This window comes from Crassostrea angulata, chromosome 10, assembly GCF_025612915.1.
Source record: "Crassostrea angulata isolate pt1a10 chromosome 10, ASM2561291v2, whole genome shotgun sequence".
In the NCBI taxonomy this organism is placed as follows: domain Eukaryota; kingdom Metazoa; phylum Mollusca; class Bivalvia; order Ostreida; family Ostreidae; genus Magallana; species Magallana angulata.
Genome location: NC_069120.1, coordinates 54,770,233 through 55,058,590, shown reverse-complemented (window position 1 = coordinate 55,058,590; position 288,358 = coordinate 54,770,233). Strand labels below are relative to the sequence as shown.

The following is a 288,358-nucleotide window of genomic DNA, read 5'->3' as shown; positions in this document are numbered from 1 at the left end:
GTTTTCAATGCGCCGCCTTGACGTCAAAATTCAATGTACAGTCGTTGTCAGATTTCTATTGTTTGGTAAATATACGTGTACCATATCCGTATTTCAACTCGAACATCAGTGAAACTTAATCAAAAGTTAGTCGCAAAGAATAGCAAAATGAACATATTTAATTTGATTTCTTTCATCATTAACTGTACTTCTACGTACACTTATAAATTAGATGTTTAAGTTGTTAAATCTCCGAGTTCATGGCTGCGCCGGGTACCCCAACCACCGACTTGTTTATCTACCGTCGTAAACAAAATATTAAATATTCTTTTAATATTACTTTGTTTTATTATTTGTTGGCGTTTCTTCCGTGTCGATGCCAATTTTCACCAAAATTCGTCAATTAGAAAAGAAAATATTCGAGTTGTCTCAATAATTTCCGAACAACCCTCTGACTGAATGGCATAACTTTGCTTTTCCTTTAAGTTTAAGTTACCTTTCAGTCATTATCCAGTAGACTGAATGGTATTGCTTTATCCTGTGTTGTAGACTGCTTGTTGTATTTTAAAGGTCGATTATCACGTGAACTATTTAAGTATTTTACAAGTCGATTCACACTTAATAAAATGGGTTTAATATTTATTTGCATGTTTTAAAAAAAGCGTTCTTAAATTACCATGTTATGAAAAATGACAATGACAAACTGTCAACAATCTCAAAAATAATAAAGCGAAATACGAATTTAAAGCAGAGCAACACGGAACAATTGTAATGATGGGGTGGGGTCAAGTACAAGGAAAAATAAGCATCCCCTGTTGACCGGTCGCATCCGCCGTGTGCTCATTGTCAAGATCGCGAAAAACGGAAGATAAACCGTAGTCAGTCTGGTGTCAGTCTGGTGTATAAATAATGGTTTAACAAGTATGAAAATTAAACGTCAGTCAGCATTTGTCCTAATAGAAATTGTACTTGCTGACAATGTCATTGTATCGACCTTCGAACTTGCATAAAGATGAAGTTTAATCGAGGTTCTTGTTATTCATGTTCCGACAACTTGTTTGTGATTAGCTTGCCTCGTTTAATAAATTGATCGTATGTAGAGCATGCTCTAGCATAACGAATAAGCTTAGAAACATAAACCCATAAGCAGTTGATGATGTTATATTGCTTCATTACTATTGCTACATTGCTAGATTACTAAATACTTTATTCGTCTTGACAAATCTACATTCTGTATATCTGACAGTCCATTTCTTTGTAAAAATAGCAAAGTACAAAATTGCAGCAAACCTCAAACATTAATTTACATGTAAGCATTGTATTTTACGTTTAATTAACTGCACATCTGCGTTGTCATATTCCTTTCCTTAAAATGATTTTATTGGTACAAGACAAGAATTATGAAAATACCATATGCACACTGGGATATGGTGACTGTTGTTAATATTTAAAGAGATAAGTTCTTATACAATATGCTGTTGTTAACATTACGCATGTGTAAGAAATATAAAAGTGTTTTAAATAGATGATATCATCTGTTACACATCCATATCATCTCGTTCATGTAGTGCCAATAACAGCCCGGTAGAGAGAGCAAGTAAGCTGAGAGAGGAGTTGATTTTGTTTGAGAGTTATTTGAGATGAGGCGTTTTAAAAGATTCTTTATCAGCTTGAGCATGCTCTTGTGTAATAAACATTAGAACTTGTCCAGGATATCTCCAACGTCTACCTGTTATTTGAAAGTAGACGATGTAGATCTACCAAAGATCTCCCTACTGCAAACAGGCAAATTAGGATTACTCTTGAAGCTATCCAACCGTCTAAACGAATACACTCTAAAAGTACAAAATTGATCTGGAAGAAAAGAAGAGTGTCGTAACATGGGCCTTTATGAATGGGCTTCATTCATATCGGGACACAGTGCATTACCTAGATAGTTATGTTACCTACAATTAATCGGGATATGTTTATCAGAAAACAACAAGAGTTTACTTTATAGTTACTGTGATCGGCTTTGGTCGATCACTGTTGTGTCCATATGAGGCATCCGGCAAATATTTCCACGTGCGCACACTTTCCGCTTGCATAAGTAGTTCTTATAAAACTTGAAGTTTGCTTTAGTATTTATATAACATTTTACTCAGTTTTATTTCAATTCATTTACCTTAAGAGATGCAAACATACATAAAATACAGTTCGACCTGCTAATTCAAGAATGCACATTTTGTCTCACGCGTAAGAATATCGATCGAAAGATTCATTCAGTAATGCAGTTGGCCTCGATGAACTGACCTCAATAATAAGAAGGTGCTCCATGAACTGACCTCGATCTATTGATGTTGCATTATAGTAGCTAGGAAGACGGCTTGATTTATAAACAAAATGCAAGGTTACGTTATAATGCGACCTCAATAGCAAGTTATGATGGCATTCTATGTTTTTTCAGTCGCATTAAATTATTTTAATACAACTCTTTCTTTGTATACGTGTTAATGCTTTTTGAAGAGCCCTACTCAGTATTCTGAAGAAGAAGAAGAAGAAGAAGATACATTAACATTTAATAATTGCGTTAAAAATATAAAACTAGACAAGGCTTTCCCCAAATTTATTTCAAAATTAAAATTGTTGACGGTTTATAATGATAGAATTATGGTGTACAGATTTAAAATATTCTATATTTTGCAAAAATACAATACTTTTTTAATTCTTTTTACATAAAACTGATCATGTTGATTGCTTCTAGCTATCAATATATCATTATTGCCGATCATTCCTTTAAAAGGAATACTTGTTTAATATTCACCTGTAAGTTAGTGAATCTCTTCTGCGATAAAAGCCCATTATAATAATTACTGAAATAAATTCAAAGTACAAAACATTACCTTGATAAGAATTTTCCATTTATAAAAAACACATTGTTTACTTTCAAATGGACTCCATTACCCTAAGAGCGTAAGTACAGCCTGCATGATTCATCAAAGAAAGCATTTGATTGTTTATATTTAAATCTTTTTTAGCTCATTATCAATTGATTGTAAAAAGTAAGTAAAATTCACAAAATTACTGTTAACGTACATCAGTACGTTAGCTAAAAAACCCCAGACAAATCATCCCCTATGGGAATTTGAGTCTGACACTATCATAATTATTTCGTGCAATCCGTGAGTCTTTTAAGGTCGCTGTAGGTTTCGACCAATCGATAAAGGGGGTGTGTAGATTTCAGTACTGTCAGTTTCCTTAGCTATTTTATAGAGCTTTGAAATAACTAAAGGTTAGAACTAGAGGAAATCTTACTCGGTAGATTTAAATATAATTCAATGTGCTATTCTTAGAAATAGAAAAATAATTCTTAACTTTTTGTATTTTTAATTTAAATCAACTCCTAAATCTATATATACATTATTTAGCATTTAATTTCACTGATGAAGGGCTGAATAGACCATAAGTTATGTATGTGGCAGTATTGGTCAAAGCAACAAACTTTGTCAAGATTTCAGATTTTATCTCCTCAGGTTGTGATAGATATCCCCCAAAAATCATGATTAGTTATCTAATAAGACGCTAAAAGGTTCGTATTTTATCGACATAACCAGGCCCTGGGGCCAAAAAACCTAGGCGAACACATCTTTGATCTCATTCTCACTTTTGCAAAAGGAATATAACGTGGAAAAGTGAGAATTGGATTAAAAGTGAACTCAACTAAGTTTTCTGGTTCCAGGACCAGAACATTATGTTTTTTTTAGATAACTATCGTGCCTTGGCGAGATATTTATGTAGACCAATTGTTAAGTGGATGGCAGAAATATGCCACGATATTTACCCAACAAAAACAGTATGCAATCAGAAAATGCTATGTCAGATACTGGTTTTGTGAATTGCAGCACCCTGTAAGGCAGTATTCTTGGTTCTTAAGTTTGTTATTCCTTATTTATGTCAACGATATGGCTTCCAGTATTGATTCCAACTATAAACTTATTTTATATGACGAAGATAGATTTTATTTTCTCATATAAACCCAAATTTTATTTCGAAGAAGCTTTGTGCTGTTTTTAAACGTTGTTTACAATGACTTGTAAACAATACGTTGTCTCTAAATCTTGGTAAAACTGAATGCATTTTGTTCGGGACAAGAAATAAACCATCAAATGAACAACATTTTTAAATTGAATATAATGATTATACTGTAACGTTCGCGAATAAGTAAACTGTCTTGGAGTTTTTAGTTGATCGGTTTTTGAGTGGAGAATATACTTTTGAGTCTATGGTACAAAACGTAAATAACAGGTTGCGTTTTAATATAAAAAAGCTTGCTTTTTTAGATGCTTGGTTTGAAATGTTACTATGCTCTGCTCTAATACAATGCCCAATATATTTTTATTTTGACAGATGTGAAGAAATGTGGCGATCGCCTGAGTCAAGGTCTATTTTCGTTCGCCTTTGTGAGCTATTCGGGACATCACAACAGGTGACTATCAGGAGAGAGACAAACGATATCACTGATATGGTGATTACACAAGCACAAACTAGCGATGATGTTACTGAATTATTAAGTGGAAGTTTTAGGGAGGGATTCAGACACATGGAATCGGACATGGACTATATGTACTGGCTAAACAACCATCGAGTGATCATGGACATGTCTCAGTTTGAATATTACAACACAGCCATTACAACCTTGATTCTCTCTGACAGTTCTGAGAGTCCACCAGGATTCACTCTACTTCAGTTACTGACACCAACAAGACGTCCAAACAAAGACGTCCAAACAGCATGTGTCAGAATGAATGGCAGAGTCTATATATCTAGTTCTATACACAGAAAGGTAACTTGTTCTGTAGCACTTCCTAACTCTTCTGTACATGGACCCTGTGGTAGTGGCTATGTAGCACGTAAAAAATATGACATTGCTTGGTGTTTTGTTTGTGACTTTTGGCCTATGTCTGCCTCCTCATGGATAGAGAGATCTCACTCATGGCCTGAGTCTGATGTTGTTAATGAAATTGTAAAAAGTGGATGTCACTTTGTAGCAATTGGACATCCTTTAGGATTACATGTAAAAAAGGAATGGAGAATTTCTTTTTCTTGCGCAGAATATAGACTTGTGTCATATATGAACCACTGTCAGTTTTTAACCTATGGATTGTTAAAACTTTTTTTGAAAGAAGTTATAAATCAGCAATCAAAAGAAACCCGTAAACTGTTGTGTTCCTATCACATAAAGACAACTATTTTCTGGGCGATTCAACTAAACACACAACTTCAATGGTGTCCACAAAATGTCTTGAACTGTTTCTGGGTCTGCTTTAAGCTACTTGTAAAATGGGTATATGAGGGGATCTGTCCTAATTTCTTTATTCCACAAAACAACATGTTCCTGAAAAAAGTTTATGGATTGGCACAAAACAGATTGTTCCTACAGTTACATGAACTGTATGAAGATGGTCTTCATTGTTTGTCAAGGAGTTCCTCTTTCAGATCCAAAGTCATCGATGTCCAATTCAATCCAAGACAATTGTTTGGTATTGGTGAAAGTATAATTAGGTCTGAGGTTGACCATGATGCAGATCTTTTTACTGAGACAATGCGAAATGATCACACAATCTTGGATGAAATTCACAGCTGTGTGAGATTTCTTAATGTGATAGAACATTTCCTAGAGTCACCACTTACGGGATATCAGGATGTAATGTTACAGAGACTTACGGCAACAGCACTGCAAAAAACGGCGTTTTTATTGCACACTAAATCTAACATCAACAAACATATTTATAAAGGAGACAAAATAATCTATCATATGCTTAAATTAGCAGCCAAGTTTGGGTGCATTTCTGATATGTTGTACATGTCCATGTATTATTACAAGACATTCAGATACAGGGAAGCTTTATCTGTTATAAAGATGACAAAGACCAAGTTAGCACAGCCATATCTGATGTATAGGAGTCGTGTAGACAGAGGGAGGTATACAGAGGCTGTAGGGGGGCGTTCCTGGTCTACAAAGATGAGACAGGCTGTTGTAAAGGATATTACACTTATGAACAAAATCAGCTATATCAAAGAACTTGAACTTGAGCAATTGACCGCCACAAAGAACGGCTGGCATACATTATATATCCCAGTGCATGTAATGTTACACTTTCTAGAGTTTTTGTGTTACAGACACGTTGATAAAACATTATCACAAGCAGCGTTAGATGAGCTTCAGGTTTTAGTCCACCATGGCCAGGGACAACATATATATGATATAAATAAAGACATCTCTTGGGAGATCCTGGGAATTTGTCAACAGATGTCAGGGAACATCCAAGCCGCTGTATACGCATATCGACAATCACTTTCACATCAAACACACTATATTAAAAATGCGTCAAAGAGAAGAATATTTGATATTGTTCACTCGACAGCAAACTAGAAATGGTTTGAAAATTATTCAATAGATTTCTAGCACGGAAAAGAATAAGATAAAAACAATTATGCTGTATAATATGTATGTGTTGTTACATATGTTTCAAGTTCATTTGTTTGGAAACACTTTTACGATGTCTTTTCCTCAACACAGGTTGTCAACCTTACTTTCTGTAACTGAGTTTGTAAAATGGGATTGCATTTTTTTGGATTACATATGTTACAAATAGACAATTAAACTTCAAATGAATATGATTTTATATAAAAAAAAAACCTATCCCTCGAATAATAAAAAAAGTTTTTATTTATAATATTGTCTTGTTTAAATTGAAGTGGTTTCAATATTTTTCGAAGTATCCCTTTCGTAGTCCCATTATTAGTTTGGACTAACCATCCAAGATAGGTCCACGTTAGTGAAAGTTTGCATTAAACTATACCAATAAAATTGCAATGAAATAATATAATAAATAATTTCTTGACAAGTGAAAAGATTTACTAGAATTTTTTTAGGGTATACATAGAGACTGAGTTTTGACAGATGCTGAATAATAAAATTAGCCAGCTCGTTTCTTAACGAAGCACGACCTCTGAAATTCTCTAAAAAAAACCAATTTGATATGAGTTTATACTTGACGAAAATATTTCTCCTGAACGGAATGCCATAGAACGCAGAGATACTAATTAACGTTATGGCGGAAATAGTTAGGAGAGTTATCATCAGGCAGATACTTTGGATTTGACAACTTTGGTTTAAATATGAAAATAAATATGCATGCACTAGCATTTTTTACATACTATTTTATCTGGTTATCTATTTTTGCAGCCTGCAATACATATTTATTTGTATTATTATCAAGTATTTTATAACTATATATAATAAAGCAAATGAATGATAAAAAGGTTATTCAAAAGTGTAGGTATCGTAAATTGTCATTAAAACATCAAACACAAAAGTTTTCATGTTGAATGTTGAATATAAGGTAAACGCTTACTATACTTGAAATTTGTTATAAATTTGCAGTCTTACAAAATATGTTTTATTTCTTCATCAGCTTTACACAATTCACTTAATGAAAATACATCTTTGCTCCGTTATCTCAGAAGTAAGTTGCTATTTATGAAGTAGTTTATTGTAAAATTTAGAATAGCAAATGGTGATAACGAAAGGCGATCAAAATCATAAGTCCAAAGAAAAAGTACAAAACAGAGCAATTGGAAACATGGACCGGGCCACCTCTAAATTAATTAGGCGTAGGATCTGGTGTTATGTAGGAGTGAACATCCTCTGCTGACCGGTCACACCCGCCGTGTGCTCTTTGTCATAATCAGGAAAACGGAAAAATCCATAGACAGTTAGGTGAGTAATCATGGTCTAACTATAAGTATGAAAAACGTCAGTCAGCATGCGACCCAGTGAAAAATGTATTTGCTGACAAGGTCTATGTATCAAGCAGAAAACTTACAAAAGGATGACTTCAATCGAAACTGTAAACAATACTCTTTTAAAGCTGAAAAAACAATTCTCAAAAAAAGCTAAAAAGAGTTCAGCGTATTGAAAAAAAAAGATTTTAAAGCTGAAGTAATATATTTCAATGGAATGAAAAATGACGATGACAAACTGTTATCTTTCTGAAAAATCCATAAACCGAAATACAAAATCAAAGCAGAGCAACACGGACCTCCAAAAAGGTAGGATCAGGAGCCTAGGAGGAGTGAGCATTCTCTGCTGACCGGTCACACCCGATATGTGCTCCTTGTCATAATTAGTCATGTCTTAATCGAGGTAAATTTAAAAAGCGGGAAAATGTCATAACAGGAAAAACGAAACGTTGATGATTTGGTTTGTTTGTGATCATGGTCAAAATGCAAACCTTGAGCTAACACGGACCTCTATTGCATTGAAGGTAGGATTAAGTGCCTAGGAGGAGTGAGCATCCTATGCTGACCAATCACGCCCGCTGCGTTCTATTTGTCGTAATCGAGAAATAATGGAAAAGTCCGTAGACAATTAGGTGATAATTATTGTCTTACAATTAGTATGAAAAACGTCAGTCAGCATGCGACCCAGTGGAAAATTGTATTTGCTGACAAGGTCGTTGTATCGACCATAGAATTTACAAAAAGATGACTTCAAACGACACTGTTAATATTCCTCTTTTAACAACTTGTTTGTCAGTAGCTTGCCTCGCCTTAGAAATTCATACGAAGAGCATGCCCTTGTGTATCCAATTAACCGAGAGAAAAAAACCATATGCGGGTGATGAAGGTATATTGCTACATAAGTAAAGAAAGTTGACTCGAGAAAAATTGAACTCATCGCGTTTATCAAAAAGTTTTGTTGTTATGTTAACATTAATGTCAATTTCCAGTAAAATATCTAAATATGAAACAGATGACGCAGACAGACTCTTTGTTATCTTTTATTAAATTAAAGGAGTTCAGCGTTTTGACAAAAAATGTTAATTTCCAAACTTTGCATTTCTTACCTCAAAGGACAAGAATTGTTACAATTTTGAAAGAGACCTCGATGGTTTTAAAATATGGAGTTACATTCTATTGGATATTAGAAGTAAGAAAGAAGATTTTTAAACATTATATGTATATTAACATTATCAGACCTCATTTCCCCAACCATAATGACAAAATCCCTACCACGGGAGGCATAAGTTTTACAACTCAAGTTGAAAAGTTCCTAGTCAGCATAACCATGATTTCAGTTTTTCACTAAGATGTGCAGAACTATAGAAGAAGATATGAAACAAGAAGTCAATGGATCACATCGTTCATTTTGGCAACAATTCTCATACTTAAATCAGCTTCGTGGAGTCATGTTGAAAATATCGAGACAATTTAGTAGATTAGATACAATATTAAAAGGCTTTCAATTTCTAATTCTACCGGAAGTCATTGTTTCTTAGGATGCTTTCACACAATCTACAGTTTCAAAACCAAATTGTTTTTTTAAAGATTTTAAGGATTTTTCCTCCATAAATTAATTCTCATTGTTGCTTCACTCTAACCCTGGAGATCATGATTTGAATCTTCTCTACCCGAGGCTGCTTCTACACAAGTCACGGTGTTTTGGCAATAAAGTTCAGTAAAAATCATGGAAAACAATTTTTGAAAGATATCATTTTTTTTTAAATAATGATAATGAAATACTAGTGTGGCCCCTTAAATCAGAGCATGTCCCTTTATTTTAACGAACATGAATCTGTTTGTTCTGGAGGAGAAGTTAAATATGTGATATAATTATAGAAGGACATACCGAGGAAAAGATGCCGGACAAAAGAAAATATCAAAAAACCCATTTAAGCTTTTAGCTCAGGTGATCTAAAAATGATCTATTTTTTGGCAACTTTGTTTCTGCATTTTTGGCCTCTGTCGATCAAGAGTAAGAAAAGTTATAATATTTCATGTACCCATTACCTTAAATGTCGCCTTATGCCAAATTTAAAAAATGTGGCAAGTGGTTTTCAAAAAGAAGTTAGCTCTATTCACACCTCACAGCCTACTCAATATTCAGGGTCATGAACCCTGGGGAGCATTCATTATTGTCCTCAAGAGACACAACTCTTGAAAACATGCATTAACTATAGTCCGTTTCTTAATCTTATTAACATAAATAAATTGAGAAAAGTTTTCAAAGTATTTTAATTATAAATAATACATATAACAATGAGTAAAAGGCATGAAAAAGGCATGAAAGAAGTACATTTATTTATCAAATATAGTAGGCTGGTACATGTACCTGGTGAATATTAAATGTATATTGCTTGTAGGTACATGTATAAATCTACAAAACTACATTCAATTAATACACTGTGTTATGTAAACTGAAAAAAAAAATACACAGGTTGTAAGAGATCTATTTAAAAATGAATTTTCTTAAAAATGAAAAATAAATTAATGAAATTGCATATATCATTCTAAAACAAAATCATAATACTAACAGACACGGAGTTTAACATGAATAAAGTGATACATTAGATGGATAGGATATAATGTACAGCAATTTAAGATTTAGATGTCATTTTTCATATGAAAGGTTATTAAAACTCCATACCATTTAAACAATGAAAAGGTTGCAGAAGGCCTATTTGTATCTAGTTGAATATAATGAAAATAAATTAATGACCTTGTATACATCATTTTAAGAAAAAAAAGTAATAAACATGCTGTTCAAGAAACTAAAGTGATATATTATAGGAAGCAATAGGATATACTGTACAGCAATTTTAATTAATATATTGGATTTGTTTCCAAACATTGGAATAAAGGAAAAAAACTTTTTATAACTTATTTAGATTAAATAATATTCTTTAAAAATATTAATATTTGTATTTCATGGCTAAAACTGAATATTTTTCTGTCAATTTCTTCTGTTCATGAACAAGGCCTATACCAGAGTTGGGGTCAATTACTTTGAAAAGTAATTAATTACTTTCAAATTCATTGACAATTTTATCACTTACTTGCAATTACAATTACATCAATTTTTTAAAATGTAATTAATTACTCTCAATTACTTTGATAAATGTAATTCATTACATTTCAATTACTTTAGTTTTATTTTTTTTAATCTTGAAAACATATACATATATGAACAGCATTAAGATATACAGGGCTTTATGCAGGGTTATGTTTTTAAAGGTTGTATAGTTCGGTTGAGATCAGATTTCTTGAAAATTTCTAGAACAGTTTTCTTTAACATTAAATTCATAAAGTACCATTGAGTTCACTTTTGGTTCTGAATAATATTTTCTCTATAGTGAATTAACATATTAAAACTATGTTTATTCAGAAAGTACAACTTTCGGCAGTACAGCATATCAGGATATAAATAATAATTGCTACAATTCACAAGAATGGGATATTTTGATTCCCTTGGGTCTAAAATCAATGGGGGTTCTTGGGTATTAGAGGAGTTCACACCTCCATAAAATTAGATCTTTACCTATTGCCCTGGGCAGTGTGTCATGCTGTATAAACATATGAAACATTATGGAACATTTAATTATTGTATAAACAAAAGTTGATGCCAAACATGTATAAAATCTATTTATCATTATAAGACACATTTTTTATATTTGAAACTCGGTAAAAAGTAATTGAGATGTAATTGAAAAGTAATTGAAAATACACAATATTTTTGAATGTATTTAAATACATCCAATTACTTGTAATTGAAGACAGACTCAATTACCAATTACTTTCAATTACTTTGAAAAATGTAATTAATTACACTCAATTACAAATACTTTTTTCAATTACCCCATCCCTGCCCTATACTTTTATCGGACACTTTTATATATGATTGCGCCCATGAGAAATGGGTGCTTATGACATTTTTTGCACATTTTTTGATTTTTACATAATTGAATTAAACACATCTTAAAGTTCTCAAATCTGAAATTTTATGGCTATACGCTCATTCTAAGTAAAGTTTTTTGCCCATTTACAGTGATGATTTTTCAATAGGAAAATCACGACGTCGTGTTTTAGAAACGCAACGTCAACAAACATTACTGTGAATTAGTCGTTTAATAAACGTAAAATACTGCACTTTGTTATCAGTATCTTTTCACATTGCTGCATAAAGGTGTATGCTTACATCTACGCTATTCATTTATTTCAGACAAAAAGGTTTGTTGTTATTTCTACTGTCAGCGCAGTTGTCTGCCAGTGAAAAGTGATTATTCCAAAAAAAAAATGGCGGTTGTTTAGTTTCACTTTATTTGAGGATATCAACGAGAAACTAGTTCGTTGCGCATTCTATGTGAACATATTTCATATACATAAACACTGTCTTTTCCATATAAACAATCAATAGCTAAAATATATTAGTAGCTTTTGTTCTTAAACAACATAAATTATGCGATTTTCGTGACATTATTAAATGTCATATTTTAGTAATGAACTTTGAAAACAATATCAAAAGTAACGTATTATACAATTTTGTATACAATCATGATCCATTGTACAACTTATTGATGCAATTAAAGTAGTAGCACTGAACTATTCTTTTTAAGTTTTCATCCCGGTAACTAGACTTTACGTGTATACTCACAGATAAACACAATAAGAAAAAATTAATTAATTCTACCACTGCTGGGATCATGCCCTTTACACCACCCTTTCTGTTCAAAAGATTTTTTTTCTATTCGACTTTATGCAGAATTTATGGAAAAGAGTGCCCCTTCCCTGGATCGCATGATATTCACCCCCATCCAATATTGATAAATTTCACATAATTTAAAAAGGTATTTTTTTTTAGTGTATGTGGGATATTTTTACTCTCTGGTCGCTTAAAGACACATTTTTTTCGAACTACTGTGATTGTTTTTCTACAATTGTTAAGCCCCCCCCCACCTACCGTATTTGCTGATTTTACATTTCGGGCGTGCCCACACCTGAAAAATAACATTCAGACACTTTTCATCCGTGTGTCACAATTCCACAGCAAATATGTAGGTTGAGTACCATAGAGAAAACATTTAGTATGCATAGATGAATGTATATTTCACCATCGGTTTAAGATAACTCTCAACCGTCCATTACCCATAACCTAAAGCTTATGCATGCATATAAATACACCGTCAGTGCGCTGTATTCAAGATGTATAATAAGTCTTTATGTATCCTACATGTACATATTCCAAAATCATTTGTAAATCTTACACACTTCATCAAAGCCGTAAATAATTTAATGAATCCGCTTCGTCGACTAAAATAAATATGAAAATGAACCAAGGTTCGGACGGGATCGTGAAACCGTCTGATATTCTCAAGTTCCTCAGTAATGCCTATGGTAACAAAAAAATGAATATATATCGAGATTGATCTTGACGTTTACAAAGTTATTGATTAATTAATGCTAATCTAATTAAAAAATAAGTTTCGATAAAAAATAGGAGGTAGGTTAAACCTTTTATAATATACAGTTTTTTCGATCATGATTTATCGGTTTTAAAGCAGAAATTGGCCAGTCAGTAATTTTATATATGGTAGTAAAAATATGAGCTGTAATTATGCTGTCAAACATTTTTAGTAATACAATATCACTAAATGCTCATGTGTGGAAAAATAATTCGAACTCTTGCGACACCGTAGGTACTGGCACGATAACAGTTTCTCACTTTTTTAAGCATAATGCGTGCGACTCAAAGAATCTTGTATTTAAAAGCATGCATAAACATAATTTACAATTTTATCTATCGTCTAGTTTTTGTTTTTAACGTATATTTGGAAATCATGTCAATGTATAATTTGGAGGTCCTAGTAATCATTCTTTCCTTTTGTCTATTTGGTACTATTCCATGACCATTTTTGTTCTGGCTCTTTGTTTAAATATATAACTTGAAATAGGACGTTTTAATTTCTAAAAAAAGTATAAGAGTATGATTACATCATTTCTGAAACATTCTCAGGAACCAACATCCAGATAACGACTTTCTGCATATTTAAATTCACTCGTGTTCATTACATTGAATCGGACCACTAAAGATTTTGACTGTTTAACACTTTTAAAACACATAAAAAAAGTACTGTATAGTATTAAAAACAAAATCGCCGATAGGAACATGATAGGAACATGAAATGGTGTTTTTTTTTTAAGTTGTACATTGAGTTAACTTTTTTGTTTAAAATCACATCAACCAAGTATGATTCCTTGTATTTCTAAAGAAAATTATTTGTAATTCATAGCTCTTTTGAAACTGACAGGACTGAAATATACACGCTCCGTTTATCAATTGGTCGAAACATAAATCGACTTAGCTAGGAAAAATCTGGACTGCTCAAAAGAACCATGATGATGTCAGACTCAACCTCCCATTTAAGATGATTTACCCTTTTCTTTTATTTAACGTATTGATGTACATTAAGAACGTTTTAGTTAATTTTACCTACTCTTTACGAGTAATTCATTAATCTGTTAAAATGGGGGTGTAAATAGAAAGAACAAAATACTTTCATTGATGATTTATACGGGTTATGACGGTAGCGATAATCTCGGAAAAAAAATACATAAACCGTTAGGGCGTATTATGCTAAATTTATTTATTTATTTATTTACTTTTTTTTTGCAACGTTGCCTCCTTCATATCGTGCATAAATCACCAGAAAAAGCATTTATTTGTTTGATTTGGGCTTACTATACACACCCAGTTTTGCCTCTCCAATTCATAAAAAACCAGGTGTGAATCTTAGCTCTATAGATACTGACAGAGCTGAAACCCTCACGATCCATTTCTAAACATTAAACCGATCGGTCGAAAAAAATCATGGGCAGAGAGAAAAAAAATATATATGCAGAAAAAGTTAGATTTAACGCATTTTCAACAAATTCCGATAGTGCCTTCTAAAAATTCAAGACTGCATAGGAAATCGGGGCCGTTAATATTTTCCTTTATCTAAAAACAATTGATATAACAGTAAAACTTTATGCAAGATATTTCAAGATATTTCATTAAAATATATAGGGTAGAAATAATTAGACTCGGCCTCGTTAAGAATAAAAACAAGGAATTGTTTGGGGTGTTTTTTTAAAGGGCATATCAAATTCATTTTGTACATGTAAATGCAGCGTTTTATTAATATTGAGAATGTATGAGGAAACACAAGCACCTGTTATGTAAACTAAAAATATGAGAAATTAAACAATACAACTTTTTACCGAATCGGTGAGATTGCATCTTTTCATCTGTCTTATCTTGAGATAGATTTCAGCTTGTTTAACCAGAAATGTTTCTAGTTAAACTGCATTTTTAGTAATTTATTAGAAAAGGATTTAGGAAAATAAATTTAAAATTAAAACAATACCGTCAACGGTACTTGTTGAATTAAGACGATTCAAGTACTTATATAATTATTTGTAAGTTTCTTTTTTTTTTTTTTTTTTTTAGCTTTCTTAATCCACGCACTATTAGCATAGATTCCTATTTAAACGAGAGGAATTAATATCCGCATAAAATTGTGAGAAGTGCATCTCGCGAATTTTAAAATCTCGCTTTTTTACATAGGTAACATACCTTAAACTACGATAAAAATTCAGCATTCGCGATTTTATGTTCTCGCAATTTGATGGAAAACTGCTGAATTGCGGAATTAAGTACTCGCGTAAAATAAGGAATCAACAGTATATGATCTGAATAATGATTTCCTTTCTCTAAAATAAGTTTATTTTTATTTGTGATGCAAATATGTTAATATCGATCGTTATAAAGTAAAAGAGGGTGAAGCAGACACATTAAATTAATAGCAAAATATTTCTGTAAAACTTCATTAAATCATAGCCAATTTGGGGGAATACGTTAATATCGAGAAAAACAGAAATACATGTAGTTAATCAAATTTGTGTGCAAATAGAGTATAATAAGAGATTATTTAAAATAATGTGAAAACTAAATTTAGAAAAAGTTAGAAAAACTTAACGTGATGAAAATAACAGGTTATATATTTTACGCTTTTCAGACGACGTTATGACGTAACGTCATGTTTGTGACGTTATTTCTCTGTTTTGTCAAAAATGTCATAAGCACCCTTTGCTCATGGGCGCAATCATATATTATGTCCATTTCCCATAGTAACTAAGTATTTTTGTTCTGTTTGTATACAAAAGAGTATAAAAAACTTGTATAAAATAGTAAGGCTAAATTCCAATTTTTAAAAAAATAGCTGTTTCCAAAAATGTTACATGTATATGAATATGTTTATATAAAAACATATGTTAGATGGATAGGTAGGCAAAATACAAATTAAGTGCACTCGATAAAAAGTTTGCTGGTATTCATTATGTGAACACAATTCATCCAGTAACATTTAAAGTTATGCAACATAAATAAGAATGTTATGAATGATGTGTACAGAACAAATTCTTCTGTGGTTGGCTCCATAAATCTTGAAAAGATGGTGTGAGTTGGTAAAAAGGCAGAATAAGGTTCCATTCTAATCCTCATGCATTCCATTCAAGAACTATTCATTAATGTCATGGTCTGGAAACTAAAATAGAAAAAACATAAAGTGTTAAGAGAATTACATGTAATTTTTGCAAACATTGTGCACTCATCAAATACTTACATGTATATATTCAATGAAGTTATTTATGGAAAGTGCAATTACTAACAATGTAATCTTTTCTAATATTGTACATACATGTATTACATCATTTTGCCACTAATTTTAAACCCAGCTGACAATTTCTTTTTGTTATATATACAGCATCAAAAGATAGTTGCATCATGTGCATGTACTTTCAGTAATTTGAAAAGCCATAAAAACATTTCAGTACTACAAAACAATTTAAATTTGTCAAATGATTTTACAAATGAAATATGTACTAATATACCAATAAGTGATATATAAGGAATAAGGAATCATTCTTTGAGTATTATGAGGTGATAATTTTGGTCGGGGCGTGATCAAATCCAATAGATTTGATCATGCCCCGACCGAAATTATCACCTCATAATATTCAAAGAATGATTCCTTATTACTTATATTTATATAATTTTAGGCCATCGTACGAATAAATCTTTAAATATAAATAAGCAAACCCTGCTGGCGCCTCAATTTGGCGTCATTTGTATTATGGGTTATATAGCACAAAATCGATACGTAGTGTTATCACAGACAAAGACCCTGGATAATGTAAATATATATATACTTTTTAAAGCAGTACAATGTATCACTTATATGGCAACATCAGGAAACCTGGCTCAATCAATTCTGCACACACATGATAAATGTAATGAATGTGTAACTTCAATGGTGTAACTTCAAAGATATTTAGATATCCAGTGGACAGAAAGATATTAAATATATTGAACAAAGATCAAAGTCATAAACACTTATGTAACACTTATGTAACATATGCTTGTCTGTATGAGTTTCAACTATCAACATTCTATGTACACCAAAATATGATTGCGTCAATAACAAAAATTTATCTGAAAAACATATTTTCAGGATAAGAAATTCATGGGATTTCTGCATATCCCATTTTCTCAGAGAGTGTAAAACACATCTCTTAAAGTTTATAATAATTGAAACACCTCGTATTCCTTTCAGAGGTTCCCACCCCTTAAAATACAGATAATCAAGCAGATTTGCAACAAGATGCCCATATAAACCTTTCCCTTTTACACAAGACATTGTAGCTATTTAGATGACCTTGCTTGGCTTTCAATCAGCTTAAACCAAATATATCTACATATGGAAGACAAGTTGTAAGTTTATTACATGACAAAGAAGTACCTTCTGGGCTTCAGCAGACATGACTGGGTCATTAGCAATATCAAATTGACAATATTTTTTATATTCCTGATCTTCAGATCATCTGGAAGCCGCAGGTAAATCTGTAGATTAGAAGAAAAAAGACACACTATCATAACAAAGCTAAATGCTGTCATTCATCAAAACAAAAGGGTGTGTCCTAGATTACACTTTTTTAAGGGCACATGCAGTATCTGAGACATGGTCAAAACATTACCATGATAACAGCTATAACAACTCATTAAGTGGGAAATGACATATAACTATAAAATTTGTTATGGCTTTTCATACTCTCTCTCCTCTCTCAACATCTTTGTCAACAATATCTCTAGTGCAATGTGGCATTATTGAAATACAAATGTATATATATGGTTCATGGAAGCAAGGCAATCAATAACAATTACATGTACACTGTAATTACACACACACTCTCTCTCTCTCTCTCTCTCTCTCTCTCTCTCTCTCTCTCTCTCTCTCATACTCCAAATCGTATAATGTTATATTTACATAACAAATGCAGACCCTTGAATCATAAACACTCTCATCGTTAAGAGATAAATAAGACATAAAGTTAACAGTTTGAATGAGATATAGATATCAAAACCACATGTACAGTGTACATTGTACGTGTCGAGGAAATTCTATATGGAAATGACTGAAAGCATGATTGACACAAACTCAATATTCTAGGAAAAATATACAATATTTTTTTAACGTATGCTACGTAACAATATATGTAAAAACTGACTATAATACACCTGCATACACATTTCATACTAAAACATGTCTTTCAAGTCCCATTTCACAACGACCATTAATTATCGACATTTTTGTAACATGTGTACTAGACTTAATGCATTGTAGGCTTTTAAAAGAGTTTTTGAGTAGTTTAACAATGTAAGTAAGTATGTTCTTACCGACGAATGACTACTCCTTAGCACGTTTCAGATTGTTGGCAAAATCGAGGATTGCTGTTCAGACTGTTTCATGCTGAACAAAATTTAACGAGATAAGGCTATTCACCCCAAACTTCGACTTCACATTAATAAACAATTGTTCTGCAACTTTAAATAATTTAAAAGCTTGCCAATATAAGAAACAAAAACTTTTACTTACTTTTTCCATTTAAACTCCTCTCTCAATTTTCACGACTATTAGACTGGTCTCGTTAAAATCCCGAGATATACGAAGTTTTGACTTTCTCGGGTTTTTTTCATTCTTTTGTGAATATTAAAATCAGAAAGGTTCCGATTATGCTAATAAGGCTGTGAGGTGTGCTATTGTTTATGCACGACGCACTCCGACTGACAAAGATAAGCACCCAGGTAACCTAAAAAGAAAAGCAAACTCACTCTATAACATTTAAAGCCAAATCCTCACATCAGAACCAATGATATAGGTCTAGGATTTGTTTGTAGAATTTTAATTACAGTGATGTAAAGCTTTCATATATAGAAAAAGATAACACTAACATTCGTATGTCAATTTTTTTGCTAAGATTCGCATTACGTAATTGTATCACACGTAATACAAAGTATGATTGGTAAAGGGGATTCAATTCTGTTCCAGTAAAGAAAAGAACAGAACCTTTTTTAAAAAAAGGAAAAAAATGAGGAAATAAATTATAGGCAAGAAAGCAAAAAAAAATTTTAACATGAATTTGTAAATCCAGTAGAACCAGAACATTTTATTTAATGTAAACCATTGACAATGACAGTTGTATCATAAGATCGTGGCAAAGAATGTTTTAATGACATTATAATTTATAGGGATATATACAGTATAACTTTCTCAAAATTTGTTTTGAAAACATCCCAAATGGTACATGTTTTAGCACGTATTGTGACAAAAAGAAGGACTTATTTATTGCAAACTCTCTGAAATGATACAATTAATTATTAAAATCATGAATAAATAGAGTCAGTATATCTATGATGATAAAACGAAAAAAAAACCCACATAATCTATGATGATATTTTTTACCTTCCCTTATCGACATAAATGATGGGCTGTATAAAAAAAATGGATATCATTAAAACACGCATCACTACACAGCCATGAACATGTTCATGATTCTTGTGCTAAATATTTTAATTTGATTTCGCACATTGTCAATTAATAGTGAAACGTGGTGATAACGAACAGTGTTCAAAAGTCTCAAGAAAAGCACAAAATTGAGGAGTGAGCGTCCTCTGCTGACCGATCACATCCACCTAGTGCTCTTTGTCGTAATCAGGGAAACAAGAAAATCTGTAGACAATTCAGTTACTGACAATGGCCTAACAATAAGTATGAAAAACTTCAGTCATCATACGACCTAACAAAATATTGCATTTGCTGACAATGTCGTTGTATCGACAACTTAAATAGAGAATGTTGATGGTTTTTATATATTAACGTGTTTGCCAGTAGCTTGCCTCGTTTCAGAAATTGTTTAAAAGTAGAGCATGACCTTGCATTAAATATTGAATCAACTGAGAGACCAAAACTCAATGATATTCAAGATCGTTTAATCACTAGTAACAACTTCTTGTATCCTCCTTTGAGTAGCATTTTGTATTTTGTGAAATGGATACTGTATGAGTGACTGTTGGTATGAGTATAGAGCAGCCTGGAGGTTCCCTGTGATCTGTTGACAGATCCCCAGGATCTCCCAGGAGATGTCTCTGTAGGGATCATTAATATATAGTCCCTGATCATGGTGGACTAGGGTCTGTAGCTCATCTAGAGCTGCTTGAGATAATGTAGTGTCAATGTGTCTGTAACACAAGAACTCCATAAAGTGTAACACTACAAACACTGGGATAAATGATACATGCCTCTTGTCCTGTAGAGAAGACTGTTGTTCTTGTAATAGTTCAGAAATATAGCATATTTTATTGTAAAGTGTGACATTATATGCAACAATCTGTCTCATCTTTGTGGACAAGGACAGAGCCCCTACAGCCTCAATGTACGATTCTCTGTTTACATATCTGTACATCAGACATGACTGTGCTAACTTGACTTTTATCATCCTTAATACAGATAAAGCTTGAGTGTCTTGTAGTAATACATGGCAATGTAGAACATGTCGGAAACACACCCGAACTTGGCTGCTAATTTAATCATGTGATTGGACACTTTGTCTGCAATGTACATATATTTGTTGATAACTGTACTACTGTACATATTGTGAAATACAAAAGCAGTGTTTTGAAGGATTGAGGCTGTAAGTCTCTCTAACATGAACACTTGATTTTGTGTGAGGTGTGAACCTATCAGTTGTTCATGTTCATATAAGTATTTTACACAGCTTTGAAAATCGTGTTCAGATATATAAATATTTCGATATATTTCAGAGAAAAATTCTCCATCCAAATCAAATTTAGATTTGATTAAACATTCATCTGTACAAATTGTATGTCTTGGATTGTGCAGGACATCAGTCATATTGGATCGGATATAGGAACTCTGTAACAGACCGGCCAGACCTTTCTTGTACAATTCATGTAACTGTAGAAACAATCGTTTTTGTGCTGAACCATGGACCTTTGTCAAAAACAGGTTGTTTTGTGGGATGAAAAAGTTAGGACAGATCCCCTCATACTCCCATTTAAGGAGGAGTTTAAAGCAGACCCAGAAACCAACCAGGATATTTTGTGGACACCAGTTGTGTAGCGTGTTTTGTTGAATTGCCCAGAAAACAGTTGTCTTCATGTGATAAGAGCATAATAGGGTATTCTTTTCATCTATTTGATGATTGATAACTTCTTTTAAAAACAGTTTCAACAATCCATACGTCAGAAATTGACTATGGTTCATTGCGGTCACACATCTATACTCCGCTTGAGAGAAAGAAGTCCTCCATTCTTCTTTTTCATTGGGCCCGAAAGGATGGCCAATTGCTACAAAGTGACATCCATTTCTGACAATGTCATTAACAACTTCAGGATTAGGCCATAAGTGACATCTCTCTATCCTCGAGGAGGCAGACTGGGGCCAAAAGTCAGAGACAAAACAACAGGCATGGTCAAAGTCAGTCCCCGCTATATTACCACTACCACACGGTCCATGTACAGAAGAGTGTGGTATTATTCTAGAGCAAGCTAATTGGATGACTAGAGAACTAAATATATAAACTCTGTCATTCATTCTGACACATATTGACTGGATTTCTCGATTTTGTGTTGGTGTAAGTAGTTGAAGTAGAGTGAATCCTGGTGGACTCTCAGAAGTGTCAGAGAGAATCAAGGTTGTATTGGTTGTGTTGTAATTCTTAGACTGAGTCATGTTCATGGTTTAGCCAATACATGTAGTCCATATCTGATCCTTTCAGTCTAAGTCCTTCTCTTATACTTCCACTTAACATCCTAATGATCCCATTATTTTTTGTCACTTTTTTTTCCACGATCTCCCAGATGTCCCTTGTCTCCCTTCTGATGGCTACCTGTTCTGAGGTCCCCACTATCTCGCACAGTACCATAAACATTGACTCTGACATCCGCTGTATTTTTTCCTCCATTGTACATTGATGAATTTCATCGCATCTATCAATAATAAGAGGCATACATTGAAAAAATACACATAAAACAAATAAAAGTCAGTTGTTTTCAGATAGTTGCTTCAACAAGTGTTAGGCTTTAAATTGATCTTTGTCAAATGTTAACCATATTTATACATTTATTATTTTTTCTAAATGTTTAAATTTTTTTTAAACAAATCATTCTTTGTTTTGTATCATATAATTATCATATACTAAAAGTTGTATATATATGTAAACACTAATTAACTAGTATGATTAAATAACCTTGTATGCATGCACTTGATTCGTACTTCGACCTATCAAATCATGTCAGGTTTATTTGAATGTATTTTTAACATCAAATCAAAATGTATAACTGATAATCCTGGTTTTTTATGAACATTACAATCTAATTTTTTTTAAATCCAGTGAGTTTATATTGTGCTTTGGAAGACCAATATCAAAATTTGATTTGCACTAGCAAAAGAGGGCACGTTTTTAACTATTTTCACAATACTTTTTCCATTTCTACTTGAAGATCTACGAATTGTGTTTGTCCTTTTTTTTATATCTAATTGTGTCCATCAAGTCAATTTCAAAAAATCATGATATATGAAGTTTAAATCAATTTGTCATTGCATGAATATTGGCAATCATTTCCAAAATTTTAAAACGTCTTCAAACATGGAAGTGTTTTGCGGACTAATTTCAGGGAAAAAATTGTAAGCAATGCTCAATAAAATGTCGATATTATTTGTTTCGTATATGCAGTTTTACCTCTGTGAGTATTTTCTTATGAAAAAATCACAGCGAATGAACATGCTATTCTGTCAAACAGTAATATAGTTTCTGTGTTATCTGCCTAATAGTCGTTGACATTTTTTATTCGATTTCTTCCTTTTAAATTGCGAAAACCTTCGATGTAATCGAAGTTAATAAAGTTACTTTTTTAAATTCCAAGACTGATAACTTATTTGTTTATCATCAAGAAATCTTCATATCTGTCCAATAAATTGAATAAAAATTAAAAATCTTTTTATTGACTATATGGACGAAATCAAGTCTAATGTCAATCTTGATAGCAACTAATACCTTTTGCTTTGCATCGTGAAACAGTTGCTGCCTCTGGGGAACAGGAAACTTGCTATCGTCCTTATAACCTGTAAATATATATCTATTGTATACCAACTGTGAGGCCAACAACAATATAAATTGATTATTATGTTTGCGCCTTAACCAATTCAAGTCCTAACTAAAATTATTAACATAATACCCAAAAAAAAGTTTAATTACTTATTACATATATCTCGTTGCTTGAAGTGATACATAATATATAATCTTGAGCTGTGTAAGGCATTCATGTGAACAGGTATGTATACCTTTTTAGTATTCCTAAGCTTGAAATCAATCTGTGTTACTAAGCTGAGACTTAATATCAACATTTGGTAAGATAATACGGACGAGGAACAAACCGTAGCAAAGAGGATGAAAACATGAAGGATCATTCATTTCTCTTGGGATCAATATCTTCCTGCTTTAATCCCAAGAGAAACGAAAAGTCAGAAGATTATTGATTGATTGTAAACAATATACTTTTTTAGTATCAAAGATTTGTAGGTATAAATGAAAGATTAATACAAAAAGACGTTTGGGGAGCAAACATATTTTGATATAGAAATCAAATACGAGGATCAATAAAAAATACTAAGTAAATGTGGTTGTCTATATTTTTCATAATAGTCATAACTAACAGATTGATTTATGCACCAACACTTCTTTTATTGCTATACAAAGTTTCATTCCATTTGATGAAAAGGTATTTTTTTATATCCGATTTTTAAGGTGAGATGGGACACTTCCATGTTGTGACGTATTGTTTATCGAAATAAACAATGAAATAAAGTGTAATTATATAAGTAGTTTCTTTCCAAAAATGTTCACCTAAATCCGTAGCGCAGAGGGTTAGTGGGTTTACTACGAACCTGTAAGTCATGAGTTCGAATCCCGATGGGGGTTTTACAATTTTCATCTTTTCAAATATTTTTTAAAGCCATTTTTTGGTTAAATATTGTAAAATTTGAAAATTCTAAACCGGTGAAAGTTTTTCAATTATATAGTACTTTAATCCACATTAATATCGACAGATGTCCCATACCACCTTATAAAACAACATGTTTCGTCACAACGGCGCACAGTAACCTTTATAACATGGCGTCAAGATGTCGCATGCTCTGTAAATAGATATACCTACAGTACCAATCAGACCCAACTTAACACCAGAGTAAACTCCAGCCAAACCCTAGGTTTACTTTCTGGGTTTACTTTGAGTTTACTTTTTGAAAATTTGGGTCCACTCGGGGTTTACTTTGGGCTTACTCGGGGTTTACTTTGGGTTTACTCGTGAATTTTGTAATTCGTAATTCCTGTCCCTTGTATATTCCGAATACACATGTAGCATCTGCTTTCCGGGTATACTTCTCATCAGGGTTTACTCTCTGTGTCCACTCTGGGTTTACTCTTGGTCCACTCTAGTAAACCCAGAGTAAACCCAGAAAGTAAACCCAGGGTTAAGTTGGGGTTTACTTTCTGTTAGGGGGGTCTGGTCGGTACTGTAATCTTTATTACACCCTGAGACTTTTGTTTTTTTCACCACACAGTTGAAATCGGCACTATATCACATGAAATCTAATTTGTTAGTATTTGTTCGAACATAATAAGTTAGTTCCTTGAGGTTTTTTAATTTTATAACTGCATGTCTATTTGTTTACTGTAAAAAGCCCCTGAACGTGAGGTGACGTTGTTTATTTTTTTGACCAAATATTTACAGATATTCTACCACTTTCATCGATGATGGCCGAATCTTGGTGAAGTCTAATGTAGACTAAGTGGCCAGTAGAGAACATTGTCCACAGGGGGACCTTACCAGTCAATACTTGTCAAGACCAAGTGGCAATAGACTACAGTGAAGGACCTCACCAGTTTCCCATACTAGGACATTTACTTTCAATGTGTATCAATTCAAACTATATTAAAAATGTAAAACAATGTAAAAATATTGTTTTATTCTTTGTCTTACAGTAAATATAAATTTCAATTAATTCCGCTCGAAAATCTGTGACAAATTGGTGTCAGATGTGGGATAGATTCCCCAAAATCTTTGTATTAAGAAAAAATTTTTTTTTAATTTTTTCTGAAAAAAAAAAACGACGCAGTGTTCAATTTGTTTGTTTACCCTTTTGTTTTTGTTCCATGTTATTCATGTTCATTGTTCTTTATTTTGTTTCAGTTTGTGTGTACCATTGTCCATGTGTGTGTGTTCTGTGTTGTACAAAATCAGCCGTGTACTGGTTGTTTGGGACCTTGGAAAAATGCTAACCAGAGTTGGACCTGTCTCAGTAAGTCGGAACCTTCTGGTAACTGCAGAGTAGTAAGCTATTTTGTGTTTCGTGGTACTGGATGTATTTGTTTTCGCAATGTATTGTGTATCATAGCTACTGGTGGTTTTGAGTTAGTCACATGTGAAGTGAGGTTCAAGTTAATTTATTCTTGTACCGATATTTTCATGTCAAACATGAATGATTTGAATGAGTTAAAAGAATTTGGTGAGGGTTTAGGTCTTAAGGACACTGCTCTGGCAGATTTTATTAAAGAACAGCAAGCTATTACAAGAGATGAGAGACAAGCTGAGAGAGAGTTGGAAAAGATTAAGATGCATGCTCAAGCGGACGCTGAGAGAGAGAAATATAATTTTGAGTTAGAGAGAGAGAAAGTGAAGATTGACATTGAGAAAATGAAATTAGAGCAACAATCTTATATTGCGAGTGAGTCAAAATCTTACGATAGTCATGTGTCCGCTAAGATTCCCAAACTCCCTTTCTTTGACGATTCTCACGATGAGACGGATAGTTATCTTTTAAGATTTGAAAGGTACGCTGAAGCTTAGCGTTGGGATAGATCGGATTGGGCTATAAATCTTAGTGCTATAATAAAGGGAAAAGCTTTAGATGTTTATGCGTTGATGCCCAAAACTGATGCCCTTGACTACAATACCCTAAAGAAAGCATTACTCAGACGCTTTGAATTGACAGATGATGGTTTTAAAAAGAAATTTCGATCATGTAGGCCAGATCCTAGTGAAACATTTTCCCAGTTCACTGTTCGGTTGAGTAGTTATTTTGATAGGTGGATTGAAATGGCAAAGGTTACCAAATCATTTGAAGACTTGTATGATCCTATGTTACGCGATCAATTTTTACATGTGTGTAGTCAAGATCTGAAACTATTTTTAAAGGAAAGATTACCTGAGAATTTGACAAGAATGGCAAACTTGGCTGATCAATACAAAGATGCTCGTGACCTGAATGCACTCCAAGCTACGGGTAAGGGTAAGATGCCTTTAGCAAAAAAAGTTGATCAAGTGAAGAAAACAGATGTAGGTGAGAACAAGCATGTACCTAATGATAAGAAAAGGTTCATTCCAAAGACAGAGCGTAAGTGTTACACATGTCATAGGTACGGACACATTGCATCAGAATGTAAGTCTAGAACATCGTTCAAAAACGTTTCTAATGCAGTGCAAGACGTTGGATCTTCATAGCAAAAGGTTTGTTTTGTTAGCACAATGCCTACTGATTCTATTGTAGATTCCAGAGTCTCTTCTTCTCCAATTACAATGTCATCATCTTGTCAGAAGAACTCGTCTTTTAACATGCCTTTATCTGCAGGGTATGTTAACAATGTCCCTGTGACGGTACTAAGAGATACTGGGTGTAGTGGTATTGTTGTTAAAATGAGCAAGATACAGGAGGAAAACCTTATAGTTGGTAAGAAACAGACTTGTATTTTAGCAGATGGTTCTAAGGTATCTGTCCCGATTGCCGAAGTGTCCATCGATACGCCATTTCTGAAAGGTCAGTATGAGGTATGGTGTATGGAGAATCCTGTGTACGACTTGATAGTTGGTAACGTTCCAGATGCCAAACCAGCAGATCAACCAGATCCAGATTGGCAGGTAAATGCTGTTGAGACTAGGCAACGGAAACGTGACAAGAGTAAACCATATCCTCAACTTAGGGTTCCAGACATGATTACTGAAGATATCAATCCGATGACGATTAGGGATGCGCAGGAGCATGATCATTCTTTGAAAAAGGTACGTAAAAATGTAGAGAAAAATCTCTCTCAGGTTAAGAAAAATGGTAAAGTGAGTTGATTTAGGAAAAACGACCTTATGTTTAGACAGTATAGTACTCATGTGCTAGATATGGAAAAGAGTTATTCTCAATTAGTTGTTCCCGATAAATTCCAAAACCAGGTAATGAAACTTGCACATGATTCATTGCTAGCAGGTCATTTAGGAACACAGCATACTTTAGCGAGAGTAACGTCAGAATTCTGGTGGCCAGGAATCCAGAGTGATGTGCGAAGATTTTGCCAGTCTTGTGACATTTGTCAGCGCACAGTTCACAAAGGTAAGATTAAGAAAGTACCTCTTGAACGAATGCCACTCATAGACGAACCGTTTCAGAGAGTTGCTGTTGACCTGGTGGGCCCTCTTTCTCCAATCACAGACAAAGGTAATCGCTATATTCTCACTTTAGTGGATTATGCTACTTGCTATCCTGAAGCCATCGCACTTCCCAGCATCGAGACAGAGAGAATTGCAGAGGCTCTAATAGAAATGTTCTCGAGAATTGGTATACCTCGTGAAATGTTGACAGATATGGGAGCTCAGTTTACTTCCGCATTAATGTCAGAGGTAAGTCGCCTTATTTCTCTTAGTCAGCGGACAACAACCCCGTATCATCCTAGCTGTAATGGGTTGGTGGAACGATTCAACGGGACCTTAAAGCAGATGTTGAAGCGACTCTGTTCCGAGAAACCAAAAGATTGGGACAAGTACCTAAGTGCTGTGCTATTTGCCTACCGAGAAGTTCCACAGGAGAGTCTTGGATTCTCACCCTTTGAGTTGGGATATGGTAGATCAGTTCGTGGACCTATTTCCATATTGAAGGAGTTGTGGACAAACGACATACCAGAATTCAATGTCAAGACAACCTACCAATATGTCTTAGATCTCAAGGACAGACTCCAGTTTATGGCTGAACTTGCGAAAGAGAGTCTGGAAAAGTCGTCTACCAGATACAAGAAACACTATGACAGGAAAACTAGAACTAGAAGTCTAAAGGTAGGAGATAAAGCTCTTGTTCTTTTACCGACTGACAATAACAAATTATTGCTTCAGTGGAAAGGACCTTTTGCAGTCACAAAGAAAGTCAACAGAGTTGATTATCAGTTAGATATGCAAGGTAATACAAAAAAATTTCATATAAATCTTTTGAAAAAGTACATTGAGAGACCAATTTCAGATGTTGCTTCAGTGACGGGAGATGCAGGTGTTCTTGGTTTAGTGAACGCAGCAGTAGTTGATTGCGTGGATGATGAGGACCAAGATGGACAGTTAGATGAGTAACCTCAGAGGTTAGTGTAAGCACAGTAAACATTAACCCATCATTGTCATTAGAGAGCAAGGACAGATTGATGAAGTTGCTTTTTAAGTTTGATGATGTTTTTCAAGACCGTCCTGGTATCACAAGTGTACTTGAACATGAAATTAGAACGACAAGTGCCAAACCGATTCATGTCAAAAATCGTCAGATACCATATTCAGTGGAGGAAACAGTAAACAAAGAGGTGAGTGACATGTTGAAGATGAACATTATTGAATCTTCTGACTCCCCTTATTGTTCACCAGTTGTTATCGTGCCCAAGAAAAATGAAACAAACAGGTTCTGTATAGATTTTCGCCTGTTGAATAATCAGACTATATTTGATTCAGAGCCAATGCCAGATGCTGATGAAATGTTTTCCAAACTTGCATGACATAAATTCTTTTCAAAAATTGATCTATCAAAAGGGTATTGGCAGGTTCAGTTAACAGATGATTCAAAACCAAAAACAGCCATAAGAACAGGTAAGGGTTTGTTTCAGTTCAGGGTCACGCCCTTTAGGTTAGTTACGTCTCCGGCCACATTTTCAAAATTAATGCGCAAAGTCTTGCATGGAATGGAGAATGCAGACAATTTCATAGATGACATTTTGGTGTACACAAAGTCTCTAGATCATCATTTTGTTGTATTAGATGAGCTTTTTCAGCGATTGCGGACAGCAGGTCTGACAGCAAAACCAGGTAAATGTTCATTGGCCTATTCAAATATTGACTGTCTCGGACATGTAGTGGGTAATGAGGAGTTGAAGCCAGACTTTGACAAGGTTGAAGTTATATGTAATGCCCCTATTCCTGTCACGAAAAAACAGTTAAGGTCATTCCTTGGTTTAGTTGGGTTTTACCGGAAATTTGTGCCCAATTTTGCTCAAATCGCGTCACCATTGACTGACTTGACCAAAAAAGGTTTACCCACTAAGTTGAAATGGGAAGATGCTCACAATTTAGCATTTCAGACGCTAAAAGCTTCACTTACTAAGTGTCCCATATTGAAACCTCCTGATATCAAGGAGACTTTCATTCTACAGACGGATGCTTCAGACAGAGGTCTAGGTGCAGTTCTTTTACAAGAAGAACTTGGTCAGAAACTCCCAATTGCTTATGCTAGTAGAAAGCTAAGAGAGAGTGAGTACAAGTATGCAACTGTTGAGAAAGAGTGCTTGGCAGTTGTATGGGCAATTCAGAAATTCCAGAAGTATTTGTATGGACATGAGTTCATTTTAGAGACAGATCATAGCCCACTTGTGTACTTAAAGGGGCATGGTCACGATTTTGTTCAAATTTTATTTTTCTGTTTTTATTATTTACAGTGATTTATGCATTCTAATGATCAAATGAAATTTGGGTGCCAGTCGATGAGTTTTAAGCAAGATATAGGGCTCACAATTCTTCGTCATGTAAACAAGGCTCGTGCCTTGTTTTTGTTTACATAGGTTCAATATACCAGTAAAAAATATTTTTCAGGCTGATTTGTCTATCTTTTTATTCACTTTAAGCATAGATAAACAGTTCTTAACGTTTAACTCATTCATTTGAGGTCTAAAACTGGAATTTTCACCTCAACATTCAAAATGTAAACAAACGCTTTGTTTACATAGCGAAGAATTGTAAGCTCTGTAACTCGCTTATAACTTAACAAATGGCTCTCAAATTTTGGTTGCCTATTAAAAATCCCTTAATGAAGCACTGTAAATATTAAAATCAAAAAAATAATTTTTGACCAAAATCGTGACCATGCCCCTTTAGATAAGGCTAAGGTCACTAACCCTCGACTTATGCGCTGGGCGCTTAGTTTGCAACCTTACAGGTTTACTATACATGCAATTAAAGGTAAAGACAATGTGGGTGCACACTACCTAAGTCGTTTGATGTAAATATATTTACTTTCAGTATTTTAAATTTTAATGGGTTTTCCAGTACTTCGTACTTCTCTAAAAAGGGAGGTAAATGTCACATTAAAATTCATCATTGTATATATTTAGTTTCGTATTTTAACTTAACCACATATCCCGTGGTGAGCCCCTTAGTGTTTTAGTCTTACGTATTTGTAAATACCCATATTGAACCTCAGTTTACTGGGCCTTAAACCCGCCAGTCCGTGCAGTATCAGTTTGGACGCGGCAGTCCAGAGGGAAGGACGCACTTATACTTCTCTCGTGCATACCATCCAGTCATGCATGTTCTTAATATAAATAGCTGTGTGCTAACTCTGGAGTGAACCTGGTACTGGCTTTTTCTGAGGTCCCTTTTGCCAGCCATTGTATAAACCACTTTCATCGATGATGGCCGAATCTTGGTGAAGTCTTATGTAGACTAAGTGGCCAGTAGAGAACATTGTCCACCGGAGGTCCTTACCAGTCAATACTTGTCAAGACCAAGTGGTAATAGACTACAGTGAAGGACCTTACCAGTTTCCCATACTAGGACAATTACTTTCAATGTGTATCACTTCAAACTATATTAAATATGTAAAACAATGTAAAAATATTGTTTTATTCTTTGTCTTACAGTAAATAAAATTTTAATTAATTCCGCTCGAAAACCTGTGACAGTAATGACTCTAGAAATGTATAATCCAACTTCTCTAAAGTATTTCTGTTTGATTGTGAAAATGTGATAATGATTAATTTTCACTTTTGAAAATTGATGCATGATTCATGTTTATGTTTCAATTGTTAAGAAAAATGATAAATGTGAGATGTTAATTATTTTGACAAGACAATCCGATCTGAAATAAGTATTTCCAATATTTCTTGGTTTGAAGCTAGGATTTTACACCAAAACTATCAAATAAACACATTTACTTGAAAAAAACAAAGTTTTGTAAGTTCCTAGATAATGGTTTTAAGATTCACACCATTCATATTAATGGTTGCTTAATTCTTGAAAATAAAAGGTTCATGTTTTTATATTTACATTTTCAACTGTCTTTGTCTGTGATAACATTACAAATCAATTTTGAACCCTAAAACCGAATAACATCAAAAAATATGAGTGACACAAAATGGGCGTGTCTTATAGCAAAACCGAAAAACGGTATTGGCTGCACGGCGCGCGTAGTAATACATTGCATGTGCTAAATAAAAAAAGTAGTGGTTTTGAAATGTTTTCTTTTCGCACACAAAATGAATGAAAATTAAAATGAGCATGTAAAGGTTACCATTTAAAATAAAATTTATAGAAAAATATCTTAATATGCAATTTAAATTTTTTATATAAACGACTCGTCTGCTGATGAATAGATTTCTTATAATGATCGTCTGCTGATCACTTCATTTTTTATTTCGATCGAATGCAGCCACCATGAACGACGATATATCAGATGCGGTAAAATATGGCGATTTTGAAGTATTTAGTGGGGATAATTATGAAGCCCTCCTGCCAGAATTAAAATTAGAAGGTTTTGATTCTGATTTTGACAATTTTCTATCCGAAATGGTCGTTTCGGACTTCGATATAACATTAACCCAACAGGCATTTGCCGATTTGAAAAAATCCGATGATCCCGGGTTGCCAGCCCCAGAAACGCCAACAAGTACTCGTTTTGCCAAGCTTTCCGACGACGAAATTAAAGGATTTCAGGAACTCACACAATCAAAGGCTACAAAACAAAGCATCAAATGGGGTTTAAAGATTCTTACAGGTACGCTTCTTTTTTTTTAAAAAGTGAATATTAGTAAGCAGCAATTAAACGCAAACAAAAACAGCCCATATTATGCAGTTACAGTTTTTTCTCAAATAACTGTCAAAACATGGATATCATTGTGCGTTTTCTATTACAGATTGGCATATTGAAACGTTTGGAGTCCCTCTAGATCTGGCTGAAATTTGCGAGGAGGATCTGGCGAAAAAACTCAGTCGCTTTTACTGTGAAGCAAAACCCCAAAACCCGAAAAAGGAGCATACCTCCGAATATCATAAAAATACCATGAAAGCAATCAGAGCCGCCATAAACAGGCATTTATCCGACATCGGTCGAAATATAGACATTGTAAACGATAAACCATTCAAAACTGCAAATAAAAATTTGACCGGTCTCATGAAGCATAGAATGGTCACTGGAACTTCTAGCCCTACAACTCATAAGGAGATCATTCACAAATCAGATTTACAGAAAATTTCTGCTTACCTGGAGAGTGCATATTCTTCTCCAGTCAATCTGCGACTTGCAATGTGGTACATCATCGCGATACATTTTGTGTCTCGTGGTCTTGAATTCCATCATCAGCTTCGGGTAGATTCGATTTCAAAGTTGACGAAGAAGGCTCCATATATGCTTGTTTGAAGCATGAAACAAAACAAAAAATCTATCAAGGTGGCATTCACAAACTTGAAGCACTGAACGACAAAAGAATGTATGAAACTGGAAACGAAACTTGTCCTGTGAAGATGTTGAAGTTCTTGTCTAAAACGGACCCAAATGCGTCTCATCTTTTCAATAAATGCGTTAAAGATGCCATTTCTTACCCGAAAGATTGCAACATATGGTACACAGCCGATCCCATGAAAAAGCGATCATATGTTAATTTCCTTCCGGATATTTGCAAGGCCGCCGGGTGCAAACGTTACACAGCTCACTGTCTAAGAGCGACAGCAATTCAGGCCATGAACGACGCTGGATTTGAAGCAAGACACATCATGTACTTCTCCGGGCATCGCAACGAAGCTTCCATACGTAGCTATAATCGTGAACTGTCTTCTACCCAAAAAAAAAGTGCGAGTGCAACTTTATCTACAATAACCACCGCAAGTGTCAAAATAAATGATCCATCTGAAGATTCATGTGTAATTTCCGGCCAACAATCACAGAATCTTCAAATCGTTCCCTATAATTCTAAAAATTCCAACTTACCTGTCAAAAATGAACTTAATTGTGCCACCATGTCCGACTCGAGCATTAAATCTGGAGTTTTGAATAACTCCCGATTTGAGAACTGTTCCATTACCATCAAGTACAATCTCGACTGAGGTGTAGGTCGACCGCCTTACCGCGCAGGAGGAAAGTACCTTCCGCTATCACGAAATAAACACTCTAGTTATTTACTATTTTGCAACTACACACATTTTTTTTTAAAAATCAAATGATATTTGATTTGATATTTTGTTGTATCGACTTAATAAATTTGCAAATTTGACTCTTCAATACATGTCTGTGAGTTTTCATGTACAACACACGTGTGATGCAAGTGTCAAATGACGTATTCCTGGGGCGCCAGTGGGGTTTGCATAATTATACGAATTAAAACAACGGTAAAAATGTTATAATTATTAGATCTTTAATCATGCACATTAGAAATAATATAAATATGAGTAATAAGGAATCATTCTTTGAATATTATGAGGTGATAATTTCGGTCGGAGCGTGGTCAAATCTATCATAAAGCCCTTCGGGCTTTATTTGATTGACCACTCCCCGACCGAAATTATCACCTCATAATACTCAAAGAATGATTCCTTATTCCTTATATAAAAGAAAACACATTTGTCGGTCCTAGGTTTCTTTATCTTACTACGTTTTATCGCATAAACCAAAGATAAGCGACAATTTTTTATTGTTCTCCCAGTCAGATCCAGTCGCATTCACTAGCTTTATTAAACATTAAATATATGCACTTGATAATTGGTAATTTCATATTTGCTTAAATCTATTTCCCGCTTGGTAAAATATATAAATTGTTCATCACAGCAGTTAGTTAATAAATTGTCCTGTTGATTTTTTTTTTCAATGCTTTTAGATTCTATAGCTCTTTTTTATATTTTCTACTCCGTTTCTTTAGAAATCTGATCGATTCTTAGAACCATTGAAAAAAGCAAAATTGTACATTGAGTTGGTTTAATCAATTTCTCTTGGCATGGAATATGCAACCATTCCGTCTCCAAAAATATTTATAAGCAGTGTTCTGTTGATAAAATGACAACTGTTTTCAAATACCTATAATGCATAATAACTACGTTGTTCATTGTGTTTAAGTTTTTGTGTGTGTTTGTTGTTTTTTTTCTTTTGATACGAAGTTCATTTTTATTTTTTATATCTATTATTATTTGGATTGTTTTGTTATCGATGGATATTTCAGTCAGATTACAGTGCTTAATTTTATTTTGTTTTTCACGAAATACACATGTAGGAGCTATTAAACCAAGCCTCGATGCGTGTTATCATTACTTTTACCAAATGTCGGGAGGTGGACATTAAATATTATAAAACGTTAATAACTATGAAATATTAAAAGAATTGTTTACCCCATACAATATCACGTTTTACTTCAGTTTTAATGAAATGGCGTTTTGTTGTTAAATCTAAAGCTCAATACATGTATTAATATCCACTTACATAACTGAGGAAAAAGACTCCATTTTGAAGGTTAAATACAAATCTGTGGAATTTTTTTACTGTTGTTGGCAGTGGAATTTTCACACTTTGATTTTAATTCAATAGGTTGATCTCTTAAGAACTCTGTTTAAATGGCTTGTGCAAATATGCTAACTTCTCTATGAATTAGATGGTTGTTATTGGTTGGTTTTAATTGATTTATAAGAGAGAGAGAGAGAGAGAGAGAGAGAGAGAGAGAGAGATCTCGCCGTTTACATTAGCATAATCTCAAAAAGTGATAGCTATCACTTTCTCTCTCCTCTCTCTATCCATTTCAATCACAACATCATAATAATATGCATGTATTTTGATGGAAAGTCCATGTCCTTAAAAACCGCAAAAGGTGTTAAGCTTAAGATCATAATGTAGGGCGCAGTTCTTGATTGTTGGTGCAGTATTGTTTTTTCAGATACCTCACTACATCAAGTCTTATAATTTTATGACAATATGTCACAAGATGTCGATTTAAATGTTTTGTTGAACTATTTATATCAATGCAGAACCTCGTCCTAAACCCTAAATCTTGTCCCCTCGATGGAATTTTACTACCCCACACCCGTAACAATGAATGATGTATTGGTTTGTTATTAGTCAGTTTTGGTCACTACTTGCAGAGTTTTGCAAGGCAAGAGATGTTCTTTTGTATTCTGGTTATGCATTCTTTTTAAAATTGCAACCTATACTTCTAACTAAACAGGTGAGTTATAGAAATTCAGACTAAGACAAGGAACACAGACTCAGACCTGTCAAAGTGTGTCATAATAAGCCTGTGGTCTGCTGATTGATACTTATATAAACCGTGGTGCACTCATTTCAATAATAATAAAATGGACGAAACAATTACCACGACGTAACGATCTAAATATATTTTTTATTGAGCAATATTGTGTATAATACATCATAAAGTGTAAAAGTGTAACACATGTATTTAGAGAGTAAAGTTCTCCTATTGATAAACTTATCATGCATACAACAGTGTAAAAGGAATGTAATATTTTGAAATAAAAAGTGTAATTCATGCTTAGAGAGTTTTCGTACTGACCATGTCATGTGAAATTCTAATGTCTGCTTTATCCTTAGAAATGAATCAACTGTTTTGCATTTGATATACAATGTATATAGTGTATTAAAAGGCATATAAAACTCATTTAGAAATCAATTTTTAAAAAAAAATATCAATAGATATAATATAATCTTATTTCTATTCCTGGCCAATAAAATGTTGTGATGTACAGTATACACGTGTTGAAAAAATGCATACTCTGTGTAAGTAAATAATACATTATAATCAATTTCAAACCCCCTATTTTATATTCAATCTATAATGTTTGCATACGCTAAACAAACATCTAGAATGTGATCAAGCTTTTGAAACAAAATGAAAGTACATACAAAAAATACCCAGGTAAGAAATTTCCACATCTAAAATTTAAAACACTTTCCACAGACGTGTAAAATGGCGGATTTTTCCTCAGAAATGTAAGTAAATATCAATTTTCTTTTAATTTAACAAATAAAATAATGGTATATAAAATGAATTTGATAACTGTTAAGTAACAATCAAGTTTATATAAGAAGGTATTGTTTTGGATCAAAATTTCCAATAAAGGATGAATAAAAAAACCTAGAAAATTGTTACCTCCTTTCCAATAAAAATCGTCAGAAAAAGTAATATATAAATATTATTTCAAATGTAATGTTTCCATGGAAACATGATACATCAAGATTTCCATTGTCCTATTCTGAAACAAAATATATACACATAAAATTTGAGGATCTATACTCTGAAGAAGTTTACGTCATATAAGTGTAATATGAATTCCTATTCAATGATTATTTGGATAATAATAAATTTTATTGTCTCCCTCAACAAAAATGTTTTCCTTAGGTTTGCATTGGGAAATACTAGAAATTTTAAGGTCAAGATCTAGTAAATGAAAGGTGCCCAGGTTTATAAATTTCAAGACTGTTAATGATGCTTCATAACAATATCTTTGTTTCATAGGGTGTGCCGGGGCTTAGATTTTTGGTAAACACAATGAAAAATCATGTTTTAAACAACCATTTTCAATGAAATATGAAGGATAAAAGTAACAAATCTCGGAGTTTTGTCAATTTTTGACTAATGAAATATATCTAGGTTGCCTACAGTCTCTCCAAAAACGGCATCAAACAAGCCCTTGACCTCCTCTTTAAAATGTTATCAAATTGAATATGGGTACCGGGATTACTTTTTCCGTGATTAAATATAGAATGTCAAAATATTGGGGTTTTTCCACATAATTCATTTTATGTCGTAGAATACGTGAAAAGATTCATCAAATCAATTTTGACGTCAGAATGCATTATAGAAACTTTTGCGATTATCAGTTTAAAGCTTAGATATAAGACTAATATTCTGATATTGTATTGTTTTGATAGCACACGCCGTTTTAGTTTTTTAAGTGTCCAAACCTCAAAGTTTGCATTTAACCCCCAAAAATTGCATAAGAAAATGGCTCAAACTTCTTCATGTTACAATTTTTTTGTTTTTTAAAAACAAGACTGGTTATAAAAGAGCAACTATATAACTCTTCTTTTAACCAGATTTTATGAGATTATTATTTTTTTAAGATTGATAATTAAGAACATTATTTTCCTCTGTGAACGTCTGCTGTACAGGTAAACAAACAAGTTTGAATGTATCACACGGCACTTGAATGAAATGATTCAAAGCGGTTGTACGGTGTTTTGGTACACGACAATTTTGGTACCATTTGGCTGCAGTTCATCAAATTCCTTATATTTGATATATGTTACAAGACGATAAGACTAAGTATTAAAAAATTAAAATAACACCTACAATAATCATAATTATAAAAAAAAAAACACAAAATATTTGACCATAAATTAACATGATGAAAAAGATTATTTTTTAACAAAAATCTAAAAACAACTGATTACTCTTTGTATTTGATGTGAGGGTTTTTTTCAATTTATACATGAAGTTTTTTTTTTATAATAACAGACGTCAAGGAATACAGCACATATCAGAGTCAGTCTTTATGAGACTGTGTGAGAAAGTGGGGACTTCACAACGGGTGGCTATGAGGAGGGAGACAGTGGACATCAAGGAGATGGTGGAGCAACAACTGGCACCTAATGATGGGACTATTCAGATGTTGAGTGGAAGTGACAGAGAAGGATTTAGACTGAAGGGATCAGATGTGGACCATATGTACTGGCCAAACGACCACCGAGTAATCATGGACATGTCCCAGTCTGAGTATTACAACATGGCCAATACAACCTTGATTCTCTCTGACAGTTCTGAGAGTCCACCAGGATTCACTCTACTTCAGTTACTGACACCAACAACAGACATTGACGTCCTATTAACATGTTTCAGAATAAATGACAGAGTTTTTATAAGTAGTTCTATATTTAGACAGTTAACTTATTTAGCATCATTGCCCAATTCTGATATACATGGACCCTGCGTTAGTGGTGATGTAGCAGGACTAGAATATGACGATACATTGTGTTTTGTTTGTGACTATTGGCCTCCGTCTGCCTCTTCATGGATAGACAGATGTCAGTCATGGCCTGATCCTGAAGTTGTTGATGACATTGTCAGAAATGGATGTCACTTTGTAGCAGTAGGACACCCATTAGGACCCCATGCAAATGAAGAGTGGAGGTTATCTTTTTCTCAGGCAGAGTATAAATGCGTGTATGCAATGAACCACAGTCAGTTTTTGACATATGGATTGTTAAAGCTATTTTTAAAAGAAGTTATCAATCATAATTTAGGTAAAAACAACACCTTGTTGTGTTCCTATCATATAAAGACAATAGTTTTGTGGACAATTCAACAAAACACACTACCTCACTGGTGTCCACAAAATATCCTGGTCGGTTTCTGGGTCTGCTTTAAACTCCTCCTTAAATGGGTGCGTGAGGGGATCTGTCCTAACTTTTTCATTCCACAAAACAACCTGTTTTTGACAAAGGTCAATGGTTCAGCACAAAACAGATTGTTCCTACAGTTACATGAATTGTACAAGAAAGGTCTGGCCTGTCTGTTACAGAGTTCCTCTGTCAGGTCCTACATCATCGATGTCCTGTGCAGTCCTAGACTTTATATTTGCACTGATGAAAGTATTATCAAATGTGAAGTTGATAGTGATGTTGAATTATTTTCTGAGATACTTCAGAATGATAAAACACTCGCACAAGTTTTTTACAGCTGTATGAAATACTTATATAAAGTTCAACAACTAATAGGTTCACACCTTACACAAAATCAAGTTGTCATGTTACAGAGACTTACAGCCTCCATCCTTAAGAATTCTTCATTTATATTACACAACATGTACACATACACAGGTGTAAACAAACAGATGTATATTGCAGACAAAATATCCTGTCACATGCTGAAATCAGCAGCCAAGTTTGGGTGTGTTTCTGACATGTTTTACATTGCCATGTATTATTACAGGACACTCAGATACAGGGAAGCTTTATCTGTTATAGAGATGTCAAAGGTCAAGTTAGCACAGCCATATCTGATGTATAGGGAACACGTAGACAGAGATAGGTATACTGAGGCTGTAGGAGGACAGTCCTGGTCTACAAAGATGAGAAAGGCTGTAGTATTGGATATCATTCTTGACAATGCAATATGTTATATCAATGAACTAATACCAGAACAACAGGCTGCTCTACATAATAAGCAGCATATGTTAGTTATTCCGGTGTTTTTAATGTTCCACTTTCTAGAGTTCTTGTGTTACAGACACATTGATACAACATTATCCCAAGCAGCTCTCGATGAGCTACAGGTGCTAGTCCACTATGATCAGGGACTGTTTGTACGTGATATATTCAGAGACATCTCCTGGGAGATCCTGGGGATTTGTCAACAGATCACAGGGAACCTTCAGGCTGCTCTATACTCATACCAACAGTCACTAGAACAGTATCCATTAAACTTAATACAAACTGCAACACATACTAGGATACAGGATGTTGTAAGCTATTCACAGAATAGTAATTAATGATCAAGAATAATTCCTCAATGGTACCTGATCCTACCTCTTATTTTTGTTGAGTCTCATATTTTCTCTGCTCCTGTAACTGGGTATGTATTTTTGCATTTGAACTTTTGTTTATAATTGATATTTTCCGCGGTACGGAGATTAACGGAAAATAATTGTCTTGTTGATTCGAGTAGAAAATTGTATGCAATGAAATTACGAGTCACGTGGTGACGAGTGTATGATTTGTTGTCGATTAGCACGAGAAATCAGTTTTAGCCCGTCTTCTGACAAAGACCATCAAAGTTTCACCAATTTTGTTTTTATTTTTTATTATAATATAATTTAGAAGTTTAGAAATTTCATATTTTTGTCGCAAAGCCCCTGCACTACCCTGGAGACGGCGCGCATTTGCGACTTTGACATGGTTTTGGACACAGGTTTCCAGAGATTTTTCTATTTCTGGTTTTTTTTCTGGGCGGTCACGTCGTCGGTGAAAGGATCAAATATTTGTTAAGGTATTGATTTTCTATATTACATTATATGTACATGATACATTTTTGTTTTGTTCAGTTAAAAAATAAACTTCCGTCTCCCCGTTTGCATTCTGGGCTAGTCATTGCCGTTTTAGTCGGCAAATATATATTTGCTTGTCATTTTTGTAGGAATAAATAAGACACTCTTTTCATTATGAATTACGTGATCAAAACTCAACAAAGAGCACCGGATTGATTTACAGGGCTGTGTCATGTTCAAATGATATCTATTTCATAGCTCATAAAACTTTTTGGTTGAGGTTTTAAACCATTATCGTATAATTTGATATATGTTTCCTTTTTGTGTCAGCTGAATAAAGTCCTATGATTTTCAAGATACTTGTATTGTAATTTTATTTGTCTTTTTGTCAAAACAAATTTTAAAGTAAACGTTTTTGCGATATGTTTCAAATTTTATATATTTTACATTTCAAAGCATAATTGTTTGATTGTAGTATCATGATCGAACAAACACATATTTACACTTAATTAAATGTTTTCTAGTAATAAAGGCTTTACTACTAAGGTTTTCTTATATCATCTATGTAAATAAGCAGATGAAACAGCATTTTTCATCCACACTATTTTATGTCCCGAAAAACGAGTTCTTCTTTTAGAAGTTTCTATTTCCTTTTTATTTTGTTAAAGTATTGAATCTTCAACAAAACAGACAAAAATAGGTTTTGAGATCTTTACCATGGTAACAATGGAAGGCAACTGACAGCATGTATAGGTAGCAAGGGACAGTTTCGGATAAAGTACCCGTCAATATTTTTGTAAAATTGAGAGTTGCTGTACTTGAAGGCCTATGAGTGTTGCTAAAATTCATGAAATGATTTTTAATGATTATCATTAGTTAGAGGGGTGTCTCTTGTTGAAATTGATATGCAATATGTAGGCCCCATATGTTAGGTACATGAGAATCAGAAGGAAAATGCGAAACCTGCGGCTATGACTGTTGTGTTGACTTTTCACGGTGAAATTGCAGACGGGAGGTAAACTATCACGCAAAGTAGGTGGATGGGACATTGTAAACTATACACCGGTAAGTTTCTGACATGTGAAAGTGCAAAATGCACGCGGTACGGAAAGTCAACCCTCTGCAGGGAAATAGTTGGGGAAGGTCTAAAAAGTTGAAAAATGGTGAAAAATTAGCAAAATATGAAAGGGTGACAAAAACCAGTATGTAGAGAATTTTACAGGTTTTGACTAGTAATTTTCTTCGGAAATTGGTGATTGGCCTTATAAAGAGTGAATTAAAGGTATTTGTGCTGAATGGGAACTGAGGAAATTCTAGTTACAGAGTTCCAAAGACATACAATAAATTGTATCAAAAAAACTGTCCCGTGCCACCTATATGTAGGAAAATAAGATGATTGATTTTTACGATCACAAAAGATTTTGCCTAAAACAGATAATGCTGTTTTGAATATCTTGGTTGTTTAGTGTTTGAAGGAAGCCAAAATCGTGGTGATTTGCAGCACTGTATACCTTATATTGTCATGTGTTTACATAAGCTTAAATCAATAAAATTGTCCTCTATTACATCCATGTATATCAGTAATTGGCACACACCAAGAATAAACTTTTCAACTTTTTGAAGAAAGGCTTTCATCACTTATCTAATTATATCCATAGTACTTTTAAATGTGCCAATCAGTTTGTTCGTGTATTAAAAAAAAAGATAACTTTAACTTACATTTACAAGCTCTCAATATCCCAATTTTAGTACCCTGAGAAGAATGTTCTTACATATCAGGCATTTAACACATTTTTAGATATGGATTGTAGTGCTATCTTTTCCTTTTGTTGGTGACAAATAAATTTTACAATAAAGAATAATTGATTTAATTAAAACACTTGTAGGTTTGAGAAGTACTCGTAAAAAAACCTTTATAAAATGGATAAAAAAAAGTATTAATTCTATTACCTCAAAAGCCCGTTCGTAACATTAGAGCTGTGAATTATTCGTAAACTTTGATTTATAGTGAACTAAAGCTTACATAAGAAAAAGTGGCATATTTTAAATCTATCTCCCTCACCATCACGCAATTGTTGCCCTCGCGAAATGATTCATGGAGGGGTGGGGGGGGGGGGGTAAATTTTCATATCTCCTTCGCAATCATGCATGAAATGTAAAATGTTCGCACTGTCACGTGACTTTCATAACCGATAAGATGACGCGTTATATAGAATTATCGTATTGAGATAGTTTTTATTATCTTATTGATAAATATTCAGACTTCCATCGGGTGATTACAACTGTATATTTCGATTACACTGTAAAGCAATGTACATAATGAGGTAAAGCCGGATTAACATGAATACTTCAAGCTCGCCCAGACATCTGAATGGGGATTCCATGGCATCCCACAATGCCAGGATGAAGCAGACGTGGTGAGAAATGAGAAAATTGATGAAATAAAACATACCAGACTTTTTTTGTTTATTTGTAAAGTGTTAAAAGAATAACATTTTTTACATTAATGCACTTATCAAATCTAATGATTCGCCAGTTTAAATCAATAGTTTCTTTATAGTCTGTCCCAAGATATTATTTCAGCCGTTTGGACGATTTTTAATAAAAATACACATACCTGTGAAAAAAGTGCAATTGAAATGGTTGAAAGGGATAATTTCCAAGATAATTTCATTGACAGATTATTATCTTTCACTCGGAAAAATTCACAGAAACGAGAAAAAGATTCCTTAAGGGGATTTATAATGCGGAATGTTTACATCTTTTCAACATTCGGAATACACTCAAAATACATCGCTCAATTTTACAACGTTATCATCCGGGCTTGCTGCAATACAAAATCCCCGTAGACATCACATTTTTAGCATTGTATTGAAACCTGATAAGCTAACAGGGGCGTTTTGACTGAGAAATCTTGGAAAATTTTCATATTTTTGAAAGAACATCGTTTGAACCCTGGTGTATCTATAAATATCATGCAATTAAGCAAAATGTAAATCCAGGATATCTTGGGACAGAGTATAGTATGAATTAATGTGCGATCTATTAATAAAAACTAAACCTGACCTGATGAGCAGCATTTATCTAAGTCTTATTCTATAGGAACACATAGCCTGGATTTGGTTGCAGTTTGCAATTTGATTGGCGAAAATTATGTTATGTTCTATATCTTGCCACTTGTGTTTAATACTCTATCTTTTGCATCACATTTTATCAAATTGCAAAACATAACATGTATTTTTTTTTCTATATTTAATTTTTAAGGCCATATTGAATTGATTCATTTTATTAAAGAACACAAATTATAATAATACCGAATGAGCTTAACTGATACCATATTATATATATTTTATAACATTGTTGGTTACTCTTTCTAATTTTTAAAAAACACACACGTTTAGTAATAAACTGCTCTCAAACCTATAGTTTATATCATCTACATAGCTCATACATGGCAAGTCATATAATTTTGAAACCATAATTTGGGTACTGATGCTTTAAACTCTGTGTGATATCATAAAAACTATGTTATTTAGACGCAAACAAAACCGTCTGACGATACCAACTGTATAACATATCCACGATACATGTACGTATCAAATGGTTTCACAGAGAAACACTCTATTAAAGAACAAATAACACAGATAACAATACATGATTCATTTACTAAAGTGTCATAAAACAAAACAGCATATGATTATCTGCTTAAATCAAACCGAAGCACTAGTCTACAGCATAATACAATATCGTATTTTAAAACGGTAAATGGTAAATTAGAACTTACTTAAATCCAGCTCTGTTAAACAGTGCACTTTGTGATCCTATTTTTGAGTCAAAAAGTTGGAATAGAAACAAAATTATCTATTTTAAAAACATAATGACATTATCTATAATCTTTTTCCAGAAATCAAAAGCTGTATAAACTTTTTTACGTATAGAAACCTCTAAAGCAATCGTTTCATCAATACGCTATTAACTTTAAATAAGAGAGCCCATTCCCTATACTGGACAAAAGAGTTGAATAATCAGATAGTTTCCTCCAATAATTTTTTTAATGCATTTCCATACCTTCTTAAATGTATCTAATGAAAACTTTGTTGCCATCAAAATCTAATGAATTCTTTGACAGCCTGAAACTTTAAAATACATTTGTATAAGACAAACAAGATTAGGTAACAATATATTCCGTCAATTCTTCTGATTAAAACCTCTTATACCATATAATCACTTTTCTTTTCAATTGAATTAATGCTAAAGTATGCACTAAACATTTCTTGTGATAAAATAAAATCACAAAAACACTTGCATTCTCACAATCGTGACAGTGGACTAGACAAATCTTGATCACTTGTGTTACTGAACAAATTCTAACCCTGGCACTGAGTATTCTCCCTTTGTCATTACATTAACATTGTTGGCCGTTGGTTTTGTGAGAGTCTATTACCTCATCCAATATTATTCCAGTGTTTCACATTTTGTTAATACGGGTAACACTGGAATTCAGTCGTCTTCACTGAGACAATTTCATCAGTTATCAGATATTTCTTGGAATCTTAAACCTTTATTTACTCTTTTTCCTTATAGACACAAACTTTTCCAGCGAAGTCCTCTTACATCTCAATAATTGAATCGAAGTAATCTTCCATTTTGTTCCAGAGCAGTTGACTGTGTTTTTCTCCTTATTTTAGAACTTTACTTTATGTTTTCCTCATTACAGATTATCCCTGCATCTCTTCGTCTTCGTTACGGATTGGTTCAAACGGCAGCACTCCCTGTCCTCTATCTGTATCAGGCATCCAAAATATTTTACTGCTCTTGATCTCGATCCCCAACTTACTGTCAACACAGAGAAGATGTGCATTACAATACGTATTAAGGCCTAGATAATGAAAGTATATACGTCACTACACGTAAGTGTTGTAAAATCGGAGCAATTTTATTATCGATAATCAAATTGAATCAGCAGCTCACAATCGATTATAAAATTGATTATGTAAAATTTCAAATTCTAACAACGATTTTTTTTTCATCCTGAGTGAAAGATACCAGCAATAAAAAAATACTTATCCAATTTGCAAAATTTAATTGATCTGATACATTCTTTCATTTTATAAATTAAATGTTTTATAATTCTGTGAATTAAATGAGAAATATAATCAGTCCATGTACTTTTGTGTATTTTTGAGGTATTAATACAACCCTTCGACCCAGTTACAACCGTTATGTAGCGGATCTGTTTAGTTTTATAAGACAACGGTAAACAAACAGTTTTATGATTATTTTAGAAATAATTTGGTTTCAAACTAAACTTGTAATATCAGTAGTAATAAGTAATAAAGTAATAAACATTGATTGTCATTTTCAATGCACAGTATCACCCGTTTTTATAACCCATGAAGATATGACAGTCGCAAATTACTATTCACAACAGGGTTAAACTGCGCTTGTAAAAGCGTCTTATGAATTTGATAATTATACCTGCACTTTCTAAAGAAAGTTCGGGTATATTGTTGTTACCCTGTTCCGTCCGTCCGTCCGTCACGTTTTACTTTCTCAAACTGCTCTTACATCTTATTACATCTCTTTCCAGCAAACTGAACTCTTGGAGTTTGATTTCGGGTATCATGTTGTTTTGTAAAAAGGTTTAAAAAATTCTCTATTAGTCCTGGAGGTCAAAAAATAACGTTGACGTTTTTTCACAAAAAACCTTCTTCCTCGAACTCCTCCTACATTTTTAACAGTAGACAAATTATCTTTTGATATATATTTTAGGATATCCTACTATATATGCGTTTCGGAATTTTCAATTTTGTCCGGGGGTCACTAAATGGCTGAAAAATGACGTGGTTTTTTTTTTTTTACAAAAAAGATGGTTTCAAAAACGTCATTTATTTTTGAGCGCTAGCCAAATGATCTTCTAGAATATGATTGGGGTGTCATATTGAGGTGTGATCAGGTTCGAGAATTTTTTTTATGAAGGGGATCAGTGGGCAACAAGTAATGACGTTTTTTTTGCAAAAAAAAGTATGGTTCCAAGAACTCCTCTTACAGCTTCGAGTAGCTACGTCATCACTTGGGATATAATTGGGGCTGTCCTATAGATGTGCAATAAGGTTTTTAAAATTTAAATTTCAACCAGGGAGTCAAATAGTAACAAAAATTGACGTTTATCACCAAAAAAAAAACATAGATCCAAGAGCTCCTCTTATGATTTAATGGATAGACACACCATATCTTGGGATATGATAGGGACTGTTCAATAGATGTGCAGTAAGGTTTTAAAAATTTAAATTTCATCCAGGGAGTCAAAAAGTAGCAGAAAATTGACGTTTATCACTAAACAAAACACAGATCCTTGAACTCCTTTTATGATTTAATGGATAGACACACCATATCTTGGGATATGATAGGAACTGTTCCATAGATGTGTATTACGGTTTTGAAAAATTAAATTTAACCCTGAGGCCCATTACCTACATACCTTTTGATGCCCTTTAAGGATCAAGAATATATATGGTTAAGGGGTGGGTATCTCAACCGTTTTCGAGATATTCGTGCACTTCCTGTTCGCGGGGGGTCATGACCACCGCCGGGTCCAATGAACTACATACTGTTTGATGCCCCTTGACACAAGGAACAGCATATATATAGTTTAATGGTGGGAATCTCAACTGTTTTGAAGATATTAAGAGACTTGCTGTTTGAGCAACATTTGATGCCCCTTGACATCAGAAACATGAATATATATGGTTTAGGGGTCATGATTATAACAGTTTCTGAGATATATGGTAATTTCCAATTCCTGGGGGGTGGGGATGACCCCAGGGGTCAGATCTAATCAACCCTATATATTGCCAGTAACAGTCAATATATGATTATGAAAACCCTATTATTATCTTTGTCTGTTACCATTTACAATAGAGTCTACGATTCTTCCTACAGGGTTCAATGTTAGACCCCACACCCTTTTGACACCCCCCCCCCCCCCAGAAAAGTGGTTGTCTAACCCAAAATGAGAAAAAAATCAAACCAGGGTGCACAACTACATATGCAGCCCTATCATATCCTAGAGTTTTGTACAATTCTGTTCAGCCATCGCTGTAAAACAGGTTCAGAGCGGGAAAGAAGAAGAAGACGAAAAATAATAATACATGTATTAAGAACCATACAAAAATAATAAGTCTCCAAATTTCATTCGGGAGACTTAACAATAAAGATTAAATAGAGATAGGATCATCAAACATCAATTATTTAAAGATAATTACATGTAACAATTTCTGATTCTAAGGGGGTCAGGATGACCCCTTAGGTTCATGACTTACATGCCATAATTATCTGATGCGCCATGACCTAAGGAGGAATAATACCTTTGGATTAAGGTGAGGATCGCAATGGTTTTTTATGATATTTGATAATTTCAGGAAGAGCACTTGGGATCATGACCTACATTCCATCTGAAATGCCTTGAACAAAGAAACAATAATATATTATGTACATGATATATGATTCAATTTAAGAACCAAGATATAGATCAATCATCTATGTTTTGTAATACTTCCTATGTATATATACATGTATTATTTTGTGTTTTGTTCTATACTATTCATGTTCATGACTGTAGTATGGCTTAGTCTTATTTTGAATTACATTAAAAAATTGTCAAATATATGACTTGGAACCCCCACCCCAAACAAACTCAAATATAAACTGCCCCCCCCCCCCTTAATTGTCGAATGATGATTAAAATCAAAATATAATTTGGGTGTCTAAAACTTTTATAAACTGGTAAAAAATGTTATTCTTTAAAAAATTTACATTACACCTTGCATAATTGACAAATGATCTATTGAGATATGATCTGAGGTCATATTTCTACCTTGGGAATTCAATGACAAGTTAAAATTAATAACAATAAATGATTCAAATTATAAATGTTTATACTCCACATTTACCCCCCCCCCCATCTTACCTGGTTCTAAAGATTCAGTCTTCAAAATACATTCTTACATTTGTACATTAGCAAATCTTAAATCATATTTTGATTGCTTTTTTTGATGCACAATATCATTTTGGAAATTGCTTAATTCAATTTTAAAATTTATAAACAAAATGTTATATGCATGTGTATTCGCCTATTTGGGACAATTGTAAAGTCTCCTAAACAAAGCAGTGACATCATTAGGCTAGGAATTACCCACATGGATCAAACACTACTGTAACATATGAATAAAGGGGGGGGGGGGGGTTAAAGACAACTCATGGGGGTCATTAATGTACTTTACACCATTTGATGCATCATAATGACATTAGAAGATATTTTGTGTTTTCCTGATCGCTTCATGACCAGAACAGTCCCATCAGGTCATGACCTACATTGTATTTGATGCATTATAATACATTAAGAAAGAAATACTCCTTCCTTTCTATTATAACTCATATAAAAATGAAAAGTGTCTAGTACACTTACTTACATGTAATACACAAATTTATTAAGAAATTGTTTATACAGGGTCAATATGGGGTCAACTCAATAGTGCAAGTCTGACAAATGAAAAAAATAACTTTTGCAACGAAAATGACAGAAACTAATGCGATTGGATAGGTAACGATGATAAGCTTATTTAAATATTAAAAGATGATGATACAGCATGCTGTCAAAGGGAGATCACATTTAGAAAGTGAAAGTAGAACTTATGTATCCTGGCATCTCATTATAATAATCATGCTACTGCTACTACATGTATTATGCTTACCTATATTGGTCATCATCATAATGATAATCCAATTAAAACAAAATAATGAATTCCTTTAGCTGATCTTAACTAATCCGTTTCTCAATATGGAAAACACAGACATATTGTATATATACACGTGAACCCATCTAATCGAAGAGCTGGGTAAAACTAGTACCCGCTAATGAGACATGCAGACCTGTGTAAGTAACTTCAGACAAAGATCGGTTATTTGTAACATGCATGTATTTTTATGACCTATTCTTCAAATCCACTTGCACTATTTTATTAGGTAAATAACAGCATCTAGTTATCATTAATTGCCTTTGGGTTTAATTAAATCGATTGTAAACTCAGAATACAAAGCGACTTCAATTCCTCTTTCGGGGGAAATTCTGGCTAAGTTACCGATCACAAAGCAGGTCGCCCTCTAGGTTGGTCACTCTATAATGATACTTTAGTCATTTTATGGATATTGCTACACAATAAAAGGTTATCTGTCACATGACTGACTTTTAGCGACAAGTGATGTTTGTAAAACACTTATACCCCCCTCCCTTGGAAACATCTGCGAACAGAAACTACAAATAATTGAAATTTTTCTAAGATCAATGCACATAACTCTGTCAAAAAAGATTGACAGTACCCAAAATTAAACTTGATCTAGATATGATTATGATAAACCTGTATACCAAATTTTAAATTAATATGTGCATCCTACGCAAAGAAAATGAATGAAAACTGTTGGTGGACTGACCGATAGACAGCAAAGCAATATGCCCTCCCTTCTTCGAAGAGGAATTTGATAACTGTTGACGGTGAATCATAACATTTTCTAGGTGATGAAAGCAATAAAATGCTCCTTATGACAACATTCAAAACTGGACACAATTAATGATGAAGAGAAAAGAAAATTCAGCTGTGTAATACATGTACAATACTTTGAGACTATATAGGTCATCATAAATAACAAGAAGCCCAGGGGTCACATTGCTTACATATACCTGAGCAACAATAGCTTTAACTTTTATCAAATAAACATTACAGTATCGAAATCAAAATATCTTGACAACTAAGTACAATAGATCTTGCTCATAAATTTTAAAATCTTCGATTTTTATCAACATATGTTTATGGTAAATACCAAGCCCCTTTTGTTGTTTTAGTATTTGTTAGAAGATTTTTCTTAATTCCTATATGCCACCCCCTCCCACCTTTATGGCCACACTTTTCTCTAAGAAATAATACTTTGATCAAATTTTAATCGCCTTAACATATGTGCTTTCACACAAGTTACTGCTTTTGAACTGAATACTTTTCAAGATGATTTTTAAGATTTTTCTCTTTATCTTCCTATGTAAACTACAGCTACCCCCCATTTAAACCCAAATTTGGTCCCGCCGTACCTCCGGGGACCATTATTTGAATAAACTTGAATCTATACTATCTGAGGATTCTTCTACACAAGTTTAAGTTTTTCTGGCCAAATGGTTTTGAAGAAGATTTTCAAAGATTTTCTCTATATCTTCATATATAAGAATTCGACACCCCCTTCCTCCATTGTGGCCCCATCTTAACCCGGAGCCATGATTTTAACAAACTTGAATCGACACTATCTGAGGAGGATTCCACTCAAAAGATTTTCTCTATATTCGGGATTTTCATAAACTGGAGTTATCGTTCGTAACACGAGTTACCTCTCCATTAGAGCAGGTATACGCTAATTAACCAGTATAAACACATGGTTATAATAAACGTTTTAGTCTTGTTTAATCGGCTTTTCATGTAAATTGTTAATGTAAAAAGAAAATTGTGCAATTAAGGATGCTATAATACTTCAAAACTAGTACGGAGATTTTGACTAGCGCGTTTAATTGTAGAATTTTTTGAAAGTGCGGGGGGAGGTCATTAAAGAAATATTGAAAAAGCATGAAAATCCTAATCCTTGTGTGTACGCGGGGGGGGGGGGATGCTGTAGCGTACATTTGATCACTACTTCGATTTCACTATTCATTTATTTCTTTTCACAGATTCACTTCAATTTTTTCACAGAAAAATTGTTGGGCTGACTTCATGTTTGTTCGCTTTTTGATATGTAAACTGATGAAAACTAGTTATCTGTTGCAAGTAGAAGTGGCGGAGGTGGGCTCCCTATCCCCTCCCCCCCCCTCATTCATGCTATGCATCGACCATCTACCAATAATTAAATGCAGTTGCTTGCGGTGAAGTGCGTACGTGGTTTCATGAGAGCGCAGCTGATACATGTGCATTATATTTTCCAGTAAGTGGACATGCAAAACAATCATAAAGACATGTCTGTCAACCTCTCTAAAGAGAATATTTCATTCTATCAGTAGGTCGAGGTACAAAGATATGCATTATACCTACGTATCTGCTCTAATCATTGGCGGATGTTACTATACTTCCACTTGATGGGTTTCATTTAGATTAATTATTGACTAATTTCAATTTCATCATGCGAATTTAAGTGATAATGGATTAAAACATTTGCTACCTAGCTTTTGCGTAAATTTTCACATGTAACTTGCAATCATGTTTTTATTTAAAGTTGCGTTACGATTTTGATCGACAACATTCACGTTTATATTTATATTAATTGGTCATTTCATTCTTTAATATCCATGTTTGTTTATTCCAAAACATGTTTTTCATGGACATGGCTAATTGATATCAATTTTACTCTTGTGCATTTCTTTTCAAATTCAACTTTAATATTCTATCACACTTTACCATATATTTGTTTGCTATGGATAGTACGCAAATAAAGTACAACTCAATTATATAAAGGGCACTATGATAAAAGAAATAAAGTTTTAAAAGTAAAACGAACAAACTACAAAAAGTGTGTTTAAGCACTCTCATCAAAGGCTTGAAGGAAAAAGGAAGTCTTGTAAGTATTTTAAACCGAAGTGTTTTAAACCGAAAACACATTCTATATCGATGAAATCTATATAATATAGCACTGAGCTCTAATTTCAACATTGTCATTCCTCTTAACCCTATAATATCTATTTAATTCAATAAATCTGTTTTGTTGAGAAACTCAAATGGTTGTAATTGATTAAACATCGTACACAACAGGTATACACTTGCCCGAATTGAAGCGTTGGTGCCTAATGAGATACCAATACTTACTGCGTCTATATATGTTTCATGAATGCATGGCATTTCGAACGAATGCATCCAAACAGGCTAGCGCAAACATAGTATTTTTAAAGAGTGTGTGCGTGAGAGGGGGAACAGACTGACCTAACAGCATGTTAATTAAAAATAAAAATCAATCAGTTCACAAATTCCCAAAGTCCGTGAAGTTGGGGTCGTCTCGTACATGCATGTATATCTGAATTTAACCAGAATATATATATATATAAATATATATATATATATATATATATATATATATATATATATATATATATATATATATATATATATATATATATATATATATATATATATTAAATATAATATAATTTTTCTATATTAGCGTTGTCCTCAGAAGAAAAATAAGAACAGTTCATTCGGAATTTATATTTCTTTATTTGATTTCTAGAAAAAATTCGATTTTCATTTACAGCCCTTTCTAATATTCATAACATCTTTCATTTCTGCGTATCAGGTGGAGTTGTTTTACCGAGATATCACTAAATCATCATTCATCCATTAGCTCTAAAATTGACAAAAGGAGTAATTATTCGATAAGTATGAATCGAAATGTCTTTCATTCGCAATGTTTACCGATTGATCAAAAATATGTATATCAGTTATAACGTTATAAGTCTTAATGATTGTAATTAAACGTATTCTTTGCATTCTTATGATAAACTGATTTTAATTGTTTTAAATTTCACTTAAAAATTGATGTTTTCTATTTTCAAACACTATCCTTTTTTTTTTGTCGGAAGAAAAGTCGTACATGTATTTGTAAACTCTCGCACTGCTTACTCATCTTTGAACGCCCGGAAGTAAAGCATACCCGCCGTAAGTGGCAGATAACTCTTTCAGTAACGATAACTCTAGATTATGGGAAGGCGGAATATTCCCATGTACAAATTCGACACACACACACCCTCCCCCTTGTGGCCCCATCATACCCCCGGAGACCATGATTTAAACCAAACTTGAATCTACACTATGTGAAGATGCTTTAACTCAAATTTGAGCTTTTCTGACCTAATAATTGTTAGAAGAAGATTGTTAAAAGATTTTCTCTATATATTCTATGTAAATATTCATCCCCATTGTAGCCCCACCCTACCACTGGAACCATGATTAAAACTAACTTGAATCTACACTACTTGAGGATGCTTCCACACAAGTTGAAGTTTTTCTGGCCAAAGTTTTTTTTTAAATAACAACAAATATTGAATAATTCCAAATTATCTCCCCTTTTGAGAGACTGTGGTTCTTCATTTGAATAAACATGATTCCCTTTACCCAGTGATGCTTTGTGACAAGTTTTGTTGAAATCAGCCAAGTGGTTCTGGAGAAGAAGATGAAAATATGAAAAGTTTACTACAACGCCAATGCCAACGCCAACGACGGCAGACAACGGACAAATTTTGATCAGAAAAGCTCATTTGAGCTTTTCAACTCAGGTGAGCTAATAACCCAGACCAAGAATTATCAAGGGCTTCAACTGCGGAAAGCCAATTTTCCTGATAAAACAATTAGGAAACCCCTTGAACCATCACAACATTGCTAGTTTCTTTTCTCCTTTCATTGTGACTATGATCACAGAAAGTGGACATAAATATCTTATGTTGAAGTTTGGGGCATATCTCCCTAAAACCTTTGTGTTAAATAACACACTATTATTGATTCCATTTCGACACAGTGATCACAGATGCAATGTATTTACTTTTACCAAATATGTTAAGAATACCAATGCATATCTAACACGTGGGAGAAAACAAAATGACAGTAAATTTAACTTTTCCCCAGAAATGAAAATAAGAAGTTTTCGCTCGCTGCCTCTTTTAATAGACTGTTTCACGAAAATATAAGTCATTCTTCGCTTGACAGTTTTTTTTATGTATGGTGTAAGCCATATTCTATTCTTGTCTATAGCAAACTTAAGGTAATGTTTCAACGAGGGTCTGATCAGGTTTTTTTTATGTTAAACGTGAGGAAAAAATTACCCTTAGGTCTTTTTTCTTCAAAATATTCGAATTATACTACAGCTGGAGGAGGGGGGGGGGGTTAGTTATTATATGATCCCCGATCATTATTTTACGAGTGGGGGGGGGGGGGCATTTTTTCTCTCTACACCGTACAACTAATTTGCTGCAAGACATCAACAAATTTACACATTGAAAAATGTTTCTTGCAGATTAACAAAAATTTTCATTTTCAAATATATTCCATCAATTAATATAGACACAAAACATCATTAAATGCTTCACATTTACAACACCACACTTTTCAACTGAATTATTTTTATTTACTTTCTCATTCTACGTCAATCAATCACTTGAACCAACGTTATAAATCATTATAACTTAATATTGGGTAAGAATGCTTAGTGTAATATCAAAATATAATTCATCAAGAAATAGGTAATATAGGTTTAATATAATTTAATTTTTATTTCCGACCAATAAAATGTCATGAAGTCCAGTATACATATGCACGTTGAATTGGTGTAAACACTGTTTAAATTGATCATTTATATGACATCAAATTCAAATCATTTAAGTTATACTGAGTTTAAAATGTTTGCACTAATCAAACAAACACTTATGTGAAAGCTTTGAAACAAAACAAAAGTACAAAAAATATCCAAGTCAGAAATTTCCACATCTAAAGATAGACTGATAATTTCCACAGAAGTGTATTCCATCTTTAAAATGGAGACTTTTCCCTTAAGAATGTAAGCGATTATCAATTTCTTTTTAATTTAAAGCAATAGAGGCTGTGTTTTTTGGAATTTTATTTTGCTGCAAAAACATGCTAGTTTGATAAGTCTGCCTGTAACTTAAACTTTTATGATAAATAAGATTTGAAAAAATCATTAATTTTTGTCAGAAAAAAACAATCACATGTATATAGCAGATCAATTTTTGTACAGGACGACAATAATTCAATTTTGCTACAATTAAGGTTTCTTAATGGCTTTTCCCACAAAAACAGAGCTGACAGAAATTTAAAAGCCATGATATCTTTTGTCATTTTAGTAGAAAAAAACATTTTCTTTGAAAATAAATTCAACATAAAAATTGCAGCTCATATTGCTTTAACATATAAACTGTTGGGATATGAAATGAATGTCATAACTGTTAAGTATAAACCAATTTCAAATAAACAGATATCGCTTTTAGATCAACGTATGTTTCCAGGACAAAACAACCTTGAAATTTGTTTACTCTTATGTCAAAAAGTCAACTAGAAACAGGAATTTAATAATAAAATTTCAAATGTAGTGACTTCTCCGGAAACATGATACATCAACATTTGTCTTTTGTTTTTGCCTTATTCTGAAACAAATTGGATACACATAGAATTTTGGGATCTACATTCAGAATAAGTGAACGTCATTTAAATGAGTTATAAAACATATTCACCAAGTATTTGGATAATACGAAGTTTATTGTCTTCCTCCATAAGTTTCCCTAAGGTTTCCATCGAACAATGGCAACTATCTCAAGGAATAACAAACTTACTATCATATTCTCAACTAGTAAAAAGGTAAAACTAAAATGTATTATACAAATCATAATCATAAGAATTTTATAAAACCTTGTTTTTTTATAAACAGAACTCTGATGAATAATAGGTTAGAAAGCATAAAAAAAAGTACAATAACAAACTGTCAACCATCTTTATATCCATAAAACGAAATACAAATTCAAAGCAAGGAATGATTACATATATTCTTGCTCAGACAAATTGATTTCAAATGCTTAGACCATAACATGTGACTTTATGAACACAAACAGATATATAGAACGAAAAATAATCGATAGAATTAAGTAAGAATGTAAAACGTATTGTCAAAATAAACTGAGACACGAATGTATTGACTGATGTAAGTTTTGATTTATATTTTCCCAAACGCGATAGGAATTTTAAAAAATCTAAATCATGGATAACTACATTACTACAAACAGTATTATTTTCACCTCATATTATTTTTTTCCTTCCAAACTTGTAGAAGGCTTCACCTAGTCCTGGCTTCGCCTGTATGCAGTTGTGTTAAACGAAATATAACTTGTGACACTGTCGTGTATCCGCGCCGGTAGTGACATGTTTGGATAACGTGAAAATGGCGTATCCATTGCAAAAACAATGAGTGTTGTGTCCTTTTTTCTATCGACAATGGGGTAAATATTAATTAAAATATCGTAATAGTCATTCATATTTTTCTGAAGGTTTTGCAGTTGAAAAGAGTGTGCGTTATTTTCGTTCATCGTTTATAAAAACGACTTATTTGTAGAAAAATCAATCGTTAACGTGTCATTTTAACGCTAAAACCAAGAACTATTTCTAGATTACGTAGATAATATAACACATACTAAAAATCTGAAGCAGCCAAAATTAATTTAAAACATTGCATTTCCCAAATAAAACCAAACCGATGTCTTTTTAATACATTAATATGTATAAAAATAGCAATAACTCCATGCACCTGCTAAAGAAGTAGTACGGTGTGGATCAATAAATTATTCCGGTTTGGATGCTAAAATATGAATTGTGCAAATGGTACGGTTTGAATAATTTAAAGTTTTAGGATTTTTAATATTTTTATATAATATTATAATGACATATTATAAAACCAAAATACTTCCACATGTTCGAAGGGAACTAAAACTGGATGACTATAAGTTTATTTCTTTAGAAAAGCCTGTTTTTTTCCTCTGATAAATGGTATATTTAGTGTATAATTGATCAGAAATTGATTATTTAACGAATAAGGATCCGAATCATTCTTTGATTGAATATCATGAGTTTATTATTTTGGTCGGGGCGTGGTCAAACCCAATAAAGCTCGAAACGAAATTACACCTCACAATATCGAAAGAATGATTCCTTATTACTTATATTAATTTAATTCACAGCAATTGTACTTTTAAATATTTTAATAAGCAAACGTCATTTGAATTTATTGGACTGAATATGAACAAATTGATACTTAGCGTTATCAAATGAAAAGACATTGAAAATGTAAATATAGTTATATCAAGTTTTTTTTTTACTGCCATTTCAAAAGAATACTTTCTTTAATTTTAAATTATAAAGATAATATAAGTTTTTCACCTTTAACCTGAAAAGCAATATATATATCATATACACACCTTAACAGACAACTATCTACTACTTTAATGGCAAGCGACTATATGATGTGTTTTTTAGTTATTCTGAAATGATATTTATAATCGTGAAGTACGTTTAACGGAGAACGTGCTGGGTAATAATATTATGAAAGTGAGCCTCGTTTACATTCAATACCAAGCCTGTACATCACTAGACAAAGAAAGTTCTACAATTATTTCACTCCCAGAGATTATACTGATATAATACAAAGTACCATAGATGTCTGCCAAGTCATATATTTACTCTGTTGTTAGAAATAGTTGGTCCAAAAAATTCAAGTGATGACGAGACCTAAGTAAACATCGCCATTTTATATGTACATTAAATTTTATTCAATCATAATTCTCACCAGAAAATCAAAACAATAAATATGTATTTATGTATATCAAGAGGTTTTGGTGACTCATGCGGGAAATGAAGGTGGTGTCACTGCAGAAAAAGTACAAAACCCGCGTTAGTATTTAACATGAAAGTATAATGATAAAAATGTCATAGTTAAAAATTTGCCAAAGCAAAGTTGTTAGGCTGTTGCAAAACTAAGAAGTTGTTTGGGAACGTTTCAATTTTTAATTTAGAAAAATAGACAAGTATAATGTTGGATAAGTTAAATATTCTGTATCAAAAGAGATTTTTTTTTCATTTTCATGAAACCCATATCAGGATACCAATAATTAAAAATATCCACGTTATCACGGTTTGTTCTGTGCAGTGTATCGATATATTATATCGTTTCAATTTTAAAAGAAAAAAAATATTTGTATCATTAGATGATTTTACAGACTTCAAACTTTTTAAAGTTGGTATAATTCTGTATTTGACTGATCTCTTTTGATTGTTTGACGTTTTCACGTTTAAAGCCGATAACGATATAGAAGCATAACAATTGAAACTGTCTTAAACACATGTTTTTTGTGTCGGTACAGATTTTGGTAAGGCTGAATCTTTCGAAATTAATATCGATGGAATGATTATACAATAGACTTAACATATCTGTAAAGCAATCTGTATGCAATTTTTATAAGCCAATTGCACGTTATTTGGAGCGTGTGTAAAATTGAAATTCAAATTACGGTATATTAAGTTTTGTTGGCTTAAATGCACAAGTCTTTAACGTGTATGTTTATTTTTTTAAACAATGTGACTTCATATGTCTATCACATGACGATATCAGCATGCTTTACAGTGAGGGCATATATCGCATAGTAGCGATGGTATATCCCCTTCGCGAGGGGATAATTAAAGGAACTATTTACACTCACAAATTAATTACATCCAAACCGTATCAGATGCGTATCCAAACCGATCCTATTTTGAAAAACAAGGTCATCCAAACCTGTTCCGTTGTTCACAAGTAATCGACATAAACTGCTTATTTACATAATTTTAACATAAAATTCGTAGAACTTTAAAGATTTTATACACTTTTAAATAGATCTGACGATCTTTTTCGTGTAAAAGTAGACAATATAAGCCTTAAATAACACGAAAACTTATCAAGAAGCAAACGGAACCACCATTTTCACTTTATCCAAACACGTCACTACCGGCGCGGATACACGACAGTGGGAATTCGCAAAGTCTTAATTTCGACCACTGGTTGTGGCGAAAATAAAACAGGGGCAAACATTCCCCTGTCTACTGTATTATTTGCAGGCTTAATTTTAAATGCATTTACAAAACCAAGTCAATTTAGTTTTAAAAGTTCATACAAAGAAATGAATCCCTTATTTAAGGTTGTTTGATAATGTTAGATAAACACAAAGTGGCTAATGTATAAATAATTAAATTTGATTATCAAATTCTATTTTTGAATATAATTATGCTACCAGGCTTCAAATCAACAGAAAAATCGTAAACAGGACCTAAGAATTATTATTATTATTATTAATATTAATATTTAGATACACACAATATTTACCTTAAACATGTGAACTATCTTTAAGTAATTCTCTGAATTCTCGTTGAATTAGATGTTAATTGTTTTTCTTTAATTTATCGGGCACCATCTTAATATTAACAGAGCTGGAGGAATGCAGCACGTGTCAGAATCGGTGTTTCTTGGAATGTGTGAGATGGTGGGGACATCACAGCAGGTGGCAATCAGGAGGGAGACGATGGATATCAATGAGGTGCTAGTGAGACCCCATTATAGAGTCATTGAGATGATGAGTGGAAGCAGAAAAGAAGGTTTCAGACTGAAGGGATCAGATGTGGACACTATGTTCTGGCTAAATAGCCACCGAGTGATCATGGCCTAATTTCAGTCTGAGTATTACAACACAGCCAATATAACCTTAATTCTCTCTGACAGTTCTAAGAGTCCACCAGGATTCACTCTACTTCAGTTGCTGAAACCAACAAAATACAAATGTGTCCAGTCAGCATGTGTCCGAATGTATGACAGAGTCTATGTATCTAGTTATATCTGGAGGAGGTTAATTTGCTCAGCAGCAGTGCCCAATTCTAGCGTACATGGACCCTGTGCTAGTGGTGATATAGCAGGACAAGAATATGATACTGCCATGTGTTTTGTGTGTGACTTTTGGCCTCCATCTGCCTCCTCATGGGTAGACAGATGTCACTCATGGCCTGATCCTGATATTGTTGATGACATTGTCAGAAATGGATGTCACTTTGTAGCAATAGGACACCCACTAGGACCACATGAAAATGAAGAATGGAGATTTTCTTTTTCTCGGGCAGAATACAAATGTGTGTATGCTATGAACCATTGTCAGTTTTTGACCTATGGGCTGTTAAAACTTTTCTTAAAAGAGGTTTTAAATCAACAATCAGAAGAAACCAATAAACTGTTGTGTTCCTATCACATAAAGACAACAGTTTTTTGGGCGATTCAACAAAACACACTCTTTCATTGGTGTCCACAAAATATCCTGGCTGGTTTCTGGGTTTGCTTTAAACTCCTCCTTAAATGGGTGTATGAGGGGATCTGTCCTAACTTTTTCATCCCGCAAAACAATTTGTTTCTAACAAAGGTCCATGGCTCAGCACAAAGCAGATTGTTTCTACAGTTACATGAATTGTACAAGAAAGGTCTGGCCTGTCTGCTACAGATTTCCTCTATCAGGTCCTACATCACTGATGTCCTATACAATCCCAGACTTTCTATTTGTATAGATGAGAGTATTATTAAATCTGAAATTGATATTGATGCAGAATTATTTTCTGAGGTATGTCAAAATGATAACACATTCGTACAGGATTTTCACAGCTGTGTGAAATCCTTCAATAAACTTAAACAACTAATAGGTTCACACCTTACGAACAATCAGGTCATCATGTTACAGATACTTACAGCCTCCTTTCTTCAGAAAACTTCTTTTATATTACACAACATGTACCCAAACACAGGTGTCAACAAACAGATGTATATTGCAGACAAAATGCCCTGTCACATGCTAAAATTAGCAGCCAAGTTTGGGTGTGTTTCTGGCATGTTGTATCTTTCCATGTATTATTACAAGATATTCAGATACAGGGAAGCTTTATCTGTTATAGAGATGACAAAGGTCAAGTTAGCACAGCCATATTTGATGTATAATGAGTGTGTAGACAGAGAGAGGTATACTGAAGCTGTAGGGGGGAAATCCCGGTCTACAAAGATGAGACAGGCTGTAGCACAGGATATCAAACTTGAAAACGGAATATATTATATCAATGAACTAATACCAGAACAACAGTCTGCTATTACGAATAGGTGGTCTATATTATCTATCCCTGTGTTTGTAATGTTACACTTCCTAGAGTTCTTGTGTTACAGGCACATTGATACAACATTATCACAAGCAACTCTAGATGAGCTACAGGTCCTAGTCCACCATGATCGGGGACTGTATGTACCTAATCTATTAAGAGACATCTCCTGGGAGATCCTGGGGATCTGTCAACAGATCACAGGGAACCTCCAGGCTGCTCTTTACTCATACCAACAGTCACTCACACAGTATCCATGCAACAAAATACAAACGGCTACACAGTGTAGGATACAGGATGTTGCAAGCTATTATTAGTAAATAAATGGTCTTGATTATTGATTACTTGTTCAAACAATTATCATATAGACTTTTGAGCACAAGATTAAAAAAAAACATTTGGATGACTGTGTTATGTGACAATGATATCCAGTTCTTGTCAGTGTTTGACAGCTCAAAAAATTTGTTTGTTGAACTTTTCAGATATTATCATAAACAGTTTCATATATGTTTTCTTTTTGAGTCAGCTTAATTAGTGTCCTAAAGTCCTACTTTTATCAAGATAATTGCATTGCAATATTCTTTCTGTTTACAAAGCAAACAAAATTTGGATTTTATGGACAGAAAAATGTGAGTGGATAAAGTGTCGGACTTGTGATCTGTACATCCCGAGTTCGAATCCTGCAGGGTTTTTTGTTGTTACTTACTTGAATGATTATTTTAGATACTCATTTTTTATTCCCAAAGTGCAATTTTTTCGCTTTTTTGACATTTGTACAGTTTATTTATGAAAATGTCTTTCATTATCAACAAAATTTCTGTAATCTGTGTGACTTTTTCCAGGAGTGTTATTCCACCTTAAGCATAATAGTGTTGGATCTTAGTGTCATGGATGAATAAACACAAATTTACTCTTAAGAAACGCTCCCTGGCGACAAAGGCTATACTAATAAACTTTTGTTTTATTGAATTCATCTTTTTTATAAGCAAATAAGACATTATTTTAAGCCACTCTATTCTATGTCTCTGTATATGTGATATGATTTCCTTTTTTAAAACGGTTTCCCCTTTCTTTTGTGGAACTGAATTTAAACCGAATCCATTTTCCAACCAAGTTTGATAAAGTAATGCAATGTGGATCTGAACAAGTAAAACAAAAATGTGTGTGAGAGATGTTTATAATGATAACAATGGAAGGCAACTCAACACATGTAGATGAACAGATGATGAATAAGGTTTTCATGTATTACAATCACAGATTTTGTCCCCATGTTGTAATGTCATGATTGTTAACTTTTTTATGTCAGCCATAATCATGGTGACTGATTTGAATAAAAAGAGATGTATTTCATTCTTCGTTTTGTCAAGTGTTTGTGTTTTGTCCTCTCATATATTCTTATACATGTATATCAATAAATTGACACACCCCAATAATTTTCAAGGAATGGATTTTAGCATTAATTTTATCAACAGAACGTGTATAGCAGTTTATTCTTGTATTAAGTAAAAAGTGACCTTTAACTTGCATTGAAAAGCCATCAATATTCCACAAAATATTTTTCTCAATTGGAGAATGTATCAGATATTTAACACAACTTTTGATATGGATTTTTTAGAAATTTTCTAGAAAAATTTAACATTAGCAATAACTTCATAAAATGGGCCAACATACTTTATACCAATCCAATATTTAAGATGAAAAATAACGGCTGGTTGTCAAAAACATGCACAATGACTCGTGGAATAAGACAGGGTTGTCCGCTTTCTGCCTTGCTATATCTTTTTGTAGCTGAAATTCTAGCTATTAAGATAAACAGTAATCAGAACATAAAAGGAATAACAATAAACAACAATGAAATAAAAAACATTCAACACGCAGATGATCTAAGTATAGCCCTAAGAGATGAAATGTCAATGAAACATGCTTTAGACGTGCTTAACGAATTTTGTAAACTCGCTGGATCTAAAATAAACATAAACAAAACAGAATGTATTCTATTAGGTACTCTAAAAAATCTTTATGACGAGCTCTATGGTATCAAAACTACAAACAAAGCAGTAAGATGTTTGGGAATCTTCATTGGGCACGATAAAGTAGAATGTTATAATAAGAACTGGATGAAAGTTTATCATGATGTGGAAAAGCTTTTTGAGTCTTGGAAAAGAAGAAAATTAACTTTATTTGGTAAATCATGCATTATTAACACACTTGCTTTATCCAAACTCACATACGTTGCTTCAATACTTAATTCTCCCGAAAATGACTTTATAAAAAAAATTCAACGCTTAATCTATAACTTTATTTGGGATAAAACCGAAAGAATTAAACGTAATACTTTAATAGGTAATGTTTTAAAAGGTGGGCTGGCAGTTGTTGATATTGAATGTAAAATAAAGGCATTAAAAGCCTCTTGGGTTCCTCGACTCTTAAAAAACAAAAACATTCTGTACAAAATTTTTGATTCTTACTGTAAACAAATAAACATAGATGTAAATTACGCATTACAATTTTCAGAAAAAAAGATAGAAAATATGCAAAAATTAGGAAAATTACCAATGTTTTATCAACAAGTGTTATGTTCATTCAATGAATGTAAGCCTAAAAACTCAGAAAATATTTCATCAATTAAAATTGTACAACAACCGATATGGAACAACTGCAATTTTTTGTATAAGGGAAACTCCTTATTTTTTAAAAATTGGATTACATGTGGAATTCTATATGTAAACGACTTGTTAAATGATGAAGGAAATTTCAAGTCGCTTTTAGACTTCAAAGACTGTATAAATAATAAATCAAACTGGATATGTGAATTCAAGATTCTTTCCTCTGTTTTCAAGCCTTTATGTAGGAAATTTGATTTTTCAAATTGTAAGTTTACTAATATACAAAATAATAATTATTTTAATTTTCATTCAGGTTATGAGAATGTATTAGGGCAAAGATGTAGTTTTTTCTATGAGAATTTAGTAAATAAGAAGTTTACTAAACCTTGTTATCAGACTGTTTTACAAAAGGAATATGATATTGATTCTATTGATTGGAAATATATCTACAAATGTAAATTATCAGATATTTCTGATAAACGTCTAGCAGAATTCAATTACAAAGTATTAAATAATATTCTTTGTAACAATGTTTATTTAAGTAAATGGAATAAAGAAATCCACAGTCAATGTAAAATATGCCAGGAGAATGAAAATACAAAGCATCTTATTTTTGAATGTGATAATGTACTTGAAATATGGAATGCTTTAAATGTTTACACTAAAATTGATATTAAGTGGAAACATGTACTTTTAGGTTTTTTTCATGAACAAAATAGAAAAATTGTATCACTGAATACCCTCATTTCATTTATAGCATACAGAATTTATAAATATAAGATGTATTGTCGGGTACATTCCTTACAAGAAACAAATTACAATATTTTGAACCATGTAAAGGTATCTACTGTATTCTATGCTCTTGTTTTAAAAAGTCACAATTCATTCGTAGACTATAGAATTTTCCAAAATTTTGTAAAATCAATTTAGAGCATATGTATATTCTATATTTTGTTGATGTTATCTCTGTTTGTTATATTTGATGTAAAACTGATATACTGAATAAATCTATATAAAAAAAAAAAAAAAAAAAAAACTTTTGATATGGATTTTGATGTTATCTGTCCTGTTGTTGGTGACAAATACATTGTACAATACAGGGTAACTAATTAGGTTTGAGAGGTACAATGTACTCATAAAACCAAAACATTAAGAAATGTAGAAAAAAGTATTAACTCTATGACCTCAATAGTTTGTTCCTAACATTAGGGCTGTGAATTGTTCATAAACTTTTATTTCTTATGATTAAATAAGAGAGAGTGGCATATCAAACATTTATCTCCCTCTCCATCATGTAACTGTTGCCCTCGGGAAATATGAATTTTTGGAGATGAGTTTAAATCTCCATACATTTATCTCTCTCGCCATCATGCAATAAATGTATAGTGTTCGCCCTGTTACGTGACTGTCAACACCAATCAAATGACGCGTTTTATAGAATTATCATACTGAGATATATATTTTTTATCATCTTACTGATAAATATTCAGACTCCCATGGGGTGATAATACCTGTATATTTCAATTACATTGTAAAGCAATGTACATACTCAGGAAAACAGAGTTACCATGAATAAGTCAAACTCGTACGGACATCTGAACGGGGATTCCAGAGAATTCCACATGCCAGGATGAAGCAGACTGTGGAGAAGGCTCACCAAAAATAAATCATACAATCCCTGATAAATATTGTTTTTTGGTTGCGTGTAAGGTGTTTAAAGAATTACAATTTGTTTTAAATACAAAAAGTATTTATGAAATGAATTATCATTGACATAACAATCTATATTTTTACTAAATTATGGAATTAGGCTCTGACAAATTTAGTCAAAAAGTAGGTCATTGAGCTACTTTTTTGAAAGTGAAGAATAACTCTACCATGTAAGGTCTGTAACACACAATTTGTGGTTTTTCATTATCACCAGTGGAATTTTTTTCATTCTGAGTAAACGTCATCCTTAATTTCAAATTTAATGATATACCAGATTTCAAATTAATTGTTTATCTAGTGTGAATTAATGTGCAATCAAATTAAAGCTAAAATTGACCTGTGAAGCAGGCAGCTGTATGTAATACGCAATCTTTTGCATAAAATTCTATCAAACTGCAAAACATATATAATTTTTTTCTATATTTAGATTTCATGGGCCAAATTAAATTAACAAGTATGTTGTTTATTATTACTAAAACCGATTTGGTTTGACTTTTCCGATCGCGTCGCGTTCAGCTTTTTCAGCTACGTCATACATAAACAATACCCGCACCTTAACCACAGTTTTTTTATTGGTGGATTCAGCTTACCGCTGATTGGCTGCTGGTTAACTAAGACTAAATTATGCACGGACAGAACAACAACATATCAGGGAATGAAAAATTCACATGGGTACTCGTGACTGTCGAAATTGGGCTATTTTTCGAAAGTGTACACTTGTGATAAAACAATACAATGGTACATAACATATATAGCTGTAGCTCTGTGAATAAATTTTGGGTTAGAAAATATAAAGCTACAGTGCATACAATACTTACATGTACAAAAAAACTTTACGGCAATTTGCCGCGTATAAAAATAACACTATTTTTTAAAAATATTTACATCATACCATACCACATTTTGTGCAAATAATCCATTTAAATAATTCTTCATTTAGTTTACTACTGTTAATAATTGTAGCTTTACCCGCCCCAAACTTTCTCCTATTAAACAACCTTTAACCGTACTCGGAAAGCGGATCAAGAACTATTTTTTATGTATGTAAACAAACCAGTGTTCATGTATGGAGCGGGTGATCGGGGGTTCAGAGACAGGTAAAATAAAGAAATCTGCAGTAAATGGTTTGTGGATATTTTAGTATATATATATACACCGAAAGTGGTAGGGCAACAGAAGAGAAACGAATCGGACACTTGCCTAATGAAGACGCACATGTACAAACCTCCTTGCACTCTCCACTTCCGTCTCGTTCTTTCACACCATCGTTCAATTCTATTATTGACTGTCGATTGCCGATCGAAAGGTGTAGAAATCGAGGAATTCATACCTATCACTTTGACTGGCAAGTTAGTAGGTAATACATGTGCATTATACATTTACGGTATTTACATGAAATGAACGCTTAGCACATGCAACTTTTAAATATTATATTTTTTATAACGCCGTACTCTGGACCGTAGCTTGAGGCTATGGTTTAACGCCCGTTTACAAAGAGAGAGAGAGAGAGAGAGAGAGAGAGTTTAGCACAGAATTTAAACATACGGAATAGTCGATTTTGAATGAAAAATATTGGGGGGAAATAAACTGTTCTGAGAAATCCTTCAGCTCTGGCATTGCATAAGCGTATACTGATAACTCGGCCTAAAAATAGGAGTTAACCAATCATATAGTTTTCACACCGGCGGCGTGTATAATTTATGCATGACGTAGCCGACAGAAATGATCGTGACGCTATAGGAAAAGTCAAACCAAATCGGTTTTGATAATAAAGTATACAGCATATAATAATACCAAATGAACTAAACTCATAATAGAGTTATATTTTATAACATTGTTTGTTACTCTTTCTGATTTTATTAAACAATTTCAGGTTTTAAGGCATAAACTACTCATACATATAGTTTATATCATTTATATTATTAATATATAGCAAGTCATATAACTAGGGTACCACAATTTGGGTACTGATGATTAAATCCATGTATTACGCACTGTATATATATTTTTATCTATTGTATTATATGATTTTACAAAGAAGCCCACTATAAAAGAACAGATAACACAGATAACAAAACGTGATTCATTTACTAAAGTGTCATCAGACAAAACAGCATACAGTAATCTGCTTAAATCAAAACTGAAGCACTAGTCTACAGCATAATACAATATCGTATTTTAAAACGGTAAATGAGAATGTACTTAAATCCAGCTCTGTTAAACAGTGCACTTTGTTATCCTATTTTTGAGTCAAAAAGTTGGAAAAGAAACAAATTTATCTATCTTAAAACATAATGACATTATTTATAATCTTTTTCCATAAATCAAAAGCTGTACAGTGTACAAACTTTTTTACGTATAGAAGCCTCGAAAGCAATATTTTCAACAATCAACTTTAAATAAGAGAACACATTCCCTACACTGGACATAAGATTTGAATACATCAGATAGTTTCCTCCGATAAAAAATTTTGAAAAGTATTTCCATACCTTCTTATATGTATCTAATGAACACTTTGTTGCCATTAAAATCTAATGAATTCTTTGACAGCCTGAAATTTTAAAATACATTTGTATAAGACAGACACGATTAAGTAAAAATAAATACCATCAATTCTTCTGCTCAAAACCTTTTATACCATACAATAACTTTTCTTTTGAATTGAATTAAAGCCGAAGTATGCACTAAACATTTCTGGTGATAAAATAAAATCACAAAACACTTGCATTCTCACAATCATTTAACCCAATAATGAACACATCTGTGACAATGGACTAGATAAATCTTGTATCACCTTTTTTACTTAACTAGTTCTAACCCAGACACTGAGTATTCTCCCTTTGTCATCACATTAACATTGTTGGCCGTTGGTTTTGTGAGTCTATTACCTCATCCAATATTATTGTGTCACATTTTGTATATACAGGAAATACTTGAAATCAGTCATCTTCATTGACACAATTTCTATCAGATATTTCTCTGTGTCTTCAACCTTCATTTAATCCTCTTCCTTATGGACACAACTTTTTTCACTCTTTGTAACGGAAAAGTCCTCTTTTTACATCTCAATAATGGATACGAAGTAATCTCTTATTTTGTTGCCCATCAATTGTCTGTGTCTTTCACTTCATTTCAGAATAATCTTTCATGTTTTCCTTGCCGTTGTTACAGATTATTCCTGCGTCTCTTCGTCTTCTTTATGGATTGGTTCAAACGGCAGCACTCCCTGTCCTCTGTCTGGATCAGGCATCCAAAATATTTTACTGCTCTTGATCTCGATCCCCAACTTACTGTCAACACAGAGAAGATGTGCATTACAATACGTATTAAGGCCTAGATAATGAAAGTATACACGTCACTCCACGTGTCTGTCAACATAGAAAAGAGATATATTTATCAATGCATATAATATCAAAACAGATAAATAAGATTTTATGTTCTAATCAATACAAAGAAGAGATTTAAAAGCCACAAGTTATACATACAATATCATAACTGGTTATTAACCTGAAAGTAACCTGAAATCGGAGACTTATCTCAGAACCAACGTAGACACAGTAACTGCTGGCACAAGAAGCAGACTATGGCGCTAAGTTCCTCCTCTATTTGAAGTAGTAAAAAAATAAAAGTCAACATGCCCAAGATGTTCTTTAGAATGTAAATGCTCACCTCATGTTTTGTGGAGTGAGGAAAATAAACTGCTTGTGTTTCTGGTTTCTGGCAACTACCATCATCATGTCCATAGAGATCCTCCTGTTGACCATGTCCTGTCAAACACAAGGTAAAAAAGTGTAAATCATTTGACAACATTAAGTGTATGAGTGTAATAAATGTATATAGATGTGATCCTTATTTTGACCCTGTTCTGTAAAATACAGGGTAAAAAAGTGTAAATCATTTGACAACATTAAGTGTATGAGTATAATACATGTATATAGATATGATCCTTATTTTGACCCTGTCCTGTAAAATACAGGGTAAAAAAGTATAATACATTTGACAACATTAAGTGTATGAGTGTAATACATGTATATAGACATAATACTTCTTTTAACCATGTCCTGTTAAATGCATTGTGAAAAAAAGATAATGCATTGTTCAATGTAACATGCAGGAGTGTAATTTATATATACAGACATGATAAAGATTCTACTATTGACCTTGTTGTGTAAAATACATTGAAAGGGGTGTAAATACATCGTACAACAAAAGTTGTCAGAGTGTAATACATGTATATAAACACATGATAAAGATCCTTCTATTGTAAAATACAACACATGCTGAAAAGGAAAGCGTAAGAGTGTTACATATTGAAAAATTTGATTTCTCATATACTGACTACATCCTGTTAAACAAAATGTAATCAAAGTGTTAAACGCAAGTATAGGTATTTTCTATTGAATGGAGTCCTGTATTTCACATCCTTAAGTGTAAAAGTGTAACAAATGTATACATAAAGAGTTTATTTGCCTCATGAAATACTTATTACCTAATCAAATTGATTTTTTTGTTTTATTACAAATAAATATTTGCGTCTATTTTGTATGTGTATGCAGTTTTGCTTAACTATTGAAACCGTTCTATTGAACTGCTGGTCAACAGACTGCAATCTATTCGGCCGCCGGTCAATAGACATCGATCTATTGGACCGCCGGTCAATAGACTCTGATCTACTGGACTGGTAACGTATTTCAGAACGCGGGGTATGTTGAGGCTTTCCGATTGATTTCACAGCAATGTGTAGAAAGTCACTTGTCTGTACGTCATACGTAATGAGGTCATAATTACCTTTGACGTCACGACCTGCAGCCTTTTGACATTTCTCAGGGAATGTATTGTAATTAGTGAATTTTACTGAACATTAGTAAAACTGCTTGTTTCCTTTACATAGGCACTGTTTTTAATACTTGTGATACCAAATATAATATTATCAATATAGAGTATCAAATGATCAGCAGTTTTAAAGCTTCATATAAGGTAACTGACTATTCATAAATTATTGTTTGGAGAATCCCCTTCTACATGTAAACTAATAAGTGAAGATGTTTTAATGCATACACAGCTATGGCGTAACTGAAAGATCAAAACAATCTTCGTATATTGTATAATGGCATGAAAATCTTCTGTAATATACAAATTGTAAACCCTAAATACTAAAAATGAAATTAGATAATAAAACAATTATTCAATGCCTGAATAGTCAATAGACCAAAAAAAAAATTTCATTGCAGATCATACTGAGCTGTTCCCTGCACCTCGGGAAAAATATTAGGGTGTATCCACTGCTCAAGCATAATTTTTTTGTATCATATAATCTCTAGTCCTTATAAAACTCCCTTGAGGTGATGAACAATAACTTTAGTTTACATTATAGTGTAAAGCAATGTATAAAATGAGGTAAAGTGGGGTTACCATGAAAACGTCAAACTCGTCCAAACATCTAAACGGGGATTCCATGGCATCCCACAAGGCAAGGATGAAGCAGACAGTGGAGAAAGATCTCTCGCCACCGGACAGTGACCGCATGTCCTTGGCCCCCTCCCCCTCCGAACTCGTGGGTTGGACCTACAAAAATAAATATCACATGTCAAAGTAATCACAACAAAAATATTTATAAAACATACCCTACTTGTGGGTTGGACTTACAGAAAATACACAACTTAAAATTCAGTATCTGTTTGTAACGTGCTAGTTCATTAGCTACATAAAAAGTTAACACTTGTATGTACCATGCACATACTTCTCTGTTGAAGTCACAATGATTCATGCCATACAGCTTAACACATGATGTTACTGTTCAATTCTATATACATTTTTTTTATATTCAATTTAAAAAAAAAATCTTTTTATTGATGGAAAAAAATTGAATAAAATAGCTACATAATTTACACTCAAATAAACTGGTGTGAGAGGTTAACATTTATAAACAACTTTGTGATTTAAATAGGTACACCAGCTTATTTCAGCATGAATTCTGTAGCTATTGAAATTATTCCTTTAGTGTAAAAATGTTCGTAACAGGGTAACAATGGACTACAGGTAAGATATCAGATGTCTGTAGCTATTGAAATTATTCCTTTAGTGTAAAAATGTTCATAACAGGGTAACAATGGACTACAGGTAAGATATCAGATGTCAAAGTGCTCTAGATAAGGATCTCCATCAAACACATCCTACATATCAAACTGTCAGTAAGAAGTACTTCATATAATTTACACATTGGACTCCATATTTTCGATTCCAACAGGACTTCATGTATACACTTGAATAATTTCTTATCCATTCCTATATTACCTGGAGATTGACTAGATTGACACACCTCCACACATTAGTCATTCCTAACGAAGCACTGTATGCAGACCTACCTACAAGGCCTACGGTATTAATGACAAACTAAAACAGAGCATTCCCCGGATGTAATACTTTGTCTTTGTTACATGTATATCAAGGTGTTGAAAAATTTGGTTGTTTTTTTTACTTTTATGCACTTTTCAAATTAAATGGTTCATTAGAGTCCAAATCCCAAAGTTGACTAATATTGTGTGTGGAGATACTGTTGTTAATTTAGAAAAAAGCCTTGTAACCCACGGCAGTTTGAAAAGAGGGTCAGTACGTGTTAGTAACATATATACTCGAATAAAACATGAGTTGTTTTATTTAATACATTTTTACTTCACTTCATTCTGATTCATATCAAATCTAAATGATAAAATCAACCTTTTTTCATATTTCTAAAATCACTCACTAATATCAATGAATAAGACTTTTTTTTTTCTTTCAAAAAGTTGAATTCTTAGCATTTCAAAATATTATTTCTTGAGATGAGTTCATTGTTGGTACATGTACAAACGATTAAGGGTGCAAAAAGGTCACAACAGAGAGGGCTTCAAAGTGAAACTATATGAGTGTTTGGAAAATCATCCAAACAAGACTTACATTCATTTCTAGTGTTTCCTTTGAGTGATTAAAGCTCATTTTCCCAGTATAATTCCTATTGCTAAGCAGAACAATGAAGAAATATTTGGCTCGCATGGCAATGAGCTTTCTGAACTCAGAATACTGCTGTTGACGGTGAATCATTACTTTTTCTAGTTGCTGAAAGCAATAAAATACATAATCCTTACAACAACATTCAAAACTGGACACAATGATCAAGAAAAAAGAAACCTCAGCTGTGTAATACATGTACAAGGCTTTGAGACCATGTAGGTCATCATAAATAAAAACCCAGACCAAGATTTATCAAGGGTTTTCATTCTTCAAAGCCAATTTTCCTGATAAAACTGAGTCAACCCCTTGTACCTTCACAGCATTGCTAGTTTCTTTCCTCTTCCATTGTGACCATGATCACAGAAAATAATAAACATACTAGGATCGAGATGGTCTCTTTTTTGTGAGATATATCCATTTTGGAATTCCACGTCGGTTTAGTGATGGCGACTTGCTCAATGAAATTAAGCTTAACACGAAGAGAAATGAAGCTTCGCATTTTCCGAGAATTTGTTTTTCGTTTATCCAATGCCTCTAACAACGCCTGAAATTAAACAAAGTTTTCATGGACAAAAAAAAAAAAAATTGAACGTTAAGTTACCCTTTCAATGAATCATCAGCAGATTGAATCGGTGTTACCAAGTTTGACTGGCCTTAAAATAATCGATTCTAGGATTTTACTAACAGCTCAATTAAAGTTAAAAAGTGGAATTCTAAACCTGCACATTGTGAATTTGATTTGCAGCCCATGGTCCCCGTCACAAAATTAAAGGATTTCCAGTCATAAATATATTCAGTCTTTATGAAATATAGATTGGAATTCTTTGTTTATATCATTGAAGCATGTCTTTATGATATTTCAATTTCCCCCAAAAACAATAATTATCTTGGTCAGGCCACCCCTTATATTCAACTCCAGATCAGTGTTTTAAATCACCGCATTTTAATGCATTTCCTTCCGAATATAAATTTTCAAGTTTCTGTTTTAAAAACTTAATTTGTAACTAAACTACTGTCGATGACTACTGAAAGGGTTCAATCATTATTAAAATCTGACGATTAAAAAATGCCTCGCAAATGAAAATGAAATATTCATGCATTGCATGCTTAAACATGACTTTTAAAATTTAAAAATTTAAAACATTAATTTAAACTTGATAAACCCCTAATCTAAAAAGTATTCATTCCAATTAAAACTGAAATACTGAAGAACTGAGGAGCAGGCAACATTTAACTTAAGTCTTCTTTGAAGTTTGCAATTTGATTGACTAAAAATATCTTTATTATATAATCTGTCACATTCATCACTCTCTCATTTGCATCAAATTCTATCTAACTGCTCAACTTTTCTTATATTGTGATTTTGTAGGCCAATATAGATATATTGTTCATTACAGTGTACTAATTTATTAATAAGGAATGAATTAAATTTATACCAGTTACAATATTGTCATTGATTGGTAGGTTTTCAGATTTTATAAACATTTTCTGGTTTTGGAGATAAACTGCTCCAACTTAGTTTATATTATTTAGTGTAATCTATGGCAAGTTAATATACCTTGGGTGCCAATTACATTCATGCATTAAACAGTATATATCTTGAGAATTCAATATTTATCAATATCTATTTTATTTGCAAACATTTCTATATCTACATCATGGGAAATATATATTTATGTAAATTTTGATCCACATTTCAGCAGTTTGAAGATTAAGGCTTTTTCCCTATAGGCCAAATTTCAAATTGCACATAGATGTATACCTTGAGCATTCTACAGCAATATCCAGGAAAATCACAATGTATATAAGAGTTGATTTCTAATTATTCCTACCTGATCAATGGCTAGACATTCTCTGAGCCAAATAGAGTAGATGATAAGTCATTATCAATTCTGAATATCTGGTACCTGTATAAAACTTCTACATTGTTTGACCTCGGTGACAATCTTTCTGTACATGTCTCGTTTCTCATGGAACGTTCTAGTGATCTCCTCCGCATTACCACGACTGTAAATTCAAAATAAATCAAACATTGATACACAAAAGTATTCAACTCCTCTAAACATGTACATTGGTAATGATTACTCTTATATTTGGGGATTGACTTATAATCAAAAGCATCATTTTTTCATGAGTATTTGTCAGGCAATGAACTTATCTTGCTCCTAAAAATCTTTTTCACAATGAATAACAATGAATGGTAAAATCCCAATTACCATATCAGCCAGAATGTACAAAGTTAGAATAAGAACTCTCAAAGATTTACAAACTTTTAATAAAAGCTGAGCACAACTCATTTAACAGCACCAGCACATTGGTACATAAACCCTTCAATTTAATTACACCTATTCAAACACCTGGAGCTCATGGCTGAGGTGTAGGATTCCTCATGTCTTAGATTTCGATCAATTATTTCATTGATTTATGTGAATTTTTCGTATAATGCATTGACCTATATATCTTATTTTAAAAGCTTTTCTCCAGGCTTGGAATAGGTGTGCCAAAGGACTATGTGCGGTATGGTCAAATATCTGCCCCCGATTTCAACCAATTTTTAAATAGTATCGTATAAAAATCAAATCTTCACAAATCATTGTATGGAGGATGCCTATAACTTTAATCTTGATTTTAGTCATCATTGCTCATTCGCTGATTATCTGTGACGTCACCTAAATGACCTATTTTCCGCAAATTTGCAAACAAATGAAAATATTCTCATTTTTGCTCTATATTTTGCATTCGGAAGTATAGAGCGCAGGTCTGCTCAAGTGCGATTTTAACATAAGTTTTTCTTCAGATAGTTATACATATTATACTAAAAAATGGTACTTGAGCAAGCCTGCGCTCGATGTTTCCCAGTCGAATAACCATCGGAAAACACCCATATTTTGCTACAAAACATCAATTTATCAAAATAATGCAATATTCATGACGTCATTTCTACATTATGACGTCACTGTGGTGACAACCTTTTACACCTTTATTTCCAATATGATTTTAACTATCTTTCACCTTATTTTAAAGCTCTTTCTAAAACTTTGATTTCGGGGGGCAAAAATTGCATAAAACCGCACTTAGTCCTTTAATAATTTCCTTGTGACCAATTAAAGACAGAGTTATGTAATCTGTGATATTTTCTGACATTCTGTCTACTCCTTCTATATCTCACCTCTTTTCCTCCGCCTTTATCTGTTTACTAATCTGTGTGATTTCGGACTCCAGATTCTGAATGGACCTCCGCGTGTTCATTCTTTCAGCACAGATCTGTTGGGCTTTTTTTACATCGCTCTAAAACAAAAAAATCAAATTATGGAAAATGTAAAACATATCAAACTTCCATGAAAACAGTTGCACCCGCTGTTGCTGTCAGCTTTAACCGGTAGCCACTTTAAATAAGTTTCTATCACACCAGATCATTTTCTCACTACATTTCAACTGTTCGTTTTAAGCAGCATAGCCAGTGGCCAGTATATTGAAATCCAATGTTCTCAATAAGTATGTTTTCAGCAGCCATTATTTCTGTTTTGTGCTGTGAGTTTATGACCAAGGTATGATAATATCTACGACTATCCTTTACATAACTCCCCCAGAGTCTATCCTACATATACTGTGGAATCATTTTTTGTGGATTGTTTAAATTTTACAGGTTGGTGGGGATGTAATTTTAGGTATTATCTTGTATCTACAAGCGAAATATGACTTAATAATCCTAATTTATTAATTTGTGGATGAGAGGTACCCACGAACTCCACGAAAATTGAGCCACTACGAAATCAAATGATTCCACAGTAGCTCCTATAGAGTGAATCCTACATATAGCTCTTACAGAGTTTATCCTACAAAGAACTCCTATACAGCATCCATCGTACATATTACTTGTATGTAGTCTATCATTCATATACTGTATACAGGGTTATTTTCACCCCGTGTTATTTTCGCCCTTCTACACTTGCAAACGGATTCGCCCCGTCATAAATTCGCCCAGACTTGCTTGTGTACTAAAGAAAATGCTTGAAACATTGGAATTTGCCAAGTCTTAAATTCGCCTGGTGACGAGGGTGAAAGGGGCAAAAATAAAACAGGTGCGAATATTTCCCTGTATACAGTAACTCCTATATATTACTCCTACTGAGTCTTTAATACATATAATTCCTACAGTTTATTCTACATGACTCCTATGTATTATATCCTTCCCATAACTCCTACGTAGTTCATCCTACATATTACTCCAACAGAGTTTATCCTAAAAAAATCTCCTACCTCCAGGATTTTAGACTCCTCCTCGACCTTCCTTTGCTCCTCTTTAATCTTGGCCTCTTGTTCACTCAGCTTCTGCTCGTAGTGTTTCCGGTGAGATTTTGCCTGTTCTATGTCCACCTGGGCTAGCCCAAACTCATCCTGTTTTTATAGATTTAAAACTACTACCTTTTGAAGAAAATATTGAACACCGAGAAACAAAACAACACAAGTAAGACTTGTGAATGTACATGTATTCAATCTAAAAATTTAAAGCTTTAACTTCTAAATGCATTTTTTAATATGTATACTTCATCAATTCTTCTTCCCTTTGCTTCCATTCACCCTTTCTGTTTTTCATCTGATTTTACCTTGAGTGGCTCTCCGACTTCTGCTTTCTCTCTCATTTTACTTTCAACCTCTTTGAACTTCTGCTCCTCGGCCTGGAACTGTGAGAGCGCCTCCTGGTACTGTGTGTGGAGCTCGTCCCTGACCGCGCTCATCTCGGTGATCTGTGTCTCCAAGTTACTGACCTCCTCTTCCTGCCAAATCAAATCAGTCAAAATGACACCTCCCCATCTGGTCTCCTAATGACACCTCCCCATCTGGTCTCCAAATGACACCTCCTCATCTAAAGTCATAATGACACCTCCCCATCTAAAGTCATAATGACAACTCCCCATCTAGTCTCATAATGACACCTCCCCATCTAGTCTCATAATGACATCTCCCCATCTTGTCTCATAATGACACCTCACCATCTTGTCCTATAATGACATCTACCCATCTAAATTCATAGTGGCATCTACCCATCTAGTCTCATAATGACACCTCCCCATCTAGTCTCATAATGACCCCCCCCCCCCTATTTCTCTCATAATGACAACTCCCCATCTTGTCTCATAATGACACCTCCCCATCTAGTGTGATTACAAATAAGTATACATGTACATTATTTAGAGTGATGAAAAGCAAACCCAATTTTAAATGTTTCCATGGTCTTCAAGTGAAATAATGACAACTCTAGCGACATCTTCTCATTCTATGTGCTCATCAATCATCACTTTTTTATTTTCAACATAATCAGAGACAATTAATTGTTTGCTATGTTTTCGGAAAAACCATACATGTGACTTTTTGAAGTGATGATGCTTTTAGATTAACAATCAGAATAAATTTAGGAAATTGAGGAAAGGGTCCAGTTTTTCTCAACACTACATTTCTAATTGCACCAGAAAACTTACCAAGGTGGTGACATCTATAGGGGCAGGGTCCTCTACACTCTTTAGCTCATAGATTTCCTTCAATATAAACAGAGTGTTCATTAAAAATCAGTTTTCAACTTTGCCAGTGTCATATTATTGCAGAAATATATATCTCTATATGTACCAATATTGTTAAAAAAAAAATAAATCAAAATTCATAGATTTACCTCCTCCATATCTACATACATTAAGTTTTTATAGAGCTCATGAACATTAAATTGTGCATCCAATGATGCGACTTATATAAAACAACGTTGGGTCCCTGGACGGCCCCTTACATTGTTCAGTTTGTTGAGGCGCTGCCCGATCTTCATCAGCTGCGTCTCACACTTCTTCTCCTCGTTCTGATTCTGACGCAGGTTGTCCCGGACCGTGACCTTGACCTGCTCCTTTTTCTGGATTTCCTGTCTGAGCTGGGTTAGCTCCCCCTGGAGGCGGTGGATGTCCTGCTCGGTGTTGGAGGTCAGGAAGCGGGCGTGGGTATTGTTGTTGGAATAGTACCTGAGGGAGGGTACGCTGTGAACCTGGTCCCCCTCAATGGTGAACGCCTGTAGAACAGAGTACAGTCAATATGTGTCAAATAGAGCACAGTGAACGCCTGTAAAAGATAGAGCAGTGATCGGCTGTAAAAAATAGAGCACAACACAATGAACGCCTGTTAAATAGACCACAGTTAATGTCTGTAAAATAGAGCATAGTGATTCCTGTTAAATAGAGCACAGTGAAATCCTGTTATTAGAGCACAATGATTTCCTGTTAAATATAGCACAGTGAAGGCCTAAAACTAGGGCAAAGTGATCATTAGTAAAATAGAGGACAGCGAACAACTGTAAAACAAAGCACAGGACAGTCACTGCATGTAAAATATACACATTTTATGCCAGTAAAACAGAGCAAAGAACACATTCAATGCCTGTACATAATGCACAAGACACAATTCCTATAAAATAGAACATTTCGAAGACCTGTAAAATAGAGCACAGTGAAAACACTTAATGAAATGCTATCTGATATTACTGTCTCAGGCTCTTACTATATATACAAAACCTATGGGGTGCCAACCGTAATCATTGGGTAAGTTACCTCGTGACAGTTCCTGGGCTGGGCCTGAACGTCTGGATCCATGACAGTTCGGGCTTCTTTCTTGTCTTCAATCAACAGAATATTCTCTATTCCTCTCTACAAAAACAGACAACAATATTAATGGAAAAGCTCCAAAACTCGTGAAATTAGTTCTTTTTGGGAAATAAAATTTCCAATTAATTTGTAAAATTTTCTTGGAAGAACAGATGGTTGCTGTTAAAAAAATTCAGCATTTTTTTTAATAAAGTTAGTAAACATTGTATGTGCTATGTTGAATCAATATCAGCACTAAGCCTCGATGACAGAAATGTTCACATGTTCATTTTTTCAAAACTTTCTGGTTTAACGAAAAGGATAATCAGTCCTAATCTTTACCTGATCAATCAAGGTGTTCATGACAACCGGGTCATTGCAATCAATCATGTCAAACACGGCCGGAAACCGCTCACTGTGAGCTCTCTGTAAACAGACAAATCACAATACAATTCCAACGTCTGTAAAATTAATCTAGCGATGTGTCAAGGTAAAATGATACAATCCCAACATCTGCAAAATAAATCTAGTAATCACACTTACCAATCTAGAGATGTCGTACACAGAACCCTGAAAAACACAAAAACGGAAGTTTATGACTTTGTTAGGAGAACAGGTTCATTTTCATTAGCATGTCAAGGAATAAATGTACACAAATACAATAAGTAGCAATATTTGCAGACATGAAAATGGCATCTTGAATGAGAACCAAATTTCATCTAACAACTCTGACCTTGAACCTGGAGACTATGATGGACGGCCTCTGTCTATCGTTACACACGCGGTCAAATACACTCTCCAGAACTTTCTCATCGTGGTGGTCATGGCAACAGAACGATTGCAGAAGCGCCCCCAGGCATCGCTCCACACCCATCGCCCACTTAGGTTCTTTCAGCTTAAAGCAAGCTCCTACAAGAAGAGAGAGTTTCCAAATGAAAAAGTTTCAGTACACTTTTAAGTTGAAATATCAAGGCACCAAGTTTTCCTGTATATATACATCAATATTAGAGATGAACAATCCTTGAATGATGCTTAAATTTTATCCCATCAAGTATTTTTTAATCAGTTACTTATTACGTATTTTATACACTATTGAGTCTTTATAACAATTACAGCACTGGCATGTCATTGCTCACCTAGGGGACCCCTGGGTTTCTGGTGGAACTCCCCCCGCCGGTACCTCTCCTCGATATGCTGTAGAAGCGTCGGCATGTAGGGACCGAAGCGCGCCAGCCGGTCGTTCTTGGCACTAAGGAGGTCGTTTAGCTGTTTCTTTCTCTTGTCTTCATGGGACTTCATACTGTTTACATCCATCCTGTAAAACAAAACTACTGTGAGCATATTGACAACAACTTGTGCAAAGATTATTGTGGCATCATCAATATCATCTACTGAGCCTTTAAACTGTTCTCACAGAAATGAATGTTTTTCTGCTCTCAGTGGGTTCTTTTAAGGAAATACATTTGTGTTGTACTCAATACATACTGCATCTGCCTCTCCTCCCCCTTGTGTTTGGTGACCGCAGCCCGGAAGTTTTCTAGGTCATGCTCCGTTGTGGTTTGTTGGGCTTTCAAGGCATTAGCCTGCTCCTGGAGATTTCCTATCTTCTCCTCTCGAGCTCTTCTCTCAGCCTCGTAATCATGCTGGGCACTACATGCAAGAACAAGGACCACCCAAAACTTCAGCAGCATAAAACATGTATGTACACAAACAAAAATTACAGCGATTTCAATCAAGTGTTTACCTTTTATGTAGTTCCTGAATGCGAGCATTGATGTCATCTCGTTCTTTAGCCAGTTTACGCAATTCAGATTCTTTCTTACGAAATTCATTTTGCCGATTTCGGAGGTCTGCCTTGGCTTCTTTCAGCGTTTCCTTGGCAGCGTCAAACTGTGGGCGGAGAAGTTTGACCTCCTCATTTGTGGTCCGCAGAAGCTCCTTCAACTCATTGTGTTTCTGAATACATGTCTCAACTTTGGCCTAAATGGATAAAAAAAAAAACCCAGGTAAAATACTAGTAAACATTTACAAGTGTTTCATTTTAATGCCTTTTTCTGACATTACAACCACTTATCTGTTTCTATTGTGAATAAAAATTGAATGTTGAACATTATGAAATATAGAAACAGCTACTGAGTATTTGACTTCAATGAATTTCTTACCTTTGCTTCTTCTACTTTCTGTTTAAACTTTGGGATCCTGGATTCTTCCTGCTGTAGACATTTCTGCATTTGCTGTAAATCCTGCCCCCAAATATCAGGAAAATTATCATACAATACATATAAACAACTCAAGTCGAAAGGTGTTCTCATTATTAGTCCAAAACACTTAGTACATCACATCTGGAGCTGACTGAGGTAGTAAAGGACTTACCCTTTCCCTGGAGATAACAAATGCCCAGGCCAGTTCTTGCTTGCGTTTTTCCATTTTTCCTTTCAGTTCATCAAGGGCTGTTAAAGACTTGAATTTCTGCTCCCAATCCAAAACTTCTTTCTCCAAAGTAGGCAGAGTCTAAAACAGGCCCCATGATTAATCATTTATTAAATTGTTTTGTTAATAAAACAATTCTGTCAAATAAGCTATTTATTCACATTTTTGCCAAATAAATCAAGTTACCTGTAAAAGAATTGTTTATATAATTATATAATTGAATAAATTTCTTCTCAAATTTTTGTTGCATCAGATGTACAGGTATACAGCTTTACATGATGAGTTCAAAATAGGAAATTATACAATATTATGTACAAATTATGTTTCCAGATATAAACCTATCATAGAAAACTGTTACCTGTTGCTTTTTTTCAATGATTTCCTTGGTGATCTCCCTTTGTTCATTGGCTCGAGTATAGTCCAATAGCATCTGTTCAAGCTGTGTGGCTTTTAAGAAGAACTACAAAATCAAAAGAATGACAGCACCAATTAAATTCTGTATTGCCTATTTCTATCTTTCAGACATCAGAAACACCCCTGTTAAACACAAAATAAGAAAGAAGAGTCATTGAGTATCAGTGAAGTCTCCAGTTAGGGCCCGTGGAGTCTCCATTTAGAACCCGTGGAGTTTCCAGTTAGGACCTGTAGAGTCTCCAGTTAGAACCCATGGAGTCTCCAGTTAGGACCCCTGGAGTCTCCAGCTAGGACCCATGGAGTTTCCAGTTTATAGGACCTGTAAAGTCTCCAGTTAGAACCCATGGAGTCTCCATTTGGGACCCATGGAGCCTCCAGTTAGGACCCATGGAGTCTCCAGTTAGGACCTATAGAGTCTCCAGTTAGGACCCATGGAGTCTCCAGTTAGGACCCATGGAGTCTCCAGTTAGGACCCATGGAGTCTCCAGTTAGGACCCATAGAGCCTCCAGTTAGGACCCATAGACTCTCCAGTTAGGACCCATGGAGTCTCCAGTTAGGACCAATGGAGTCTCCAGTTAGGACCCATGGAGTCTCCAGTTAGGACCCATTGAGTCTCCAGTTAGGACCCATGGAGTCTCCAGTTAGGACCCATAGAGTCTCCAGTTAGGACCCATAGAGTCTCCAGTTAGGACCCATGGAGTCTCCAGTTAGGACCCATGGAGTCTCCAGTTAGGACCCATAGAGTCTCCAGTTAGGACCCATGGAGTCTCCAGTTAGGACCCATAGAGTCTCCAGTTAGGACCCATGGAGTCTCCAGTTAGGACATATAGAGCCTCCAGTTAGGACCCATAGAGTCTCCAGTTAGGACCCATGGAGTCTCCATTTGGGACCCATGGAGTCTCCAGTTAGGACCCCTGGAGTCTCCAGTTAGGACCGGAGGTGCGTCTGATAAGGACTCCTTGTTACCTTGTATCTGTCATGAGGTGACTTGGAATTCAGAAAGTTCCGACTCGTGTCCTGGTTAAGAATGGCCACCGGGTTGTCTACTTGGATGTTGAACTGATCTAGGATGGCGTTTAACTCTTCCCTCTTTGTAGATACAACCTTACCTGTAAACAATTACCATAGAATACTTGACCTACAGAACAGACCGTTTAAGGACTTGGATTTTAGTTCTATAGTGCAAAGTAGAAAATTAACTAACATTATTTTTCAAAACCTGCACATACTATGTAACATTTTTCATTCAATTTTAATAAATTAGTCATAAATGTTCGTCAATAAGTTAAGGTTGACTACATGATAAAAAAGAAAAGCTTAGCCAATCTTATATCAGTCTTCAAGTTTATTTTTCCCAGATTTTTCACTTCTGAAAAGCAAGTTAAAGTACATGTTATCTACAAACTACTACAATTGTAATTTGTTCCCTTTCAAATTAAGGAAAGAAGAAATTAGCTTATCTAAACACCTTCTTTAGACTTCAGTTTGTAAGATGACGATCCATCGTGGGTGAACTTTCTCTCCACAATGATTTTGTCCCCGTATGTGGATGCTTTGAATGCATCTGGCCCTCTATTTCTTAGGTGGATTTCTACTTCTGCATTGTATTTGCCCGACTTGATGAAGCCTTTAATCGTGCTCCCTCGGCTGGTGACTGAAGCCTTACCCCCCAGCCCCACCACCAAGGCTGTTATAATGGCACTCTTACCACCTATCAATCAGAATAAATCCAGTTAATTAACTACTTTTCATGTTGTGATTTTGTTTTCAAAAGTGTGTGATTAATGAAGAGTTATCTTTTTGCAAAATGTTACAAGAATTTTGTCAACCTACTTCCATTTCTTCCCACAATAAAGTTGACATGTGGTCCTAAGGACACATCTAGACGACTGTGGCACATGAAATTCTTAAGACAGATTTTCTCAATAATCCCAATGTCAGCTTCTTTCTACAATAAAATGTTACAGGAAAAATTACTACTCTCACTAATATTTTTATACTACCAAAAATTAATTTTGTTAATTTCCTTTGTGAGTGCAAGAAGTCTGATACTGAGAGTGGGTTACTTATTATGACCCATACCGAGTTAATGTCGAAATCTGCCCTCTGTGTAAGGTTCATCTCATCTTCATCCTCTTCTTCCGTAACTCTGCTACTGGTTCCTGCTTGACTGGTAGTCTTTTTTCGACTTGGTCCAGCAAGCTCCTCACCTTTGCGTTTTGACATAGCTGTCTTTTGTTCTCTCAACTATACCTTTATGTATGCTGCTCACATATCTTACAGCTGCTCAAGTCCACCCAAATTGCTGTAAATAAATAAATGTATAATTTATAAATAAAAGGTATTCTTGCTAAAAAGAATATACACTGCATAATGTTGTGTATAAATCAATTTATTATTTTGCTTATTTTTACTTCCTAAAAAAGCAGATATGCAAAGCACTTCCAATAATGAATGGCAATCAAATCGAAAGTAACTAATTCGTTATCATTTTTCAACAAAAAATTTCATAATTATTATTCCTCAACATAAGCTACAATATAACAAAGATATCTTATATGACAAAAACAATATTAAGAAACATTAATTTTCGGAAGAAAAAAAATTGCCGCCAAAATATCACCAGTGCCAGTGGAGTGCAAACATATTTTAAATGATGCCATTACTGCAAGCTAATTAATCAATAAAAACACAAAGTGTGCATCCTATTCTTACACACTGCAATTTGTCGCTGTTCTTGTTTTCCTTGTCAGTCTAAACTACTTTGAGTAACTTTCAAACTTCACATCCTTTTTTCGAGGGCTTTTCTTACATCGTTCGTCAGATGATTCGCTCATTGGTATTGATTTACAATTTTTTTCATTGATATACAAACAAAAGCATGCTTTCGTTTCTCATTCGATAAAAATGGACATTTCTTTGATCTTTTTGTGTTTATTGTAAGGAAAATGTTTCATATTATGTTAATTGATCTAGAAATTAGTACACTTGGTACAAGCTATCAAATTTTGCAAAAGTCTAATCTTAAAAATGTTTTGATTGGTGAAAGTTTTAAAATTAACGTGTATGCATTTAATAAACACCGACAAATTAAAAGCATGGCGGCTCAAAACAAACGTATTGTCTATGTTGGTAAGGTTTTGTTCACTTTCGAAGCATTCCAATCAGTTACATTGCCAAATCTTTTTATTCTCGAATATTTTTAAAAACTTAAATACATTGTGAGCATTGTTTACGCAGAAATATGTATTTGTTATGGTTTAAATTGTGGGAAAGTAGACTAGATTTCCTAGTGTCCAAATATTACTGTTACAACAAAAAAAGTATCTGATACGTTTGATTTGTTTGATGTTTTATTTTAAACTTATGATTACGAGAATATGTGCAAAATCAATTAAAGAAAAAGAACAAACACTTACTTTATAGGTGTAATCATCACGGACATCATTTATTTTCACTTTAATGTTTAAATTTATAAAATAGTACCCAGGTGCAAGTGTTAAGTCATTCAGACTAGATTGTGATTTCACTTTTGGAATAATGACATTTCCAAAAGCAGGCAGAATTATTTAATTTTTTTTCTGTGAGATGCTGATCATGATGATTGATCAAGCTCCTGAATTTGGTATATTCTATCCCAAGTTTCTGTTTTCAACCCTTTTTGCTCAAAATCTCCATAATTTAAATACCTTTGTGTCCATACTATGTTTATCCAAAAGAACAACAAATTCCAGATTTCCTATTTTGAAATGCTCCCTCTGCTGCTTTAGGGTTAAATACACAACACAAAGTAGAAAGTCTACTTGGATTATAACATTGAAAAATTGTGCAATATGTGTACTGAGTATTTCTAAATGAAGAAAAGATGTAAAAATGTTATTGTAAATCTCTATAAGAATTTGTTTTTGTTTGTGTTAATTTCTACGGGTAAAAATCATATATGGCCAGAAACTTTGAAACATCATGTTATGATATTCTTATAGAGATTTTCATGGTTATCAGGATCACTGAGGTTTGTGGAAAATATGTCGTTAATGTGCTTGCTAAACCATGTATACAAATGATATTTTCAATACTTATATCAGAGTTGATAATTTGATGTGCTACAGTGCAACTGTATGGGATTTATTCTAAATGTGATGAGGGCCTGTCCTGAGACACATTTTTCTGACTTATTGTGAAATAGCTTCAATAAATGATTTGTTGCAGGGGGGCTGGCAGAGGAGGTAGATGAGAAAACACTGCATGCTGCATTCATTCCGTTTGGTGACATCTTGGACATACAGATTCCTCTAGACTATGAGACAGGTTAGTTAGGGGGATAACTCTATTGGATTATTTTCGCGATGATCTAGTTTTCGCTTTTTTTTGCAATCTTGTAATTGAATATCATATTCTGTAAGAAACTTTTGAATCGTAAAAAATGATGCAAATTAAAAATGTTACAGCTATTCCCCATTTTCGCAAATTTTATGACACACGATAAAAACAGATATACAGTATTATGAGCCCCGGGCATGTAAGGTAAAAAAAACTATTATGAAGTTGTGTATGTTCTAGACAATAACGACTTTGAATTAACTTTTTTGTAGAGAAACACAGAGGATTTGCGTTTGTTGAGTTTGAATTGGCAGAGGTATGTTGGATTTTTGACGTGTTTGTCATTGAAAAAGTGACAAATTGGATTTCAGAATTAAATTACTATAACTAAGTTTAAATACCTTATGAGAGTTACATTTAAAATAGTGAACATTACCTGGACAAGTCTGTTCATTCTTTTGTAGGATGCAGCTGCTGCCATTGATAATATGGTAAATACACTTATTGACTTATTGCAGAAGCAGAAGCATTTGGTTGATATTTGTTATTCATTGAACATCACTGCTTTGATTTTGTCTTGAGTTTAATTTCATTATCACATCTTTAAATCCCATCTACTTTGTCATTGGGAATTTTCCTACTGAATATTCTTGCATGAAATTAAATAGCTATTTATATTTCTGAAATGTCAAATACATGTTACTGGTGTTTATTGGATATGAATTTTAAAATTCCAGAATTATCACTTCAATGAGATACGCCAATTTGTTGAATTTCTGATCATTTACCTCCACAGAATGATTCTGAGATGTTTGGCCGCACTTTAAGAGTTAACATGGCCAAACCAATGAAACTGAAGGAGGGCAGCTCACGAGCAGGTATGTTAATTCTATAGGTGTATAGGTCAAGCTCAGATTTGACACGCCAACAGATACCCATAGATGTAAGATTATTTAAGAAATAAACAGCAAGTTAAAAAGTTCACCAGAATATGAACTTGATTGGTCACATGATCAAATCCTGTGAAGTTCAGAGGGTTTCTCAGAGGATTTGATCATGTTCCAACCAAGTTCATATCCCGGTGAACTTTTTAACATTGCTGCTAATTACTGTATATTTACACTTGAAAAGGCAAATTGTTCAGAATAATTATAATTACTGTGTTTTTATGTTAACAATAATCCAACAGACAAATGATTAATGCATTCGGTAATCATTGTGATGTCATGAAAACGTTCACACAGAGTTGAATGTTTTTGCTATCCAAACGTCAATATTTGCAAATGTAAATACATGTATTGAAAATACAAAATTTGCTGTCGGTATGAAGTCCATATTTAGATATGTTCATGATTTGGATGCAGTTTCTGATTGATCTGTTTACAGTGTGGTCTGAGGATACTTGGCTCCAAGAGTATGCAGGGAAAACAGCAGACAAAAAATCGACAGAGGACCCAGAAGGGGAAACAGAGAAATCTGTGGTCAGTTTCTATGGTAACATGTAGATCAGTAAGGCCAAACAATGAATGTTTAAAAAAAAATTAAAATATGAAAAGATCTAACAAAAAACAAAGGATGTTTAGTTTCCCAGATCGAAATGACCAATTTAATGGTCACATTGAAAGGAAAATATAGCATTTTTTTAATTTCAATCTAATTGCTGCCTTGTTAATTTTCCACAAACTAACCAGAGTGAAGTTTACAACTATACTGAATGCCTTTTTGTTTAGGAATCGGATGCCCCGCCCACCAAGAAACAGAGGACAGGTAACCCCCAGGTGTACCTGGACGTCAAAATAGGCAGCAGTACAGGTAGAATTGTGATAGATCTACGAGCAGACATTGTCCCAAAAACCGCAGGTACGTCTACACTGGGTCAGTTAATAGCGCTGTAGATATATCATAGCAAAAGTGATGCTTATCAAAGAGAAGTTCACAAGTCACAAATTTGTAAAAAAAAAAAAAAAAAAATGGGTACATCATTGATCATCAATTCTAGGTTCAAAAGTACAAACATTTCCTGTGTAATTGTTGTATTGTTATCATAATTCATAGAGAGCTTATTTTTATTTTACAGAAAATTTCCGATGCTTGTGTTCACATGAGAAAGGGTTTGGTTACAAAGGGAGCACTTTTCACAGAATCATACCCCAATTTGTATCCTTTAATACTTCATCAGAGGGTAACCTTAAACACAGGACATTCTTTTTAACCTTGTCTTCATAAATTTTATGCCCCCCTTCCAAGAAGGGAGGGCATACTGTTTAATATTAAATAGTAGCTGTAACAGTATGACAGTGTCATAGATTGTATTGTTGGGAATGTGTACATCTGTATGTGTACAGAGTGTAGAGCTATGACAGTGTCATAGATTGTATTGTTGGGAATGTGTACATCTGTATGTGTACAGAGTGTAGAGCTATGACAGTGTCATAGATTGAATTGTTGGGAATGTGTACATCTGTATGTGTACAGAGTGTAGAGCTATGACAGTGTCATAGATTGTATTGTTGGGAATGTGTACATCTGTATGTGTACAGAGTGTAGAGCGAGCAGGAATAGGAGGGTGTTATTTCTTTAACAAGACTCTGTAGATGTGTCAGGGAGGGGACTTCACCAATCACAATGGAACGGGGGGCAAGTCCATTTATGGTCGCAAATTCGAGGATGAAAATTTCACTTTAAAACACACTGGACCAGGTCAGTTAAAACAAAACTTTCCTCCCTTTTTATTCAGTGTACAGATTATGTAGTTAATATGATGTTTAATAAGTTTATAAGTGATGTAAACTGCTAGTGTGAATCTTATGACAATATTTTTACACGTGTATGAATTGAATTGAATGTGATATTTTGTTTTGTTGACTGAATTTAATTTGTATATTCATGACAAAAATATCTAAATGTTATTAAAGTTTGATTAAAGTTTATTGAATTTGAATTAGTACATATTGAATGAAACTGAGGCCCATAGTATTTTCCCACAGGTATTTTATCGATGGCAAATTCAGGTCCAAACACAAATGGTTCACAGTTTTTTATCTGCACAGAAAAGACAGATTGGTAAGTAGCAGAAACATATACAGCAGTGAATAGACAGTTTGGGAGCTAATCCTTATGGTTCAACATTTTTGAAGTTCAGAAATCCATTTTATTATTCTTTCTCAACATCTTGTTAGTGAAGAAACAAGGTCCCTTTTTAAATTCTAATCCGAACCCAATTTGTGCTGTATGTTGTAGGTTGGACAACAAACACGTGGTGTTTGGGAAGGTGATAGAGGGACTCGATGTGGTCAGAAGGATGGAGGTCAGTTTATAGAAATTGTGGAAACATTCAATGGAAGGGTTAATTTTAAAAGGAAGACACTTTAAGAAAAAAAAAACAAAGAATTAATGCATAATTATTATTTATGATTCAACCAAATGATGGAGGAAATGACAGCTCTGTCAAAAAGGTGCAATCTATGAAACATTCTGCTTTCTAAATAAAACTGCAAAAGGACATCAAACAAGTGGAAATAAATAATTGAGTTCTGATCAAAAAATTTTGAAACAGTTAATGAATGTTGAATGAACATATGGTAGCATTCAAAACTCAAAAGATTTTTGGGAAATGTTTTCTACAGGGAATACATGTAGACAAACTCTGGAAGCTTTGCTGCTAATTGATAAGAATGTCAACTAATCCCAAATGCATGGGAAAGTAGAAAGTTCCAGGGATTGTAGAACCAGAAATACAATTATGTTAGGGTTTACAAATCCAATAAATAAACCGTTAAACAGGAGATTATTCAACATTTGTTTAAACTCTATAATTCTATTTTGTTTAATATATTTACATGTACTTAAAAATTACGAAGGTTATTATATATAACTCTAGAAACTCTCTGACAATGAAATCCACATTTATTTCAGGCTTGTGGAACAAAGTCCGGAAAACCAACACAGAAGATTGTGATCACAAATTGTGGAGAACTTGTTTAGCAATAAATGTTGTACTATTTATGTCTGTGACATTCTATTTCACTGCTAAAGTTTATTTAAAAACCTTGCGTTTTTTTGGATTGAACTTCCAGTGACTATTGTCTCTGTGGTAAATTAAGATACCTAGTTAGGTCATTTGCTTTGGCTTGCAATTACTGTAGGAACCGGTTTGAAAATCAATTGACCAAGAGATGAATTTATTTATGTTCATCGTAAGTGAAAACTTATGACTGTTCATGGTATCAAAATATCTTTGGAGAATCTTACTTGTAAAATTTGTCATAACTTAACCATAACCCATACACTCTTTTAAGGACTTAAAAACTGAAAGATCATCATACAATGTAATATATGTACATATTAGACTGAAAGATCATCATACAATGTAATGTATGTACATATTAGACTGAAAGACCGTCATACAATGTAATATATGTACATATTAGACTGAAAGATCATCATACAATGTAATATATGTACATATTAGATGAACACCTGTATTCTTGTTTCGTATTTTATTATACCGTTATTATGCAACGATCGCCAAACTATATGGACAAATTAGAAGTGCGTATTATGCATCATCTTTTAAAAGATTTGTTCTTAAAACGGGCTACTGATTTATAACCATTAGTATTGTTATACAAATAGGGAAATTCTCGAATGGGCATAAAACAACAATTTTAAATTTTATCGTTATGGAAAAAAGATTTTAAAAGTACACACTTGAGAATTTCTGCTATCGATTTTCATGAATGCTTACAAAATTCAGGATGTGTGATATTTCCTTGATAAGGGAACGTCTTTTATTAATCGTTACAACGAGACCATAACACTGAAGCATTGTTAGCAGCACAGCCTCAATACGACAGTCAAACGACAATATGACCACAGTTTCGGCGTCGGAATCGCCCATTTTTTGATATATAACTGCTCTCTGTAATACTCGGGGATATATATAATGTCCAGCTCAAAAGACAAGACACCAAATCATAAAGTAGAACCATTCCATAAAAACGCAATTATCATCGTTTAACCCCACAGAACATGTTTTATGATACACCTAGGAGACAAAAACAGCACATCAACTGATTTACCGATCCATTCTTTCCGCTAATCGCCGGTAATTTGCTGGTGGTCGGGGTATAATGCCGTGTACCACACGAGTCGCGCTGATAATCCACGTTAATTTCCTAACAAACACCGTGCTTTCTCTCGGCAATGGCGCAGATAGGAAGAAGAGGGAGCTGGAATCCACTGAACTAACTGCACGGGACGACAATGGTGTCAACCAGACGGTTAATGATTGAAAGTTTGTTTTTCAGTTTTTTAAAATGTCTAGACCAATAGTACTTCATTTGTAAGAATCGGAAACGCAACCGCGATGTGAGGAGAGTCGCCCCACGCTGTCATTTTTTGGATTCTTGGCGTTATGTTAAAACATGATAATTTAGTCATTTATAAAGAAATGATCTTAATTCTCTATTCAACTTGTTTTTAATTTTTTTATGTCTTGGAATAAATTATCAATAATAACATTACTTTAATTTTCCTTTAGAGCGTATGTCTTTTTACTATCTAATTATTAATCAGTATGGTATATGCTCAGGTGACCTATTGCTATTCGTTTTCGTACGTCGTCGTGCGACGTACGTTAACAATTTTACAAAATGTACATTTTTACTTTCTTCTTAAAAACTACAAGGCTGATTGTTACCGTTTTTGGTATGAGGCATCTCTATGGTAAGAGGAATCTAAATTATGAAATTCATGGCTCTACCAGCCCCGGGGGGCCACATGTGGGGCCAACTATGCAAAAAAAGCAAAATTTTCAAAAATCTTCTTTTCTACTCCCACACAAGTGAGGAAAAAACAGGTTGCATAGTTATGATGTCCATGAAGCCCCTACTAAAATTGTGAAATTCATGGCCCCTGGGTCAGGGGTTCAAGCTCTAGGGTGGGGCCAATATGGCCATATAGAAAAAATTTATTAAATCTTAGAAAATCTTCTTCTCTTCTCCCATATATATATATATATATATATATATATATATATATATATATATATATATATATATATATATATATATATATATATATATTTGTTTAAAAACACTAAATGCATGATTATGATGTCCATGAAGCCCTCTTCCAAAATTGTGAAATTCATAGCCCCTGGGTCAGGGGTTCAGGCTCTAGGGTGGGGCTTACTCCCAAACATATGTGGGCAAAAAACTAAATACATGGTTATGATATCCACTAACTCCTCTACCTTAATTGTGAAATTCATGGCCCCTGGGTCAGGGGTTCAAGACATGGGGGGTGGGGGCCAATATGGCAACATATTGTTAATGCATATAATGTTTTAAAATCTTCTTCTCTATTCTCACACATCTGTATGAAAAACTGACTTCATAATTGCATGTATGTTTACCAGGGAGTCCTCTACTAAAAATTTTAATTTCATGTCCCCTGCAATATGGGTTTTGAATCTAAGGCAGGGCCAAAATGGATGTATAGGTGTTAATGCATATAATGTTTACAATTTATCTTCTTTACTCCCACACACCTGAAAGGAAAACTGAATTCATGTTTTTGTAGACCAGATATTCAATTTTTTTTGCCAAAATTATAGGTTTCATAGTTCTTTTTGAAAGATTTCAGGCAGGGAGGTGGTCGTCATTACAAATTTAAAATTTTTCTACTCCAGAATGAAGCCTAATTAAATGCATATATGAGGCTCCTCGACAAGTTTGTGTATGGGTTATATGCTACTCAGGTGACTGTCAAGGCCAATTGGCCTCTTTTATAATTTAATGGATTATTAATGTGCGATCAGTTTCATTGATGGCTCTTTAAACAGTCATGAAACCGTTGATAACAAACGACCATAGCTTTAATTGTTCCCCTGACTATCTAACTTAGCTGTTAGCATGGCAAAGCTTTTATAAAATATTGGAACCAACTTAAAGGTTCACTGTTCAATGTCGCTCTTTAAAGGCAACGCAATTTGCTATTTGCATTTCCGGTCTTTTTCTTCCTTACCTGGAGACAAACAACGCCCCGTAGTTACGTAGTTGACCAAAATGGACGGCAAAGCTTTTTGAATTTTAGCTCCCCGAGCTAAAAGCTCAAGTGAGCTGTTTTGGTCACTTTTTAGGTCACCTGAGTAAACTCAGGTGACCTATTGCTATCCGTTTTTGTCCGTCGTCGTGCGTTAACAATTTTACATTTTAAACTTCTTCTTAAAAACAACAAGGCTGATTGTTACCGTTTTTGGTTTGAGGCACCTCTATGGTAAGAGGAATCTAAATTGGGAAATTCATGGCTGTACCAGTCCCGGGGCGCCACATAAAAGCCCTACCAAAATTGTGAAATTCATGGCCCCTGTTAATGTTACCCCTATTCCTCTAAATCTTCACAGACCAACAAATTTAAGTTTTAATCGACCAAATGTCAAGAGAGAGAACTCATTCTGGACTTATTTTTTTAACGAAACATAAATCAGATTACTCGAATTTACCCTTCAAATATGTAAATATTATCCGCAATGGAATCGCAAGTTAAATTTCTTTGTTTTTAGCTCACCGAGACAGGGTCAGGGGGAGCTTATGCTATACCATCGGCGTCGGCGTCCGGACCTGGTTAAAGTTTTTGTTGCAGGTCCTGTATCTAAGCTATTACTTGTCATGTCTTCACCAAACTTGCATGGATGATGCATCTGGACCTACGTATGGACTTGAAAGACTTGGATGCTGAATCTGAGTCCTAAATTTAATATGCTGGAGGAGGTTAAGGTTGTTGGACCAGGTTAAAGTTTTTGTTGCAGGTGCCCTTTGATAGCAATTATCTAAGTTACTGTAGGTCCGTACGTCACCAAACTTGCATGGATGGTGTGTCTTATGAAACTGATGCACCAGTAAGGCTTGGGTGCTGAATCTGAGCTATAGGTTTCGGATGCTGGAGGAGGTTAAGGTTTTTGGAGCAGGTTAAAGTTTTTGTTGCAGGTGCCCTTTGATAGCAATATCTAAGTTACTGCTGGTCCGTACTTCACCAAACTTGCATTGATGGTGTGTCTAATAATACTGATGCACCAGGAGGGCTTGGATGCTGAATCTGAGCTATAGGTTACTGATGCTAAAGGAGGTTAAGGTTTTTAGAGCTGGTTAAAGGTTTTGTTGCAGGTGCCCTCTGATGATTATATCTTAGTTACTACTTGTCCTAACTTCACCAGACTTCCATGGATGGTGCGTCTTATGATACTGATGCACCAGACAGGCTTGAATGAATTTGAGCTATATAGGTTTCGGATGCTTGAGGAGGTTAAGGTTTTTAGAGCTGGTTAAAGTTTTTGAAATATGTGCCCTCTGATGATTATAAACTAGTTATTACTTGTCCTAACTTCACCAGTCTTCCATGGATGGTGAAGTTTTAATACTTGTAATACTGATGCACCTGACAGGCTTGAATGCTGAGTCTGAGCCATAGGTTTCAGATGCTGGATATGGTTAAGTTTTTAGAACAGGTCACATGTTTAATAGATATGATTATGCCTTCTGTCAATTTGTCACTATATATTCAATACTCATCTATTTTCGCATAGTGTCAAAGGATTTATATAGCGTAAGCAAACTATGCCGAAATAGAGCACGACAGATGTTTTGAGAGAAAATCTTTCTAGCGCCGACAGCGGTATTCGGAATTCGAACGCTAAAATCATCCCAGCTTGAAGCCCAACGCGTTACTGCTATGCTACATTAACCGTTATCATATATAATGGTGTTTATATATATAAAACATACATATACACGACTGATATCAAGCAATTAAAATTATTCATTTTTCATAAAACACTTCATTATTGATGGAAATTTTTTCATTTAAAGTTTCTTATAAACTTTTGAACAAATTGACTGAACATTTTTCAAAGAAATTCTACACGAGAATCACAAAAACTTTTTTTTTAATGACGCTTGATAAAGAATGTACAAGAAAAAAATTCAATGAGATTTCGTCTGCTAAACATTTCGAGTTTTCTCGGTAAGGCCAAACGTCTCTCATTTCTTGAAAAGAACATAAACCTTTGTTGTCTTTTTATTGTACAACAACTTGTTGATTAAATAAACAATCAAATCAATTGATTAATTTGAAAACAAAAAAGAAACGCTTGATTTTCCGGTGATTATTTTTAGGGACTTGTCAACACTCGAACGTCACAATTACTTTTAGCAAAGCACGTCAGTATATTAAAAAATTAAAGTATCAATATTCATAATAATAACAATAGTGTTGTGTTGTGTTGTGCAATGTACTATGCCTAAATAGTAGTCAGGGTTTGATACATAGTGCACTCACCTCCGGCTCGTGCACCATGTATCAAACCCTGACTACTATTTAGGCATAGTACATGCAAAACACAACACTATCATATAAATATGATATTGGTTTATAATATGATATATTATCACATCACATGAAATTGTATTGTATGATATTGTAAAATATATTATTGTATCATATGATACAATATGTATAATATAGTATGATATTGTATGATACTGTGTCATTTTTGATACATAATATGATATTGTATCATATGATACAATATAATTTATTACATTGTATCATATCAAATGATACAATATTTTGTGATAAAGTAAAATATTATATAATACATAGAGAATAATACATACCCTTTTCCATATCACAGCTTGTATCAGCCCTCGACCAATATCATCCCTCGGGCCTTCGGCCCTCGGGCTGATATTGGAGTCTCGGATATTGGAGCTTGATAGAAAAGGGTATATATTATTATATTTATTACATACTTAGTAATAATTTTTTTAAAAAACCCAGGTTTTAAAAGTTTTAAACCTTAGCTAGCATTTGAAGTTTTCAACTGCACTTAATAATGTCGACTGTAACTGAAAATATTTTATTTTTCGTCTGTAAACATGCAAAAATGCCGAAGCGAAAAAAGGCAGAGGAGTTCGCAAGGGGTGTGATACGGATCCGTATCAGCCCTGGAGGGCTGATAACCTGTATCAGCCCCGGAGGCCGATACGGATTTTGTGATGTCATCTGTATCGCATGTGCCAAAAACCTGTATTTATTACTAAGTATGTAATTCAATATTATATTATACAATATATATCATATGTTATGATGTATTATGTAATATGATATTGTAATATAATACTATATTGTTTTATATATTATGATATTGTATTATGTGATCAAATACAATAACGTACAACACAATACAATGTCATATCATACGTTACAATATCATATCTCATCATTGTTTATTATGGTATTTTATTGTATTATATGTTATATATTGTAAATATGACAGGATGCAATATTTAATTTTATATTATTGTATTGATTAACATATGAACATATGATTGTCATACATTTTCATTTCATATGATAAAGGTGGTCTCATAAAGGTGAAGTCTCATAAGGGTGATGTCTCGTCTCGGTGAGCTTTGTATTGATCTGTGATTACCTATGTTTTTAATTTAGATTTAGTTTTATCACTGATACATTTTTTATTTGAGATAAAGGTAATAGATCTTTTCCCTTTTTCACAACCGATCTTAATTTATAAAAACTGATCCTATAATTTTATCGACATGTTTTCCCATAACTAATTATTTTTGCATTACACTTCTTTTCGTTCCAAAATAACAATCCTTTGAGACAGTCTAATTCGCCAAGTTCGAAAACAACACTTAATATAGTTTTTTTTACTGTTATGCATTTAGAATAAAGTGTCTCATTAATTTCGGTCCAAGTAAACAAAAAGACAATGAAAATACTGAAATATTGGTCAAGTCAAATTGTCAAAACTTTTAATGCAAAAGTTTCTGTAACACCACGGGCATCAACAGGTTCTAAACGATCTAACAGCCGCATGTTACCGGAAGCGCCGGTCGACTTTGTACGGATGCGCCGTACGTCTTTGATTATTTCCTGCATAGATCAGACACAGAGAGTACACTGTCAACCAAATTCCCGCCACGGCCGCCATTTTGTTGTTATCTCTGTTTGGCTTCCTGGTTGATTAAGGGGGAAAGGTGGTCACGTGACAACACGACAAGTGCCTGGGTGGGTGCGCAGGGAGCTTCAAGATGTTGATTTAATAGGAGTGCTCTATTTCTCTGCCCTTTTATCTAACGTGTTAGATGGCCATAGGGTGTGCCCCCCCCCCCCCGAGTTATTACATGTGTCTAGGCATTATGCATCTACTGGAATTTGTGAGGTCCAACACAGCATGATAAATAACAGTGGGCTGAATGGCCGTGGCCATAGTTACGTCTATATCAATATCCTTGAAAAGAACTTTGTCCTAAGATAAAGGAAAATATTCAAGTCTTAAAGCTAAAATAGATGATTTTTTTCTATATTTTATAATAAATTGCGGTAATATTTGAAAATTATTTTAAAGTTGAAATATTTGAAGAAGATGGAGGGATAAGGCGTGTAAAATGCCCATACGCGGTCGGACAGGCTACTGAAAAATTAAAGTATCAATGAATCTGATTGTTTTTTAAAAAATCATTTAAAACAATATATATTTAACGAATCATTGATTTTTAACCTAAAGGTATGTTCAATACTTGGAATATGTTGACTCAAGCAGGCGTAAACGTATCAAAACCTGCAAATACTGTCATTTTTTAGAACTTCAAGGCATTTTCTTTTATAAAGTGGGTCTGTGCTCCATATTTTCTCATAGTCTAATTAAGGTCTATTGGAAAACAAACCGATTTCAATCAACAAAAACGTGGAGAGATGACCCACTATAACAAAAAAAATCTCATTTTGTATCCCAACAATTGAACGTTTTGAAAAAATAATACAAGTCCGGTAGTTCGTGGCCTTAGTCACACATTATATTTAAAAAGCACACATAGTTGTGTCTGAAATGGCTCAGTGGTTAGAGTACCTGGCACAAGCTAACCTTACATATCTAGGGTTTTTATGTTACGGGTTCGATACCACCAAATTTTCCAACAATATTTTTTTTCTTATTTTTTGTTAAATATATTAAAAACTGACTATAGTTAGATATGTTGCTTTTGCAAAGTTGTATTATAATATATTTGAATAGATTTAATTGGGGGAAAATAAATTCAAAATTGTATTTCACTGCTAAACCGAATTGGCATTTATTTCCCCATCTTTTTATTACTTTAAAATAGAAGTTTATATTAAGGCAAATGATCAGTATTTTTTTTTTTGGACAATTCTTCAAAACGATGAAATAGGCTGACTGCATGTCGAAAATCTATTAAAATTATAAAATTTTCAATCTGTCTTACAGCAAACCCACCTGGTGCAATTATCTGTTTAAAAAGGACATGCACAGACGACAGTTTCCTCTACTTTCTCAGAAAAAAGAAATCAAAGGCGCGACAAATTAATTGTCTGCGGGTTTGCCTAGACGAGCACTTTCTATTTTTTCTTTCCTCATGTCGCACTACAATAATTTTCTACAATAATACGGCGCTCTCCCAGACTGATTGATTAATGACGGGTATTCCTCATCCTCTGCTGATTAGGGAGCTGACAATGAGCCCTTGCTCCTATCGGTATGTGTCTTTCCTCATTAATACAAATTGCACCAGGATTATACAGGTCGAACAAGTTGCTGTCCTTTAAAAAAGGACTACAATACGTGGACCATTTGCATGTGTTTCCAACGAAAACGTGAAAGCCTGTAGATTATCAGAGATTCCACCAACTCGAGCCCTCTGCTTTTAACCACTAAATTTGTTCGTTGTATTACGTATACATGTATGTATAGCCCTGACTTTTTATCTCAGAATTTAAAGGATTCAAACTTCTAAAATAATTATGATCTATCTATGAATGAAGTGTGCATGTATAGTATCAGGCATTCGGTGAATTCTACTATAATTTGCGCACACATTACAATTCGCACTACTTTGTCAACTATGCAGTGACAGCTTTGTGTAAATTAATTAAAAAGTTCATATTTTGATGCATTTTTCTTGAGATTTAAACTTTTATACAGTGACATAATTATTCAATCATACTTGAATGTTTAAAAAAAAATTAATCGGGAAGTTCTCTAGCCTCGCCTACTATAAAAGTAAAGTTACATGTGTATTTGGAAAACAACAAAACATTGCAAATTATGCTAGTTGATGCATGTTGTAGTTTTGGCATAACATTAACTTATTTCATAATACTGATAGTTCATATCACATGCCAATCATTTCTTTAAAAGGAATACTTTGTTTTTGTACTGTTTACCGACAACTTTACAATTACAGCGCCTTTGAACTTATGTGTGCATATGGCACGGAATCCCGATCCCGATTCAGATAAACGTGTGCTAGCCTGGTTCCCTGAGCTACCCATTACGCACAGGAACCAGGCTAGCTCATGCGCAGGCTGAATTTTCCCCATCGCATCCGGGTTAACCTCGCTTATATATTTTCTGCGTGGACCTCAGGGTCCACGCAATTAAAAACCACTCTTAGATAGGTCTTCAACCTTCATTTAGTATGTCGTATCTTGTGTTATGTATTGCCGTAAGTACAAAGGCTGTTTAGAAATTTTTGTGACATTTACTCTTATATCCACTATGAAAATCGGATACACTTTTAACAATTTAACAAACAAACCATAATACATTTTAATTATGTGCGATGCATGTATTCCTATATTGTGATATCATTTGATCATCAGCCCAGGTAACCAGATAAACTTGCACCAGTCCAGTGACCCGGATAAACCGTGAATTAACCGTATCGTCATTTTTTACGCTTTTCATCTCTCCATTATTTGTTTACCTCGAAACAAAAAAAAAACCCTTTTATTCTTTTATTTCTGATCTTATGCTTTTATCTAGAAAGCCAGTATTTATATATTTCAGTATTTATATATTTCAGTATTTATATATTTCAGTATTTATATATTTCCTCAATTCATGATTTTTTGTTGGTTACAAGCGTTGACTTGTAATAATGAGTTGTCAATCAGCAAGTCAACAAACCAGATAACTAAAGCTTTTGACGTCTGTCCATAGTACAGTTCTTGTTGAAGCACAGTTGCTATGCCTGTAAAGGTCTTTAACTGAGAATCTCGCCACTTCAGTGTATATTGGCTGCGCCGCCTTGTCAGCGTTCAGTATTCCGCTGTAGTCCGATTTCTGTGGCTTGGATAACTGTTACCGTATTTAAGCTCGAACATAAGTAAAACTTGCACAAAATTTAGTCACAGCAAAAGGCAAAACGAACGTATATAATTTCATGTCTACCGACAGTTTGCAAGTAGAATTTCCCCCAAGTTTATGTTTGCGCCAGGTAGCTGCAGGTCTGAAAAAATGGACGACCTGGGAGCCACAGTGCCACCCGTTAAAAAAGTGTTTATTTATTGCGCACAAAAAGCTGCGCTAGTTTTGAACTGTTTTCTCTTATTTATTCGCAACTTCTGTAAAAGCAATTAGTACCATTAAATTCTTCATGCATTTAACTACTGATATTGTCTCTTTACTCGCCTCACACTTTCTCCGGAACACGGTACCGACCTCGGAAAATTTGCATCGAGATCGAGAGTCGCCATTTTTACATGTAAACAAACTGCACCACTATATAATATTTCATGGGGTTGGTGATGGTGTTTAATAGATTATCAGAGGCAAGTAGAGAGACGATATCAGAAGTAAATTGCATGGAGAATTTAATGGTACTATACTCTGTCCCGAGTTTTTGCTTCCACCACTTTTTGCTTGATATTTCAATAATAGTAAATACCTTTGTGCTCAAACTACGTTCATCCACTAATATAAAAAATGTCCAGATTAGCTGTTTTGAAACGCCCCCTCTACCGCTTCGGGTTTCAATACACATCCCGATATTGAAAGTCTACGGAGATTTTGCATTACAACAGCCATTAATAAGCCCGGATGATAACGTTAAAAAATTGCGCGATGCATTCCGAGTGTATTCCGAATGGAGAAAAGATGTAAACATCCCCCATTATAAATCTCCGTAAGGAATCTGTTTTCGTTCCTGTGAATTTTTCTGAGAGGAAAGGGATAATTGTTCAATGAAAACATCTTGGATATATTCCCTTGTAACGATTTCAACTGTATTTCTTTCACAGGTATGTGTAATTTTATCAAAAATCATTAAAAAGCGATGGAAGCAATAACTTGGGACAGACTATAATCTTTGTTCTTTTTCTTGCAGCAACTAATTAATTTTCCTAAATTTACATATAAAAAAAATTGAATTATATTGGAGGTTCCCCCACCACTTTTCGGGGGGTATGTAAAAAATGGAATGAAAATAAGGAAGTGAAGAGTGAAATTGAAGTTATAGTAATACTTATCTAGGCTACCCCCCCCCCCCCCCCCCGGGATTAGGATTTTGAAGATTTGGAATGTTTTCTTCAATAACGATGCTACGTGCCTGCAGTTTGTCGTGGACTCAAAGCAATGGTCTCCTGGGGAAGCTCTGTAAGACAATCAATGATTGTAGACGGCCCTACTTAAAGTTTTTTTTTTTAATTTCAGCAATTGTTTTCTCATTACAAATCGGTTTTAGTCTTCCGGATCGAACAAGGGTGTGTGCGGCCATCTTTTACATTTGAGAAGAAAAATGTTAACATTTCTTGAACTGGCTTGTTTCTATAAAACAAAAACAACACAATTGAAACTGGTATAGAGATGTCTCTCACATTCAGCCGGATTGTTTTGAACTGACAGTTATTTTTTTCGATGGAAATATAACGTCCATAGACACGGGAGTTCTTAGTATAGCCTGGGATATTCTTGTTCTAAAAATAGATCTCATGCCGACAGATAAGAATAGGATACCCTGTTTTGAGGCAAAGTTTCTATATTAATGTGCAAAAGAATCAACTCTCCTATGCAGTTGCTCAGACAAACCGAAAGTGAAACAGTGTTTGGACCTCAGCACAAATCATTGCTGCTGACAAGACATAGTTCTTGAAAATAATTGATGAATTCGATGTAATGCATATATATGCTAAAGCATTGTTTTGCAAGGAAACTCATTTATAAATACCTTGAAAATAGTCAGATTTTAAATGGTACGAATAATTTAAATATTTTTTGTAGTCGTATGTAATCCTACGCCAGAGTTCAATATAGTCTCGTTCAATTCGACGCTTGGCTGTCTCCGTAAATCTTTGTCGGAGATTTACGGTGTCAGCTGACCGTTTGGTTGAACGAGACTAGAGTTCAATATTGCTTGGATCCATACAATTTTCGAGAAATATTTCTATTACTGATACATAGTTTGATTGAATTAATTTTATCTTTACATATTATCTAACATTATTCATATGGGGGTTTCTCGACATTCCTGTCTAAAAAGTCCAAAAATTCATATTATAAAAATGTGCGTAATTCAAATTAGAAACTACATGTACTTGTCATGCAAAATAACATATCATTGATTTTAAAATAAATAAACATCGAAAAAAATTAACTCCCGTCAGTTCTACAGTACTTTGATTTCAACTTTTACTCAGACAAACCGAAAGTGAAACAGTGTTTGGACCTCAGCACAAATCATTGCTGCTGACAAGAGTTAGTTCTTGAAAATAATGGATCAATTCGGTGTAATGTATGCTAAAGCATTGTTTTTCAAGGAAACTCATTTATAAATACCTTGAAAATAGTCAGATTTTAAATGGTACGAACAATTTAAATATTTTTTGTAGTCGTATGTATTCATACGCCAGAGTTCAATATAGTCTGGTTCAACTTGACGCTTGGCTGTCTCCGTAAATCTTTGTCGGAGATTTACGGTGTCAGCTGACCGTTTGGTTGAACGAGACTAGAGTTCAATATTGCTTGGATCCATACAATTTTCGAGAAATATTTCTATTACTGATACATAGTTTGATTGAATTAATTTTATCTTTAAAAATAAGTTTAAGATGATTCATATGGGGGTTTCTCGACATTTTTGTCGAAAAAGTCCAAAAATTCATATTATGAAAATGTGCGTAATTCAAATTAGAAACTACATGTACTTGTCATGCAAAATAACATATCATTGATTTTAAAATAAATAAACATCGAAAAAAATAAACTGCTTGGATCCATACAATTTTCGAGAAATATTTCTATTACTGATACATAGTTTGATTGAATTAATTTTATCTTTACATATTATCTAACATTATTCATATGGGGGTTTCTCGACATTCCTGTCTAAAAAGTCCAAAAATTCATATTATAAAAATGTGCGTAATTCAAATTAGAAACTACATGTACTTGTCATGCAAAATAACATATCATTGATTTTAAAATAAATAAACATCGAAAAAAATAAACTCCCGTCAGTTCTACAGTACTTTGATTAAGCACATGCTTTTATTGTAGTTTTTTTATTTCTGCTGTTGTATTTAACTTTCTTTCCCAAACTTAAACAATAGAGAATCACGCCTAAGGTATTCTTAAAACTTGATATATCTGAAAAAAAACCCCAACAATTCTTTTTTTCTTAAGGCCGGTGCTGTTGATAAAGAATTCAATGAACCGTAACAAGGGTGTTTGAAGTGATCTACAATTTCATGGAGTACTGGGAAGAGCAAAACTTTTGAATGGCCCTCGTACATGTACATAGCAGAAACAAACCAACATCTGTACCGTTTAATATGGCTGTCCCTTTAACGCTCATGTAGAATAATGGACAAGCATTTTGTAATCGCCGATAGTTATCTGCAGTCCTTGCATCATTAATCAGTATGAATAAGCGCTATATCTATATCAGCAATGATTTGGAGTGGGCATAATTAGGACTCAGGTAGGGACATTTACAAGGAGGAATCGCTGATTCAGTTTAATCCACTTTGGATCCTTATCGCGATAATGACTGCCGATATTTGCAATATCCGATAAATTTTCCGATATTAAGTTGCGATTAAGCGCTAAATACGCTGTTTCCGTGATGATGTATGCTAATATTTACTTTTTTGCCTTTGGAAGTTTCTACAGATGAATATTAAGGTTCTTCAAATGTAGGACATTTTTTAACGTTCAAAGTGGATTCCTTGTTTAACAAAGCAAAACTGGTTTGAGATGAATTTAAGATTAATACTTGTATATGATGTAACTAGAAATGGGTTAATATTTTAAGCTGATCTTATCAACTCTTATTCAGATTTTAGTTTCTTCTTAAAGAGTTTTGATATTCAATTTCTGTTTCAGATTTGCTTTGAGACAGCTTCTGATAATATTCATTGTGTTCCTTTAATTGTATTTCACGGGTTTACAGTAAAATTCAAATCAATAAGAATATGGAATCTAACTTTATGAACTATGGCTTGAATATACATGTACGTGACTTGATGTACGGTGATACCTGCAAATTTGGCATGATGCACTGTATGAACTTGTTTGCACAGTGGCCTAAGTAGCGTTTTGGCACGGACGGTGATCTATACGTGACTTGTATGCACGATGAGACATGTAACATGTTTGCACGATGAGACAAGTAACATGTTTGCATGATGAGACACGTTACTTGTATGCACGATAAGACAAGTAACATGTTTGCATAGTGAGACACGTGACTTGTATGCACGATGAGACACGTAACATGTTTGCATGATGAGACACGTTACTTGTATGCACGATAAGACAAGTGACATGTTTGCATGGTGAGACACGTGACTTGTATGCACGATGAGACACGTAACATGTTTGCATAGTGAGACACGTGACTTGTATGCACGATGAGACAAATAACATGTTTGCATGATGAGACACGTAACATGGTTGCACGGTGAGACACTTGATTTCTATGCACGACTAGACATATAGATTGTTGGCACGTTGACAGATTTAATTAGCATGTAAGACAGTGGTATAGTGGACCATTGTTCTAACCTTAATAAAGGAGTCTTTTCTTGTTTTCGAATTGTCAAACGTAAATTTGATTAATTGTTCATTAAATCAAGATGAAAGTAAATCAATATAGTATATTTTTCTTTCTCTTTTACTATCATACAACTTGGCATAGAAATAGTAATCAATGTTTATAATCTAACAATGACTATATTTTTGGCGTAATATTGGCGTAGGAAAATATCACATGGTTTGCAATTCAGAATTGCTGCAGATTAATGAGTCTGTTTTAGCATTTTAAAAACAATAACATTAATGTGGATTTTTTCACTAATGTGAACTAATGATATGATACTTGGGTTTCAGAATATGTTTTTAAAATATGATATGCCTATCAAATTACATTTTTATAAACTTTTTAAAGCGCCCATTCTATACATTGATTTTTGTGAACAAATAACTAAAATCACTTTTTCTCTCTTATTAAATGGCCAATATATTTATTTAGCTTTTCTGTCAATTTATATCTTTATATAAAGTCTTCAAAAAACATAAAAATCAGAAATATTTTATTATTGGAAGCATAAAATAATAATCAAATTTTCTTCAAAATTTAAGAAAATTAGAGGAAATGCAGGCTAAGCAAAATCAATTTTAGTACAAATATTTATTCCAATTTAGTAGTATAAGCCGATAAACCATCATTTCGTTGAAGAATAGAATCTTCAAATTTTAAACAAATGTCTACGAAACTACAAAGACCTGTACACTTATTTTTATCATCCTGTACGTTGAGGAAAAAGGTGGTGACCTTGACCTGACCTTTATGCAAAAACGAAAAGGTCAAATTTGATTAAACTTAAAAAATCATTTGGTAATATGATCCGTTTGACTGTGTCAAATTTTCATGAATTTCTTATTATAAGAAGTATGTTTAATAACGAGAAGACTCCTTCCTTAAAGCTATACACGCTATAATTTACGTCAATTTTCAATGACAGTGAAAACGCATGTGTTTGTCTACTTATAAAAGTTATCCTTAATCTGTAAATTACAATGGTGAATTCCATCTCGTTACAAAGATATAGATTTTTAATTGTTTATTTTCCTGCCAGGAAAATATATTTTTTCATGAATATTGATGAAGGAAGAGCGAAACCGACCTCATTGCGCATGTCCGCGGAGAACTAGGTGGTCGTTATTGTTTGCCTAATTAAATATCCAACTTGATTTTTAATATGCTTAACAGTTGTTAATTTGAAATACATACATGTATAATGAGTAAAATACGTTTGTCATTCACGATATTAACACTCATAGGATCTATAAATAGAACATAGGGGAAAAACACAGGTCTACGTCATTTTTTAAAGGAAGTATTAATATCTACTTACAGGCTTGTATTTTTTCTTTTGTTTGTACTCGTATATCGGACAAATTTATGCTTGACTGAAAATATCCTTTCCTTTGTGAAACTATCACAATTATGAAGACGGTGACCCTTCACCAGTTGTGGTATGATAGACTAAATTTAGCTGTCGATATCACGTGATAGATTGATATTCACGAGGAGGCATTACTTTCCTGGCAGGAAAATAAATATATTTGTTACGTGATCGAATTAAGCATTATAATTAACAGCATAAAGGTAACTTTTATTAGTATTGAAACACATACATTTTCCCCTTTATTCAAAATTGATGCAAATTATAGCGTGTATAGCTTTAAGACGTTTTACAAAAGAATTTACGACCAAGTCTTAAATAAATGAACAAAATTTATACCAAACCATATATTTACAACTAGTTTGATTTCCATAATTCTATTCTATAAATATTACAATAAAACATGATTAGTTTGTGATTAATAAACATTCATTAATTTGTTCGTAAGTCGTAAGTTCTTTTGTAAAAGGCAGCCCAGGTACACGTTATCTGGTGTACACATGCATAGAGTCTGGTTACACGTCTCAGCGTGCAATCGGGATTGGAAGTTGCACATGTACACGATGAGATCGTGTTTGCATAGAGAGACAATATAATCAGTAGGCACGACGAGACACGAGTATTTGTTACATTGTAAAACCCGTGACTTTGTCTATACATTAACACATAGCGAATTTACACAATGAAATTGGAGACCTTGTTCAAATATAGCAAACATTTTTCACAGTGGAAGAAAAAATATACATTATAAAAATTATGGAAAAAATAAAACTGTCACGAATCTACCACTTGATTTGACAAAAGCAGGCTCGGGTGACAGTACCGGGATAATATTCATCATTTCCTTTTCCGTTAATGGCGATCTTACTCTTTAGAGTTAATGGAATCGGAATCGTTACGAAATTGATTAAATGACATATGTTAAAATCTTAAATTGGCTCTGGTTTAGTTTCCATTCTATATGGTTATGTCTGTATGGGAATCGCTCAAAATAAGTGATTTATCTGTCTGAACCCTGACTGTAGTATTTTTGATGTGTCTGACAAAGTGCTCGCGTTCTGAATGCTGTTTTCTGTCGAGGATTGACTACTGTAATTCTGATTTAAGAATTCTCACGGCAATTCTTTACAGTGTTGTTGTCACCGTAACATTTCAATGAATTTATTTTACTAAAGCTAAGCAAACATGTCTGGAGGTGTTCAAAATTTATAGCTAAAATATAGCAGGTACATGTATTTAGAAGAAATTATCCCCGCCATTTGCATTTGCTACTAAATGTGAGCTTGCTTTATGATTATTGGTATAGCAATATGTAACATGGCTATTCCGCGGTAAAATTTAAGGTGAGTCCCTATTTGAGTGACGTCATCACAAGCTGTTTTCCATACACTGTTTTTTAAAAGCTTTTGATTTCATATTTAATAGATATACGCTATAAAATAATGTATGTGTGCGTGTTTGGTAGTATATACACGTACTTTTCATAAAGTCCATTTTTAAATACGTATCTTATCACCTGGCTATCCTTAAAGGAAGAGAAGATGAAAGATATTTCAAACTATTCAAAAATTTCCATTTCTTATTTAGTATGCTTTCTCTACGTAATCTAAATGGCTTCTTTGCCAGTGTCAATAAAAATTATAACTGTAATGTGTGTCTCACATTATTCTTTATTACAAAATATATTTAAAACTTGTTTACTTGAAATGTATTTATAACCGCAACAAATTTTGGCTATAAACGTGTTAATAAAAAAGGTAATATACATATTGTAGAAATTCTGGTAAGAAAAGTAAGTACTTTAAATATTTAATTTTTTAATTTTTCAAAAAAATTTCGTGGGGGGGGGGGGTTCACTACAAAAGACGTCAATCAAATATTTCAAGAGAAAAAACAATCACTTTAAGCAAATAATTGCCGAGGAGGGACACACTTTAAGATTTGTTTATACGTGCAATTGTAACATCTAGTTCAGCTTTACGTACAATAGCCTTATTTATTGTTTGGTTTCCAGTAATAAACATCGCAATGAGATGTTTGTACTCAACAAGACGTCGCTTTCGTCGTTATTTTGGGGATTTTGACAATCTTTCTTCGACATAAATACTGGTACCAATGCATGCGCGAACCCAGAATTTTCCCGCCTTATCTCTGAGGAATAATTTTGCTTGACAGTTTTCAATTTCTTTACAATGTAGATTGAATAAGTTTGAATTTTCTATGGAAGGAGGGGGTGGGGGGTTCAGACTCTCTGGCCCCCATTCAGATCTATGCTCCGATTGACTACGTCAAAGAATCGTCTCACCTGTCTTTGGAACAATGTATGTGTCACACCAATCAAGTAAGAAACAAGACAATCCCAAATAACAATTATTTTTAGACAAGCTCTACTTCAGAAAAAGGCCGAAATATCCCCTTCCTCTATAAGCGCTGTCATGGTATTGTTTATTTTGATGCTATTATCATGTTTCGGAAAATTGTTGCAGTTCAGTATGTCGATATTCTTACAGAGTTCGCATTATCAGACAGTATATTAACGAGAGATTGATATATTTTGCTTTGGATTGCTTTCTTATATAAATATTGCGCCTTTCATTTTATTTTTTCAGACAACATAAGTTTTCATGACGATTGCTTATTTTTTAGATGCAGAAGATGGCGCTAAAGGAGATAAATTTCGCCTTTAAAGTCCACTGTAGCACTCTCTGCATGCAATCCTATTTTGACTAGAGTGCTAAACATAGCAAACAAGAAGCATTGTCACTTCCTTCTAAGAAAGTAATTTTCTCGATGAATACAAAAACAACTCAAAGTTAGTTTCTTCACTTGGTTTGGAAGATAATTCAGTTTTACACTGATGGTGTCAAGCACCATAATTCTACAGTTTTCTCTTTTTGAACACTTGGCCACGTTTTTTGTGTCCGTAAAGTCAAATTGAACGTTTAATTACTTGCTAAAGAATAAAATGAAAACAATGTAAAAATAAAATCGATTTTACAGCAATCGGGAAGCTTTTCCATTTAAAATTTGCGATTTTTGCACCTAGTTGTAACTATAAATTAATCAAACCAAAAACCTTCCTTGTTCCCTTAGAAGAAAAATATTTTCTCTGTGAGCATGCAAATGAAACTCAATTTAACAACAAACGACAAATTTCATTAACAAGCAACGGCAAGATAAAATTTATAAAATAAACTGAAACAGACACTGTGCATGTAAAACAATAAAAAAAAAAAGCTTGTCAGAATTTGATCTCCATTAGTCCTTCGACCTCTCGCGTCTTCCCTGCTGAACTCTGTGTGACGTCATTTCTCCGCTGCCTCTCTATGACGTTAATCTGTAGAAGCACCTGTTGTAGATCTTCTTCTTGACTCATTCCGTCGGTTGATTTTAAACTGCTTCCGCTTATCGAGGGGGCGGGACTGTGACTTCTGGAGGTCTGAGCCTCGTTTTGAGGAATAAGCTCCGTTTCCTGTAACTTTCGCCCTGCAGTGTTTGTAAAACGAGGCGGCATTGAGGTGTACGCCGTCTCAGTGTGGCTGTTAGCATGCAAGAGTTTAGAGAAAGGAAGCCTTTTTCTGATCTTTATAGGTCTGCAACAACATTTAGATTTCAGAATCGTCTCGCGCAAACCTTTTCTGAATTTAAAGGACATGACACTGTAAAGCACCGGATTGACCGTACAGTTGATGAAGTAGAAAATCCCTGACACATAGAACAGAGTTCGGTAGATGCGGAGGAGAGGTTCCGTCCACGCACTGATAGAGACTGTCATCATTCTCTCGGCGTGAAATGGCGCCCAGCAGACGAAGAAAGCTACCACCACGGCAACTGGAAGAAAAATCATACTGATCATAATTAAATTTAATAACAAATGAAAGCTGTTTGCTTGATAGATTAATTATATGCATGCTCATATCATGTACATGTAGCAATATCAAGTGAAATGACACTGAAATGTCATTTTAAATTATTTGTCTATCAATATGCGAATTCATTGATGATTCATTTTGTATACATGTTCATATCATGATTCAATATCAAACGATTGGCTTTAAAATGCAGCAATTAGAATTTTTTATACATAAATATGTCAGGCAGAAAGTTTAGAGGTTTTTACCGAATTCTCTCCACGCTGTTAACCTTTTTAATACCTTAATCTATATATGTAGAAAAGACCACCGCTCCAGAGAAAGAGATAAGGCAGAAACATCAAAAACAAGTTGTAAGTGTCCCCATTTTACCCTTGTGCTGTTTTATATCTGTCATTTTATGTTTTGGTGACATCCTCAGACCTACTTGCACTCGACACATTTTGGGTGATTGCTTCCGATATTGAGCAGCGTTTGCTTGTAAATTCCTAAAACGGAGCCAACTTCGGAAGGAAGGGGATAATCAATCCGCCATAGAGTGCGGGGAGGTTTTGAAATTCGGAAATCTCGATACTTTAGTTATTTAAACCTAATAGATTGTGAACTGCTGTTTTCCAATCATTACTGGAGTAATGACTCATTAAAACATGGCGTGCAAATTGAATGATTTCTGGAAAAAGGCGACAGTGCAAAATAAGATGGTCGTGTTTCCGGTGATACAGAGCCACGCTACTAGTTGAGCCGGACTCGGTAATTCGATTGACGGCTGAGATATCGGGGTCTCGTGACATTTATCATGGTTGGTCGGATTCGGGCGTTATTTTCAGAAACAAACACAGATAATGTGAAATTATGCATGTTCAGAGTCCTAATAAGAGGATTATTTAAAGTCAACTAGATCTGTGTTGATTGTTCAGAAGGGACTGTGGTTGTGTTCAACATACCTTACCCAATAAAGCAATAATTGTTCCAAGGCCGTATCATGCCTCTGTTTTGTATTAATAATACATGCCTGGTAGCATGTAAAATTTTCTATCGACAAAGAAAATCTGTATTTGAGGCTCAGGTTTGGAATGTATTGTTAACATTGTAATAAGGATTACTATTTTATGCATTTCAATGGTTTTTTATAGATGTATTTTGGTGTTGCTGTTTTATTGATATAACTGTAATGTAGGGACCCTCTGTCTGTGAACTTATTTACAGAGAACACTCAGTAGTTCAACTTGCTACGATAACATTAACTTGTGAAGAGTTTTGTGCGAACAAATTTTTTTTATCTATATGTATACTTGATACTAAATTTGCCTTTCTTGCGTGAACTTATTTACAGAGGGGTTTTCAATATGCATGACATTCACAAAATTCTGACTCAAAAGATAATCTAAAAAAATAACTTATTTAAAGTGCATTACTTATCTTTTGTAAAATGAAAAATAGGTAAGACATGCACAAACAGGGTCATTGGGAAGAAAGAGATGGAAAGAGAATTGAAGACGATGGGAGAGGTAGAAGAGATAGACGGACAGACAAAAAATCAAACAAAAAGACCAATGGGAAAGGGATATACCAACTGGAGTAAAGAGAAACACGAGATGGAGTGATGGACAAAACGAAATATAATATTACCGAGCATTTTGAGGACGGAGCGCCGGGCCCTAGCCTGGATGTTGCCGTCACTCCGTCGTCGGCCGTCACGGATACACGCCCCGTGTTCTTTTGAAGCCTTGGAGGTATCGGAGGAGGACCTGTGGATTTTGGGAGCTTCTATGGTGGATCGATGTATAGCGACGGCAATTAGACTGTACAGTACGCTGATGAATATCATGGGCAGGATAAAGAAGAAACACGTGGAGGCCAGGAACCATCCCGTGATTGGCGCGTGCTTGAACGCGCACATGGCGGACTCCTCGATCGTGCGGTTCTTGGGGTCCTTGATTTTGACCACACCGTACTGGTCGGCGATTGGAATAGCGGTGCATACGGCCACAATCCACACGCAGGCGATCACGCGCGCCGCGCGCGGGAGACTGGACATCTTCTGCGCCTTCATTGGGAAACAAATGGCGACGTATCGCTCCACGGTAAAAGCCGTGATCGTCAGAATGGAAGTGTTGGTGGAGATCTCACAGACGAAGGCGCGCATCACACAGAGCGTCTCTCCGAACACCCAGGGGTACAGTGACCAGACGGAGTATAGATCCGGCGGAAGTCCGATCACCAGCAGGAGGAGGTCCGCCACGGCCAGGTTAAACAGGTAGTAATTCGTGGCGGTGTGCATGAACTTGTTCCGGGCGATGACGAAGCACGTGCAAATGTTCCCAAGGATGCCGGTCACAAACAGAATGCCATAAATAATGGTGACCGGGATAACCACGGCGAGGCTGTCCCGCCGGGGGTACATATACACCTCCAAGAACCGCCATATGTCAAAGGGAGGCGACCCGCCGCTCGTGTTGTACTTGAAAGCATGGAGTGCCCGAATGAGGTGACGGATCTGAGTGTCGGAGCACGTGACGTTATAGAGGTCCTGACACAGCCCCATTAGGTATTCCATGGTGCCCTCAGGGAGGGGCATCCCGGGCCTCAGTGTCGGCCGCTCCCAGGGGGTCTGAAAGTAGACAGAGCTCACTGTGAAAAAGTCAGGGGATAACATTGGCACGTAACAGTCATAATAGCTCTCTATGAAAATAGGGGATAAAGCATTACACGTATACATAAGTCTCGGTGAAGTAATGAGTGGATAGCATTGACACACAGCGTAACAATCATTAATTAACAGTAATGAAACAGTCAGGGGATAACATTGCTACTTGGTGTAACAATCAGTTTTTCCCGCAGGTATACATAGCTCTCAATGAAACATTCACGGGATAACACTGCCACGTGATGCGACAAACAGGTATACATACATTGTTATCCTGTGAATTCACTCAGTTTTCTTTCAAGAACTACTAGTGTCTTTTTAAAACAATAGTTGTTTTTTTTAACGAATTATTACAAAAAATGTCAGCTATTTACGGACGCGTATTAGGGCCGCAGCGGTATTTTTTATTAATTTGTCATAACATATTAGTAATTTGATATAACAGATTATCATGATAATTTGTTATAACAAATTAATAATTTGTTATAACAAATTACTAATCTGCTATAACAAATAACTAATATGTTATGACAAAAAAAATACTGCTGCGACCCGAATACGCTTCCGTAGTTAATTCATCTGATATTTAACTAGGAAAAAATATGAGGGGGAAATAAATAGAATATACAAGAAAACGCTCTCTGCACAAACATGGCTCTCGTGAAATTTTAGATTTAACAAAGTCTTAAATTGTGGACTTTGAGACAATTTTTCATTATTTTATCTATATATGCGGTTTATGTTACATGGAGAATATTTTAATATGATAAAACATTTTGGCAAATTCTTAAAAAGCAGCTAAAAGGAGATGTCTTTTTCAATAATGCATATATAGATTCGACCAACAAATTTACAAAACAACATGTGTAAATTTGACGTATACATGTATGAGGCACATTCATTTAGACCCTGTCTATATAAATCATATATTTGCAGTGGCGTCGGAAGCTAATTCAAACCGGGGGGGGGGGGGGGGGGGTGGTAGACTTATCAAACGTCTTGACCAAAAAACCTCTCGTTATGGTTATGTATAACTTTGCAAAAAAAAATGGCTTGACCAAAAAACCTCTCGTTATGGTTATGTATAACTTTGCAAAAAAAAATGGGGGGGGGGGGTCAGTCCTCCCCCTCCCTGGTTCCGACGCCTATGATTTGTACACATAGACACGCCTTCTATAGATCGTGTCATCCTGTTCTGTAGAGCAACAACCTCATCAAATTAAGATTCATTGCCTGTCAAAAGAACATGGAAGCGGTTTGTAAACTTGTCAGGGGAATGCATAACTCGCCTCAAATAAAACCTACTGCCCTATAAAAAAAAAAAGTTAGAAAAGTGACGTTGACCGCAACGAATTTCAATTAATGTAACAAAAGTTAACGGATGTTGTGGAAAAAAAAAGAAATATAAAATTTGGATTCGGAAATTGATCAATTAGGTACGCGAGTTATGGCTGCGAAATTAAAGAGGGAAGCGATCGGAAAACAGGTCAGGGATAACATTCTAATTATGGCTGCCCCGGTACCTTTTAACTTTTAATTATACCAAACATATCTTTTTCTTCCGGTATTTAGTTAAACACAAGATCCTCGATCGATCAGTCATTGATCTTGTGTACCGAACGTTGTTATATTTAATGGGGAAAATGATGCACGAAAGTCGCCTACGAGCGCCAGAGAAAAAATTAATTTAAACTGGTAATGCGAATAATAAAATCCAAATAATGAGTTAGAGTAATATTCAGTAAATGTGCGAATATTCGCAACTTTATGAGAAGGTCTTCTTCCGCGTACATCTAATCATCCTGTATTTATACGAGTTCTGTTTGCAGAATCGATGTACATGTACTTCTGCATTAAATTCCCTGATCCTTAATGCAAAATTTACAAGCTATATGTATATGCAAAATGAAACAAATACATAATTCTTTTTAGAAATCTGACCAAATATTTCTACTACAGGTATGGAAAAGCAAGTCTATAAACTATTTTTCCTTGTACCGGTAATTTTCAATACTGGTATCTATAATATTCGTATGAAATGTAGAAAAAAGGCAGACAATCTTCATTTCATTGGCCTTCTTTTGCTCTATAAATTTTCTACAGTGTAAGTTTTTGCAATGGCATTTCCAGGTTGAAATGCCACCCAATCAATGGATCGGATCTATGACATCTTCAGGAATATACTTGGCGTGGGAAAGACCTCATCTTCCAGATATCGAAGCAAGGTGAAAGGGGATGGTTAATTACAGGTAGAAGTTGTATGGTCTCTTCCATCAGCAGGCGTAATGTGAAGTTTTCAATGTTGCAGATGTAGAAGTTGTGGACATAACATAAAGAAAGGAAAAAAAGAAAAAGGGGGGAGGGTAATATCGGAGTAAAAGTGCGTTTTATATTTCATTGTCTTACTAATCGCCTGTAACAGCCATTCACAAAGACAGAGAGAGCAAGACGGCGCAATAAAAGTGCAAGCATGACATACTTAATGGAGACAAAAACTAGAGGAAAGAGCGCTCTTCTTTTTGTTTTTTGTATAGTTGGTATATAAATTGCGTAATTTGATGGTAATTTTTATTTTTTTTGCTATGTGATATAGGTGAACGACCGGTATAATGGTCATCTATTTAAAATAGGAAATCATTTTTGGCATTTCTGTGGAAGTGATCCTGACAGCCTATTTAGCACCAGCCAGGAATTTAACCACAGACTACATCTGAACGTCCTAGCTGTAATCTCCATGCGTATCTTGGGACCTCCATATTGATTCTACTTTTTGAGGAAGATCCTGCTTTTTGATTGCATGTACATGTTCTTATGTCTCCGTTCTATGATAAACGTTTCCACAAGAAAATGCACCAAATAAAAAATGGTCATGGCGCTTTTATCAAACTTGTCGATTGCGGTGGGAATTTCTTCAACAATGACAGAGAAAATTTGATTCACTGTTCAGAATCACCATGATTACAATTCTAGGTCATTAATAACCGTGTTTAACAATGAAATAACGATAAAAGAACTCTACATGAAAATACCGAGGCCGAAGTCCGAAGTTAATTTTACCTATTTCTGTATGGGGCATGGAAGAATTCCAGTAGATATAAATGCTATCCAAACAGATGTAGAAAGCAAAAGTATCGACAGATCAAGCAGAGGGTATTTTAGCGAAAAGGAAGGAAGACTACATTATTGCAGTTTAGGCAAAGGTTTATTAAAATTGTTTCCATAAATGAATACTTGACGCACTTTACGTAAATGGCTACAGATACTAAATATCAGATATAGGATTCCACATCTAGGAATTTTCGTTTTATCTCTAACGATCTATAAATTATCAATACGTTAACTCATTTTCATTCCTACGCACGTTGATAGCAAACCCATATACAGGTGGTGATAAGTGCACGTGTCATACATCTATTTCTACTTCATATCGAAAAATTGTTTTTTTGTTGGGATGACTAATGTAAATTTTATTTAAATGATTAAAATAATTGTGAATTCTAACAGGTGTATTAACATAAATGATGCAATAAGTTATTTACCAAGATTTTGTTTAAGAGCACACCCCCTCAGATCATTTGAATTTTAAGAGTGTTTGTGTACTTTAAGATGATTAAATATCTAATTAAAATAAAAAAAACCCAGAAAAACACACATACATTTACATGTATAAAAAAACAAAACTAAAAATGGTTTTAAAAAATCAAACAAGAGATGTGTCTTTTACTAATTAGTCATGGACTCAGTGACAATTAAAAATTGTTAATTAGTAAAAGACAGATGTAAAACAAACCAACTAAATTAATTAAAGAAATAAAAAGAAACCAAAAATGAATATAATCTGACAATTAAATATGTGAACTTTTGAAACACATTGTAACCAAACTCTGGAATATTATGATCCATTAATTTATGACCATATTTCATGTTTGATGGACTTTATCCACTAGCAGTAATTTTCCCCTTTAGTACTACAATGATTTAAGACTACATTAATAGTGCGAATTACGTAGGAAATAACTACATGTTTTTACGGTCCATTCATCATCTGTCCAGTTCCCGCCACTCGGGTCTCAGACATTCGTCTGTACCGGGTCGGGTCTACCCATAAACAGATCGTTAGATCTACAGCAGTAATTAACATTTAATCAAAATCCAAAAACGCCGCGCGTTTATTGGAGCAATTCGCGCGATTTGGGTTTTTCATCCGTTAGTTTCATATATTTCACAAAAACCGAACGATTATTCTGTTAACGGTCGGACGTTATGCTGTATGTAGGGGAGAAAAAAAGTGTGGCGATGTTTACATAATGATCGGTGATTGCCGTTAATCTGGTTGATTTTGTAAGAAATATATCGCTTAAATTACATGGCCCCCAGTGACCTATTAAAGTCATAAACACAAAACAAAAACGCAGGGGAAGTCATAAAATAAATCTCCCATTAAAAGGAATTGTATGAAGGTATTGTGATATCATGGTAAAAATTCAACATTTACTGATTTAAAAAATGTGCTAGCGGGATTTATCATTTGCATCTAGAAGCAAGCCTTTGCTTAAAGAACTCGCTTTCACTTTCCTAATTAGTAGTGATTTTATTATACGCTGAACTTTGGAGATAGAGACGTTTCTTTGTTAACTGCTCATTGTGTAATGCTACGAAAGTTCATCTGATAAACTATTTCACTGTAATGACAGAATCGATACGGAATCTCTCTGTGGGTCTCGGGCTCGAGTCGTCTTTAATCGTCACCAAACTTCTTCCGGTTTCTATGCAGCCACGTACCGAGATCAATGGTCAAAACATCGTCTTCGTAAACTCTACTTGCACATGAACTATGCGCATTATGAAAAATATCTATGTTAAAAATAGCAACCATGGAAGTAATAGCAAACTGTTTAAATTCGGAAAAAAGAGTCTGGGTGCATTAGCGCCACCAAACGGTGGGGAATGCCGGGACATTTGAGAATGGAGGGAACTGTCATGTTGTAAAAGATTGTTGTTACTCCCTACCAGTAAATTTATAATTAACAATTTGACAACTTATGTCATTTTTGCTTCAAGAATTGTACAATTTGTATTTACACCTTACCAGTAAATTCAATTTAAATATGACAACTTTGTATTTTTTTTGTCAATTTTTTTTATTTGCACCTACTAGAAGATAAAAAAAAATTCCGATATTGAAGGGTTATTATCTTTCGTTTGCTATGCAATGCAATGATTTGATTAGTTTTTAAACATTTTAAGAAAACAACTTTCAAATATTTGAAAAGAACGTTTATTGCTACTAAAATACATGAACAAAACAATGCCAGCGATGTTCGGCATAGTGCGTGCATGCAATTATTAATCTCACATGTTAATACATGTATGTGGATCATAAATTGTTGTATTCCGGACTCCAAATCATTATGGCACAATAAAATCTTTTTCAATTAAACATATAGATTTAAAGGTATATGTGGCGTATTTTTCGTGAATAACAATGATAACATCTGATTATTAGCTTCATTTCTTTACATAAATTAAGATAGGACTTTTACACAAATTATGCTTTATAAGTCAATCGCATAAAAAAGATACAAGAAATCAAAAAAATGTTACTTATTTTTTACCGGCACAATAAAAAATACAAAAGATTTGAATAAACCCGCCTTAAATGGGTCACGTGACTTCCATCTCGGTCTATCAAAGTAAAAAAAAAAGACAGGCACAAAGGGATGATTGTCATCGGAGACCATGCAGCTAGATTGACGGAATAGGAATTAAAGCCGAATTAATCTTAAGTGTCCATCAGGAAGTTGTAGGGTTTTGTTAGCCAGGTCCGTGCTCCATGTGTTCCGTATTTTTACTTTATATATGAAGTTATAAACCTCAAGTTGATTATCGTTTAGAGGAATTTTAGAATAAAGAATTAAAAAAATACTCTCAGTACACGATCCCTCAGGGAGAGGGGTATTTACTCCGTTTACCAGTATCGATGATACTAAAATTGTATTTCATCTTTATTACACGAAATTAACATGATATGTCGTTCTGCATTAATGGATATCGGAATAATAATGCTTCAAGTACCATCTGATATGAGAATTTTCTACGTTAAGACATGAAAAACATGATTCTAATTGTAAAAAAACTGTTCTTCCATCGTGTATTCAATGCTAGGTTTTCCCGCACTCATGAACAGTGGCGTTATATATGGTGGATCATAATAATATTCATCAGACGTGTAGCAAAATTTGGAGACAAAAAACTAAAGAAAGAACATGTTTTACGGGCCTAGAGTTTGTGAAACGTCTTAATTTAAGAAGCATGATGTATATTTTTACTCAAACTCATGTCAAAAATTTAACGCCAAATATGCCACATATACTTTTAATGAGACCGAGTCTAATTCGAACTCGCTTGGCTTTATTTTCATTTAGTCGTTGATTGGAAGTTATAATTAATTGTCACTTATGACATCATCAACATTTTCCAGTATTGTTAACCATGTGTCTTATTGTAAATTTTTAATTTGCAAGGTTGTAGTAAAATCAAAATTACCAACACTGTATTAATGGCAAGCCGATTAATTCAAAATTTACATCATGACATATGCATAAACCTGAGTAAAAAGTATAACTCTCTCGCACATTCGATGCGACTGTGGGTATTTTACGTACAGAATCTGTCGACATAGTTAAAAACAATTATGTACATTGAAACATTGTAATTTCTTCATAAAATAATTCCTCTTCGCCAAAATATACCTCAATATGCCAAATTACTTTGAATTGGTCATTGAAAAGAAATCCCTGGACAAGTCCAGATGGTCGACATTTTTTTTTATTTCTTTATCTGATGATTTTTTTTTTTTTTTACAATATTCATCTATTTGAAAAAGAAGTCCCAAGGGCAGAAATACTATCTATAGAAGGTCTGAAAATTTAGCGCATTTTCAATAAAGTCTCATTGGATCCAATAATAAGAATTGGTAACTTATGAGACGATCCCCTAAGAAATCGAGATGAAAAATATATCATTATCTAATCTTTAAATAATTGAAATAGTACTTTTCATCAAAATTTATCAATAATTATTGTAGCAATGTTTAAACTCAATCTCCTTGTGAATACATGTAAAACTCTCTTTATTAAAATATAAAATAAAATAAATTATTTGCCGCAGACATTTTGACGAAATTATTTTTTCTTCTTTCCATCAAGGTCAGATAACTTTTCATAAACATTTAAGGTGCAAATTCATTTGGCGGGCTTCTTTTACGTTACTAGTCATGCAAATTTGGTTTATTTTGCTTTCAGTTTTTAGTTGTCAGAAAACTCTACTCCCCCCCCCACCCCACCTAGAAAAAAAAACCACAAAACAAAAAAAACAATATCAATGAAAAAAAAACCCAATAACCAAATATACAACAACAACAAAAAAGTGGGAAGGCCAATCTTTGCCCCCCCCCCTTCCACCCGATTATGTTACATTCCTTTGAAAGATGACAGATTCGTGGTGCACAGTATATAAATAGTGCCTGTTTGGGAGGGTAACAGTTGAAATTGACACCCCGAGAAAACCATTGTCAACCGACGCGAAGCGGAGGTTGACAATGGTTTTCGAGGGGTGTCAATTTCAACTGTTACCCTCCCAAACAGGCACTATTTATTTTGTTATACTGAATGTCTTTTTTAAAAATTTTAAGAAAATTTTACTGCTTTTATATAGGAATAACGTGAATTCTACAGCGAACCGTACGCGCATAATTTTCGCGCATGTAACATTTTTTAATATTACCCGTTGCCAAGTGCGTTGCTAACGCTGAGGGTAATAGTAAATATTATTAACTGCGTCTTAACCAATCAGATTTCAGTATTTAACATGAAAGTATAACAATATATTATGGAAAATATTTAGAATAGAGAGCTTCCAATATATGTTCCTTTACATGGGATACTGAGTCGTCAGTATAGCGTTATAACGATCCATCCTCAAAACCAAAACCAACCCCTATATCAAATTATTATCACGAAAATATCTGAGCAAAAGTACAACGTGAATTGATTAATATTTCTTTATGTTTATAATTGAATACATGAGTGAACTGATTTATGGATATCTCTGACTGTTCAACGTTTTCTGTCGTCAATGATCTTATAACAATTTCAGGACTGAAGTGGTTCACCTGTTGCTATGTATTGTATTAATGCCTACATGGGGGGTTCATGTTCACGACATAACATTTAAGCGGAGATTGGTTGAATTGTTATATGTATTACCCGGTGTGTCTCGGCAGTATATCAGATTTAAGAGTCGGGATCAGACTCTACTTACTCAAACCTGCCGTGCTTCATTAAATCTCGCCAAATCTGTGCCATTCTTTTTTTCCAGAGCCATCAGGTGGCTTTCCTCTCGTACAAAGCTTTTAGCTTTTTTTTCCGTCTGAGAACTAATTATCTTTTAACAGTAAATGTTTTGAAGATATGATATTTGAAAATACCTTTTGTTTAACCATAGAATCCAAACGGGGGGGGGGGGGGGTGTGTGAGTAAGTAAGTAAGTGTGTTAGACTTTTGACTTTTGATCCACCCTCTGATTAAGGAGTTCTCTGAGCCGCTCCCGTCCTTGTCCATTCCCAACCCTGGTCCGTATGTAAGTGTCACCCCTGACAGACACTTACATGTTCGCAATGGACAGAGACCCCCGGAGCCCTGATGTCACCGACAGACACGGGCTAATGCAGACTGACAATTAACATTTCATTTTAATATAGATTGATTAAAGACAAAATTATTATCAGAAATTAAAGTCCTGGGTTTTTTTTATTAGACAGTTTTGACCTGGTGTGTTAACGATGCAGTGAAACACTTATAGCCAGTAATAGAGGGGAGAGTTAATGAAGATTAATTGCCAAATTTTGGTCTGCAAAATTTCCATTTAACTTAAGTGTTGCTTTCAATAATATTTTCCCAATATATTTCATGCATTTATATTCTGAAATAATTATAACCCTTACAGATCATATTTTCAACTGACATTATGAAAAATTTATAAAAAAAAAAATAGGAAAAATTAAAAGAACGTTCATTTAAATTAGAAACAAATAAATCGAAACTTTATTATTCATCTTGAATTAACTGAATCTTTATGATCTATCAATGTTTACCTCTGTTGCAGGTTGGTTGTATTGTTCTGCTGGACCCGTGCAATGTCAATAATCCGTTGTTTTCCAATCCAACAAATCAAGTCATTTTTCACAATCTCTTCTATCATAATACCAAGATTGTAAAATATAAAAACAAATCATAAAACCACGCATGAGCAAAAAATCCCATTCATAATTAGTCGCACCGGTCCAATAATTTCTTCCACCTCAATTTTATTTTTTTAATTTTGTATTTCACTTATAACGTCTGAACATCTCGGCAGGTGCCCGTCGCGGACGGTGGCAGCGCGTGACACGGACGGCACGGCGCGTACACAGGATTATAAAGTAGTGCGCTACTGACGAGGTGTTTAATAAATGGCGCAATCACGGCTAGGCTGTACAGATAGGCTGCTGTCACACGCTGTTAATGTGAGGCGGAAACTTCCCCCATCACACCGGAAGTGACCGGCTAAAAGAAATTAGTTACTTAGGGTTAGATAGGTCGGAGCATGGAAGCTGAGTTTATATAAGTGAAATTATTCATTAGATCTTAGAACAGACGAGCGAAGGTCGTAAATATTGATGGATTACCTAAACATGTCATCAGAGCCCCGGAGTCAGACGGATGTGGTACGATTCTTGACCACCGCCGGACTCTGTAAGGTCAAGGTCACAGCCTGATGTATTCTATTTATTGTAACGGGTAACTGGGTCCTATCTTGGATACATTAATCTTGTTTTGTAATAGACAGAGAAATCGAAATTTAGTTCTTTCAAACAACTGCAAGCTTTATATTTTAACCGGGATTTAGGCCAATCATAAGAACACGGAATTCTCAACCCAATTAGCATTAATTCAATTAGACCTCTCTAGAATATCCTTTACTGTTAATAGGTCAAATTGTAAGCAGCTAAAATGAGTCAATTCATGATCTAAATACCAATGTCTAACTTCCTCTCATTATAATAACTTATAACTCCCTTTCTGTTCTCACCACCAATAATGATAATCATCCGACAATATACAGAAAGCAGAACTATATGCAGAATTATTGTTTATAAACTGTTCAAATACTAGTATATTTTTCAATGCTATAATAAAGCGTTATTTTCTACTTATTTGTGTGTGTTGGGGGGGGGGGGGTATGAGAGAGAGAGAGAGAGAGAGAGAGATTTTATAAAATTTATTACTGATAAATTGAACCAATGTAAACAAAGTCAGGGCACGAGCCTTGTTTACATGACATAGAATTGTGAGCGCTGTATCTTGCTTAAAACTTTACAACTGGCCCTCAATTTTTTTTAATCATTAGAAATGCATTTTAAAGCATTTTAGATAATAAAAACAGAAAAATAAAATTTGACCAAAATCGTGACCATGCCCCTTTAAATGGACATGGTCACGATTTTGGTCAAGTTTTACTTTTCTGTTTCTATCATTTACAATGCTTTAAAAATGCATTTCTAATGTTCAAATGAAACTTGAAAGTCAGTCGTAAAGCTGTAAGCATGATACAGGGCTCACAATTCTTTGTCATGTAAACAAGGTTCGTGCCCTGTTTTTGTTTACATAGGTTCAATATACCAGTAAAACATTCTTTTTCGAGCTGATTTGTCTATCTTCTAATTCATTTAAAGCATAACTAAACAGTTTCTAACGTTTAACACATTCATGGTAGGTCTAAAGCTGTAAATTTTTTCAGCATTGTAAAACAATATCTTTGACTTCTTTGTTTACATAGAAAAGAATTGTAAACTCTGAAACTGAAAAAAAAATTGAAAAAAAATTTGACCATACCCCTTTAACCCATCTTTCAGATGCAACCGTCTATATCTTAACTCTTCTCTGCTCAATCTAAATTGCTTAATACATAAAAATTAATTTCTTTGTAACAGGAGGCGGAATGATGGGAAGACATTTTTGTTGACACTATGTCTGCGCCTTCTCTGTGAGAGATATGATATACAAGCGTTTCTAGGCCAAGGACTGTACTCTGTCTTTAAAATCGCCCCTACTATACTAAATTTCATAGTTCACATAAACCAACAAGAACATACTAGATCTGACAACAGGACCAGCTCTCTGAGTTCAATAATCTCTCTTAATTATCCCCTTTAAGTTCTCAACAAGGCGTATATCATCCGCCATGTCCGATTCTCTCTGGATTGTTCAATGTCTCGCGAGAAAGACAGAATATCGCTTCCTTCCTGCCTCTGCCGCGCCTCGGGGGGAATTTGGTTCGGTGCACGGGGTAAATATGACGTTTTTGTTCATTAAAGGTGACTTGCCCTATTATTTTGAAGAATTTTTGCAGGAATGATGTTAAAAAAAGTTCTCGGTACGATGGTCTAGACAAGATTACTTGTCGTCTGCTTAGCTCACGTCATCAACGTATTTATATACTTAGTAGTACAGAAATATTGATAATTATTCATATAAGGATTATCCTGGCAGAATGTTAGGTAAAAACATAAAGATTTTTTTTTAGATTTATTCGTATAAAAAACAAGAAGACTTATCATATGCTTTATTATATAGCATTGAATGATTTATTTTTGACGTTGTCGTGTCAATAACTGCCGTCAGGTGAGTAGACAAATTGAATAATGCTTATATTTACAGTCCCTTACTGACGAAATCAATCAATTTTTACGTAAATAAATTGATACAAATTGCAGATCACGGAGGGAGTAAATTAGTAACAGCAAGAACAACTGTTTAATAAAAACCGGTTTAAAATGGGTCTCACACACACTATTGAGTTGAGATGGGTGAGCATGAAAATATAATCCATGAAAACAACTTTGAATTTTGCTTTTAACAATAAAATCAATTTTTTTGTTGAATAATTATATAAAATGGTGTTTTGACAAGTGGTATGAAATATATTTTTAACCGATAAGATAGAAATTCATGTTTGGGAACTACTTATGTAAATTACATGTAAATTCATACGCAGTGATTAGTTGTTGCATTTAGAGGCATTTAAAAATCACATAATTTTATTGAAAAACTCAGTAGAGTGTAGATATTAAAACAATGAAATGCTTTCTCTGTTGAATCATGCGGGATAAAGAAGGTAGCAGCATTACAGAAACAAGAGGCCCATCGGCCACATCGCTCAACAGTTCCTTGCATCATTTTATTTCAGTTTTTAAGCACATTCCCTTTACATTTCTATGTTAAACTTTGAACCCTTCTTTGGGCCCCGGGTCCGGGGGGGGGGGGGGGGGATCTTGATTTGAAGAATTTAAAATTTTCACTAGATAAACAAGCTTTGGTATAAATATTGACATTTCTATTGCAGTGGTTCTTAAGAAAAAGATTTTTTAAGACACGCAGCCTATTTTCATTGTTTCGAAATTATATCTCTTATAAAAGAGATTTGCAATTTACTTTCACAATTTTAAATCTTCTTCCCACAAGGATGCTTTGTACTAAGTTTGGGTAAATTTGACCCAGTTGTTTTAAAGAAGAAGTAAAAAGTGTGATGTTTACAAAACGACGGACTGACGGACGGACGGACGGCCGACGGACAACAGGAAATCAGAAAAACTCTCTTGAACCTTTGATTTAGGGGAGCTAAACATACATAACCCGCGCATGAATCATCATAGCTTCGCGTCGGGCAATACTTCGTCCCTCCGGGACTTATATAATCAATATTGCCCACAACCTCCGTCAATACATGTATTTGTATAATATTTACATTCCACATAATGATGTGTAGAAAGATACTGCAGTTAGAACACCGTAACACACAGAAGGTACTGAAAGATTAAATGATGAGTTTAAATTTACTTATATAACGAACAGCTAACGCTCGGCGAACAAACAACTACTGACTATACCCTGTCCCAAGTTTCTACTTTTATCATTTTTGCTTGATACTTCGATAATCATAAATGCCTTTGTGCCCAAACTACGTTTATCCACTAGAATGAAAAAAGTCAAGATTATCTGTATTGAAACACCCTCTTTACCGCTTCAGATTTCAATACATAACCAAAAATAATAAAAAGGCTATGTATGTTAATTTTGCATTACAAAAGCCTTGAAAACGTTGAAAAATAGTGTGAGGTGTTCTGAGTGCCTTCCGAATGGAACAAAATGTAAATATTTCCCCTTTCTAAATCCTTTTTCGTACCTGAGCATTTTTTCAAGTGTAAATGAAGATAGCTTGAATATTTTCCCTTTCATAAATTTCAATTATATTTCTTTCACAGGTATGTGAATATTTATTAAGAATCGTCCAACTGTGATGGAAACAATAACTTGGGAGAGACCGTAGGAGTCGAACGACCTTTAATCCATGGATTATAAAAAAGTCAGGGACGTTGAAAGAACCACCCGATATAACGTTTACAATACAGATAGCAGTAACTCTGGCACTTGAAAGTATCTGATGCATACACTATAGCAACATGATTTATGATACAGACTCTTGAACAGTGCTATCTGACAAAGACTATAGAGCATAGTATGAATGAAATAGACTTTTAAAATGACGGTATGTTAAACAGACTACATTATATGATGATATTTGAATCAGACATAAACTGATATCTGATACAGACTCTACACCATTTCAATATAAGATACGGACTTTAAAATAGTGATATCTGACAAAGGATATAGAACGTTGAATAATCTGAAATAGACATTAAAAATGGCGATATCATGAACAGACTACAAAACACGATGACTATATACATGTACTGAAATCAGACTTTAGACCATATTCATTTGATGATTATGTAATACGGAGTCTAAAACAGTGATATCTGATAAAGACTAAAACATGGTGATATCTAATAAAGACTAAGAAAAATGTGATATCTGATAAAGACTATAGAACATGGTGATACCTGATAAAGACTTTAGAACATGTTGATATCTGATAAAGACTATAGAACGTGGTGATATATAATAAAGACTAAGAACATGGTAAAATCTAATAAAGACTAAGAACATGGTGATATCTGATAAACACTAAGAGTATGGTGATATCTAATAAAGACTAAGAACATGATAAAGACTAAGAACATGAAGATATCTGATAAAGACTTAGAACATGGTGATATGTAATAAAGATTAAGAACATGGTGATATCTGATAAAGATTAAGAACATGGTGATATCAAATAAAGACTATAGAACATGGTGATATCTGACAAAGACTAAAGAACATGGTGATATCTGATAAAGACCAAGAACATGGTGATATCTAAAAAAAGACTAAGAACATGGTGATTTCTGATAAAGACTATAGAACATGGTGATATCTGATAAAGATTAAGAATATGGTGATATCTGATAAACACTTAAGAACATGGCGATATCTAAAAAAAAATAAGAACATATTATTATCTATTAGCTATTAGCTATTATCTATAGCCTACATAACACGATACAAACTCTAGAACATAGTAATATCTTTTACTTATTAGGTTAGTTACTGACTCACTACGAAAATATATTGGTTTGATCAATCTCATAGATGGCCAGGCGAAGCCAATATATTGGGTTGATCAATCTCATAGATGGCGAGGCGAAGCCAAGCCGTCTATGAGATTGATCAACCCAATATATTTCCGTAGTGAGTCAGTAACTAGCCTAATGTTTTGTTTTCCCGAGGACTATCAAGCGACATATTTATTCACAAATAGCGATGATCTACGCAAAGCCATGTACAAGATGCCTAACACTTCGTCCAATTTAACTCTTTTAAACTCTTCAAAATTTTCAATCTCACCTTTCAAATACTCTTTAAAAATCTTTGCCTAACCTATGTTCACTTACAATGTTTTGTTGCTATTCAATTTTAAAAGTTTTCTCCCTTTCCTCTGCAGAGATTTGAGCAAATTTCGACGCTGCCATTTTGTTCTGCTCCAGACAAAACAATGTGACGTCAATATTCTAAGGGCAACTACTCTAATTTTAAAGAATTTCAAAGGGCAACTACTCCAAATACTTTAAGAACTTACAGCATGCGGTTTATGTATTAAATACTATGAAATGTCGAAATGAGTAAGGGAAGCGTCGGCCAATGACGGCCGAGAGAGAGAGAGAGAGAGAGAGAGAGAGAGAGAGAGAGAGAGAGAGAGAGAGAGAGAGAGAGAGAGAGAGAGAGAGAGAGAGAGAGAGAGAGAGAGAGCCGCTAAAATGAACGCCCAACATCCACTTTAGAATTACTTAAGGTATTCAATGTATAATGAAGGGATATTGAACAATTTTGAATCATTTTAAACTAGTTAAATATGTATTGCGAGATAACAATGAAAGCGAAATGAACCAAATTCACATGACTGACAACATATAAGAAGCCGGTCATTTTGCACTTCAAATTTTTTTAAAGAGTTATCTCCCCGTTGACAAAAAAAGAAAATCTTAATTTCGTCAAAATATCTGCGGTAAGTGATCCATTTTCTTTCATAGATTAATAAAGAGAAAGTTTATGCATGTATTAACCAAGAGAGTTCTATGAATTTTAAGTTACTTTTTACAATATCTTAATAAAACATATGTTGCGCATAGACTTTAATGCAAAATTCAAGGTGTAATTAGTTGGACCATAATCAAAATTTAGAAAATTCCTTTGGTGGAGTATTTTTATTTGATAACACTGTCAAAATGATATCATGATTAAGAATATCGGACCATTCATTTATTGGGTACAAAATGTGGTCGTTATACATGGAATACCTTAACTTGTATGTAAGATAATTGAACTTATGGACCCGTAATGAAATAAATGTATGCATTCTTATTAAATGTTTTAAGGATTTCATAATAGAGAAAAATGTATGTCAATCGCATTGTTAGATAATTGATTCATTTTAAATAACGCCTTCACTTTTTGAGCTAGTTTATGTGTCTCCTGCTTTATTTCCTAAACAAATGCTGTCAGTTTCTTCCTCCTTACGGAAGATATATTAAAAAAAAGTTTTCTGAATGACTTTCTCTCGAATGACTTTTCTGATATCTAGACAGCGACATGTCTGTTTTTCCGTCATATGATTTATTTCTTAGGCAGGTGCTTGCTAGGTTCGATCCATTGTTTTGCAGCGCTGGGTGCAGTAATGTACGCCGATGCAATGAACAAAAGACAGCATTTTTTTCAAAGTAGTAATTAAGTCCGATTATATCTTGATTATCATCCAATACAAATCTCAAAAATAAATATTATGTGCAATTACATGTGTCAAATAGGCATTCTCTCTGAATAATTCATAAGATGAAATATTCAAGGTTTTTCTCTAGTAGAAAAGGAGGCAAGGATGGACTATTTTAGGTATGCCTATCAATACTGTGGTTTCATTAATATCCGTGGGTATTAATTTTCGTGGATTTTATGAAAATCACAGTTTCAAGGATACGTAAATTCGTGTGCAATGACCCTGTCAATACACAATGTTACTAGAAATTGCATTTCAATGAACATTTAATTTCCACGTGGATCATCTTAACAACTAAATCCACAAAAATCTGTGTTCAACGAATATTGATAAAACCTTACTACTTTTGTGTGATTATCATAATTTATTCTTGACTTTCGATTTCGGAGTTAAGGTCAAAATGGCCGAAGAATTGAATCCGTCCATCTGTTTCTGCGTTAAACTTTCTTTTCTAGTCGGTATCTTAAAAAACACCTTTTTTAAGTTTTCAAATGATTTTATACCATAACTTCTAATGGTCAAAAGAAAACCGATATGATTGATTTGAAGGTCAAGAGGTTGAAGGTCAAGGTATTAAATTCCTACATTGCACATAATACTATTTAGATAATTACTTACGCTTTCTTAGACTGTTTTTTTTTCTAAATAAATGAAAGTATCACAAACTCACTATGCTCTTAACAGGTCACCTGGTAGAGGAAATGTTGAAGGTCAAGGCCACTTGATCCTGTTTATAATGTAAAAGCGGAGAGAAGACAATTCTAAATGACCTTGTACATAGTTTATTGAAAATAAGCTTATATCTGGAACATTTTCAATTAATCAAACCTCAGGTCTTAAATAACTTCTAGTAACTTCAGAAAGACTCTTTCAACGTTTACCCTAAGGCCAAGAGGTGAGAGGTCGACAGTTTTCTCTCTGTCTTCTTTTGATTCTTTCTGGTCATCTCTTATTGTTTTCTTGAGTAAGGGACACATATTGGCTGAATTTGTTTAATTGTTTTGCAAGGCTGGTCTTATTTTTCTTTCTGGCTACTCGGGCATGTAGTTTATTAAAGAAATTTTTTAAAATTAAGGCTTTTTGTGTACATTAGTTAATAGGGATCAGTTTTCTGTACATTAGTTAATAGGGATCAGTTTTGTGTACATTAGTTAATAGGGATCAGTTTTGTGTACATAAGTTAATAGGGATCAGTTTCGTGTACATAAGTTAATAGGGATCAGTTTTGTGTACATTAGTTAATAGGGACTGTTTTTGTGTACATAGGTTTATATGTTTATATGTATATATATGAGATTGGTTTTGTGTACATAAGTTAATAGGGACTGGTTTTGTGTACATAAGTTAATAGGGACTGGTTTTGTGTACATTAGTCAATAGGGATCAGTTTTGTGTACATTAGTTAATAGGGATCAGTTTTGTGTACATACGTTAATAGGGACTGGTTTTGTGTACATAAGTTAATAGGGATTGGTTTTGTGTACATTAGTTAATAGGGATTGGTTTTGTGTACATTAGTTAATAGGGATCAGTTTTGTGTACATTAGTTAATAGGGACTGGTTTTGTGTACATTAGTTAATAGGGATCAGTTTTGTGTACATAAGTTAATAGGGACTGGTTTTGTGTACATTAGTTAATAGGGATCAGTTTTGTGTACATTAGTTAATAGGGATCAGTTTTGTGTACATTAGTCAATAGGGACTGGTTTTGTGTACATAAGTTAATAGGGATCAGTTTTGTGTACATAAGTTAATAGGGACTGGTTTTGTGTACATAAGTTAATAGGGATAAGTTTTGTGTACATAAGTCAATAGGGATTAGTTTTGTGTACATAAGTTAATAGGGATGGGTTTTGTGTACATTAGTTAATAGGGATTGGTTTTGTGTACATTAGTTAATAGGGATTGGTTTTGTGTACATAAGTTAATAGGGACTGGTTTTGTGTACATAAGTTAATAGGGATAAGTTTTGTGTACATTAGTTAATAGGGACTGGTTTTGTGTACATTAGTTAATAGGGATCAGTTTTGTGTACATAAGTTAATAGGGATTGGTTTTGTGTACATAAGTTAATAGGGATCAGTTTTGTGTACATAAGTTAATAGGGATTGGTTTTGTGTACATAAGTTAATAGGGATCAGTTTTGTGTACATAAGTTAATAGGGACTGGTTTTGTGTACATAAGTTAATAGGGACTGGTTTTGTGTACATAAGTTAATAGGGATAAGTTTTGTGTACATTAGTCAATAGGGATTAGTTTTGTGTACATAAGTTAATAGGGATTAGTTTTGTGTACATAAGTTAATAGGGACTGGTTTTGTGTACATAAGTTAATAGGGATTGGTTTTGTGTACATTAGTTAATAGGGATCAGTTTTGTGTACATTAGTTAATAGGGACTGGTTTTGTGTACATAAGTTAATAGGGACTGGTTTTGTGTACATTAGTTAATAGGGACTGGTTTTGTGTACATTAGTTAATAGGGACTGGTTTTGTGTACATTAGTTAATAGGGACTGGTTTTGTGTACATTAGTTAATAGGGATAAGTTTTGTGTACATAAGTTAATAGGGATAAGTTTTGTGTACATTAGTCAATAGGGATTAGTTTTGTGTACATTAGTTAATAGGGATTAGTTTTGTGTACATTAGTTAATAGGGACTGGTTTTGTGTACATTAGTTAATAGGGACTGGTTTTGTGTACATTAGTTAATAGGGATGAGTGTTGTATACATAAGTTTATAGGGACTGGTTTTGTGTACATAAGTTAATAGGGATCAGTTTTGTGTACATAAGTTAATAGGGATGGGTTTTATTTCAATATTCCTCTCAATTTCCATTTTAATTTTGTGCTGCCTGGATTGAAATTGAATAATGTGATTTTGTTTTACAATTACTTTTATTAAATACTCTTGTAATAATACATTGTACTTTAATTTTATGCATTGTACTTTAATTATATTCATTTAACTTTGATTATAGACATTGAATTTTTATTTTAGATATTGTACTTTATTATATATATTGTTCATTTTTGTTATATATATTTACTTTTTTATATACATTGTAATTTTATTCTAGAAAGTGTACTTTTATTATTAGCTCAACTGAACCAAAGGTTCAAGTGAGCTTTTCTGATCACCCGTTGTCCGTCGTCCGTCCGTCCGTCCGTCTGTCTGTCCGTCCGTCTGTAAACTTTTCACATTTTTGACTTCTTCTCAAAAACCTCTTGGCCAAATTTAACCAAACTTGGTACAAAGCATCCTTATGAAAAGGGGATTCAAAATTATTAAAATAAAGGGTACAACCCTTTTTAAAGGGGAGATAATTACGAAACAGTGAAAATAGGGTGCATGTCTTTAAAAATCTTCTTCTCAAGAACCACTGCACCAGAAATGCCAATATTTACACAAAAGCTTGTATATGTAGTGAAGATTCTAAATTGTAAAAATCGAGACCCCCGGACCAAAACTGGGGCCCCAGGCGGGGTTCAAAATTTAACATGGAAATACATTGGAAAAATGTTTAAAAATCTTCTTCTCAAGAACCACTGCACCAGAAATTCCAATATTTACACAAAAGCTTGTATGTATAGTGAAGATTATAAATTGTAAAAATCATGACTCCCAGACCGAAACTGGGGCCCCAGGCGGGGTTCAAAGTTTAACATTGAAATACATTGGACAAATGTTTAAAAATCTTCTGCTCAAGAACCACTGCACCAGAAATGCCAAAATTTACACAAAAGCTTGTATATATAGTGAAGATTCTAAATTGTAAAAATCGTGACCCCCGGACCAAAACTGGGGCCCCAGGCAGGGTTCAAAATTTAACATGGAAATACATAGGAAAAATGTTTAGAAATCATCTTCTCACGACCCACTGCACCAGAAATGCCAACATTTACACAAAAGCTTGTATATATTATAATAGTGAAGATTCTAAATTATAAAAATCGTGACTCCCGGACCAAAACGGGGGCCAGAGGCGGGGTTCAAAGTTTAACATTGAAATACATTGGACAAATGTTTAAAAATCGTCTTCTCAAGAACCACTGCACCAGAAATGCCAACATTTACACAAAAGCTTGTATATATAGTGAAGATTCTAAATTGTAAAAATCGTGACCCCCGGACCAAAACCGGGGCCCCAGGCGGTCCAGGCTACAACTTAAACATAGAAATATGTAGGAAAATTGTTTAAAAATCGTCTTCTCAAGAACCACTGCACCAGAAATTCCAATATTTATACAAAAGCTTGTATGTATAGTGAAGATTCAAAATTATAAAAATCATGACCCCCGTACTAAATCTGGGGCTCCAGGCAGGGTTCAAAGATTAACATAGAAATAAATAGGATAAATGTTTTAAAATCATCTCCTCAAGAACCACTGCACCAGAAATGCCAAAATTTATACATAAGCTTGTATGTATAGTGAAGATTCAAAATTGTTAAAATTGTGACCCCCGGGCATAAACTGGGCCCCCAGGCGGGGTTCAAAGTTTAACATATATAAAAAAAATGTTTAAATATCTTCTTCTTAAGAACTACAATGCAACAGTTTGGGATATCACTATGCATACATTAGCAATTGTAGATTCTAAATTGTTAAAATCATGACCCTCGGACTTTTACTGGGGCATCAAGAGGGGTTCATAATTTAACATAGAAATATATAGGAAACATGATTAAAAAAATCTTTTCGAGAACTACAATGTCATACTTTGTGAGATTACTTTACTTGGATCCTCAAATAGTGAAAACTTTAAAATATAGAAGCGATGTAATACTGGGGCCCCAGGAGAAGGGGTTCAATGTTTCACAAAGAAAGATAGGAGGGAACATGTTTAAAAATCTTATGGAGGAGAACTACAATACTTAAATTTGTGAGATTACTATGCAAGCATTCTCAAATTGTAAAGTTTCTTAATTGTGGAAGCCGTGACCCCCAGACTAATATTGGGGCCCAAGAAGGGGTTCAAAATTAACATAGAAATATATAGGGAACATGTTTAAAAATCTTCTTCTCAAGAACTACAGTGCAACAGTTTGTGAGATTACTATGCAAGAATCATTGGCTATTGTAGATTCTAAATTGGTAAAATCGTGACCCCCGGACTAATACTGAGGCCCCAAGACCCCCAGACCAATACTGAGGCCCCAGATGGGGTTCAAAGTTTAAGATAGAAATATATATGGAGTTTGTTTAAAAATTCTCTTCTTGAGAACTACAATGCTACAGTTTGTGAGATTACAATGCAAGGATCCTCAAATAGTGTAGTTGTTAAAGCCAATCATAAACCCCAGACCAATACTGGGGCCCCAGAAAGGGTTTCAAAGTTTAAAATAGAAATAACATATGCTATGAAATAGAATGTTACAAGGAACTGTTGTTCAGGTGAGCGATGTGGCCCATGGGCCTCTTGTTATATACATTGTACTTTATTATATACATTGTACTTAAATTAAATACTTTGTACTTTCTTATATACGTTGTACTTTTATCAAAATATTGTATTTTACCATATACATTGTACTTTTATTATAAACATTGTACTTTTATTACATACAGAGTATATTTATTATAAAAGATTTACTTTTAATACATATATTGTACTTTTATTATATACATTGTACTTTAATTATATACATTATACTTTATCATATACATTTTACTATAACTATAAACATAGTACCTTTATTCTAGACAGTGTACTTTTATTATAAAAACTGCTCTTTTATTATATACATTGTACTTTTATTATATACATTGTACTTTTATTTTATGCATTGTACTTTTATTATAGACAATGTACTTTTATTTCACATTATACTTTTATTACATACATTGTACTTTTATCATATACACTGTACTTCTATTATATACATTGTACATTTAATTTATACATTGTACTTTAAGATATACATTGTACTTTATAATAGAAATTGTACTTTTACTATAGACATTGTACTTTTATTATAACCATTGCTCTTTTATTATAGACATGGTACTTTTATTATAGACATTGTACTCTATTATATACATTGTATCTCATAATATACATTTTACTTTTATTTTAGACAATGTTTTTTTATTATATACATTAGCATTGTACATTTATTGTATATGTTGTATTTTCATTATATACATTGTACTTTATTATATGCATTGTACATTTATTTTATACATTGTACTTCATTATATACATTGTACGTTTATTATATGCATTGAACGTTTATTATAGACATTGTACTTTTATCATTTACATTGAAATTTTATTATAGACATTTTTCTTTTATCATATACATTGTACTTAGTGACTTTCAAAGTCAAAGTCATAGATTACTGGTAAACATTTGTTTGAATAGCCAAACCTTCATTTTTTTTAAATCAAATCTAAATAATGAAACTCATTTAGACATACACGAAAATCTTTTGAGAATTGCTTGACCTCACTAGATTTTTTTTTTCTTCTGTCAGCAACCACAAGTTGCCTATCAATGTCAGCCTCGTACAATAATCATGGGATTCAAAGTTTTTGTCATAAACTGAAAAACCAAGTCAAATTATGGACGACCGTCATGAAAAAGTTTGTGTCATATGGCTTGTGCAAAATCTTTTATTTATGTATCGACTAGTCCATTTTTAGTATATATTATAGTCTTTTGAAGTCTAGACAGTCTATTTCCCCGAGAAGCGGCCTTGAGAGCGACACCTAACGCAAGGAATACAAAGGAGTCAGGGGACATTTAGAACCAAATTATTTTAATGGCACACGTCTGAATGATTCTTATAAACTTAAGAATTGGTTCTGAGTGATTTTTTACTCGTGAAGTGCAGCGCAGAAGCGAGTTTTATTGCCCCCAAGACAGCAGGTTTTTTGGTTCAATTTCAATTGCTGACTCGATATCTACCATAAAACCCCTTGGAGTGTCGAATCTCGTCATCTTCTGCCAACCCAATTACACTTACAACAACGAAGGGTCAAGAAGCTTGTTAAGTTGTCAGGGAGAATCTTCATTGTATGCTGAATAACAAACTGGAAAAAAAAACTATTGAAGATCTTGTCAGTAATGGTTACCAGTAATTTGATTGAATCTTGCACTGTAATATATATTAAAAAAAACTCACTAGAAAGCTCTGGCAAAGTTTATCTACACGTATCAAGGCTTCTTCCTGGACGTATAGCTCAATCACACTCAGGCCTTTGGTCGGTTTTCTAGTTCGATTCATATAAAATGAGTTCATAAACTTTAGTATGTCTTCGCTGTGCATTGTATAACGATAAAACATCGAACAGAAACCGGCCCGATTTCTGAAGAGGTCATCTCAAAAGTTATCAAATTTCTTATTATTGAACCAAAAAAATCACTTGGAAATTTGCCCAGTTTGCATTTCTGCTCTAGGAATACATGACAGTTGTTGCTTTCTTTTTCAAAGCCCCATCCTTTTAAATCTGGCATATTGTAGATATTGGCAAAAATAATTAATTTGTTGACAAAGAATATTTTTGTCTATGTTTTTATTCATATCATGTTGACAAATATTTTGTTGGATGCCTAAAATCGCCGTGAATTTGCCAGCAAGTCAGACTTTCCTCAGCTTAATGTGATCTTTACAAGTCCGAAAACGATGTTATAGTAAACGCCAGTTTAGTTTTTTACCGAATAATCATGAAAGCAAAATATTCAAATTTTAAAAATTAAAAGTAAAAGAAAACGCTGCGCAAAGTCAGCATTATAATGCGCAATCTAAAAGGCCTCGACCTCGTTAAGTTAAAAAAAAATGAATTGTTCTTATAAAAATGAATTAGGGGAATAGAAACTATCCTGGATGGTGTGCACGTTTTTCATATTTATTTAGTCTCATTTTTTAAAAAGATTTTCCTGACTAATATCACTTCATGCTGAAAAAAAAATACATTGAAATACATTTTGAAAATGAAGAGACACAAATAGAATGAACTTATATCCAAGGAGCCCCTCGTTGATAAATTAAAATCAAAAAGGGGCTATGACACTGAACTTTTACAATCCCGCCTATGGATATTGTTTTGGTGGGTCTGAGATACAGCAGGGATTGGTAGAGTCCAAGTCTCCAAAAAGATTCTGGCTAAACATCAGCAGCGCATCCTCGTAAATCATGAATATCTTGAAACCAACTTTGCAATAATTTGTCAAGAAGTACGTCGTAGTATGAATAGACACGCTAGATCACCTGTTAAATGCAAGACTTTGACTTAGAGCGAGAATTTAACGTATCAGAAAAATTACAAAAAAACGAGGATGGTTCGATGTTTTGTATGCAACGTGGGTCTACTGATGAGATGATCTACTGAGAAATAAATCTCGGTAAGTATCGGTGGTCAATTTCCCGCGCTCCGGGAAAAATTGGACTCATAAACTATGATCCGAATAGGTGCGTGAAACGCCTGGGTAATGTTCTCTGTTGATTGGTTTGGGATAGAAGTATAGTCGCGGATATGACGAGGTTACAAAAATTGTATTTGATATATACATAAATGTACCAACAAATCACTAAATCTTTCGTTTAATTATGGGGGAAGGTTTATCAAAGATAGAATCTTCTAGTAATGTTAAGAACATTTCTTTCTCATTTTGAACTTTCCTGGATAAACCATTGTAATCCAGACTTATTTTTTTTCACCTTTTTTTTTGGGGGGGGGGGGGGGATGCCTTAATTTGATGGGTTCAGAATTGATTATTTAGATGTTATAGGCATCATTTCTTTAACTTGCGTTTAACTCAAGCCATTCGTAAACAATTGAGTATCGTGTAAGATTATGGATCATTTGAAGGCGCATGATATATCCGATGGAAAACCTTTTAAATGATATCTAAAAATTGTGAGTTTAACTTTAGAAGGAGTATGGAAGATGAGTTTTACTGGTCGTTACAAACTATGTCGAACTTTAAAGTCCAAGATACTTCTATTCATTATCGAACTTCTATATCAAAAGCAAATGTAAAGAAAAGATTACGGCGTTCATTAACATAAGAGGCTCATCGGTACATAATTATGCACTTGGAAACTTATGAAACTAAAGTAGTGAACAGTTGTTATACATAAGCCGTGGTAGGGGGAAGGAAAGTTTACGTTAATACGGACAATATTTCTGAGTGGTTAATCCATGAATAAAGTAAATGACATCAATTAGATTTTCATTGAATGGGTTTATTGTCTACTATAGGGAAACGTATTTGTACTGCAGTTAAAGGATTTATTTAAGAACATCCCAAAGACTGTCCCCCCAGTTAACCGGCAATAACTGATAACAAGTCCATTAATTACGAATATGACATCAAAGAATGTAATCACATGTAAATATAGTTATTCTAAATATGGTGTAACTACGCCAGTCGCTGATCAAGGATTTTCACCCAGAAGGTCTTACACCCCCCCCCCCCTCCCCTCACGATCCAGACATGCAAGAAACTGGTCATAGAGGAGCTCGCGTCTTAATTCCGTGGGTGATTTGACAGAGCTTATGTAACCTCTAAAAGATGCTGAGGTTACGTCTTACGGATATGGAGCCCATGACACGTGATATTGATTCTTTACAGAGTGATCTTTGATAGGAACGAGAACATGGAAACCGATGTCAGATTGTAAATCTTAAGTTTATTGAGTGGGTGTTGTTGCAAAATTAACAATAGAAACTATACCAATTCTGTACAATCACAGACAGTAAATAAAAACTTAGCATACGACGTTGCTATTCTAGTTCATAAAGATGGTATTCAGGAATATGGAATAATATAGATTTTGCATATGATATTCAGAATTTTAAAATGAACTTACTTCACATAGAAAAGATGCCTATTAAAATTGCAATTTGTAGAGATGATCACATTCAGTAATAAATAACGAGGTTTTTTTTTAAACAGGACAATCACCCTTTTTTGCATCACCAAAATAATATAATCGTAAATAATTCCATAAGTAATAAAACTGTTCTCATAATCAGAAAGATAGTTTGAAATTGATGACGGAATTGCATCTGATAAAAGGCAAATGTGCTCTTGGAATCTACTATTGTTTTGAGAGCGTGGTTCTTTCTAGTCATGGTTAACATGAAAGTAGGAAGTTCCTTCACTCTGTCACTTTACATTTAATCATATCGCGTTATGGATTTTAGAATATCGACATTTCAAAGAATATCGTGTAAGTGTTTTGTTAACGTAATGCATTTAACGCAAGTGATGCTGAATTTAAACGAGGAAATGCAGTTAAATATAGATATTTGAACGCTTTATCAGAGTGAAACAGTCCATTAACCGATTTTTCACACGTTCGCAAAACTTCCAATTCTATATGCACTCTTTGAGAGCAAGATGTTGTAAAGTGCACAATTAAATCTGTTTTAGGACAAACAATTGTTATAGTTTTAGCTTTAATTAATTGAATATGCCGTCAGCACGGAGGAATCAATAGAAGTACGATTAAAATCTTTGTTCCATTAAGAAAGAGGATTTCGGAGTATTATACAGCTGTAAAATTAATATTCCGATCTCGTTTTCATTTAATTCAAAGCAGAGGCCTAGTGATTGACTTTGCCGACGCCTGTCCGGAACATCCAGTCATATAGAGGTGGTTTAACACTCAACGTCCTCTCTAAAAGAGCAATAACTCCTACTTAAATTAATTATTCTAACGTTTCCTTTTTAAAATTGTAAAAATATTTTTGTTTTAAGTTTTGTTGATATTGACGATCAGTCTAGCACTTATTTTGCCAAACTGATATCATCATGAAATGAAACCCAAATAATCCATGAAGCTCGTTTGAATTATTTTATTATATCTGTTGAATGATCGAAAGAGGATTTTGATTATTTTATATGACCCCCCCCCCCCTCCCATTTTCAGATTAGAAAGACTGACTACAAATAAGACTCTCACGAGCTTCCAATTAGATATCAAATCATCAAATACAATATAACGTTGTGAAGAGCTTAATGGACATCTTTCTTATATATACAGAAAGCAGAAAGTAATTATGATATAAATTGGAGAAAATCCATTATAAGTCAAGTTTTTAATCAATTTATAGATATAAAGCAAAACTATCAAACAATCATATTTATAAGGGAAACTCAAATAATACTGTGTAAGTTGATGAAAACTGGGTTTCTTAACTGGATTTTTTTTTTGGTTCCAAAACTCTTCGGGTGTTGAATTTCTAGTTTCATTGTATCGTCAACGATTCTCAAATAACGCTGATGATAGCAAGTGTTTGAAAATTGCTTCCACTTCTAAGAAATAAAATTTTTCATGCCATAGATTGCTTTTTGCTTTTGTAACGATCTAAAGAATCAGATATTTGAGAGAAGACAACAGACTTACAATGTTAGGTAACATGTTTTATACCTTTATATACCTTACAGCACTTAACGTAGACCACGCAATCTTACTTCGTACCGAAAAGTCATGGATGTTATCGTACATATATTATTTAAATGATTCTTTAGTTCTGAGTCCTCAAGTCGGGTCTATTAAATATCGTGAATTTAAAGGGATATAAATACATATAAAGATAAATCCATATTAATCTGAAATAAATAGTTTTGAAATGATCAATTATTTTATATTAATGATGCAATTTTACACTCAAAATGACAACAACAACAAAAATCAGTGTCAGCCAATTTTTCATAAAAATTACATAGAAAACAGCTTTCATCCACGGACGCATTTAAGATATGAATTTGTGTATACAAAGACGAGTTTAAAAACAACAGCAATGGGAAACCTATTTAAAAAATTATAACAAAAGGAACAATAAAAACGATGGAAACCCCCCACAACAAATACAGTAAAACTACAAAAACAACAATGGGAAAAAACAAGGACATCAAAGATACCGACAACAAAGACAAAGCCGATGACAACATTAAAGACACATCCTACACACATCCCACACAACAATGACAACAATAATAATAACAACAATAGATCAGCAAAAACATAACCGTCAACAGCAATGACAACAACAAAAACAACATCGACGACTACGGATACTGATAACAAAAATTATAGCCGACATCAACAGTGACAACAACAACAAAGATGCAGTAAACGATAACAATGACAACAACAAAAACATCAATTAACCACGACCACAAATACTGATTACACTATTTCGTCACCATTCGATAACAAATGACCATTAGTCGCTATTACAGTTGATAACCAATGACAAATAGAATCGCCTTTAAATTTCTAAATAACAACAGACCAAGACTCGATCGTAGTTATAAAATTTGATAATAAAAGATAAACATTTTCTAACTTTTACATTTAACAGTTGATTACAAAAGACCAATTAAATCGTCACAGTTACAAAAGATCAAAAAAGATCCTTCATAGAATACCACTAGTCACCACTCTATTATGTAACAAGATAACAGAAGGGTCATTCCTATTTTTTTAACAACAACCAAGACCAAAATAGTCGTCGTTATGGCATTTGATAACATACAACCTGTAGAATTGTCAGTATATATATATTAATAACAAGAGAATGGTAGAATATTTGCCCATACATTGATATTTCTCTGGCAATGGCGTGGAAACAATACTTTTCAAAGGAATCAGCTGAATATATGTCAATCCCTAGAATGTTAATTCACAACCTGCGTTGGCTTATTTGTGTTTAGTAGGGCAGGTTATACAAAACAATGAAGCTGATATTTCCTGACCTGTGTTCTCATTAAGACTGTCGTTACACTGTGTCAGATAAGGTCGGGTTCAGAATCAGCATCAAATCTCTGTGTAGGAACTTTCACTTCAAACACCCTCCTCATCTCGATTTCCGGGTTGACGGAGACAGAGATATGATAATACATTACCTTTGTTACGCTCTTTTTGTTTCCAGTTTAAATCAATCTAAAGCATGTAAAAGTTCATCCGGATTTCATTAATTAGAGATTCTGTAAAAACGCACTTTAATTGTACAATGATTCGGTACATCAACCAGATCTACGCAAAACAACTTTAATTTTTACCACTCTCTGTAAAACATTTTCTGTTATAGAACTGGAACAATACTAATGAATCATGAAACAGTGATAAAGTACAGATAATAAATACTGAGTTACTGCATACTAATCAGGCAAAACACATGGTGGCTAAACGATATATATTTTATTTATAAAAATACAATGATGCTATTAAAATTAAACATGACTTTCACAGAGGAACATAATGATTTTCTGCGTTTTCTATAGATTTAGGATATTTGGTAGCCGTAACACATTTCGTGTCAAACAGTTGAGATTCATTGCCTATTAATTAATTTTAACATTTTGGCCTGATATGGCACCTTTACAATACATTTTAACATATGTATATTGAAAGTAAAGATACGAGACATGAACACAATGTAACACTATAAAAAAGGAACATGTGCATATACTTTGGTAGTTTAAGAGGGATCGATGGGCGTGGTGGCCGTTATTGTGCGGTATTGGTCTCTTGTATACATAAAAAAAGAGCTCTATATAAAGATAGAAAATACCCAAATTCAAAAATCAAAATTTATGGGTGGGGGGGGGGGGGTATGTGTTTTTTTCTTACGTTAATAGCACTTTATAGGAATAGAAATCGTATCTTTAGATTTCCAAGTTTCAACAAAATAACACCATGTCATTGGGTACAGCTATTTAAACACTGCATGTCAATTTGATTTCTTGTGTGTAAATGAATATTTACAGATTTTTTTCACCTCCGATACAAAATAAACTTAAGATTTGAAAGTTTTTGTAAAATTTTATTGTCTCCATTGGTAAAGTCTAAAAATGGAAAACACACTTAGGATAATGTACATCAATTTACATCAAATCAAAATAAATATTTAAACAATTAACAGCACAAAATTCCTCATTCATGTGCTGCGTATGCAGTGATTGTAAAAGTATCTGAATTTTCCATTCTCTAATTATCATATTTCATGTGCAAAAGGTCAGCATTTTTATTACTTGTTAAAGAGCCAAAAACCAAGAAAGAATAACAATATTCACACTTGTACCACACCACAACAGAATAATAAACTCATAGTATTTGATATATACATGTATTAATGTGCAATTTCGTAATGCAATGCCATGTAAATAGTCAATGCTGCGGGATGCATGCTTGTTTCAAGCACTGTTTCCAATAATTTGCTCTAAAAACATAAGCATTGAAAAAGTAAATACATGTATAAAGTGAATCTCCGACTTTCAGCCTTAACAATATATATTTATGATATGATATGATCTTAATATGTTCATTACTGGTGATGTGTTGACTGAACCACATCCTGTATTCTCCTCAGTGTAGCTGTTTGTATATTGAGGTATGGATTCTGTGTGGTAAGTGACTGTTGGTATGAGTATAGAGCAGCCTGGAGGTTCCCTGTGATCTGTTGACAGATCCCCAGGATCTCCCAGGAGATGTTTCTGGATAGATCATGTACAAACAGTCCTTGATCATGGTGGACTACGACCTGTAGCTCATCTAGAGCTGCTTGTGATAATGTTGTATCAATGTGTCTGCAACACAAGAACTCTAGGAAGTGTAACATTACAAACACGGGAATATAAAATGTAGGCTTTCTTTGTTGTAGAGCAGACTGTTGTTCTGGTATTAGTTCACTGATATAACAGATTCTGCTGAAAAGTTTTATATCCCATGCTACAGTCTGTCTCATTTTTGTAGACCAGGACTGTCCCCCTACAGCCTCAGTATACCTATCTGTGTCTACACGACTCATATACATCAGATAAGGCTGTGCTAACTTGACCTTTGTCATCTCTATGATAGATAAAGCTTCCCTGTATCTGAGTGTCTTGTAATAATACATTGCAATGTACAACATATCAGATATAAACCCAAACTTGGTCGATAATTTCAGAATGTAACAGGACATTTTGTCTGCAATATACACATGTTTGTTGACACCTGTGATAGTGTACATCTTGTGTAAAATAAAAGGAGTGTGCTGAAGGTTCAAGGTTGTAAGTCTCTGTAACATGACAACTTGATACTGTGTCAGGGGCGAATCTACCAACTGTTCTACTATATATAGGTATTTCACAATGCTGTGGAGATTTACTTCTTTGGATATAGTAGCATTAAGTTCTATCTCAGAGTAAAGCTCTTTATCATAGTCAACTTCAGATTTAATCAAAATTTCATCTGTACAAACAAAAAGTCTTGGATTATACAGGACATCAATGATGTAGGACCTGATAGAGGAACTCTGTAACAGACAGGCCAGACCTTTCTTGTACAATTCATGTAACTGTAGGAACAATCTATTTTGTGCTGAGCCATGGACTTTTGTCAGAAACAGGTTATTTTGTGGGATGAAAAAGTTGGGACATATCCCCTCATACACCCATTTAAGGAGGAGTTTAAAGCAGACCCAGAAACCGACCAGGAGATTTTGTGGACACCAGTGTGGTAGTGTATTTTGTTGAATTACCCAAAAAATACATGTCTTCATGTGATAAGAACACAGCAGTTTGTTGTTTTCGTTTAAATGTTGATTGACAATTTCTTTTAAAAACAGCTTTAACAATCCATAAGTCAAAAACTGACTGTGGTTCATTGCACACACAAATTTATATTCTGCCCTAGAAAAAGAAATTCTCCATTCTTTGTTTTCATGGGGTCCTAATGGGTGTCCTATTGCTACAAAGTGACATCCATTTCTGACAATGTCATCAACAACTTCAGAATCAGGCCATGAGTGACATCTGTCTATCCAAGAAGAGGCAGACGGAGGCCAAAAGTCACAAACAAAACAGAAAGCAGTGTCATATTCTAGTCTCCCTGCTAAATTTCCACTACCACAGGGGCCATGTACTGTAGAATTGGAAAAAACTGCTGAACAAGTTAACTGTCTGTATATAGAACTAGATATATAGACTCTGTCATTCATTATGACACATGCTGATTGGACTTCTCTATATCTTGTTGGTGTCAGTAACTGAAGTAAAGTGAATCCTGGTGGGCTCTCAGAACTGTCAGAGAGAATCAAGGTTGTAATGGCTGTGTTGTAATACTCAGACTGAGACATGGCCATGATAACTCGGTGGGTGTTTAGCCAGTACATGCCGTCAATGTCTGATCCCTCCAGTCTGAATCCTTCTCTCATACTTCCACTGACCATCTCAATGGTCTCATCATAAGGTGTCTCTTGCCTCTGCACCATCTCCCTGAAGTCAATTGTCTCCCTCCTGAGGGCCACCTGTTGTGAGGTCCCAACTATATCACACATTCCCACAAACACTGACTCTGACATATGTCGGAGTCCTTCACACCTGAATTAAATGGGTGTATAGCTATTGTTTTGAAAATTTTCAATTTATTTTTACAAATAATGTACTAATTTCTTTTACATTTTTAAAATGAAAATATAATAATGGATAAACTTACAATTCTGCTGGGGGAGACTCCATTACGAAAGCAAACTCTATACCTAGCTGTGGAAATTTTACGCTATTTTTAGATATTGGAATTTTATTTTATTGTACTTTCATCTTGTTCTCGTCGTGCATTTTATTATAATGTCTTCAATCGGTTTACTACTGGAAAGTTTGATTTATTGCAAATGTGATTCTCAGTTAATATCAAGAAATCATTGCACAATGTGTATAAATCTAAGATCATAATAAATTCTGATGTACATTAATGTAATGCAAATGTGTTGGTTACAGAAAGAATTAATTTAAATCATTCAGAGAACACAAGTAATTCGTCTACAAAAGAAATCAAAGTACTGAAGTACTGACATGGGCTGAGTTAATTGATTAATTCATTTTATTATCAACCGTATGTCTTTTTGTAAGACAAGTACTTTCTTAGCCGTATTTGAATAATAACGCAAATTTTTTTCTAATACAGATATATATCAAATATAAATTATCAGGCTTTTCCGACAAGAATTTAAAACTTTTTAAAAATAAGGTTCGCAGTAACAGGGAGATAACTCACAGATTTTCATTGTGACATAACACCAACTTTATACCCTTTATTTCAGATATGACGTCAAAATTGTTATGACGTAATAATTTCTTTCATTTTTAGCTCACCTGAGCTAAAAGCTTTTCTGATCACTTGTTGTCCGGCGTCCGTCTACCGTCTGTAAACTTTTTACATTTCCGACTTCTTCTCCAGAACCACTTGGCCAAATTCAACCAAACTTATTAATAAAATCCGTCATCTCAGAAACAGATTGACCAGAAAAGCTGAAACTTATGTGGAGCATCCTCAAGCAAGGGTAGATTCAAGATTGTTCAAATCATGAGTAGGATAATTCAAGTTTGTTGTAATCATGACCCCTTGAGAGTAGGATTAAGATACAATGGGGGACAAATTTTTACATAGAAATATGTAGAGAAATAATCTTTAAAATCATAATCTTCAGGAGTAGGATGAGGCCACATTGGGGGTCCAATATTACAAAGGGAAACATTTTAATGATTCACAAAAACTGAAATGTTATAATATATGGTTTAAGTTATAAATAAGCATGTTGAAATATTGTTGATACTTTAAAATTGTTAAGACTTTGGACCTTGGACAATGCTTAGCCTCACAACAGGTTCAAAGTTCATTGTAGGTTTATATCCCGTATATATAAAACGCTTAATTATAAACATAAAAATATCTAGGGGGATGGATTTATATTTATACTCTCAGGATCTACATGTATTATACTACATTGTCCACAGATTAATTATGGCTCTATAAAGCTGATTTTATCATGCCTATTGTTGCTTAGCTGAGCGATATGGCCCGTGGGCCTCTTGGTTTTTTTTTATTTCGTGAGGTTTTGTAGATTACAATGAAAAAAGTAACAAGACACAAGAATTTTATCAACTTCCACAAAAACGAAGTCAGCAACATATGGTTTTAGAGAATTTTTCAGAAAAACAAAAAATCACAACTTTGAATTCTTTAAATTGTATTCTAACATTTGTACAATTTGAAAATGACTGAACAACACATACTTTGAGATGAAAATACGATTTTCAGGAAACAAAATTTGGGATACAAGTTAACAAAATTGTTGCAGTGTACCAGCTCTGGATCTGCGGGTCTTAGGCATAATACTGACTTCACTATGATGTGAAACAAAAAATTATAAAATCATTTTCACAATATACTTAAAACATCTGTGCTGTGATCTACTGCCAAAACTGGGATACAAGTTAACAAAATTATTGCAGTCTTCCAGCTCTGGATCTGTGGGTCTTAGGCATAATACTGACTTCTCTATGATGTGAAACAAAACAGTATTAAAAACAATTTCACAATATACTTAAAACACATGTGCTGTGATGTACTGCCTTTAAAAGTATACTTCACGGAGAGTGGAAGATTCTTTAAGAGGGCTCGATGGTTGTGGCCATTTTTAGACTGTATTGATCTCCTTCAAAAGAAGATCACCACATTAAAATACAGGAAAATACAAAATCTACTAAATCTTAAGGTAAAATATATGAATTTTTCATTTCTAAATTACAATTATAGCTTAGCTATTCATAACTTAAAATTTAAGGAAGATCTGATGATTAATTTGTTGACCGTCCAACCTCCTTAAGGTAGATCTAATGGTTAGTTTGTTGACCATCCAGCCTCCTTAAGGTAGATCTAATGGTTAGTTTGTTGACCATCCAGCCTCCTTAAAGTAGATCTGATGGTTAGTTTGTTGACCATCCAGCCTCCTTAAGGTAGATCTAATGGTTAGTTTGTTGACCATCCAGCCTCCTTAAGGTAGATCTAATGGTTAGTTTGTTGACCATCCAGCCTCCATAAGGTAGATCTGATGGTTAGTCTGTTGACCACTCAGTCTCCTTAATGTAGATCTAATGGTTGGTTTGTTGACCATCCAACCTCCTTAAGGTAAATCTGATGGTTGGTTTGTTGACCATCCAACCTCCTTAAGGTAGATCTAATGGTTAGTTTGTTGACCATCCAACCTCCTTAAGGTAGATCTAATGGTTAGTTTGTTGACCATCCAACCTCCTTAAGGTAGATCTAATGGTTGGTTTGTTGACCATCCAACCTCCTTAAGGTAGATCTAATGGTTGGTTTTTTGACCATCCAACCTCCTTAAGGTAGATCTAATGGTTGGTTTGTTGACCATCCAACCTCCTTAAGGTAGATCTAATGGTTAGTTTGTTGACCATCCAACCTCCTTAAGGTAGATCTAATGGTTAGTTTGATGACGATCCAACCTCCTTAAGGTAGATCTGATGGTTAGTTTGTTGACCATCCACCTTCTTAAGGTAGATCTGATGGTTAGTTTGTTGACCATCCAGCCTCCTTAAGGTAGATCTAATGGTTAGTTTGTTGACCATCAAGCCTCCTTAAGGTAGATCTAATGGTTAGTTTGTTGACCATCCAGCCTCCTTAAGGTAGATCTGATGGTTAGTCTGTTGACCACTCAGTCTCCTTAATGTAGATCTAATGGTTGGTTTGTTGACCATCCAGCCTCCTTAAGGTAGATCTAATGGTTGGTTTGTTGACCATCCAACCTCCTTAAGGTAGATCTAATGGTTAGTTTGTTGACCATTCAGCCTCCTTAAGGTAGATCTAATGGTTGGTTTGTTGACCATCCAACCTCCTTAAGGTAGATCTAATGGTTAGTTTGTTGACCATCCAACCTCCGTTGACCATCCAACCTCCTTAAGATAGATCTAATGGTTGGTTTGTTGCCATCCAACCTCCTTAAGGTAGATCTGATGGTTGGTTTGTTGACCATCCAACCTCCTTAACAGTTGTTGAATTAAAACTTTTCAATCAATAGAAATGAAACAGACAAAATAAATTTAAAACATTTATTGGCAACAAGGTTACAATTTTTAGTCAATAACTGCATAAAATATGTAATTTTAAAATATGTACAAATATATAAACATCTTTTAACCATGTATTTATAAATATCAAAACACCATTAAAAAACAAAGACCCTTACATCCTTAATAACAAGACTAGAGGTAAAAAAAACAAGAACATATTGGTCAAGTGTTTCTGATATTGGTCAACAAATGATTCATATTAATTACTGGCCTCTCTCTCTCTCTCTCTCTCTCTCTCTCTCTCTCTCTCTCTCTCTCTCTCTCTCTCAGACTAAAACTAACACATATGATAATATAACAGAACACATCAGTCCAAGTTCCCATTGATAACAATAAAGGTTGGTCTGTCATTGACCTAAATACACTACATCATGTCATAGAAAACTCATCATTACCTGATCCTGACATACAGCACCCATACAGAATAGTTCACTTTGAAATCAACATCCATAAAAACTCTTTTAGATTTCAAAAAACTCGTTCTGATTTCTGGTATCCATACAGAACAGCACACACATATGACTCACAATTACAGAAAATCTACTGAGTATATGACTCACAATTACAGAAAATCTATTGAGTAAATGATTCACAATTACAGAAAATCTATTGAGTAAATGATTCACAATTACAGAAAATCTACTGAGTAAATGATTCACAATTACAGAAAATCTATCAAGTCAAAATATAATAAATAATAAAATCATGAATGAAAACCAATAAAAATTTCATTAGAATTATCACCTTGTGGATAAAAACAATGCCTCACCTGTCCTCAGGTGTCTGTGTTTCTGGTTTAAGCTTATTAGCTATTATTCAAAATACATTAAACACTTAAGTTGTACAACTCCTGCCTGCATAAAGAGACTTCTAAAGAGTTTTTCAGGCTGACCTTAGTTCTTTGATCTAACAAAGCAAGCCCAGGTCTGAGCTGAAGTCTACCATTTATTAAAGAGGATAAAACTTCTACTTAACAGTCAATGTCTACATTCTTTAGTATACTGCCATTAATGTAAGCTAAACAGATCCATCAACTTGTATTAAATAAATTACTTTCAGATAGGTTGAATTCCTTGAGTCTTAAATTATTAAATGTCCGACTTATTTTAGGTATTATAAATGATAATTTTTGGAGTGCCTTTGTGAATTTAAACTTTTTTTGCACTTTGTTTACATTTACATTTTTTTATTTGATACAACAATTAAGCATGTATCATTCAATATCAAAATTGTAAATTTAAGTTAAAGAAGGATGTGTCCGCAAATCAACTGAAACTCATCAATTTTCTGCAAATTCATCTAAAAGGATTTTTCAGATTTAAAGAATAAGGTGGAAACCAAAAGCTTGCTAAAAACTTCACAATCTCTCAAAGAAAATTGGCACTCAACACAATGAAGCAGTACAGATTTTTTTTCCCTGCAATATCAATTTCATGTCTTGTTTAACTATATGAGATGAATGATCTATAAATGTTCCCAAAGACACATTTTTTTTTCATGCTGCCTACAGTCTGTTTTAGAATTAATCAAAGACCATCTTGCAAAAAGACTGTACAACTACTGCAAAGCATTCTAGCAGATCATGCTAATTGCAATGCAGTATAACTGTAAAACACGTCTGACAATCAATTTTTATTTATAGAGGCCTGAAATAAAACATTAGACAATCAGTTGAAGATCATTTGAATTCATGTCCAAAATCAGACTCTTAGTTCAGGTCTTTTCCAGTGGGTGTTTAAATGTCACCTGTATCTATTTTGAATTCTGACATTTCTTCTTTAGAATCACAGATGAGCGACATTCAACAAAATTAACATTTAATCCAGACAACACATGCAGTAAGCGACTCTATCAATGTGAATACTAAACATGACGTAAACTCATAATGTGGAACAGTTGCAATTTGTCCAAAAACGAATAGATGCCCTGATAATATCTCTGATATTATTATAGAGGTGATGAAAGGAAAAGAAAGCAGAACTTTCAGAAATCTATAAAGAAAAATGCACATGGACTTAAGGGTGTCCTATGAGATACACAAATTAAATAAATAATATCCAAATTCTTTCATGCATTCTTAATTGGTCCTCTTACCCTTTAGTTCATAGGCTGCACCCAAAATAAAAACAAACATGAAAGTGTCAGAACAATGGAGATATCAAATACATTCAACAATAGCACCCATAATGTTAGAGGTAACATCTATTCATAGCCATTCTACGATGCACCAATTTATAGGTTCTTTATATTTCATTATAAAATGCAATACTAGTATAATAATTCCAATAAGATCTAAAATGTTTTGGCAGAAATCTAAATAATGCAAATCTTTTGTATATCAAACAAATCTAAACATTGATACACAAATTTATTGCACTGTTCATAAAATTTTATATGTATAAAAATACCTTAAATGATTACTTTATGATCTCAAAAGTACATACATACTCTATGTAAAAATAAATGTACAACCTAAAACCACTTCTGACCATTAAAGCTTGATAATAATGAAAAAAAAAAACAAATAATAAAAAAAAAAACGATTAACAAGCACCAAAAAACTATATTTCAAATATCCTGTGGGAGCCCCTGGCTACCAGGTTTGACTGTTCACGAGATGATGAGGGGGCGTGCCTGGAATGAGTTTGATTGACAGTCCGGGGGCCAGTGGGAGGGAACAGAGTCACATGGTCCAGACTTACGTTGTTCTGCAGTAGGATATGGTCCTCGGGGTGGATCATCCCGTTCCTGTTTAACAGGTTGACCTCTGTCTTGGAGTGGGGCAGTCCCTTGGGGTTGAGGTGTGCCTGGAGGTTTGTCTCACTGTGTACGTACGGCAACGTCTCCGCCCGACGACGCGCTTTATTTTGATCATATTTGGCCTAAAAATAGAAAGGAGGTCATATTATGAAATGTATACCATATCGTCACTTTACAAAATATGAGCAGAATGCACTTGAGTGCCCAATTCATGGCGGCCATACAAGATAATAGTAAACAATATTTTGCCTCAATGACAGAATCATTCAAAATATTACGTTTATGGACACAATTGTTCAAGCTCATACTTAAAATATTTTTAGATCTTTCCTTATTCCAGATATACAAAAAATCACAGAAAAATGTTTGTATCTTTCTATTTTTCAAAGAATAAAAGTGAAAACTTCAAAATCACTGTTCAAGCATTAAGAATTAGCATCTGAACAAGAAAACCTCTCTTCACTTCAAAGCCTGAAACATTACCTTGTTGTAACACAGAACCCCGAAGCAAGCGACGAGCATGCCTGCTACGTTCATGGTGGTGACAGGGTTCTTTAGGAGGAAAAGGGAGGCACCGATAATCACCACCCGCTTCATGGCGTTCGCCACCGAGTAACTGAGGGGGGCCACCATGGCTATCACAGTGAACGCAAACACATTGTGCATCATGTAGAAAATACCATCCAACACCAGTAATAGGAAAGACTTCATCACATCTGTATTCTCCTGGAAACAGAATGAGATTTAATCTACATTTTTATCAATTTATTATGAGATGTAATTATAGCTGAATTTACAAAGTACAGACATGATAATCCTCCAGTCCCTCCCCATCCCCAACCCCCCACCCCACCCCCATTACTGCCCATTGACTAAAAAATTAAGAAAAAATCAATTTATCAATAAAGGTTCAATCTCAACTTTTGCATGTAATATTTAACTGAGTATCTAAAGCTTCAATGTCAGAAAAATATCAAACCAGTGAAAAGGAAAAGGAAATATAAAGATTACTCTGTAAATATCTTACAAAGACATCGCTGTTTGCGATGTTCCGGCAGTCATAGAGAAACCAGACAGGAAGGAAGAGGACGGTGGCAATCCGACTCAGTAATACAAGGAGTCGCAGGTGATTGATTCCTGTGTCCTTCAGGCACTGTAAACAAACAACAATAGGATGAAAATGTAATGAAATGACAAGTCAAGAGAATCCAAATAACACAGGACAAGTCTAAAGGATAAACATAACACATGGCGAATCTATAAGATTATCAGGACACAGAACATACCTTAAAAATTATCATGACACAAGACAAATCAAAAGGATCAACATGAGACATGACAAGTCTACAGGATCAATAGGACAAGTATATAGGATCAACATACAAGTCTTAAGGATCATCATGACAAGTCTATAGGATCAATATGACAAGTCTATAGGATCATCATGACAAGTCTATAGGATTAATATGACAAGTCTATAGGATCAACATAACAAGTCTATAGGATCAATATGATGAGTCTATAGGATCAATATGACAAGTCTATAGGATCAACATAACAAGTCTATAGGATCAATATGATGAGTCTATAGGATCAATATGACAAGTCTATAGGATCAATATGACAAGTCTATAGGATCAATATGACAAGTATATAGGATCAACATAACAAGTACAGGGTTGTCTCTAAGACCCGGGAGGCGGGGAATTCCCCGTATATAATGCCTTAATTACCCGGCTTTTATTGCATTTCAAACACAATCACAATGTAGCAGTAAGAAAGACCCCCAAACCCCCTGCTACTTTTTCATTTTCTCCTTCTACTTCAATTTTTAGAGACAACCCTGCAAGTATATAGGATCAACATGACAAGTCTATAGGATCAAATGACAAATCTTTAGGATCAACATAACAAGTTTATAGGATCAACATGACAAGTCTATAGGATCAATATGAGATAGAGTTACATGACACAGGAAAAGTCATAGGGATCAACAATACTAATATGACACAGTTAAGTTAAAGAAATCAACATCATGTTTTCTTCTTAAACTTTTCCATCAGATAAACTCAATTAAAAGCATGGATAAGTCAACTGGATCACCTAGATGGATTACCAGTATTCTGTGATGTATGAGTGGAAAGCCAAAGGAAGGGGGACTACTCTGTCAGCCAAAATTAGCTTTGTATTGGTAAACAAAGAACATAAAGAAAAAAGTAAGACTTGGTTGTACATGTATTTTAATATTGACTTGGACTTGGACTCCTCTATTATATAAAAACACTTACCTTTTTAGAGAAAATGGACTGTAAGGAAAACCCTAATGTTGCAACTAAAGCACTACACAATGCCAACATTTCAAACGAGATCTCTGTGAGGGTTGCTATGACAACTCCCAGAATGATAGGCACAATGGACAGGTATACCTAGTAACAAACAGACAAACTAATCAAAGTTATCGAAACTTATGACAGAACACGTTATACTGGCGAATAATGTACATTGTATTTGCAAAATTTCCAAAATTTAAGTGATTGATTTTTATAAAAAATGGCTTAAATTTGACGGTGGATGATTATTAACCAAGGCAAATTTTTTTAAAAACTTCATGAAAAAGAGTTCTTCAGATATAAGTCCTTTTCTTCACTGACTTTGAACTAGCGAGAACTTCATCTCAATAGCCACTAGACAGGCATTATGCACTTATTCTGTCAAGAGTAAGCATGCAAATGTAGCTAAATACTTACATAGAGTGTTTGAGTTTCTCCCAACAACACCCGTGACAGAACAACGGTAAACAGTGGAAGTGTGGCTTTTACTGGGAAATAAATTCATTCCTGGTTATATGCGACAATAAAGCATAAGTCAAATAAAATGTCATTAGATTGAATCCATTCCTGGTTATATATGTCACTTTACATAAAGCATACAAATACAATGTCATTAAAACTGGCTCTTTCATATTTTTGCTATATATATATATATACATGTATACACATACCTGTTAACCCTCCCGCATTGCGCGGGAGACTCCCGCAAAACGGCCTAAAAATCTAAGATCTCCCGCATCCAACCTATCTCCCGCAATCGTATTTGTCTCCCCCATACCCCCCCCCCCAAATTCTGAATCTTTACATGCAAATTTCAACAACCACTGCGGGTTTTTCTCTGATTTTGAGCTCAAAAAGCTGCTGTGTAGCTTGAATATATCAAAATCCATCCAAGTACTGTCTACCGTGATCATAGTATGACATGTTATAGTCCAGTTTACTTTTTACGATTACTTCCGGTTTTGACTTAAATCAGTTACGTATTTAGTTATGCATATGCATGCCTTATAAAAAATAAATAAAACCTTAAAACATCTTGATTTTACTCTGTAACACCAAAGAAAACAATACACAGCCAGTGGTGTAACTTAACAGGTGCACAGGTAAAGCACCCAAGCCACGTGCAGTGAGTCGTGACTAATTCTGTCTGGCCAGCACAGTCGGTAAAAATCAAAGTGAGTTTTGAACACTGAGTGTTTACACAAGCCACCGATAAAAGTGAAGCTCGAGGAAAAAGTGTAAAAGCATTTCACAATAGTTTTTAAAGTTTATAGTACCGGTACTATGAATTACAGGGATGCTATAGACATTACAACAGAGATCATTTTTAAATGATACTGGAGAAATACATGTTGTTTTGTGAATTGAAAATCTATCCTATATGTAAGGCAAAAAATAATTTTAATGAATATTATTTACTGGTATTTTCTTAACTGGGTTTCACTGCAAATTCAAAATACGCAAAATAAATTTTCTGTGTTTACCCTAGATGTCAGCATGCAGTGATGGTTCAATACTGAACAATAAGAAGACTTAATATAAAAAGTGGCACTATTGACTTCTTGTATTGTACCATGCAAACAAAATAATAGTTTTCTGAACATGTACAGCAACACAAGTTGTAATTGCACACTGGTAGTCATAGAAATAATAAAATTTAAAATGATTGCAATTGCATTAATTAATAACAATGATAAAATAAGGTATCTAACAATATTTTTAATATATATTTGCATTTCACGTGAAAAAACGTCGTTTACGCAAAATCTCCCCCTTAGCCAAGTTGGTAAGGGGGAGATTCTCCCACATAGCAGCTTTGAAAGGTTAACAGGTATGTATACATATATTGCAAACCATAATTTCAGGTGTTTAAAAGACATTATTTTAATATCAGGATTACATATAATTATTATTCATTGGACTTGTACTGAACCTTGTAGTGACCTTCAATACATTAATCATTAACATCTGTATTATCAAGTACAGAAAGGGCATTAAACCAGAAAGTCCTCACAATATTCAACATCAATGACATTAAATAAAAGAATATTAAATAGGACAAAGGTCCATCAATATTCAACATCAGTGACATTAAATAACAGAATATCAAATTGGACAAAGGTCCATCAATGACATTAAAGAACAGAATATCAAATAGGACAAAGGTCCATGAATATGGTAATTCAATTCCAATCTAGACTTTCATAATTATGCCTTATGTCATCATATGGAAGGATTTTTTTCAAGGTGCTATTGTTTGTGAAAGAAAGTGAGCGCACAAGATTGTAAGTTTGCAGGAATCCTCGACACGAATCAATTGGGATTTAAATGTCTATAACCTCGAAAGGCTATGTACAGGTTTCAACAAAAATATATTATGTTGAGAGTCGAAGTACAGGCTATTCCGGTTATTAAAAAACTCACAAAGCTTTCAAAAAATGGCAATGAGAGGTAAACCGATAACTATGTAGTTGGAAATGTTATTGCAAACACATTTTAATGAAGTTATATTGTGTATAACCTAAAAAACTAGTAATAAGAAAATAATTTTTATAGCGTTCAAACAGCATATCTAGAAATCAATAGCAACAAATTAAAATATACCGATATATTATAATTCAACATCATGTTATAATAACAAACATTTAAAACAAAAAAGTTTAATTAAAAAAAAAAAAAAGACCACCAGTTGGATTTGAACCCAAAACACTGAATGTATGTATTCACTAATCCAGGACGAAACCACTGAGCCATGCGAGACTTGACAATATATGCTCTATAAAGTACTGTTTGAAACAACACTGTCATATCAATGGACTTTGCTTTTTATCCTTCAAAAAAAAATAATTCAAAAAAGTACATAACTAGTCATCTCTGGGTCATCTCTCCATCTTTTTTTAAAAAGCGACATTTTTAATGTTGAAATATGTTACCTTTACACGTTTCAAATTTGTGGAGAGAAGACCCAGAGACAACAAAATCATTTAAAAACAGTTGTAAATAAGTAGGATTTTGCATGAATTGCATCGTGTTGCTATATTTAGACCCATATTATAATAAAACCTTTTGCATTTCAAATATTTTCCCACTCATTCCACATCCAACAGAAACCAAATAACGGTTATAATTCGAAAAATATTCAAAATTAATTGATGAAATTTTCACTCTCCTTGTGCGCTCAGATTCCTGCCGAATCTACATCTTAAGCGCCCACATTCTTTTGCAAACTCTTGTGGTTTCATCTCAACCGTATAAAACAAAATCCCCAAAAGTAAAGTTTACAGAATTTAAAATGCCAAAAGTTTCCACCAATAGAAAACACTAGTAAGTTATACTTTTGCCTGGACTGGGAATCGAACATGGGACCCCTTCAACTCTAGAGAGCTGAGCTTTCTAAGTAAATATCCACGATTCATATAGCCACACCTACTGAACACAAAATGTAGGCGATTTAAATATCAAATTTAATTATGAAAACATGTTATGCATGTAACTTTACAGTACAATGTATAATGGATTGACACTTACAGCAAAGTGATTTTGATTCCTTGTGACTTCATTACATGTAAAACTTCAAGGATATAGTGCATTACACTTGTAGTAGGAAAGGAGGAAAGAGCATTTATATATAAATAAAATGAAAATTTATGGCTGGACCAAATACTACATTCCTCCCTTCTTAAATAGTCTTCAACTCCGAAGATACAACACAAGTTAATCTTATCAGGACTAAATATATATTTTATTGCCTGAAAAAGGAAGTGTAGTAGAAAAGGAGGAATGAGCATATAAATACAATAAAAATATGGCTGGACCAGGAATCAAACCCTGGATCCCTGCGATCTAGTCTGAGTCAGGAGGGTTACCACTGAACTACTCAGATCGATACCCATGGTCCATATTGCCCAAAATACTACACAATTCTAACGAAGCAAATTCGCCCTTCCCGGCACTTCGTGATAGGAAATGTAATTCACTGTAAACAGCAAAACTTGGTTATAACGAAGTCACTGGGACTATTACTTTGTTATATCCGTAATTCGTTATAACCGTATAAGAAATTAATTAAAACGTAGCTGGGGATCCAAGATGACTTCGCTATATCCGTGAATTCGCAATATCCGTGTTCGTACTAAACGAGTTTTACTGTACATAGATATAACCGATGTATGTTCCTTAAAAGTATCTCTGACATGTAAGACTTTAAATAGTGACCTTCATGAATTCAATATGTCAATGAGTATAAAAAGGTCCCCCATAAAGGGTCCTCCTATTACCTGTGTGAGCATAAGACACTGTTGATTTCCACATGCTGATATGAGAAGACACTGATGAAAAAAATTTCCCAAACGCCAAGGGAAGGATGAGTTTGAAGTAATAACTCCGTGGAATGTTCCCTGTGTTCGGTGTCTGTAGAAACCAGAAAATGGGCTCCATGTACACGGAGATGGATACAAGCTGGGTCATGGTGACAGTCATAGGGAACGGGAACTGGTTCAGAACCAGCTTACCGATAATGTTTCCACCCGCACTACAAATGTACCACATCAAACACACGACGATAAACTTCAACGTCTCTACATAATTCAGCTCCTCCATTCTGAATGTCAGTGCACGAGCCGACAGACGAGCATATGGATCATCCCGGCATTTTCAGTACCTGTTCAGATTGTACACGTTGCTGACGATAAAAGTGTTCCGCATTGAATCTAGCTTCCGGGAAAAACAAAACACTTTTCTATTTTGTTGATAAATCTTGTATTCAAAAATGATTATGCATGTCATTCATATCGAAAATCTTTTATTGATAATTAATTTAGATTGAAACTTTTACAGTTATATTTTAAGAATATTTGTAAACAACATTTACTGTGGAATTTCAAGATGTCTGCGCCCATGTGAAATGGAAAGTGCAAAAGGGAATAGGAATGTTTGAATGGAAAAATGAGACGATGGCAAATTTTAAAGTGTTTAGGACTTGTAGCTATTGTGTTTTTTATTTTTCAGTGCTTTCTGTGGTTTCATTTTCCAACAAAACAAGTAAGTTTGTCCAAAAACTTACAAAAAATAAAACAGCTAAACAGTTGATTGTCCATATTCATGTAGATGACTAGTTCTGTGTCAGTATATGTATGGCACTTCGGTGAAAGAATCATGTGTGACAATATGTTCATATGACTATGTACTGTAGATGCATGAAGTTGTTTGAAGTAATAGTGGTTAAGTGTGATGTTAACAGGTCCAGTACAATCTCTTGATTTAACTATATTGCATACTGTAGTATTGCTTGAATAAGCTATTTGCAGAACAGTTTAAAGTTGAAAACTATTGCTGAACTAATGGTTGATTTTTATACATGCTAAAAAAAATTACACATTTAAAAAAAAATATATGGTAAAATAGCTGAATCAAATTATTTTGAATAGCTTGATAACGCTATATATCTTAATCTATCATGCTTATATAGCAAGAACAAGAGATTGTAATGGACCTGGTAAACAGGTAAAGATACATCTTGTGAAAGATTCTTCTCAGCTTTATATTTGATTTAAGGAATAAATTCAATATTTATTTGTTTTATACAATATAAAATGGTTTGGGGCGGTTTGCATACGCATTATAAACCGCAAAGCAGTTTATAAAAAATCTTAACTGTTTCAAACCATTTTATTTTATATAAATTTAAAAACTAATGAATATTGTATTCCTTGCTTATAATTTAATTTTTTACTCTTAATTGTACATAAAAACTGGGTCATTTGACCTTTAAAATGACGTAAAATTGTACAAAATTCAAACGTAACGTCAGGCAGATTGATACGTTTTTGACGTTAGTCTTACTATGACGTAGGTAAAATTCTTTATACGATATAAAATAATTTTTTAGCCAATCAGAAAGCGTGTTACAACCAGAATTAAATTATAGATGCATGAAGTTGTTTGAAGTGACAATTATTAATAAAGTGGGATGTAATATACTAAGTATATTTATTGTTTCTTAGTAATTAAAAGATGTTTTATCATTAGTTCATTGATTGCTCTGCCTATATACCAGTATGTTTCTGTATCAATACAGATTGAGAGGGGGTTGTTAATTGTAAAAACCTAGAACATGCATCAATTTAAATTTATTAGTGATGTTCTGATTTTAATTCTACATAAATACACATATTTTTCCTTTACAAAAAAATAATTGTTACATTTCTTTCAGGACCAGAATCCAGCAACTTACGATGTGAAGGTGAGATCTGATTACAACATGTACAATGCCAGTCTGAATCCAGAAATTAAATTTAGATTTAATGATATTTGATACTGATTGAATTTAAGATATCTGTAGATTATTTTTATTTTGTATCATTGAATTATGTTTTAAGTTGTTTTCAACAAACAGAGAACAGTATTATTGTTACTGTACAATAATGTTGATTTAAGTTTGTGTTTTCATTAAAGTGAGGAACAGCTAATTGATGTATACAGACTAAAGAATTCAATCTATTTCCTTAAATTTGATCATAGTTACATAGTTTGAATGAATTTACATAGAAATGGACAGAAATAAAATTTATTCAATAAATAGAGGTTTCCCCTCTTTCTTTGCATCTGTATATGTAGCTAGTTGTGAAGAAAGGAGTAAGAATTAGGTAGATATTCCCTTTTTTCACTTTTGTAGCTACTTGTGAAGAAGGTGATGGCTGTATGGGAAGACCTTGAGGACGCCCTGTTTGTGATTGAGCCTGAGGTTCTGTACAAGATAGTGGAGCAGGAGAATTACTCGGACAATGAGGGACGGTGCGCCGTCTTCTGTCACTTGACTAAGAGAGCCATAGCCTTTGGAGTCTTCGGCCACAAAGTTGCCATGGTAAATTCCATTTGTTTATCTTTACATGTGTATGTTGCCAAGGTAATTTTTATTGTTTATCTTTACATGTGTATGTTGCCATGGTAATTTTTATTGTTTATTTTTACATGTGTATGTTGAAATCATGATAGAAATATTGCTCAGGTGTAGATTTGCTGAAAAAGAATCAAGTTTTACTGCAATAAATTTTAAAAGTTGTTTAATGTGCATGTCTGTGACCTGTCATGTAGACAATATTACGCTCATGAATAATGCTAATGAATTCTAATTTTCCTATTTGACTTGTGTGTACGAGCTCATTTGTTGTGACTTGTAATGATTCACTTTTGAAAAGATTTGAAGTGTTTGAAGAAAATGTGAAAAAGAAAATAAAAAGATTTTTCAGAAAAAAATTTAATTCACAGCCATTAGTGGTGTCAAAGTTCCGGCAGAGTGGGTTTGCTGCAGTAGATGCCAAGGAAGACAACCCTGACTTTCGCCTCAAAAATCCAGGTTCCCCTCCCCAGAGAATCGTGACCCACATTTTCCTCCAGGACATGGCACAGCCGGAACTCACACTACATGTGGTGGTCTTCTACCCACGGGCGGACTTCTTGTGGACCAGTCAGATACAGATGCCCACCTCCGACCTCAGCTTCGGGGCATCAGCGGGGGCATACGATGTGTAAGGGATATCTCAGTATGACTCGGCATAATTTTGGTAGACTTTGAAACATTATTCAAAGGAAGTTGAATGTTTATTTAGATGGGTAATGGGAGCTGAGAGAGAGAGAGAGAGAGACAGAGAGAGAGAGAGAGAGAGAGAGAGAGAGAGAGAGAGAGAGAGAGAGAGAGAGAGAGAACATTGGGTCTTATCTCAATATGAGTCTGGTTTAAATAGCATATTCTCTATACTAAAAATGATGTGGATAAACCCTTAAAATTATAAACTCACCATTTCATAAAGGCCAGAGAAAGAAAGACAGACAGACAGACAGGCAGGCAGGCAGACAGAGATACTATTTTAAAAGACTATTGTGTTATGAAAATGGTTCAACATGGTTGATGTAAAGGATTTTTATTTTTCTTTAAAGTAAACAGTACATTGTTATTCTAGTTTTGAATGGCGGAGCTTGACTATTGACGGAGTACACATCAGTGTTCCCAAGTCTATTCGACATTTCATTCATATGGCCCAGGAGTCTAAGTTCCTGGAGTGTGACCAGGACCGCGCCCAGCTCTTCTATACCCAACACCCCAGGGACGACTCAGAGGAGGCTCAGCGGTTCACGAGGAAGGCGCGGCAGCTGCTGGTCAAAGGGAAGGAGGTGTTGGACGCCCTGGGGGTCAGGTTCTGGCTCAGCAGTGGCACCTGTCTTGGTATGTCATTGCACCTGTCTTTACCTGTCTAAGTATGTCACATTGTTTCAGCTATATATTTTAAAAGCTTGTTGCTTTGAATATCAACACATAGATTTGCGTTTGCAGCACAAGAAGTTTGAGATTGTTTTTTTTTAATGTTTACCCTGCTCTGCATTTCATCAATTTATTAGATAATGTGTTATGCAACATGTTCAACCTGAGTCCTTCTTTTTATGAGTATCGGTAGCTCTTTTGTTTTGATTTTAAAGAACTTTTTGTTGAGGATTGATTGTTGTAATTTCTTTTTCAGGTTGGTTTAGACAATGTGATATCATAACATATTCCAAAGACGTTGACTTTGGGATCTGGATTAAAGACCACAAGCCAGAAATTATTGATGCCATGGAAACAGCTGGTCTGCCCCTAAAGCATGTTTTTGGCAAAGTATGTAAATCTACAAGATACACTAGAGAGGCGTTTATTTGGATTTACAGCCTTTTACACTGCTCAAGATTAACCATCTTGAATCTTCTCCCATTTTAATCATTCCCTACTGTATCTTAGTCACTTATGTAAGTTTTATGTTTGATGTTGGTAATGTAAGACAATCACAACAGTTACTGGTCCAGATTTGCTCTTCATTTAAGTATGATATGAAAGAAAAGCAATAGGTGGTGAGTTTTGCTGCTGAAAGCATCTGTCTCAACAGAGACATAAATAACAGAGATTGGCAGCTGATCGAAATCTCGCAAAATCCTGCTGTCCCTCTTGTAAAGTGTTCCCAGTTTAAATCAGTACATCTTTCTAATAAACAGTTACATGTATATCGAAATATAAACAGTTAAAACCTATTACCAAAACATTCAAAATATTATATTTTCATGAGTTTATGTCATATAAACAATATTAAAAGAGGAGTTTTAGGAGGCAGTTGGCTACCCGTCATCCGAGATTTCGCTGATGTTTTATAGCTGGCCAATATATTTTCTATATATTAATCTTATTTATCAATTTTTTGTTTAAAAGATGTCTAAAACCTATGCACACTTTTCATTAAAACAATATACTTTTGATTTAAGATTATTATCTCAGTTCACTAAAATGTAGTTCTTAAAGTAAGGTTGGTCCCATATTTTAACAGAAAAAACACGCAAATGGTGGAGTTGCCAATCTCTATTATTTATGTCTCTGGTCTCAACAACAAAACTTTGACTTTTCCTGTCAGAGAGACATTAAGATTTGTTGATTTTAGTTATTGGAGTGATTCAATAAAAAAATTGACACAATCATTTGATATTGTGAAGTAACCAGAAATTGTCAAATGTTAGCATTGTGATTGAATAATGATCAAATTTTTTTTAAAATCGTAAATTCTTAGTTTGTATTTATGGGATTGATATATTAAGAAAACTGAATCTTTCTGCATCTATTTTTCAATTTGATGAAATTGGTCTGAGATTCTAGTACATATGTATCGCATTTTGTTTTCTTTAGCATTGCTTTTGTTTTGTTTGTATTATACTTTGTTGCCTTAGCATTGCTATTGTTTTCTTTGAATTCACTTCTTTTGTGTCTTTCAGGTGTCAGACAGTTATGAGTTGTCATTCAAAGCAGGGGAAGTAAAACTAGACATTTTCTTTTTCTACGAGGAGGGAGATACCATGTGGAATGGAGGAACTGATGCTAAAACAGGGGAAAAACTCAAGTATGTATCAAATGATGCTAAAACGGGGGAAAAACTCAAGAATGTATCAAATGATTCTAAAACGGGGGAAAAACTCAAATATGTATCAAATGATGCTAAAACGGGACAAAAATTCAAGTATGTATCAAATGATGCAAAAACGGGGGGAAAACTCAAGTATATATTCAGTTTTACTGAAATTTTTTTATTGCATTTACATGTACAATTTGCAATGTATAATATGCACACAAAGTAGAGGTGCTAAGATGCACAAAAATAGGAATGATTGTGCAAAACACAACATAATCAAGTATAATATATAAAAAAAAACAAATACAAATTATTTATGCAAACATGTATGAATATACAAGTACATGTAACAGGGATATCATAGATATAGTTTGAGCATGTATTGATCGATACATGAAAGGTACAAATGCCTAACAAAGTACAAAAAATCATTTAATTACTCATTGATAATTAAAAACTTGGTTGTACTGCACATTTGTTTGCTGAAAAGAACAGATAATCTCATAAAAGTTGGGTAATGTAAAAAACTGATCGAATTTAATGGTCTTATTCAATAGTAAATGTTCCCACAATACAAATTAAGAATTTAAGGGTATGTTTGCCTTTTGAAGAAAAAAATTACTGTTTTGGTTGTTTGCCTTTCATTTTGAAACAATAATCTATAGTCTATAACATGTTTATGTAGATTACTCAATTAAAGCAATGAATCATTAGAGATCAATATGACCCGAATAGGAAATAGCTAATATTCTAAAACTAAATTGACCTAAGTGTCGTAAGAATTGATGTTATGATGCATTATGAAAAGAGGTGTTTTCTTACAATACAATACATGCAAGTTCTAAATCAGTGTAAAATTAAATAGTATTACATTACAAACTACTGTAGTTATTAGCAAACACTTTAGATAAATACTGACCAAGAGTTACAAGTAATTCCAAAATGAAACATTAACAGCCTTTATTACATAGTTTTCTCTGCATATTCAACTAAATGATGGTCAAAATAATGTAATTTTCTGATGTGTATTTAATCTTGCAGTAGAATATGTCATAAACTTTTTTACTCTTGGATAAATTTACAAATAGTAACCAGTTACTACAGTATTGTCAGTCTTTATATAAACATTGAAATTTAGGATGAAAGCTCACAGATAATAAATTAGACCCAACTGTAGAAAAAATGATTATTTTCTCTCGACTTATATCTGTTAAATAAATCACCAATTCTTATTCTATCAACAATGGCATGTTGAACTGACTGGAGTAATACATGTAGTGTGTTAAATCATGTTTGCCTCATCATAAAAATTGGAGAAACAACTGTTCAAATTAACGTTACCTTTTAAAAAATCAACAAACATGTATTATTTAAGAGGGGTCGATGGTCGTGCCCATTTTTAGACTGTATTGATCTTCTTTAAAAGGAGAGCTCTGTTACAGTATAAGAATGTAGGAAAATACCTAAATTTAAATGGTAAAAAGATTTTTTCTTTACTAAATAATAATTTATAGCTAAATTAGTCATATCTTAAAATTTTAGACAGATTTGATTGTTATCTTGTTGACCATCCAGCGTCCTAATCATATTCTCCACACAGCTTCTTCTTGAATAAAATAGAATACTCATGTGAAATGTGTAGGCTATATTCAAAAACCAATTTTCTAAGAAATTTTGGTACATGTCTATCAAAATACCTCGTTAACCATGTCCAGGAAGCAGCAAAGGACTTTAAATCTAACTTTCTGCTTAAAAATCGTAGTAGTTTGCCGAAGTAGCGCAGTGGTCAATGTATTCGCTTCTCACCTCTGCGACCCGTGTTCGATCCCCGTGATTAATGAAAGGGCATGGTGGTTTCCTCCGGACACTTCGCATTCCTTCTACATCAATGACCCCCCTCTCGGAGACATCCATGATATTTTTATTTCTTAAGTTGTGGATCTTGTTTATTAATTTTATAATCTATAAATTAGATTGACATTGGATTTAAAGGGAATAAGACATGATGTAATCTCAAAATACAAATTAAAAAAAAAAATAATGTTTAGAATGGATGATATGGGTATTTTAAATGCTTTGTCAAAATTTGAAAGTTAAATATTGAGTTAAAGGCAAGATACAGAGTTTGGAATTCTTTGCTTTGTAAACAAAGCTCGTGCCTAGTTATTGTTTACGTTTTATTGGTATAAGTTTCAGTCAAATGTTGCTTTCTTCTGTTGATAATATTACCTATGAACACATCGAATCAGTTTACCTTCTTTTCCACGAGTCATTTTGTCAAAGAATTGGTAATTCCATACTTTACATTATTTGTAAACAAATAAGTTTACATAACAATGAATTCTTACCTTTGTTTATTTCTCTGACTTGACTTCTAACATTTAAATTTTTATCAATCACTCAAAATGCGAAAGTAAATCATTTTATATATAAAAAATTTTTTTTATATAAAGTCGTGTCTAAGTTCAAATAATTTACAAGATCATAAATAAGATAGAAGATAGCAATTATACTTTCAAAGTTAGTATGTAATGATCCATATCTAGTGCATATTAATATCTACATGCAGTGATTAATGACGTTCTAAATGGTGTTTTTTGTTATTGGGTACGAGTCTTTTGTGGATTATTTTGGTTAGTTATACGTTGTACATTGTTTTAAAAAAAAATTAATTACCTACAAAACGCATACCATGAAATGAACATGGCAGTTATGAATATTGGTTACCTCCCATGAGTACACATAGTATATTGTTTTAGGTACGTCTTTCCAAAGTTTGACCTGTGCTGGACGCTGCTTCTGGACATTCGTGTTCGAGTCCCCTGTCCCACACAACCCTACATCCAGGCAAACTACGGGAAACAGTGGGACGTTCCGGTCAAATCCTGGGACTGGAAGAGCAGTGCATTCAACGTCCGACCCAACGGGGTGTGGCCGAAATCAGAATGGAAGGAGGTCATTCAGGTGTACGAATAAACAAATGAGTGGTGACAATTAAAGGAGCGTTATTACATAGATATTTGAGAGAATAAAAGTTATTGGCGACAAATTGATAGCCAAATAAGTGTTAAGTCAGACAAAACAGAAAATGTGATAACATGAACCAGTGACGTGTTCAGTCAAAATCAAAGTTCAAATGTTTGGAAATTGCGAAACTTTGAATATAATAACTAGATTTGATCAGTGAATAATGATTTGTTAAGGGCTATAATGCAATCAAACAAAAGATTCTCTTTCGCAGATTATGGGAACATTCTTAAGCTACTAGCATGCAAACGTAGGTCATGCTGATGTTACTAAGCATTTAAGTGAATTGATTTTATGTTAATAAATCAATGTATATTACAAGTAGCTTTATTCTCATATAGATTTACCAGCAGCCAACAAGAACACATATATTATTGTGTGAATTCAAAGACTCAATTATCTATTCAAAATCAAGTAATGAAATATCACTTCTTAAATCTCGGCATCATCTAACTTTTTGGGGAGCAAGTCAAATCTTTGTGATTGTTCTTTTTATTTCTAGGGTTGCCTTTTAAATATTTCTAATGTATTTGAATTCTTATAACTTCATGATGTAATCATGATTCTTTGCAAATGTCATTTAAGAATGGATGGATGACGGCTTATGTGTTATACACATGTACGTTGTATGTATGTAGTTCTATCTGGTTGTGCAATATGGAATAGAAGGTGCTGTCCTAATTACTTTGTACATAAACGGACATACAGAGGAGCTGATAATGATCTTTGTCTTTTACTGACTATGGTTGTGATAATAAAATCAGGAAGTCTGTATTTTTTCTAGCTTTATAATAAAACTGAACTACTGAGTTTGAGTTGTTTTTTTTTAATAGCCTAAAATATATAGTATACTGTATATCAAGTACTCAACATTACTGACTATGGTTGTGATAATGAAATCAGAGAGTCTGTATTTTTTTTCTAGCTTTGTAATAAAACTGAACTACTGAGTAAGAGTTGTTTTTTATAGCCTAAATATATAGAATACTGTATATCAAGTACACAAAATTTGCGAAAATGGGAAAATGTAAAACTTTTTATGTTTCTGTCTGTCATTTTTTGCGATTTTAAAGTTTATTGTACCCAAAAATAAAGGATAAGATTTCTGCATACTGAATAATTTGTGGCGTTGAAGTGATTATGCATATGTGCGCAGATCAGACTTGATGTTGTTTCTTCGATATTCATTAATGTCACCATTAGCCATAGAAAGGAGAAACACCGTATCCATTAGACTTTCTATTAGCGATGAAATTTCCTCATTTTCACCTTTTGGATCCTTTCCAACCAGTTTTCCAGCACATACGAAACCAGTTCAAAAGCCCGGAGAAGAAAGGATTGTGTGGGGGTTTTTTTTTTTAAATTATTATATAAGATATTCTTTGATTCGTAGTCGTTGATATCTGTCTCAAAATTTCGGGATTAACCCTCGGAGTAGAAAGATAACAGTTTTGGGCCGAGGATTCTTCTCCAATAGATCGGTTCTTCTTTTATAATCATTTTTTTTGTTTGCCAATCGCGAACAATAAATTTCGGAATCTTAGAAAGCTCTCAATTAATAGACGGGCCCGTCTTTTCGAAAGATATGAATTTGTCTGAGAGTTTTAACAATATCGAAATAATACCGTTTGACTTACCTTCATCTTTTCCTTCAAAATAGTTTTTTTTCTGCAGAGAGATTATCTATCTCCACTGGCGTCGGAAGCAAATTGAAAGTGAGTGTGTGGGATTGGGGGGGGGGGGGGGGGGCTAGACTAATCCTCAGAAATATTGAGAAAAAAGTAATTCCCAAAATCATGAAAATCCTGCGTGAAAAAGTGGGGAGGGGGGCGCTGAACCCTCTATCATGTTTCTAATGGTTAGGTATAACTTTGCAAAAAAAGTAGGGGGCTAAGCCCCCCCTTGCCCCCCCCCCCCCCCCCCCCGGTTCCGGGCTCCTCAGAAAAGGTGTCAATTTGCACATTTGTAGATTTAATTTCTTCAATTACCATAGACTGAAGTTCCTAAAACTGTCTGTGTTGTGATTCGTTCAGGAACTTTATCGAATTGCTTAACGTTTCCGGAACAGATTGCTGTTCCTTAAACGGAGTACTTGTTTTTTGTCCCCCGCCGCAACGCGGTGCGGGGACATAGAAATGCCGGTCGTCCGTCCGTGCGTCCGTGTGTCCGTGCGTCCGTGTGTCCGTCCGTCACACTTTTTTGTAAGCGCTCTCATGCCTACAAATTTTGACGGATTTTCATTGAATTTATACCAAATGTATATACCACTATTACCTTGGTCAAGTTCGAAAATCAGCATTGGCCGATACTTTTTGTTGGAGTTATGAGACTGACCGCAATAATGACTCTGTTTTATCCAAAAATTGACCTTGTAAGCGCTCTCATGCCTACAAATTTTGACGGATTTTCATTAAATTTATACCAAATGTTTATACCACTATTACGTTGGTCAAGTTCGAAAATCAGCATTGGTCGATACTTTTTGTTGGAGTTATGGGACTTTGACCGCAATCATGACTCCGTTTTATCCAAAATTGACCTTGTAAGCGCTCTCATGCCTACAAATTTTGACAAATTTTCATTAAATTTATACCAAATGTTTATACCACTAATACTTTGGTCAAGTTCGAAAATCAGCATTGGTCGATACTTTTTGTTGGAGTTATGGGACTTTGACCACAATCATGACTCCGTTTTATCCAAAAATTGACCTTGTAAGCGCTCTCATGCCTACAAATATTGACGGATTTTCATTAGATTTATACCAAATGTTTATACCACTAATACTTTGGTCAAGTTCGAAAATCAGCATTGGTCGATACTTTTTGTTGGAGTTATGGGACTTTGACCACAATCATGACTCCGTTTTTTTTCTAAAAATTGACCTTGTAAGCGCGCTCATGCCTACAAATATTGACGGATTTTCATTAAATTTATACCAAATGTTTATACCACTAATACTTTGGTCAAGTTCCTAAATCAGCCTTGGTCGATAGACTCGATACTAGTATACTGCTTGACCGGCGGGGGACCCTGGAATTTTATTCTTGTTAGGACTTCCGAGATTACTCAAGGCATTCGCCGTTAGAATAGATAGATCCAAATGATCGTCAACTTTCAATTCTTTTGCAAGTCTTTGCAATAACGAATCAGTCATATTTCAAAACGCAAAATTCCGCCTGAATTAAATTTCACAATTTCAATTATAAAGCACGTGCGCTCGCACTGGGAATAGCAGCAACACTTATCTGGGAACTAGCAAGCATATCTCACGTGACACCACGTAACTGAATGCCGAAGAAGAATTTCTATTGTTGTAATTCATTTGTTTTGTTCTTTCAGGTGTTCGACAGTTATGAGTTGTCGTTCAAAGCTGGGGAAGTAAAACTAGACACTTTTTTTCTACGAAGAGGGAAATATTATGTGGAATGGAAAAACTGGTGCTAAAACGGGAAAAAAACTCAAGCATGTACCAAATGCTGCCAAAACAGTGGACAATCTCAAGTATATATAAAATGATGCTGAAACGGGAGAAAAAAATACATATCAAGTAATGCTTAAATACGGAGAACGCTCAAGTAAGTATCAAATGTTGCTAAAACGAGGGGAAATCTTTAGTTTGTACCGAGTGATGCAAAAAAGGGTGTAAAACTCAAGTATATATCAAATGATGCTAAAACGAGAGAAAAACTTATGTATGTATCAAATGATACTAAAATGGGGGGGGGGACTCATGTATCAAATGTTGCTAAAACGAGGGAAAAACTCAAGTATGTATAAAGTGATGCTAAAACAGGGAAACAACTCATGTAACAATTGATGCTAAACAGGGGAAAACTCAAGTTTGTGTCAAGTTAAGCAAAAAATGGGAGAAAAACTCTAGTATATGTGAAATGATGATAAAATGGTGGAAAAACTCAACAATTTATCAAATGTGTCAAATGTTTAATACCTTTATCATAAAATTTACATGATACACACAAAAAATGTATTTAATCAATAAAATGCATTCTTGTGTAGTTTAATATTTGTTAAACTTGTAGTGTTGACTGAACCACATCATGAATTCTTCTCTTTGTAACAGTTCGTATTTTGTGGAATGGATATTGTCTGAGTGACTGTTGGTTTGAGTACAGAACAGCCCTGAGGTTCCCTGTGATCTGTTGACAGATCCCCAGAAGGAGATGTCTCTAGATACATCATTTATGTACAGTTCCTGATCATGGTGGACTAGAACCTGTAGCTCATCTAGAGCTGCTTGTGATAATTTTGTATCAATGTGTCTGAAACACAAAAACTCAAGGAAGTGTAATATTACAAACACTGGGACCGTTCTTTAGAGAAGACTGTTGTTCTGGTATTTGTTCACTGAAATAACAATTTGTTGTCAAGTGGGATATCCATTGCTACAGCCTGTCTCATCTTTTTAGACCAGGACTGTCCCCATACAGCCTCAATATACCTCTCTCTGTCTACATGTCTCCTATACATCATATATGGCTGTGCTAACTTGACCTTTGTGATATCTATAACAAATAAAGCTTCCCTGTATATAAATGCATTGTGATAATACATGGCAATGTGAAAGATATTAGGAACAAACCCAAACTTGGCTGATAATTTCAGCATGTGGCAGGTCATTTTGTTTGCATTATAAATCTTTTTGTTGATCTTGATGCCAGTGTCAGTGAACATGTTGTATAATTGAAAAGCAGTCTTCTGAAGAATGTGGAATGTATGTTTCTTTATCAATACAACTTGATGGTTTGTCATGGTTGAAACTACCAACTATATATTCTGCTGTGAATATGTTTTTCACACTTTTGTGAAGATTTTCTATGTGTAGGTAACCATTACACTTTATCTCAGAGAAAATTTCTACATAATAGTCAACTTCAATTTCCATTATGTTTTCATCTATACAGATAGAAAGACTATGTATAGGGCATCACAAATTTAGGACCTGATAGAGGAGCTCTTTAACAGACAGGCCAAACCTTTCTTGTACAATCCATGTTACTGTAGGAACAAACTGTTTTGTGCTGAGCCATGGACCTCTCTCAGAATCAGGTTATTTTTTTGATTGAAAAAGTTAAGACAGATCCCCTCATACACCCGTTTATGGAGAAGTTTTAAGCAGAGGAGAAACTGGCCAGGATATATTGTGTACACCATTGAGGTAGTGTGTTTTGTTGAATCGCCCGGAAAATGGTTGTCTTTATGTGATAGGAACACAACAGTTTATTGGCTTTTTCTGATTGCTGATTCATAACTTCTTTTAAGAAAACTTTTGACAACCCATATGTCAAAAACTTACAATGGCTCATGGCAGACACACATTTATATTCTGCTTTAGAAAAACAAATTCTCCATTCTTCATTTTCATGTGGTCCTAATTATGGGTGTCCTATTGCTACGAAATGGCATCCATTTCTGACAATGCCATTGACAACTCCAGGATCAGGCCATGATTGACATCTGTCTATCCATAAGGCGGCAGACAGAGGCCTAAAGTCACAAACAAAACACCACCAGGCATCGTCATACGTAACACCTCCTATTTCACTAGTGTCCATTTAAGGTAGAGTTAGACACTGCTATTGAAGAAGTCATCTCTCTTAAATATAGACTCTGTCATTCATTATGACACATGCTGATCGGACTTCTCTGCATGTTGATGGTGTCAGTAACTGAAATAAAGTGAATCTTGGTGGACTCTCAGAACTGTCATAGAGAATTAAAAATGCATTGGATAAGTTGTAATACTCAGACTGAGACATGCCATGATCACTCGTTGGTTGGTTGGCAAGTACATACAGTCCATATATGATGTTCATGTAATATACGGAATTTCTAATTTAAATTTGAAATTTTGATGAACTGTCGTAGATAGAAAACTTTTTAAAAAGTGATATTGAAAAATATCTGTAATTAGTTTAATGAAGTGAATTTTACTTATAAGTTAGGTGTAAAAAAAAAAACTCCATGTTAAAATTAAATTTAAAGTAAACAATACTTGCAGAACTTTTTTGCTCTATTATTAGTGGTAATTTTCATATCGAGTAAAACTTTTCGTTTGTTATTTTGCTTGCATGTAAGAAGTACAGAAGTTTAATTTTGATGTTTCTCTCTCTTTTTTGAAGCCTTTTATGCAAAAGAAAACTCGCAAACTGTTAAAGCTCAAAATATGATTTGGTGAACCTGACGTTTAGAGTCTGCAAAATTGGAAGGAGATAAGACCTATAAGAATATATAAATTTGGTATTTAAAAACTAAATTCAATTACATTCTCTTAATTTTGGTACATGTGTATTAGAATATAACGTTAACAATGCCAAGGAAGACGCAAAAGACTCTAAATTTGAAAATCTGCCACTATGCATTTCAATACTATGACTCCAGCAATCTGGATTTAAGATAAAAGAAATGGAGGAAGCAGGTTTCTTAGCAATCTGGTGTGGTTTTATTAAGAAGACCTTAAATAAGATAGAAGCAATCATACTTTCAAAGTTGGAATATAATGATCCATATCTTTTGCATACATATATCTACATGGAGATGTCTTTAATGTTTTAAGGACAGACAAGACATTCCTCAATTTTATATAATTTCCCTTGATAGTTTCTTTCTTATTTATTAACATTTAAACCTGTTTATTCCCAAAAATTCAGGGTATATTAACAGGCTCGTTTCGGTGCTAAAATATTTCATTTTCCTTAAAATAGCTAGCAAAATGCATTTGAATGCTTGTAAGTAAAGTCATACTATATATTTTCAATTGAACACTTTATATCTAAATAAAAAAAGAATCATATTATATAAAAATATGATTATGAAATTACGAAGTGGAAATCTTCACATTATGGAGATAGGAAAAAATAGAAAAAATGGAAGATAGGTCGAGTCTGACCTTAAGTGGTTTTTTTAATAATTAACTTAAGTAAGAGTCTATTGTGGTTTATTTAGATTTGTTATCCATAGAACATTGTTTTGTGAAATCTTAGTTACTTACAAAATACATACAATTAGATAAAAGTTTGAGAATTTTTCTTTGTAGTTATGAATATACATGTAGGTTGAATCACATAAGTACATATAGTACATTATTTTACCTTGTTTTAGGTACGTCTTTCCAAAGTTTGGTCTGTGCTGGACGCTGCTTCTGGACATTCGTGTTCAAGTCCCCTGTCCCACATAGCCCTACATCCAGACAAACTACGGGAAACAGTGGGACGTTCCGGTCAAATCCTGGGACTGGAAGAGCAGTGCATTCAACGTCCGACCCAACGGGGTGGGGCCGAAATCAGAATGGAAGGAGGTCATTCGGTCAGTTCAAATGCCTGGAGATTGTGAAGCTTTGAGTATAATGTCTAGATTTGATCAATAAATAATGATTTGTTAAGCGCTAAAACGCAATTTTGTCGAATCGAAACAAGCAAAAAACATCCTTTTTGAGATCAAGGAAACGTTCTTTATCTTACTGAGGGCATGCAGAGTAGGTCAAGATGATGTAATTAAGCAGTCAAGTAAATTGATTCAATGTTAATTAATCATTGTATGGCAGATTAACGATGTCTTAAAAATCGGCCACATATAACTATTAACCTAGTAATGTATTTTTCAAACTTTATCTTTTCATAGTGATATTACTGTATGTTAGCTTTAATATAAGTCTTATGAAGGTTACCAGCAGCCAACAAAAGCACTTGAATTATTGTCTGAATTATGAAACTGAATTATCTTCTCAAAATCAAATAATGTAGAATCAGTTTTGAATCGTTAATCTCAACATTATCACACTGTTGTATAGGAAATCCAAATCTTCTTTTGTCTAGGACTGCCAATTAATATTTCTTAATGTATTTAGATCATTATATATTGATGCATGTAATCATAATTATTTGCAAATATCGTGTAAGAATAGATGGATGACGGTATGTGTGTTATTCATATGTACAATGCATGTACGTTGTTCTATGTGATTGTGCAATATGGATTACAAGGTGGTGCTCTAATTATTTTGTACATAAACGGACAAACAAACTTACACTAAACTGGTGATGATCTGTTGTTCGTCACTAACATTGGTTGTTATAATGAAATCAGGAAGTGTATATTTTTTTCTATATGTGTAATAAAACTGATATCTGAGTTGCACTTGCTTTTTATATAGCCTTAAATATAAACAATAATATATTAGGTTTTCATACGCCACAGATGTTTTTATTATTCGCATAAAATTGAGATTCTGGGGGTAAACAGTAAAGTGTGTGTGCATGTGCTCGTACGCGTATGCGTGTGTGTACTTTTGTCTGAAGTAGCAATGCTTTCCTTCATATTTAAGTAATAATGCATATACTGTAAAGGAGCATATTAATTAAACTTGTATTTCATGAAAAAAGTAAACATGAACAGAATGAACCTGTAGTAATGAAAATAATAGGAAGAATTGTGGTAAAGATGTGGAGCCAAATTATGTCACCCACCGCGACCTTATTTTGGAATTTTATGGCTATGCATACTCAAAACTTTCCATGAACATAACTTGCACACTGAAAAGGTCTTCCTCTACAAGCCTTGTTCTTTGGAGGAAAGGGTTTCATGATCAACATTTATCCAAGTTATGAATTTGATTAGTTTATAAAATAATATATTATTGAAGGGGATTCAGTTTGTGTTTTTCCTTGTTTTAGAATTTTAAAAGGCATGGTATGATTTTGGTCAATTTTTTTTCTCACGTTTTGAATGTTTACAAGGCTTTAGCAAAGCATTTCTATGAGTCAAGTTTGAGTGTCAGTGCTCGGGTTATAAGCGAGATACAAAGCTTACTATTCCATGTTATGTAAACAAAGCTCAGGTCATGTTTTTGTTTACATTTTGAATGATAAAAAGAAAATCCCATGTTTAGTCCTAAAATGAATGTGACAAAAGCTAGGAAAGTTCATTTATGTTTAAAACGAATTACCACGTAAGAAAAATCAGCTTGGAAAAGAACTTTTACCGGTACAACTAAAATAAACAAAAATATGGCACGAGCCATGTTTCTATCATGTTTTTATTAAAATTAATTGATAGCTATCATCATTATAACTCTTTGACTGACACTCAAATTGATCATAAGAAATGCATTACTTAAACAATAAAAACAATGAAAAAAAACTTTGTTCACAATCATGACCATGCCCTTTTAAGTAATTTCTGTTGAATTTTGACTTTTATAATTTTCTCAGGTTGAAGGATCATAATCATTTAAAAGAAAACATTAAACAATTTGCTTCTTATGAAGAGCACGACGTTTTATAAATTTCATTTATTTAAGTGATTTAATAAATAAAAAATGACACATTTGATACTGTAAAGCAACTAGAAATTTCTATAGTAGGTCATTTTTTTAGCGTTTATTGATTTACAGGTTTTTTATATAAAATCATAATTTCTTTTTATTTATTAGATGAAAAGAAAGAAATATCAAACACAAGTATTGTTATTGTTTTCTTTAAATTCGCTTGATTTATTTCTTTCAGGTGTCCGACAGTTATTTGTTGTCTTTCAAAGCTGGAGAAATGAAACAAAATTTTTTTCTATGAGGAGGGAAATACCAGGTGGAATGGAGGGACTGATGCTTAAATTAACGAGAGAAAAACTCAAGTATGTATCAAATTTTAGAAACCTTTATTACACAATATACATTATACACATAAGGTAATGGGTATGATGCACAAAAACGGAAACTGTTTAAAATAATAAACAAATATAGATTATGTATGTAAACATTTACCTGGGGAAAAAACATTTCTGTATAAAAGTGATAAATTTCATCATAAAAGATAAGTGTTTGAAAAAAACATTTTTATAGAATTATATCAAATACAATGGACCACTTATTATAGCAAAACACTATATTATCTGTGATTTCAAAATACTAATGTATGATGTCATGCAAATACTATATTATATATTATATAGCAATTTCAAAATGGAAAACCAAATCAGTACAGCATTTTTAGATGCATGTTGTATTCAATTCAATTTCGGTCATTTGTGATGTAAAAAAACTGACGTGTATTAAATTTCTAGTCTATTGAGGTGAATCTATATGGAAAATCGCTTTTTGTTGTCAACGAGTGACTAGTTAGCTGAAACTAGTCTGAATCATAAATTGTAGAATCATAAAATAAGAAGTGTGTTCATGATATTGGATAGGCTTTTTCTTTAAGATGGTGAAGTACTCAATTGAGAGGTAACTTAGAATAATGATTGAATTGACGCCCCTCCACGATACATTTGAAAATCTTCAACATAATACTTATCTCAGAAAAGTATATGAAATGTAAATATATTCGGTATCTTTTGAATGACTTATGTTTAGGTCATAATAAATCACCGAAGTGTTGTTTTGCAATTCTCCTTTGGACTTTTGATTTTGAACTGTTTGTTATCACCCCATTTCATTCTTAAATATACATAGAGGTGTGGGGTTAACTGAACCATACCTTGTATCCTCCTCTGTGTAGCACGTTGTATGCTGTGCACTGGATACTGTGTGAGTGACTGTTCGTAAGAGTATAGAGCAGCCTGGAGGTTCCCTGTGATCTGTTGACAGATCCCCAGGATCTCCCAGGAGATGTCTCTGAATAAATCACGTACATACAGTCCCTGATCATGGTGGACTAGGACCTGTAGCTCATCTAGAGCTGCTTGTGATAATGTTGCATCAATGTGTCTGTAACACAAGAACTCAAGGAAGTGTAACATTACAAACACTGGGATATCTAATGAAGGCCACTTGTTCTGAAGAGAAGACTGTTGTTCTGGTATTAGTTCGCTGATATAACAGATTCTATTGTCTAGTATAATATCCATTGCTACAGTTTGTCTCATCTTTTTAGACCAGGACTGTCCCCCCACAGCCTCAATATACTTTTCTCTGTCTACATGCCTATCATACATTAAATATGGCTCTGCTAACTTGACCTTTGTTATCTCTAAAACAGATAAAGCTTCCCTGTATCTGAATGTCTTGTAATAATAAATGACAATGTACAACATGTCAGAAACACATCCAAACTTGGCTGATAGTTTAAGAATATAAGAGGAAGTTTTGTTTGCAATATACATCTGTTTGTTGAACTTGATGCCAGCGTTAGTGTATGTATTGTGTAATATAAATGCAGTGTTCTGAAAAATAGTTGTTGTATGTCTTTTTAATTTAAAGATTTGATAGCTTCCCAGTGGTGATGCTACCAACTGTTGTATTGTAAATAAGTATTTCACACAGCTGTGAAGATTTCCCGGGGGTGTGTTACCATTATGAAATACCTCAGTGAAAAGTTCTCTATCAACGTCCACTTCAGATTTGATTATACCTTCATATATATGAATAGAGGCTCTAGGATTGTAAAAGACATCAACGATGTAGGACCTGACAGAGGAACTCTGTAGCAGACAGATCAGACCTTTATTGTACAATTCATGTAACTGTAGAAACAATCTGTTTTGTGCTGAGCCATGAACCTTGGTCAGAAACATGTTGTTCTGTGGGATGAAAAAATTCGGACAAATCCCTTCATACACCCATTTAAGGAGGAGTTTAAAGAAGACCCAGAAACTGATCAGAAGATTTTGTGGACACCAGTGATTTAGTGTATTTTGTTGAATCGCCCAATAAACCGTTGTCTTCATGTGATAGGAACACAGCAGTTTATTGGTTTCGTCTAACTGCTGATTTATAACTTCTTTTAAAAACAACTTTAACAGACCATAAATCAAAAACTGACAATGATTTATTGCATACACACATTTGTACTCTGCATTGGAAAAAGAAATTCTCCATTCCGTGTCGCTATGAGGTCCTAATGGGTTTCCTATTGCTACAACATGACATCCATTTCTGACTATGTCATCAACAACTTCAGGATCAGGCCATGAGTGACACCTGTCTATCCATGACAAGGCAGACACAGGCCAAAAATCACAAATAAAACAGTGGGCATTGTCATATTCTACTGTTCCTGCTAAACTACCACTACCACAGGGTCCATGTACAGTAGAATTGGGCATTTTTGCAGAACAAGTCAATTCTCTGTATTTAGAACTAGATATATAGACTCTGTCATTCATGCTGACACATGCTGATGCAATGTCTCTGTCTGTTGTCAGTGTCAGTAACTGAAGTAAAGTGAATCCTGGTGGACTCTCAGAACTGTTGGAGAGAATCAAGGTTGTACTGGCTGTGTTGTAATATTCAGACTGAGACACGTCCATGATCACTCGGTGGTTGTTTGGCCAGTACATAAAGTCCACATCTGATCCGTTAAGTCTAAATCCTTCTCTCTGACTTCCACTTAACATCTGAATGACCCCATTATTAGTGGTCAGCAGTCTCACCACTACCTCCCTGATATCCACTGTCTCCCTCCTGATTGCTACCTGTTGTGAGGTCCCAACTATCTGACACATCCTCACAAACACTGCCTCTGACAGGTGCTGCAAACCATCACATCTATAAAAATTAAGATAATACAGGAATAATTAATACATGCAAGGATATAGCATTAAATACACTTTTGAGATTAAAAAAAAAATGAGTTCCTTGCTATAGTTAAAAATGCCACAACCTCTAAATAAAAAAAATAAGGGATTGAAAATGTTGATGAGTAAACTGTCTTTCTTATTATAGCAGTTATGTATGATATCTAACGTGCGAATACCCATTAATGCCGAAAAATACACAAGTTGTTTTCTATTACTTTCTTCCTGTAAGCTGGCATGTAAAACGTTCAATGCAGATCTCTGCAAGGTCCGTTTATTTGACCTTAGTAATTTTTTTGTTATTTCATTCTCATCAATACCGACTTACCTCTGGCTAAAGATACACCCTATACATGACCTATGGAGCGTTTTCTTCTGTAACTCGAGTTCAGTATCTAGTCGCGAGATTTTGAGATAAACAGTGAGAGTTTACATCGAGTCCGACTCTCGATCTAAGGAGGGTCAGGACTCTCTAACATTGGCGGGCATGGATGCATCAGACGACTTCGAGATTTTAAATGTACGTATTATATCGATGAGTACATAATTATGTTATTTTAAAAATAAACACATATGCTGTGCATAGTGAAAGAATAAATTGAAACGCATATTTTATACTTTATTATTTGTTTGTTTTACAACGAATTCCATAAAAAGATCTTTCGAAAACAGTGTACAGATACCGAGTAATGTATAATGTTTCTATGTCCGATTTATATGAGAGCTATAGATTCTCTTAAAAAAATTGAAAAACTCTTAAATGAAAATTGATATTAATTTAAATCTATTATTTATTTATTTTAATTATTGAAGTAACGTTTATTACCAACACCTAATGGGTTTTTTTAATGTAAAAAGGAAAAACAAAATCAAATATTGCAAGTGTACACACAACAATATGAAGTAATAAATAATTTTATTTGTTGTTTCGTATGGAAAAAAAATCATGAAAAAGTACATACGCATCTCATTTTCGTTCGAAATTTCACCCTTCTCAAATTTCTAATTTACGGTGCATAATGTTATAGACAATCTCCATTTTGGAGAGTACATTAAGTTATTTTTCCTGTTCCTCTTAATCTGTGCGTGCGCATCAAGAGGTTGGTATCTAAAGTGAAAACTCGAGTTCCAGTAGAAAACGCTCGTGATTAGCAGGAAGTCGAGTACCCATTATTGCCGCTTATATCTTTTCGTCATTTTTAAGGAAATTTGTTGGTTAAAAAGCAAATGGTTTGAAAGAATTTAACAACCTAAGATATTAAGTGTATCATTATGACATCATAATTGCAGATCATTATTTAATAAGCAATATTGTTTTTGATATCGGCTGCATGCACACAAACATGGGAACATGTGCTCAAAATGTCTCGAGTCAAATTGATACTGGCCTAAGGAAAGAAATACATTATAATTGTTTTTAAAGTTTATTTTCTAAAAATTAGTTATGTGATAAAGTAAGTGATAATATATAAATTGATAGGTAAAAAGTATATAAATAATTCTGTTTAAACATTTATATTTACTTGACTCTATCATTATTTTACATGTTTTATTATCTTGATTTGATCAGCCATTAAATGCTTTCGTTGGTCGTTCATTCTGCTTTTTACTAGTCAAAACATGTGGCAAGCATAGTAGAGCAGGTCTATGAGAAAATTTGGGTTGACGTGCGGTAGAGTTACATTTACGGAGGTGGTGATGATGTCAAATGAATTTCATGGGCAACTAAATCGACAATATCGGTAGTTAACGTACTGAAATAGAATGTGTCAGAAAAACGGTTATTATTAAGACGAAACTTATAGCGCAATTTATATAGTTGCAACTAGGTTTTTGTATGGTAGGAACTACAAAGATCAGAGAGCGTGAAAATACAATTTAAAATCACTAAATGAAACACATTTATATTTTAACATTTATATACAATATTATATTTAAATGTGTAGAACACTTACAATATCAATTTACTTACATTCCAGGGGTTAAGAACTCCATTTTGAATTGAGAGTAACGACACGCCTCTTACAAATTTCATGCTATTTTTAGATGTGAAAATTTAAATGCTTTAGTAATGTACTTTCAGTTTGTTTTAATTATCTTTATAACGTATCAGGTCTCTTCGCTATGGTGGCATAGTTCTGCCACCACTTGTCAGATAATTATGTCGACTTGTCAGATCTTGATGAAGACATGTCAGATAAATATGTTGACTTGTGAGATCTTTATGTCGACTTGTCACTTATTCACGTATTTAAAAGTTCAACACTAAAACGTTTCCACGCCTAATTTGTGCCATTCAGTTTACATAATATTTTTGAGAAGTCGACATAAGGATCTGACAAGTCGACATAATCATCTTTTAAGTCGATATCATTATTTGACAAGCTGACATAATTATCTGGCAAGTCGACATAATTATTTGACAAGACAACATAGCATCTGACAAGTCAACATCATTATCTGACAAGTCGACTTATAATATGAATGATAATTTTCTTCGGCCAAGTGGCCAATTTGTTTTGTCTGTCAGAAAGTTATGTTAACTTGTCAGATCTTTATGTCGACTTGTCAGATACATGTAGGATGATGACAAGGTTAGTGGCTCTAACACGCTTTGACAACAAAATACTGAGTTTCTAGTTAATATGATTATTTTCTGACAAGTCAACACAAAGATCTGACAAGCTGACATGAATATATGACAAGTCAACATAATTATTTTGACAAATGGTGGCTGATATATGCCATAATATTTCGCAAATAGCATTTGAAATAGATTCAAGTTTGCAATCTACATTTAAGTTTATTGACCAATGATCAGAGACTTGAAACATGCTCTTTAATGAGAATTAGAGAGAGGGGGGGGGGTGAGAAGGATGTATCTGTGTTGCTTTAATACAAAATATTTGACAATCACCATGTATTATCTGTACTATTGCTTAGATGACGAGGCATGAGGTTCTTTCTTGCAACATTTTTAATTTTTTTTAAAAAATTTTTTATAAACTTCTTTCTTCTTTTCTTTTCGGCAATCACTTTTTTCTTTTCTTTTCTGTTTATGTAATGTACGCACTTTTAAGCAACACCAAACTTGCAAAGAGTTTATAATTTGAAGAACTCTATTTAAAATGAAAATTTTAAATCTGAAATCTTTGCTTGAAGGTTTATCAATATGAATGGAAATTACACTTTCATTTATAAATTTAACAATTAATATATAAGAGAAAAATCTGATTACTAATATATGTTTACCAAAATTATTGTGATAATCATATGTACGAAGCAGCAAAGGGTTCCCTTTTCATTTTTTTTTATTTTGCCAAAATGTGCTAGTGTTAAAAACAATTGCAGTATAGAATAAAAATGAATCCGACATAAGAGAATCCATTGTGAAAAATTATCTTGAGGTTAATTATTGTTAGTTGTCAATTAAAGTACTTAATAGTTAAAATTTTCATTACCTACCAAATGCATTCCATTAAATAAAATATGGAATTTTCCTTCAAAATTATTATTAAAGATTTACCTTTAGAAGTGCCAAGAATATGTTGGGAACTTTTTCCGAGTACCATATGAACCGAGAGTCCAAATCAAGTGGCGAGGAGAAGGTTTTACAACATACTTAGTATTTATTTCTCAAGAGATATTAAACTCTTCGAGTTTATGTCTTTCTACAACTTATGTTTTACAACGTTATGAAGTCTCGATAGGCGTGGCCATTTTTAGACTGTTTTGATTTCCTTTAGAAGAGCTTTATATAAAAATATGGGATAATACCCAAAATTATAGGTAAACTATTTAAAATTTTGATTTCCTAAATGATAGTTTATAGCTGAATAAATCATATCTTAAATTCTAAGGAAGATCTGATGGTCAATTTGTTGACCATTCAGCCGCCGTAAAGATTAACTTATATAATTATTGAGACGGGCAATTTTCTTTTCTGCTAATTATGATTGTAAAATTATACCCTCTGGTGAATATACTGGTAGTGAGTGTGTAGTATTCAAATGCTAAGTAGAATATTTTTATAAGATTTGATCATTTTCAATGTGACGTGTGTTTTGGGACAGATGATAGAAAAATGCGACAACCGTTCAGCATTTCTTTCAAATTGTTTGAGAAAAGGATAGGAACAAGCTTTTGCATCTCTCATTTTTCTTAGAATTCAGAAGAGACAGTTCAATTTTGTTTGTAAAATCTTAATTGTATGTTTGTTTTAGTAAATATTTAAGGCTGGGATTATTTGGTATGCATTTAAAGTGAATATCATTCTCTGTTTGTGTTATAGGTTATGTTTTGGTTGTTCTTAGGAGCTGTTTCTGGGGAGGGGGGTCTGTTTCAATACCCCGTTATTGGCTAGTTATAATTTTCCTCATTAATCTATACATCAGGATTTACAAGTATTGTATATCTGATAATACTTCATTTAGAAGCAGAAGCATAATTGTCAGGCTTATTCATTGGTTGCTGACTGTAATTCACTATTTTAATTTGTTTAAAAAAGGTATCAGCTGAGTTTTATCTTTCAACCCAAGTATGGCAAAGATTGGTCAATTACCAATAATTAACAATTATGACCAAATAATTATGATTACAATAACATGGCCACTATGCCATGAAGCTTAAACTTAGCGTGTAACAAGTCATTTGGTATCAGCAATAAGAGACAAACAGGCTTAACGGTCACTTGAGTACCATAGCCCATACACAGACCTGTCGAGGAATCTCATATATGCATATATTTACATTTTCCAGCGTCTTTGCCTGTGATAACACCACGTATCGATTTTGTACTATACCCATAATACAAATGACGCCAAATGAGGCACCAGCGGGGTTTGCTTATTTTTTATTTAAGTATTTAATCGTACGATGGCTAAAAATTATATAAATATAAGTAATAAGGAATCATTCTTTGAATATTATGAGGTGATAATTTCGGTCGAGGCGTGATCAAATCTATCATAAAGCCCTTCGGGCTTTATTGGATTTGATCACGCCCCGACCAAAATTATCACCTCATAATACTCAAAGAATGATTCCTTATTTAATTACATCTTTTTGAATTCTTTTTCCATGAATTTGATGACACAATACTCTTTTTAAAACAGTAAATAAACACATACTCACTTATATGTAAAAATATCTAACCTATTTATGGGTGATATGTTATCGTTTTAGCAAGTCATAAAAATAATGTATTTTATTAATATTTATGGTGGCATATCTCTGCCCCTTGTGTGCAAGTTATTTTTCTGTTAATTATGTGGACATGCAAGATAAATATGTTGACATGCAAGATAGTTATGTCAACATGCAACATAACTATGTTGACATGCAAAAAAACTGCAATCAAATAAGAGTTATAAAAAATATCAAATATCGCCAACATGTGACATTCAACACTGGCGTCGGAAGCAAATTGAAAGTGGGGGGGGGGGCTAGAAGAATCCTCAGAAATAATTCCAAAAATCATGAAAATCCTAATCCGTGGGGGGGGGGGGGGGGGGGGTGCGGTGGGGGAGAGTAGTATGCCTATCCAAATAAATATTTCCTACCCATATTTTTTTTTTCTCCCCCAAATCATGAAATTCCTAATCCGTGGGGGGGGGGGGGGGGGGGGGGGGGGGGGGATAGGCCTAATACTCCAACCTTATCAATCTTTCACGGTTATTTTAGGAACAACTACACTTCCGGCGATAAAAAGTGGGGGGGGGGCTAAACCCTCTATAATGCTATGTGCCTAATGGATAGGTCTACATTTGCAAAAAAAGTGGGGGGGTTAAGCCCCCCCCCCCCCTAGCCCCCCCGGTTCCGACGCCTATGTTCAAGATGCAAGATACGCTACCTATTGATGTCAACATGCAACTTATTTATGTTAACATGCAACTTCTTGTATGTCGACATGCAACTTATTTATGTCGACATGCAACTTAGTTATGTTAACATGCAACTTCTTTATGTCGACATGCAACTTATTTATGTCGACATGCAACTTTGTTTGCATGTTGACGTAAATAAGTTGCATGTTGACATAAATAAGTTGCATGTTGACATAAATAAGTTGCATGTCAGCATATTTATCTTGCATGTTAACATAAATAAGTTGCATGTCGACATAAAAACGTAGCATCTAGCATCTTGGATGTCACAAGTGGGCGGTATTTGAGAATTTTTTGAGATTTTGTATAATTCTTATCTGATTGCAATTTTCTTGCATGTCAACATAGTTATGTTGCATGTTGACATAATTATCTTGCATGTCAACATATTTATCTTCATGTCGACATATTTGATGGGAAAATAACTTGCACACAAGGGGCAAAGATATGTCACCATAAATATTCAACATGGTCGAGGTCTAATTTTTATGAACAAAAGTGGGGGGGGGGGGGCTAAACCCTCTATAATGCTATGTGCCTAATGGATAGGTCTACATTTGCAAAAAAAGTGGGGGGGTTAAGCCCCCCCCCCCTAGCCCCCCCGGTTCCGACGCCTATGTTCAAGATGCAAGATACGCTACCTATTGATGTCAACATGCAACTTATTTATGTTAACATGCAACTTCTTGTATGTCGACATGCAACTTATTTATGTCGACATGCAACTTAGTTATGTTAACATGCAACTTCTTTATGTCGACATGCAACTTATTTATGTCGACATGCAACTTTGTTTGCATGTTGACGTAAATAAGTTGCATGTTGACATAAATAAGTTGCATGTTGACATAAATAAGTTGCATGTCAGCATATTTATCTTGCATGTTAACATAAATAAGTTGCATGTCGACATAAAAACGTAGCATCTAGCATCTTGGATGTCACAAGTGGGCGATATTTGAGAATTTTTTGAGATTTTGTATAATTCTTATCTGATTGCAATTTTCTTGCATGTCAACATAGTTATGTTGCATGTTGACATAATTATCTTGCATGTCAACATATTTATCTTCATGTCGACATATTTGATGGGAAAATAACTTGCACACAAGGGGCAAAGATATGTCACCATAAATATTCAACATGGTCGAGGTCTAATTTTTATGAACAATTTTTATGCATCTATACAGACAAAAATGATCAACACATGTAGGGATCCAGTGTTTTAAACTTTTCAGCATTGAATATTTCTTGCTGAAAATGACAGTCACAACTGTACGAGTGCTACATGAGAGTTGAGTCACTAAAGTTTGCCGCAGAGATGTATTCTTTCTAACATAATGATGTCAATGAATGCATTAATATAGCAGGGTAGAATAAATCCAAGCGTCAATCATACACACATCAAGAGGGATAAAGAGGTCAGGCTTCTCCCCCGGAAAATACAAACTGAGTAAAGACACATAGTAAAGTGGGGAAATTATCCCCAGACCCCATCCTTCAGCAAACAAAACTACACCCTCTGTAAGGGATTTTTTTCCTATACACTTGATAACATGTTAAGTTCTGTTCAAATCAAAACACGGCCTGTTTGTAGACCCAGAAGGAGTTCTCTGTACTGATGATCCTCTTTCTGTTCCAAACTACTAGTATGTCAATACATAATCAACTCAGCCTATTTTCAACACATGCATATCCTTTAAACTAACACAGGTGTTTATAAATTATGGTAAACAAGGTTCGAAAAATTTTGTCCATATCATTAATTTAAATAGATTCGTTCTTGTTTAGTTCTCTTGTTTTCTGTTGAAAGTTCGACAAGGAACTTTTTGAAAAGTACAAGATTGCAAGATTATTATGCTTTAGAATGAAAAATTCAGATTAGAGTCCATTTTTTCACAAAGTGTGTAGCAGTTAAATAATACGTATTCTAAATTAAATGATCTCTCCAGACTTTTTACTGCTACGTCCTCTAACACAGGTGGTAAACTCTAAAAACTAGTGTTTCTTGGTATTATATTCCCCGAGACAAAGTCGGGGCTGAGGCTTATGCTATACCCCCGGCATCAGCGTCCGGACCTCGGATTAAAGCTTTTAGAGCAAGTCTTGTATCTAAGTTATACCTGGTCCTATCTTCACCAAACTTGCATGGGTTGTGCATCTTATTATATTTGCATATCCATTGTTCTTTCCCACTGTAAGTCCATACGGAGGAACTGCAATTATTTTTCTATAATCGCAATTGCTCTGTCTGTATACTATGACGTCATAAAGGTGTGACGTCATATACTTTTCCATGGCGTTATTTAAAAACCACTATACGATACAATCAAGTGTTTTTCTCAAACTCCATAAAATTGATGTATTTAATATTAAAACATGTCTTAAAATAACATTTTAAAGGAATTGCTGTTATAACATATCATTGATTCTGTTAACAAATCTATGTGAATTAAAAACATACATTACAGTCTAAATGTTTATTTTTCATGCAAATGGCTAAATGTCAAGGTCTAGGCTAATACAGGGTATTTGCAAGTGGTAAAATGCAAATATAAGTAATAAACAACGATTATTAAGTGAACATGGCGTTATGTTCACTAAATAACGTTGTTTATTTCTTAAATAGCTGACAGTGTCAAATGGCTACCCTGAGTTATATAATAGATTTTGGTGTGGTCAAAGGGCACCTGCTCTAAAAAGTTGAACCAGCTCCAAAAATCTTAACCTCTTTCAGCATCCAAAATAACTTATTACTTAAAATTCATAATTCAAGACTTTATTTCTGATTCTATCTTTTCTAAACCTGGCAATGCATGAATATTTGTTTTGCATGTTGGAGGAGGTTAAGGTTTTTCGAGCAGATGCTCTTTGATGACCATATCTAAGGTATTACTGATCCTATCTTTACTAAAGAACGTGGGGGGAATAAGCCGAGGCATAAACCCACTTAAGTCCATTTGAACCCCCCCCCCCCCCAAAAAAAAAAAACCTTTATGAAATAAATTCACATTTAATTGATATTAAGACATCAAAATATGTATATGCTAAATTGAGCAGCAAATTGCTAATGAAATCGGATGTTCAGACTGTAGTTTATTATAGAGTGGGTCATCGTACCGTTTTTTTAGAACGTATACTGATAAAACATGTAATTGTCTATCTTTTTTAATTTTCAAAAAAAAATGGTACGAAGACCCAATCTATGGTAAAAATCAAGATCATCAAATGGCCAAGACCGAATTATGTTTGCGCAATACTAAATTGAGTTTGTTATCTAAATGGATTAAAACATTTGATGCCGTGGTGTAGTATTAAGTATCTTGAAGTTGGTGTTCATTTCCTATTAATCATTTTGTAAATATTTTTAATTTTTGTTTTCTTTGTGGAGTAAAAATTGCGTTATTATGAATTAAACACATGCACTTAATCATTTTATAGTTTTTTAGTTCACTGCTAAATAAGTTATCTTTAGTTTTTTTTTTTAAATAAACATGTTAATTTGTTGAGGGGTACAAATTAGGGACTTTTGAGACAAAAAATTGGAATTCTTTATTCTATGTACACGCACATAATAAATTCTCGATCTGGAGATATGCACAGGAATAACAATATTTGAAGGTAATACACATATTATACTAAATGCATGATTGTCATTTGAAACATACTAGTGATAGGGTTGTGGCCACTTGTGGGCATATGCCTTGGCTTATTGTTATGTTGTAAAGTTGAATTTACTGGGTGGGTGTAAATACAAAATTTACAAAATGACATTATTCCTCCAGGTTCTTTGCATGAATGTTGTACCTTATGATACTTATGCACTTGGCATGCTGGGATGCTAGATCAGGACTGCGTTTTACAAAAGAACTTACGACTAAGTCGTATATATTTTTTGTCTCATAGAATGGTCTTTAATGAACAAAATTTATATAAAACCATTTATGTACAACTGTTTTGATATCCATATTTATATTTTACAGCAATTAGAATAAACCATTGATCAGTGAGTGATTAATTAGCATTCATTAATTTGGTCGCAAGTCATAAGTTCTTTTGTAAAACGCAGCCCTGGGCAATAGGTTTCAGAGGCTGGAGCAGAGTAAGGTTTTTGGAGCAGGTTTAATTTTTTTTTTTGGAGCAGGTGCTCTTTGATGACCATTTCTTAGTGATTACTTGTCCTTTAACTTCACAAAACTTGAATGGATGGTGCATCGTATTATACATTTACAACCAACAGTCTGGCGGATGTCCTACCTCGCATAGACTTGATAAAGAAATAAAATCATATCTAATGCATAATTTGTTGATCATCCAACCCCCTTCAGTCCTGTGTCAGTAGGTACGTCGTGCTCTCAGATGGAGTTGTCGTCGATGGCTTAGCATGACCCTGATAAGGGCTATTTTTATTAATGATTAAGCAGCTTTATATATATATATAATAAGATCATATAATTCACAATTAATATAAGACCAACCACAGTGACATTTTGAATAAAAATTTTAATATTAAAACAGTATTTATTTATAATGTATAACAAAACAATAAAAGGATTATAATAAATTAATGTATATTCCGAATTCTCTAAAGAACAACAAACAGAGAGTTAAGATGCCTCCCGACATTTATCTGTCACCTAACCACGTGTTGTCCTATTATACACCAAATTCATGCTGACTTCCATTAATGACCGATTTTATACATTGTAAAAGCAGATAGTCTATTAAATAAACGATAAATATATAAAGTGAACAAACTTGTAGACTGCTTTCATGATTATTATTAGCCTGAACATTGGCTATTTGATAAATAAATGTACATGTTTACAGTCAAATATATAGATAAATAATTTCATTAAATGAATAAATATTAAGATAAATAGAGGTTTTCACTATGGATTAATTTTATAATGTATATTTATAATTAATATGCAATGTACATTTATACATATACAATGTATATGTATATTTGTATGCCTACAATGTAATCTGGATTATTTTTATATATAAAATAATATAATATTGTATATTCATAATTAGGCAATGTAAATTTATACGTGTACAATGTATATTTGTATGTATACAATGTACTGTAAATGTATTATATTTGGTGTGCAAGATGTTTGGTGGAAAATGATTTTTTCAGAAGTTGGCATGGATTTCTGAATACACCTATTTATCAACATATATACATGTATTTGGCATTGGGCCATGTACTTGATTTAGCGGGTGTCAGTTTCTGTAAAAAAAACTCTAAAAAGAATACACAGCCAAATGTTATACATTTACAGTATATGTAAACAATGGAATGTGTCTGAGGTCATCACAGCATTAATAAAAATGTCACAACAAGAAAAATAAAGAGCAAAAAATACCTCCATTGAGATTCATTCTTTAGTCATATTACACGATCAGTTATACATTAAATTGATAAGATCAGTACAGAATGATGAACATTTCCACTCAGACTCATCAGGACTTTGTTACAACTTCAAACATTGGAACAAAAAAGGTTCACAGCCTAAATGTGTACATTCAGTCCACTAAAAATCTCAAACTGCTCTCGACTGAGTGCTTACAATATGATTGTATACACTGTCCCAAGATATTCTCGAATTATGTTTTGCTTAATTACTTGATATTTATAAATACCTCAGGGTTCAGACAATGTTCATTCCAAAGTAGAAAAAAAATTCTCATTTAAAAAGCCTCCTCTAGTTCATTAGGTTTCAATACATGCCTAACAACATTTCCCATCATAAATCTCGATCCATAAAAAATGTTTTTGATCCTACGAATTTTTCTGAGTGAAGTATGATAAATGTGTTAAATTAAGGAAGATAACTAAGAGATGTGACTTAAATAATATGACTTGGATATTTTGTTGCAGAAATTCAGATTAACATTCCTTCCTTATTTTTTTTATCTTGTTTATACATACTAATCAGAAATACTTGCTTTGTATCTTTCTCCTTCTCTTCAATACAATATGTACATGTATTACAATATTTCATTTGTAGTTTCTCATTTACAATTTACAAAACCTGAAAATGGTAGAAAAATTTGAAATCAAAGGTGCTGTGAGACTTGTATTGGTTTCCCATTTCAATTATTATAAATGATTCATTTAATACTATATGTAATATATATGGTAAAATGAGAATCTGAAATATAAAAAGTGCCAAGGGCAGAGCTGCAAAATCTAGTCAGCAGTATTAATGTACTGTATATCAGCTGCACAGTCAGCATCAATTTACTCTCAAGTACATTCGCCCATAAAAGACATACACTAGCTGATAACATCAATAAACTACCTAAAGTATAACATAACAACAAATAATATTAAATCAAAAAATAAATATTGCATTCAGTTGTGTTATTGTGTTGGATAAATGGAAATTATGAAATATCTAGTGTTGTAACAGTTGAATACTGGTACATGTATCACAACAGTTGACTACTGATGTAACATGGTTGACTATTGATGTTATACCGTTGACTATTGATGTTATTCAGTTGACTACTGATGTTATACAGTTGACTATTGATGTTATACAGTTGACTACTGATGTAATATGTTGACTACTGATGTTACACAATTGACTACTGATGTTATATGTTGACTACTGATGTTACACAGTTGACTACTGATCAGATATCTCAACAGATATCACACAGAAGCCGCTCATGTTTACAAATGGATTGCGTTGTTAATGGGCGTATTTGGTCTACTTATGTTGAAATACTGTCAGAAGTAAAACTCTTTGTCATTGGACGTATTTGACATATCCGTGTTCCCTGGGGATTCCCCACCGCTGTGATTCACCGTCACTTCGTCCATGTGATTGTCTGTGTGATTGGTCAGTGATTTCTCCTGTTGGGTTTTTCCGGCTGAATGCTCCATCTCCTTGAGGAGTCCCCTTACACAGGGCAAGAACTGTAGCACTGACTGTAGCTGGTCCACGCCCTCCTTCAGGCTCTCAATGTTTGTGTCCCTCACCTCAACTTCCTCTTCAAGACGATGCACCTGGTTCTTTAAAGTCTGTATTTCCTGATTTTTGTTTTTCTCTAGAAGGGCTATCTGCTGGTCACGGTCCAGTAATGCCTGGTTCTGCTGCTGAACCATTTCTTCCAAAGAAATAATTTGTTGGTGCATGGCATAAAGATGCCGGTTTGCTTCATCTATGCTGCTTCTACTCAGCATCTTTAAAAGTAACAATCAATCATTAATTTTTAAATTAAGAAAAGTTTTACAACGAAATGTCAGAGGATAAAACAAACTGCAGTAGTTCTCGTTACTGAAGTGTCAAAAGGATTGACAGAGCGTGAAATTTACCTTCGAGGAAATTCGAACGGTAAATTTTCAGACACACCTCCTTTGGTGATCAGAGAAAATTCCATTCAGTCATCATCGAGAGACTAATAGGCAGTTTGCTAAATAAAACTTAATGTGTAACTACTTTCCTCGCCGGCATTTGACGTTTGCAGGTAGTTTCCGTTGCCAAAAAGGAAGTTTACGTTCGTTGTGACATGCGTGACAGAAAAGAAATACTCTAGCCAATAAAAATTTGCAATAGATATCGTTACCTTTAGGGGGCCAATGGACTTTGATGTACCGGAGTGCTATGGAAGAGAGAAATACGCGCCATCATTAACGAATAGAGGGAAATGACATTATGGCAAAAGTGAATATTAGCAATGTTGTTGTATTAGACAATCCTTCGCCGTTCCAAAATCCATTTCAGTTCGAAATAACCTTTGAATGTTTGGAAGATTTACCTGAAGGTATGTCAAGAAATGACCAAAGAAAAGTACCTTTTGTCTTGCGTGTAAAATTGTGTTTGATTTGTTACCATGCTGCTTTAGGGGACTAGCCGGGCAAGAATATGGCAAGAATACAGTACAGTTTCCCAGTGCGGCAATTCTGCAACCCAGTTAATTATTTTCATCAAAGTTATAATAAATGCTCTGAACTGTTTGCAAAGAAAATAGATTAAAATGGCTAGTTACAGAACTTTTGTTAACAATATTTTCTTGAATGAATGAGCAAATCTCTGTGTTACTCAAACAAAGGAAACTGCTTTGTCTAATAATCTCTCTCGCTCTCTCGCTCGCTCTCTCGCTCGCTCTCTATCTCTCGCTCTTTCTCTCTCTCTCTCTCTCTCTCTCTCTCTCTCTCTCTCTCTCTCTCTCTCTCAAATTTAGGGGGGGGGGGTATATTCGAGGATTGCTTATTTACATGATTAATGAATAAAAAACCATCATCAAAATCATGTTTCATTATTATTGATAGAATTAGATTATCTTTTTTGGTGAGGGATATCAATATTCAGCCACTATCATAATAAAGATTCCACAGTATTTGTAAAATGATATGACATGGGATGTTATCTGTTGACAGACTTGGAATGGAAGATAATTTATGTTGGGGCAGCAGAGAGTGAGGAATACGACCAGACCCTCGACTCCGTGCTGGTCGGGCCAGTGCCAGCGGGAAAACACATGTTTGTGTTCCAGGTAAAATATACCTTATAGATTCGTGAATATCAGTGGTGAAATTTTAGTAAATGTTGGCATCTAAAAGCTTTCAAAAGGTCAGGTAAGCAAAATAGGAAAAACTTAAAAATTTCTGTTGAAAAAATTTGATGGGATATTATTTGAAAGTTAATGAAGTGTTCAGAAGTTGTCCATAGTTTTATTGTTTTACCATTTCATAACATGGTTGACAGTAATAATGTGACATGTGTTGAAAGTTGAAATAAATTTTAGTATTACTGGAAGACATGGTAGGACATTTGTTGACTGGTGCAGCATGTAAAATTATTGACTGTTGACAGTCATTGAGATTGCTGACAATGTTGTTTTCACATTTTTGACAGTTACAATGTGTTGACAGTAGTGAAATTTGTTTACATTTTTAACAGTAAAGATGTGTTGACAGTAATGAAGTTCACTGACATCGTTATGTTGAAATTTATCATGTGTTGACGTGAATTTTGTTTTTAAAGTTGACACTAAAGATATGTTGACAGTAAGGGAAAAGGCTCATTATTATCTGACATTTTTGACAGTGATAATGGGTTGATGGTAGAGCAGTTTGTTTACATTGCTGACAGACTGAAATATTTTGTAGGCAGGGCCCCCGGACACAGAGAAGATACCAGTGGAGGATGCTGTCGGAGTGACCGTGGTGTTACTGACCTGCTCCTATAGAAGCAAAGAATTCATCCGAGTCGGATACTATGTTAACAACGAATACTCAGATCCGGAGTTAAAAGAAAACCCACCAAACACTCCCCAGTATGATAAGGTATACTCACACTGTTTCTGCTTCATTAACTATTCTTGTATTAAACTTACAGGATAAAGTCAGTTTAATGTTCAACCCCAATTTTAAGATGGATAATGATGTGTGAAATATTGTCAAGTCCAATTGGCAATATTTTAACCTTGTTTTGTGCTGTTGATATGTCTTGTTTATTTTCAAAAGGGGTAATGGTGTCAGGGTGATAAGATGGTATTAATGTTCATCAATTTCCATCCTGTTACATACAGTGCACTTATTTGTTGCAGGTATTGTTGATTCCTCTCTATGTGTTGTAATGATTTAAATTGCAAATTATTTGTGTTATTTCAGGTGGAGAGAAATATATTGGCCACAAATCCAAGAGTGACGCGGTTTAAAATAGATTGGGACGACACCCCAGGGACTGATTCTGAAAATGTGCCCCCAACAAACAGTACTGAGTCTGAATCAAATCAAATGAAGGAGGGGGCAACAGCAGGCGGTAGCAAGCCCCTGGCATCAGCGTTCAGTACAGAAAGTAACAGCAATATGGAGGTCAACTGACCGGGGTCAAAAGTCGTAGGTCATCTCTATAACCATGGCAGCACTCATCGATCAGAGTTCCGACCGCAGCAGCTAATCAACATCTGGACATCATACTGTCTTTGTTTTATTTCATTCTAATTATTCATCTTTTCATAGAAAATGGAATTAGTGTATCCTAAATTTAGCGAAGGGGCACTGACAGAGAGTGATGTTTGATTTATTTATTTTATCGGATTCAGTTTAAGTTTATGAAAATGTAGAAGACCATCCACCTTGTGCCATGTTTAACAAATGTACATGAATCCTCAGCTTCTGGAATAATTTTGTCAGGTTTTTGGATGTTTCTTGCTTATTCATTGTTAGACACCCTTGTTTGATTTGTTATGTATTATTTAAGAAAAAAACAACATAACTCTAAAAAAAGGAGAGATTGAAACATTGAGCATTTGAATTGTATCATGAATTTACGTTACAATTATAATTGTACATCATATTTACACAAAATCTTTGTCACCTGTGTCCATACCAATCGTGTTTTGATTTCAAGAATTGTTTGTTTTTCTAATGTCCCTGATATTGCTTGTAATTACCATTATTGAGGTTGTATCAGGAGGAGGGAATTCTCCCATAGTGCTACTGTAAAACATTGACATGTATTTATATCTATATGAATAATATTATATCTCTGTGATTGAAAAAAATTCAAAACGTAATAAACCAAATTATTGCTGGCTGAAGGTGGTATGGGACACTTCCATGTTGTGAAGTACTACCGGTATAGATCAAAATAAACAATAAAGTAAAGTGTAAAATTATAAATAGTTTCTTTCCCAAAATTGTCACCTAGCTGATAGTGTAGCACAGTAGGTTAGTGGGTTCACTACATATCTGTAAGTCAGGAGCTTGAACCCCGCTGGGGTATTTTGAAATTTTTACCTTTCCAAAAAAATTTAAACATGTTTTGGTTGAATATTGTAAAATTGAAAATTCTAAAGGGTTGAAGGTATTTTAATTATAATGTACTTTAATCCACATTGATATTGAAAGATGTTCCATACCACCTGTCCGTAATATCCTATATCAAACCTTTGTAGTAGTGATATGATCATGATTGTACTGTATATTCTGTAAACCTGAGTACATGTATCAAATGAAAAGTACCCTCAGACAAAAGTAGCTTTATACATTGGAGACGGGTAAAAACTATTTAATTTAAGAAATATTTGTGATTACTGTATTAACAAGAAAAATGCAACCCTACATTAAATGATTGGTAATCAAATTGTACAGTCACTGTCGTGGATTTGAAACGTAGATGCAGGAATATTATGAATGTGACATTTTGTCCATACTTAAAAAAAATCAACAATAAACTGCTTAAAGATCATGAAGTATTTTGGTATTTATTAGGAAAATGAAGGGATAAAAAAAAAAAAAAAAAGTAAGGGGACACCCGGGTTCGAACCGGGGACCTCTCGATCTGCAGTCGAATGCTCTACCACTGAGCTATATCCCCTACATGATAATAACAAGTGCTCGTAAGCTATATATATTTACAGTACTATTAAATTTCTTCCATCAAAGAAGAAAACTTTTTTTCAATATTTGTAATGGTGTAACATAAGACAGGACAAATAATTTAGCTTGTGAAGAATCCGTCTTGAAGTTTTTTGTTGAGGTATTTTTTACGTTACTAATAACAACCGAAGTAGCGGGTTTCCAATATGGCGTCTTTCGTAAACTATATAGACCAAACACTGATTTAGCGGTAGGTCTATAAACAACTTTTGAGGAAGAAATTTTACGGTAAGCTTAGAACAATTTCGTAAAATGTATGTATATAGCATTTTATCGTCTCAATCGGCTTTTGACTAAAGAGAAAATCACAGTTGTGAAATCTTAGGCTTGCACAACTTTTGCTACGATATGCGGTTAGGCTTAATGAGTTAACGTTAGTCACTTTGGTAGTGAAGATATATGCACATAATTCATTGAATTCAATTTTATGAGACAGATGTGATTGTTTAATTGATATTACTTCGTTCAATTAAAAGTCTAAAGGATTTTTCTCCCGAAATTCCTCTGTCGTTTAATTCCACAGCTCTTGTTTCTTCTTCTTCTTCTTCTTCTTCTTCTTCTTCTTCTTCTTCTTCCAGTAGTGTGCCTGGCACCAAGGTTGGGCATTATCGCACATGATTAAAAGGTTAAAATCATGCTGAGGAAGGCCTCGTTAAAATCTGGTTAAAATCTTCAATTATTAAAATGGGTAGGATCTGGGGCTGATTCGGGCTTTGAAGGCCTCGAGTGAATCAGCTGTCACTATGGCTGGTGAAAGTGAGTTCCAGATTACTACTCCGGCTGGAAAGAAGGAGTCCTGATAACATTTTAAGTGGCAAAATGGTTGTAGGAACAAATAAATTATCTAGTCCTAGTAGTTACAGTATGATAATTTGATTGCTCAAACTTAGAGTATGACTCTTCCATGAATTGCAATCAGTTTTTGCCCTCACACGAAATTAAAGCAGGAAATGGAAGTTAACAACCATGATATATTCTCTTCTATGATAGTTTATCTATATTTATCATTACTTATGTGACGGTCAGACCGGCCCAAATACCGGCCTCAGATAACTCAGTTGGTTAAGCACCTGACTAGAGAATCAATGGGCACGGGTTCAAGTACTGGTCTCGTCCACAATTATTTCCCCCATCCCATTACATTTAGAGCTATGCCAGCCCCTGAAACTGACAAGTTAACTCCTGCCACGGAAAGAGTCTGCGTTGTTCCTTGAGGGCTTCAATCATTTAAGAGGGAGGAATGTGAAGGTCAGATTAGTTCGAAAACCGGTGCCAGATAGCTCTGTTGATAGCTAGAGCACCAGCGAACTAAGTTTTCTTGGGGGCCTGGGTTTGAATCCCGGTCTGGTCCATCGTATTTCTTCCATCCTGGTACATTATAATACACCATTGATATATGTAGGACATGATTTCCTCTATTATCTGTAAACACTGTCAAAATAAGAAAATATTGGTTTTTACATCGTGAAATTTTTAATTTGTCATGCTAATTTAGCCAGAAAAGGGTAATGGACAGGTAAACATGGCATAGGGTTATCTTAAAAAATAAATGAACAGGATTTTTTGGTAGTTAAAAATAACAAGCAAAGCTATATAGCATCTATTTATTTCACAGCAGTTTTGTTATTTCTTTGTATGCAGTGATTATTTCTGCTATTTAAAAATCACAAGTGAGGGATAAAAAATAACCTCTTATTTTATGATCAAATTTATATTTGTAACTTTTAAATTTTCAGAAACGGTCATCATGGATGATACATCAGAAAAAGAAAAGAAGTCTGCAGAGCAAAACGAAAAAGATCAGGTAAAAACAGCATATGGTGTTCTCTGTTTAAATTGTATCAGTAATTTATCATAAATGCAAAGGCTTATAAACAGGTAGGCTGTGTCCCAGGTTCTCATTTTCATACATTTTTAAATACATGTATATATTTTGATTTTCATAAATACCTTTGTACCAAACCTATCCATTCACTAGAATATTAAAAAGTCCAAGAATTCTGTTGTAAAATGTACATAGTACGTACGCGCCATGCCACATCTAGCGCTTGGACCAATCATTATTTGTAAATCCCCAAATGAATATTTCATTTTATTTTATATTAATGTGCATTGCTTATGGCCAATTTAGGACACAGCTGGAAAGAAAACACCCAAAACTAGCAAGCCTGGGAGTGGAAACAGAGTTTCCAGTGGACAGAAAAGTCCCAAGGGAGGCAAAGCTGAGAAAGGACGCTCCACCCCATCTAAAGGTCAGTCTGGCAGACTTATATTCATTTAATAAGTAAATTAATATACTCAGTATTCCCATTTATGTACTAAGGTACTCATCATAAAATTTGTATGCAATATCAACATGAAGTGCTAATATGGGATATTGTAATCTGCTCTTTGTAACTTTTTTATTTGTTAATTAGCTATCAAAAATGAACTCCTGTGAATTTTTCTTTAAAACAAATTTTACAGAATTTAACACGACCTAAAGTTTGCATATTCTTTTGGGTTATTTCTATAGTCTTAAATTTCCCTCAAAGTTATATTGATATGGAATCTAAAGCAAAGTTCCAGGTAGATTATCTTTTGAGTTGGATTTTTTCCAGGGAATGTGAAGAAAGCAGCAGAGGAGAAGAAGGAGGAAACACCAGCCCCCGGGGAGGAGCCGGCGGAGGAAGGTCAGTGTCACATGAATCAATTATATCGATGTAGTGAAGAAGACATATGTCTTGTAAATTACTGTAAATTCCTTAAAGTATGTGAGTACTTAAATCTGCTAGTTTGCTGTTTTGTATCAAATTTAGAAGATATAAAATCGTAAGCACCATTTTTTTTATATTACTTCATATAGTTATAATTGCATGAATAATAAAATTGAGATTTGAAAATCTTTGTGGGTTGTTTATTTTAATGTTATGCAGATATTAATTCCTCGCGTATAATCAGGAATCTACAGTAATTGATATCAATCGAGAGGAAGATGTGAATCTTGTAAATTTTCTAAATCTGTACATGTATGATGGTATGTTGATGTCTATTTCAGGGAAGCTTGATTTCTTTCAAATTTTGCTAAAGTAAGGTATCCTGAAAAAGATAACGTCACAATCAAGTGAGAATTACAATTACTGGGAATCGTACACACATAGAGACGTATGTACAATAACGCTTTCTGATTCAGGTGTACCAGAGGGGGTGGTGCCTCTTTTTCTCTCCTCCAAGACACAGGAGATCTTCCACTGCCGCTGTGATGAAGACGTTACCGAGGAGAATCCGATCAAAATCATCACAAAACAGGAAATCCTGGACGACATGCGCAACAGGGCGGCAGTCTGTGATTTCCATCCAATCAAACAGGAAGTTATTGTAAGTCGAAATATTTCCATCAGTTGAAATGTCATGCATTTATGTGTTTGTCTGCTAAATGGAAAATATATTTATCAATTGTACATGAATATTGAAGGCAACAATCTAAATTATACTAGTTGTCTTTCATTTCTTAATAAGTTATTCAGAAATTATAACATGAAAGTATGAGTTTTATGAAATGAAAATATTTAATCATTAATGGTAGAAATGTATATTTCACTGTGACCTAATTTTCTGATTGTCCAGGACTATCCGACGGATGAGATTTTGGTTGTGTATGACTATGACTTCAAGTATGGGCAGAACTTTTACTGTGCCATCACAGAGGAAGCCAAGGAGAAGATCCTGAATGTAAGTCTCTCTACAGAAACATCACCATTGCCTGCATGTCAAATCAATTTTATTGATTTTTTATTGATTTACTGTATTATGCAATAATTGAGGTAAATTTTTTTACAAGAATATCAAATGAAGAAGTTTAGATGAATTTCATGTAAAATAAAATTCATGCGATTCTCTGATAGGAATTACCGTAGCATGATTTTTTTTTCGTCTTTTGATGTAACACATGGGAAACATAATTTGAAGTGAGCTAGGTTTTTAGATTGTTACTTGTAAGGACAAATATTTAGTTGCATGTTTGCAATATCTAAATTTGGATCTGAATGGATTCAGGATATAAGGCAATATACACCTCACGTTGGTCTGATTATTGGTCGATTTACCTTTAATGCAGTGACTATTGGTTGATTTATTTTTAGCCCCAAGGACCTGATGGTGGGGAGGGAGCGGGACAGGAAGAGGAGATCGTGTACACTTACATCCCCCCGGAACCCAAGGACTGGGTGTCCCTGGGCAGTGAGAAGGAAATCAAGGAAGAAAGTGTCACTGAAAACAGGCGCAGGGTCAGTGTAGAGAGACAAAGGCCAAAACACAGTATTTTTTAAAATTTAAACTTTGCCACTAAAATTTTTGATTGGGTCACTCATAGTGGTATTATCTTCATTACCACTATTTTTCAGATTAAAGTGTCGGTAAAGAGGGTACGGAGAGAGTTTGGGGCACCGTACAAGTTCAAGGATCGCAATGTGGCTGACGCCAAGGATGGCTGCATTGACTGTACGTCTTTTGATGACCGCGCATTTGACCTGAAGAAGATGGAGTTAGACAAGAGCATACAGGTAACTCGATCATTGTTTCTTGTTTGCAAAGGCAAATTAAACACCATTATTACTTTTGAAACCTCAGAACCCATTATTTTGATAGGCACAAAACCTGTCAAAATATAGTTAAGACAAAATATTGTGCAGTAAATTGCTCTGTATAACTAATGATTGTTTGACAACAGAATATAATTACAAGCAAAACGTCAACACAAACTTGTGCATTTGTTGCTCTCCTTTAATGCAAAACTCCAGTAAATAGCTAGTGGTAGTATACTAGTATTCAATTTGATAAAATAATGACTCTCTGCAGATTGATAGCTGTATGTAAGTTTGATTTGTTTTGTTGTTGTAGTCAATTCCTGAGTTTGTAGAGGAGGGGACACAGACCGATTGGAAGTACCCCCGTAACGCAACCACACAGTACCAACCCCGGGAATACTCCCAGAAAGAGAAAGAACAGCTGGAAAACTCCAAGAATCTCCAGACCTCCGTGGAGTCCGTCACTCCAAGGTATCCTGTCTCTCAGTCCATCTGTCAATCTGTCCATCTGTTCATCTGTCAATCATCAATCAGTATGTCTGTTCAGTGTTCAACTGTCTGTCTATCCATCCATCCGTCTGTCAGTGTCTGTTGTATCTTACATACACATACTGTGTTATAATATAATACATGTATAACATGATTTAGACCACACTGTACCTGTATACTTCATGTTGATGTGATGGGAGTTTTGTTTTTCCTTTGGGACAGGTTTAAGCTAGCTCTACAACAGAATGAGATAATGGACGTGTTCTACATTGACTGGCTCCACCTAGGGGACGCCGATGGTAACTTTGGCAACAAGTCAGATAACCATCTCAAGGTAATGCCTCCTTGTCTAGAGTCTATGTTGAGTTTCCCCAATTTTATTGACATTCTGCAGTGTAGAAGTATCTCAGACATATAATATATTATAATTCTCGTGCTGTTTCATGCAGAGTTAATTTGTTAGTTGATCTTTCTCCAAAGGAGGAATTTTAATTGTCTCTTCTTCTCTATTTGTTGTTTGTTATATACAGGAGTACCAGTCCTTTACAGACCTACAATTCAGCAAAGAGAAAAGCATCACATGTATACAATGGCACCCCACCATCAAAGGTACACAATTATAAGGCAGAAACCTATTATTATAGTAATATATATTGTATAACAGTAGAAAATTAAATAATTATATGACCCGTAACAGTAAGTATTGAATTTAACTAGCATAGAATATCACTGATGAAGATAGACAAATCAGTAACTTATTGTAACATCCGATCTTTTTTTGTACATGCATGTAGCCATGAATCCAGTGTTTTTACTTTTATACAAGTGCACTGGCAGTATATGTGTCATCAGTACATTCAGTAGATGTTACCCTGTGGTTTTTGATTTGTAGGTGTGGTTGCAGTATCTGTGGCAGAGAAGATGACATTTGACGAGCGGATTGACTCGGCCGCTAAAGTGATCATGACCCCCTCCCTCATACTTATCTGGAGTTTCACTGACCCCATACACCCCCAGGTAATCATAATAATTATACAAAAGTCCCTTCTATGAAGAGTTAGTTCTACTATAGTAATGAATCTTTCTGCAATCAAGGATATATTGCTTTTCCAATATTGATCACCTTTATACAGGACTTTTTTATGTGAGCATTGGAGTAATTTTCTTTAAAAAAAATACATGCTGTTAAGGCGTTTGTGAACTTATGACCTTTGTAAGTTGACACTTGATTTTGATTGGTCAGTTACTGCTGGAGGCCCCTGATGATATATACAGCTTCCAGTTCTCCCCGTCTGATCCCAACATAATCTGTGGCGGCTGCTACAACGGTCAGGTGGTGCTGTGGGACATCTCTGCTCATGCTGACCGCCTCAAACAGCCACGCGGCGGCAACAGGAACAAGAAATCCAACGTCCTGGTAAGTGATGAATTAATTAGCTACAAGATGATGTCTGTGTTCGTTCATTACTGTACACACTGGTAGGTCCTGAAGACGTAGTGGCTAGGTGAAAATGTCTGTAATACTATTTTTACTGCAGTCACACTGGTTTGTTGCAAGAGATAAATGGAATGTCACAGAGCTTGACTTTAGATGTGTAAATGTATTTCTTTGCATATTGGTGAAACTTATTTTAGAAGTGGTAAATTTAAGAAAGAAACCTTAAAAAATTGAATCTGATAATGAAGAGTTGAGGAGAGAAACAGCCCACTTTATGCTTTAGATATGATTGTTAAACTGTATTTGATCTTTTGTAGCCAGGCTTTGAGGATCCTAACGCCCTGAAGACCCCCATAGTTCGGTACTGTGCTGTATCCAGTATAGAGAACAGCCACAGAGCGGCCATCACAGACATCCAGTGGGTCCCCGACCACATGGAGGTAACTCAGAGACTAACTCGGCGATGATCCATGATTATATTTTTACTTCTTTTGAATTAGTATCCAGTACTGTTATTTACAGTTAAAGATAAATCATGGGTGAATGTTACACTGTTATAGAATTTTTTATGTACAGCTAGATTTTCTTTATTCTGTCACTCTTTAATACTAAATTGATGTTAAATACACCTGCTTGCAGAGGAGGGAGGGTTATACAGTTCATATGCTATAGCACCTGTGTACAATCCTACAAACTCACAATTACAGATGTACAATGTACTAGCTGTATCAACAGTGTTCTGTTCTACCTGTTGAGCTATTACAGGTGTACTGACTTTTTTACCTAATAAGGCTATATACTTCCCTGTGTACAAACCTACCTTTTAATTATTACAGGTGAACAGGATGGGTGTTCCCCAGGAGAACAAGTCGATGACGGCGTGTCAGGTGATGACGTGTGCGGCGGACTACAGCGTCCTGTTCTGGGACACTCGCCCTCCGAAGGGACCGGGGCAACTCAACTTTGGTGCCAAAAATGAGAAAAACGATAAAACCCAGATGGGAGTTCCTTCAACATTCAAACATCTGGACCTGTCTTGGAAACCCATGTTAAAGGTTAGCTACAGGAAGAGCTTTAATTTTCTACAAAGTAATTTTTTTAATTTTGTCATTTATGCAATAATGACTGCTGTTTCTGGCTATAAATATCAAAAATAATACAAATTCAATAACATTTTTTTTTTATGAAAGAAAAACAATGTTGATTAATTTGATTGTTTAGGTTCATCTTCACAAATCTGAGCCCGGGGGCGACCATAGTCCAGTCAAGTTCTCCATACAGGAGAAGAACGGGGACAGACGCGCACGTAAGTTCTCCATGCAATACACTGTGAACAGCTTTCAGTCCGGGTGTAATCAGTGTCAGCTAGAGTTTTAAGGTTTATGATATGGTTTTATGGCTTGTGTATGATTCTGTTAGTCTCAAAGTTTAATCCAAGATTTTACCTGTTTGATTAATCAGTGAATTACATGTAAGACTTAAAGTTGTGAATGATAAATTTAATTAGAAGTGATTTTGTTGTACAATATTATATAAAATATATATACATTTATTTTTTTTTCTCGAGCATTTAATGATAAAAGCACATAATTTTGATTTTACAAAGTTACAAAAAATACAATAGACTGGCAATAAAAGTTTTCCGATGGCCAGGTCATGTTGGAGAGAGGCCATCTTGTTATTATGAAATAGAATGTAGATATAGAATTAATGAGTTGGGACTTTTACAGAGAGGAAGGAGGGTAAGACATCGCCATCATGTGTGTGACTGTAGCTTTATCATTTGTTGATATCATTTGATAACAATCTTAACAGTTGTAGATTGACCAATGAATCAGGCAGATCAGTTCTGTTATGTGTGTGATGGTAGCTTCATCATTATTTGTTTTTATTATAACCGTTTTTGATTTACCGTTAAATGGAATGAAGAAATTCATGTTTTATGATGGTAGCTTTTTGTTTGACATGTTGTCATGATAACAACGTTAGATTAATTGGCCATTAGTGTCCCAAGAGATTGTGATATATAGTAGACTTCCTTTTTATGTTGTATTGTCCTCGTAAATCATAGCTTTGGATAGAATATCAAGATAATCTCTTAATAATTTGATAATTTGTTTATTGACATCAAACTAAATTAGACTAAGGTAATTGTGGTAAAATTTGAACCAATAAGTGATTGTATCAAGTTGTATATTAAGTGATAGATATCAAGTAGACACAGGAGTCAAAGAGATCGATTTAATCAGTCATTTAATCTCTATTCTTTAATCATTAAATTTTATTTATTTCTAAAGTTTGAATTAAGCAGCAAAATAAATTGATAGTAAACAGTAATCCCAGTGATGTCAAATGTCTCTCTAAATTAATTCACATGTACTATTAAATCAGTAAAATTAACGATCATTTTCCTGACATAAGATGTGGAACGATTGAGTTCCAATAACATACACATCTTCCTCAATGTTAATTATTAACATAATTATAACAACTGTTGATTTAGTGCTTTCATATCTAACGTTACTTGGCAGCTTAAAAAATTTTGCTTGAGATTGTAATTCAGGAAATGTGTTTTGATGTTGATGTTGGTAATTATATTTGCTGGTCAGTGGATTTATGTAATAGGTTAATAGTCCTGGGCCAAAGAAAATAGTGAAAATAAATTGTTGTATATTATTGTATATCAATCCTGAGTAATCTATATGTGTCCTTTTTTTGTAGTTTCCAAAGCTACAGATGCCACGGACATGAGCCGCGAGAACGCAATGGGGGGCGGCTATTACACCAACAAACCCGGGTCTGGCAAAGACAAGAGGACTCTACAGAGTGTCAAGACTCATTTCTTCGTGGGGACTGAGGTAGCGGTCAACGACCACCCCCGGGGGTGGGGAATGAGCTTGACTCCCTGTACAGTTCTGCTCTCTTAGTCTTGCACAGCCTTTCTGTCTGCTCTCTTTCTGTCACCAGCACGTTGCACGTTACGGCTGTATGAACAACTCTCCTGCCTGTAAATGTAGCCACTGATCTGTTCACCGTCCCCCTCCACCCACCACACAAACTGCTATTCTGTTGCATGATGCCCCCACTGCTGATAACACAGTCTCTAGTTCAACAGCATGATGTTTTCTCCAACACACAACCTCTTATTCTGTAGCATGAATTCTCCCCTCAACTCCAAACGTAACCTCTTATTCTTTAACATAATGCCCCTAACTAATGACAACACACACTCTTTTTATCTTGTATGAAATCTCCGGTCACAACCACAACCTTTTGTCAATACAGTAAAACACGGTTATAGCCAACACGCTTATAATGAATTGACGCTTACAGCGAAGTGAATTTCATTCCCAAAGTCGATCTCTATTTCATGTTGTAAACTTGACGGATATAACGAATTACGCTTATAATGAAGTTAAATTGGCCGTCCCTGGGACTTCGTTATAAGCATGTTTTTCTGTAGTTTGATGTCCCTCTCAAATCTACAAAATAACAATTCATTATCTAGCATGACGACGATCAACTCACAACACATCCATTTATTGTGTTACATTGTGGAGTATGAATCTTCCTCTCAACTCACAAGAACAATCTCTGAACCTATAGCATGGAGTCCTAACTATCTATAACCTTTCTTCTCCTTATTACAGCCTGAGGACCTCTTGAACCACACCATGCAAGTTGAACCCCTTTACAGACCCCCCCCCCCCCCCCCACCTCCCTCTTCACCCATGCACATCACTACTCTGAGCACAATATATACACTATTTGTACGGTAATTAGTTTAAAATAACCAGTGTTTGCATGCAAGTTCTCTGACTTCTTTTGGGATAAAAGGCATGTAACTTTTTGGTAATCTGCTTCACATTTTGTGACTGGCAATTTATTCACAAAGCTTAAAGATCGGGAATTTTGAATTCTATTATAAAGCTAACAAATTCAGCACCTGTTTATATACTGGTGTATTACGGAAGCTTTTATACATGTATCATTTTATTTTCACCATGCACAGCTACCTTGTTTGGTTCTCAATCTTGCATGTGCTTTGAATTAAAATCAGCAACTTAAATTGTTTATTTATAATGAAAGTTTAAATCAAAACATTCTAGACTTGTTACAAAATTTCTGAACTTAATAAATTTTGAATTGTAAAAACTCAAAAGTGATGCATTCATCAAACAAGTCAGCTAGTAGGCATTAAACTTGTCAAGTCATTGCAAACAAGTTGTACAACTCATAGATACCTGACAACTCTTCACTAAAGTTATAAACTTGTCAATTTGAAAGTCAGAGGACTCAATACCTGTCATATCACTAACAACCCGGTAAACCCCCCCCCCCCCCACTTCATGACAAAATACACAAGTCAGTAAAAGCAATACTTGTTAGCCCATCAGTAGCCCATGACTCAATACCTCAAAACCTGTCCTCACACAAAAGTCTGTAGACGCCATACATGTTGACCCACTACACACAAGTCAGTAAACTCAAAACTTGTGAACCTGTCCGTCAATGCATCCGGGACACAAGTCAGGATATTTTATAGAAATGAATCCATTGAACTCAATACTTGTTAAGTCATTACACAGGAGTCTCAATACTGTCAGCTAATGACACACATGTCAGTAGACTCACTACTTTATCAGCTAATGTCACATAAAGACAGCAGTCTCAATAACTAATAACTAATGTCACACAGTCAATAGACTCAATACTCATAAAGTTATCACACAGTAGTCTTAATACTTGTCAGCTAATGACACAAACGTCAGTAGACTCAATACTTGTCAGCTAATGTTGCACAAAGTCAGTAGACTCAATACTTGTCAGCTAATGTCACACAAAGTCAGTAGACTCAATACTTGTCAGCTAATGTCACACAGTCAATAGACTCAATACTCGTAAAGTCATTACACAGTAGTCTCAATACTTGGCAGCAAATGACACATTAAGACAGTAGACTCAATACTTGTCAGCTAATGTCACACAAAGTCAGTAGACTCAATACTTGTCATTACATGCATGCGACACAGTAGAGTCATTCATTCTAAAGTCAAAAATCGATAGACTCGATGTTCCGTCTTGTCACTACATACAAGTCAGATAACTTACACAGGGACTGAGAACAAATCAGTGGTTGAGTGGGCGTGGTCCTTCTTTACAGAAGAGTGGGGGGTTGTCTGGTACAGCTGTAGCACCCACAGGGTTTGTATGTCAAGGTTACTGTAGATCAACTTTTGGTATTACAGTAGAGTCTCGATCATGTTTGTTTCAATATTAATGTTTTACTACATTGTTACATCTTTACCTGTGTGTTCCCAGCACTTTTCACTTTATCACAGCATGTTTTGTGTTACTCTTTTTCACTTTGTGCACACTATTTTACTTTGTGAGAGCTGCCAATTCAGTTGAAGTGATGACTCGATGCTTGTATTTCGTGGTCATTGTAATTTGTAGGATGGAGAAGTGGTTTATGTTGATTGGATGCCAGTCAAAGATCAGGACACTGGAAAAATTGTCAGTAAGTGATGAAAGTCTTAAAAAATTGTCAGTAAGTGATGAAAGTCTTAAAAAATTGTCAGTTAGTGATGAAAGTCTTAAAAAATTGTCAGTAAGTGATGAAAGTCTTAAAAAATTGTCAGTTAGTGATTAATATCTTTAAAAATTATCAGAAACAATTGAATATCTTCTTTTAAGATGTTGAAAGTAATTGGTAAATATCTTTAAAATGACAAAATTATTAGTAAGTGGCTAATGTCTCATAAGAATAAAACTGTCAGGAAGTGTCAAATGCCTTTTCCCAACTTCAGCTCCAAAGCCCGATTTCTACAATGCCATTCACGACGGTCCAGTTAACACGGTTCAGCGGTCGCCGTTCTTCAGCGACATTGTTCTGTGTGTTGGAGGGTGGACCTTCACGATCTGGAAGGAAGGCGTGACGGTAATATCTGGTTTCTATAAATAGACTAAGTCTTTTAATCAAATCAGTTCAAACACTAAATGATTGAAAGCGATAAAAAAATTTGTTGTTGCAAAAATGCCAGTAAAGAAAAAAGGAAAGTTATGTTCCTTAATTTTTATGCATTATTGGAGATTTTCAATTGTTATCAAGTTACTCAAAATAGTCATAGAGCACCAAAATCAACATAAAATCACAGATATCCCATATTGTAGTATACACATTCATTGTCCTATGTCCAGTGTACTGTTTTTGGCTATAATGTATGAGAGAGCTTTATTATTGAGGATATTATGGAGGACATTCCAGACTTAAACTGTCCAAACGCAGTCAATTGTGATGTCACTTAATTAGACAAGTCTATCGATTGTGATGTCACTTAATTAGACAAGTCTATCTGTTTGTCTGTGTGTGTGTAGATAGATTGAATTTTAGCTGTGATATTGACAGGAGGAGAAATCTGAGAAAGCAAAGAAAGTAAGTGTTTGGTCTTAGAGGACCGGCCTGGATGTTTGGGTTTTTATTTAGCTCACCTGTGTAAAACATGACCTTTCTGATCAACAAAACGTCGTGTTGTCTGAGCCTCCCAGTACACGCAAATATATCGCATTCCTGTGAGGATGTCAGGTGTTTTCTATTATTTAGTATTTCTTTCACTATTCTTGTCAATTAAAAAATAAATTGATAAAATTATGACAACTGCTGCTTGTTTTATAGCCCTCAAGGTTGTGGAAAAATGTGAATTTGTTCACGCGCTTTCTTTTCTCGTCCTATTGTCTACAAGTATAACCTTCCTCTAAAGAGATGAATTCATTGATAGACACTTCTTAATTGATTACTTAATTAAGGAATGGATTCAATAGCTATTAAATTTTAACCAAATTAATATAAATTGGATTGGGGCAGTCTACACTTAATAAACTGCAAAGCGGTATATAAAAAAATGTAAACTGTTCCAACCCATTTAATGTAAGTATAGATTAGGTAGCTATTTAATTCATCCCTAATAATTCAAATTTTTGCTATTACCGGGTAATTGTAGATTAAAGTGATCATTTGACCTTTAAAATGAGGTAAATTGTATAACATTCAAACGTAATGTCAGATGGATCGTTACGTTTTTGACATTAGTCTCAGGTGAAGTAGGCAACATTCTGTATACAATAAAAAAAAATTTTCAGGCAACCAGGAAAGGCGTTACCAATAGAAATAAATTATTGGTTACTGATAAATAATAAAGTAAAAATTTAAATCAGATCAGAACTATGATTCTGATAGGGTATTCATCAAAGTTGTCTTGCTCTCCAATGTTAAACAGTATAATCTTGGTCATCAAATGATTATTATCTGAATTCTTCTCAGACAAAAATGTTCAGGTGAGCAATGTGGCACTGAAGCCAGTGTGTGTTAATTGTACTCAGAGTTCAATGGTGCTTGGCATTTTCTAATAAAGATCATGCATTTGGAAATCTAAAATCCCTCCATACTTTTTATGATTATTACCGTACAGGTGTGTAGTATGGAAGGATTTTTGATCCGTTTGATTTTGTTTGAAAATGCCATGTGTCTAAGACAGCGCCGATTGTAATGGTATTTGTTGACACCTAATGATGGTTGGATTGGTAGGCAGCGGTTCATGTGTTGGTTTGTACGGAAGATGTAGAGCTACTAATGTAGAAACATTGCTTACTGTGAACATAATAATGGGATCACATCAAACAGTCCGCTCATAACAAGCTGTGTTTTACTTAACAATCATTTATATGATTAATTGTCAATGACGTATTTACCATATAATTACAATATTGTTTCATAGATATAATACATCTTGTAACTGAAGAATCAAGATGAGTAATCAGATAAAGCCAATTAGTTAGAGCTATCAGACATGTGTGCTATATGTAAATCATTTTCATGAATTAGTTAAGGAGGATCATTAAGTACTGTAAAAACTTGTGGCACACAGTGACAGTTGTTGACCTATTTTACAACTGTTGACCTATTTTACAGACTGGACCTATCCTACAGTCCAGTGCTAACCCTGTCAAGATGACGGCCGGCCATTGGTCTCCGTCACGACCCTCCGTGTTCTACATTTCCAAAAATGATGGAAGCGTGGATGTCTGGGATCTCCTCGACAAAACGCATGAACCGACTCTGACCCAGAGCGTCTCCCCCGCACCCATCACCACCATCTTCCCATTCCAGATATCTCGTAAGTTACCATCTTTCTCTTCCAAATATATCGTATTATTAGTCACCATTTTCACCAGATATCTTAAAGTTTCCATCTTCCTTCTCCAGATGTCTTGAAAAAGTCACCGTCTTCCCCTTCCAGATATCTCATAAGTAACAATCTTCCCTTTCCAGATATCGTTCAAGTTACCTTCCAGATATCTCATGTTCCCATCTTCCCCTTCTAGATATCTCATAAGTCATCACATATTATAGATATCTTGTACTGTCGGTCAATTTCACCATCTTATATATCTCAAATGGTGAACTTGATAGATGATAATGTTATCTTTTTCAATATCATGTATGTCAGTTAGAAAATTCAAAAACCCACAATCTTCCTCTCCCAAAAGTAAAAAATAAATCCTCATCTTTTCCTTCAAGAAATAAGGTAGACCTTCACTAAAAAAATTAATAATCATTTCTTTTCCCTGACAGAACCTATTAAGTTGACATAATCACCAAATACTAAGATTGGTCACATCACCAATGTAAAGAATATGAAGCCAAATGAAGGATTCAAGATCTTTAAACATACAGATGGGAAATGATTGAACTTGTACATGCAGTATAAACAATCAGAGTTATGTTGTGTTTTACAGAGAAGCAGCACCTGCTGGCTGTGGGAGACAATGCTGGTACGTTACACATCCTAGAGATACCATGGAGCCTGAGACAGCCCACCCCTAACGAGGTCAGTCACCCCCAGCCCAGCCCTCAAGCCTCGCCTCTTAATCCTAATATCCTTGTTACATAGTTCCATTTGTCATCAGAAGCCAGCCTGAGTTTTTTTTAGCTTGCCTAGATGATGCAGTAGTTAGTTGCTAAGAATGTGACTTCTATAAGTCTAGAATCTCAAACCTCGTTATTCCACTATCAGTGAACATCTCTATTTATTCTTGCTGAGAGGAGATCAAATTCATTCCCTTACAGAAAGTCTGTTTGAGACTTCAAACATGTAGCTGTTTGATATTTGATAGGTGTGGTAAGGAGTACACTGGTATTTATATTTGTATTGTTATGGAGTATTCATGGACTGTTTTTTTTATTTGTAGGTGTCAGGGATCTCTAACTACTTTGATCGGGAAGTGAAGCGGCGATCCTTCGTCGTGATGAGGTGGGACTTCAGGGAGAATGAGAAGCGAGAGCTGGAGCAGGAACAGAAGAGGAAGGCCGGGGTGAGTCGCCTCTAACAGGAGTCCTCGCCTGTGCTCAGTGTGCTGTAGCTCGCCTGTGCTCAGTGTGCTGTAGCTCGCCTGTGCTCAGTGTGCTGTAGCTCGCCTGTGCTCAGTGTGCTGTAGGGTTCAAACTGCTGCACACCTGGTGCTTTAGAAGCATACAAAAGCTGCCTTTTTTTGCAAACCATTATTTTTTTCATATTTAAGTTAAATTGCACAGTCTGAACTGAAAGTTCCCAAACTCTATACTACCATTATTTTTAACCTATTTTTTTATGAAATTTACTTAAATCATTATATATCCAGTGGCATATACACTGAACAATACCTTCATATTAATTTATTGAAGTAAAATATCTTTAAGCCACCAATGAACTCGGTCAGCTTTTCTTGATCTTGATATTACGTCAACTTTGCGAATATCAACAAAGTGAAGATTACAAGTTTTAATGTCTTATATTGATCTTTAGAACTGTTACATTGGCAATCTAATTAATGAAATGAACAAGAAGAACTCTTTTTCTGACGCTGGGTATTTTCTCCTCAGATTGCCCCCAATGTTGTGTTGACGGACGAGGAGATTGAGTACCGCATGAAACAGGAGTACCAGGCTTACCTCGACGAAGAGGCCGCCTTCCTCCGCGAGCTGGGGCTACTGAAGGAGGAGGATGAGCCCCTCCCTGAAACGTGACCCCCAGGGCTCTGACATCCCCACCCCCTCACTGATCACTGGCCGTCCAACAAATGTTCTGTGATACTGATACTGTACCCGACAAGAGAAGGATCTGCAGGATCTATTCTCTGTTATATGGACGTTATTTTTACATTGAATGATGACTTGTGATGTAGAACTGTGCTTATAATATTTTATTAACATTATTATTATTGACACTATTTATTACTGTTTTGTGTATTGACATATTTGTCCCAGCCTTGGAGAATGTTAGACGTGAATAATGTTTCCTGTTTATTCTGTGAATGGAATAAATAATTAACTGAATTAAATCTGTCTTGATATTTTAGAAGTTTCCGACTTCATTAAACAGACACAGTAACTACAGTTTCATTTAAAAGCATTCTATATTCATAAAACAGGTGGTGAAAAGTCAAGTCTCAACCGGGACTCGAACTAAGGGCCTCTGGCGTACATTGCCAGTGCTCTAACCACTGAGCTATTGAGACCCGAAATATTGACTGACAGTCACACACCTGTTAAGCCCGTGACAATCATTTTCAAGGAGATCTTTATTTGTGAAAGGACCAGTGTAGAACTTGTAGAGAAAATCCAATACTGCCGTAGAAGTGTTTAATGAAAGTGAACACCATCTAAGCTCAAATTGCAAAGCATAGTATGTAACGTTAACTTGGCATTTCTGTAGAGAGTGTTTGCATGATACTGTAGTCATCCACAATCTGTTGCACAAAGAATGTACGTTGGATCCCACCAACTTCAGTGTACAGTATTAACTCAGTTAGAGCCAGAGTTTAAGAGTCAAGATACAAGTCGTCCATCATCACTATCATATGTAAGTTAACATCTAGTTAGAATTGCTATAATATAGCATATTGTGGAGTAGCGATTATTAATACAAGTCTAATTTTAACTATACTCCGTCCCGGGTTTTTGCTTCCACCACTTTTCGCTTGATATTTCAATAACAGTAAATACCTTTATACTTAAACTACATTGTATGTTCATCCACTTATATGAAAAATGTCCAGATTATCTGTTTTGAAACGCCCCCTCTACCGCTTCAATGCACATCCCAAAATAGAAAGTCTACTGAGATTTTGCATTGCATCAGCCATTAATAAGCCTGGATGATAACGCTGAAAAATTGCGTGAGGTGTCCCGAGTACTTCTGAATGGAGAAAAGATGTAAACATTTCCCATTATAAATCTCCGTAAGAAATTTGTTTTTGTTACTGTAAACTTTTATGAGTGAAAAGGGATAATTTTTCAAAGAAGTTATCTCGGATATTTTCCATTTCGTTGATTTCAACTGCACTTCTTTCACAGGTATGTGTATTTTAATTTACTAAAAATCATCAAAAAGTGATGGAAGCAATAACTTGGGACAGACTATAGTTTGATAAATTGACAGAACCATGATTGACAGTATTTGTGTTTAAGCTAATGCCTGAATTTTCCATGGGCATCTAAGTAAAAATAATCATTATATTGAAATACATGTATAATTTTGAATAAAAAGAGAAAAAAATATTTCTTATCTTTATTGATAAGAATTGTTCTTTAATTGCCACAAACTCAATAATGTAATATCTCACATTGGCCGATCACAAACTCAATAATATAGGTAATATCTCACATTGGCCGATCACAAACTCAATAATATAGGTAATATCTCACATTGGCCGATCACAAACTCAATAATATAAGTAATATCTCACATTGGCCGATCACACATCAATATCACAAAATATATTCAGACATGCATTTACATGTATTAATGCTAAGATAAATATAGAACATTTAATTTTCAATATAATCTCTTGCAAGCTTTTGTTCATATTGGCAAAAATATATCACAGAGATCGAGTAACTCAACCTGGTATATAGAGGTAACAATACATGCAACACAAAATGTAGTTCGGAATCCATCGAAAGAGATCAATGTATGTGTGGTGTTTGACATTAATTAACGAATCAACTTCATTAGTACAACTGTGTTTTAACAAGCAAATGAGGAAAATAAAGTTTAATGTTAAACAAAAACAAAATGAGGTATTTCTAATATGTGAAAATACCTAGATTGAAATGAAAGCTCTTTAAGAAATGATACTGTAAACCAATTTTATTTGCGGCGACTTTATTTCGCGATTAACTGCCGATTAACTGGTTTGCGACAACTAATGTTCGCGACCAAGCCTTATCCAGACCTGTATTGTTATAAAAACTATAGACAAAGGATTGGTTCGCGGCGAGAAATATTTGCGACAACAAGGCTCTAGCTAACCTCGCGAAAATTTCTTGCATGCGAAAAAAAGTTGGTTTCCAGTAATCTCTGGTTTAATAATTCCATCATGGAGAGTATGGACAGTAAAAGAATGATAAGGCATATGTGAGGGGGGGGGGTGGCTCATATGCAAATCATCATTACACAATTAATTAATTTTCACCTAATGCATGACAATGATAAATATTTTACAAAAGTGAAAATGAGACTTATGATCAAACAAGTTATAAATAAGAAACTTATCTGAAAAAGAACCATGAAAATGAACAAATTTTAAATAACACAAATATTAAACCATACTTTTTCATACATAAAATATATATTTTACATTCACTCAAAAATTTCCATACAATAGGATTTGCGTAAAAATTCCCAAAACAAAAACAGTTTTAAGAACATACATAACCCTTTACAGCAATACTGAAATTGATATAAATTCTTAAAAAAATGAGTCTCTTAATTTTGGATTTACGTTTTCCCTATGATAAGAAATTGTCCAATGAAATTTGCAAGTCCAAGAAGAATCAGAGTGGAATGAAACACTACGGTGAGGATAGATAATTCTCCATTGTTGAACAATGTCCTCATGTGTACCAGGCATGGCAGAAGTATGGCATAGGAAAATCCACAGAAAGCCCCCACAAACCTACAACATAGAAGTCAATCACTAACAAAAAGTTAATAAATTGATGGAAACTAGAAAACAGTGCATATCTTGTTTTCCTTTGTGCCATCTAAGTGTAAAATACTAAGAATACTGTGAAATCATTAGATTTTGTGGTGGCTCAATTTTTGTGAAAGGACTATGTGCGGTTTTATGCATTTTTTGCCCCTAAAATTAAAGTTTTATAAAGCGTTTTAAAAATAAGGGTGAAGATAGTTAGAATCATATTAAAAACAAGGGTGCAAAAGGTTATCACCACAGTGACGTCATAATGAATTAACGTCTTGAAGATTGCCTAATTTTGATAAAGTGATGTTTTGAAGCAAAATATGGGTGTTTTCCGATGGTTTTTCAACTGGGAAACATTGAGCACAGGCTTGCTCAAGTACCATTTTTTAGTATAATGTGTATAATTATCTGAAGAAAAACATATGTTAAAATCTTACTTGAGCAGACCTGTGCTCTAGACTTCCGAATGCAAATTATAAAGCAAAAATGAGATATTTTCATCCATTTGCAAATTTGCGGGAATAAGGTCAAAAAGTTGACGTCATAGATAAATTGCCAACGAGCAATGGTGGTTAAAATCAAGATTAAAGTGATAGGCCTCCACTGCACTATGATTTATGAAGATTTGATTTTTATACGACACTATTTAAAAATTGGTTAAAATTGGGGGCAGATATTAGACCACCTATCACCCACGAATTAACATCCTCCACGAATTAATAAATTATGGTAATAAAGTCATATTTCCTTTGTAGGTTTAACAGAATACACGAAATCACGTCCCCACGAACTTGTAAAATTTCATTAATCCACGAAAATTGTCCCCCACAAAATTTAATGATTCCATAGTATTATATCTAAAGGGTACATGATTCTCATAAAATGATACATAAGGCATTGATTCTAGTGAACTACTCATTGAATAAGATATATAACTACTCCTAGGATAAGGTGTATGAAATGTTCCTAGCATAAGAACATGAACAACTCCTAGGATAAGGCTTATGAACAAGTCTTAGGATAAGGTACATGTTGTTCATGTACTTATCCTTGGAGTTGTTTACATACCTTAACATACGAGAAGTTCATTTGCCTTATATCCTACGAGTTGTTCATGTACCTTATCCTAGGATACTTCCTATAATTCTTATGTGTAGTAAACACTAGCTTCCTGTATATATAACCCTACAATACCTTTTATGTGTTAGCTATATCTTACCCTATAAAACCTCTTACGAGGGTTGTTCGGAAATTATTGAGACAAATCGATTATGTTCTTTTCTAAGTGACGAATTTTGGTGAAAATTAGCATAGACACTGAAGCTATATCTTATCCTATAATACCTCATAAGTGTAAGCTATATCTTATCATACAATACCTCTTATGTGTTAGCCACATCTTACCCTATTATACCTTATGTGTTAGCCACATCTTACCCTATTATACCTTATGTGTTAGCCACATCTTACCCTATTATACCTTATGTGTTAGCCACATCTTACCCTATTATACTTCCTATGTGTGGTAAAAACACAGCAAACACCACACAGACCGCCACTAACAACACATTGAGGCCAAGGACATGCTTCACACTAAAAATAGAAATACACAGAGAGTTCCCTAAAATGACGAACAATATATATATAAACTTATCCTCGGTTGTATTACCTGTTACCAACATGGAGCTAAAACAAATTCTGATTTCATTTTGCTGAAAAGTCAATCTGTTTAAAGAGAAGCAGACAAACATTTTGTACTGGTAAAGACACAGGTTCTTACATTAAGAAGAAATACAAGTAGCTGAATATATCTTATAGTGTCTGAATCAAGAACAATCGCAGTGAGGCAACATATCAAATACGAGAGCGTGAAGGATCTAATTTTAATTAGATTGGAATCAAGAACATAAACATATTGTGTTAAGAGTAAGGTTGTCTACCTTGGCCAGACATCTCCAAACAGTGAGAAGAGTAGCTGTGCGCGGAATATATAAAGTAGCAGAGGAAAGACGCAGATCATCTGGAAGAAAAGGCCGATCCGCGCTACAAACGCCATGATGTCGGTGTCAGCAATGTTGTTCAGCAGATTCTATAAATAGACGATTGTGACAGGTACAAGCATACAGGTACTCAGTATCTATGTCAATGATTGACAATGATTGACCTATTTAGCTACAGTAACTATGAGTTAAAATAAACACCAAGTTATTAATTGTAGACCTGAAATTTCACAATATTCATCAGGTACAATTACTTTGAAGACTATGGACATTTGAGAAACTGATACACTTACATCTTCTATGCAGTCTTTATTCAGTGGAAATGCTGAGTAAAACATGACCCCCATATATATGTAGGTCACAGCGACCAAGATATAGGCTATGGTCAGATCACGTATCTACAATAACAAGATGTAAGATACGCTAGGAAGATATGAAATATTAGTATGTAACATCTAACTGAATCGATAAAGTCATCTGGAGAATTTGAAAAATGCAAATACACATTAGTTGCACCATGTGCACATAATGCACACACTTTGTTATCTGTATTATTTAATCTTTAAATAGCTGTTGTCATGTTAAAAAAACAATTACACATTACAAGTTCTACAAAAATGTAAATAACTGTCAGGAAAATAAAAACATAGGTAATCACAGATTACAAAGCTCACCGAGACGAGGCATCACCCCTATGAGACCACCTTTATCATATTGTATGAAAATCATACTTTATGATCTTGGATATTCATGGATTCTGTTTTGACACAAAATCATATATCATCTGTTAAAAAATTGTATGATAATCATATGTTCATATATTAATCAATATAATAATATAAAATTAAATATTGCATCCTATCATACTAACAATATATATCATATAATACAATAAAATACTGCAATAAACAAAGATGATATTGTAAATATGAAATTACATTGTATTGTGTTAAACCTTATTGTATTTGATCACATAATACAACATTATTATATATAATACAATATTGTATTATATGATACAATATCATATTACATAATACATCATAACATTGAAACATATGATATTATATTGTATAATATAGTATGATATATTGTATTGTATGATATTTATATAATATGTATAATATTTGATACATAATATGATATTGTATTATATGATACAATATAATTTGATATAACATTGTATCATATCAAATGATACAATATTATGTGATAAAGTAAAATATTATATAATACAATATTATATAATACAATATCATACATACATATTGTATCATATGATACAATAATATATCAAATAAACCAATATCATATTATACAATATCGTATGATACGATAATATATTATATTACAATATGATATAATACAGTTTCGTGTGATATAATTGTAAATTACAGAATCCAATATCATATTATACAATATCGTATGATACAATATAATATTGTATCATAATATACAATACTATACAAAACAGTATCATGATACAATATCATATCATAAAATATCAAAAAAATTGATACAATATCATATCGCATTATATAAGTTTTTACAATATAACATATGATATTATATTGTATCATATTAAACAAAAGTGTTTCATATCATACAATACTTTATCATAGGAATCATGTTATATCATTTAACAACAACCTCATCTTTCTATCAAGCAGGTTTAAGTGAGGTAGGAGATTTCTTTAGCATCCTTGATAATGGAGATCAGGCTCTGCATCTGAAGCAACCTCTGCGTTTCATTTATAATATAGTTAAATCAACTATGCAAGCTATCATCTATAAAACATGTGACCTGTTCAAAAAAATCTAAACCTCATCCAGCATCCGAAACCTTTAACTCAGATTCAGCATTCAAGCCTGTCAGGTGCATCAGTATACATAAGACGCATCTCCATGCAAGTTTGGTGAAGTTCAGACCAGTAATAACTAAGATAACATCATCAGAGGGCACTAGCAATTAAAACTTAACCTGCTCCAGCATCCGCAACCTATGGCTTAGATTCAACATCCATGCCTGTCAGGTGCATCTGTATCATAAGACACACCATCCATTCAAGTTTGGTGAAGTTAGGACCTGTAATAACTAAGATATATTTTTTAGCATCCTTGATAATGGAGATCAAGCTCCGCATCTGAAGCTTCCTCTGTGATTCATTCATATTACAGTTTAGTCAACTATGCAAGTTGAAATAGTACTATCATCTATTAAACATGTGACCTGTTCCAAAAAACTTAACCATATCCAGCATCTGAAACCTATGGCTCAGACTCAGCATTCAAGCCTGTCAGGTGCATCAGTATCATAAGACGCACCATCCATTGAAGTCTGGTGAAGTTAGGACAAGCAATAACTAAGATATAATCATCAGAGGGCACCTGTTTCAAAAACTTTAACCAGCTCTAAAAACCTTAACCTCCTCCAGCATCCGAAACCTATGGCTCAGATTCAGCATTCAAGCCTGTCTGGTGCATCAGTATCATAAGACGCACCATCCATAGCAGTCTGGTGAAGTTAGGACCAGTAGTAACTAAGATATCATCATCAGAGGGCACCTGCAACAAAAACTTTAACCAGCTCTAAAAACCTTAACCTCCTTCAGCATCTGTAACCTATAGCTCAGATTCAGCACCCAAGCCTGCCTGGTGCATCAGTATCATAAGACACACCATCCATGCAAGTTTGGTGAAGTACGGACCAGCAGTAACTTAGATATTGCTATCAAAGGGTACCTGCAACAAAAACTTTAACCTGCTCCAAAAACCTTAACCTCCTCCAGCTTCCGAAACCTATAGCTCAGATTCAGCACTCAAGCCTGTCTGGTGCATCAGTATCATAAGACACACCATCCATGCAAGTTTGGTGAAGTACGGACCTGCAGTAACTTAGATATTGCTATCAAAGGGCACCTGCAACAAAAACTTTAACCTGGTCCAACAACCTTAACCTCCTCCAGCATCTGAAATTTAGGACTCAGATTCAGCATCCTAGTCTTTCAAGTCCATAAGTAGGTCCAGATGCATCATCCATGCAAGTTTGGTGAAGATAGGACAAGTAATAGCTTAGATACAGGACATGCAACAAAAACTTTAACCAGGTCCGGACGCCGACGCCGACGCCGACGCCGACGCCGAGGGTATAGCATAAGCTCCCCCTGACTTCGTCTCGGTGAGCTAAAAATTCAAAAATGTTTAGCATATTCAAACATGTATAAATACATTATAATTAATGATTAAATAACTTTTTTGATACATTTATTACATGTACATACATATGTATTTGGAAATAACTTGTGTTATAAATAACTAATGGGGGAAAAATATCGCTTACATTATTCTCAGGGTGGCGTTGATTTCGACAGATGGAGATGACACAGTTCTGTACAAAGTAGGCTAAAGCTGCGATCCCGGTCAGGGCCGCGAAGGTCCCCCGGAAATCTGAAATAAAGCAGTTCCATTTCATGAGTTTTTCAAGTTCACAGGTGCTGCTGGAACTTTGTCTTCTCCAGGGAAACATTCCCAATAAATACAGGTGCTAAAGAATCCTACAAACTTACCTGGAATGTAAATATTGTGAAGGTCGTTGGGAATGTCGACTCCCTGAAAATTCAGGTGAAATCCCCACTTGGAGGCTTTGACTGCCACAAATGAAACCAGGTATGTCACAGAAAGAGTACCTGTAACAAAGAGAAGACTCATATGTTTGGTGTTGGCACTGAATGTAAAATAATATTAACTACAGTTAAAAGAAAAACTTACAAGTTCACTTTGCGTATTGTTATAATCATTGTAAAACGATAACATAAGATTAGTTCTGTTACAAATCCTTTACATTCCTTGACTAAATTCTCTTACTTTTGCACAATTATCTTTGATTTACAATGAAAATAAGATCATTCACATTTCTCACAGCCAACATTTTTCTCACACCATTCTATGACCTTACCTAATGCATTGAACTTGGTGAAGAATGTTGGCGATTTGAAGTTGATGAGGGGTCCAATGACAGCTATCAGAAAAAACGGGACCGTGTACTGCTCATCCCAGACTCGGTCGTAAACCTCGTCGTGGGGGTGGGGCGAGGCCAAAAATGACCCACTGTGGTTGCTATGGTTACCATGGTGTGAAGGGGGGGACATTGATGGGCACACTATATATATCATAAACAGAAATCAGTTTATTTCTAAATAAAGTGGAAAATAAAAATCATCAACTGATGTCTCGCTGTTTTTTTTTTGCGATAGATACATGTATACTAACCGTAGTCTGTTCCATTTGAAACACTGCTGTGTGGTGAAGAACTGTGATCTAGAAATGTGAAACAAATGTTTATAAAACATCAGAAGGATTATTTAAAAGCAGTTTCTATAACAACCAGAAACAGGAGCACCACATCCAGAGAGGAAATGTTTTTGAATGTATGTAAATAAATTTGACTCATTTTTTCTTTTACTGTATAATATTGGATACCTCAAGAACTAATTTACAAGAACAGTATTTGACTTATTACAGTTCTTATAAAGAAGAGTATGGAATTTTAAGTGCTTAGATTTAATATTATAATACTACTAACAAGCTTTTGTGCAATAACACACAACCACTCCCCTATACACACAATCCGAGGTACTATGCCCCCTAGTGAGGGGATAGTAAATTGACTTACGGTAGATGAAATTGACAACGTTGAAGAAGAAGTTGGACAACAGGATCCAGTAGACAATGGCACCGCCCAGAAGTGTCAGGAGAGAGGACACCACCGCCAACACCTGGGCCCACCTACCAAGGATCATGTGACAGACGTCCGAAAAATCAATCCCAGAATCCAGCTTACCTGAAAATGATATAACCTACTAGTATCTAGATTGTAATACATCATGGATTTATTATCATAATGGTGTATGTGAAAGTATTTATATTGTCCTGTGACTCACCCATAGACTGCATGGCTTTTAGAATCCTATAGCTTGTATAGAACATCAATATGGCCATCAGCAGAAGAAGGGAAATTCCTGTCGCAAAGCCAGCCTGTATATAGAGAGGCCATTACAGTGATTTAGTAACTCATGAAAAAAATTTAATACATCATTAAGTATTCAGGTGTTTCTTAAAAATTTTACATTAAGCAAAATAAATTTTACTAAGAAACCTCTGACATTGTGAGAATGAAAGAAACCAGGCCCAATGGTAGGTTGCTGTAGAATATGAATGGTCCAAATTTTAACAATTTCATATTTTGAAAATTACTTGGGTTAAAATCACTATGTCATTTAATATATCAAAGTCTGTAGAAACAAAATTGTCTAAGTTAGAATATTCAGTGTGCATCCTTGCCAGCAAGATTAATCAAATAAACTGGGATATGAAAACGTAAATAATTCTTCCTGCATTGATACAATCATTTCATTTCTTTACTAGTTCTTAATTTACACACAAGTTCATATAACAAATAAAGATCCTGGTTGAGTTTACATGGGACATCAAGATAACATTAAATCTTTGCCTGCTATACAGTTTACACGTGAGGTTTTTTTTAGTTACACACCGGTCTAATAGGCCATGGCATACACACCTGTCTAATTGCCCATGGCATACTCACCTGTCTAATTGCCCATGGCATACTCATCTGTCTAATAGCTCATGGCATACTCACCTGTCTTATTGCCCATGGCATACAGACCTGTCTAATTGCCCATGGCATACACACCTGTCTAATTGCCCATGGCATACTCACCTGTCTAATTGCCCCTGGCATACTAACCTGTCTAATTGCCCATGGCTAACACACCTGTGTAATTGCCAATGGCATACACACCTGTCTAATTGTCCATGCCATACAGACCTGTGTAATTGCCCATGGAATACACACCTGTGTAATTGCCCATGGCATACAGACCTGTGTAATTGCCCATGGCATACACACCTGTCTTATTAACCATGGCATACTCACCTGTCTAATTGCCCATGGCATACACACCTGTCTTATTGCCCATGGCATATTCACCTGTCTAATTGCCCATGGCATACTCACCTGTCTAATTGCCCATGCCATACACACCTGTCTAATTGCCCATGCCATACACACCTGTCTAATTGCCCATGGTATACTCACCTGTCTAATTGCCCATGGCATACACACCTGTCTAATTGCCCATGGCATACACACCTGTCTAATTGCCCATGGCATACACATCTGTGTAATTGCCCATGGCATACACACCTGTCTAATTGCCCATGGCATACACACCTGTCTAATTGCCAATGGCATACACACCTGTCTAATTGCCAATGGCATACACACCTGTCTAATTGCCCATGGCATACACACCTGTCTAATTGCCCATGGCATACTCACCTGTCTAATTGCCCATGGCATACACACCTGTCTAATTGCCCATGGCATACACACCTGTCTAATTGCCAATGGCATACACACCTGTCTAATTGCCAATGGCATACACACCTGTCTAATTGCCCATGGCATACACACCTGTCTAATTGCCCATGGCATACTCACCTGTCTAATTGCCCATGGCATACACACCTGTCTAATAGCTCATGGCATACTCACCTGTCTAATTGCCCATGGCATACTCACCTGTCTAATTGCCAATGGCATACACACCTGTCTAATAGCTCATGGCATACACACCTGTCTAATTGCCCATGGCATACTCACCTGTCTAATTGCCCATGGCATACTCACCTGTCTAATTGCCCATGGCATACTCACCTGTCTAATTGCCCATGGCATACACATCTGTCTAATAGCTCATGGCATACACACCTGTCTAATTGCCCATGGCATACACACCTGTCTTATTGCCCATGGCATACACACCTGTCTTATTGCCCATGGCATACACACCTGTCTTATTGCCCATGGCATACACACCTGTCTTATTGCCCATGGCATACTCAAAATGGATGTTCCCATCATTGTGTTCCAGAGAGAAAATCTGTGAGAAAATAAAATATTCATTTGGTAATCAAATTCATAACATGTTTTGGTCTATATGCATAAAATATTGTCTTTATTATGATTTTGTTTAAAATAAACTAGCACACAGTAAAAAGAAAAACAAGGCTTTAAAGAAACAACAAAAATTCAGGAAACAAATGAATATAGGCCAGGGTGACCTGTGTCTCTTATTACAGGTAATCTGGGAATCTGCTCTCCCTGATATCTATTTCTAGTTTAATGTTGCTATTTTACAAGTATAATGATGTAGACCAATCATTTTTGTAATATGTTTTTTCTAAGGTTTAAGGAGTTCAATAAAGCTATTCTATATATTTATTTGTTTGGTTTCGGTTGTATTTTTTCAAAGTGTGCAGTGAGTATTTTATCTCTCTTGATTTGATCGGGGACTCACATGGTAATCAGGCTGCTCTGTTTTCCCTCGGTTATTATTGGAACCACAATGTAGAAATCAGGGGGGACAACATGATCTGGCATTTGCTACAAAGATAAAAAATAACCAGTAAACAACATGTATCCACTGTGTCTAAGCTAAAACAACTTATGAGAGCTTCTAAATCTGTAAAACAGGTATAGAAAAGTGAAAATAGCATACATCACTTTAACAACTGAACAAAGATGTTTCATTCCTCACTGGAGTAAGGTATATACAACATAAACCCTACTGATTGTGTACAAAACATACTGACTGTAAGTGTAACAGACTTGTGTATAGTACTCACAAAGGCACTATCAGTGTGCGGGGCCAGGCGGCTATAGTATCTGTATCGATGGAGCACCGCCGAGGTGGAGCCCATCTCACCGCTACTCCCAACGCTGCGTAATGAACTGAAGTCAACCGGCTGTCTAAAAAGAAAGAAATACACATCATCCATATAGCCCATTTTATGGTGCATTCAAAGGAAGACCTCTCATTACTCGCAACGAGATTGTGTGGCACAATACATTTCAAGGAAAAGACTAAGAGATTACAACGTCTACCCCTAAATTGGTCTAGGTTGAGAATGATGCCTACCTTCTCCTCTCCAGCTGATCTGGAGATCTGCAAAATACAACAAAAACAAATGCTTAGAAGAGGTCTAAATACACACAAAAAGTCATGAAATGGCTCCATGGACTGTTGCAATCCTTATACACACTGCCAGTGTCTGGCTTTATTCATTCAAAATATAAATATGCATGATATTACCAGAGTATTCTAAAAGCAGGTTAAAGGTATCAATTTACCTACAATACCCAAGACAAACACAATGTATAGTTACTTTCTTTGCATTTAATAGAACACACAACTGACTACCGGTAATATACTGACTGTAAAAGACTGATTTACCAAGGGATTTTTTAATTTATGATTACAATTGCCAGTCTGCTATATATATAGTTGCATTATATCTGTTGAAGCAGTCTGTGCACTCTTTACCTAGCAGTGTTGTTTGATGATTGAGAACTGTCGTCATTCTCTAGTAGCGGCGACATTTCCCCTGGTTCTCTATTAATTGACATGATATCTGCTATCAAAGACAAATTTCTCCTAGATCTGGAATGTCATCATGTTTAAAACCCGAATTCCCTCACCAGATTCCGTAGAAGATGACTTACAGTCTCCTTTCTTTCCAGATAGAAAAAAATTCTGAAATGATTAAATGGAAGTTGATAGCAAGCAATTTATTCTTCGGTAAAAAATATATATATATATACTTTTGCCCGTTCTGAGTATAATAATTTATATATACATCTTGATTGAACACTGTATTTGAATGTTTGCATTTGGTTGGGCAATATATAAGTTTACAATATAACAAGTTTACCCCCTAATAAACAGACTGCAAATAGTATGACTAGGCATACAAACTGTAACACAGTATGACCAAAATTACTCTGTGACCCACCCCCAACTCCAACATAACCTAGTTCTTTCACTTTCTCTTTCGCGGATTTTGACTGAAAGTTAAACTTATTCAACGAAAAAGGAGTAGAATAATTTGAGAAGTAACATTACCACTTTTTCACGTCATAACTGTAGTCCTTGTTAAACAATTGACTTTTGAACGTAGTACAGCTGATCACAAACCTCATTGTCTGGTTCTCAAGTTTAGGGAACCAGACAAACTACTTTCACTTCGCTATAAAAAATGTCAAATCAAACCTTGGATGATTCGATTACAGGATATTTCAGGATTATGAATTTTGTTGAATATACATCGGCATGTTCTGATTTCTTTTTGTTTTTTTGTTTTTTGTTTTTTGTTTTTTTTTTTTACAAATAAGTTGTTTTTCATTTCATTAAAAAAAAATTAATGTATCTTCAATTTCAATTCACGAATGATAAAGATTATTAAAACGTTTTTTTTTTTTTTTCAGTTAATATGCCCAAATTACTTTTTGCATTTTCAGTACCGGTGAATCCTTTTTTCAATGTACAATTTGTATGAACTTTCTATTATTTGAAACATTTACCAAAGATACTGCAGTATACTAGTAGTCCGCCCATTCCTACCGACTGTCCCTAACTGTTATGTGAATTACATTTAATATCAAGGTTTTTTTCTCTTCTTCAAATTATATATCACTGTTAGTGGGATAAATAATCTATTCTTGTCCTGGAAAATGATTTCTGCCAAAGACTTGTTCAGCAATGTAATATTTTAATAAGCTCTTCAATTTCTAAATCCATCTCGCAGCATTGTACACAGGCATTTGCTATGCTACATATACCTCCGGTGAAACAGATCTTGTCAAAGGAAACTAGTTACCCAGTAACTTGAAAGAAAATACACTGGAATCATACATGTTCCCTGATGAAAACTTAAATGGTTTTTTTTTAAGGCAACCCTTGCATTCAAATTATCATCCCCAAGGATTTATGAAACTGTATTTGCTCATGAATGATACATACTTTTGAAGTAGCAAGTCCACAAATTAAGTTTAAAAAATGACAAAATTGGCCACCGATTACACAGTACATGTACTATGCAGGCACTCCTCACTCAATGACTCACAAATCACAAGCACACATCAAACATAGCACAGTTGTCATTAAAACTTTATTCACATAAAAATGCATGGATATAACATATCAAGATAAAATTAAGGTTCAATTAAAAAAGTACATTTTTAGTACCATCTCACAGAAAACTACAGTTCATTCTAACCGGTATCTAATCAAACAGTTCATTCTAATCGGTATCTAATCAAATTATTCTGGACTGTTATATCTTTACTACACGAGTATCTATTATCCATAATTCTGTCATCAATACAATAAGTTATCTTCAATGCACATGACATATTCTGTAAGTCATTTGCACTCTTTATCAAAATTATTTCTAATCTTTGTTTTGTTTTTTAACTAGATAATGTTTCAACCTATTGCACAGTGCAGAAAGTCTTTGTTGTTATGAGTAAAGAATCATTGACAAGATGATTAGATCAGAATGCCTTGACATAAGACACATTTGCTGCACTATTACGATCCAGCCATTTCCTGCCGGTTGCTATAGTAATGACTGCGGGGTCATCAGGAGGGTGTGTCTGTGGCCAGTAAGACTGTGTGTTGTCCCCCTCCACTCACTGCTATCACCTTCCTACAAAATACATGTAAACAATATTTAGCATTTGTGATGCTGAGTATTCAAGTGTGTGACTCTCAGTCAATATACCAGGCAGTTAAAGTACTTGTACTGTAAGCCAGAGCCCCAAGGTTTGACTCCTTGTTGAGACTTTACTTTTTATCTCCTGTTACATGTAGGTCATTCCACATTACAAAACTGTTACTATTGACGTCCAGAGACGTCATATAAAGATACTACCTCAGGTTTCTAAATATGCTTTATATACACAAACCTAGTCTGAAAATTCATTGACAGTACTTGTATCATGTTTGGATATTCCAAATAATAAACTTTTCTTTTAAAGTAACAAAAAATTAAATTGTGCTTTTGGAGTAAAACTCTGCTTTCATAATATGTAATAACTGGATGTTAACATAGTGAAATCACAGCCTCAGTAAATTGTTAACACTGAAGCCATCAGACAAACCAGTTATAGTACCCAGTCTGTAGGATGTATGTTGTGTACACATAGGTTCATTATAGGATTGTTATCTTGTCTTCCACTGATTTTGCCCGCCATTACTGAGTCTGTCTGGTATAGATACAGTATAACATGGGCCTTTACCTGGTCTGTAGCTGTTTTCCTGTCATTAGCTGAGGTGTAGTAACGTCCTCGTCATCACCCGAGCCAAGCTGTTGACTAGTTCCCATCCCCCAAGCATAGATTTCACCTGCAGCACAGAAAAAGTTAAAAAATTAATTGAATTTTCTTCTATCACAAAAGTCTGATACTAAGTGTCCAAAACAGAGGGTTAAAGGCTGTAAGAAAAAAGTGACAATACAACAGTCAAAATCAAGAGGTACCTATTTATACAGGTGATAAATGACAAAGTTTACCCGAGTTAGTGACCGCATAAGACACTGCTTGACCGGCCGCCACCTGTTTACATGGAGGAAGGTCAAGGACAGCAGGAACTCTCTTCTCCTCGTTGGAATCTCCGTGTCCGAGGCGACCATATTCTCCTCTCCCAACTGTGTACACCTTACCTACAAAGATGTAATATACATGCTGATACAGATGGAAGCAATATATATAGATACAGCAATGTACATCTAACCTACCATGAAAAACAGATAGACAAATATAGCAATGTACAACAATATACATCTAACCTACCATAGTAAATATTCTAACAGACATGCAGAATAAATCTAGAAGCATATTTGTATACATAAATTCAAAAAATTACTTTATCATTAATATATCATAATTATTGATAGATAGATAATGGTTAATTGTATAATACATGTATATACAAACATTGAAGAAGACACTGTACCTGCAGTGTCCAGACAGATGGCATGGTGTTGTCCAGCATCCACCATCGTCACCTTTACATCCTCCGACATCGCCTTCACGTAAACCGGCACAAACTTATTCTCAAGATCATTGGTGCCTATAGGAAGAGAATTCAGATCTAAGCTACTGTTGAGACAGCTTTAACGAATAAATGACAAAAGGAAAGGGAAGACATTGATGCATGCGCAAATCAAAGAAAATTGTTTTGCCTTCTAGATGTATATTATTGTATAACGGTACTTAAAATTCTCTCCAAAAAGAAATACAGTTCGAGTGAAGTTATTGAGTTCTTAAGTATATATTGAGTCTGTTCACTTACCAAACCAATAACTGATATTGAGCCCCCAAACATAGATTGTTTCCTCAAACAGCTGAGAGTAGTTTTTGAGCCACCAAGTATAAATTGACCAAGTATAAATTGCACCTGTTTACTCAAATGGCTAATACATTGTAGTTGATTTTATACCTCAAAGCATACATTGAGCATGCTCACTCATTGATTTACAGGGCAGCTAAAGGAAGTTTTTCAGTCCACAACCATAGATTGAGTTTTGCTCATTTACCCATCTGATATTAGTTACTGAACATGTTGAACCAACAAATAAAGATTGAGTCTGTTAACGTACTCAAGGACTATTGGTAAGCTAAACTGAGTCTGTTCACTTACCCAGCTGATAGTAGTTATTGAGTCCCCAAGCACTGATTGAGTCTGTTTACTTACCCAGCTGATAGTTCAGTACCGATCAGACCCAACCTAACACCAAAGTAAACCCCAACTAAACCCCGGGTTTACTTTCTGGGTTTACTTTTTGAAAATTTGGGTCCACATGGAGTTTACTTTGGGTTTAATCGAGAATTGCTTTTGGAGTCAACTATACGCACTGAAGTGTGAAGCAGACTTGTATTTTATCTTATCATCCTACTGCCTGTGATTCCTGCCCCTTGTATCTTTCGAATACACATGTAGCGTCTGCTTTCAGGGGTATACTTCTGATCGGGGTTTACTCTCTGGGTTTACTTGGGGTTTACTCTGGGTCCACTCTAGTAAACAAATTGAGTAAACCCAGAAAGTAAACCCAGGGTTTAGTTGGGGTTTACTTTCTGATAGGTTGGGTCTGATCAGTACTGTAGTTATTGAGTCCTCAAGCATTGATTGAGTCTGTTTACTTACCCAGCTGATAGTAGTTATTGAGCCCCCAAGCATAGATTGAGCCTGTGTCTTTCTCCCGAGCATAAGACATGTACTGTCCAGCGTACACGTCATCAAACACCACTCTTTTTTTGGACTTGTGTCGAAGACATCGAATGATGGCAGGTTTTAAAATGTAGTCTGGAAAATGAATGAATTAAAAATTAGCACTGAAAAAGATGTATACCTAAAATAAGAATCAATTGGTTTGTTGTAGGACTGTGTTCGTTAATTAATCAATAAATTTTGCCTTTTGTGGTGATAAAACAAATTATGAAGAATATGTTTGCAATAAACAAATAGCAGAGCAGTTCTAACTGAATTGATTCATATTAGATTGAAATTTCCAGTTAAGGTAGAACTTCATACCTAAACCTTTCCTTCCTCCTCGCACAGAAAAACATTCTGCCACTCGTCCCAGCTGCCCCTGCTCTGCACATCCTGGAGATATAAAGGTATGTATCCATGTACAGTATGCAGTCCAATGAAAAGGCCTTTACATTTGTATACAAAAAAATATAAGACAAATCTCTCCTCCTCTACAACAAAAATTACAATTACCATTTACCCCTAATAACCATAATTTAAAATACATCAGTATTGTGACTTTTTGTCAGAAAGTTTGTGTTGAAATCTTTAATTCACATGAAAGTTCAATTTTTTTAATTTATGTCAATAAATTGAATTTTTGTTGTGCTATTAGCTTACCACATGAGTAGATTTCGCCTTTCTCAGTCAGACACAGAAGATGGTCACCCCCAGAGGCAATCTTGATGACGGTTTCCCCTGGCAACATCTCGATTGGTTTCTCCTGAATGCCATCTGATGTCAGGCCTATCTTTCCATTGGCATCCTACAAAAGGGCGAGTAAATAATGACACAATAAATCCATATTAAGTGACATGATTTCTACCAGCACGAGTCTATAGCAGGCATGGGCACGATTACTTGAAAATGTATTCGATTAATAATCGATTACATAGTGGAATTTTGTGTAATCGATTATTAATCGATTTCACTCATTTCTGTCCTGTAATCGATTGTAATCGATTACTTTAAAACAAGTAATCGAGTAATAATCGATTACTTCTATTATGTTTCACTAACACTCTATAGAAATCAGTCAATCAACTATGGCCTTATATAACATACTGTTTAAATTATTTTTGCATAAATTGAACTGGAACATCTCAGAAGCAGATATTCTATTTTTATCTACTGTCAAATCTTAATCAAGCTTGCATCTTCTGAGAGCTACTTAATGGTTACCCTGAAGTTTCCCCAGGCAAACACTTTTCCTTCATCGGTCAGCACAGCGGTGTGGCTATCTCCCGCCGACAGTTGGATGCCCCGCCCCAGGAGGTCAACCTTACTAGGGAGGGTCTCTGAGCCTTCTTCTGATGTATTCCTTCCCAAAGCCCCCTCATCATTACAGCCAAAGGTGTACACCTAAAACAGTGAACAATATAGGTACATGAAAACTCTGATCTCTTTGTAAATACAAAGTAAAACAGTGAACAATATATGTACATGAAAACTCTGATGTCTTTGTTAATACAAAGGCGTACACCTAAAACAGTGAACAATATATGTACATGAAAACTCTGATGTCTTTGTTAATACAAAGGCGTACACCTAAAACAGTGAACAATATATGTACATGAAAACTCTGATGTCTTTGTTAATACAAAGGCGTACACCTAAAACAGTGAACAATATATGTACATGAAAACTCTGATGTCTTTGTTAATACAAAGGTGTACACCTTAAACAGTGAACAATATAGGTAGATGAAAACTCTGATGTCTTTGTAAATACAAAGTAAAACAGTGTACATGAAAACTGATGTCCTTGTCATTACAAAGGTGTACACAGTGTCATTCAGCAAGTAAAAAGAATGATATCTGGATTTGTGTATACAATTAAAGGCATGTACATTGTACAACTACATTTAAAACACTTAATACATTGAGTGAACCCTCACCCAATCTTACAAAGATATATACATGTAGCTACATTGGTAAATCACCAACCTCTCCCTTGTTGGTCAGACATACAGTGTGCATGCCCCCTGCTACTGCCGACACGATCTTCTGGTCGTCTATGTTGACCAGGGCGGGGCGACTCTTCTCCATGACATCGGGTCCTAGCCCTAACTGACCAACGTCTCCCTCCCCACAGGCCAGAACCACACCAGTCACGGTCACATCAGGGTGGGAGGGGTGGGCAACTACAACAGGAAGATCATGTGACTGTTAGTTTACTGCATGGTGATTTCATGTATTTTATACAGAAACCTTACGAGTCAATACCTAAGTGCACAGCGGCTTTAGTGTTTTATACAGAAACCGCTTATAAAGCAATATTTATGCTTTCTATAACTTAATTCATACAGAAATGTTTGGGCTTTTTTTTTTAATAACTCTAAGTATACAGACACATTGGTACATGGATGCAGTTTTCAATCTTTAAGAATATCATATTTTAAGCCACAGTATTTGATACAACAATAATGAACATGGCTGCTCTTAAACACACAGCTATACCTTACACCTAAATATACCTGTATCGACCTTACACCTAAATATTCCTGTATCAATCTAACATCACCAATCATTTAAGTTTTCAACTTTAGCCACAATTTTACACATACAATGAACAGGGTTATCTTTCCTGACCGACTTACTCTTGTGCTTCTTGCTGACCACTTTATTGGTGTCTCCCTCCGACTCCCTCACCCTCTTCTTCCCTCTCCCCGGCATCTACAATTCAGTTCTTAAAGGTTTTTAAGAGGACCATTACCTGTTATATCAACACTATTACTATATAAATTAACAGTCATTTCAAGGCTACAGTTTCTCCATCATTTTACAGAGCATTATTGGTATAAACTGTGGCAATGAATTGCATCAACATTTACATGTAGCCGAAAATCCCTGTGTAAAAACACATGGACAATTGAAATCATATCCAACAGTATTCTTGAGATATTTTCTGTCTTCTCAAACCATATGAAAGGAAAAGTAAATATGTGTGTTCTAATATATGACCTCTCAATAAAATCTCTGCGTTCTAACTCCAATATTGCTAATATATATTTAGACCATCTTTGGAGCCACTCACACACTCTGAACGTTTGACTTACTGTATATGTTGTATATATCTCCATGTGCTAACTGCTAACTTCTTATCCCCCCCCCCACTACCCCTATGACACCTGTATTACTACATCTACCCCACCACCCCTTTGACACATGTATTTACCTGTTGTTGGGGGACCATGCCCTCCTGTAGGACAAAAGCCAGCTGTTCTTCAGACAGAGTCATGGCTGGGACTGCTGACTTACCTGGGGAGTTTACCTGTATTTATCACCTGAGTAATTGTCACCTGGGATAATTACACCCAGCTGAGTTCACTCACAGGTGTCCTCAGGTGCCATTGTCTCCCAATTCTACAAATATCTACCCCTTCAGGTAAGTGATGACCCCAGCTGTGTCAAAATCACCTTCTTACGCTGAATGAGGATATTTAATTATTTGTCTCCTATAAGGATATGATAATTACAGAGTGATTAATATCTAAATATCACATCAATCCCTTGTTTTCTTTTTTTCACAGATTTTTATTTCAAAATTCTTTACTATTACATGTATTGATATTATTTCTTTTTTACTATTATTGATGTTATGTACCACCTTGACAAATTTATTGTACATTAGAATATGATTTCAGATATTACACTATACATTCTACAAGGATCTTTTACTATTAGTTAAAAATCAGCAATCTTGATTTATTTCAGATATGTTTAAAACATATCTGCAATCAAACTTAGTGAGTCAATATCAAATGTTATCTGTATGTCCTTTTCTGCTGACCACCAGTTTCTTACTATAAATTTTAAATGACACCAAGATCGTGTCCACTGATCAAATACAATGAAATACAGGTCGGAAACAAAATGAAAGTATGAAAAAATAAAATTCCTGCACCTAAAAATAGCAAAAAATTTCCACAGGTGTAGAGTTTACCTTCAAAATGGAGTCTTTCCCAGTAGTATTGTAAGTTTAACCAATATCATAATATCATTAGAAATGTAAATACTATTAGTAAATTTCCTATCTAATGCTATGAAAATTGTAAATTACAAATTGACAATTGCTCAACACATTACACACATCTAATTCTAACAGATGTGAGGGAAATCAGCACATATCAGAGACAGTGTTTGTGGTACTGTGTGAGATAGTGGGGACCACAGAAGAGGTGGCCATCAGGAGGGAGACGGCGGACATCAGGGAGATGGTGCTGAGATGTGTGACACCGTATCATGGGGACATTAATATTGGGATGTTGAGTGGAAGTACTAGAGAAGGTTTCAGACTGGAGGGATCAGATGTGGACTGTATGTACTGGCCAAACAACCACCGAGTGATCATGAACATGTCTCAGTCTGAGTATTACAACACAGCCATTACAACCTTGATTCTCTCTGACAGTTCTGAGAGTCCACCCGGATTCACTCTACTTCAGTTACTGACACCAACAACAGACAGAGATGTCCAATCAGCATGTGTCAGAATGAATGACAGAGTCCATATATCTTGTTCTATATACAGACAGTTAACTTGTTCAAATGTAATGCCTAATTCTACTGTACACGGACCCTGTGGTAGTGGTTATATAGCAGGGGGACCAGAATATGACACTGCCTTCTGTTTTGTTTGTGACTTTTGGCCTCCGTCTGCCTCCTCATGGATAAATAGATGTAATTCATGGCCTAATCCTGAAGTTGTTGATGACATTGTCAGAAATGGATGCCACTTTGTAGCAATAGGACACCCATTAGGACCCCATGAAAAGGAAGAATGGAGATTTTCTTTTTCTCAGGCAGAACAAAAATGTGTGTATGCAATGAACCACAGTCAGTTTTTGACCTATGGATTGTTAAAACTTTTTCTTAAAGAAGTAATCAATCAACAATCAGAAGAAACCAATGAACTGTTGTGTTCCTATCACATGAAGACAACTATTTTCTGGGCAATTCAACAAAACACACTACCACACTGGTGTCCACAAAATCTCCTGGCCGGTTTCTGGGTCTGCTTTAAACTCCTCCTTAAATGGGTGTATGAGGGGATCTGTCCTAACTTTTTCATTCCACAAAACAACCTGTTTCTGACCAAGGTTCATGGCTCAGCACAAAACAGATTGTTCCTACAGTTACATGAATTGTACAAGAAAGGTCTGGCCTGTCTGTTACAGAGTTCCTCTATCAGGTCCTACATCATTGATGTCCTGTACAATCCTAGAGCTTTTGTTTGTACAGATGAGAGTATCATGAAGTCTGAATTTGACTATGATGCAGAACTTTTCAATGAGATATTTCGTAATGTTAAGATATTCCCAGTAGTTCTCCACAATTGTGTGAAATATTTATATACAGCAGAACAGTTTGTACAATCACCGATGACACAGTTTAAAGTTGTCATGTTACAGAAACTTACAACCTCCACCCTTCAGCACACTGCTTTTATATTACACAACATGTACACTAACACAGGTGTCAACAAACAGATGTATATTGCAGACAAAATATCCTGTCAAATGCTGAAATTAGCAGCCAAGTTTGGGTGTATATCTGACATGTTGTACATTGCCATATATTATTACAAGACACTCAGATACAGGGAAGCTTTATCTGTTATAGAGATGACAAAGGTCAATTTAGCACAGCCATATCTGATGTATGAAAAACATGTAGACAGAGAGAGGTATACTGAGGCTGTAGGGGGACAGTCCTGGTCTACAAAGATGAGACAGGCTGTAGCAGAGGATATCAAACTTGACAGTGATATCTGTTATATCAGAGAACTAATACCAGAGCAACAGTCTACTCAACAGAGCAGACGGCCTTTATTAATTATCCCAGTGTTTGTACTGTTACACTTCCTAGAGTTCTTGTGTTACAGACACATTGATACACCATTATCACAAGCAGCTCTAGATGAGCTACAGGTCCTAGTCCACCATGATCAGGGACTGTATTTATGTGATCTATCCAGAGAAATCTCCTGGGAGATTCTGGGGATCTGTCAACAGATCACAGGGAACCTCCAGGCTGCTCTATACTCATACCAACAGTCACTCACACAGTATCCATTTCACAACATACAAAATGCTACACAGAGGAGAATTCAGGATATGATTCAGTCAACACCTTGGCAATAGTGAAAAAAGCAGTCTCAGATTGATAGCCATTAACAAGACAGACTTTCTGTACCAATCACTCTCTAGAATCACATTGTTTATTTAACACTGGTATTCATACCAAATGATTTAATGCAAGTCCAAGGGCTGCTTTCCTTATAAAACCTTTCATGTAGACAATATTTAATTTTACAAAAACTCTCAAACCTTCATTTTAAATTTTATCAGAGCTGAAACAAATCTTCAAATAATATTGAAATACACCCACAAGAAATTAAATTGACTTATAGTGTTGAAATATTTGATCATCTATGTACAGTTAAATCCAGTGTGGAATACTGAATGGCAAACTGTTCTTTTGTAAAAATAGAAAAATTGAAGTTGGGACAGGGTGAGAAGAAATTTTCATCTAACAAGAGAAGAGAAAGAGCTGTTTGAAAACAATGTCCACCTACAGCCCCTGATAGTTTGGCACCAAAGAGTATCTACTCTCTGCTTTTGAAATGAATTTGTATTGAAAATTTAATAACAGTATTAAACACATGTACTTCTATACCAAGTACCCTGTAGTATATAAAATAACTAATTATTGTCATTTCTACTAACTTACAGACTTACCAATTTGATAAATAAAATGATAAAATACTGTCATATTCATTTTCCATAGGTCACTCTATATCTTAAAATAAACTCCAAATAGTTATGACTGTTTTTCATCATTATTCTAAAAATGATGGATTTCAGTTATTACTAAAATTCAGTTTTATGACTAGAAATCATCATTTTTAAATAAATTGGTATGTCACGGTGCACTTAATTATCCAATTTATTTTATGGGGCTTTTTTTTGGGGGGGGGGGGGGGGGGTCAACTGTGAGTTATGGTGTTTCTCTACACATGAGACCATGGCAGGAAAGTGTACCATGACATAAATACCAGTAGGCTGGAAGAATGGAAAACAAGTCACATTTACAAAATTAAAAAGATGTACGTTATGTAGCTGGTAAAAATGACAATAATCCGTTATTTTTCAATATGATGGATTTCAGTCACACCCCTGACTGTCCCTTAACAAAAGCTATAATCTGCATTACAATAAAATATTACGATTTTCTAAATCTTTATCAGTTATGTGTTTGTCAATCATAGTACATGTACTTATTCATAATTGTAGTCAAATGTCGAAGTAAAACAGCTATTATTTTGCAAGCATAGTCCTAATTTGATCAACTTTCAGCTTCTATGGTCAACATTACAGTTTCTTAGTGTAAAGCATATAATTATTTAATTTTATTATACATGTAGTACCACTATGATAATTTTCTGTGTAAAATTACAAGAAATAAAGATGCTATTCTTGCTAACCATGAAATACCGGTAGTTTCCGTGCTTTCTGCCCATGGTGAATAGTCATTGAAACTGTTCACCTGCTGCATCGAATTTCCCTAGTTTTTTAACTCGGAACGCCTCTGGTGTAATCTGATTAGTTACGTTAAATCTAATATAAAGTCTGAAAACACCAACAAAATCTGCATGGTGGTCATTTCAAGTTTTTTAGGTACAATAAAATAGTAAATACACGTACCTATTTATGGGAAATGAGGACAATAGCAAGTTTATTGTTCCCCTTGACAGCAACTACATGTATTTCCCTCAGCTTTGCCTCTAGCTGCAATAATGTAGCCTTCACCCGTTTTTTTTTTTAAATTTTTTTGGGGGGGGGGGGGGTGTTAAATAGTTGCTGTCTCGGGGGACAATAAACTTGCTATCGTCCTCACAGCCAGTACAAAAATAACTCGGTAACTCCAAAGCAGAACATAATTAATTTTCAGAGTAAATTTTTGCTAGAGTCTGACATGAGAAAGTTCCACAAATTCAATGTTCAGTGAATAAATCAGGCCAAACTAAAATTATTGTTTGGAATTGCCTCCCACCTCAAACAAGGTATTATTTGAACTCGGGATAATTATTTAACTCAGAATTCTATACAATTGTGATTTTAGCTGTAGTTGCTGTAGTTGGACATCAATTATGCAGTAATGATGATTTGTGTTGTAGAACTTGATACAATATATGTATACGAGGGTTATATTTTTATCAATATACTTCATCATATGCTAATTCAAATTCATTTGTAGTACAGTAAAACACGGTTATAACAAAGCGCCAGGGGCGGGCGATTTTGCTTCATTATAAGCGTATTTCCTTATATCCTTCAAGTTTACAACATGTAATATAGTCACAGGGAATGAAAATAACTTTGCTGTAAGCGTCAATTCATTATAAGTGTGTTTGATATAATCATGTTTTACTGTATACATAATTATATCATTTCTATTTAGTATAATATGTGTTCTTCATATTTATTTCATTAAATTATGAAATATTTCATCATATATTATAATTCAAATTTATCTTTTATAAATAAACTTCTTTGTTTGTTTATACAATATTGTTTGTTTGTTAATGTGTCTTCATTTTTTGTTTATTGTGTCTTTAAAGTTTAATGAAAGGGGGGGGGGGGGGGGGTAAGTAACTTGTGTGCTAGTGTTAGTTGAGACATGCACAGAAGGGTTAGTCCATGCCAGGCATGGACTAACCCTTTTGCGCATGCGTTAATTTTGAGTTTAGCTTATTTGGCGTAATCTGTAAAAAAAAAATGTAAGACCAACAAAATTACAATGTTTGTGGAGTATTATGCAAATTCATAAGAATACACAAATATTTCACTCAGTGTTTTCAATTGATAAGTTTTTGAATAGAAGGAAAAAAAATTGGAACAGCAGGCAACCTAATCTCGGCGAGGGGTCTGGGGGCCGCCTCAGGCCCCCAGCGGGTCCAGGGCAGAGCCCTGGTAGGGGGACCAGGTGGGCGAAAACGAAAATAATCATTTTTGAAGGTACTTTTGCTGCTTCTAAGGCCATCTAAAAGTATAAGTTTTATGAAATGTCTACTGCTAGACAAACTCAAAAATTCCTAAATTTAAGGATGTTAGCTATCATAAACACAGCTCTAACCAATAGGAGGTATGCTCATTAGAGCCTAATTTATTAAATTGAAAAGGTGAGTAATGTTTTGGTGTTACACATTAGTTTTAACCTTTAATAAATATTTAAAGATTTCATTAAAAGCACTATTTTTTTAAATTTTAATTTTTTAAATATTATATAGCACTACTGTTATTATTTTAAAGAGCTGTGATAATATAAACAAATATAAACGAATAAGCATGCTGATTGGCTTTTTTTGTCTTTAATTTTTTTGTTTATTGTTTTTTATGTTTATTTTTAATTTTTGTAAGCAAGTACTGTTCTTATCGGGATAACCACGACGCCCTACCAGGGCCCAGACTCAATTTGCCTAAAAAAAAAAAACAATATCTTACAAGCATTAATATTAAAAATACGGCACAGTATCTGTAATCTTTATTCTCTAATTATGTGAATTATTGTAATGGAAAGTAACATTAATTTAATATAACATAAATAATGTCCATTTAAAATAACATAGACACGCAACTATTACGGAATTATCAAGTTTGTCCCGGGTGATCGAATCCAGTTTTAATGACCCGGATTTTCTTAAAAACTGTTATTAATTGAAAAAATATTACTTTCCGTTCAATAAATGACTATTTCTTTTTAGTATTTTATATGTTTTACCGGAATTAAACGTAAAATGTTCATTTTTTTCTTAAATAAGTCCACAAAACCGTAAAATGTCGACCCGGGTTTGCCTACCTATTTTACCAACTTGGAAATCAACATTCGTCGATAAATTTCTAAATACTCATTGTTTTGCAGAAATATTTACGGCGAATACAGTTATACTGATTGGTGACATATCCTGAAAATTTCAATGAGATTGGTTGATTGTTCACAAAGAAAATTGAAAAATATCGATCTGCCCCGGCTTTTATTTTGTTATACAGGCGGTTAATTTTGCCGGTTGCCGGCTCTTATTGAAAACACTGTCACTTTGTTCCACCAACTTCCACCGATAAAATACCCTGTTCTCAGTGAAATACCTCAAACTGAAAAACATTTATTAGCAAAAATAAAGAACATTCTTTTCATACAGCCTTCGGCATATCGGAGTATCAATAGCATTATTCTTGACTAATTATACTCGGGCTCGCTCTTCAAAGAATTCAAACCATGTGACGTCAGTAGTATATATAGCACCGCCATGCATCTATCACTCATATTTTTTCTTGGCGGACTTCGTGCGGGCTCAGCTTAGCTTACGGTTTGTTATCATATTAAAACTGAGACGTTGTCTTTGTTAACACGTGGTTCACGTGTTTGTTCGTTTTTAATGACTTAACTGCTTGAAATTTACGCTGGTGTATATTTCTTATACACACGTGGTTCACGTGTGAATTTCTTTGTTGACATTTTTACATGTCATCTTGTATCGAATCTGGGGACGAGGTCCTCTCTATAATGGCAGACTCTGATAATGATTCGTTTGAGGGTTTCGATAGCGATGCTATTCGAGAAGCAGAAAAACGACTTGCTAAAAAATTGAACGAAGTTAAAGCAGTTACTAGAGCTAATTCTGCCACAGGTTCTGTGAGCAAAGACTTAAACAATAATGGTAATGACCAGAGTGAATGTGCACCGGCGAGGCCGGTAGCGAGTTCTAAAGGTACAAAACGAAAGAAAGCAAATGGCAATAAAAATAAGACAAAGAAAACGAAGAAAGATGATAAGTTATCTGGTAAAGATATTACCAATGCACTAGTAAACATGGGTCAAGATGAGATAGATAAGTTTAAGGAAATCATGGGCATAAATGATTTAATTGGTTGTATTTACAATTTGCAACAAGATAGTGCAAGTACAAATCAGTCAATAGAACACGAAAGCATCTCTAGTGAGAATGAAAATCAAAACGAGTTTGATTTCTTTGCTGATAATGAATCAGAGAAAGACATAGAATTAAGTGATTGGGCAATACCAGATTGGTTTAGTTCAGATAAGAAAGGGAAAGATATTGATTCTAAACTGGCAGAAATGGTCAATACTTTGTGTATTAAAGAGGGTGAGACATCAAAAATTATTGAAGATAATCCAAGGCCAGCTAATTGCAATAATTTAGTAGCACCTAGGGTCAATACAGACATATGGAACATTTTACCAAAATTTGCCCAGAGTCGTGATTCTGGTTTTCAAGCAGTGCAAAAAACCATTGTTGCGGGTATTACACCTATACTCAGAATTGCTGAGATGATGAAGACAAATGATAAGTTCAAAGAGATAAGAAATCTGTTAAAACAGTCAATTATCGTGTTGTGTAATTCCATCTACCAAATTTCTCAAAAGAGACGATTTTTGATGAGAAGGGTTTTACCCAATAGATTCCAAGACATATGTAATACATCTCAGCCCGTATCAGAACTTTTGTTTGGGGGCGATATTCAGAAAAAGATCAAAGAATTGTCAGACTTTGATAAATACAAAAGAGACAGGCCAAGGAACAACTCTTTTTATACTAACACAAGAGGAAGAAAGAATTACCCTTACAATTATAATTATGGTAGAGGTAGAGGGTCAAACAGACCTTTTTTAGGGGGAAGAAATGCATATGGCAGAGAGATGAGAAATGTGGACAGAAGAGGAAAGAACAGATTTTAGAGAAAGATGTGATTAAGGTAGGGAGACTAAAAAATTTCGTTCATGAATGGAAGAAAATAACCAATGATCAATGGGTGTTGAAGACAATTCAAGGTTATGAAATTTCCTTTAATGAATTACCATATCAGAAAAACAGACCTTCTCAAATAGCTTTTGATACATACGAAACATCTCTTGTTGATGAAGAAGTGACTGAATTGTGGAAAAAGGGGGCAATTAGAGAAATTGACCTTTGTGATAGTCATTTTTTATCTAATATATTCGTGGTTCCAAAGAAAAATGGAAAGCTTAGACCCGTTATCAATTTACGATCTTTAAATGAATTTGTTACATATGAGAAGTTTAAACAAGAAAATTTGGGTCAAATTTTAAATCTCATTCAGAAAGGAGATCATTTTTGTAGTGTGGATTTGAAAGATGCATATCTAAGTGTACCTATTGCAAATGAATATCAAAAATATTTATGTTTTCAATGGAAGGAAAGATTTTATTGTTTTGTCGTACTTCCTTTTGGATTGTCTTCAGCACCCAGAATTTTTACAAAGATATTAAAGCCTGTGTATGCTTATTTTAGATCCATGGGTATCAGATGTACATATTACCTAGATGATTCATTAATAATGAACAAAAATATAGATGATTGTAGAAAGAATACTCAGATTATTATGAACACATTGAATACTTTGGGATTTCAAGTGAATCTTGATAAATCTGTGTCAGAACCCACTCAAATTATTGAATTTTTTGGGTTGATTATAGACTCCAGAAGTTTCAAGGTATATTTACCAAAGGAAAAAATTGAGAGATTATTAGAAGTAGCAAGAAAAATAATGGAAGAAAGGTTTATTAAAATAAGAGATTTAGCTACTCTCATTGGATTAATTATTCATGCATGTAATGCCATCTCCCCAGGTCAACTTTATTATAGATCTTTGGAAAGGGATAAAATTAAGGCATTAAATAAAAATGACAAAGATTATGAAGGTCAGGCAACTTTATCTACTTTAAGTAGACTTGATCTAAACTGGTGGATAGAAAATATTGAGTTAAAGAATGGCAAACTTATTAGACTATCTCATGTAGATTACTGGATAGAGACAGATGCCTCTCTTAAAGGCATGGGGGCTGTATTTGGAGATAAGAATTTTAGCAAGAGTTGGTCATCAGTGGAGGAGAAATTTCACATTAATTACCTCGAATTATTAGCAATATATTTAGCATTAAAATTCTTCTTTAAAGAGAAACATAATGTTCATATTGGAGTGAAATGTGACAATACAACAGCCATTGCTTATGTCAATAATATGGGTGGAATGATTTCACAAGATATGGATTATTTAGCAAGAAATATTTGGGAATGGTGTTTTAAAAGAAATATTTGGGTGACGTGTCAATACTTGCCTGGTAAATCAAATGAATTAGCAGATTATTTTTCAAGAGAAACATCTAGTTCAGCAGAATGGTCATTGAAACCAGAAATATATGAAAGAATTTTGAAACAATATTTTTCTCCTGATGTTGATCTTTTTGCATCATTTGCCAATCATAAAATTGAAAAGTTTGTTACATGGAAATATTGTCCACAAGCATGGAAAATCGATGCTTTTTCCTTTACATGGAAGAATCTAAATCCATATATATTTCCACCTTTTCATCTATTGGGGAAAATTTTGAATAAAATAATTGAGGATAAGGTCGATAAAGCTATTGTAGTGTTTCCAGTTTGGAAATCTCAATCTTGGTTTCCTTTACTTCTCTCAATGCTCATTTCTGTTCCAGTTAGGCTGCCAAGGCACACAGATTTAATGACAGATGGAGAGCGGAAACATCCCCTCAACAAAACAATCTTACTAGCCGCAGCACTTATATCTGGAAAACATTGGAGAACCGAGGGTTTCCAAAAGACATTAGAATCGTCCTGCTCTCATCATGCAGAAAATCAACAAGGAAGCAGTATGACCTTGCCTGGAAAAATTTCATATTTTGGTGTGATAAACGGAATAGATCTGCAAATGAAATTACTGAGAAAGAACTAATGTCATATTTGTTTAGTATCTTCAAAAATGGAAAATCATATTCCACGATAAATACTCATAAAGTGGCAGTGACTCAAACTTTAGCTCTGAACGATGATAAATGGAGTAAGAATTCTATATCTTTAACTAAGTTTATGAAAGGATTGTTCAACCTGAGACCATCTTTACCGAAATACAAGTTGACATGGGATGTGTCTAAAGTATTAACCTTTTTGAAAAGTTTGTTTCCTTTGGAGTCTTTGGACATTAAATTTCTCACATTGAAACTGTGTACCTTGTTAGCATTGACTACGGCGGCTAGAGCTCAGACATTAGTGTGTATGAATATTAAGAATATGTGTTTAAATTCAGATAGTGTTGTGTTTTATTTTACGTCATTGTTGAAAACATCCAGACCAGGAAGGTCTTATTCTATTTCATTGCAAAAATATAGTGATAAAAAATTATGTGTTGTGTCGACACTTCATGAATATCTCAAAAGAACGAAGAAAAGGAGAAAAAGTGATCAACTTTTAGTGTCATATAAGACTTTCAATAAAGTATCTACTAGTACAGTGGCAAGATGGATCAAAGATGTTATGGGAAGTGCAGGAATAGATATCACTTATTTCAAAGCACACTCTATTCGTTCAGCTGCATCTTCTTCAGCATTAAGGAGTGGTGCCTCATTGACGGATATACTTAAAACTGGTGACTGGTCTTCTTCCAAGAATTTTAAAAAATTCTATTGTAGAGATACATGTAATGTTACAGCAAGTAATAACAACACAAAAACATTTATGAATGCTGTTTTACAAATGTAGTTGTTGTTGACACAGTCTTAAATTGTTTTTTGAATAAATGGTTGATCTAATTTATTGTCAATTCTTTGAACATGCTATTGATACTCCGATATGCCGAAGGCTGTATGAAAAGAATGGGCCCCTCATCCAAGCATACCCTGGATGTGATGGATGAGGGACATTCTTGGAGTACAGCCGGAGGCTGAGGAGTATCAACATTCCCAACCCATGTGAAACATTCATGCCCGCCACTAGTTTCTAATTGACAATAAATTTTCTTTAAATTATGAGTGATAAATGCATGGCGGTGCTATATATACTACTGACGTCACATGGTTTGAATTCTTTGAAGAGCGAGCCCGAGTATAATTAGTCAAGAATTATGCTATTGATACTCCTCAGCCTCCGGCTGTACTCCAAGAATGTCCCTCATCCATCACATCCAGGGTATGCTTGGATGAGGGGCCCATTTTATATTCTTGTTTTGGTCATGAAATAATTAAATGATAGTTCATTCGTAAAAACATTTTTTTTAAAATTGGGTTTGATCCAGGAAAAGAAATATACATTTCCTCTGTTTGAGTTTTTAGTTTTTTCATCAAATTTTACTATTAATAGCAAACTTCAAATTTGAAAAAAAAATTCCCCTCCCTCCCACCTGGGTTTGAAAACCCCAAGATGGCAATTCCAAATTTGGCTTTGGCTCCATTATGCATTGCGGTAAAATGGCGTTTCTAATGAAAACAAAGTGTAAGTTATGCCCCTTAGTTCTAAAAATAAATGTTGTACCTGTAAGATGATTTTTCTCTATTTCTATATACCCCCCCCATTTTGTTGCCCCACTTTTCTATAGGGTATCATGGTTTCATCAAACTTATATCTGCATAACCTGTGCTTTCACACTAAGTACTGAGTTTTGGACCGAAAAACTTTCCCAGAATATTTTTAAAGATTTTCTCTATATATTCCTATGTAAAAATTCAAACCGCCATCACGGCCCCGCCCTACCACTAGGGACTGAGATTTTGAATTTACACTACCCGAAGATGCCTCTACACAAGTTAAAACTTTTCTGGCCAAATGGTCTTTAAAAAGAAGATTTTCTCTATATATTCCTATGTAAAAATTCATCCCCCACTGTGGCCTCACCATACCACTGGACTATTATTTTAACGAATTTGAATCTACACTACCTGTGGATGCTTCCACTCAAATTTGAGCATTCCTGGCCCTATAGTTTTTGAGAAGAAGATTATCTCTATATATATTCCTATGTAAAACTTGATCCCCCAATTGTGGCCCCACCCTACCCCCGGGGACCATGATTTGAACAAATTTGAATCTACACTACCTGTGGATGCTTACACTCAAATTTGAGCATTCCTGGCCTAATAGTTTTTGAGAAGAAGATTATCTCTATATATTCCTATGTAAAACTTGATCCCCCATTGTGGCCCCATCCTATCCCCGGGGACTATGATTTGAACAAATTTGAATCTAAACTACCTGAGGATGCTTCCAATTTAAATTGAGTTTTTCTGGCGTAATAGTTTTTGAGAAGAAGATTTTTAAAGAATTTCTCTCTATAAAAAATGTATCCCCCATTGTGGCCCTGCCTTACCCCCAGGGACCCTGATTTGAACAAACTTACTACCTGAGGATGCTTCCGTTCAAATTTGAGCTTTCCTGGCCTAATAGTTTTTGAGAAGTTTTTTTTTAATATATATATTCCTATGTAAAACTTGATCCCCCCATTGTGGCCCCACCCTACCCCCAGGGACTATGATTTGAACAAATTTGAATCTACACTACCTGAGGATGGTTCCATTTTAATTTGATCCTTTCTGGCCTAATTGTTTTTGAGAAGAAGATTTTTATAGATTTTCTCTATATATTCCTATGTAAAACTTGATCCCCCCATTTTGGCCCCACCCTACCCCTGGGGACCATGATTTGAATGAGCTTGAATCTACACTACCTGAAGATGATTCCATTATAATTTGAGCTTTTCTGGCCTAATAGTTTTTGAGAAGAAGATTTTTTTATATTTTCTCAATATATTCCTATGTAAAAATTCACCCCCCTATTGTGGCCCCGCCTTACCCCCGGGGACCATGATTTGAACGAACTTGAATCTACACTATCTGAGGATGCTTATACTCAAATTTGAGCTTTCCTGGCCAAATAGTTTTTGAGAAGAAGATTTTTAAAGATTTTCTCTATATATGCCAATGTAAAACTTGATCCCCCAATAGTGGCCCCACCCTACCCCCGGGGACCATGATTTGAAAAAATTTGAATCTACACTACCTGTGGATGCTCCCATTTTAATTTGAGCCTTTCTGGCCCTATAGTTTTTGAGAAGAAAATTTTTAAAGATTTTTCTATATATTCCTATGTAAAACTTGATCCCCAAATTGTGGCCCCACCTTACCCCCGGGGACCATGATTTGAACAAATTTGAATCTACACTACCTGTGGATGCTCCCATTTTAATTTAAGCTTTTCTGGCCCAATAGGTTTTGAGAAGAAAATTTTCAAAGATTTTTTAATATATATTCCTATGTAAAACTTGATCCCCTTATTGTGGCCCCTCCCTACTCCCGGGGACCATGATTTGAACAAACTTGAATCTACACTACCTGAGGATGCCTCCACATAAGTTTTAGCTTTTCAGGCCAAATAGTTTTTGAAAAGAAGATTTTTGAAAAATACCAACAAATTTTCAATAAATCTCAATTATCTCCCCTTTAAAGAGGGCGTGGCCCTTCATTTGAACAAACTTGAATCCCCTTCACCTAGTGGTGCTTTGTGCCAAATTTGGTTGAAATCTGCCCAGTGGTTCTTGAGAAGAAGATAAAAATGTGAAAAGTTAACGACAACGACGACAACGACAGACAACGGACAAATTGTGATCAGAAAAGCTCACTTGAGCCTTTGGCTCAGGTGAGCTAAAAACTCTTAAACTGACCAAAAATCTTGCCAAAATTTAATTTTAAAGTTTAATATTTTATGTGTCATATTTAAGTCATATGTTGATAGCTGTTTACTGTATAACATACTTAGATAAATTTTTAAAACATAACTTTCATCGTGTACAGCTGTAACTGTTTCGAATACGTGAAACGCTTGGATAATCATAATGTTTATTTATCATTGTTATTTTAAAGCATAGTCTCATTTTAATCATTTTCAGGCTAAATCATTCAATTATTATGAATAATTATGTATTAAGCATGCTTTCATAACACCGGAAATGCTGTGTCGATTATAATTGTTTGGATCATAATAATATCTGATCAATTTTAAAAGAGTGATTGTATCTAGAGTGACAATTGGTTGAATTTTCTGGCCTTTAATCAATTATTTCTATTTAGTCAATACAAATAAGGCTTTTTCAATCATCGCAGATGATATCAGTTTTTGTTCGTGATTGAAGCTCTTTTCGTTTACATGCTTATCAATTTGTATATCTGATGATTTTTAACTGTAATACAATATATGGAACAAGTAAAACTTAATGCAATTTACCTTTTACATTTTGTTTTAATTACCATGAAAATCACATGTATACTGAATATCACTTTTTAACTATCGCCCAACCATCCAACTTCGGAGATATATAACTTTCTCAAGTGCAAATAAACCTCTATATTGTGCAAATACAACTGATAGTAAATTATACCCAGGGTCTTTTAAAACATGTAAGAAGTCTGCCAACACATGCTGCACTTTGCTAGAAGATTTTTTGTAGACCCCTGTTGTTACAGAAAAATCCCCATATTTGTACAAGTGCGCATGTGTAGACTCTGAAAACAGAATTCTGAATGCTAGCAGAAATTCATTTTCATTGACTCCATTATGAGAGTCTGACTAAAGATTGGAAACAGGGATCTGTTCGAAACTTAACGTTAGAGGAAGTTCGAACTACCAAATTACCACGTGTTCCTTTAGTTTTTCCTCTGAGCTCACCATTTCTAGGTATATTTTTAACTTCTATAATTGTTTAAGTTACTTACTTTTAAGTTCACTGTCTGTTTAATTCCTTCAGAGCAAAATCTGTAATTTTTTTCTGTCGTTTTTCGTGATTTGATTGAAAATCCCGCGCAACTCCGGAACGTTCACAAATACCGAGCCCGACAATAATTATAAATTCGCGTACGTAAGAAGAACGCATAATCCACCATTTGATATACACAAAGAAAACATTACACCAGGAGGCTGAACCCATAAATTTACGGTAAACTATTTCTTGGAGTAATACATTACGATTCATTTATTGAATTAGAAAAGAACAGGTTTTATAAGACATATAACTTTTGTAATTTGAGAAAATTTTGACTGAGAAAATTCGAGCTGGCTATTGGTTATTTGCTTTGATAGGTATTTTTACCTATATTATTCATGAATTACGATGTGAATGAATTTTTATGACAATAGTTAGGAGGATAGAACTACAGGTAACATTGCAAATGTTGATTTAACTATTTTTAATTATTTAATTTCAGGTATGGGGGATAGATACAATATTCACAGTCAATTGGAACACCTCCAGTCTAAGTACATAGGTACTGGGCACGCTGACACCAACAAGTGGGAGTGGCTGACCAATCAGCATAGAGACAGCTGTGCCTCCTACATGGGACATGCAGACATGCTCAGCTACTTCGCCCTGGCAGAAAATGAGTCCAAAGCGCGAGTTCGGTTCAACTTGATGGAGCGCATGCTACAGCCCTGTGGCCCCCCTCCTGAGAGACCTGAGGATTAAATCTGATCCCCTCACACAGTCAGAGGAGTGCGAGTGATAGAATATGTCTGAATGGAAACTGTAGGCATATTATTAACAAAACTGAGTAAACATAAGCCGTATGCAGGATTTATTGTTTGTGCAATCCAAACTTCGACTTTCTTTAATATTTAACATTATGTACAAATTGATAAAAATGATAAATCAGTGAAAATATTGTATTTATATGATCTTGATAGCATTTGTATTTAAGTACTTTGTACATAAAATATTTTCTAAATAAATATAAGTTATAATGAGAAGTTAATAGAACTGTACTTATAACATGACACATCAGGTATGGAATTAAAGTACAGCGAATGTACAGCTAGCTTTGGGCTTATTATTCCTGTTTAGCTCCAAGGGTATTTTGAATTGGAAATCTGTTTTACTTGTACCATGTTGTCTTTTATCTGTTGAGTTTTTAACTGGGTTTTCCATCGGATAATCCAGTTATTTAAATGGTAAAAATGGCGGGCAGGCAGGCGGCTGCCAAAGTGTACCCCTATTGTACTGATAACTCCTCCTACAGTTTTCAAGATAGGAAATTGTTCTTTTGCAGATCAATTGTACATGTATTAGAGGTGTGCATATTGCTAGGATTTTGATATCTGATAATTTATGAAAAAATACCAGCTTTTGAACTTGGTCCTTTTTTTGGCAAAATATTGCATATAAGGTACCCCTATTGTACTGATAACTCCTCCTACAGTTTTCAAGATAAGAAATTGTTCTTTTGCAGATCAATTGTACATGTCTTAGAGGTGTGCATATTGCTAGGATTTTGAGTTCTGATATTTTTGGAGAAAAAAAACAGCTGTTGAACTTAGTCATTTTTTGACAAAATATTGCGTATAGGTACCCCTATTGTATGGATTACTTCTCTTACAGTTTTCAAGATAGGAAGTTGTTCTTTTGCAGATCAATTGTACATATATTAGAAGTGTGCATATTGCTAGGATTTTGGTTTCTGATAATTTTTGAAAAAAATACCAGCTTTTGAACTTTGTCAATTTCTCGCAGAATATTGCATATAGAATAATCCACTTTTCTGGATACGGTAGGTATATACTGGCGTGCGACCAGTTCTCGCCGAGTACCATTTCTCGTCAGTACATTGTGACGTCATTTTTCATCTATAGTTTTATGTGTTGATAAAATGACGTCACAATGTACTGGCGAGAAATGGTACTTGGCGAGAACTGGTCACATGCCACTAGTGTTTATAATGCAGGGCTGACATGGATTATGAATACAGTTCACATAAAAGAAAACCCTGTTTGCTGTCACATTGACAGCTTTTCACTTGTTATTTGTTAATATGATAATTTAAAAATATAATCACTTGATAATTGAAAAGTAGAACCACTTGATCATTGCGTGCGAAAATTTTTTTACTTCAGTTATTTAAGCATAAATGAATCATTATTTTTTTAAAGATATATGGGTTATTATCAAAATATGCAGTCTTTTGCGTCAGTGTCAATTTAAAGGGGCATCGGTCACAAGTTTGGTCAAATTAAATTTTTCTGATTTTATCATTTACAATGCTTAAGGAATGCATTTCTAATGAGCAAATGAAGTTTGAGAGTCATTCGTTGACTTAAAAGCAAGATGCAGGGCTCACAGTTCTTTGTCACGTAAACAAGACTGGTGCCCTCTTTTTGATTACACAGCTTCAATATACCAGTAAAAAATCTTTTTAAAGTTGATTGGTCTATCTTCTGATTCATTTTAAGCATAAATAAACAGTTCCTAACGTCTAACACATTCATTTTAGATCTAAAACGTGAATTTTCACTTTCACATTCAAAACGTAAACTTTATTTATTTAGCTTTATTTACATAACAAAGAATTGTAAGCTCTGTAACTCGCTTATAAATAACTCAAAGAATGACACTCAGAGGACTATATTTACATTTTGCTTGAAAGTGTGTTGAAAGCTACTGCAGTTATCACACAGGGTACTCAAAGGTTAAAATGACGAGTTGTATTATGACGTCACAAACGTTGAACGCTGTAAACTGCAACGTCACAAGCGAACATCAAAGTAAACGCTTGTGGCTGTTACTGTGGCTCTTCCATTAATATGAACTTACCCTTAGGATAAGATTGGAATTTAAAGGTATAAATCACATTTGCAGACAAGGCAAGAAGTTAAAAAAATTAAATATAAGCAATAAATCATGATTTTTTTGAAGAATACAGTCTCATAACTGCAGCGATGTGTGCATACAAATTTTCATAACGACTCAATTTGTATGTACATACCGCTGCAGTTATGAGACTGTATACTTCAAAAAATCATGATTCAATGCAATACTGAACAAAAAAAGAAAGGTATATATGTAAGTGTACAATTTTGTTTTACTTTCGTTCGAACAAAATTTTTGACAATAAATGTCCTTTATAACAAATTAAATTACATTCTATTGTGATGAAAAAATCCTGATTATTAAACCGTTACGCCCTTTAACTGACGGTGAGTACAATGGGTAGAAGCCCGTGCTACACACAGTTTGACCACGTGTATCCGCAAAATTCTTTGCAAAGAATATCTTTGCTGTCTGTCAAAAATGAAAATCAAAAATTTAGTTCATTAAATGCGATTTTTGAAATGCCCCGATTGTCTAAAGAAAACCGTGAACGCTGCGTTGGGATGCTCCAAGTAGACATGTCCCAAAACGCTGTAGCAGCCACAGTCGGAACGTCTCAGAAGACGATCAGCCTTCTTCATGTTCTTTGGAGACGTTTCCAAACCACTAGATCTACCGATGACCGGCCCCGCAGTGGAAGACCCAGAGTAACCACCCCTACAGAGGACCGTCAAATCCGGTTGCTTCATATGAGAAACAGATTTTTAACGGTGGTAGATTCAGCTCAAAATGCTTTAAGGAGGAGGATTAGCTCTCAGACGGTACGAAACCGACTGAAGCGTTGCGGTTTGAAAGCCCGTAGACCGTACAAAAGAACAGAGCTGACAGATCGACACAAGACCTCCCGACGGAACTGGGCGCGGCACCATTTCGCTTTCGGGTGCAACACTGGCCCATAGTTCTCTTCAGTGACGAGTCTCGTTTTAGTTTGAAGTTTGCCGATGGAAAAAACCGTGTTTGGAGGAGACGTGGAGAGTGTTTTGCCGGTTGCTGTGTGACAGAAGTAGACAGATTTGGTGGTGGTAGTGTAATGGTTAGGGGGGGATTTGTGGTGGAAACAGAACAAGACTTGTTGTAGTGAACGATATAGAGATGAAATTCTCCCCCATTGTACTGCCATATCTGCGCACCAATGGCCCTGGTCTAACATTCCAACAGGGCAACGCAACAGCTCACACTGCTCGAGCAACAAGAGAATTCCTAAACCAGAACAACGTTGACATGCTAGACTGGCCCTCAAAATCTCCGGATCTCTCGCCAATCGAACACGTTTGGGACGAGTTAGGTAGGAGAGTAAGGATGCGCAGACCCCAGCCCCAGAATCTCTTGCAACTGGCAACAGCACTAGAGGAGGAATGAAATAATATCCCGATATGTATCCTCTATGCGTAGAAGGTGTGTCGTAGTATTGAATGCAGGTGGTTGCCACACACGGTACTGACTTGTGAAATTCCATTCTGATCCCAGGGTAGATCAGTAGAGTGTTCTAAGCCTGTGTGTTTCTAAAAGTGACTTTTCACAAAAGAATATTGTCAAACATTGGTGCCTTGTTATCATAACCAAACACTGTTCTGATCCTTTGATTTTAAATAAATTGACAACAAATTATTTATGCTACACCTTTTTTTTGTTTAGTATATAATATATGATATGGGCCTAACATGCCCCCCCCCCCCTAAAATGAACAACATTATTTTACTGTAATTCTTTGTTTTCTTTGTACCGATGTATATGTGATGTTTTTACATAATGTTCATTTCGATTCAACTGCCAACAATTTGAAATATGACATCGTAAAGAAAACCCTTTCCCGCCATTTTTGCATTTTTAACATAAAACAGCTTTGTTTTCAAGCAGTTTTCTTTCAGAAAACATAGAGCGCATGCTTGAACAAACAAAATATTTTAATCAGAGATGTAGCTAGCCAAGGCTTATAAGTCCCAAAAAGTTCCCTGGTTCAAGCATGCGCTTTATATTTCCCATTCATAAAAAGATAAGAAAATTTTGGACTGATTTTGATTGAATTATAGAAATAGCGTCACTTCAGACGTCGTATACTGCCAGTGGGTGCATATAAATCTAATAAATAGCTGAAAAATATATTTTGCATCAACTCTTCTAAATTCTTAAATATAACATAACATTTTATTGTACCAGAAACACTTTTAAAAATTGCGAATTATGATAACATGCAATGAAAGATGAAAAGAGTTTGTTCATTCTATTACTCCCCCCCCCCCCCCCCCCCCCACACACACACAGTGGGTTTCAAGGTCTATGTTTTTGTGAGTAATAAATATAAAACAAAGTACTGAAGAACTGACGGGAGTTGATTTTGTCGATGTTTGTCTATCTTAAAATCAATGATATGTTATTTTTCATGACAAGTACATGTAGTTTCTAATTTGAATTACGCACATTTTTATAATATGAATTTTTGGACTTTTTCGACAAGAATGTCGAGAAACCCCCATATGAATCATGTTAAATAATATTTAGAGTAAAATTAATTCAATCAAACTATGTATCAGTAATACAAAATATTTCTCGAAAATTTTACGGATCCAAGCAATATTGAACTCTAGTCTCGTTCAACCAAACGCTCGGCTGACACCGTAAATCTCCGACAAGCATTTACGGAGACAGCTGAGCGTCGAGTTGAACCAGACTATATTGAACTCTGGCGTAGGAATACATACGACTACAAAAAATATTTAAATTGTTCGTACCATTTAAAATCTGACTATTTTCAAGGTATTTTTAAATAAGTTTCCTTGAAAAACAATGCTTTAGCATACATTACATCGAATTCATCAATCATTTTCAAGAACTAAGTCTTGTCAGCAGCGATGATTTGTGCTGAGGTCCAAACACTGTTTCACTTTCGGTTTGTCTTACTAACTGCATAGGAGAGTTTGTTAAAATCAACTCTCAAAAATAAAATTTCCAGTATAAAGGATTGTAAAAACCACCCTAAAAGCTGCGTCTACAGTAAAACAAAATTAATTAGGCAGTCAGTCAGTTAGCAACTAATATCGTTTGCCTAAAAAGTGAAAGCACGTGTGACAACTCAGTTTATCTCAAACGGCCGGGGACCTGTTGCAATTAACCATGTTATTTATAAAAAAAAAATTACTAGTTTTCCGCTTTTATCTTACAGTTTATAAAAGTGCATGATTTGATAAAGTTTGGTTTTAAAATAGACAATAGCAAAACAAGAATCGCCAGGTTCTACAGTCTGATTTTTTGTTTACAAGTATGATTACAAATGGATTGTATTTAAAAAAAGTGATACTAGGTTAACTTGAGGATTATATTTAGTTATAGTCTGTCCCAAGATATTTTTGCCGCATATTTTCTTAAATTATTCAATATTTATAAATACCTCTTGGTTCAGACGATGTTCATTCAATAGTATGAAAAAATCCCAAGATTTCCTCTTTGAAACGCCCCCTCTAGCTTGTCGGGTATCAGTACACGGCTAAAAATAAAAAGTCTACGAGGTTTTTCCATTGCCAAGGAGATGGCGACGCCCGGATGATAACGTTGAAAAATTGCGCGAGGTGTCCCGAGTATTTCCGAATGGAGAAAAGATGTCAACATTAATTCCCATTATAAATCTCCGTAGGAAATCTGTTTTCGTTCCTGTGAATTTTTACGAGGGAAAAATGATAATGTGTGAATTAAGTTATCTTGGGAATTTTCCCTTTCATCGATTTTAATTGCACTTAAGTCACAGGTATGTGTATTTTTATTAAAAACCGTTCAAATATGCAGCATAAATATCTTGGGACAGACTATACAGTGTTTTTTTTTTTTGCATAGAAATGGACAATAACTTTTGAAGTGTATCCACAACTACAAATGCGCACGTCTAGAAATGAACAAACATAACCCGTTACTTCTTAAATGCTAGTACACAATTTAATATATACATGTAATATATAAAATGATTGAAATGGTCACATCTACATGTAAAGCAATGAACTTGATTTCATTTTGCTCGATTTTATTTCATTTGGTTTCTGTAGTTTTGGTTTCCGTTTCTTTTCAATTTGATTTCGTTTCGTTTCGGCATATTTCGTTTCGTTTCTATTTCGTTTCGCACTTTACAGGTACTCGATAATAGTGACATCATTCACTCCTGCTAAAAAGATAAAAGTATCAGAACAGACATCGTTGTGAGAAAAAGTATGACCCAAGAGATCAGAAACAACACAAAGCCACATATAGCCTATGTTATAATGTTCATTGCTTTACATGTAGATCTGACCATTCATGTCACGTAACAGAATATTATCCTCAGAAAAACACAATGCAAACTGTTTCAGTGGGATAACGTGCTATTCAAGGTTTTCTATTATGAAAGAACAAAAAAGTTCTGAACAAAACATAGGCTATGTGGCTTTGTGTTGTTTTTTGATCTCTTGGGTCATACTGCTACACCTACTCTGGATACATCAGCGGTATAACGGTTAGTGGTGTAATCAAAAGTTGTTGTTACATCGCTGACAAAATTGTTACACCACATGACATTATTTAATAATTTTCCTTTTTCTTCCATTTCATTTATATTTCGAACATTTTGAGAAACAGAGAGGCCAAATGAAAATCATCTATTCTTCTCTTTTCAATAATGCAGAAGTGAGAAAGAACTAGATAAATTAAAATCTAGGCTTTTTGATATCATCGACAGTTGTTTCTTCAATAAAAATGGAACTCGTAAAATTGCTTACATTGTCAATGGAAAATCTAAAAAACTTTTTTGTTTAAAACCATTTTGATTGCACACACAAGTACTCTGAAGATGACATTAAAAAGATGCTTGAGTTTCTGATAGCTAGACAACATCTATGTAGTGTTTGGAAATCAAGTCTTTAAACAATCTGTTGGAATTCCTATGGGTATCAATTGTGCACCATTGTTAGCGGATCTATTTTTCAAAAACTTGTATGTGAAACAAGAATAGAATTCCTAGGTCCCCCGTCGGTCAAGCAGTATACTAGTATCGACCAAGGCTGATTTAGGAACTTGACCAAGGTATTAGTAGTATAAACATTTGGTATAAATTTCATGCAAATCCGTCAAAATTTGTAGGCATGAGAGCGCTTACAAAAGAGTGTGACGGACGGACGGACGGACGGACGCCCGGCATTTCTATGTCCCCGCTCCGCGTTGCGGCGGAGGACAAAAATAAATCACTCACTATGGCCTTCAACTCAACATTAAGGTATATCGACGACGTATTAGCAATTAACAATTGTTATTTCCATACTTAAGTCGACTCGATATATCCCAGTGAACTTGAAATAAAAGATACCACAGAGTCTGCGTCATCTGTTTCATATTTGGATATTTTAGTGGAAATGGACATTGATGGTAACTTAACAACAAAACTTTATGATAAACGCGATGACTTCATTTTTTCTACAGTCAACTTTCCTTATGTAGCAATATACCTTCACCACCTGCATATGGTGTTTTTGTCTCTCAGCTAGACGATTCGATATTACTGGAGGAAGGGGTCAGGTGTTGTAAAAACATTTAAACGGGAAACAGCTTAAGCAAGATGCCATTATAGACAAATCTAAGCTTCGTAAAATCATGCTACTATACAGACTTCTCAGCTAGTAAAACTACTCGAAAACCTTCGAAACTCAGCCTCAGTATCCACAGCCAGACGCCTCAGCTTTGACGACCCATACGACTACACAGACAACGAATTTCTTAACCTGACAGGACTGAAAAAGCACCAGTTTGAGGAGCTAGTTGAAATGGTTACAACCCTAAAGAAGTCTAAGTTAAGGTCGCCCAGACTTGCTACTGGAGTGCTGCTGGGGAAACTCAGAACAGGGCTCTCTCAGGGGTATACAATTATTATACAATTATATCCAAACAGAGGTGTTTTACATGCAAATAAACCAACTTTTTAGTGTAAGACAGCTTTACTCCCACCCCCACTCAACCCCACATACACACTAACCCATCATTATTACATATTTACTTTAAAAATTGCTGAAAAGTAAATATATAATCATAATGTTTGCATCCAGGTTCTCTGAGCATAAACCAAATATAATACATAATGGGAACCTTTGTCATTCAAATTGTAATAGCGACACAAATAAAGAGTTGGTTTACATCGTCATTTTAATCTATTGTTCTATCATAAAACAAACTATGGTTATTTGTGCATTAGTAAAAAGGACTATGTGTGGTTTTATGCATTTGTTGCCCCCAAAATCAAAGTTTTAGAAAGAGCTTTAAAAATAAGGTGAAAGATAGTTAAAATCATATTGGACATAAAGGTGTAAAAGGTTATCTCCACAGTGACGTCATAATGTAGGAATGACGTCATGAAGATTGCATTATTTTGATAAATTGATGTTTTGTGGCAAAATATGGGTGTTTTCCGATGGTTTTTCGACTGGGAAACATCGAGCGCAGGCTTGCTCAAGTACCATTTTTTAGTATAATATGTATTACTATCAGAAGAAAAACATATGTTAAAATTGCACTTGAGCAGACCTGCGCTTTATACTCCCGAATGCAAAATATAGAGCAAAAATGAGAATATTTTCCTTTGTTTGAAAATTTGCGGGAATTAGTTCATTTAGGTGACGTCATAGATAAACAGCGAATGAGCAATGATGACTAAAATCAAGATTAACGTTAAAGGCATCCTCTCTGTAATGATTTGTGAAGATTTTATTTTTATACGATACTATTTAAAAATTGGTTGAAATCGGGGGCAGATATTTGACCAAACCGCACATAGTCCTTTATGTAAATATGTGTGCATGAGAGGGTAAATAAACATATTTTGTATGCATTAAAATTCTAAATTTTTTATTAATAAGCATTAAATAAAAAGTTTTGAAATGTTTAGGACAAACATTGATATCTTTTATCCATTTTAGATTTATTGGAACACTCTTTGGTATAAGAAGCAAAGGCAGATTTTCCGATATATCAAACAAGCAAGAGATGCCCTTTGTTCGGAATTTGTCTCCTCGTATTTTGGTTTCCATCACATTTTGATTGAAGAACATACAACATACAACTCAAATATTTGGCCACTTTTTGTCAGACTCTGTAATATCCATCATGGATGGAACGTACATATACATTAAAAAAAATCACAATTACGCATTTCAACGTCAATGTTTCAGTGTGCACAAACACAGATCCTTAGTAAAACCAATAGTAGTTACAACAACTGACGGCTACATCATTATAGTATTCTGGGCCCATTTTTTGCCAATGGTCGAAACAACAACGCCTCAATTCGGAAATATTTGGTCAAATCAAATGATGAGAACTTGTTACAGTTGTTTAAAAAAGATGATATTCTTATTCTCGACAGAGGTTTTCGTGACTCCATAGAGTTTTTAAACGATATCGGGTTTTGTACGAAATTCCCTGCATTTCTTGGTCCTAAAGAAAAACAATTTAGTGCAAAGGAGGGGAATGAATCAAGACTCGTAACAAAGATTAGATGGGCTGTTGAGTCGGTCAACGCTAGGTTGAAGACATGAAAGTTCTTGGACAAAGTAGTATGTAACAAAGATATTCCCCATCTTAAGGTAGCAAGGGACAGTTTCGGATAAAGTACCCGGTCAATATTTTTGTAAAATTAAGAGTTGCTGTACTTGAAGGCTTATGAGTGTTGCTAAAATTCATGAAATGATTTTAAATGATTATCATCAGTTAGAGGGGTGTCGCTTGTTAAAATTGAAATGCAATATGTAGGCCCCTTATGTTAGGTACATGAGAATCAGAAGTAAAATGCGAAACCTGCAGCTATGACTGTTGTGTTGACGTTACACAGAGAAATTGCAAGTTACAGACAAGAGGTAAAATAACACGAACAGTACGTGGATGGGACATTGTAAATTATACACCGGTAAGTTTCTGACATGTGATAGTGCAAAATGCATGCGGTGCGGAAGGTCAACCCTCTGCAGGGAATTAGCTGGGGGAGGCCTAAAAAGCTGAAAAATCATGAAAAATTAGCAAAATATGAAAGGGTCAAAATCTCATAAAAACCAGTAAGTAGAGAATTTTACAGGTTTTGACTATAGTCTGTCCCAAGTTATTGCTTTCATCAATTTTTAATGAATTTTAATAAAAATACACATACCTGTGAAAGAAATAGAATTGAAATCGATGAAAGGGAATATATCCAAGATATTTTCATTGAACAATTATCCCTTTTCACTCATAAAATTTCAAAGGAACAAAAACAATTTTCTTACGGAGATTTATCATGGAAAATGTGTACATCTCTCCATTCGGAATACATCGCGCAATTTTCAAAGCGCTAAGCATAGCTAAGCGCTTTATTGTCGTTAGACTTCTACTTCCGGTGCATCAAATAACCGCCCCCTATGAACAGAAGTATACAACATTTAATATGGTTAGGGAACCAGTTGCAGGGGTTTACGCACATAGTTGCACGGCCTATTGTGAATATAAGGTTTTAGCTGTTGTGAATCCAGGGTGCGGGGCTTAGGTACATCTTTGCAGGGGCTGCCACGCAGTGATGAGGAATTGTATTGCCTAAACATAAGCTGAAATATAAAATAAAAATCAAATCAATTCTTGCTAACTAAGCTTGCACAAAGTAAATTTCCTTAAGAACCAAGCTAGGTTAGCGCTTTTCAGTACTATCAGTACTATCAGATTTAACGTTATCATCTGGGCTTAATAATGGCTGATGCAATGCAAAATCCCCGTAGACTTTCAATTTTGGGATATGTATTGAAACCTGAAGCGGTAGAGGGGGCGTTTCAAAACAGATAATCTGGACATTTTTCATATTTGTGGATGAACGTAGTTTGAGCAAAAAGGTATTTATGATTATCGAAATATCAAGCAAAAAGTCGTGGAAGCAAAAACTCGGGACAGACTGAGAGTATATATAGTAATTTTCTTCAGAAATTGATTGGCCTTATAAAGGGTGAATTAAAGGTATTTGTGCTGAATAGGACCTGAGGAAATTCTAGTTACAGAGTTCCGAAGACATGCATCCCTTGGCTACAATGAATTGTATGAAAAAACATGTTCCCTGCCAACTTAAAAAATACATTAATATAGTGGCAGCAATTTTTGCAATTGTTTTTGTGCCCCATTACAGCAATCCCGAGACAACGATTGCGACATCGCCCGTAAGATGGTCGAACGCTCTTAAATGGCAAACCTTGTCCAACTGGAGGTCGAATCTCAGAGACATTTAAAGAAACATTTAAGTCATTGGCAGAGCATGGAATCCATTGATTTCACATTCCCACGGTTAGGTGACGACTACCTTAGATCCATAACATTTGGGGTGTATCAACTGTCACAGGCACCGCATTATGCCGACCAACATTTAAGTGATGGTGAAGGAGAAAAATTTAGTCTCGGCATACGTCATCAAAGAAATATTTTCTGGAGATACAGATGAACCATGATGATCCACACGACCCAATTGTTGGTTGGTATTGCGAGTGCAAAGCGGGTGCCTGCACAGTTGTGTAATGCGCACATATAGCAACAATCATTTGGTATTTAGGAAATGGAAAACACTCGCAATATCAACCAAAATTTGATATATTGACACCATCTGTTCAAGACGCAGCGGCAATTCCTGAAGTATAGAGATTGATCTCAAACTTCTGGACTAACTCATGTATGTGATAGTAAATGAATAATTACCACTTTAAAATTGTTTGCATGTGTTGTTATTGCATTAATATTTCACATTTATTAAAAAGATGTGTATCAGATTATTATTTAAGAGTGGAAAATGCAGATTCATATGACCACACTTTGAATTTAATAGCAATATGTTAAATACCACTGTTTAACTAAGTATTATAAAAGCTTGACCTTAAATTTCAACGCGTCAGATAAATCTATTTATAGAAGCAGGTACTTTCCATTTAAAAATGAGAAAGGGCGAAAATATGGGAAAGTACGCTATACCTCTTTGAGCTATGGCATGAAATAAGCTAATTTAAGGGACAAATATTGAAAAATTGTAAAACTATGTTTTTCGTCACAACATATTACTAAAAATAAGGAAGCTAAAGTGACGGTACTCTAAAACAACAGAGTTAAGAAAAATGTTCATTTTCTTCTTAAAAACCTTCCGCCACATAATATAGTCTCCTAGTAAACTCTGTAAATATGTAATTTTTCCTTTACTATTTTATTCAATATAGTAAATTGGCATTATAAAATATGAAATAATGAATAGAATCAATATTTGATCCATAATTTCCAGAATAGAGATGACCCAAAATGGCTGCCCAAAAACAGAGGATCGAACCAAAATATTTTTTTAGAGTAGATACTGTACGGAATCAGTAGAAAATTCGTGGTGGCTCCATTATCGTGGTATTCGTGGGTACCCTCCCCCCTTTTTATTTTCGAATTTACATTTACAAGATTTGGAAAAGTTAGTTTTAAAGCTGAAACTGAAAACCGATACATCCACGAAATAACATTCCCATTAATAACCAAAAAAAAACCCAAATCCACTAACATTGGTCCCAACGAATTTAATGATTTCACAGCAAAAAAAATTATAATATATTTTCACTTAACCCTTTCAACGCCGATAGTCAGTAACATCTTTAACGTCATCTTGCCATACAGTGACGTCAACGTTATGTTATGCGGTAAAACGCGACGTCGAATTGCAACGTAAAAAGTAGCACCTGTTTATTTCATAAACATATGCACACCAATACTGTATTTATTACTCTACTAAAAGTAAAGTTTAAATAAATTTAATATTTCATCATACCTATTTCTATGTCTATCATAAATAATTAAAAAATATTATCCTGTAGTTAACTTACATTGTTTCAACGTAAGCAGAGAAATAAGTTAAAGTCGACATGTGAGTATAACGTATATGACGGCTGTATTTCGTTTAAATCTTCCAGATTTTTTTTGGTATTCAAATTGCAATAAAAATCAATCGTATCATTGGATGCAATTTTTTTTTACAAATTATTACATCATTTGGAGAGCATTAGCTAAAGGTACTTGTTTTCAACAATTCTCTCTCTCGCTGTTTTTTTCTCTCTCTCTGTCTCTCTTTCTGTCTCTCTCTGTCTCTCTCTTTCTCTCTGCTTTTCATTTTCCCCTTTTACACATTCCTCTTATTTCTCTTTTGCTATTTTGGTCATTTATTTGAAATGAATGCGAATGTGGTAAAGCCTAAAACAGCAGTCGACACACAGCCCCACTTCACAGTCTTGACACCACCACTGGATGAGTGTTTTCTTGAAACGGGCATTTCCAGCACACATCACGCATATTTTCCTTTTCCCTTCTGGAATGAAGGACGGAAAATGCCTCTCGGTGGGCCTTTCTAAGGTTCTATTATGTACAGGCACCAGTCTCATCTGTCTGTTTCTGCTACATTGTACCCTGCCTGCACCTCCCTATCAATTCCTGGCAGAGTTGCTGATGGAATTCTAGATGGTTAATTTTTTGTTGAACCTGGAAAGTGAATGCGTTAACTGAAAAACAATTATGAAATATTTATGGTGGTATGGGACTCCTCTATATTGTGACACACTTCCTATTGAAATAAACAGTAAAATTTAGTAAAGTTATTTTTTCCCCTCAAAATAATTAGCTAACAGTGTAGCACAATGAGTCAGAGCTCTAACTATGAATCTGTACAAGTCATGAGTTCGAATCCTGATGGGGTTTTTACAATTTACCTTCAAATTTCTGAATCTTAAACAAGTTAACCTTTATGTTTGCTATTCTTAGTGTACAATCAACACTAAAACAGTTTAATTTTTAATTGAAATATGAAATCATACAATACCCGCTGCTGTGACAAGACAGTGAAAGAGAAGCTTTCTCCACATTTTTAGACTTTTGAACTCGGGTTCAAACTGTAGAATTAATTGGTCCCCCAGATCGACTCCCATTGTGTGGTTATATTTATATTGGTATAGAGGTGTCTCGTCCTTTGCCATTTGTTGTCTGTACAAATCTGTTGCAGATAATATTTTTCATTAAAATTATAGATATTGCAGAGAAAAGGGGGGGGGGGCGTATTTCACGGTCAAACGACGATGTGGTGAATCTAAATTCGTACCGTGGGGAACTGGTTGTAGTCAGTAATTTTCACGCGAATCTCTCCCTCCTGAATTGGTGTGGTTTTGAAACTGGAAGGCATCCCCTTTCGAGTTTTTATGACTGTGCCGGTACTGTGAGTCCCCTTATCCAGAAGGTCGTAGACGAGAGCAGGGCTTGTGAAAAAGCTGTCATAAGTGACGTGGTGATCCTTGTAAAAGCGAGGTTCCATCTGATCAGATCCAACACTTCCTGATAACCCTAGGGAAAATTCCTTATTACCATTAGCAGGGTGCGTTTCATATCATTTCTGGGATTAAAATTAGCTACAAATACTTGTGCATTATATTGAAATAAGATATAACCAAAATCTTTAACAAAAGCGCACATTAAATAACAACATACTTGTCCATTGGGACTTTGGCGTTCATTCATTCTTCCTTTGTAAACATTGATGTGGTGCGTGTACCCGGTGATGGAGTCTGACAACACCCAGAGCTTTATACCCCATCGGCGGGCTTTCTTGTTGGATATATACTGCTTTAACTGATGCCTGCCTTTAAAGCCAACCATGCGTTCGTCTACACAGACATCTTGATTTAGACTTGAAAGAACATAATAAACAAATCAGGAAATATTTACAAAACAGTAACCAAGGCTTAATTAGTATTGACTATAAATATTAATTTCTGACAATTATCGGGGTTTTTTTTATTCCTTTTGTAATTCATTGCACGTGTACGAAGTACATGTGTTTGCAGAGAAGTATTCAAGAAGTTTTTTCATCAATTTAAAGGATAAATTAATAATAAATGCAGCAACATTTTGCTCGGGGAAGTATTTTTAAGCGATTGCTCTGTGTGTGTGTGTGTGGGATGGGGTGGGGGTGGGGGTGCTTGTTTTTTAATGAGTCGGAATAAACAACATATCGCTGGGTTTAAGCATTTGATAAAAAAGAAATGAAAATAATTTTTTCTCGTTTTCATATAGTTTTAATTTCAAAAGGTCTTGTCTTTATTAAAGTTAAAGTATGTGTATTGTATTTGACAAAACCCATGCCTGCATGATACGCAAAATACATATGAGAAGCTCGGAGATAATTGAAATTTTAAGAATCTAACTAATTTATATACATGTATTTTTTTTTTTTTTTTAATAATATATTTTATTCAGAAATACGCAACCCTTTACAATATCTGATTGCCCCGGGCCAGGACAAGCAGTTAAAAAATCTTAACTAATAAACAGATTATAACAATCGAATAAGTTCTAATATTTTACCTCTATATATTTTTGTTTTTGAAAAATTCAACATCAAATCCATTTCTTTAGAGAGAGATCTTTTGAAAAAATTCAAAAGCGTGTTACATGATTGAAAATGTTCATTCATTCTACATGTCATTTTATATTTATAAATTACATATGATACATATGATATAATTGTATTTAAAAATACTGTTTTTGAATTTTCTTCTAAATAGAATCCTATAATGATGTGTTTCCAGCATACATCGAAATTCAAAATACTATTCAATTTTTGCCACAATCTTTGTACAGATATACAATCAAATAAAAGGTGCTTAATGTCCTCCTTTTCACACGGACAGAATTCACAATTTGCATTAGACCTTGATTTACATTTGTATTGAAAGGAATTACAATTCAAAATATTATTTAACAACTTATAATTAAATTCACTAAGTCTTTTGTCATACATGTTCTTAACCTTTTTTTCATAAATATCTTTCCAATTATCTCTACCAATATTAAATAAATTGTTAAATGCAGATTGGTAACAAGGTGGTTTGAATTTTTTATGAAGCAAGTTTACATAGTAGAATTTACATTTCTTATCGAATATATCAAATGTTCCCTTATGAAAATTATAAACATTTCTTTTCAGTATTTTTGTATAAAAACAACACTTCATATCAAAACACTCACTTTTTTTCTTAATTACATTCTTTAAAATATTGTATTCACACAACCAATTATTTTTCTTCTTTAGATCATTTGAAAGATCTTGTAGTGTTTTGAATTCACCATTTTTGTTGAATAAATCTTTAACAAACAAAATTTTACTCATTACCCAGTTTTTGAAAAATAATGATTTTCCCTTATGTTCAAACAGAGTATTATTCCACAGTGGTTGTTGTGCAAATGTTACATTTGAAAGTTCAGATATATTAATTAACCTTTTACATTCATTAAAACAACACAGCATTTCTTTATACACAGTAGGTAGATGTAACAAACATACAATATTTTCAACTTTTCTTTCAGACATTAATAGTATATAATCTGTATCTAACCCCGTGTTTTTTTATATATCCTTTAAATATGTTATTAAGAATGCAAGATTCATCTACAAGTCTTTTTACCCATGATGCTTTTATAGCCTTAAGTTTCAGTTCTATGTCTACTAGACCAACGCCTCCGTCCTCAATTTTGCCAATTATTGTATCTCGTTTTATTCTATCTCTTTTATTCCAAATAAAATTAAAAATGCTACATTTGATCTTTTTCAAGAAATCTTGATTTGGGAGGGGTAAAATCGACCCTACGTAAATCAGTTTTGAAATAGCTAGAGAATTTACTATACAAGTTTTTCCAAAAATAGTAAGTTTTCTTTTTTTCCATGATTCAAAAAGTTTTTCCATATCATCGTAATTTTTTTTCCAGTTTAAATCAAAACATTGTTCTTTATTATGTCCAATAAAAATTCCTAAACATCTTACAGCATCGTTTGTGACATTAATTTCGCCAATATTAGAATGTTTATCTTTAAGTTTTCCAAGAAGTATACATTGTGTTTTGTTTAAGTTAACTTTAGATCCAGCATGATCACAAAAAGACGTTACAGTTTCAATGGCTTTGTCTAAGGAAAGCATGTCTCTAAGTGCTAAAGTAACATCATCAGCATGTTGTAGATCTTTAATTTCTGTACTCATATTAGCAATTTTTATACCCTTTATATCATTATTAGTTTTAAGTAAGTTTAAAGGATAAATTAATAATAAATGCAGCAACATTTTGCTCGGGGAAGTATTTTTAAGCGATTGCTCTGTGTGTGTGTGTGTGGGAGGGGGTGGGGGTTGGAGTGCTTGTTTTTTAATGAGTCGGAATAAACAACATATCGCTGGGTTTAAGCATTTGATAAAAAAGAAATGAAAATAATTTTTTCTCGTTTTCATATAGTTTTAATTTCAAAAGGTCTTGTCTTTATTAAAGTTAAAGTATGTGTGTTGTATTTGAAAAAACCCATGCCTGCATGATACGCAAAATACATATGAGAAACTCGGAGATAATTGAAATTTTAAGAATCTAACTAAGTAATTTATATACATGTATAAAATAACGGCTTATGAGGGTTTTTTTTTTTAAATTTAGTTATTAGCGAGCGCATTAAAAAAATATGTGCCGAAATCCTCATTGGTCAGTTTGCTGCGTGCACTTGCTTTTGTAAGCGCCCGATAAAAATTTACATCTGACAAGAACAATGCCATGATGAAACGCTCTTTAAAAAATTACGCACTTTGAAAATTTGAAGTCTAGTATGAATAATATTCAAAAATCTTTCACCATAAGTTAAAAAATCAGGTATTGTTCTACTGGTAAATAAATATTATTCTGCTTATGACAGAAACATGTATTTTTTCTTTTAAAATGCGAATGGAGTCACTTTCACGGACATCCTATGAGAGCGCATTCCATTCGTTAACAACAGTGGGAACAAAATGAAGATTAATATAATTGTAACCGACAATTTGGTATACTATAGTTTTGTGAATTTCTTGAAGTATAATTGGATGCATTAACACGTTTATTTAGGAAAATGTCCATTACACAATCGGGTAAAAGGTTTCTTTTACTATCGTTTCCCACCCTGTATCGAAATAAATAGATTCTCTAGAAGCAAAAATAGGTAATCCTGTGACAATCTTGCTGCATTGTATTTGTTCTAATTTGACTTCCTGTTAAGTTTAAATTTGAGTTTTTTTCTTTAATTTCAATTTCTTTTGTGCATTTGCTAAAATTATTCAGGGTTTGGTCGAAATGATTGAAATTTTTAAAACAATAAATAATTGTTTTAACCTTGTTTAGCTCAATAGGAAAAACTTAAATAGTTCAATGGGGTATATTCAAATAGATCAATGGGATATATTTAGAAAAGAACCAAATTCATTCTAAGCTAACTTGATAAACAGTTTCTTGATTAAAACTTTTTTTTTCTTTTCTGATAAGCTTAAATAGTTATACACGTAAAGAACAACTCGGGTTATCCATCAATTATCCATGAAGTGCATCTTGTATAAACTGTTCAATAATTTGAAAATTACTATGAACTTTGTTTCAAATTTATTTTGAAATTCATAAAGAATATCTGTATGCAATTATTAATGTGATGACATCTGAAGTGTGTTAAACAATTTGTAATTTTAAATAAACAGATATGTGCAATTGCAAATATATTTACATATAAACATATAAAAGTAAATGATACATGTAGTAACAAACTGATATTTTTACTATAAAAATGAGTGTAATACCCCGGGGTATATACGCGTAAAATTACCCTTACCGAAAACTTTCAAGCTGAATTTAGCATTACAGGTACATTCAATATTCTAATAAGTTATCAATTTACATTGATTGTGTGATCGGAGTTTCATTTAGAAGTGTTCAATGTACTTGTAGTTTTTACCAAATGTCTCATTTACTATGTTGATGACAGGTGATATCTTGTGTAGGGGATCATATCCGTCTTCGCCGGGCTCTGGAACAACTAAATTGTCACTGCAATGCAGAAACTGCAGGATGGCCTGGAAACGATTTCTTGACATAATTTTTTTCAAAGTTTGGCGTTTCAAAAGACCACGCACGGGGGTTCGATTCCCAGTACGACTCAAATGTCGGCTTTTTCACAATATCCATGCTCAAAAGTATTCCAATAAATGCAAGCATTTCGTCAGGTGTCACCGGAACCCTGTTGCTAAAACGGCAAAGTGGCCCCAATATTCTTGGAGGTCTGCTTTTTTGGGGCGATTTTCTGGTCCGCATAACGATTTGTTTCTCTTACTAGAATATCTATCATATCATCATCGGCATGCAAGAATTACACAAAAAAATCCAGAATTGCCATACCAGGACCAAAGTTGACGGGCCCAGCATTTTCTGTAAAATCTGGCTCCGGCAGCTGGAATGTCTGAGGGTCAACTACGCTAAACCATGGACCTCTGAAAAAGGCAGCTTCTTCTTCACTTTCTAGGTCGGAAACATCTTCGTCGGATGCGTCAACATCGTCAGACCCAGAGTCAGAATTGTTCGCCATTGAAAATTGTTAGCGCAATAAAATGACGTCATATTTTTGACGTTAATTTAGGGTAAAATGACGTCAATTTTAGCTATATCATACATACAATATATAATATAACACAAACTTTTTATTTACCATCTGTTTATTTGGAACTTTTCCATACGTTACGGTTAACAACTTTTTTGGGTAAATTCATTCTATAGATAAGTATAAAAACCGACATTTACGTCGCTTTGGCATAACAAGTAACGACATTTTCGTCGCTTTGGCGTTGAAAGGGTTAATGGTCATATTGGCTCCGTCCCTGGGCCTAAACCCTCACATAGGGGTTATTTTAAAAATTCACGAGTTTGGTTTTTTTAGAGGGCTTCTTGGGCTTCATAACCACGCATTTAGTTTACCTCAAATATATAAATATAATGTTATTGGAGTAGAGAAAAAGAAGGTTAGGTAAAGTCATAAATTTCTTATTTAGATTCCTCTTTTAAAAAGATTATTCATCAAATTTTAAAAAAATGGCAACAGACGGACGGAGATCGATAGTAAACGTCAACCGAGTGACTCATGGGATCTAAAATATTGTGTACCAAACATTAATAATCTCATCCGCCCACTCAAAATTCGAGTAATACAAAACATCTATATATACAGCAGTTTAATTCCAAAGATCCTATTGATGATGTAGGTGCTGGCACGATAAAGAACCCCTCACATAACCAGTGGCTACCAACCATCTAGCGTTAAACGAAAACACTTCTCTAAAATGTTTGTAAATATTGTAAAATCATTGGTTTACTTTGCATAAAATTCAAATATTAAAAAATACACTGACCAAAATCAAATGTACTAAAGACATTTTTTAAAATTTCTCCATAAATTTATTAAACCACATTACGTAGATTTACGCGTTGATGACGTCATTGATGTCGTCAGTGGAATGTCGTGTAAATTGATCTAAAAGCATCTATTAACAGATTCAAATGTAAGACATAAAAGAACTCTATTGTATGATAGATATGTTGTTTTGATTTGTTAAGAATTAAACAATTCTCAATTCGGAAGTCACTTGGAATACCTCGCACAATTTATAAGGTTTGAATATCATCTACTGGTCTGTTGCAGTGCAGCAATAACGATTGCCCGTAGACATACCTACAGCCGTAGGGTGAGTTACAATGCATCGGACACATACCTTGGATCGGACGTAGTTGGGGCAACCCACACATCGAAGGAATAAATTAAATGCCAAGAGATTTCTTCACAGGACGCCCACATATTTGGTTGCATAAGGATGGGAAAGGTTTTTTTCCCCTTTTGACCTTTGGGTTGACCCCGCAATGGGGAACAACGTTTGCATAGTGTGGATTGGGCTATGGACCTTATTTTTAATAAGAATTTGATAGTCACACTGTCAAATAAAAAGCAATATAGGCATCGTAAAATGACAACAAATATGCCATCATTGAAATTTAGTTACGAAGATTTTACACTAAAGCACTATTTGAATGGTGTGCATTTGATTGTAATTAGTGAAAATGCGTGTAAAATAATTAGAAAAACAGAAGTTTTGAAACAAAATTTGATTTAAATAAGTCGAAGAAATTTGAACAGTAATGCCAAGGTCATTTTTGCTCCATATACTCATTTCACCATTGATCGGACACAAATTAACCATGCATGGGACAGTTTTCAGTGCATGATTTCTTCTAATAATAAGGAGATTATGCGCCCATACCTAGTGATAATCTATAAAAGTGAAGTAAAAGAAAAATGAAAGAAATAATTGATTCAAACATTTTCCTCAGACCACTTAGAATTCCAGTTTTACGGATACGGCCTTTTTATAGTCTGTCCCAAGATATTTTTGCCGCATATTTTCTTAAATTATTCAATATTTATAAATACCTCTTGGTTCAGACGATGTTCATTCAATAGTATGAAAAAATCCCAAGATTTCCCCTTTGAAACGCCCCCTCTAGCTTGTCGGGTATCAGTACACGGCTAAAAATAAAAAGTCTACGAGGTTTTTCCATTGCCAAGGAGATGAAGACGCCCGGATGATAACGTTGAAAAATTGCACGAGGTGTCCCGAGTATTTCCGAATGGAGAAAAGATGTCAACATTCCCCATTATAAATCTCCTTAGGAAATCTGTTTTCGTTCCTGTGAAATTTTACGAGGGAAAAATGATAATGTGTGAATGAAGTTATCTTGGGAATTTTCCCTTTCATCGATTTTAATTGCACTTCAGTCACAGGTATGTGTATTTTTATTAAAAATCGTTCAAATATGCAGCATAAATATCTTGGGACAGACTATAGTCCAAAATTCCTGTAGGATCTGGCACGATAAAGAACCCCACAAAATAAATATTCCTTCGAACAGAAACAATATATAGTCTATATTCCTATATGCAGATTTGTGGATTTACATTAAAAAAAATCTGAATGGCAATTGAATAAATATATTTTTCCGACCTTTGTATTTTTGCATTAAAATCAGAAAATGTTGGTATTTTTAATCTCTTCCGTATTGTATAGCTGTCCGATGCTTGGTAAATAATGTTCGATCCATGGTGAAATAGTTCAACACTTCATTTATTTGTTTTATTTTCTACATTTATGATAATTTCACAGTTTTTTCTCCAATAATTAATCAAGGGAAAAACTTGAAACTTTAAAAACACGTTTTATTTATATTTGAACGATATTTGACGCGTGAACTAAGGGAAAAAACCAAAGGTGTCCGATGCATGGTGAAATCACCCTATATTGAAACCTGATTAACTACAGAGGGGGCGTTTCAAAGGAGAAATCATCTTGATCTTTTCATACTTTAAAAATGAAAGTTTCAATACTTAACGTTAGTATTTTTAAATATCGAGTAATGAGGTAAAGTGTGAATTGAAAATATCTTGGGACGGAGTACAGAAAACTGTTCACTTCCCCGTATTTATTGAACTTAATTTTTAACACGCGTCAATGGTTTGATTTATGCTCAACTTGAAAAGGATTTTAAAAATCCTGTGTTATGTGTTGTTTGGATGTATCGTGTCAATTGTTCGTTCAAAATGTAATATTCTATTATATATTTATATAGTCAACTCTCCTTACTAATGTAGCAGTAAACTTCATCACCTGCATATGGTGTTTTTGTCTCTCAGTAAATTCGATATGCAAGGGTATGCTCTAACGTATGAACAGTTTCTAAAGCGAGGCAAGCTACTGACAAACAAGTTGATAAAACAGGACATTCAACAATCTCGTTTAAAATCATCTTTTGATGATTCTACGTTCAATACAATGACTTTGTCAACAAATACAGCTTGAAATTTTAACACAGTGTTTGTTAAGGCATGCCATATCGTGGGATATATTTTTGTACCAATCGGACGTCAACTTCCTGTTAAATGAGTACTTTGTTTATTTTAGCCAAAATTTTCACACAAATTTTCCTCAAAGATTTCTCAGCAGCTATTTATCGCAGATGCTTGAAATTTTAAAACACTATTTGTTTAGGCATGCCATATTGTGGGATGTATTTCTGTACCAATCGGATGCCAGCTTTCTGTTAAATGTCGACTTTGCTTATTTTGCATATTCACATCAGAGTGGGGGTATCACTAGTGAGCATTGGCTCACAGATATCTTGTTCACACTGTGATCATTTATGCATATCGTGTTTGTAGGGGAAGAAAGTGGAGGCTATGGTGTATGATAACTTTGTTTCTAATTCTTCGATTCAAATTTATCTGGCGAAAATAAAAATGAAAACCATTAAAAACATGAATTTAGTTTATATGCGAGTTTAAGGAAGTATTGAAGTCTGAACATTTGAAGGAAAATCGTAAGTCATGCATTTCCTCACAGACATATATTTATAAGTATTTATTGAAGTAATTCCAGACAACAAGCTTGATTTAATTTTTTTTTAAATTTATGGAAGAAATAATATGCTTTCTATTCTAAATGGTTACTTTAGTGTATTTCTACACTTAATGATTCTTTATCATACCAGTTTGAGCTTTGGATCGTTAAGCAATAAGCCATAAAGGTAGATCCTGAAAGAAAAGTCCACTTTAATATAAGATTAATCAACGAAAAATATGTAACAAATCCCCGTATAATAATTTAGGGCACAATAAGTTGAGTTTCAATGGAGTGTAATGTTCGAGAACCAGTTATGTTATTATAAATGTTAGTAAAGTACATGATTCTATCACTTAAAACAATCATTTCCTTTTGAACATATAGTTCTAAAATGATCATCAAAATGTTTAAATAAATTACCATGGATTTCATTGAAAAAGGGGGCTATTCTCCTGACACCTGCAACCTTAAGCCGTTCTGTTACAACCAAACCTTTAAAGTTATTCAATACAAATTATAGTACATAAACATTTTACACAGTTAAAGAATATGTCTGATTTTTTTTTTATTTTATATAAATGCAAACCAAACAATTATTTCCTTCTAATATGTAGTTCTAAAACTGTTATCAAAATATATGAATTAATTAACTACCAATTAAAAATCATCAACAAGTGAGAGAAGCAATAACTTGGAACAGACTGGAACTTGGAACAGAACTAACATGGAATAGTATATATACATCAGACTTGTCCAGAGATTCAAAGGGGAATATCATAAATAAAAAACAGTCTCTACGCGACTTTAAACCCATATACTCAACACTTTCATTTAGCAGTCGGTGCATTGTTTTCAGTTTATAGCCGGTGCTTACAATCCAATATTACAAATAGCAACCGTTACTTTTAAAATCCACGTGTATTCCATATACTTCTTTTTAATATACTTTCACGTTCATTTTGTCTTCCTTCATGAATCAAAATACTAGTATATTAGCCCCCGCTTTGCGTCGGGCAATATTTTGTCCCAAGGGGGATAATATAATCAATATTTCCCGAAAACACAGTCAACATTTGTTTTGTTATATGAAGAAACAAATCAAAAAGAAAGTAGTACAGATCGCCGTAATTATATCAGCTCAACAAAGAATTCACGAATTCAATTTTGTGCAAAGTTCATTATAAAATATCTTCAGCATCAAACAGTCACTGGTGATATTCCGCCGACCGTAAGAATTAACATAAAGATGTTCTGCCTGATTTTATTTCACACTAATTCGCAAATCCTTATATCCGTTATGATAGCAAACCGTCGCATTGCGCGTCCGTTGTTTACTTGCTTTGACTGACTGTCTATTATGATGTCATCTTGTTTTGGAGTCGCGAAGAGTTACTTACGTCATCATTTACCAATCAACAAATCAGAGGCGATTATTTGAAATAGAGGGAATGTTCTCTATATATTATTCCTAGCCGGTCAATATCAAATAAATATTGACCAGTCAATATTTTTCGGACGAGCTATTATAACGATTATTGACTATTCGTCTATATAGAGTTATATACTGAGAATATACAACTAAATATTACAAATATATATATATATATATATATATATATATATATATATATATATATATATATATATTAAAATGAAAAAAATAACAACACTAATCGCAAAACGTAAGCGCTTTTATTTCTTCCTCAGACGTTTCACAATACATTTAAAAACAAGTGACGTTAAAATCAATGACGTTATACAAACAATACTATGACGTCACAATATAGTATAAGGAAACAGTTTATAACGTTCATGTTATTGCATAGTAATGCAAAGTAAATACAGATACATTTTACTTTTTAGCTAAATCACTGTTCAAAGATGGTTTGAGAGTTTGTATAAAATGTTTTTCCGTTTCTCTTCTTTCCACTACGTTGTCGCTATAAAAATTGTAAAGCGGAATTACAGTAAAATGGCCTTTCCCGCAAATATCTAAATGTTTGCAAACTTTTATTTTACGGTATTCTGGATGTAGAATTTGCTGTTTATGAACTCGGATCCTAGTACGGAGTGTAGTTCCGGTTTCGCCGATGTAGTATTGTCCACACCCCCCGCACATTATACAATATATTAGGTTTTTGGTTCGGCACGTCATGCTGGAGTTTACTTTAAATTCCCGGTCTCCTATTTTGAAAATAATTCCTTCCTTTAAATATGGACAGGTTCTACATCGTTGATCTGGACATTTTCTACCTGTATGCAAAATGTTATTGCGGAATTTAGATTTGCAAAGTATGCGTTTCAGATTTTTAGGTTGTCTTTTACTTTCGATTACGCGGAAATTTTCGAGAACTTTAGACACCCTTTCATTTGTTTTGAGTACTTCATTTAGGTGTTTAACAAACGGTGTAATGTTCTTATTTTTGGGATTGTAGGTGGTAACAAATGGAATGATTTCTTGTGTTGTTACATCAGGGGACGGAGTACTTATTAATTGTTTCCGGTCGAGATTTTTAGATTTTTCAATTCCATCTTCGATTAATTTTTTAGGGTATCCCTGCTTGCGAAGATATTTTTTTCATTTCTTCCAGACGTTGATTCCTTTTCTGTTCGTCGCTTACTATGGTGCATATCCTCCGGGCTAAATTGTATGGAATCGCACGTTTTGTATGCCTTGGGTGGCATGAATTGAAATGGAGGTATTGGTGCGTATCCGTTGGTTTGTAGTAGATATCTGTTGATAAACTCTCTCCTTCGCGAGTTATACATATGTCCAAAAATGAAATATCATGTTGACTCTCTTCAACTGTAAATTTGATGTCATGGTCTATAATATTTAAAAGTTCATGGAATGCTTCTAAATCAAGGATTTCCTGATTCCAGATAATAAAGCAGTCGTCCAAGTATTTCTTCCACGTCTTCTTGATGTTTTCAGCTAAGTTTGAACCGGAATCTCTAGCTATCTTATCATATAAATGCTCTTCTAAAAATCCTAAGGTAAGGGTGGCATACGTGGGGGCCATTTTTGTTCCCATGGGAGTTCCTTTGATTTGTTCATAATGGGTATTGTTGGATACGAATGTATTGTTGTTTACCACCAATTCCGTTGCTTCTAAAATGAAATTCTTTTCAAAACGATTGTTTATTTTCTCTGGAAATTTATTAATCCAATAACTTAATGCTTTGAGTCCTAGTGTACTTGTAAATATTAGTATACAAGTTTGTTACGTCCACTGTAACTAATTTGTCACCTGGTGTTACTCTCTCTGGCAAATAGCTAAAAAAATCCAAGTCGTCTCTCACAAAACTCTTCACCTCTGTGCAAAGAGGTTTCAAAAGAATGTCCAGTAATTGACGTTGAGTTGGTGATTTGGGTCCTCCTACAATATGGTCTGAATGTTAGATTCTCTGGTTTAAGACAGGTTATGTAATCAGAATTTTGAATTTTAATTGCTTCTCCAATAAATTTTGACTTGTGAATTTTGGGTAGGCCGTAGAATACACTGTCTCTGTATTTAAAGTTTGTCAAAAATTAAGTTTCTTTGTCCGTTACGGAGGATGTGTCTTTGTGTTGTACTAGATTTATTACTTTCTGCATAGTTTCTACGATCGCGATTTTCAGGTATTTTCTTGTAAAATTCTCCATTGGAAAGCATTGAAGTAATTTTGTTTGCGTAGTAGTTGGCGTCCATTATTACTACAGCGCCTCCCTTATCCGGTTCTTTGATAACAATTGTACAGTCATCTGATAAGGATTTCATACTTGTTCTTCTTCTTTTGTCAAATTACTTTTTTGTTTTCCTTTTCCGTTATTTTCAAGAGGAATATGTATATATATATATATATATATATATATATATATATATATATATATATATATATATATATATATATATACCGGCCAATTTTCCGCCAAAAAAGGTATAATACAGATAGATAGATAAATAGATAGATAGAAACTTTTAGCTCAGGTAAGCTAGAAGCGGAAAAAAATAACTTTTTTATAATACTTCAAGTATGCATAGTAGGCATTGATGATCTCAATGCAGTCGTCCCTTCGAATGCGATTTTCCTCTAAAACATAAGTTCATCAAATTTACAGCAAACAGCTGAGTAAATATTTTGTTATAAAATGGTGACCTTAAAAAGAAAAAAAGAATCATTGAAAGACAGTCGTAATCTTTAAGGAAGAAGTCTTCTCGTAATCAGACATACTTCTAAGTTCTTATGTTAAGAAATTCATGAAATATTTACACAGTCAAACAAATCATAATAATCTATGTGTTATTAAGATTTTTATGCATAGCAAATAAAGTGGTGCAAGCCCCAAAGCGTGCGCAAATAGTGAAATTCCTGCAGTTACGTGGACTAGTAATAAAATTTACTTTTGACAAGTCGAATGTACCAGAGAAGACTCCTTCTTAAAAAACTGACCTTTCTTCTTTGATTAATTACTAGTAAGTAATCTTACTGTTGTTGTCGTGAGGGGACAAGAAAGGTACCCCTTCTGGAAACCATTTTGGGGCCAGGCTTGCAATCCCCCAAAAGCCCCTCCTTATCTTATACCTACTATACACTAAAACAAGAAATACTATACAATTATTTAATCCATGAGCATTCAATAGACCAGAATATTACTAGACTTCGTCATAATCGATACTGAATAGCAATCTGTTTCGTTTTAATATTATAAATAATAATAATGGTAAGCTCGAAGTCACCATTATTTTTTCACTTGTAACAAATATAGAGACGCCAGAAAAGGTCTGCTTAAAATATTATCTGATTGAATTATTTATAGCAAACAAAACAATCATTTTTTTGGAACATATAGTTCTAAATTGGTCATCAAAATATATGAATAAATTAATTACCATGGCTTCTGATAATATCAACAACACATCTTCTGAGCTCGGACACTTCCACTGGTTTGTTTTTCAAACCTTCTTGTAAAATTCTCCATTTGAAAGCATTTGAGTAATTTTGTTTGTGTAGTAGTTGGCGTCCATTATTACTACAGCGCCTCCCTTATCCGGTTCTTTGATAACAATTGTACAATCATCTGATAAGGATTTCATACTTGTTCTTCTTCTTTTGTCAAATTACTTTTTTGTTTTCCTTTTCCGTTATTTTCAAGAGGAATATATATATATATATATATATATATATATATATATATATATATATATATATATATATATATATATATATATCCGTTACATATATATATATTTCCGTTATTTTCAAGAGGAATATATATATATATATATATATATATATATATATATATATATATACCGGCCAATTTTCCGCCAAAAAAGGTATAATACAGATAGATAGATAAATAGATAGATAGAAACTTTTAGCTCAGGTAAGCTAGAAGCGGAAAAAAAAATAACTTTTTTATAATACTTCAAGTATGCATAGTAGGCATTGATGATCTCAATGCAGTCGTCCCTTCGAATGCGATTTCCCTCTAAAACATAAGTTCATCAAATTTACAGCGAACAGCTGAGTAAATATTTTGTTATAAAATGGTGACCTTAAAAAGAAAAAAAGAATCATTGAAAGACAGTCGTAATCTTTAAGGAAGAAGTCTTCTCGTAATCAGACATACTTCTAAGTTCTTATGTTAAGAAATTCATGAAATATTTACACAGTCAAACAAATCATAATAATCTATGTGTTATTAAGATTTTTATGCATAGCAAATAAAGTGGTGCAAGCCCCAAAGCGTGCGCAAATAGTGAAATTCCTGCAGTTACGTGGACTAGTAATAAAATTTACTTTTGACAAGTCGAATGTACCAGAGAAGACCCCTTCTTAAAAAACTGACCTTTCTTCTTTGATTAATTACTAGTAAGTAATCTTACTGTTGTTGTCGTGAGGGGACCAGAAAGGTACCCCTTCTGGAAACCATTTTGGGGCCAGGCTTGCAATCCCCCAAAAGCCCCACCTTATCTTATACCTACTATACACTAAAACAAGAAATACTATACAATTATTTAATCCGTGAGCATTCAATAGACCAGAATATTACTAGACTTCGTCATAATCGATACTGAATAGCAATCTGTTTCGTTTTAATATTATTAATAATAATAATGGTAAGCTCGAAGACACCATTATTTTTTCACTTGTAACAAATATAAAGACGCCAGAAAAGGTCTGCTTAAAATATTATCTGATTGAATTATTTATAGCGAACAAAACAATCATTTTTTTTGGAACATATAGTTCTTAATTGGTCATCAAAATATATGAATAAATTAATTACCATGGCTACTGATGATTTCCACTACATATCTTCTGAACTCGGACACTTCCACTGGTTTGTTTTTCACATCCAAACCTTCTTGTAAAATTCTCCATTGGAAAGCATTTGAGTAATTTTGTTTGCGTAGTAGTTGGCGTCCATTATTACCTTATCCGGTTCTTTGATAACAATTGTACAGTCATCTGATAAGGATTTCATACTTGTTTTTCCTTTGTCAAATTACTTTTTTGTTTTCCTTTTCCGTTATTTTCAAGAGGAATATATATATATATATATATATATATATATATATATAGATAGATATATATATATATATATATATATATATATATATATATATTCCTATGCCAATTTTCCGCCAAAAAAGGTATAATACAGATAGATAGATAAATATATAGAAACTTTTAGCTCAGGTAAGCTAGAAGTGGAAAAAAATAACTTTTTTTTTATAATACCTCAAGTATGCATAGTAGGCATTGATGATCTCAATGCAGTCGTCCCTTCGAATGCGATTTTCCTCTAAAATATAAGTTCATCAAATTTACAGCGAACAGCTGAGTAAATATTATGTTATAAAACGGTGACCTTAAAAAGAAAAAAGAATCATTGAAAGACAGTCGTAATCTTTAAGGAAGAAGTCTTCTCGTAATCAGACATACTTCTAAGTTCTTATGTTAAGAAATTCATGAAATATTTACACAGTCAAACAAATCATAATAATCTATGTGTTATTAAAATTTTAATGCATAGCAAATAAAGTGGTGCAAGCCCCAAAGCGTGCGCAAATAGTGAAATTCCTGCAGTTACGTGGACTAGTAATAAAATTTACTCTTGAGAAGTCGAATGTACCAGAGAAGACTCCTTCTTAAAAAACTGACCTTTCTTCTTTGATTAATTACTAGTAAGTAATCTTACTGTTGTTGTCGTGTGGGGATAGAAAAGGCACTCCTTCTGGAAACCATTTTGGGGCCAGGCTTGCAATCCCCCAAAAGCCCCTCCTTATCTTATACCTACTATACACTAAAACAAGAAATACTATACAATTATTTAATCCATGAGCATTCAATAGACCAGAATATTACTAGACTTCGTCATAATCGGTACTGAATAGCAATCTGTTTCGTTTTAATATTATTAATAATAATAATGGTAAGCTCGAAGACACCATTATTTTTTCACTTGTAACAAATATAAAGACGCCAGAAAAGGTCTGCTTAAAATATTATCTGATTGAATTATTTATAGCGAACAAAACAATCATTTTTTTGGAACATATAGTTCTAAATTGGTCATCAACATATATGAATAAATTAATTACCATGGCTTCTGATAATATCAACAACACATCTTCTGAGCTCGGACACTTCCACTGGTTTGTTTTTCACATCCAAACCTTCTTGTAAAATTCTCCATTGGAAAGCATTTGAGTAAATTTGTTTGCGTAGTAGTTGGCGTCCATTATTACTACAGCGCCTCCCTTATCCGGTTCTTTGATAACAATTGTACAGTCATCTGATATGGATTTCATACTTGTTCTTCTTCTTTTTACAAGTCGAATGTACCAGAGAAGACTCCTTCTTAAAAAAACTGACCTTTTTTCTTTGATTAATTACTAGTAAGTAATCTTACTGTTGTTGTCGTGAGTGGACAAGAAAGGCACCCCTTCTCGAAACCATTTTGGGGCCAGGCTTGCAATCCCCCAAAAGCCCCTCCTTTCCTTATTTTATACTTATTATACACTACAACAAGAAATAATATACAATTATTTAATCCATGAGCATTCAATAGACCAGAATATTACTAGACTTCGTCATAATCGGTACTGAATAGCAATCTGTTTCGTTTTAATATTATTAATAATAATAATGGTAAGCTCGAAGACACCATTATTTTTTCACTTGTAACAAATATAAAGACGCCAGAAAAGGTCTGCTTAAAATATTATCTGATTGAATTATTTATAGCGAACAAAACAATCATTTTCTTGGAACATATAGTTCTAAATTGGTCATCAAAATATGTTAATAAATTAATTACCATGGCTTCTGATAATCCTAGCGACACATCTCCTTAGCTCGAAAACTTCAACTTTTTTCTTTGTCACATCCAAACCTTCTAAAATAATTCAATAGAAATTATATTACATACATAAACATTTTACACATTTCAAGAATTTGTCTAGACACTTGACCCAGTGGCAGCTTCAATGAGTTCGGCCACAACAGTGTCAGTCTTGGAAAATGTTTTCAGTTTAGGGGCAGAGTACCCACACACAATTACTTTGCACGAGTTCTATCTCTCATTTATAATTTGAATCATTTATTAATAGGTCACTCAGGTGACCTATTGCAATTGGTCTTCGTTAGTCGTCGTGCGTCAACAATTTTACATTTTTAACTTCTTCTTGAAAACTACCAGGCCAATCGTTACCATTTTTGGTCTGAAGCATGTCTATGGTAAGAAGAATCTAAATTGTGAAATGCATGGCTCTACCACTCCTGGGACGCCACGGGTGGGGCCAAATATGCAAAAAAAGCCAAATTTTCAAAATCTTCTTCTCTACTCCCACGCATGTGAGAAAAAACTGGTTGCATGGTTATGATGTCCATGAAGCCCTCTACCATAATTGTGAAATTTATTGCCACTGGGTCAGGGGTTCTGGCTCTAGGGTGGGGCCAATATGGCCATATAGTAAACATGTATTAAATCTTAGAAAATCTTCTTCTCTACTATCATATATATTTGTTAAAAACTAAGTGCATGATAATGATGTCCATGAAGCCCTCAACCTAAATTGTGAAATTCATGACCCCTACGTCAGAGGTTCAGGCTCTAGGGTGGGGCCAATATGGCCATATAGTAAAAATGTATTAAATCTCAGAAAATCTTTTTCTCTACTCCCATATATATTTATTAAAAACTAAATGCATGATAATGATGTCCATGAGGCCCTCTATCAAAATTGTGAAATTCATGACCTCTGGATCAGGGGTTCAGACTCTAGGGTGGGGCAATATGGCCAAGTAGTAAAAATGTATTAATTCTTAGAAAATCTTCTTCTCTACTCCCATATATATTTATTAAAAATTAAATGCATGACTATGATGTCCATGAGGCCCTCTACCAAAAATGTGAAATTAATGACCCCTTTGTTAGGTGTTTAGGCTCTAGGGTGGGGCCAATATGGCCAAATAGTAAAAATGTTTTAAATCTCAAAAAATCTTCTCTTCTCCCACACACGTGGGCAAAAAACTGAATACATGGTTATGATATCCACAATCTCCTTTACCTAAATTGTGAAATTCATGGCCCCTGGGTCAGGTGTTCAGGACATGAACGGGGGTGGGGGGGGGGCGCAATATGGTAATATAGTGTTAATGCAAATAATGTTTAAAAATCTTCTCATCTGTATAAAAAGAACTGACTAATAATTATGTTTACCAGGAAGTCCTCTACTGAAATTTTAATTTTCATCGCAATATGGCAATATAGTGTTAATGCATATAATGTTTAAAAATCTTCTCATCTGTATAAAAAAAACCTGACTAATAATTATGTTTACCAGGAAGACCTCTACTGAAATTTTAATTTTCATGTCCCCTCAAGGATGGGTTTTGACTCTAGGGCAGGGCCAAAATGGATGTATAGATGTTAATGCATATAACGTTAAAAAATTATCTTCTTTACTCCCCTACACCTGAAAGGAAAACTGAATTCATAATTTTGTGAACCAGATCTTTTAGTTTTTCACCAAAATTATAGGTTTCACAGTTCTTTTTGAAATGTGGTCGTCATTACAAATTTATAATTTTTCTACCCAGTATGAAACCTAATGTACATATGAGACTCCATGACAAGTTCGTGTATGGGATATATGCTACTCAGGTGACCGTTAAGGCCAATTGGCCTCTTGTTAATTTTAACTTGTAGATGAATATTAGTAATTGATCCCAAAATAGAAATATTACTTCTGATCATATCTCAATAGATCATTTATCAATTATGCAATAAACATCATATATCACACCCTTAGGGTTTACATCACACCTCTTAGTAGACGTTATCTCGTAATCGTATGTGAATATGTAACAAAACTTTAATTTGCACGGAATTTCTTGCAAAGTGTAACACGTTACAATGCGCAGCATTAAATCTTACCTTAAGCTTGACACTTGTTGAAAATGTTAAAATGTTTTCACTGACGTTGACCAAATCTAGTTATACTAGTACACATTCCCTTGTTATTCGAATTTGAAATTGTCAAATTTTCAATTCTGCATCGTCATAACCTACGTGATAGATGACGTCATATTTATCGATTTATCAAAGAGTTGTGCCCCTTGCCCCCCCCCCCCCCCCCCCCCACACACACACAATTATCGTGCACCAGACGCACGTTCGCCTTGGGAACAACAGTAATAACATTTGCGTCATAGGTCACCTGCATGTCAATCGGACCAACGTGTTACTGTGCCCACGACAGCTGCACGAACTGACGAACAATTACTAGTTTTCACATTTTTTAGACATGTACTGAAATATATCTACTGTACTGAAAAAAAATTAAGTATTCAAATGTAAAAAGAACTTGTAGAAAAAAAAAAATATTATTCTGTTTTTGCTGGTTTGGTGATTAGACTAGCGACACAAATAAAGAATGTTTTTAAAACATATTTTATCTTCGAATTTAAAACCATAGGATATTGAAAAATTCTCTGAAATCTAGAAGAATTTTTTGCGCAAAACTCCGATATCAGTCATCTAATTATCAACTGACAATTTTTCTGGCCATTGTAATATTTTTTTCTTAATTTAAAAACAACAAATTTCTTTATAAGGATGTGTTTTGTGCAGTTGATGTAAGTTGAAATAGCGCAAAAATATCATTTTTCTTCTCCTTACACCAAAAAGGTATATTTCTGTTCTAGCGCGCTTGCAAGTAAAAGTGAATTGTTTATGGTATCAACGTATTATTATAATAAAGCGCCGCTCCCGTAGCGATCTCCATAGACGTGTACGTGTACGAATGGACAACGTGTACGAACGGAGGAAATTCGAGTTGAAATCTGCACATATTGCCTCCATATTGTTCAAAGAAAAGATCCGCGTGAAAAAGTTCTACATATCCCAAATATCCTCTGCGGTGCATAAATAGCAACTTGATGGAACAGGAAGCGTTTCTACGGAAAATTCTTACCCGTAAATCGCATACATCATTTTCATTTAACAATAAAAATCCTTTTAAAAACATTAAAGTAATCAACACATATGCTTACGTAAAAAACTGTACCTATCTGAACGTTTGCTGACATATGACGTCATTTCCTTCCCCGAATTTGTCGACATTTTACGAAAACTGTCGAGCGCAAAAGTTAAGTATGACGTCACAGTGATCTCGGGCTATAATTTCCAGCGATTATTTAGAGGTAGATCAAGCATCTGTACTGGATGTAACTTGTAGGAAGTACTCAGTATCAGTGTTAACGGTGACTCTTTAGCTGGTTAGTTTTGTTTTGATAATTTTTTTCTTAGTAAATACACATGCAAGTTCCATGCTAAATTTACTGTCATATTGATCCAAACAACTATGCATACGTTAGGTAGGTGACAAAAAATTATTAAAAAAGAAAAGAAAAAAGACAAGTCCAATCATTATTAGATCTACAAGCAGCCACGTCATTTTGTAATGAATAAATAAAAGAAAAAAATTAAACTTAAAATATCTACATGCATTTGTAATAGTTGCATATGTGGTCAAACCTTTCAAAAATATTAGATAACACACACTAAATCAAAGTACTGGAAGTACTGAGAGACGGAGGCTTCGTTGCGGAGGAGATTTATCTAATAATTCGAAGTATTGAAGTACCGACGGGAGTTGATTTCATTGATTGATATTTATCTTAAAATCAACGATATGTAATTTCGCATACCAAGTAGTTTCTTATCCGTAATCAAATAGCGCATATTTTCATAATATGAATTTTCGGGCTTTTCTGACAATTATAAGAATTCTAGGAAAACATCATATGAATCATGTTGACTAATATTTTAAGATAGAATAAATTCCATCAAACTATGTATCAGTAATATAAATATTTCTTGAAAATTATATGGATCCAAGCAATATTTAACTATAATAATATTTAATGCTTCAGAATGCATTACATCTAATTTATCGATTATTTTCGAACACAAGGTCTTGTCAGCGGCGATGATCTGTGGTTAGGTCCAAACACAGTTTCACTTCCGGTTTGCCAGAGTAACTGCATAGGAGAGTTGATAAAAATCAACTCTCCAAAATTATAATGGTTTTTTTCTTCTTCAAATAAGGTATTATAATAGAAGGTTTAGAGTATTGATCAATGAAGAGTTTGCAATACTAAATACTACAGGACAGAAACTACTTTGCTAACATATTCATGCTCTTTTATGGAATATGCAAAAACAAATTACAAACAAAAAAATATTTTGTTAGTTAGTACTACACCTAATGATTCACAATATATACTAAAATTTATTATATATAAATAATAAACACTTTTAAACAGTGAACCTTTTTCATATGAAAAAAATCGTTATTGCTTAAAAACCCCTAATGTTACATGTAGGTAATACATGCATGATCTCAATCTCGCATAGTTGTTGTTCTTTTTCTTTTGCAGAATGTATGATTCGATTGTAGAGTGATCAAATATATTTCTTAGCGTTTCAAAAAGTTATGCAGATGAAATATTTATATATAAGAGACGCTACAGCTCATTTTGCTCAATTTTGCTCAAAATTACCGTTGATTTAATCATTTCAGGCGGTCCAAAAATTAAATATTTCTAGCTCAGCCTTTTGATCAACAGCTTAGCGCAGCAACTGTAAACATTTCATCGTGACTTTCTGCAAGGGATGAAAATATTACGAATTTATACAGATTTTATTTGTGGTGTAAACAAAATTTTAGAGATAAATTTAGAATTTCGGAAAAATATTTAACACGCAATTGCGAGCTTTTTTTGCTGTAAAAAGATTCAATCTTTCAGTATACGCACGACTTCTATTCTTTTATCTAACTATGTTTAAAAAGGGAAATATCCAAGATGAAGAGAATTCGCTGTAATATCTCTTTAAAGCTAAATTTGAAACAAGTAATAGCTTTCCAAAAAGCTTGCCTGACTAAACAAAATTATTCCAACCTTATGAAATATGAGAGGGTATACAAACACGTATTGTTTTTGAATGTGTGTGGGCAGCTTCATCAAAATCATCTTGACAAGCAATTAAAAATGGGTGAATTCTCAAA

The 288,358-nt window shown here is 34.1% G+C and overlaps 16 protein-coding genes, 1 long non-coding RNA gene, 1 other non-coding gene and 2 pseudogenes across 25 annotated transcripts; 10 read left to right on the top strand and 10 right to left on the bottom strand.

The window, feature by feature from the left end:
• Window positions 1-36,492: 36,492 nt before the first annotated feature.
• On the top strand, window positions 36,493-40,770 carry LOC128167975 (uncharacterized). Its single transcript, XM_052834009.1, has 2 exons — window positions 36,493-36,515; window positions 38,044-40,770. Exons 1-2 carry the CDS (start codon window positions 36,493-36,495, stop codon window positions 40,073-40,075), a joined length of 2,055 nt encoding a protein of 684 aa, XP_052689969.1. The 3' UTR covers window positions 40,076-40,770.
• Window positions 40,771-59,662: 18,892 nt separating this feature from the next.
• On the top strand, window positions 59,663-62,715 carry LOC128164859 (uncharacterized). The gene has a single exon (XM_052828906.1). The coding sequence runs from the start codon at window positions 60,030-60,032 to the stop codon at window positions 61,665-61,667; it is 1,638 nt and encodes a 545-aa protein (XP_052684866.1). The 5' UTR covers window positions 59,663-60,029; the 3' UTR covers window positions 61,668-62,715.
• Window positions 62,716-67,737: 5,022 nt separating this feature from the next.
• LOC128165482 (structural maintenance of chromosomes protein 6-like) lies at window positions 67,738-84,931 on the bottom strand. Of its 3 annotated transcripts, none has more exons than XM_052830083.1 (25): window positions 84,834-84,931; window positions 84,201-84,423; window positions 83,952-84,066; window positions 83,587-83,829; window positions 83,085-83,227; window positions 82,062-82,163; window positions 81,647-81,784; window positions 81,436-81,516; window positions 81,018-81,253; window positions 80,759-80,923; window positions 80,410-80,588; window positions 80,007-80,182; window positions 79,817-79,843; window positions 79,616-79,699; window positions 79,241-79,336; window positions 78,436-78,705; window positions 78,137-78,193; window positions 77,264-77,434; window positions 76,917-77,054; window positions 75,826-75,944; window positions 74,564-74,663; window positions 73,036-73,200; window positions 71,079-71,231; window positions 69,336-69,433; window positions 67,738-68,956 (listed from the first exon to the last, which is right to left on the bottom strand). In XM_052830083.1, exons 2-25 carry the CDS (start codon window positions 84,342-84,344, stop codon window positions 68,839-68,841), a joined length of 3,318 nt encoding a protein of 1,105 aa, XP_052686043.1. In that variant the 5' UTR covers window positions 84,345-84,423; window positions 84,834-84,931; the 3' UTR covers window positions 67,738-68,838. The 3 variants fall into 3 exon arrangements, with proteins under 3 accessions (XP_052686043.1, XP_052686045.1, XP_052686044.1); XM_052830085.1 differs by lacking the exon at window positions 73,036-73,200 and adding an exon at window positions 72,603-72,761; XM_052830084.1 differs by having other exon boundaries at window positions 84,838-84,931.
• A 204-nt stretch (window positions 84,932-85,135) lies between these two features.
• LOC128165483 (peptidyl-prolyl cis-trans isomerase E-like) lies at window positions 85,136-90,441 on the top strand. The gene is made up of 12 exons (XM_052830086.1): window positions 85,136-85,250; window positions 86,328-86,426; window positions 86,711-86,754; window positions 86,903-86,929; window positions 87,235-87,316; window positions 87,825-87,919; window positions 88,169-88,298; window positions 88,516-88,595; window positions 89,033-89,138; window positions 89,426-89,501; window positions 89,679-89,745; window positions 90,354-90,441. Exons 1-12 carry the CDS (start codon window positions 85,217-85,219, stop codon window positions 90,420-90,422), a joined length of 909 nt encoding a protein of 302 aa, XP_052686046.1. The 5' UTR covers window positions 85,136-85,216; the 3' UTR covers window positions 90,423-90,441.
• Window positions 90,442-109,557: 19,116 nt separating this feature from the next.
• On the bottom strand, window positions 109,558-122,657 carry LOC128166794 (pyrokinin-1 receptor-like). Of its 2 annotated transcripts, XM_052832177.1 has the most exons (3): window positions 122,407-122,657; window positions 112,235-113,216; window positions 109,560-110,564 (listed from the first exon to the last, which is right to left on the bottom strand). In XM_052832177.1, the coding sequence occupies exons 2-3, from the start codon at window positions 113,181-113,183 to the stop codon at window positions 109,975-109,977; spliced, it is 1,539 nt and encodes a 512-aa protein (XP_052688137.1). In that variant the 5' UTR covers window positions 113,184-113,216; window positions 122,407-122,657; the 3' UTR covers window positions 109,560-109,974. The 2 variants fall into 2 exon arrangements, with proteins under 2 accessions (XP_052688136.1, XP_052688137.1); XM_052832176.1 differs by lacking the exon at window positions 122,407-122,657 and having other exon boundaries at window positions 109,558-110,564; window positions 112,235-113,465.
• A 20,705-nt stretch (window positions 122,658-143,362) lies between these two features.
• On the bottom strand, window positions 143,363-159,289 carry LOC128166150 (solute carrier family 35 member E1 homolog). 2 transcript variants are annotated; one of them, XM_052831111.1, is made up of 7 exons: window positions 158,807-159,289; window positions 154,947-155,017; window positions 154,488-154,625; window positions 153,227-153,352; window positions 152,683-152,925; window positions 152,142-152,321; window positions 143,363-145,820 (listed from the first exon to the last, which is right to left on the bottom strand). In XM_052831111.1, exons 1-7 carry the CDS (start codon window positions 159,126-159,128, stop codon window positions 143,856-143,858), a joined length of 3,045 nt encoding a protein of 1,014 aa, XP_052687071.1. In that variant the 5' UTR covers window positions 159,129-159,289; the 3' UTR covers window positions 143,363-143,855. The 2 variants fall into 2 exon arrangements, with proteins under 2 accessions (XP_052687071.1, XP_052687070.1); XM_052831110.1 differs by lacking the exon at window positions 143,363-145,820 and adding an exon at window positions 149,405-151,548.
• A 99-nt stretch (window positions 159,290-159,388) lies between these two features.
• Window positions 159,389-168,283, top strand: LOC128166149 (ribitol-5-phosphate transferase FKTN-like). The gene is made up of 8 exons (XM_052831109.1): window positions 159,389-159,569; window positions 160,741-160,770; window positions 161,203-161,391; window positions 161,796-162,055; window positions 162,488-162,750; window positions 163,043-163,176; window positions 164,313-164,437; window positions 167,206-168,283. The coding sequence occupies exons 1-8, from the start codon at window positions 159,474-159,476 to the stop codon at window positions 167,420-167,422; spliced, it is 1,314 nt and encodes a 437-aa protein (XP_052687069.1). The 5' UTR covers window positions 159,389-159,473; the 3' UTR covers window positions 167,423-168,283.
• A 328-nt stretch (window positions 168,284-168,611) lies between these two features.
• On the bottom strand, window positions 168,612-170,779 carry LOC128166058 (uncharacterized; annotated as a pseudogene).
• A 7,074-nt stretch (window positions 170,780-177,853) lies between these two features.
• Window positions 177,854-182,081, bottom strand: LOC128166057 (uncharacterized). The gene is made up of 2 exons (XM_052830962.1): window positions 181,977-182,081; window positions 177,854-179,975 (listed from the first exon to the last, which is right to left on the bottom strand). Exons 1-2 carry the CDS (start codon window positions 181,997-181,999, stop codon window positions 177,854-177,856), a joined length of 2,145 nt encoding a protein of 714 aa, XP_052686922.1. The 5' UTR covers window positions 182,000-182,081.
• Window positions 182,082-190,372: 8,291 nt separating this feature from the next.
• Window positions 190,373-193,418, bottom strand: LOC128166544 (uncharacterized). The gene is made up of 2 exons (XM_052831782.1): window positions 193,226-193,418; window positions 190,373-193,093 (listed from the first exon to the last, which is right to left on the bottom strand). Exon 2 carries the CDS (start codon window positions 193,091-193,093, stop codon window positions 192,638-192,640), a length of 456 nt encoding a protein of 151 aa, XP_052687742.1. The 5' UTR covers window positions 193,226-193,418; the 3' UTR covers window positions 190,373-192,637.
• Window positions 193,419-193,480: 62 nt separating this feature from the next.
• LOC128166543 (histone chaperone asf1b-B-like) lies at window positions 193,481-197,108 on the top strand. Its single transcript, XM_052831781.1, has 4 exons — window positions 193,481-193,674; window positions 194,291-194,406; window positions 195,023-195,199; window positions 195,527-197,108. The coding sequence occupies exons 1-4, from the start codon at window positions 193,566-193,568 to the stop codon at window positions 195,737-195,739; spliced, it is 615 nt and encodes a 204-aa protein (XP_052687741.1). The 5' UTR covers window positions 193,481-193,565; the 3' UTR covers window positions 195,740-197,108.
• Window positions 197,109-197,165: 57 nt separating this feature from the next.
• On the bottom strand, window positions 197,166-197,237 carry Trnac-gca (transfer RNA cysteine (anticodon GCA)). The gene has a single exon. It is a non-coding gene; the product is annotated as a tRNA-Cys (tRNA).
• A 145-nt stretch (window positions 197,238-197,382) lies between these two features.
• On the top strand, window positions 197,383-214,168 carry LOC128166300 (dynein axonemal intermediate chain 3-like). Of its 3 annotated transcripts, none has more exons than XM_052831390.1 (24): window positions 197,383-197,527; window positions 199,036-199,103; window positions 199,431-199,551; window positions 199,900-199,971; window positions 200,472-200,656; window positions 200,906-201,010; window positions 201,421-201,564; window positions 201,682-201,840; window positions 202,178-202,335; window positions 202,576-202,687; window positions 202,884-202,962; window positions 203,246-203,370; window positions 203,597-203,770; window positions 204,109-204,231; window positions 204,628-204,846; window positions 205,013-205,097; window positions 206,513-206,649; window positions 209,249-209,312; window positions 209,602-209,732; window positions 210,201-210,227; window positions 211,761-211,965; window positions 212,588-212,679; window positions 213,041-213,163; window positions 213,711-214,168. In XM_052831390.1, exons 2-24 carry the CDS (start codon window positions 199,047-199,049, stop codon window positions 213,852-213,854), a joined length of 2,841 nt encoding a protein of 946 aa, XP_052687350.1. In that variant the 5' UTR covers window positions 197,383-197,527; window positions 199,036-199,046; the 3' UTR covers window positions 213,855-214,168. The 3 variants fall into 3 exon arrangements, with proteins under 3 accessions (XP_052687350.1, XP_052687352.1, XP_052687351.1); XM_052831391.1 differs by having other exon boundaries at window positions 197,467-197,489; XM_052831392.1 differs by lacking the exon at window positions 210,201-210,227 and having other exon boundaries at window positions 197,384-197,527.
• A 1,340-nt stretch (window positions 214,169-215,508) lies between these two features.
• On the bottom strand, window positions 215,509-227,432 carry LOC128167417 (sodium-coupled neutral amino acid transporter 9-like). The gene is made up of 15 exons (XM_052833129.1): window positions 227,223-227,432; window positions 226,818-226,844; window positions 226,525-226,648; window positions 226,197-226,282; window positions 225,716-225,779; window positions 223,755-223,848; window positions 223,487-223,654; window positions 223,084-223,131; window positions 222,770-222,973; window positions 222,381-222,500; window positions 222,155-222,261; window positions 219,108-219,212; window positions 218,755-218,903; window positions 218,318-218,407; window positions 215,509-216,787 (listed from the first exon to the last, which is right to left on the bottom strand). The coding sequence occupies exons 1-15, from the start codon at window positions 227,303-227,305 to the stop codon at window positions 216,610-216,612; spliced, it is 1,647 nt and encodes a 548-aa protein (XP_052689089.1). The 5' UTR covers window positions 227,306-227,432; the 3' UTR covers window positions 215,509-216,609.
• Window positions 227,433-228,831: 1,399 nt separating this feature from the next.
• LOC128166075 (regulator of chromosome condensation-like) lies at window positions 228,832-250,707 on the bottom strand. Of its 2 annotated transcripts, none has more exons than XM_052830976.1 (11): window positions 250,589-250,707; window positions 234,589-234,664; window positions 233,936-234,132; window positions 233,172-233,351; window positions 232,611-232,755; window positions 232,272-232,343; window positions 231,885-232,043; window positions 230,694-230,810; window positions 230,251-230,400; window positions 229,979-230,084; window positions 228,832-229,386 (listed from the first exon to the last, which is right to left on the bottom strand). In XM_052830976.1, exons 2-11 carry the CDS (start codon window positions 234,662-234,664, stop codon window positions 229,320-229,322), a joined length of 1,269 nt encoding a protein of 422 aa, XP_052686936.1. In that variant the 5' UTR covers window positions 250,589-250,707; the 3' UTR covers window positions 228,832-229,319. The 2 variants fall into 2 exon arrangements, with proteins under 2 accessions (XP_052686936.1, XP_052686935.1); XM_052830975.1 differs by lacking the exon at window positions 250,589-250,707 and adding an exon at window positions 235,167-235,376.
• Window positions 235,498-239,829, top strand: LOC128166074 (uncharacterized; annotated as a pseudogene).
• On the top strand, window positions 242,365-245,643 carry LOC128166076 (uncharacterized). Its single transcript, XM_052830977.1, has 2 exons — window positions 242,365-243,768; window positions 245,531-245,643. The coding sequence occupies exon 1, from the start codon at window positions 242,516-242,518 to the stop codon at window positions 243,749-243,751; it is 1,236 nt and encodes a 411-aa protein (XP_052686937.1). The 5' UTR covers window positions 242,365-242,515; the 3' UTR covers window positions 243,752-243,768; window positions 245,531-245,643.
• On the top strand, window positions 250,693-251,682 carry LOC128166077 (splicing factor 3B subunit 5). Its single transcript, XM_052830978.1, has 2 exons — window positions 250,693-250,809; window positions 251,078-251,682. Exon 2 carries the CDS (start codon window positions 251,080-251,082, stop codon window positions 251,335-251,337), a length of 258 nt encoding a protein of 85 aa, XP_052686938.1. The 5' UTR covers window positions 250,693-250,809; window positions 251,078-251,079; the 3' UTR covers window positions 251,338-251,682.
• A 2,291-nt stretch (window positions 251,683-253,973) lies between these two features.
• On the top strand, window positions 253,974-254,411 carry LOC128166056 (uncharacterized). The gene has a single exon (XM_052830961.1). It carries the CDS (start codon window positions 253,974-253,976, stop codon window positions 254,409-254,411), a length of 438 nt encoding a protein of 145 aa, XP_052686921.1.
• A 24,361-nt stretch (window positions 254,412-278,772) lies between these two features.
• Window positions 278,773-279,758, bottom strand: LOC128165391 (uncharacterized). Its single transcript, XR_008241054.1, has 3 exons — window positions 279,662-279,758; window positions 279,259-279,363; window positions 278,773-278,861 (listed from the first exon to the last, which is right to left on the bottom strand). It is a non-coding gene; the product is annotated as an uncharacterized LOC128165391 (long non-coding RNA).
• Between the last annotated feature and the right edge of the window lie 8,600 nt (window positions 279,759-288,358).

Coding starts and splice junctions, on each gene's coding strand:
- LOC128165483 (XM_052830086.1), top strand. CDS start 85,217: ATGGCGGCTCAAAACAAACGTATTGTCTATGTTG. Junction 85,251..86,327: donor CAAACGTATTGTCTATGTTG/GTAAGGTTTTGT, acceptor GATTTGTTGCAG/GGGGGCTGGCAGAGGAGGTA. Junction 88,596..89,032: donor ACAGAATCATACCCCAATTT/GTATCCTTTAAT, acceptor AAGACTCTGTAG/ATGTGTCAGGGAGGGGACTT.
- LOC128164859 (XM_052828906.1), top strand. CDS start 60,030: ATGTATGACAGAGTCTATGTATCTAGTTATATCTGGAGGAGGTTAATT.
- LOC128166300 (XM_052831390.1), top strand. CDS start 199,047: ATGGATGATACATCAGAAAAAGAAAAGAAGTCTGCAGAGCAAAACGAA. Junction 199,552..199,899: donor ACGCTCCACCCCATCTAAAG/GTCAGTCTGGCA, acceptor GATTTTTTCCAG/GGAATGTGAAGAAAGCAGCA. Junction 205,098..206,512: donor GAACGGGGACAGACGCGCAC/GTAAGTTCTCCA, acceptor CTTTTTTTGTAG/TTTCCAAAGCTACAGATGCC.
- LOC128166794 (XM_052832176.1), bottom strand. CDS start 113,324: ATGTATACGTGTAATGCTTTATCCCCTATTTTCATAGAGAGCTATTAT. Junction 110,565..112,234: donor CTCCGTCCTCAAAATGCTCG/GTAATATTATAT, acceptor TTTTTCTTCCAG/TTGCCGTGGTGGTAGCTTTC.
- LOC128166543 (XM_052831781.1), top strand. CDS start 193,566: ATGGCAAAAGTGAATATTAGCAATGTTGTTGTATTAGACAATCCTTCG. Junction 194,407..195,022: donor AACACATGTTTGTGTTCCAG/GTAAAATATACC, acceptor AATATTTTGTAG/GCAGGGCCCCCGGACACAGA. Junction 195,200..195,526: donor ACACTCCCCAGTATGATAAG/GTATACTCACAC, acceptor GTGTTATTTCAG/GTGGAGAGAAATATATTGGC.
- LOC128166076 (XM_052830977.1), top strand. CDS start 242,516: ATGTCATCTTGTATCGAATCTGGGGACGAGGTCCTCTCTATAATGGCA.
- LOC128166075 (XM_052830975.1), bottom strand. CDS start 235,229: ATGACTCTGTCTGAAGAACAGCTGGCTTTTGTCCTACAGGAGGGCATG. Junction 230,811..231,884: donor CAATAACTACTATCAGCTGG/GTAAGTAAACAG, acceptor CTCTTCCTATAG/GCACCAATGATCTTGAGAAT. Junction 230,401..230,693: donor CATCTGTCTGGACACTGCAG/GTACAGTGTCTT, acceptor ACATCTTTGTAG/GTAAGGTGTACACAGTTGGG.
- LOC128165482 (XM_052830083.1), bottom strand. CDS start 84,344: ATGTCAAAACGCAAAGGTGAGGAGCTTGCTGGACCAAGTCGAAAAAAG. Junction 84,067..84,200: donor CAGATTTCGACATTAACTCG/GTATGGGTCATA, acceptor ATTTTATTGTAG/AAAGAAGCTGACATTGGGAT. Junction 79,700..79,816: donor TGTACGACATCTCTAGATTG/GTAAGTGTGATT, acceptor GTCTGTTTACAG/AGAGCTCACAGTGAGCGGTT.
- LOC128166056 (XM_052830961.1), top strand. CDS start 253,974: ATGCCCCGATTGTCTAAAGAAAACCGTGAACGCTGCGTTGGGATGCTC.
- LOC128166149 (XM_052831109.1), top strand. CDS start 159,474: ATGAGACGATGGCAAATTTTAAAGTGTTTAGGACTTGTAGCTATTGTG. Junction 159,570..160,740: donor TTCATTTTCCAACAAAACAA/GTAAGTTTGTCC, acceptor CATTTCTTTCAG/GACCAGAATCCAGCAACTTA. Junction 164,438..167,205: donor AAAACAGGGGAAAAACTCAA/GTATGTATCAAA, acceptor ATATTGTTTTAG/GTACGTCTTTCCAAAGTTTG.
- LOC128167975 (XM_052834009.1), top strand. CDS start 36,493: ATGGCGGATTTTTCCTCAGAAAT. Junction 36,516..38,043: donor GCGGATTTTTCCTCAGAAAT/GTAAGTAAATAT, acceptor TTATAATAACAG/ACGTCAAGGAATACAGCACA.
- LOC128166057 (XM_052830962.1), bottom strand. CDS start 181,999: ATGGAGTTCTTAACCCCTGGAAT. Junction 179,976..181,976: donor GAGTTCTTAACCCCTGGAAT/GTAAGTAAATTG, acceptor TAATTTTTATAG/ATGTGATGGTTTGCAGCACC.
- LOC128166077 (XM_052830978.1), top strand. CDS start 251,080: ATGGGGGATAGATACAATATTCACAGTCAATTGGAACACCTCCAGTCT.
- LOC128167417 (XM_052833129.1), bottom strand. CDS start 227,305: ATGTCAATTAATAGAGAACCAGGGGAAATGTCGCCGCTACTAGAGAAT. Junction 226,845..227,222: donor TCATCAAACAACACTGCTAG/GTAAAGAGTGCA, acceptor TGTATTTTGCAG/ATCTCCAGATCAGCTGGAGA. Junction 219,213..222,154: donor AACGCCACCCTGAGAATAAT/GTAAGCGATATT, acceptor TTGTTATTGTAG/ATACGTGATCTGACCATAGC.
- LOC128166150 (XM_052831111.1), bottom strand. CDS start 159,128: ATGGAGGAGCTGAATTATGTAGAGACGTTGAAGTTTATCGTCGTGTGT. Junction 152,926..153,226: donor TCGCAAACAGCGATGTCTTT/GTAAGATATTTA, acceptor TTCTGTTTCCAG/GAGAATACAGATGTGATGAA. Junction 152,322..152,682: donor GGGTTCTGTGTTACAACAAG/GTAATGTTTCAG, acceptor TTCTATTTTTAG/GCCAAATATGATCAAAATAA.
- LOC128166544 (XM_052831782.1), bottom strand. CDS start 193,093: ATGCTGAGTAGAAGCAGCATAGATGAAGCAAACCGGCATCTTTATGCC.